General features: G+C 38.8%; 1 protein-coding gene across 5 annotated transcripts; it reads right to left on the bottom strand.

Moving 5' to 3' along the window:
- Positions 1-109,551: 109,551 nt before the first annotated feature.
- ARAP2 (ArfGAP with RhoGAP domain, ankyrin repeat and PH domain 2) lies at positions 109,552-271,747 on the bottom strand. 5 transcript variants are annotated; one of them, XM_053672327.1, is made up of 34 exons: positions 271,298-271,747; positions 270,718-270,812; positions 256,468-257,499; positions 251,393-251,451; positions 250,271-250,347; positions 249,490-249,581; positions 247,107-247,460; positions 235,268-235,337; positions 230,300-230,420; positions 221,174-221,349; positions 209,422-209,537; positions 206,618-206,817; positions 203,668-203,753; positions 202,776-202,958; positions 198,162-198,336; positions 197,644-197,778; positions 187,947-188,091; positions 185,779-185,881; positions 184,941-185,139; positions 184,687-184,750; positions 166,231-166,394; positions 160,727-160,939; positions 155,565-155,670; positions 152,088-152,235; positions 150,557-150,625; positions 147,939-148,013; positions 145,102-145,219; positions 134,846-134,974; positions 123,581-123,720; positions 121,710-121,792; positions 120,639-120,674; positions 119,279-119,342; positions 113,764-113,898; positions 109,552-110,897 (listed from the first exon to the last, which is right to left on the bottom strand). In XM_053672327.1, the coding sequence occupies exons 3-34, from the start codon at positions 257,373-257,375 to the stop codon at positions 110,514-110,516; spliced, it is 5,127 nt and encodes a 1,708-aa protein (XP_053528302.1). In that variant the 5' UTR covers positions 257,376-257,499; positions 270,718-270,812; positions 271,298-271,747; the 3' UTR covers positions 109,552-110,513. The 5 variants fall into 5 exon arrangements, with proteins under 5 accessions (XP_053528302.1, XP_053528301.1, XP_053528304.1 ...); XM_053672326.1 differs by lacking the exon at positions 270,718-270,812; XM_053672329.1 differs by lacking the exon at positions 270,718-270,812 and having other exon boundaries at positions 249,490-249,578.
- Between the last annotated feature and the right edge of the window lie 16,611 nt (positions 271,748-288,358).

The raw sequence follows: 288,358 nt of genomic DNA, 5'->3' as shown, positions 1-288,358 counted from the left end.
AAAATAAAGATGTGCATTATACAAGGATAGTACTTGGAATACCTTATAACTGTTCTTGTGTTTTGTAAGCATTTGTTACACACAATTTCTTTTACCATAATATGTTTAGAAATAAAAGCTAAAATTCCTTTATAATACAAAAACAAATATGTAAATATAAATAAATAATTGAATTTAAAAATCCAAATGGAAGATTTTTTCCCTGAAAGTTTAGGCCAAAAACATGGATGCACATTACACACAGCAAAATAGGGCAGGTTGTGGATTTCATCCCCAACGGAGCACTTAGGGGAGGTAACTCTTTGATGTTTCCCTCTCACATAGATTTCTCTCTCCCTCCCCTCCACATACTTTTCCTCCTCTAAAAATCAATAAATGTATCCTTGGGTGAGGGTTTTTAAAAAAAGAAGGAAAAATACAGGTTGATCTCTTGGAAATATGGAAGAAGAATCAGGAAAGGGAATCTAATATTAGTTGATTCTCTACAGGTTTCCAATATACTCTCTTATCTAATTAATTGCACACTACTGAGCTAGGTGATTTCTGAATGAGAAAGTTCACATGGTGGTTAACAGTGGTTGTGTTTATGCAGACAGACCTGAGTTACTGTTCAAGCCCAGCACTAACTGGTGTGTGAGCTTTCACAAGCCACCTAACACTTCTGAGCCTCAATGTCCTCATCTGTAAAAGCAGAAATAATAAGTGTTTCTCCCTCACAGGGTTGTTGTGAAGAATTATAAGATAATACATGTAAGCCCTTGACAAAATGCCTGGTACATAGAAAGAGTTCAATAAGTTGTGGCTCTTTTTATTTTTATAATACATATTGTGATGTTAGCCTAACAAACTATTAATGCAAATACATATATTGAGTAGACATATATCTGCTAAAATACTAAAAACTGAAAATTATGAGCCAGTTACTCTGAGATTTTCACTTTTCAGAAGCTGATTTTCTGAGTTACTTTATATCAGTTCTAAAATGTGATAAACAAATATGGGATGACCATCGTTATTAGGTTTCAGTACCTCCAGGGAAATTTCACTTAAATCTGTACAACCTCTTGACAGTTAACCTCTATTAAATTTAAGGAAAGGTTTTCATCAATTTTGTTTCTGAGGTTTACTAATAAATAAAAATAGAATGAAAATCCAAAAATATAACATTCTCAGAGGCAAGATTTCCAAACAATCATAATGTCAAGTTAATATGACTTTGTCCCATTTCCCATCAAGAATGAAATTTTGTTTTTACTTATTGTAAATTGTCAATTCATGGTATTAATATACTTGTGTAGTTGTAGGAGAGAAAAATTTATTCTACATTAGTTTAATAAGTAATTGGAAGTTGAATCTGATCGTGTTAAATTATAAAAGTAACAAAAAAGAGAAATTACAGCATGTAAAATTGAGTCTAAATCCACAATTAAAAGGGGGGGAAATTATTAACAAAAGTATCATAAGTAATATTTCTACAGCTTTTCATAAACTTTGGCTATGCAGAGAACAAGCATAGTAGAAACAGACCTCTTATCTTTAAAAAACACATTTTTTAGGCTTAGAAACAAGATATAAATTATGTATACCATTGTTGCAATGAAAAATAGAATTGTTGCTTGAAAAATTCATTAAAATGTAAATAAATTGTAGTTAACCCATGAGCTGATTATTTATCTCAGGAATTTGTTTTGAGGGGATTTGAATGCCTGTATGGTGAATAGAATTAAGGGAGGCAGAGTTTTGACACTTCATCCAATTTGAAGGTGGAAATCAGACTGAGAGACAGACAGACAGACAGACAGACAGACAAAGAGACAGGGTGGGAGAGAGCTGGAAACATGAGGAGGAGAGGGAATAGAGCTAGTTAAAAGCATTGCCCCAGTGCCAGGCCTACACTAAAAGATTCAAGTAGAAATTGGAGTATGATTTCTGCGCATTTTAATCTAATAAATCAAGCCAAATAATCTGATGTGAGGGCTTTAGAGAATAAACCTAAAAAGGCTGTCATTTGAAAATTGATTTTAAGAGACTTGAAATGGCTTCAAAAATGATAAGAAAATGTGGCGATTAGCTGAAATCTTAGGTGTTGATTCCAATTCATGACAAGCTTCTAGCTGTGTCAAATAATTGAAAGGAACTGTATGGTTTTTCTTCCTCCTTTTCCTCTTCGTCATGTAACAACCTGGCTTTCTGCTATGTTTTCAGTAACTAAAAACATTATGAGACACATTGTTTTCAATAACTAAAATCAGTATTCTACACTATGTGATCTTCTCTTGTTCTAACAAAATCACCTTATCACACGTCACTAACATCCTTCCACCTCGCAAATGGAAGGAGAGCCAATGGTTTGAAAGTGTCACTTCCTTTGAGATCAAGCACTATAAACTACATAGCTGTGTCAGTCAGTCTAGAAACAGGACAAATGCAAGTGGCTGACTTCTCCGTTAACAGTAAGAGAAGAGAATTCCCTCCCTTCCTGTTTCTTAGAGTTTACATGAAAAAAAAAAACTTGTATGCCCTTTCTCCTTTGAAATGTATATAAATATTCATGAAGGTTAGTTAGGCTTTTGTCAGCTTTCCAATCTAGGTCAATCTCAAGGACCTGAAAGCTCCCTCTTTGAATTGTAAAAGTTAAAAGCGATAGCACCCCCATATTCCAGGTTTTGTGGGAGGGTAGGAGCCTATTTAGGTAGGTGTCTTGCTCTAAGGTTGCACAACTACATTCTGCCATAAAGATACGTTTGTTTGCTTTTTTTCCTACATAAAGGCAATTAGCTAACATAGACAATCACCTGCTTACCAGAAAAAGTTAAGATTCAGTATGTGTAGCAAACGGTGCTGGAAAGTCCTTTCGCCTGAGGTCCAGTGACTGTTTATGTTAAAAACATGCGTGTGATGGATTGTGTTTGATTGACTTTACGAAAGGGTAAAATTGCTGTCTGTTTTTGCAATCTCTTGTTGGATTACCTGTGATGTGCATCGCATTCTGATTTAATGCTTATTCAGTAATAAAACTGCGCTTTTCTTCTCTACTAAATTTGTGGAGAGGTTGTCTGGGTTGGGTCAAGATTCTGATTTTAATTATGTCTCCACAACAAGATGTCATGAATTTAAGTAGGAGTTGGGGCAAGATATCTAACTGTCCTACATAAATATTTTTGAGAAACATAAAAAAATTTTTATTAATATACACTTATAGATTTAAAAAGCATTTTCATTCACATGAATACCTCCATAACCCAGGACATAGAATTCTTTTCTTCACCGACATGGAATATCTATCATTTCTTTTGATATTTCGCTGAAATATTTTCTTGGTAGTCTACTGCTTTAATTTAAAAAGATCTTTCTCATTTATTCTCAAGGGAAATTGACTTCCTGCTCTTTTTTATTTATTAATTTTTATTTATACCAAATATAAACATAGGTTGTTCTCACTTCATGATGAAATCCATAAATTGTAACAAATATGTCCATAACTATATAATTAACATCAATAATTTGTTGTTAAATTGGAGTCAGGATCTGCTCTCTGGGAAGGAGAATGGGCTAGAGCAAGGAAGCAAAGCTTCTAGAAGGGGTCAGAGACAAGCAACAAGAGAGAAAACTAGAAGCATGAATTGTCTTCCCTACAGTACCAAACTTTGAATCTTGGAAGATAATATTACTTCCTTATTAATTACTTATTGGCTGAAGTCTGAATTTGGGACCACTAATCAGGACTTGACTCTAGAGACCCATGACCCTCAGAGTAAAGAGACACCAGGAAAGACAAAAGAGATATTACATTAATGTTCCATTGACCATACTGTCTTTGGGATATTATTTCAATTGAGAAATATCCACTTAGTTTGATATATAAACTCATGTCGTTAAAAAGCTGACATTCAGATTTTCTTGACAGAGGTGCATTGTATTTCATTTTGACGGTCATAACATGGATTTTTCAGCAAATGTTTTTCAACTATTAATCGGGTTTTAGTAGAATTGAACTCTGCTTGCATATACACACACACACACATTTTATATACATTATACTTTCTATTTTGTATTTTTAGTTGTTTCTAGCAATTTGTTTTGAAAACTCTGAAGTTCCAACAGATTTTGTCCTTTTAAAGTCACCTACTCCTATTTTTAATTATTCTGAGGAAACCCATACTGTTTTCCACAGTGGCTGCACCAGTCTGCATTCCCACCAACAGTGCACTAGGGTCCCCTTTTCTCCACATCTCTGCCAGCACTTGTTGTTGGTTGGTTTATTAATTATAGCCACTTGAGCAGGTGTGAGATGTTATCTCATTGTGGTTTTAATTTGCATCTCTCTGATGGCCAGTGATGTAGAGCATTTTTTCATATCTCTATGGGCCACCTGTATGTCCTCCTCGGAGAAGTGGCTCTTCATGCCCTCTGCCCACTTTTTGATTGAATTGTTTGCCTTCCTGCTGTTGAGTCATATAAGTTTTATGTGTATTTTGGAGATTAAACCTTTTCCCGATATATTATTGGCAAATATGTTCTCACATAGTGGTTCCCTTTCCATCTTGATGATTTCTTTAGTTGTACAGAAGATTTTTAATTTGATATAGTCCCATTTGTTTATCTCTTCTTTGTTTCCCTTGTTCTAGGAGATATATTGGCAAAAATATTGCTGCCCCAGATATCTGAAATTTTACTACCTATGCTTTTCTCTAAAATTTTATGATATCACAACATATTTAAGTCTTATTCATTTTGAGTTTATTCTTATGTATGGTGTAAGATGGTGGCATAGTTTCACTTTTTGCATGTACCAGTCCAGTTTTCCCAATACCATTTGTTGAACAGCCAGTGATTCTACTGCTGGAAATATATCCTAAGAATCCTGAAACACCAATTCAAAAGAATATATGCACCCTTATGTTCATAGAAGTGCTATTCACAATAGCCAAGATTTGGAAACAGCTTAAGTGCCCATTAGTAGATGAGATTAAAAAAAAAAAACTGTGGTATCTCTACACAATATTATGTACCAGAAAACAATGAGGAATTCTTACCCTTTATGACAGCATGGATGGAACTGAAGACTATTATGCTCAGTGAAATAAGCCAGTTAGTAAAAGACAAATACCATATGATCTCACTCTTAAGTGAAATCTAATGAATAAAATAAACTAATAAGCAAAATAGAATCAGAGGTATAGAAACATGGAAAAGACTGGCAGCAATAAGAAGGGAGGGGGGAGGGGACTCTTTGAAAGAAGGGCAAAGGATTAGTCATAGAATATATATGAATGACCCATGGATTTGGACGAGAGTGGAGGAATTGACTGTGGGAGTGGGGAGCAGGCTCTGTGGAAGGGGGAAAGTGGGGAGGCAGTGGGGACGTGTCATAGTGTCAACAACGAAAAAGGAAAGTGGGAGGAAGGAGAAAGAAAAAAAAGAAAAGGAAATTATACTTCTAGCTGACTCTAGAAGGTCCATGGTCACGCTGTAGTATACCACCGGGGCTCCAGTACTGATAACCTAAGCGAACCAATCATTACTCTTCATTGTCCAGTCATGACATAACAGTGTTCCTTCTGGGAGTCTTTGTGGTCTATGGAAAAAGACTTTCAGTAATAGCAAATTCCTCCTTTTGCACTCATGGAGGACATCCATAATTGACCCTAGAATGCATTCCCTCTCTGCTCAGTGTCAGAATTCTTCAAAGCAAAGCACAGACACAGCCACTACCAATAGACAGAAATTTACACTCAACATAAAGACTATTTGCTGCAATTAAGCTAGGTCTTCATTGATTTCTATTCTACCAGTCATGGCACATGCATTTTAACAGTGGCCATTTGGAGGAACTGACTGTGTAGCAGATGTCACTTTCCTAATGAAAACTGGGGCTTGAACTGGTTAAATAGATTATTTATAGCTAATATGAAGAATAAGGAGCAAAGTAAGATAAGCAACAGTTAGCATCTGCTCATCGGAATGGTCTCTTCTTGTTCTGAACACCTGTACAGGGACCTTTTGGGAAAAGGTTGTCAGTGGAAGACAGCTACTGAGGTGAACGAAAATCAAAGGGGGTTACAGGCCCATTCTGATCCTGTCTTCTACTTGGAGAGCAGATGGCAGGACTGGGGAAGGATCACCTGCAACATATGCTGAAAAACGACAGGGGAATTTATTTCATGGAAGTGATACTTAAACTCTGAGTCAATGACTGAGTGAAAAAAAACAAAAGATTGTGGCATGAGAAATTCAGTAAGTCCTCACTTAACATCATCGCTAGGTTCTTATAAACTGAAACTTTAAATGAAACAACATTTAACGAAACTAATCACACCATAAGCTAATTGGTACGAGTAAGATAATGCTTTTCCAACCAGCTGATTCCAGGTCAGGGACTATGGCGGCCAGAACCTCTCTTGGCAGCTCAGGGCACAGGGTGGGGACCCACCCTAGATAGGAAGCCCCTCATTGCGGTGCCACTCACAGCCCACCACCCGCACTCACTCAGACTAGACCATGTAGACAGGCCCGTTCACCTCCTGTGCACAGCACTGGGGTGTGGGAGGAAACCCGGGAACCTGGAGAAAACCCAGGCAGGCACGGGGAGAATGTGTACAGACAGCGGACCCCGTAGAAATCAACTATTCTTTCTCACCAGTGCTGTTCATCTAAACAATCCTAAAATAATGCTGAACGAAACAAAGTTATTTGAGAACCTGCTGTACTTGAAAACAGATGTTCATCTCTTAGTAAATTTTTTCCTTTTTAGATTTCAGGAGCACCTTCTAGAGAAATGTCTGAGCAATTCAGGCAAGGGAAGGGCATGTCCCACTATCCAGTGCCGCATCACCACCCCCTCCAAAACATAGTGACTGAAATAAGAGCCATTTTATTACATCTCGTTGTTTTGTAAATCAGGAGTTGGGTGGGACTCCTCTGGGCGACTCTGCAGTTTCACTGGGCACCCACTAGGTCACTCGTGCCTGGGTGAATCTGGTAAGTCAGCACTGAGGAGGCGGCTGAAGGCTAGTTCCCTGGGTCCTCCCCTCTCTCTCTCCGCATTACCTCAGGGCTTCTGCACGTGACCTTTCCAGCAAGGTGGTTGGACAAAGTACATGGTGACTTCCGTTTCTCAAAGCCTGGGCCCCTCAAATGGCCCAACATTACTTCCTCCATATTCTAAGGGTCAGGAGCTCACAGAGCCCACTCAAATTCAAAAGGAGGAAAATGTCAGGGTCTGGCACCAGTAATGTCCCTAGTAAATGTGAATATTTATTACTTAATAGAGAAAAACAGGTGCGTATAAGATTACAAGTGTGTATATTTATTTATGACATTTTAGGTGAAATGTTCAAATTGCTGTCCATCTCGTGTGAGATGATCAAGTACCCTCCCACACTCCATGGCACTACTTCTGCTGGACCCTGCATAATATTTTATCCCTTTCAGGAGAAATCTCAAAGAGAAATGTGACCATTTTTAACTATCATATAGGGAGGATTCTTGGTAGTATCTCAGCTTATCATTGGAAAATCACTGGTCACAGAAAAAATAGTTTTGTTGTTGCTTTTGTTCTTTTTACGAAGTTAGAGGAACTGCTCATTTAGCTTTAAATGGGAGAAGTAAGTGATCCTTTTTCCTTTATTTCACATTATTATCCTATAACTTCCCAAATGAAAGCCATCTGCTTTAAAAGTACCAGTGACTCAGGCTGACATTTTAGCAAAGAAACGTTTTACATAGCAAATAATTTGCAAGAGTTTCTTTTACTAAAGGCAGTAAGATATGGTTTCTAATTTTAGCTCTATTATAAGTTAGAATCAATCTTTTAACCTCTGATTCTTGTTTGGATAATAAGCTCTCAGCTGTCTAAAACTGAGAATTGTGATTAATTAACAAGGTAATGTATATTAAAGTCTTTTGAATTTTATATATGAAGTAGTATGATGATAGAATTCATTAGAAGTCCAATTTCAAACATAGTAAATTAGCATATGCAACTTCAAAAGATATGTTACAGTGTCCAAGTGGAAAAATACATTAAAATGTTAATTATGATATATTCATGATGATTTTAATTGTTTCCAGTTCAGAAAAATTTGTTTTGATTCATAATGTTCTTTCAGTTTTCCAAGATCTCACCTTTCCCAAGATTATGCCAAGAGACTATTTCATTTTAGTTATTCTCTTTTACAAAAAGGTATTAGACATGGCAACCTCTTTTTTGTTTAATAATTAAATCTTAGTTGTTTTTTTTTTGCACTGCATATCACAATTAGTGATCTTTCATAGTTGTGTTTATGCACATGAAAGAATTTTACTTAATAAGGACATTTTCTTTAATTAAATGTGACTGAGAAGAAAATATCAAAAACTAATGGTCCAAGGTATGGTTTCACTTTTGATTTATTATAAATACATCCAGTAAAATTATTACTTGTAAAGTTTTTTAAAAGGTTTCTTAAATGTTAGAGAAGTACTTCTATATAACACAACTGGTTTCCTTCTTTAAGGCCTCTTTCTGTACTAAACAGAGAATAAATTGTACACAGCCAAAATGTCTCAACCTCTTACTTAGTATTCCCGATTAAAAGATTACAGATAGCACTAGTGTGACACCTCACTGATACCTACATCCAAATGTGGGGAAATGTTACCATTATTGCTTAACTGAACCTGTGGGTAAGCTATGAGACAATTGAATATGCCTAGAACACTCTTGTCCCCAAAACCAACATGGCTAGTATCTTCGCCCACTGAAGTTCGACTCAGTTGTCACTGACTTATCCTGATGATTCTTTCTTTCAAAAATCATAGTCATATGTATATACACATTCCTGATCTCACTTATTAGCCTTTAATTTTCCTCTCTGATTGGTACCTAGAAACATATACTTCACATATATTATTTATTAGAGTTTATTGTGTTTTGCCTGTTCCTTTTAGAATGAAGTGCTATGAATGTTAAAGTCTCATTTTGTTTACTAAGATACCTTCAGGCACCTAGAACCATGCCTGGCACAGAGTAGGTACTTAATGAATATTATTAAATAAATATTAACTATGCTTAATACTCATCAATCAATTTTGCTATATAAATATACAGCGTGAGGCAAAAGTAAGTTAATTGTTTCATGTCAGTGCATGAAACAATTTACTCTTGAGTTTTATTATTATATTGCTTCCCATACAACTATAAACCTACTTTTGCCTCATCCTGAATATATCGTCTAATAAGTATGAAACTTATACAAGGATCATTATGAATCTGTGAAATAAACATTTCTTAAGTGCAAAGAAGGTTTTGGGCAGTGAGCCAGTGTTCAGCAACAGACTGTGAGAGCAATTGAAATAGAGACACGTATTACTCCGTTTATTGCTGACTGCTCCTGAAGGCAGTACACAAGGGACAACAGGCAGGTGAAGGCAAAGTGCAGACAGAGTGAGAAAGGACCCTGGGCACGTGCCTTAATTAAGGTAGAATGCTTAGGGGTTACTGGGCGCATGCCTTTATTAAGGTGGAAGTTACTGGGATAAGGCCAGATTGGTCAATTTAAGCCAAAAGAACAGGATTTGTGTAAGCCCCACAGGGTTCTTATTCAAGGGGCAGTGTAAGGCACACCAACACTGGAGGGCAGGGGAGATTCTTGAGCACCGGGGCAACTAAAGAAGCATTTTCAGGAACTCACATGTGCTGTGACTCTGTGGGCAGCTCTCCGGGGCGCGCTCTCCCATGAGGGCACTTACATCAGTTTAAGTTCCCTGCAGGGTGCTTGGTCCCATGAATAATTGGAAGCTGAGACAAGTAGCTGAGTTGAACTCTTAACAAGAGTATTTTATTCTTTTTTGTTTTGTTTTAATAATTCGTTGCAGAGATCCTTGAAGAAATGATATATTCCAGATTTGGCAAAAACAATGTACAAGATGAGCCTGAGATGTCTTTTCTCGGAAAGCAAGAAATTAATAAAATACAAATTGGGTGATATCTAAATGATAAATGAGGTCCGTCCAGAAAAAGTCCAACCATTGATCATTAACAATGGTTTGTGTGACATCAGTGTAACCTGGCAACCAAGGAGAGTGGACTGGAATGCGTATGTGTGAACAAGGATGACTTCACTGTACTACTCAGTAGGGGCAGTCCACTGTTGAGTAAGTATGTATACTGTGTGGCCATCACTTTCAAAATGACTGCAATGAATTTGCATCCAATTTTGGGTTAAGCTTAAATATTCCTCTGTGGAAATTATTCAGACAATTCAGAAGCCTTTCAGGGGCTATGCAATGAGTGCAGGGCAAATGAAAGTGTGGCACAAAACCTTCCAAAATGGTTGAGAATCTGTTGAAAGTGACCCATATTCTGAAAGGCCTGCAATAAGCAGAGCATCTGAGAATGTTGAACTCCGCCACCCTACAGCCCAGATTTGGCACCATACAACCTCTGGCTTTTCTCAAAGCTAAAATCACCTTTGAAATGGAAGAGATTTCAGACCATCAATGAGATTCAGGAAAATAAAACATGGTGGCTGATGGCAATTCAAAGGACTTTGCAGAGTATTTTGAACAGTGGAAGAGACACTGGGAGACCTATGTGAGGTCCCAAGGTGCCTACTTTGAAGGGGACCAAGGCATCATTATCCTATGTACCATGTTTCTTGTATCTTATAACTTCTTCAATAAATGTCTCTATTTTTCATAGTGCATGGCTGGGTACTTTCTGGACGGACCTTGCATAATCCAATTTGCCGGGGGCTCCTATGATGTTAGCATAGAATAATTTGAGACTTCAGCAAGAATACTGAATCTCACTTCCAGTTTCAGCTCTGACAGAGGACTTGATTGTCATCACCCTCATTCTTATAAGAAAAGCTGTATAAACTGAAAAGCAATGATGCTTTAGTCCCATTTTTACTGAACAGACTGGGGCCAATCCACATGTCACCCTGGTGTGAGACCAAACAATTAATTCTGTTAGGAGCAGGTCTTTATCTACAATATTCCCACCTTGGGGTAGCTTAGGGCATTCATGCTCTGAGCCTAGCTTTCCCATGAGACCCAGCACTTCCCTTACTCCCTACTGGGCTATGAGCCAAAAACATCCCCAACAGTTTCCCATATTCTTATCTGGTCTTAATCCACCTGTGTAAACAGTTCCCCAGGCCCTCTGGGAGGTACCAAAGTCTCCATCCTCACGTAGTCACTATCTCCTTTAGGATCTGGGGTATGTGGTCATCAGCCTCCGTATAATAATCTAGAAAAGGCACAAGTCCTGAAAGTCCAGGTAAAATCCAGGTGTAACAAGACAGGATCTTGCAAGGAAGTCCTTTACTGCTCTGGAGTCAACTGGAACAGGTATGATCACAGCATCTCCAGCTGCACAGCCTCCGTCCTCACTATAAACTACACAGCTGCTTGCTTACCCCTCCTTCCAGGCCACATGGCAAAAATCCCTTACTACAGACAGCGTGTCTCCTCCCCCACTGCTACTCCCTGCACGGCAAAGAGTGCAAATGGCTGCCACACTTGAGTTTAAACCTCACCCTGCACCTCCTCCATGGCCCCATTTCTAACTCCTCCCAAAGTGAGTTACATCTGTCATTTCCCTGTATCATCTGGCTTTCTCTAGCTACCATTGCTAGTCCTGGAGGCCGTGGCCCAATGACACAGAGTGGCTGCCCCCTGCTTCCGGATCCGAAGCCAGAACCTGGGAACTGCTTCCTAGTTTAAGGCATGCACTGTAAGCTCCCAGGCTAAGTCACAAGCCAGGATACATTCAGGAAGCCATGCCTATATCCCTAGCAGCACAGCTTTTTAACACAGCTATGAAGCTAGCCAAGATGCCAAAGCTATGCCAAATCTCCCAATCGCTGTGTGCTCGGCTTTCCTATCCCCCCCCAGCCATGGCTAGAGGCTTTTTTCCTGAACCACTCCATAAGTGGTATCACTATCAGAGAACTGAGGTTTCAAAGCAAACTACCACCTATTCCTGTAGTGACAGAAGAATCTAGAGAGGCACTGCCTTTGCCTGTGGAAATGTCTTTGGGGCATTATGTGGTAGGAATATCTAATTTTGGTGATTTTTGACAAATTGCTGTAATCTGAGTGTGCGGACCTGTGAGAGAATGGAAAGCTGGTGGTCACAGTGTTAGGAAGGGCATTTTACGGACAGTACTTTCAGGCGCTCCACCAGCTGCTTCAGGTGAACACCTGAGAAAAGGCCCCTCCTGGTTCTGGAAGGTGAGGGTAGGGTAGTCCTTGTGAACTATGCCCAGAACTTTCTCCAAAACAAAGACATATCTTCTTCCTAAGAGAAAGTACACTACCAGAGCTTTATTTCGCTGGAGAAGGGCACTCCTCCCATCTCAGTGCTTTCTACTCTTCGTGTCTTGTATATACAGAAAAAAACATAATAAACAGGGTTGAGGCTTCAGTAAAATGAATTGGGAACTAGAGTTGAGACAAGGAAGAGAGCACAGAGCAGAAGTGAAAATGAGCTCCTGGAGAAACTCTCGTGAAGAGAACCTTAAAATAATGTCTACGAAAAGACTGAGATATAACCATAAGATTACAGTGTTCTCCACCTCCCCAACATCTAATCAACCCAGTATCAGGGCTCCAGCATAATAATAGTGGGTAATGGCTAGAAGAGCCACAAGACACAAACTGTCTCTCAGAAATGTGTGGGGAAGCCCAAAGGTAAGAGCAACAGCATGTTAGGACTCCAGAGCAGTTTGAAAACTTTGGCACCGATAGCTATATTAAACGTTGAATTACACATCATTTTAACACTTCTGGTGGGGAGGAGCACCTTATCTAGAGAAGACATTATACTGGGTAAGAACAATGTAGAGTGAAATAGTACTGAAGGAAAACACACACAAACACAACCCGACCTGAAATCCCATATCTAGCAAAATTATCTTCAAAATTAAAGGAGAAATAAATGCTTTCTTTTCAGCCAAAAAGTGAGGGAATTCATTACCAGCAGACATGCCCTATAAGAAATGTTAAAATAATACTCAATTCTAAAAAGAAACATATAAAATCCATACATTCAAAATGTTACTCTCTCCCAAATGCATACACCAACACACGGCTCTCCACTGAATATTGCCGGGGCATGAACTCATTACTTTGAAAACTCAAAAATAAAAGAAATCAGTCAATCATTTCTACTACCTTTCCTGAACAAATTATATTTCAAGATAAGAAATAGCTGATGTATAAAAATTCTCTAAAGAAACATTCCAGCTAGCAAATGCAAAACCCCTGACAGAATTATAAAATTATCATTTGTACCACATAAAATAATGAAATTTAACCCTGATGATCCACTAAAACCACTGAAGAAAATTTGACAAGAGATTTTATAAAAGAGGGGTCACATTAGCATTGTCTGTATCCACTAACCAACTGAAGCATCAAAAAAAGTGAGACACCATGTATCGTGAGATTTTTGATATGATGTTCTCTTAAATGCTATTGTCCTCCCCCCATAATGAATCTAAATCTAATTAAACTTCAAGTATGTTAAGATATATGGGTGATAAAGGTTAAGATAAATGTTATCACTGGAAGCAGCAAGTCAAATTTAAGACATGCTTCAATGAACAGACAACCTAATTTCTCTAAGAAATCAGTTACATGAACAAGCAATAATAGAACAAAGCAATGTATGGACCTTATTGGAACCTTGATTTTAACAAATGAACTCTAAAGAACATCCTTGAGACATCAGGTCCATGTAATTGTGGGTGATTTTTAGTGAAATTTTAAACATTACCTTTAACTTTGAATAATAATGTAATGCATTTTTGAAAAAGATTCTTATTAGCTACATGCACATGCTGAGGAAGTTAGGAGAGAAATGATATAATATGTGGGATTTTCTTTAAATGCTTTAGCTTAAGAAAAGAAAGTGAGGTGGTCAAGGAGACATTTACAAAATGTTGATCATTGTTGAAGCTGGATAACTAATATGCATGAAGATTTGCCCTTTATTTCATTTATAGGTATGTTGAAAAACATACAAAATAAATAAGGTTTTCAAAATTTTTTCAGTATAAGAAACAAGGGGTAAAAGCTTATTGGTCAATATTTAATGCACATATGTAGGCAAAGGCTGCCTTATAGCACTGAAAAGCCTTAAGGTGAAGTGAGCAATTCCACATATTTCTATAACGTAGTAAAAGTTAATCAAATTTACTTTTGATTGAATATAAACTTTATGAAACTTATATGTGAAACTCATCAAAAGAAAAATTTTTATTCTTTACTGTCCTTCTTGATGAAAAATTCTAGCTCAATGAGAGATCGTCAAGTGAAGGATGTCATACCTCTTCTGATTTTTATTCAAAGTGATAAGAACTACCTGGAATATAACTGAGGAGAAGTGTCTCAGGAGGAAGTTCCTTCTAACACCCACAGGAAGATAAGAGAAGCTACACAGACCTTGATTCAAAGAGGTGACGTTAATCATAAATTTTAAAGGAAGTTCCCTTTGGATTTAATTTTTTTAAATAACGTATCACTTTCTATAACATCATTAGTAGAAACACATTTTAGTGAATCAGATTAAAAAAGAAATCTAAAAGCAACTAGGAGCTCCTGTCCCCAGGAAATGAAGAAACCCAAGACACATCCAAGTGTGGGGATTCTGGGTCATTCCAGAGTACTCAGAGATTGTAGCTGGACATTCTCGTGATGGCAAAGTCATGAAGATGTGGCCCAGAGAAAAAAATAATTGAAGAATGTTATAAAGTATTCCTCCAATGAAACTCCCAGAATACCATATTGTGGAAGTCCAGAAGAAAAAATTTTAATTACCTTTTTATAAGTTTTCTAATTAATAGTAAGGAAGGCAGAAACTCTAATACAACTAGAATTTATGATTATTTTAAAAAAGCTAGATCCAGACCTATGTGTAGACATTAATACAGATATAATTAATTCTTTATGTAAATGAAAAAATGTGGCTTTCTAAAATAAGAGACATGATTACAGGGTAATTTAATATTTTAAATATTAAAGTTGGGGTTTTTTCCCCTATGGCATTAACTGTTAGATAAAACTGTGCCCAATACACATATTCCTCTTAGATTATTTTTAATTGTGAAAAGTCTCAACATGTTCACAGGTTTAAGAGTGGGCTGAATAATCAATCTACTTCTCAGTGCCTACAGTGTACCTAAATGCTCACTCAGCGAAAGAATAAAAAACCGTTTCAGTAAAATGTAAGGAACATTTTGATGGGGCCCATACAGGAGAGGCAAGTTGGAAAAGAACCATGAACGTGCTCCTGTGGCGTCTCTCACACGCTCACCCTGGTCCTCCCTCATGATGAGATCATCATAACATCTTCATCCTGATGAAATCTCATAGCGGTGGAATCACAAAAGAGAACATTTCATCTTAGAGATTAGAAGCAGAACAGAAAGATTTTTTTCATGCCCATATTTTTATTCCAGACTAAAACATTAGATGTTATTTATTTAACAAATCATGTCCTGCTTCATTCCACAAACTACTGAGGCAGTATATTAGCTATCCCGTCTTTGAAAAAATCCTCTAAAAAAAACTGCTCCATTTTTTAGAGCAAAGAGCACAACAACTAGAGGGAACTTTTACAAGGTCAAAAACAAAATCAGAAATGAGCCAAATAATATTCAGAGGTTTTCACTGTTATTCTTTTATTCTAATTCTAAATATTTTTATTGAAATGGCCCTAAGTAAATTCATTGCTTCTTTCTCCCTCTTTGAAAATATTTTGCAAGCTAGAATTTGAGCCCTAACATGTTTCTTATAAAAGTTGAGTGAGATTTTGAAGTGCCTAGAGTAATTAGATATATATTAATTGAATAAGATATAAATCATCCTCTTCAAATGTCATTTTTAGATTAAAAAACTGAATGACAGTTTGAGGGTCTTGTTTAAGATTCAATTGTTAAAAAAATGAATAATTAAAAGTATAAATAAGTTTATACTCAAAAACTACTTTAAATACAATATTTTTCTTATAGAGGGGTATGTACACAAATGTAGTTTCATTTATTCCTCCCTTTTTTTATCCTTTATTTTCTTTTCCCCTATCAGCCAATTACCATAGTCAGCACATTATTTTAAAAGTGTTGAACAGTATTGAACAGAAATTATCAATAATGGGGAAAAAAGAGCAGTATAGGTAAAGACACTGTCTGTTCCAAATTATCACCTACCTGAAGCCCCAATGGCTATGCTCGCCCAGCCATCTGCACCTAAGTCCCCTGTTGTTCGACCTGCTCAGACTCCCACGGGGAGGCCCAAACTCCAGTTCATGGCCTTGGGTTTTCCATTTTCCTCACTGTTGGCCGCTATAGATAGATATCTCTGGCTTTTCAGTAACTCAGCTCTGCATTTTGAACAATTTTGTTACATTTTAACCAACATTTTATGTTTGTTTTATGTTACGCAGCATGCCAATTAATTTTGTAATTGGAAGTATTTCTGGTTTCTCAGACAAGCACTGTTTTCATAACTCATTAAGGCCACTCTATAAAGAAAAGTTCAGACATAATTCTTCCCATATGAATGTCGTAACTACCCAATCAATCTATGAACTATAGATCTGTAGACTCTCTGTATTATAATCTATAAAAGTATGGATCTATAAAACTGAAGGTTGACCTGGGAAGTTCATCTCAAATACTCATCTGAACAACTTATTGTTCATTCCTATTGGAAAATTAAAAGAGAACAAGCTTTAGAAAATAGACCGGTTAGTCTTTCTTTTCTGTACTTTCAAACTGTAGCTGAAAGTGCTCCAGGCTAAAGAAAGCTGACAATGGCCAATGGCAGGAAAGTCAGGCAGGACCTGACTCTTTCTTGGGGATCCATCTGCACAAAGATGAAGCCAAAATGTTCGGGAGTCCAAACCTCTTCCTTATGAAGAGGTAAGGAAGGAATTTAATTGTTTAGTTTTCTAACTATGTCAGTATTTAATTTCTTTATATTATTATGTGATACTTCATTAAACTTGTTTGGCAGTGCCAGCCTCTCTTGGCTTTGCTGAAAGGCATGAAAAAAAGAAAAAAGAATCATGCTCCTTAAAGTGAAATAATTCTGGGAACCTCCCCGAAAAGGCTGACACCCCTGGTGGGCTGACCTGACCCATGGAGAGTCCTCTCAAGCTGTTGCCTGTAAGACTCTGCATTTAACATCAGTTAAAGGGCCTCCCCTGCATTTCCCCTGGCAGTTTTTCCCAAACCTTTCCCCTTTTCTCAGGGTTCCCCACCACCACCAAACCACCAACAACTTACTGAAAAGCTTTTGGGGATACTGTTTAAACATAATTGCATTCTTAACTACATAATTTTAAAATGTCTGTGTCCCCATCATTTCCATTTGTCCCAGATATCTAGAAAGAAGCTGCCACTCCCAGGGGTTCCAGTGTACTCTCTACCACAATGTTCTATTAACTATGTCATGTGGCTACCAAGGTCAAAATCAAGTTTATATCTTATTGTAATAGGAACTCTGTATGCATAGGTGTTGGGCAGTGTGAGAGGTTAAAAGGCAAGGCCTCATCCTCTGTAGTTCATGTACAATTATAAGGTTCCATGACTCATAGACCAGGTTTAGAAAAGCTCTATGTGACAGTTATATGAGGTTGAATAAGCACAAAAGGGGAGCTCATTAAGTGTCACTAGAACTTGGAAATACGCTAAACTTATTAAACTGGCCACAGTTAGAATATAATACCTGAGAACTACTGTCTGCAAACACCATCTCAAAAAACAAAAATTAAAGAATGTCCTGAAGAGCCAGTACAGTAAGGCAGGGTCTGGAAATCTAGTCAAGACCTCATAACATACAAAGTCAAACTCTAAAATACCCTGTGGTATCCAAGAAATAAAGTATGAATCTTAGAAGGATGGTCTGTTTGAAGTTCACAGCTCAGTCCCCCTGCCCTTCCTACTCCTTCATGCCTCCCCCAAACCATTAGTACACAGAAAATAAAAGGTCACAAGTACTCTTTCTCTTCCTTTTGATTAAGCCCTTTCAGTATTCCTAGCCTCCTCTGCCTCTCCTTTAATTATTTTCTCACCATCCCCCTCAGTCCCTGCACCCTGGCCCTTTCCTCCAGCTTGTATCTTCCAAGAACACCCAACTGCTACCAGAGCGACACACTCCTTAACTTTGTATTCCTGCCCACTCCCCATCCCTAACTCCCTGAGCTGATATAAAAGTACAATAAACTTATTCTTTAAAAGAAGACTATTTTAAAGAGTAGCTCCAGAAAGAAAAGTGTGGTTCCAAGTCTGCCCATATAGATTCTTGATCATGCTCATGTGTTCATAAGAACATCCAAGTGCAACTGGATGTGATGTCCACCTCAGACGTGCTCCTACAAGTCCAGAGTAGAATTAGATTTCTGGTATGGACTTTCCACTAGGTGGATTTGGATCCTACCCTGAAGAGGTGGTATAAGTATGAGGACTTTTTGTCAGTTCTCTATCACAAGAAGTGTGGTTTACACATCAGTCTTTCATGAGTTCTGTTTTAATTTGTCATCTTTAGTTTCTGACTCAGTCTGAGTGTGACTCTAGACCACCATGCCGAAAGTTGAGAGTTGGTAAATACCAAGCTATGGCTACATGAAAAGGTCCTCCCCAGGAACCTTATTAGGCTCCGTCTTTGACATTCACAGTCAATGTCACAGTCACACTGACATGCATGAATGTTCACATAGTAACTAATGTTCTTCATGGTGAAGTACAGAGAGTACAATAAATGACAAATTAGCATCTATTACGAAAAAGTCACAGTTGTAACATAATTTGAATATATAACAAAAATAGGAGGGAGAGAAGGAACTCTTCAATGGATTGATGTTTCTGAGAAAATAAGTGGAGATATAACCTGACCATTCATCAACAATTTCAGATATAAAATATATATAAGAAGTCAAAGGTATCAGTGCTACCTGATAATTCTATGCTGAAATAAAGTTTCCTGCTATATAGAAATATTACTATATGTATTATGCTCACTCCTTCATAGGGCTCCGATACTTGATTCAAGGGATAGGGAGTATTCATCAACAGTTTTGACAGTAGGAGTTAACAGATATTAAGTGAATATTTACCTGAAATGAAATATAAAAGTATGTCTAGACATTTTTTCAGAGTAGCTTCTAGTTTCATATGCAGTGAAGTTGCCCTTGGCAACTCAAGGCAAGTTTGCTTCTGTCCCTGGGTTTAGCATAAAGAATGTAGTCAAGTCTTCAGATGAAATGTGTATTGTCCTGCTAAAAGTGCAGATGTCCCTATCCTATTCTGATGCATCAGCTCCAGTTGCCAAAGCTAATACTTGGCTCACAATGGTGACAGAAAAAGTAGTGGAGTGTTCTTTTTCAGAGTTCTAAGTATTTTTAAATGTGAATTATTACATGAGACTAATTTCTTCTTTTGACATTAACTATTTTCCATTCCCATCAAAGTAGGTGTGACAACTGATGGCGACAATAGAACAGGGCGCCCCAGGAGTGGATCTGTGTTATAATCAGCAAAATGAATTTCGTTCACAGTAATTTCACTGTCACCATGATTTTCGTGGCCTGGAATGCTGAAGGCTTCTGACGCCAGTAGTCCCACTAAGCTGTCAAAAAACCACTGTGCTCATTGTTCTTCTGGGAGAAGAAAGTTTCTGTAAGACTCAGAAAACAAATGGAGAATTTCCAGAGAAAGGTAAATAGTAAGCTATCAAAACTCTAAAGAAAATATTTAACATTAATTAAAAATGACATCATTTAAAGTGGTATAGAAGAAATGAATTAGAGATTTTGTAAGCTCAACTGCAAAAGAGCCAGTACATGTAGGAAAGAATAATGGTTTGAGAGGGTGTGATTTATAATATTTGGTCCCTGTTATAATTTTCATCTATTGATATTTTGTTTCATTTAAGCCCATAATAGACAGAAGTTTCCCTTGAGATTTGAGGCTATAATCAGATAAATTTTGACTCCCAAACACACCTGCTTTAAAACCTTTGCATTCTCTTGAAAGTGCTGGGTTAATTTTAGCATCATTATTTGTAAATAAATGTATGCTATAAGAAGTTTATATGTTCCCATTTAATGCAAATGTTATGCAAGTGAGGTATCCCTGAGATCCAGTTCTATAAGTGAGGTAATAAACTTTTACTCAAACAATATTCCAAACTATGAATGTGCCTCAGAATCATCTAGGTAACCTTCGAAAAAGATAGCTTCTAGGGCCTCTTCCTAGTATAACTGAGTGACAATGACCTACAATGAGCAAACTGAAATTTGTATTTCTCAAATGTTCCCATGGTAAATCCAATATAGTTAGCCCTGGTCCAAACCTGTGTTTGAGACTTAGTGCCTAAGTGATAATTACAAAGAAAGAAGAAAAACTATTTTTTGCTAAGCATCTATACGAGGTACTAACTAGATGTTCTATATGTTATCATCCTGAATCGTCTTCACATGGATTAATGGGGTGGAATGGTGCCCCCTCAATATTTACCTTCACCCAGAACCTCACAATGTAATCATCTCTGGAAATAGAGTCTTTGCCATTGTAATTCAGTTCAGATAATGTCATACTGGATTTGAGTGGGTCCTGGAATTGCTGGGTTCATAGAAGAAGAGGAGCAGACACACGAAGGAACAAAGAGAAGAACACCCAGTGAGTATGGAGACAGAGACTGAAGTGATGCAGCTACAAGTCAGGGAAAGCCAAGGCTTGCCCAGTGCCACCAAGATCTAGAAGAGGCAAAGGATTTTTTTCAGAGAGCCTTCAGAGGGAGCATGGCCCTGCCAGCACTTTGATTTCAGACTTTTAGCTTCAAAAACTATGAGAGAATGTTTCAATTGTCTTAAGGCACCCAATTTGTAGTTCTAGAAAGCTAATACAGACATAGAGGTTCGGCTAGGTTCAGCAATCTGCCTGTGTCATTGGGGTCAAAAACGACCCAAAAGGGCTCCATTAATGCCACAGCTCATGAACTTCTGGGACAACACTGGCCAAGACTTCCATAGACCAAGCCTACAGCAACATTTGCTCAGAGTGGGGTACCAGAGGACCACACTAGAATCACCTGTGTGACTTAGAAATGCATTTCTTTAGCTCCATCTATAATTATTAACTTAAAACCTTCACAGGTTGGACTTAAGAACCTACTGTTAACAAAGATCTCAGAAAACTACCATTCATCTTAAAGTCTGATAACATTAATCTCGAAATTAGTGTCTCTAAAATGGCATCCATTTGCATTTTTATTAAACATTTTAAATGCATGAAACAAATAAAGTCACTGTGTTATCATTGTAGCAAATAACTTGATGAAGTCAACTTGTACTTTATTTAAAACCTTTTTTCACATAAATCTGGGATACTAAACATGATGCACATGATGAACATCCATTCTATTCTCCCATGAAAAAAGCACTTTCACATTCCCTGTATCAGTTAATTCTCACACAAACCCTGAGGAAGAATGAGAAAGCATGAACATTATTTCTATTTTATAGGAGAGGAGGCTCAAACTAGAGATTTAGAGAAATTCACAAATTACTCTCCTGTGGCTTACTGTTAAAGCATTATAATTTTTCTGTCCTGACATCGCCAAAAAATTAGTGGGGAATTATGATGAAAAGAACATGGGTGGGAGAAGCAGGATTTCACATTTTTACAGGAAATCAGAGAGAAATATGACAATAAAAAGATATACTATTTTTAAAAGCCATGGAAAGGGCAATAACAAACAACTTGGAGAGAAGCCAGAGAAAAGAACTCTACATGAAAGAGGACCTCGGAGAGCGTCAGAATTCAGACTCTCCAATACAGAAATTGTTCAGGAGAGCACATTCTAGGTAACCAATTAGTTTCTAAACTCTCACGTCATTTTTGGACCTTGTTATCTTGGAGACTCCAGATCTCTGTCGACAACATTAACAGTACTGAGAAGGGTAATTGAACTAAAGAACACACATTTCCTACCTAGATAATGGGGATGGGGGAAGGGAAGCCTTTTTTACTGAAGTACCTGCCTATACTCAAAACTTTTCTCTGACAGAAGTACTTCTTTTATTTACTAACCTTGAAGATACAGTTCAAAATATTTTCATTTTGATCATAATGGTTCTTAGTGGCAAGTGTGTGTGTATGTGTGTGTGGCTTTACCTTCTTCTTTAAGTATGCCTTAGCCGGTTTTAAGTTTTGTGTGTTTGTGTGGGCATGTGTTTGGTTTTCCAAGTGCTCTCAGAAAGTGGAGAGCAGAAGGAAACATTCAAAGAAACATTATGTTACCAGAAAACACCTTAACTCAAAGGAAAAATAGAGAAAGAGGGGGAGAAAGAAAAAAATCATAGATGATAAAATGTATCACAGCACAAATAGCTTGGCAAGAACCATTTTAATTTGAATTAAAAATATATTTGGATTCTTTGTTATTTATGATCCAATAACAACACATTTTTAATCAAAAGCAAATTAACAATGAGGAATAATACACATGCGATCATGTTCATAATAAAATGAAAATAACATAGCTTTATTGGAAAATTGAGTGATTCCTAAAGTAACTTAGGAATCAATATTGAAGGCAAGTTAAGATCCAAAAAAAATTACATAGCATAGAACTCAATATAATTGTTAGTATAGTTCACTCAAAATCAGGACTCTAGGCCATGAAGGTCTCCTGTTTTATCAGATTCTGGGGTTAATTCTTGTCCTCATTGTATATGACTCTGAGCAGCATTTAACTAGGTTGAGCTTTCACCGAGGCTTCTGTGATACCTGAGATACATCACCCAAACCAGCCACATCCTCCCTTATAAGCTCTAATTTTTGCTTTTTACTGGCCTTTTCCTCTTCAACAATTATAATACCAAGTATTCCAGAACTTAAAACTATGCTTTTTTTTTCTTCTCTATTTGTACACTCTCTCTGGTGAAGCTCATGTGATCATTATTCCCAATACCATCCATACCCTGATAACCCAGAACTGTATGTCTTTAGTCTGGATGTCCCCTCTGAGCTCTATGCTTGTATATCCATATGACATTTCCACTTGGCTATATCCAATAGACTGCATTTTCCCCTACAAATTCAGTCCTGGAAGATTCCGCCAACATCATCTGCCTCTGCTCTATTCTTGTTTATAATCACTCAGTTCATGTTTAAAATGTGTTTCCTTAAGCACTTTAAGCTTACTCCTATTTTCTAGTGTTTTCATTTTCTGTGCCTTTTTCTCAGGTCACTGCTTTCTCTGAACTCTATGATTCTCCCTTTATTATCATTCGCCTGCCTCAAATATAACTTCCTTAGAAAGATCTCTAGCCTCCCTAAGTAACGCCAGTCCCTTTTAATTACTCTCTTCTATATTAGATGATTTGATCTTTTACATGGTATTTACCAATATCTGATATTACTTAACTTATTGTTTACTTCTCAGCTTTGTTATCTTCTGCTAAAAATGAGTTCCTTGAGAACAAGGGTCCTGCCTTCTTCAGAGCTACTTCCCACTCCTCAGTGCTGCACATGGTACTTAGTAGGTTCTCAGTATCTGCTGAGTGACTCCAGAAAAAAACCACCATATTTAACAGTATGGGACCAACACATTTATACAAGCACAGATACTGTTTATATTTTTATTGGCATAGCAGCAAATGTATAAATTTCTCTGGGGGAAAAATGCCATTTCTGGTATTTACTTCTATTCTTCCAATCTAAGAATTTGAATTGTTTCCATATATATTCCAGTGTTCATTTCCATTAATTCTTATTGGGCTTCCATGTATGAAAATCTGGTACATTCTATGTTGTCTAGTGACCTCACTGTTACAAATGGAGACTGGTTTTTTAGTGTACTATTTATGTGGCTTATGTAATATTTACTGTAGTATGTATGTGGCTAGTAAAAAAATTATTGTTTCTCTAGCAATAACATTGAATTCTATTGTCTCTAATAAATAAGAAAAAGACCAGAGCTTACCTTATAGATAGTACTTTTGGTTCTTTTGTTTTCATTTGTTTTGAGAACAGAACAACAGGATATAGGTCAAGCTGTTTCATAAACTATTAAGTGTTATATGAATGATAGTTTTCTATCTGTAAGTGAGGATATTTTTATCTTTTCCATTTAAAATTGCCCCTTTTTGCATGTTATTTTGTCAGCACAGATTTTCTAGGTTATGCTAATTAATACTAATGGTAGAGGAAGACATTAGTTTCCCAGTTCTTGAGCTGTGCTCATTCGGATCTCTCAACCTGGAATTCCTTTTGCCTCCAATCAACCCTTCTCCAACAGCTGCCCTTTGGGGAAGCCATGCCCAGGTTGGCCTGTTTTTCTCCGGACATGTGCATGCTACGCTTCACTTTCTTCTACTCCACTTACGTGTATACAGCATATTGTTGGCTTCCATGGCAACTTTTAAAGCCAACACTTACATAAAGTACCTGCCTTATCTCATGCTCAGGTCTACACATTTCACACAATTAATATTAATTCATTTAATATTCAAAACACCCTCTAAGGTAGATGCTCTCTGTTTGCCATTTTACAAATGAGGAGAGACTGAAGAGTGAATGATAACTCTTCCGATGTCACACATCCAGTAAGTAGCAGAGGCAGAGAAGATTCATTTTCATACCTTCCCATCTCCTTGCTGTAACTCAACAGAGCAATGAAATTTCACAGAAGACAAATGTGAGGCCACATTATGAGAACCCTAAAGCACAGTATGGTGGTGATGATATTCCAATCTACACGGGTAATTTGTTCATTAATTCTTTCAACAAATGTTTGTGGAACCAGACCAAGCATTAGGCATTGTGCTTGGCACTGATTATTCAAAGAAGAGTTAAAATAAACAATTAACTTGGTTAACTGTTAGTTTGGTCAGAGGTAAAGAGGATAGGGAGAGATACTTAAGGGAAAAGGGGAATCGGATCATATTGAAAAATGTATATTTTTGCTATATTTAAGGTTTGTGTTTAAAAGGAAAATCAACATGTTTATACATATTCCTGGAGATCAACCATAATAAGAAGAGAATTTAAAACCAATACATTGCCCTGGCTGGTGTAGCTCGGTGGACTGAGCGCAGGCCTGCGAACCACACGATCGCGGTTTGATTCCCAGTCAGGGCACATGCCTGGGTTGCAGGCCAGTTCCCAGCAGGGGACACACAAGAGGCAACCACACATTGATATTTCTCTCCTTCTCTCCTTCCCTTCCTCTCTAAAGATAAATAAATAAAATATTTTTTAAAAAACCAATACATTTATGAGTAGCTTTTCAAGACAGAAATAGTTCCACTGAAAGACATAGGTTAAAAAAAGGTTAAAAGGAAGGCTCAGCACAAAGAGTAACTTTTTAATAGTGCCATTCCAAATGGCAGTAAGCTACTTCATACACAGTACATCCTTGTCACTGAAGGGTTAACCCTGAGAATGGGCAATTGATCACTCTGAGAAGTTGTAGAAAGTCTTCCTCTATTCGATTAAAAAGTTGAACTGCACTAAATAACACATTAGTCATCGGAATCATATTTGAATCTAAATCAAAGCACACGGTGCTGTATGGAGGATAGAAAACAACAGGATATGCTGTCAAAAACTATCAGCTCTGGAGTTCACTGACTCATGGATGCTGGCAGGAAAGAAAAAGAGAGAGAGAGACCTGGATTGGAAACACAAGACATTATTACTCATTGCAAAAGCAGTGGTCAGAGCTTCACATGTGTTTGTGTCAATTCCCCAGGTCCCCCAGGTCCCACCGGGGCAATGCCAAGGAGATGTGATGGATGTCTGCGTCACAGAGGAAGATCACTGAGCATGGGCAAATCGAACACTGTTGTGATAAAGGCAAGCCTACTCTTTTTCCAGAGGGAGACATTACCACATCCCTCAGGGTTGCTGTTCCCTGCGAACACAACGCTGAGCGACGGCCCAGGTTGTCTGTCATGCCTTACACGCTTGGAATACCCAGAAAGAATGCACAGGGACATCTATTCAGGCCCATGAGACTGCCTCTCTCAACATGCATGGGCTGTAAAGCCGTTGAAAATCTGAATTCCTTGGCCATGCCAGAGTTTCTGATCACTAAAGAAAGCAAATAACAAGGAGAAAGATATTTCAATAATATAAGTCCTATATAAAACAATCCCCGCATAGTGATAGATAAGATTAAAAACAGTTTGCTTCTAAACGTATTAAATCCAGATGGAAGTTACATATGTCATCAAACTTCTTGTTTATATGCCAAAAGAACTAACCTATTTTGTAGAGGCTTATTTATCAGGTTTCTAATGGCAAGGAGCACCCATTTTTCAAGTTTAGAATTGCCCAAATCAGCTCTTTCCTATGCAGAAACTTTCATTAGATTTAAAAAAAATAATAATAAAGCAAAAAACTCACAGACTCTTACTGTTTTCAGGAAGATAAAAATGTGTCTAAACCACACAGGTAGATAAATCAACAGTGCCACCTAGTGGAATCATTTATTTATCTAACATAAAATTATACTTGCTACAGCTCCATCCACTTCTTTTTTTGTGCTTTTGCCAGCAAATATGAGCTCTTTAAAGCCTAGATTCATCAATCTGTTTTAAAGAATTAAACTATCCTTTTTTCCTTCTTAAAAATTTACTTTTATGCATAAATTATGTATAATAGAGTCGTAAAATAGATCAATTTTAAGGTTTGCTGGCTGTAAGAATAAAATTAAGAAGCACACAGCTTTTGGAAAATTTTATGAGGAAAGCAAAAGTTAGTGGGAGTTGAATTTTAGAATCCAAATTATATGAGCACATTTAAAAAAGTCTAGATCACCTTGAAACTGACAAGTCACAGTGATTTAGTTAATTACTGTAATTATACATCAGAAAAAAATTTCAGTGTCTTTCTGACTAACTTATTCGAATTCAAGTTCTTAATAATAGAAGTTATGACTAAGGAAAAGCTTTGAAAAATAACATTTCACAACCTCTTATGAACAGAATTGTCCTAACTTTAACTTTTTTCCCATTAAAATATACAAAATATGTTACATTTAAGACAATAGGCATCTTGTGAAAAAGTACTTCAGAGATCACAGAAACAAACAGCACTTTAGAATCAGAATTTCCCAGCAGTTCCCTAAATCTTGGCATCTAGATCACATTCCTCCAGAGAAATGGGAAAAGGCGTGGAAGAGTCACACAAACTGAAATGAATTTGAGACTCTCTCTGGTGATTCTGAAACCTCATTGTAGTTTCCTCCAAATGAGGGCATGTAAGAGGGTAATTACCATCGTGAATTTCAGAGTCATATCTGTAAGGTGCAATCATATGAAATGAAGGGTGTTTATTTCCTCCATAAATTAAAGGAGTTAGTTAAATATTGATGGTTTCATATGGGCTCAAACTCATATATTCAAATCTTCACTCTGGCCATGGCCAATGTGGTTGGACTGTCATCCCATACACCAAAAGATCACAGGTTCAAATCCTAGTCAGGGCACATACCTACATTGCAGGTTTGATTTCCCATTGGGGTGATTATAATAGGCAACTGATTGAGGTTTTCTTTTTCTCTTTCTCTCCCCCCCAGCCCCCATATCTTTGGATTAGGATGAAAAAAACAACTTACATTTAAATTAAATTAATAAATAGCCCTGGTTGGTGTGGCTCAGTGGACTGAGTGCTGGCATGTGAAACAAAAGACCCCTGGTTGGATTCCTGGTCAGGGCTCGTGCCTGGGTTGCGGGCCAGGTCCCCATTTGAGGGTGTGTGAGAGGCAAACAATCAACATCTGTTGCACTGATGCTTCTCTCCCTTTCTCCTTCCCTTCCTCTGAAATAAATTTTTAAAAAAGGATTCTTTTCTTAAATATATATACACACACAAATAAATAAGTAAATAAAATCTTAACTTGGTGTGTCCTTCTATGACTTTCACTGGGCAAGTGACATTGCCTCAATAAGCCCAGATGTCCTCGCCTTCTCAATGGGGTAACAATACACATCACAATGGATGTTTACGAGAAATCCATGATGTTTCAGGCAGCACTTAGTGAACTACCCTAGCTATTGTCAGCATGCAAAGAATGAATACTGTAGTGAATAGCTACTTCACAAAATGTATTTTGGATACTATAAAAGGGAAACACTTACTGTCAACTATTAGAATACCTGAATCACAAAACAAACCCCACCCCCGCTCGCCTCATTGTCAGCTGCTTTCTGTTAAGAGTTTCTTCCTAGCATGTCTTCATACATTCATCTTCATCATTTAAATAACTGGCCCTTTTAAATTGATTTGTCCAGCAAATTAGATAAGACATGATTAAATTTTTTCATAAGCTACCCCAAAGGATGAGCTACTGTTTGGTGGGTAGTTTCTGTTACTTTAGTCTTCTTCAACTTAGCCCTGAACAAGATAATAGATTATGTTAAAACTCCCTCCTTCAACACTCCTACACTGTGATATGCTTTTCTCCAAATATCTTAGAATCTTCTCTGTATTTGTGATCCTCAGATAAAGTACAGGGAATATAACTGCCTTTGAGTCCTATTATGTTTATATATTTTCCTCCAATATTACTCAACATTTTCACAGGTTTGTACTGAGGTCAATGGTCCAGTTCTTTTTTAAAGTATATTTTACTGATCATGCTGTTACAGTTGCCCTAATTTTCCCCTTTGGCCCCCCCTCTGCCCAGTACCTGCCTTCCCTCCAGCAATCTCCTCACTTAGTTCATGTCCATGGGTCGTGTGTGTAGTAAGTTCTTTGGCTTCTACATTTCCTATACTATTCTTAACACCCTCCCATTTTGTTTCTACGAATCATGCTTAATCCCTGTATCCTTTCCCCTATTCACTCCTCCCCACCCCCCACCTGATAACCCTCCAAATGATCTACATTTCTGTGATTCTGTTCCTGATTGTTTAGTTTGTTTCTTTTTTTTTTAGATTTAGTTGTTGATAGTTTTGAATTTGTTGCCTTTTTAATGTCCATGGCTTTGATCATCTTCTTTTTCTTAGTTAAGTTCTTTTAACATTTCATGTAATAATGGTTTGGTGATGAACTCGTTTAGCTTTACCTTGTCTGGGAAGCACTTTATCTGCCCTTCCATTCTAAATGGGAGTTTCACTGGATAGATTAATCTAGGTTGTAGGTCCTTTTCATCACTTTGAATACTTCCTGCTAGTCCCTTCCTGCCTGCAAACTTTCTTTTAAGAAATCAGCTGATAGTCGTATGGGAACTCCTTAGGTATCTCTCTGCTTTTCTCTTGCTGCTTTTAAGATTCTCTATCTTTAAACTTTGGCATTTTAATTATGTATCTTGGTGTGACCCTCTTTGGATCCAACTTGTCTGGGACTCTGAGCTTCCTGGACTTACATGTCGATTTTCTTAGCCAAATTAGGGAACTTTTCTTTCATTATTTTTCAATTTCTTGTTTTCAGTTTCTTGATCTTCCTCTTCTCACTCTGGCACCCCTATGATTGAGATACTGGCACTTTTGGAGTTGCTCCAGAGGTTCCTAAGCCTCTCATTTTTTTTGAATTCTTGTTTCTTCTGTTCTAGTTGCATGTTTATTTCTTAAAGTTCCAAATCATTGACTTGAGCCCCAGTTTCCTTCCCTTCACTGTTGGTTCCCTGAGATTTTTCTTTAGTTTAATGTGAATTTTACTTCTTCCTTTGTTTTCACTATACTCAGTGAGTTCTCTGAGCACCCTGATCCCCAGTGTTTTGAACTCTGCATCTGATAGGTTGGCTATCCTGTTTTGGTTAGTTCTTTTTCAGTTTTTCTGTTTTCTTTTGGGACATATTTCTTGGTCTCCTCAATTTGGCAGCCTCCCTGTGTTTCTGTGGATCACATAGAACTGCTTTGACTCCCTTAGTGTACCTGTTAAGTTGAATGGGGCAGAACCTTAGGTATCCGCCAGGGGGCGAAGACCTGTTTCACTGCTCTGCAGTTCGGGGGGGGAGGTTTGGAGAGGGGCTAATGCTGCTGCCTGGTTTCTGGAGGTTTTCTCGGCACTAACCCTGTTTCCAGTCACTTCATCCACTTTCCATCTGTGACTGGTGCCCTTTCAGCTGCTACCCCCTATTGGTGAAACCCAAAGTGGGAGGATGTGTATATATTCTAGGCCCTTTAAGTGGCAAAAATCTGGCAGTTTCTTCCACCACCCCAGTCCCCCCTGTTTTTTACAGCCAGAGGTAATGGGGATTTATCTTCCAGGTGCTGGAACCGTGGGCTGTGCATCTTGCCTGGGGCTGGGATTGCTCTGCCAAGGTATCCCTCCTGATTTTTTCCCACCACAGATGAATGAGCCACCATCCATTCCACTGCTGGTGCGGCCTCTCCCTGCCACACTGTCTCTGGCCATCTTCACAACTACATACCTCCTGCCATCTGGATGAATGTGGTGTTGGAATTCCATGTAGCTTGATTTTCTCACAGTTCTGAAAGCTCTGTTATTGATTTTGAGATCTGGTTGTAATTCTTTCTACGGTTGTGCAAGAAGGCGAAGCATTTCTGCCTGTGCCTCTATCTCGGCTGGGGCCCCAGTGCTATCATTAATGAATTATCATTTATTATTATTGAAAAAGGGTTACTATTCAGCTGTTATGAAGGAAACAAGACTGTTCTGAGTTTCATGCATTGAGAAGTCCAGTGAGACAGCAATTCAAAGCATTATTTTATTCATTCTAAAAATAATGATGAAGCTCTTCTAAGCATCAGACTCTAGTAACATGAAAATGTAAAAGCTGACAGTTTCTTTTCCCATGGAATTCACTGTCTCTGACCCTTGCTTGTGTGCCCTGTGAATAAATGGGCTGCGGGGGCAACTTTTCCCACAGGTTCCCCCATCCACCACGAGTGAAAGTAAACAAGACATGATCTGCTTGGGGAGGAGATGTGGCCAGTTTTTCAGGGGAAAAAGGCCTCAAGCCCCCTCCTCTAGAGACTTTTATTGGGTTCTCATACACAGGAATACAGGGCAGCAAGGATCAAACAGTAGATAACATTACAAAGAGATCTGAGGGCTTAGTCTGAGTCAGAGTCTGTCAGGAACAGAGTTTTAGGGTTTCCTGCTGGAACCCTTACCGTATGAATGAAAGCGCTTTTAGCAGAGCAGATTTCACAGATTTTTTCAGGAATTCTTTGTGATTTTTCACAAGAACAATACTTGTGAAAAGTATTGTTCTTGTGATGCCAGATTATTTCCCCCAGGATCCACTCTGGTGAGGCAAGGAGCTGTACCTCTCCCCATCAGGTACTCAGGCTTAAGGGGATTAGAGCCAGGAAGTGCTTCTCCCAGAGAACATGGGGACTGGAGCTATGTCACATAGCCGGGGGTCAAGGGTCCATTGCTCGCTCTTTGTTGCAGCCCCCCGAGTCCTTCCATGATGGCCTCCCAAGTGATCATGTCTGGCTTAGGTTGCTCCCTGCTGTGAAGAGGCTTTCCCATCAACATAGACCATGCTTTGAGGGCAGGGAGAGGAAACTGATACAGCATTTGCTACCAGAGACAAGCTTTGTCTCTTGTGGCTCGCATTCCGGAGGTCACTTGCTCATTCTTAGCCACGGGAGATAGAGTTACATATAGTTCCTGAAACCAGGCAGAGCAGTCCACAGCAATGGACGCCAGGAAAGAGGAGGGCACCTGTGCAGGGATGTCCCGTGGATCTGGGGAGCATCCCTGCAGCGAGGCGAGGAGGTTCACAGAAGGCCTGCCTGGCTTGTCCAGCGCTCAGACAAGAAGCACTGTGCCGCCTTCACAGTCCCAGGAAGAGGGTTCGCTGTGTGCCGGACCGTTCATGCTCTTACTTCACAGTTAACTAGAGCCAATTAATTTTTTGTATGTTAACAAAATATGTAAATACATAGTCTATAATTTGCCTGAAGTGATATTAGATTATTTTAATAGAGCTATTAAACTGTTTTTCATATTGGAAAATTATAAAACTATTGAAAAAATGAGAGAAAATAAATGGGCCTTGACTTAGGAAATACGGATTCTTGACACGACCTTGTCATCCCTAAGAATATGACCTTGTATTAGTCATTTTACCTCTCGAGGGTCTGGGTTAGTACCATTTAATGAGGTGGGTTGACTGCATGATTTTTCATCTTTTACATTTCATGTTTTTGAATTTGGTGATGATCCTATGTGGCAGAAGAAAATGAGAAGTACAAATGACAGTTAGCAAGAGCCAGTTTTAGAATCGAGAACTCTGATTATCTAGTCAATTTTTAATTCCCACAAAATACATTATAGTATAATATGGATTATAAATTTGGGGGAAAGAACCAAAAGCATTTTGAGCAGTTCTGCTTTGATGAATGAGCAAGCAATTGTGAACGCCAGTTTTAATAAACTGGAAAACCAGGGAGAAGAAATTAATCTTGCTTGCTTCCTAGCTTTTGGTTCCATTAAACAGCTGAAGTGAATCATTTGTGTAATTATAAATGGTTACTATTTATAGAGCAATACACTAAAAGTATTGTTCTTTACTTGTTTTAATAGGTTTTTTTTCCAAATAGTGGGGCTACATATAAACTGTTTCAGACAATAAAGTGATTATAAATATACTCTTATCATTACAGTACCTAGGCAAGTATAGGTAATTAAACATGTTTGCTGAATTTAACTATCAGTTTGTACACATTGGGGCACTTCCTATACATTTTTTTCTGTTTTATCCTCAACCACATTATAATGGGACTGTGAGTCTTGTTGTAAAAATAAAAAGATTGAGGTTCATATCGAAAGAACTTTAAACTGTATCTTCTACAGAATTGAAAATATTATGCACTAAAACACATATAGCAATCATGAATAAATTTCAGACAAATTTAAGTATGACCTTCAAAATGAGAAATGGATTAGGGCTTAGGGTAACTCCTAAAATTACAGAGTTCAGTTTAGTACTTTTTAATTTTGTTTTACTGTTTTTTTTTAACATAGGTGTAAGGTAGTCTAAGTATTAAGGAGGAAAAAGTAAATTCATCTATCTTTTAACCAGAAAGAAGCCTCATTAAGTGGTTAGATATAAATGAAATACAAAGAATAATCACAAATTAGAGGAAGTTCCTGGGTTTTGCCTAAGAGCACAAAAAACAGCACTCACATGTTTAGTACATTCATTGGAATCCTTATCTTTTCCCAGTTTCTTAGATAAAGAAACTGCTGCAGAAATTTAAAAAGAGAAGGAACTAGCTGGTAGCAGTCTCATGAGCGCCCTGACAGACCAAGCGTGCACCCATACTGTGAGCTCAATGCTGAGGTGCTCATGGGCTCATTGGTTCTCTGCCCACAGAAGATAACTCAAAATCACCACGGACCGGCTGCAGGAGGTAAAGTCATTTGGAAGACACAGAACAGCCTCGTTTCATGCAAAAGTATCTTCAAGACTGCCTTGACCACTTGAAATTATATTACTAGAAAACATACTATGAATCACGATAGTGAGAACTTCTTTAAAAGGGTGAATTATCTTTATATTGCTTTGATTACCTCCATAAATAAAGAGTGAATTCAGTTCACTGTCATTGTCACCAGATTTACATTTAACCTTCCGATTTAGTATCTCTACAAACCTTTACATTATAAAATATCAATAGTATATTGATTTCAAATAGATGTAAAATACCCATCCTTACAACCAGATGAGGGACACAATTATTTCCATGCTGTTTCACATCAAATAAGTCTATAAAATTGCTCACTCTAAATATCAGTTTTTAAAAATATATTAAAAAGATATATTTATTTTAAAACTATACCAATTATGGGACTTTGTTGCAGCCATCCTAGGAAACTAATGCAACAATCATAACACAGGCTGTATTTTTAAGTATTAAATTTTTTGATAATTCTTTACACGAGGATGACTTGGTTAATTTCAAGGAATTCAAGTAGAGAAAGGTAGAGGAAGCATGGTAAGAATGGACAGCAATACTAAGAAATAGGAATAAAGAGTGAAGTTGTAATGTCAGTGATTCTGCTCATTTACTCATCATGTACCCTCTTTTCTCTTCTGCGTCCATCCTCTTTGCCCTTGCTAGCTGAGCCCCATTTCTCACCTCCAAAGCCCTTTAGGCTTCCATGACATGGTCAATCTGCAGGAAATAAAGCAAGTCCACACTGTGTATAACTATTTCTTCCTGACTGAAGAGTCCAGCATGAAAACTATGGCTTCCTAAGCAACTGAAATGAGCCTTTGATGCAGCATTTGAGATGTGCCCAAGTCTTGTCACTGTCACCACTGATTTGATGTGCATAATCACCTCCCCCAGATGGCTGGAAAGTACTCAGAGCTCACATAAGTATCACTTAATATTTTCAGGCAGCGAATCTTTTTAAACATATTAGCCCTGTAGAATATAATGGATGAATAAAAGAAAATTGCCTCAGAATTATAAAATTAAATAGAAAGTGTCTTTAGGCCCAATGGCTTCATTTTCAGTTTATAGGGTACTACAATGGCTTTTTTTTTGTAGTTCATGAGTATGGCAGCATTTCTGAGAAAAGGACTAAATTCAAGAAGTCAGGTGACTGAATTGATGATCCTTTAGTAGGAAAATGACTCCCCAAGGGTCAGTTTCTCAACAAGAGGGTTTAAGGAAGAGGGCATGTGCAACTGCTTCTGCAGAGAGCTTCCCGGAAACATATTCTCTCAGAGCTGGTGTTCCCGGTCCACCTTCCATATGTACAGATGAGGAACTTTAAGGATGGATTTTTCATGTCCTTAAATGCCTTCATCAAGACCATCCATATAGTAGCAACGAAGAAAGAACCAATTTTCTCATTTCAAGTCTAAGACCTAATGAGCAATGTACGATGCAAATAAGGAGTAAGGGGGGCGGGGGCCTGGTGGATGTGGGCAAAGTTGGGGGCGGGGTGGAACGGGACATCTGTAATTGTGTCAACAAGAAAAATAAAGTTGAAAAGTAAATAAAATTATAATCTAGGATGAAAGAGAGAGAAAGAAGAGAAAGAATTCAGTTCTAGCTGCCTCACCTCTGATGTTTATTTTCAAAACCCCACTGGGTTTCCAGAAGGGAAATGTATGTACCACAATAGAAAATAAAAATAAATTCAAATATTAGATAATGTTCAATCAGATTTGATATCTTGAGAATGACTCACCGTTCTTGTTGTTTTTTAGTCTGAAATACGTAACTTGAATCAAATCATGAGAAAATGTCAGACAAACCCAAACTGAGAAACATTCTATTAAAATAACTGGCCTGGATTCTTCAAACATGTGACCTAAAAGACAAAGACTAAGAAACGTCCCCTGATTGAAGGACACTAATGAGGCATGACAATGAAATGTAATGTGTGATCCTAAATACCATCCTCAAAGGAAAGAACAAGCACCATAAAGGACATTATGGGGACAACATTAGAATGGGATTCCTAGAATAAAATGTCCATATTAAATAAATTACTGCCCTGGATAACTGTGTACAGTGCCTGCATACAAGAATACCCTTGTTCCTAGGAGACAAAAATCTTGAGTGACACAGGGCCACAGAAAAGGAGATTCTCAATGGGTCCTCTTTAAAAGAGTTGCATTGTTTTCAAACTCTTGAATTCAGGATGATTTTTTAATTATGAGAATGCTCCTTTTTGGCATATATCTGAAATACATTGTTTTACTTTTAACTATTTATTTTAAAGACTTCAAACTTTCGGAAAAGTTATAAGAATAATACAGAGATCTGTATACCATTTGCACACATACATTAATTTGTAAAATTTTGCCATTTTTTTTGGCACACTGTCTCTCTGATTTACATTATATACACACATGTACACACAAACATACATATCTCCTGGGGACATCTCCTTTCTTTTGGATCTGTTGCAAACACTGAACAAAAACATATAGTAAATTGCATATGCTTACTTGCCCACTGAGAAAACACAACACATATGATCACAATAAAAGTGTTTTGCTATATATTCTGCATCAACATTAAAATTAGAATTGAAATTTGAGGGTACTGATGACTGCATTTGCCTGGATAAATATACCTGTTCCATGAAAGTGAGGAAATTTATTAAGGAAAATAAACTCAAAAACCAAAACCAGAGCTATAGTGACAAAGCTGTTCATACTCCTTCCCAGATGGGTGAAGTATTGACTGTTAGGTGTTTCATGTGCCCTTTCCGTGGGAAACAAAGAGCAACACTGATAAAAGAATTGTCTCTACTCAGCTGCCCAAATGTTCGTGATCATGTTGTTTCTAACTCAATCTTCATTTTTCCTTTTTTCAAAAATCCTGCTTTGAATCATTCCAGGGGGATCCAGCTGAGCTCAGTCAGGCTTGCTAGGTTGAATGTGCCTGCCAGACAAGCTTAAATATTTCTTATATGTCTTTGTGAAAACTGAAAAGGTTATTGGATTAAAATTGTAGATGTATATGAATTAAGACCATCCTTCTTCAGGTGTAAACCAGCATGTGGTATTTCTAAAACAGGGACACTCAGGCAATTATAATAAATACTGTAGCTGATGTTCATCTAGGTTAGCTGTCAAGTGCATTGCCAGAATGAATTACTTAATGAATTTTACTGATGAGTATCTTAAGTAGCAGTCAGCTTAAACAGTGATGTGTTTTCTAGTTAAGGAAAACATAAGACAAAAACAGACCCATGTTTTAATTACAAAATGCAAGATGTTACTTTTTACTAGTAATTAAATCATGCATCTCAACCAAAATAGAAGTTAAATCAAATCCGCCTTCTCTGACTACTTGTTAAAATCTAACTTTGCACCTTTCTTGTTCCTCTTCCTATAGATGCATGACTGCACTCATTGAATGGTGGCACCTGTATTCCCAAGAGTCACAACGGCGTGTATGGGGCAGTCACACATTTGGAGGAAACTGTCATTTATTTCACTTTGCAATGTAAAGAAATCCAAAACAATTTTTAAAAGATAAAAAAATCAATGAAGAATGAGATGTAAAATGCATATAAATTTTCACACACTTTTATACATGTTGTCTTCTACTATAGAGTTCACAGGTTCTAAACAAAACCTAATGCTAGCTAATGTCAGCGAAACAATGAACTTACAGAATAAGACATAGAAACTCAGAATTGAGGGAAGTGAGGAAATAAGGATGAGAGGAGACTGAGAAGGAGAAAATGTGAGAAATAGAATCCTCAATAGTAGAAACTGTTATTCTCTTTCGTATCCCTTTATCTGATTTCATTCAGGACAGAAAAGAAAAAAGTCATCTGAACAGAGTGGCTAGCCCCAATAAGAGACCTTAGTTCAATGAGGAATGAGGTTTATTCTGTTAAATTCAAAAGGAAGAACAGAACTTAGAAGTGAAGGCCCTGGCTGGTGTAGCTCTGTGATTTGAGTACAGACCTGCAACAAAATATTCCTGATTTGATTCCCGGGCAGGCCACATCCCCAGTAGCATGTGCACTAGGGCAACCACACATTGATGTTTCACTCCCCTTCTTTCTAACTCTCTAAAAATAAAATCTTTTAAAAAGGTGAAATTTTTATCTAATGAAATTGCTGAAAATTTCAGCTCTGAAACAATTAGAATCACTCTACCAGAGATCAAAACTTTCTTCATATATGTGTCCAAAGAGTAACCATGTGATCATGTATATAATAAAGGTCAAGAAGTTATCCAGATGACTTCCAAGATTCTTTCCAACTTAGATTCTCTCATTTCCTCTTGACGGTAATATAACCTTCTGTCTCTAAAATTATTTTCCTCAGGAAACCTGTCCAAAGCTCAAATGTAGCCTTTTCAGAAACTGTTGTGAGGTTTCTTTGTCTTATTTCAAAATATATTATTCTGTTAGTAATTACAAAATAGTCAGGGGATATAAAGTACAGCATAGGGAATACAGTCAATAATATTGTAATAACCATGCACAGTGCCAGACGGGTACTGGAAATATTGGGGGGAGTACTTCCTGAAGTATGTGATTGTTGAAGCACTGTGCTGTACACCTGAAACTAACACAAAACAATACCGAATGCAAACCGTAAGTGAAAAAAGATATTATTCTAGCATTCAAAAAATTACAATGAACTTCTAAAATACCAAAATTAATCTACAAATTATTCATTTAAAGCCCAAAGCAGTGCATATTTAATGAGCATGTTTTTTATCTGAGTCAACTGCTTGTTAGCATTAATCTCCAACTGCAAACATTCTGGGTACAGGGGCCAAAACTATGGAGTTTGGTTATATTATAATCATATTAATCATATGTCATCAAAATATGTCTGATAATATGGGTATTTTCCAATTAAATGATTTTTGCATATAATCTGTTAGATTCTCAGATGCAGTATTAATGTAGGCCTACCCTCTTTCTGAAAAAGAATGTATAATTCCACCCTTCAGAGAGTCTTCCTCAGTACAAATTATGCTAAAAATTGACCAGGAATATACATTGGATGTGCACTTCCAGTGAGAAAATATAAACCTACTGAAAAGCATTTGAACTTGTCTCTGGCAAAAATAAATAAGCATTTCTTAGCTGTAGTTCTCAAAGGCTTATATAATTTACCTAGAAAAAAATCTCAGGTGTTTGTGCCTTATACAAAATACATGTACACACACACACATATTTATTGATTAAACTTGAGGTTTTACTAAATAGCCACTAGAAATCAAGAATTAAGTCACAGTACATAGTTAATGAACATGGCCACCAAGAACTCAAAAGTTTTGAAAGAATGGATAAAAACAAAACCAGGTAATTGTGAAAATAAAAGGCAACATTGACCTTAATGTTCCTATTTTTTTTTAAATGTGGCCAGCCCTGCCCACTGTGGCTCAGTTAGTTGGAAATCATCCCACAAAGCCAAAGGTTGCTATTTCGATTCTCAGGCAGGGCACATGCCTGGGTCGTGGGTTCAGCCCTGGTCAGCACACACACAAGAGGCAACCGATTGATCTCACAACAGTGTTTGTCTCCCTCTTTCTCCCTTCCTTCCTCTCTCTCTAAAGATAAATAAATGAAAAATTTTTTTTTAGAAATGTGGCCAGATTGTTGAAATAATAAAAGGGGGAAAGGGTGTAAAATTAATTAGGCTTTTTTTTTAAGGAGGTGGCAAGATTTCTTTGAAAAACTAAACTTTTAACAGAGTTTGGAAGATTTCCTTTATTTTTAGTTCAAAATCTGTTATGAAGGAAGAGTTCCAGGGAAGAGAAATATAAATGGCAGCAGCAGACCCTCCGAAACACTGCAGACGCCTAACACCTCCAGGGACCACAGTTGTCTCTCCCACCTACAGACTTCAATCATCGCTGCAGCCCAGGCTTCAACCCTGTCAGGGCAACCCATCGATGCAACTGATAAGTAACTCAATTTGTGTATCGGAGGGAAAGTTAACAGCGAATGTATTCAAAATACCATTTATCGCAGAAGGCACACTGACATCCTGGAATTAAGAAATATGGTCCCTTCTCATATTACATCCATTGTGAATAATTGTTGATGACTTGAAGTTTAGCTTTTGATGAAATGTGAATGATGAATTAACAAAAACAATGGGAAGGCATCTAGAGATTTTATGGGTGAATGAAGCATGATAATGTGCTACTCAAATCAGCCCACTGTGTTAATCAGCAAACCCTTTTGTCCCTGTATGTTCTTTCTCAATAACTAATAGTATACAATGTTCATTACACTTTCTAACAATAAATTATATATAATGTTAATATGTATATTAAACTGAGTATTAGTATTATATAAATGCCTTATGTCAGTGTCATTGTTTCGTATCTGAGAAACTAAAAGTGAAATAGAGTGTAGAAAAGTATTTAGAAAAGGAAGTGAAACAGTCTTCTGTCATTCATTCTATCTTGAATCCACTGCTTTATTATAAAAAGCATTCATGGATTGAAGACAAACTATTATACACATTTTGTGAAGCTACTCATATAGATGTTCATAAAAGAATACAGTAAGCCTAGCATGGTGTGCCACGCAGAGAAGAAGTTAAGCCAAATTACTAAAGGGTTGAGTTGTTTATTTCTACATAGCTTCCAACAAGTTACTGAAGGTGTCCAATATGTACAAATGAGATGATGATAGTAGTGATATTGCTAGGACTCTTGCAAAAACAGAACATGTAAGTATTTGCAATGCACTGAAATCACACCAACCATGTCATAATGGTTTAAAAAATTTGCTTTTAAATTGTATATGTGCCCCCATACTCAGATACAAACTAGCACACACACATATAAGTACGAGTGCCATGGGAACTGTTTGGAAACAGACATTGGGAAGCAGGAGGCAGGGGTTCATGTCCCAGCATCAGCAGCCACCAGCCTCCACTTTATGGGGGGTTTTGATATACCCTCCCTTCCTCGTTAATCTGTCTACATTCCAGAGATAAAGTAGTACAAGCTTCATCGATGACAAATCTCTTTCATTTATTCTGGATCCTATGTTGTACTCTTAACCAGAACACTTTTAAAAAATGTGTCTTTGTCTATCTTAAATACTATAGTAGTAAGATAAAGCTTTAAGAAGTTATGTATTATTTAGCACAACTGCAGAAATAATGAGGGAAGAACATTGAAACTGAGGCATTTTGATCCATATATTGAACTGAATGGGAATTTGAATTCTAAGACTATATTACAAGTGCAGTTATTAGAAGTCTCTGTGTGCTGAAATATAAAAATAAAGAACATCTCCACTTTTAAAATTTAGGTTAAAGATGTTAATGTAATGGGGGAAAACACTCATGACTATTGTTAAATGTAAGTATTTCCCAATATTTTCCCCATTTTCATTACTTCAATGCCTGTATACATGCATTTTTCAATGTGTCCACGCACATGCACACGGGGCTACCAGTGTTGTGCATATTACATTGAGAAAACATCATATCTGTAGAATTTGAAGATACAGCCCAAGGCAAAGTCAGATTTCCTTCAGGAAGACACTTCTCTTTCTGGCTTTCATTTCCTTAAAGATATTTAATATTCTAAAAGAGATATTTAAACGTATAATACATTAAAGCCATAATGAAACATCCTAAGAGGAAAAAAGAGAAAGGAAAGGCGAGAGGAAAGGCCAGCTAGGAAAAGCAGCCTGAGTTCGATGCGCAGAGATGAGGAAGAGGCAGAGGTTTGTGTGCCTTGTGATCGCAGTTATCTGCAACCCACACCCCATTTCCCACCTGTGGCAACGCCAGGGAGGGGCAGCAATGCCTCTGAAACAAAAGGCTGGATGCTGAGGTACAGGGACTAGCAGCGCCCCTAAGGGTTCTGCCCCAAGTTGAACAGAAGCAGCAGAGTGGCAGTCTTCCGAATGAACTCCAGAACAGGAGAGTGGGCCCCTCAGAGGAAGCCCCGTGGGAACACCACTCACACGTGCGGGTGCTCCTCCATGATCCAGCTCTGTCTGAGCCATGGGCTAATTTATCTCACACTGAGGGGTATGCCTCACAATAAAATTCCCCCATGTCCATGGAGTGGAGATCACAGTCAGAGTGAATTTGAATAAAGAAAAATTTTAAAGTGTGTATGAAGATGTTCGATTTTACGGCCAATATAAACATAACAGTAATCATTACTTCCAATCATACAACAATAAAAGGCTGGATAAAGTCAAAGTTATCAACTTTACTTAAAGCCAACAGAGAACTACGAGCAAACACCACCCCAAAATTCTGGACAGATGGGTAAATCCAGAGTCACAGCAGATAGGTGGTCACCCACAAGAAAAGCCACCGGTGCCCTGAACTGGTGTCCAATTTGAATGGTAATTTTGACCACTTGCCAGAGGCTGAGGGTTCCAGCACGAGAATGAGAAGTTAAAATCATGGAATGAGTAGGCTCCCACACTTCTGTGGGGACCATATAGAAATATATGACATCCTGAAATATAGAAATATATATATTTGAAAGCTAGACATATTCATATGTATGTATGTATCAAAAAGGCAAGTTAAAACGCGTTATGAAGGAATTGAGAATGAATCAGAATCAGACTCAGGTATGACACATAGATGTTAGGATTATCAGACTGAGTCCCCCCACCCACACCTGGGTATAAGTTAACAATGGACACCTCTCTACATGCATACAGGAATTGCATAATTAAATAAGTGGATGTAGATGGTTGCATCTGACCACTTTTGTAGAAGTTTACAGATGAGTAAGGATGGGAGGCTAGAATGATCCACATGGATTATAATTAGAGACATGAGTATGAACTCGTTTAGTGTAATATAGATGGTTACACAGAGAAATACTTACAGACATGAGGATATACTGAAGCTAATATGCATTCACATGTTTTCTTTTTCTATCAGCTGTGAGGACCAGTAGCAACGAGCACACCTAGTGCCCAGATCTTGGTTTCTAATTTATCCAAATAACAGAAATCGGGGCTTTTTGGGAGAATAGCCAATTCTAGGTCTAGGGCAGAAAGTGCACAAGGCAAATCTGTAGCATCTGTAGTGCCAGAAAGAAAGAGGTCAAAAATGAAAACCACAATGCTGAGGGTATTTCTAGAGGACAGTGGAGACGACTGAAGGGGCTCCTAATGGCCAACACTCAAACAATTCGAACAACAAAATAAAAAAGGTAGTGCTGGATTGTGTAACCCGATCTTAAAAAGCAACCATCCAAATATTCATAAAGGTGAGAATAAATGTTTATGTAAATAAATGGGGGGCTTGAATTGACAAACATCACACACAGAAGTATTCTAAGTAACACAGATACTTCTCTCTCAAGGAGTGCAGCAGAACTCTGCCTTCTTAAGTGTGACCTATGCATAGTGACTTCCTTCTGAAGAGTAGAGTATGAAAGGGAGAGTGATGAAGGGTGAATCTGCAGTGGAGAAACCAGACAGACACTAAATCAAGTCAGGTGGTCCAAGTTCACATCAGCAGTGACCAGGTATATCGGCAGAAGGCACTCTTGGTATAAGACAATTTGATTGTCTTAAAAAAATACATTGCCTCTACTAATCATGAGAAAACAATAATAAATTCCAGTTGAGAGACATTTTACAAAATACTGCACTAGTACTTCTCAAAACTGTCAAAGTCATCAGAAAACAAGGCAAGTCTGAGAAACACTCACAGCCAAAGGGAGCTTAAGGAGACATGATGACTAAGTCTAGTTTTGGGATCCAGAACAGAAAAGGGCATTAGGCAAAAGTCCAGGATATCTTAATGAGTAAAGTATGGAATTTAGTTAATAATGATTTACCAACTTGGTCATTGATTGTACTAAATATACTACACTGATATAAGATGTTAGTAGAAAGGGGAATTCAATGTGGTATATAAGGGGACTCTGTATTCTCCACAAAAATTCTGTAAAAGTAAACCTGTTCTAAAATAAAAGGTTAATTTTTAAAATTACACACACACACACACACACACACACATTGTGTATATATAGGTCCTGAGTATGTTTCCAGCCTCATGTCTTGCCAATTTCTTTCTGCACAAAACATACTTCAAAAATACCAAACACATCCCTAACAATTTCCCTCATACCAAAATTTTTAATATGTTTCTGTATTGACTGCTAAACCTTTTCACCCACATTCTTTTCTTATTATCCTTGGAGATATTGCACATCTCTAAGAAACCTGCTCTAAATCTAAATTTAATTAGTTTTGTTTACCCAGAATACACAGGAGAGGCTCTTAATTTTTGCTAGAAACACATCACTTTCATCTCACCAACCACATCTCCTGACCACATCCCACTTCACCATTCAACTTTTATAATCAGAAAAAATAGAAAGTACACACACATATTGTACATACACACACCTCTCTGACATGGTAACTTGTTTGTATTCAACTCTCAGCCCAGGGGTCCATGGAGTTGAATTTATTGGAATTTTAAATGATTCCTTCTCATCCTATACCCTGGAACAAGAAACTATATGTTTGTTTATTTCTCCCACTGGTCTGAAAGTGCTATTCATTTTTGTATCCCTATAATCAAAACTGAGTTCTTACACATGGTAGACTGTCAGGAGATAATAAACTGACCTGAAGTGAACTGGCTAGTGATTTTTCTCTGAAAGAAGCATATTTAGATTGCAGGTGCTACTTTTCCCAAAAGAGAATAAATCCATCTGGAGACTGAAAGAGTCCAATTAATCCAAAGAAGTACAGCTAATGCCCCTGATAACCTTACTTTATTATTAAAAGGACTTACCATCTCCAACTAAATGTTCTTTATTGTATTTTAAAAGTCAAGTATTACTATTCTAAAACTAAGAATGAGAAAGAAAGAGTTGCAATGAGGAATAATTTTAAGGGGACTCTCAGAAACAATTCTGATATTTTCCTTCCTTTCAAAACCATTACATTTCTAAAACACAAATCATAATTATGTATGAAAATACAAGTGCCAATTCATAAGATATTCAGTCTATTTTGACTATGTAAATGTACAGATATTATATTTTAATTATTATTTTAAAATTGGTTCCAAATATTGCAATGTTCTAATCTATTTGTCTCATACTTTTTCACTGTTTCCAAAAAAGAAAGAAAAAGGTGCCCTGTTCCAAGATGCTAAATGAAAGTTTAAGACCCTACTAACTTCAGGCTTATGTAATGTTAATGCATTTCTATTTTATTTTCTAATATACTTTGGCTTGGATTAAATATTAATTTTGAGGAACAGGTACCAGTGTAACATAAAATATATTTTCAAGGCTTTGAAAAATAAAAACATCAACAAGCGAAATAAGACAAACTCATACACAGAGAGCAGGTTGATAGCTGTTGGGAGAGGGGGAATGAACAACAAAGAAGATGAAAAACTCATGAACTCGAACAAGTGTAGTTATTGCTGGGGGAAGGGGGGAGAGAGATGGAAGAGGGTATTGGAGGGATCAGTGGTGATGGACGGAGACTTGACCTGGGCTGATGAACACACAATATGGTGAGCGGATGATGTGTTGTGGAACTGTCTACCTGAAACCTGTAGAACTTTGTTAAGCAGTGTCACCCCAATAAATTCAATAAAAAGGAAAAAATACTAAAGGAGGCTGGATATTGTGCCAAAAGAGATTTTAATAATAGTGCCATGGTCACAGAAGTCTACTCTTTAAAAATTAATTTTACTTAGAAAACATTACTGGCAGCACCAAGAGTGCACAAAACATATTCTCTTATTACCAGAGCCTCTCCTTGAAGCTTAAATGCCAAGTGCTTCAAGGTAAGGACAAAGGATGCTTGGAACCTAGAAGAATTGGGACAAATAACTGGAAATATGCACAATTGTCTGCAAATAATGTTTTCTGAAGCAAAAATGTTCGAGAAAATAAAAAATGAACTGAACACTTATTTGTCCTAGAAATAAACACAATATATCATGAAGTCCTTTATTTAGTTGGTACATTTGAATAACTAAATTTTTCTAGGGCGGGAGAAAGAAATGATCCTTGTGAGTTAACCAAGTGACCTTAGAATAATTGTCTCTCAAACCATCTGTGACTTCACCTAACATTAACTAAGCACATAACAAGAACCAGGGATTAGTTTAGTTGACACATATAAAGTGCAGTCATTGGTCTCCAAGAACCCTTACTTTCCTGGGCTTTCACAAGCAGACCATCAGAACTCAGCTACAGCCACACACAGCAAGCCAAAGACCAGCTCAGAAGATCCTCTCCAGGGGGTATGTTGCCACAAAGCATGGAACAACAGTGTCACTGCAGGAGAGGAAGCCTTTAGCATTCCCATCAAATACGCGAAGTGTTGCTTAAAAGAATCTAAGATATACTTTCCTAAGAAAAACTGGTTCAAAGGTTTTGAAATTTAGTGCTTCTCCTGGTTAGCTCATTCATCAAAGATGAATGATGTCTGTCTCTGACTAGGCTATTTCACTGCTCTGCACAGATAGAAGTTAACATCATAAAGTGATACTACTGTAAACAATTCTTATCATGCATATTCAAATTATGTCTGTTGAAATGTAATTCATTATGGCCCTGTAGGTTTTGAAGAACTCTGCCAGTTTGCATCCATTTGTAACTTTACTTCACAATTCCTTATCTGGCTATAAATGTGGGGTTCTTTGCATTACCTTTTAAATCACTGGTTTTTGCATGAATTAATGAGCCAAATACATTATTTGATATGTGTTGGTTTCATATCTCTAAGAATGATGATAATATCTTTTTAAAAAATATTCTTCAATAAGTGAATAAAGAAACTTTAAGTCACTTACACAAGTAAAGTCTTTCTGCTGCTGTTACTTATCTTTCAAATCTCGTACAAGTTCATACACTGTAATAGATGGTGCTTTGCAGCACTTGTCCCTTCAGACACCAAGACTGATGACTTGAAGCCATGGATTCCAGGAGAAGGGTATTCCAGCAAGAAGAAAAATGTGCATAAACCATCACACAGTAAATATTTAGGGAGTCAGTTCATGATTAATACAACATTTATCCTGACCCAACTGGTCAAGAAGTATGAACACCCTGAAGGATGTGATATATCCTTTTATAACAACTTCACAATACTGTGCCATGTTTTCATAACTCATGGAGCCGTTTAAGGTATCTCCATTTATTTTCAGAGCAATAACATGTTCTCAAATAAATTAAAATCTGTCTGTTTAAATTATACCACCCTGTATTTTAAAAATACAAGCCACCCCAAAACGGAAAGAAGTACAGGCTTTGCATATTTCTGGAGTTAAATAAAATGTACTAGTTTACCATCTTGTTCTGCCATATGGTTTGAAATAGTTATAGACATGTGCAGCTATAGATACAGATACATGCAGCAGGAACTCAAAACGGAAGTTCCAGAATACACAACAACCAACCATTACCAAAGGGGTCTGGAGGTAACAAAGTCCATGCCCGAGAATAGATTAGATGACTTTTAAAACACATGCCCCATCAAGAATACATTGTGATAGGGTCAGAAGATCAGAGGACAAGAGAAAGCAATGCTGGGGAAGATTCTTTGGCAAGAACTGTACTGGGAGATGTATACCCCCAAGAAGGATGTATCACTTGTACTACCTCCTAATTTCCACTATTACCAACTATGTGTTACAGTACACAAACATTATTTTTAACAGAACAGACCATATCTACAGGTAAGTAGGGGCTGTGGGAGGAATCAGCCACCACTAGTAACCAAGAGTATGGGCCTTTTTTTTGATGTAAGTACAGAGGAGAAATGTTCAGCGATGGTGGTGGGGCTGGTGTTGGCCAAGGAAATCCAAAGAACCCACAGTAGCTCTCAAGAGACTGCAGTCATGACCCACTTAGGGACCAGGGTATGTTACGAGAAATGTGTTGTCAGACCCTCTCCTTGTACGAACATCATAGAGTGTGCTTACCATAGTCCTAGATGGTACAGCTCAGGACTGTAATTTATGTGCTATGCTTTTACATGACTGGCAGCACAGTGGGTTTGTTTACACCAGCATCACCACAGACATCTCAGTAACTGTAGCATAAGCCCTGACAGTTGTCTTTTGTTTTTGTAAGACAAGTGCCTGACTTGGGCCTTGATTGCCAAGGCATCCACTTCAAAGAAGCTGTCTCATTTCAAAGAGGCACTCATTTCAAAGAAGTTGTCCTGAAAAAACACATTGTCAGCCACATGACTAGACAAGGAGCCAGGTCCCATCAACTCACGGAGGCTCCTTTATTTTAGACCTTGATTGGTTTCTGTAACTGACCATTTGGGGTAATGATTTTTTCTCTTCCCATGCTTTACATTCCCACTCTTCCATTTTAAACTCACCAATAAAGAGAGAGCCTGTGAAGACCTAGGCCCACACCCTGGACCCAAATGAAATTGGAGCACCAGGCCCACATGCATGTCCTCCCCTGACTTGTGATGTCCTTGACATGTGCCCCCATCTTACTTTTTAAGTTCCAGGACTTATAAAAAAGTAAAGGCATTTTATCTTCAGAGTTTCTTAACTGTTATTCCTGAAGGTTGTCTTGCAATCATAATAAGAACCACAAAGGTTGGTCCGGTTGTAACACTGGTTTAGAAAAGGGAGATGCTACAAGTGTGTGGGTGAGTCCCCCTGAGCTCCTGTAATGTTTCCAGCAGATAGCATTGCAATCAATAGACCAAGGCCAGCACAGAACAGTAAAGCATGGCTCTATGACCATGTTCTTCTATCAGAAAGGCTCTTAAAATAACGTAACACTAAGCAATAAATAAATCAGTGCCAATTTCCTATTTGTGATGGTACCATCTCAGCAAAATGGAATGTGTTTGAATGAAATCTAACAAGAGGCAAGATTTTTTATTAGGGTGCCAGAATGTCTGTAATAATAACAAGTCCTCTTCACTGCACTTTTATTATTCTAACTATCTCTGTCTCAAATTCTCAGGAAGTCAGGGTCAAAAAGGGACTTAAAAGGGCACTTTATGTCATAAGTGAGGAAAGTCTAGTCCAGAGAAAATGCAGGGACTTGCCACCAGTCAACAGGAGCTGAGTAAAGACCAGGACTCCACTCTACTTACTCTGAATCATGCGAACCACTCAACACATCTTTTGCTTTTTTATTATTTCAATTCACATTCATTGAGTGTCTAAGATTTACAAGAAATGGTGCTGAAATACTTTGGAATATATAAGGACAATCATGTCTAGTAGAGAAAGCAATGTATCAGTTCACAAATGAATTTATTACCACGCAAAGCATGCTAAGTTATTCTGAGAAGGGGAGAAATGAGAGAATGACAAAGGCACAGATGAAGAATCTGTTGGAAACTGAGAAACTAGGCAAACTGAAAACACAGTAGAGTCCGTAAAGCCACCTCTGAATGGAAAAGAACCGACTGTATTTCCCCAGACACGCAGTAATGCAGTATGTTCCTTAATTGTGTGTGTCTAATATATATTGTAAATATATCATCCTTTTCTAAGCCAAACCTGGACTAGGAATCTAAGAGTCAATTTCCCAGTGAAGATTTCCAGAGCAGCAACCACACTTAATTATGTAGTGGGAGGTTATTTTCCATTTTTGTAATTAAAAAATATTGTTTTAAGCCAACCTACTCCATCCTCAAAGAAATTAAACCAAGACCAACTACAACACCACAAGGGTGAATCTGGATTCTCTAAGAACTCAAACATGTGACATATTAGTGCTACAAAAAACAATACAGAAATGTAGAAACTTTCTTCTAAAGTATTATACTATATAGCTGCAAATTAGTCTTGACTTTTTATAAACATTTAATTATGGAATTTTACTTTTTATAAGAATAAATTTCTTATACAATACTATTGCATGAAAACATTTTTCACTTTTATTAATAGAAGAATGGTATTAAATGGAGAACCAGTGAAGAAATACTGTGAACAATGCTTATATTCTTAGGGTAAATTCAATAATCCAGATTAAAACCAAGGTTTCTATGTTTCTAAAATTTTAAATGCATTATGTTTTAATTCTGAAGCAGACCTATTTTAAATCTAGGAACAAACTAATGTTTTAGTAGCCTCTGTTTAAAAAATATGTATATTTAAATAGCTACTACTTTAAGTAATAATTCTTATTTAATGGTGTACTTGTACTTATCCAAGTTCCAAACCATTTGATTTTAGGAGTAGTCACTGTTTTAAGAATGCTTTCTCCCCCTCTCATACTTCCAACTCTACATTTTTTACACTTGCTGGCTTCTACTCACATTTGACTTTCTAGCATTTACAAAAACATCTCTCCCACTGGCTCTGAAAATATAATACCTTCAATGTGCTGTGTTTGTCCAAAATTGGCCAGTTTATTATTTTGTGCTTATATGATTTTCTTATAATTATGCATTTTCTTTCCACTTACTTTGGTAAAATAAAAGAAAAACCAATTCATGTACATCATTCAATAAAATATAAAATGTTCAGAAGTCCTTTTTGTAATCTGAAACACTAATGATTAATTGCTATCTAATTCTTTTGTTGGTTTTATAGTTGTTAAATGTTACTCATCAAAATCTTAATGCACTGGGCCAGTTAGTTTACTTTTCCAAGTGTCACTTTTCCTTACCTGTAAAATGAGGACAGGTACACTTAATTTAGAGGGCGTCTGCACATGAAGTATGCTTTTACTGTGCTTGGTACTCTGCTAGTGTATACCTAGTATATGTCCTAGCAGGCTCAATTTTCAATCACCCGCACTCCATTTTCATGAAGCAGTAGGAGTTAGAAGGGTAGAGGGCTCACGGAGCCAGACACCTGATCCTACTAGAGTAGAAATTACTGATTGGAGAAACAGACCCACTGTTTGTCTCTTATTTTCTCCACTCTTGTTGTGGACTGCTTTGCATGGTTCTAGGAATTGTATCTTGACCCCTTGTGGCTAAGGGCGAGGGACTACCTTTGGAATGCAAGCAGCAGGAGACAAAGCTTGTCTCTGGTAGCAAATGCTGCCTCAGTTTCCTCTCCCTGCCCCCAAAGCTTGGTCAGAAGTCAATGATGGATAAGATCCCTCACAGTGGGGGTGGGGGGCTGCAACAAAGAGCAATGAACTCTCACCCCCCAGCTTTGACAAAGCCTGAGTCCCCATGACCTCTGGGAGAAGCACTCCCTGGCTCTAATCCCCTTAAGCATGAATACCTGATGGGAGGGGTGCAGCTTCTTGCCTTGCTAGAGCGTGTCCTGGGGAAAAATCTGGCATCACAAAGACTTCCTGATAAACCTGTGAAATCTGCTCTGCTAAGAGTGCTTTCATTCATATGGTGAGGGTTCGAGCAGGAAACCCTAAAACTCTGTTCCTGACAGACTCTGACTCAGACTATCTACTGTTTGATCCTTGTCACCCTATATTCCTGTGTATTACAACCCAATAAAAGCCCCTTGAGGAAGGGGCTCGAGGTCTTTTTCCCCTGAAAAACTGGCCACTGCTAAAGGCCTTTTTCCTCTGGGAAAATGGCCACCCCTCCTGCCCAAGCAGATCGCGTCATGTCTCAGTCGTGTTTACTCTCATCTGTGGCACATAGGGGGACTTGTGTGGAAAGTCACCCCCACACACTCTTACAGTTGTGCCACATATTTGTAGTGTTTCAGCTTCTTGAATACCCACTTACTTTATTTGTAAAACCGGGATAACAATACCCATTTAAACAACCACTGGGAAAAAGCATGAGACAAGCTTAAGACAGAGGTCAACGAGAACCATATGAAGAATACAGTCTACACGAATAGGAAGGGAAAACCAATATTACTAAATAATTCAAAGAAAAAGTGTGTTTTCTTTCGTTTTTTACATTTTTATTTTTGTTCAGTTACAGTTGTCCTCCCTTTTTCCCTATTGCTGTCCTCTGCCCCACCCCCTACTCTCACAGTCAACCCCCCACATTGTACCTGTTTTCTTACATTAGCTGACATGTCTTAGCATAGACAAATCTAAACAAAAGCAATGTAATTTTACTAATATCTTGTGAATGGCATTAGACCAAGGGTACGTGCTGAGCTAGATAAGTCACTAAATATATCAATAAGTTCATACCAGTTTAAAAAAGAAAACCTTCAGTATTATTTGCTCAGTTTCTCCAAAGCTCTCTAATCTTAGAATTGACCTTAGACTATAAAATGAATTCTGGAATAATCTGAGCGGAAGAAATTTTTCAGGGCTTAGTCAAGTGCCTCTGTTCCCTGGGGCCGTCACCTAATGCTAGCAGTAATTACGGCCCTTGTGTTCGAGGCTTAATGACAGTAAATATCATAAACACCACAGCATGGAACTCCCAGCTGCTGTCACTTGCCGTTTCATTCATATTATTTCATCAAGATTCAAATAGTTGCTCCAAAGGGAGGGATATTCAAGGAATCATATTTGGTTGGGCACATACAGAGTATGGTAAGCCTTTTTCTGCAGAGAAACTCAAGTGTCTGGCAATTAATTCTCAGAACTTTCAACCCAACATATATTACCAAATGAATTGTTACTGATAGTCACTCAGTGTCATTGGTTAGAGGTTAAACAAGGAGCTGATTGGATACAGATAAGTGATGATACCCGTTTACAGTCCCCCATGAGGCAGTGTCTTATAAAGACAAAAACTCTTTAGAGTAGAAAGTAGACACCCAGTAGAAACACTCTGGAGGGCTGGGTTCTAAACTTGCTCAGGTGCTATTAATGTGTCAATTTTTCACCTGTTAACTAGCAATAAAAATCCCTGCTTCGACTACCTCTCTGTGAAGTCAGCAGAACCCAAAACAAACAAACAAACACGCTCTGTGTTCCGAAGAGACCCCATCCGTTGTCCTGTATTCAGTGTTTGTTACACTTAGCACTTGGTCTGACAGAGTCAGCCCTTCATAAGTTTATGTTGACCATGTCCTCAACACTGCACTACAATATACAAAGAGGTGACTGAGTCTCCTATATTTTATCCTTCAATTGCTGTTGGGTCTTCTCTTTCTTTACCCTCCTCTACTATTGATTATCCTCTAAATTCCTCTCAATTACTATTTCCTGAAAATATCAGATTTCTTAAAAACTACCTGGGAACTGTTGAAAAACACCAGTCACAATAAAAGACCTACCTAAAGGGTGTAGGATTGAAGGTGGGGGTGGGTAGGGCAGAGGAGAGTAATGGAGGTGGGGAATGGGGACAACTGTAATTTGAACAATACAAAATATGTATTAAAAATTAAATCACAAAAAAGATATACCTATAGGGAAATGAATAACAAAATAAAACAATTCCATCTCCATGTACTAGACAGTGGAGAATGTGTTAGAATAGCTTAGCCTACAGTTTAACACAAAAAATAACTATTTTTTCTATGTATATGTATGTGTATATATTATACACTTATAGAGCCTCTCAGTGTCTCCTCCATTCTTCATCCCGTTAATAACACAACCCCAAGAGGGCACCTTTCCAGCCTTGCCACCCCATGACTAAGTTTGGGCTAAAAGGACTGAAGAAAAGTGATGTTTGAAACTTCCAGGTCATCTCTTTAAACGGAGGGCCATAACATTGGAACGTCCTTTTCCCTTTGCCAGTAGCTGAGAAGCCTGTGACGATGGGAACAGCCAGCAGCCACCTTACACCCAGAGGTAGAGGCAGTATCATGAGAACTGCAGAACCATCTGGGCAAACAGCATCTCAGAATGTCCTTCCTACACTGAGCCCCCTGCCTCCCCTAGAAATAAACATGGATCCTGTTTAAGCCACTGAATTTTTACGTTCCTATTAGAACCTGTTAGCCTATTGCCTAACAATACAATCTGCTATCTCTCATTTCTTATAAAAGATAAAATCATTATCTCAGCACTTGTAAACAATGCCCACTATTCAATAATAAAAACAGCAAGCAACATTTGATGCACTTAACCTATGCCTGGCCCCAAGCCAGATAGCAGAGCTGCTTTATTTATAAAAAGTCTGATTATAAGCCTGATTCCTGTGCTCATGGAGCTTCAACTCTGCACTAAAACAGACACTGTTTAGATGGCAATGATTAAATAAATAACCCTAAGCTCCACTGTTTAAAAGGAAAGCACAAAATATCATGGGAGTAAACAATCAGGGGATACGTCTGAATTCTCTCTCACTTTCTTCAAGTTCCTGCCAAATTTATCAGAAGTTTGTATTTACCGGTTCCCAGTTCCATTCCTTTTTGGGCTTCATTCTACTGCTAACTCATCACTTTTATAAAATACTCTTCTTTCCCTCCAACACAATTATCTGTTATATATACTCATGTGAGTATGTGAGTGAGTTTTTGTTTTGGGGACCAAATGTTCCCTAAGCAAATGAGGAAAATAAGCTTTGCAAATGCATTCAAATATTCTTATTTGATTCAAACAATAACCTTCATTTTTAGAGAGCATGTATTTCTTTATACAACATCTGACTTTATTTTTATTTTAAAATGAGATTCTGGAATGCCATTTCAAGCTTGAACAATTCCAAGGGAAAAAAAAAATCCAAACTAGCATTTCAGCACGTTTCTCCATAAAAATGCAACTGTTTAGCACATTGTAGTTTCTGAAGCTCTTTCATGTACTCTAGAGCAAAATGAAAAATTGCATCATACTGTAGAATATAAAACTACCTTTCCCAAGTATTTACCTTCAAGAGCATAAACACAGCCACAACTCGTACATCTTGCCATCCATTGCTCAGGTACTCACCTAGCCAGTCACAGAAGTCCAAAACATCCCGACTGCATTATAAAGCCTAAATTTCCAGGTTGTGCTCTGCAATCTTTGAGCCTCCCAGGGCCCCAAAACCCTGTGAATTCTGCTGCTCTGGCCAGGTACGTGGCCCACCTAGAGGGTAACGTCAGTTCCTTTATCAGTCGGACCAGCTGCACCTCACTTGGTCCTCAACTTAATAGGTTCCACATTCCTGCCAGCTGCAGAAATAATTCAAACAAGACAATTGCATCCTCCTGCAGGTAATGAAAGGCACCTCATTCTGTTGTTATTATAAAACCTGCCTCTCACAGCTGCTGCTTGTTCACTCAGGTCCTGAGAGCAATCCCGAAGTGGCTCTGCGTGGGGTGCAGTATCCACCCCTGCGCTGAGAGTATACGTGACTAATAAACTGCTAGGTATCCAGTCTGTCCAGTGTCAGGTGTTTTGCATTCAGCTGGCTTGTACTTTTAGGCTTTGGGATCCCTCCTTTACCAACAGGGTGAACAGGTGGTGATCACTACACCAGCTGAGGCCTGCCCTGTAAAAATAACCAGATGCCTCAGGAACTTAGTCCAAAAGTGGAACAGAAAAAGCACTCCAATCTGTTCAGTTCGCCACTGCCCTTGCTTCTTCCTACTGGTGAGGGACACATGGAGGACAAATGGTTGGTATCTTGAGTGATGCCCTCTTCCTCCATCTTTCTACTGATATTGCAGTGGCCCTCATATTGGGCAGAAAACATAGCTCTGTCTTCACTCCGTCACTTTCTCAGCCATTGTCTCCCAGGGTCCCCCAGAGTTGCCTGTATCTTAAAAGCATCTTTAGCTTCAAAAATAACCTGCGCCCAAACCAATCTTACAGAAGATCTTAGGTTTTAAAATGAGTCTAGTCTTCACAGCTTCTGAAGGTTGTTTAACTTCAGGATTATATTCCTTCCCTAATACAGACTCTAATGTTTGCCATTTTGTTTTAACCTAACTCACTCTCTAATTTAGACTCCAGTAGTATTAAAATTGGGATATTAGGCCCTTTTCTCCGAAAATGCCCTGAGTTTGTTATGCAAAATTATTAACTCTCCAAGTAGTGGCTAACTTTGTATCTCAATCAAGGGGCTTTGGCTGCAGTAATACATTTTTAAACAAGCTCTAGCTCAGAGAGAGCCCAGTTACCTTATATTTGCTAGCTAAAACTGGATGCCATCTTCCTTCTACCAGGAGTATCTGAAAGTTTGTTCACTGGACTAAAGCAACAGAAGCAGAGATCTATCCTGTTACACACCAATAAAAGGAGGGAAGGTGGCATGTTGATAAAGACATCAGTCTTTAGAGTGATGCTGTCCAAAGAAATAGAATGCAAGCCACAGATGTCATTTAAATTGTTAAATTAAAGTAGTGACATTTTCTAAAAAAAAAACAGATATAACTTATAAATACATATTTAACCTAATTTACACAAAATGTGACTTTTTACGTATAACCAACAATAGTTTAGCATTTTTAATAATAAGTCTTTAGAACTCAATGTTTATTTTACACTTAGATTTACAGCACTTTGTATTTTGGACTTGTCCCATTTTAAGTGCTCATTGGGCACACAAGACTAGCATCAGTCATATCGCACAGTGCACTTATTTCTAGAGAGGAGACGCCAGAACTCTCTTCTCAGCTCCAACATTTACTGGCAGTGTAAGCATGAGCAAGTTACCCCAACTCTCTGTGATTAGTTTCCTTGTGTGCAAAGTAGGATGATAATAATAGTTCCTACCTGATGTGGATCTTGGCTGGCAGGATCCACAAAAGTGTGTTGTGGAGGCTATGAACAAATACACACGGACTACAGAAGTCCTGTGGAGAAAAAGGGATGGCATGGACACTCTGAGTGAGAGAGAGGCCCCGGCCCCTGCCTGAGTGGGCTTTTGTTGCTTTTCTGGGCACATTACATTAGAGGATGGTCCTCATTTACTGGGCACAGGTTCACTGCAGGTGATTACCTTTTACAGATAACAAAGGAAAGAATGTTTCTAATTACTTCAAAAAGAAAGATGTTGCAGATCAAGGGGAAAGCGGTTGAACTGGTCACACTCCATACTTGGGAGGTTTAGCTCAGATTTTAGGAAGTTACAGTAAACACTTCCTGCTTCAATCCAGGGTGAGAGAGTTTTAGCAAAAGCAAGTCTCATAGCAGCCTAGGCACAATGCAGGCCTGATTCCCCATGGGAGAACCTATCATTGGCGTGGCTCCTGTGTGCTGGACTTCACTCCCCACTGGCCTTTCCGAGTGGGGGCTGGGCTACCTTCCCACACCACGTGAACGGTGATTCCCTACACCTACCTCAAATGGGTACCGGGATTAAATGAGTTAGTATTTCACAATACAGAACAGTGCCAGGCATATTCAAAGTTAATAAGAATTAGTGAATGCTATTAGTCAGAACCAAGGCCAAAACTTCAGTATCATTCTTTTTCTTTCTGATTCAGATTTTTTTTCCATTAGTGTGTGCATGTCAGCACTGCTTGATTTGCAGTTAGCATTGGAGAATTTGTAGACCACAGGGGCACTTGATGGATTTAACTTTCCCAACACATCGGGCTTTAACCTGATCAGGTCACTCTAACGTGTTTTCTTCTATTTCTACATCACCTCTTTGACTTTCTTGTGATGCTTCTTTATCAACCATCTATTCTTCCCCTCCTCACTTGTTTTCAACCAGTTAATTATATGGCCTTAGTCAGGTTACTCGATCTTTTTGGAACTCACTTTCCTCACCTGTAAAATGGAGATTAGGAAAACCAGCTCTTGGTGTTTCTGTGATACTCAGTGATACGTGTGACACAGTGAAGCACGTACCCGGTGCAGGCTCTCAGTGTAGGACATTTAAGGTAAATTTACATCTGTTTCCAGAAGAATGATCTTTTCTTTATCTTCAAGACCCTTATCATACTATTGTAATAAATGCTTAGGTAGAAACAAGGAGAACGAGAGCAATTTTATTGTGTCTGCTTACGCCTGTAAAAGTAACACTCACACAAAACACATTACTCACACCCAGAGATAGGCACAGCCATAGACACACCTGCATACTCACAACCGAGTAGTTTGTTGAGTAGTTCCCTTGTATTTGAGAAAAGAGACAATACAAGATTATCAAATCAAGAGTTCTCCCTTCTTTGGCAGATGAGGTTAAAAGATTTCTACAGAAATTGGTCCTTTTCAAAGTCATACTGTTATTACTAAAATGGTTATAAGCAAAAGAATGACCATTTGACAGTCAGTCCCTTTAATGTTCCCTTCACCACCTACTACATGGCCTCAGGCAAGAGTGCTGTAAAAATATCCCTCTTGATTTTGTACTAATTATTTGACATTAATTAAGGAATTATTTCCTAATAAACATTTACTTGGGGATTTTAAAAATTTCAGATAGTATGGTAGACTGAATAAAAAGGAAGTATGAAGGAACAAATATAAAAAGATTGTTTTCAGCTTCAAGAAAAAGGGTTTTTTGGTATATATTAAGACTTTGAATAAATACTTCATATTAAATAAGTACAGATGAAATACCTAGAGAAAGGAAGTAATACACTGGCATTAAATATTCCTATTTCTAAGACTTTGCATATCAAAAACAAAATCGAAAATTTGATTAAAACCTCACTTGCAGTAGTCACTGCGAACTTCTTCCCCAAACAGAGAAGCAAATCTCACAAATTCCAAAGTGTGAACTCTGACTTCAACTAACCATGTGCACTGGGCTTCCCAGTACGACACGTGACTGTGCCTCTCTGTAACTGTCATTCTAATAGAGTCATACTTCTGCCTTATCAAAGCAAATTCCACATTACTTCAAACTTTGCCTTTAGCAGTACTAAAAGATTACAAAGAATTGGATGATCCTTATCTCGTAAATGAGGAAACCAAGCTACATAAGTATAATCATACATCTAGCATCACAACACTGATTTCAGACCCAAAAATAAAAGCTAGGTTTTTTTTTTCTGTTGTTCAGTTGAACTTCATTTTTGTGTGGTTTTTGCTTTTCCTATCATTCCGACTCTATGTCCAGTGAACAATATTGCGTTATTATCTCCTGATAGAAAACTAGAATTTCCTATTTAACTAAACTCTAATAATATTTTATTCAACATTGTCCTATCACCTTGATTTTTAACTGTAGGAAATACGCACATTAGTTTGCATTTTAATTTACATCAATGATTTTTTTAAATTTTAGCTATTTTCACGTTCATTGTTATGAGGGTATACAGAAAGAAGTGTATAATGTTTATTGTACTTTAATTTTAAGAAAGAATGAGTGATATGATACAAACTGCCTTGTCACTGAAATCAGAAGACATGCATTTGATTTTCTTTGCTTGGGGTTTTATTTGTGAAGTGGGGATATTAACTAATGTGCGCAATGAAGATGCACAGACTTGCTTAGGCCAATAGCTGCCAGGTAGGAGAGACTCAAAACAGAGTATCCCGACCTGAAATATTTAGATCACACTAAATATACTCAGTTTTAATCGGGAAACAGCAAATTGTGATTCTATTCCACTACCACTTACAGTAGCCAAAGAATACTAGTCCAGCTATATACAAAGACTTGAATACATTTTTATAACCATAACTGAGAAATTTCAATACTTTTATCCATTAAATACATTTATTAAAAACAGACAGTGAGGTTCTAGCATGCAAACCCTGTGATTTCAGGACAGCTATCTCTCTGGTAACTTGGGGATTGTATGTATTCATTAAACAGATATTTAGTGAGCACAAGCAATATGCTGGGCAATGGATAATATAGATAAGGGCCCTGCTATTAGAAGCCGTGTTATAATAGATGAACAATACACATGTGCATTTTTGACATTGTTCATCAACAGAAATATGGTCTGAGAAATGCATCGTTAGGCAATCTCATCATTGTGGGAACATTGTGCCCCTACTCAAACCTAGATAGTACAGCCCCTGCACACCTAGTCCCTGCACAGGTTGTATGGAAGAGCCTATTGCTCCTCGGCTACAAACCTGTATGATACAGCATGGCACTATACTGAATACTGTGGGTGACTGTAGCACAATGGCGAGTATTTGTGTATCTAACACATCTAAACACAGCAAAATACACTAAAAATATACTAAAATAAGTATAAAAGATACACAACAGTACACCTGTGCAGGGCGCTTCCTATGAGTGGAAGCAGGACTGGAAGTTGCCATGGATGAGTCTGTGAGTGGGAGTGAATGTGAAAGCCTCAGAAAGTACTTCATACTTCTGTGGTCTTTTTAGACACTGCACATTTAGGGTGCATTAAATTTACTCTAAAAAAACTAGCACAATGTCGCTCCAGGACATTAGGATAACTATGAGGGTAGGACCCTACAGCATCAGGATGGCAGCAACCTTTCCCCGGCTGCAGTGCTCAGACTGACCATCATCCATGCGGTCCATTGGTGACACATTATGCAGCACAGGACGATATGCAGATATCAGAATGCTCATTGGAAGACAAAAACAGAGCCATGTGACAGAAAGGGACTGAAGCCCTATTTCAGACTTGATAATCAAGGAAGGATAGCTGATGAGGTAAAATTAAAACTGAGAACTCAATATCAAAAGAGCACCGGATCAAGAACTCAAGGCAAGGTTGTAGGTTCGATCTCTGGTCCGGGCACATATGAGAATCAATTAATGAATGCATGAATAAGTGTAACAACATATCGATGTTTTTACTCTCTCCCATCCTTTCTCTAAAATCGATACATTAAAAAGGACCCATGAACAAAGACAGTGGGGGAGGGAGGGTTGAATGTGGGGGGGGGAATGGTAGGTAGGTCAACAAAGAATAATGGGGGGAAATGGGGACAACTGTAATTGAACAACAATGCAAAAATAAAATAAAATAGTCTCAAGGCAGACATTTCAGGCAGGGAGAACAGCAAGAGTGAAGTCGAAAGGCAGGGATTTAGCGAATCTGAGGAACAGAGCAAGCCCAGTGTGGCTTGCACTGAGTATGAGGAGAAGGGCTTTACAATGAATGAATGAGAACCAAGCAGAAGCCTCAGGGAGGGTGGTAGCGTGGTGTAGCCTGTAAGGGAACAAGGGTACTATTTGAAGCCCAGTAGACGGCCATTCTGGGGTTTTAAGTAAGAAAAGACATGACCTAATTGTAATCAATTTGGTCTGTTTTGACTGTAAAAGGTGCTTGAATCATGCATGCAACTCCTCTTTTGTCCCCCTGAGGCGCCACCGATGGATCAGCTATTACAAGGATCCAAAAAGTCTTCCAAATTTTCTGTGTTATTTCAGGACTCGAAAGTACTGAATTAAATAGCTCTCAGAAGGGCTTAAAAAATATCCTCGCTGATTGAAATAGGCACTTTCTGTCTTATGCTTCTTCATTCTAGAATGCTTAAGTCTAGTCTACTTAAATGTTTTCCTGGAATGAGTTTTCACACTGAGTTAGTTTTTACTGCAAATGTTGTGCTTGGCGAAACACTAGTATAATCCCCATAGAGCATTAGAATTACACACAATTACAGTTTTGTAATTTTGTGCTATTATGTATACCAAGTTGAAGAAAAATAAATTAAGATTCTGGTTGACAGAGGAGCGTGTACTTAAAAGACTGTAAGCAAGCAAAATAACAAAGTACATATTCCTTGAATGTAGATTATCTTATGCTCACTGAGATATATTTTAATAAAAATAATGCAAAATGAATACATTCAGTAAATTGAACTTTAGTGCTATTAGAAAAGATTTCATAACTAATTTTAAATAGTGAAAACCTTCGAGAAAGAAGCTTAGTGGACGCGCAAGATCAGACGATATTTACTTCAGACTCATGGCTTAGTTGGTAAATAAATAAAGTGAAGGTACAGAATTCTTGTTAGATCGAGGTGGTGTGCAACCGCCTGGCTCTGGGAGAGGGAAAGAGTGATGCCATACATCTTGTATAATATTCCCTCCCTGGTAAGATGAGTTGATAACACAAGAGAATTTTCCTTGGCTTTACCTGACAGAAGCTTGATTCATCTTCCAGCAACAGCCATTTTTCTACCATATTCAGCTATAGTGGCTTCTGAAGGGCTTTCTTATCTCATTTCTTACTCATCAATCTCCAAAAGACGTGTAAGAACCAGCAAAATGTAAATCTCTTTATAACCAAATTAATCCAATTCTTTTCATTTGTCTTTTGTGAGAGGCAGCCTCATTGTTAGTTGAGCGGATGTAACGAATGCTTGTCACTTCTGAGCGCTCAAAGAGAAAGATCCAAAAGAGATCATTGCTTTTGACAAATGTATGTTAACATGAGAAACTAACTTTTTCTCTAATGATTTATTTGTCGTGTAGTTTTTAATTAAAATATGCCCATAGTTTATGGAGAAAGACTGTGATGGCTATTTTGTATAATTTTACTTCTGATGAGGCATATCTCCTTGAGTGTCTGAATTTAGCATTTTTGCAGACATGGATATGAAAAGACATAACACTAGACTCATATTTTTATAAAATATGTGTATTAACATAGAAATTTTAACCTTTGCCTGGTATAAACCTAAATTCTGCATTATAAAATTTAATTGAAGAGGTATACCTCATAGAACAAAAGTAATTCTCCCAATAGGTTGTCTTACCCTATGTATTATAACTATCTGTCATGTAGAGTTGTTTTTCCCATAAGTAAACTTCTATAGAAGAAAAATTTTAGGTGTATGGCAAACATGTATATGCTCTGATGAAATAAAACCTTATGAAAGATCCAAACATTAATATGTAGATTTTGTTCTTTTGTTTATTTCAAAGCAGTTTACAATGTTTTGTGTAAATAATTTTTAATATCTAATAGATGTTAAAACTAACAGCTGATAAATGTAGACTGGTGCCGCCACTGTGGAAAACGGCATGGAGTTTCCTCAAAAAATTTGAAACAGAACTGCCTTTCAACTCAGCAATCCTACTTCTGGGAATATACTTATAGCCTAAGAATCCCAAAACACCAATTCTAAGGAATATATATACCCCTATTTTCATATCAGCATTATTTACAATAGCCAAGATCTGGAAACAGACCAAGGTCCCATCCGTAGATGAGAGCATAAAATAGTTGTAGTAAACTTCCACAATGGAAGAATAGTACACAGCAGTAAAAACTAAGGAAACCTGACCCTTTGCAGCAGCATGGATGGACTTGGAGAGTATTATGCTAAGTGAAGCAAGCCAGTCTTCCATAATCTTTTGAAAAATAGGATACAGCAGGGAGTTTGATTCTGTGTTCACTTGCGAGTTCTTACAATACACCTCTTCTCTGTTAACAATGAAGTGCAAAACCATAACTCTGTAATGAGAATAAAGAATAGGTAGAGGACTGAGGAGCGTGGCCAGACTATATTCTGAATAGAAGACTATCCCAATTCCTCTGAGAGGGAAGTCAAGGGAATACCTCTGTAGGCCAGTTGTCCCTTCCAGAATAACTTTGAATTCACTCTTAATGGAAAATCAAACTATTACAAAGTAAGTTTATACTCTGTTGCTTTTAGGAAATGTTGTCTTTAGTAATAAGTATAGTATCTATAAAATAACGTAAAATATAATCCTTATATTTATCATGGGCATTTAGTAAGTACCTATTGAATATTAGCAGTGTTCTAAAACTTAAAAGGCTCTGAATCACAGATAGGCAGAAGTATTATGCAATATTACAGATAAGAAATGAAATTAAGAAATGAGCCTCGGGTCATGTGGTTAGTGGAACCAACAACTAAAGCCAATGTTTTTGAAGCCAGAATTTTCACTGCTACTGTTAATCACAGGGGGTAAAATGGAGTGTTCTTTGTAATCATTTTCCTTCACTTTAAAAGAAAATTTCAAAACTTGTTTCTCTTTGAAACAGAAAATAAAATAAGTGTGAAATTATTTTAATGTTTCTGAGCAAAGCTGCTCTACAGCACTGTAAACTACTTTTAAAAAAGGCATCAAGTATCATCAATAATCATGTTAAGCAAACAGAACTCATCTGCAACCTCAGAAGAAAGTAACTTTTCTATACATTTAGTAAATATATATGAAAATATTATGTATGTATGTATGTATGTATGTATGAGATCATCAGAATTCAAAGAAAAAATAGAAAACGATGTAAATTAAAATTGGCATTATACCCATACAGTTCTGAGTGGAACATCTAAATATACTAGAACAATATCAAGTACAGTGCATTTAAACTGGTACCTGTAACAGGTTGAATAGTGGCTGCCCAAAAGATACATTCATTTACTTGACACCTGAGAATGTGTCTGTATTGGGAAAACATCTTTGCAGATGCCATCAAGTTCTGTACCTCCACATGAGATCACACTGGATTACCCCAGGAGGACTTGAATCCAATGACAGGTGACCTTATAAAACAAGGAGACACGGACAGGAAGAACAGAAGCCCACATAAGGTAATGGCAGAGATTTGGGGTTGTGGAGCCACCAGAAACCAGCAGAGGCCAGGAAGAGTCATCTGCTAGATTCTCAGGGGGAATGAACACATGCTGAACCTTGACTTAGAATTCCGCCCTCTAAAATTGTGAGAGAACACATTTCTGCTGCTTTAAGCTTGTTTGTGGTAATTTGTTATAGAAGCCCTAAAAACTGAATCCATTAATCCTATGTTCCCCAAAGATTTCCTGGGTGGAGCTATTTGATGAGTTCTTCCAGGGGAATTAAGAGCAAATGTCTTGATCAGCAACATTCTAGAGAAGTTGGCTCAAAGGGAAGACAGCCCAGGCCAGAGCCCAGCAAACCTGTGATGAACGTCTAGTGTGAATGAGAAACAAATCTTTACTCTTTTACACCCCTGAGATTGTGAGTTTAGTTTCTACCTTGCTCATACACCTTACAGGTTCAGTTTCCATACCTTCAAGTTTTATAAGAAAATGGCTATATTTTTCTGATTTTCAGTTCATTATAAATCACACAGAAGTTTGATAAAATCCCTAGATTTGTATCTTGTAAAATAGGACCCATGGTAAGCTTACAGAATATAAAACTGCCTATAGATTTCCATGTTCGTCACCACAGCAGGGCTCTGTGAACTCCCACAGGAAACAAACTCTGCCTTAACACCAGGTTGACACGTTCGTTTCCCTGCCTTACTTTGCCACAGGGCCTTGTCACCACAGCCACTCAGAAACACCCAGAGAGCACACTGAGTGGCAGTGAATCCCTGCCTGTCATTATCAGTCACCTCTGGCAGGGAGATAAGGAACACAATTGGGGAGCACAGAGCATCTTGAAATGCACCAGGATTCTGGAATATTAGTCACACACAAAAAAGAAGAAATCTTAACCATTTGAGAGAACATAAAAGCACCTAAGGGTATGATGCTGAGCGAAATAAGTCAGACAGAGAAAGACAAATACCATATGATTTCACTTATATGTGGAATCCAAAAAATAATTAATTAACAAACAAACAACAAAACATAAATGACTCACAGATGCAGAGAACAAACAGGTTGCCAGATGGGAGGGGGCTGGGGAACTGGGTAAAAAAGGAAAAGGGTTAAAAAGTAAAAAGTTGGCAGTTACAAAATAGTCATGGGAATCTGAAGTACAGTACAGGTAATATCGTGAATAATACTGTCATAACCACGTGTGGTGTCAGGGGGTACTAGGCTTACTGGGGGGTCTATGTGTAATTATATAAATGTCCATCCAGTATGCTGTACATCTGAAACTAATACAATGTTGAATGTCAACTGTAATGAAAAATTTTATTTACATGCACCACCATTTCTTATTGTGGGAATTCTGCATACATGTTTTCCCATTATTATTATTTAAACCCACCTATAACCACCTACACACTTTTGAATGTGTGGCATGTTTTACAATTTTAAAGCTTTAAGTAAACACAGGGGTAGAATCAGCGAAATCTCAAACACAGAAAAGAGGATGGAGGGCGACATTTCTCCTTTCATAGGGAAGGACACAGGATGGCATGTTTAGACTCTTCCCTAAATAAACCGGTGTGAGTGGAAGTACTGTTAAACTTATGACTGATACTAATCACCGGCATTCTATCGTTTAAGTCAGTAATGTGTTAGATGTGTCAATAGTCTCAAAATATCTGAAGTATGGTGGAATGATTATAAATGAAGTGCCTCTCTGTGTAAATTTTTCAAGTTATTTATCATTTTATAATAATTTACAGAGGATGCTTAATCTGTGGCTTTAAAGTGTGTGAACTGATGTCTATATTCAGAAAATGTCCATCGTGATATACAGCCATTTTAGACAAGGCTGTGGTTTTCACTTGGAAGCTATGTCAGTTGATATAAAATTCTTCTGAGGCAAAAAGTAGTAATTCCATGACCTCAGGACATTTAATTTCTGTTAGGTATGACTTGGGCCTCAGGTCAGTAAAATATACTTCCTTTAATAGAAAACATGCCACCTCTCCATTGCTCAACTTACTATTTTAATTACTCCATCTAGCCGGCTATCATCGTGGATGTCTTTATAACGCTGACTTTTTCTTTTTACATATCTATTTCATTGTTTTATTTTTTATTGTTTGTTATTACAGTTGTCCCAAGTTTCCCCCTTTTTACCCCCCTCCCTGCAGCCCCCCTTCACTCAGCCAATCCCCACTTTTTCATCTTTATTTGGTTTTAAGTGTGTTCTAGCCTTTTCAATATGTGTATCAGTGGATCTGTTTATTTTAATATAAACACGGCAGGTAGTTTCTGACTTGTGCTGCATATCTTCATCCCGGACTGTACAACTGCATCAAATCTACAGCAGAAGCACATGTGATCCACTTAAAACTTCTTATCCAGCCATGGTTTCCAAAACACACAGCTCCTGAGAGCTGAGAAGAGCCACGTGAGAGGACTGTGTGGTCCCTAAGTGCACACACGCTCCTTCATGCTGTACATCCAGCTCCCCTCCGGGTCGACTCTACGGCCCTGAGACAGCCCGCGCACCAGGTAGCTCGTGTTGCTGATGGTCAGAACTCCCCTTGGGAGTGCGCTTTTCACTCAGAACTCCACCCTTTCCCGCGAAGGACACGGAGTATTTTGTCAAAGGCTGGCCACTCTATGGCTTCCTAAAGTCACTAAGAAACTTTGAATTGTCTTGCCTGCTTTAACACATTTTATGCAGGAAATACGCATTAAAGTAAATAAAATAAAATAGAATTACATCCCAAAGTTTGTGAATGCAATGAATAGGTTTCAAAGCAAGAAAATGTAGGTTTGTATTTGGAAAGATTTAGAAAGAGTTACTACACATATGGTATATTACATATTAATACATTTGTAGTGTTTAACAAAGCTTTATTTTCTACAAATGATATTTATGTTCAATTATCAGCATCAGGTTTTAAAGGACAAAAAAGCATTTTTTAGTGAAAGATACTCTCTGCGGTGTTCTCTCTTTCTTGGTGTGAAACTCTTTTGAACACTTTTCCAATATAAAATCTGCTCATGATATTATCACCATAAAAGAAAACGTGAAATACTGAAGAATGCAGTTCTCATTTACAGATCTTTAAGTGATTGCTCCAGCAAGTTTGCAGCACACTTTAGATTCCTTCCATTTAAAGGAGAACAGAAACAATGTAACTCTCAAACAAATATTCACACAAAATTACCTACTCAAAGTCAAACAGTGAGCACTTACTGGGTGCCAAGAATTCTAGTAACATAAAGATTAAGGCCCCCACACAATAACCAGAAGTAAGGCAAGCCTCCCCCCCTTTTCCATCCTTAGTTCACAATGGGCTAGAGATCTGAGTCCAATGGAATTAGACAAGAAAATCAAGGCTTAAGAATTGAAATAAAAAGTAAAATTATATCTATTAGCTAGGTGATTTGACATTAATTCTTATAACAGTTAATGATAAGTCAAAAATTAGCATTAGCAGAATATAAAATTAATGTTAAAAATAAAAAGCTTTTATTTTAGGTAAAAATTTAGAAGCTATAATGTAAGAGAAAAAGCTGTATACACTACCTTAGTAAAGCTGAAATATCTAGAAGTAAATGTAATAAATAAAAACTATTTAAAACGCATATGATGAAATTTTTGAAAACCCCAAAAGAACATTAAAGTAGACATAAGCAAGTAGAAAATGTCCTTGAATAGAATATCTTCATAGCCATGTTAAGTCTTCCAGCATGTTTATGTATGTGTGTATATGGAAAAAGGAAGGTTCAAATTTGATATGAACCCAAAACAAATACCAATGCCAACAAGTGTTTGTTGATATGTTTGAGTTAAAAAAATTGATAGTAAAGTTAATATAAAAATAAATATCCAAAAATATATATGAAATTACGGGAGTAAAATCAATGAGGAAGATTAATTTCACCAGATTTAAAACATGACCAGTGAAACACTGTAGAGACAAATACCGTATGATCTTACCTTTAACAGGAACCTGATCAACAAAACGAACAAGTAAGCAAAGTATAGACAAAGACATTGAAATTGAGAACAGGCTGACAGTGATCAGAGGGGAGAGGGTAGGGAAATGGGGCAAGAGGGTGAAGGGTTTACAGGAACAATTATAAAGGACACATGGACAATAATAAAGGGGGTGGCAACAGGGGAGGGAGCAGGGAGGGTTGGGGTGGTGGAGAGGGGTGGGGGGAAAAGGCAGAAAACTGTACTTGAACAACAATTTAAATAAATAAATAAATTAAAATGTCAGGAGGAAAAAGAAAGAAAGATCATTAAAATAGCCCCTCATCCCAGAGACTATGGGAAGTTAGAATTATATAAAGGTGGCTTCTGTATCCCTTGAGAAATGATCACCTTTAACTAAGTGGAGTGAAACCATTTCTAGAGTGAACTCAAGAAAGAAAAAAGGAGTAAGAAATTGTTACAGCCGTTTTAAAAAATCTCTCCCTGGGAATTTTTGATGAAAAGGGTGGTAGAGAGTAAGGAATTAGTTGAATGTTGATGTCATTTGGAAATACTTTAGTATAATTCAAGGCTGATTAAAATAATAGAGGGGAAGACACTTATGAACAAGGAAAAAGAATTGAGAATTACTGGAACATACTGGTAGGTAAGAAGCATACAAATCAAAAATCTGAAGCTTATACTATAGGAGGGTAGGTAGCATATACGCATTTAGATAAAGGTAGGTTAATGAATTTGAATGTGGGAGTTAGTGGAATTAAAAAGAAAACCTATTACTGATCCTACAGGAAATGATCCAACATGAGAAAGAGTTAACAGACCTTTTTTTTAAAAAAGGAGAATTAGCCTATCCCAAGATTTAATTAACATAATAGAATCATCTTAAAACAGTTACTGGTGAACAACAATTCTCATAACAAAAAGTATAAGAAAAATTTCTACACAAAAGAATCCACACCTATTAAAACAATAAATCTTCCCATTCTTAAAGACAGAGAGAAGAGAGAGCACAAATACGAAACAGCAGTTACATCAAAAACATTAAATAATACAGAGCAAATTTCTCATCAGAATGCTTGGAAAAATCAACCTGTGGAGTATAAGTATCGATTATTAACCACTGCCTCCTCTTCTTCAGCATTTTAATAGTGGTTCTAATTGGTGCAAAAAAACAAAAACAAAAACAAGGAAAATAAATGCGGGAAAATAAGAAGAACTGCAGTTGTTCTTTCTCACAATTTATATGATTACCTACACAAAAAAGCCACGAAATTTTACAGACTATTCAACCAAATAAACAAATTCAGCAACACTGTTATTATAATATCAAAATCAGAAAGTCAATAATATTTCTAAACACCAGCAAGAACCAATTAAGACATGTTATTTAAACCAAATATCCCATTTGCTGTCATAACACAATTTGTCTTCCCTTCCCTAGAAAAAAATGTCTAGATGAGCATGTGTGAGAACTGTAGGAACAAAATTATACAAATATTTCACAAAGTCTGGCCGACACTATTCCTTATTTAACTAAAAAATGATTCTACCCATATTCTCTAACTAAACAACATTTTTTTACAGATTTTCTTTAATCTGAAAGAACATGCACTAGTCCTTGGCCTTGAGTGAGTATTTTGGTCAAAATCCTCTGGGAGGTTCTGTTATAATTGGGAAGACCATGGTGGATAAGGAAAAACGCTCGGCCTTTTGATGCATGCAGATGTACAAGTGGACTTTTGACCTTGAGGTAAAAGAGAATCACAGAAAGGATAACCTAGAGACATAACACTAAATCACAGAACAGATGTCAGCTATGGCCCACCTCTAGACCTGTGTTAAGAAAAAGACTTCCTCTTGTTTAAGCCACTGTTCGTTGGATGGTCTACTGATTGATATCTCAAATCATTCTTCTGATATGAGGACTACTGAAGGATGCTTAGATGATGAATTCCATTGTCCTAAGTAGAAAGATCCAAATCACACTGTCAAGTTAAATATCTGATAACATCAAGGGTATTGAGTAACCTTTTGCTGCAGAATAAACCATCCCCAAACTTAGTAGCTTAACACAACCATTATTGGCCCAGGATCCTGAGGATGAAAATGTTGGGCTAGGTTCAGTTTTGGGTTGGTCTTGTTGAGGATCACTCATGCAGTTACAGTCATCTGTTGGCTTGAGTGGGCTGCATCGTCCAAGGCGGCCTCACTCATGTGTCTGGCCGTTGGCCATGGCATCTCTTGTCTTTTCCCATGTTCTATTTTTCTCTAGTAAGACAGACTGAGCTCCCTCACCCAGTCTCATACACACACAAACACACACATATATTCTAAAGCAGAGAAGGTAGAATCTTCAAGGTCTCTTGAGACCTAAGCTTTAAAACTCACATTATGTAATTTCTACTACAGTCTGTTGGTTAAAGCCCAAACTCAGTAGGTGGGATAACAGACTCTCCCTCTTAAAGGAAGTACCGCAGCTATAAAATGCTATGGCCATGTTTTCATCTCTAGCCAAGGCCCGGTAAGAATATGTGTAAGTACTCAAAGATTGCTACTGGTGGTATAAAAAGTTTGACAGATTTCAAAACGACTTTGACTATACCTATCAAAATTAAATATGCACAAACCTTTCAAACAGGTAATTCTACTTATATGGATGTTCTTGCAGATGTACACAAGAGAACAAGTATAAGGATGCAGATAACAGAACTGTTTATAAATAGTAAAGTTGGAAATCAATTTAATGTGCCTTAATTGGATACATAAATAATTAGGGTAGATTCATAAATGGGAAACTATCTGGTAGTTACTTAAAATGAATGAACGAGGGCTATATGCGTCAAATAAGTATTAATTTTAAAATTATATCAAATTAAAACACAAGTTACAAAAGGTAAAGTATGTTAGGACTTAAATAAATTAAGAAGTGATTCAAATCTGTATATTGTTATGGGTATATATGTAAGGATAAGTATTGAAAAAATTAGAAAAGGCACAGACCAGCTCTAAGACTGTGTTTGTCTCTGGGAATGAGTGAGTAAGAATGCAGTAGTGGTTTCAACTACACCCGTAACATTTTGCACACACATGTATATAAAAGAAGCAATTTGGACAAATACTAATTTTCATAAAATCTGTTTGCTGTGTACACTAATGCTGTTCTAATACCTTCTATAGTTGTTGCCTAAATCCTTCAGAGTTAAGAGAACTTTTAAATAAAATGTCATCCAAATTGTTTTTGTAGAGAATATGCTTAGAAATTTATGAAACTGATTAGCGCCAGTGGGTGTCCCTGAGGAGGGGAATCAGAGAAGAGATATGTCAGGTAAGGACCACCTGTTAGTTTGGTTCTTTGATACTCTGAGTTTTTATAACTTGATCATGTGTTACCTTTCAAAATATATTATTTCTCTAAAACAGTCATGCCCTGCTTGAAAATGTCAATAAATCTCACAACCTCTTGTCCATTCTGTAATTTGAATGACTTGGATGGACCTCATTATACATTCATTGAGAGACCTCTGTCTGTCACCCCTTGAAGAAAAACTTTCTGTTGATTTCCTTCTCCATGTATGGAGCTTTTTTATTGACCTTCTCTGAGGCCGCTGGAAATTTTCTATTTTTATGAGAGTCTGACAAGGCCACATTCATTCTGCTCTTTTGCTCTCATTGTCATTTAAAGGTCAAGCGGTGTCGACCCCCTGCTCATTTGTTTTACCATGTGCTATTTGAAATCATACAAGCCTGTAAAGTCTGAAGCCTGGGACATAAAGTGACAGTGGAAAACTTAAAGAGAAAAAAATCAGAGATAATTGTCATGAAACTCATTTGCAACTATATATTCAATTTAGGGTCAAGTCTTTTAACAGTTATCTGTTTCTTGTCAAATCATTCATGTCGGTGCATTGTAAGTGAGACAGGCGTTCCTTTATGCATTTAGCAAATGCAGTAGGAAGTGCCCTGCCTGCCCGGTGCTGCTCCTGATGCTAAGGATACAGCAGGAAACAAGAAACTAGGTCCTTCCCCTCGTGTGCCTTACATTATTGGAGAGAGACAGACAAGAGCCAAACCACAATGCATCTCATATAGTAATAGGCCATACAGAGTAAAGTAAACTAGGATGAGGAAGACAAGCAGAGCTGAAATATGGGCAGTGCTATTCTTTTACAGAGAAGGATCGTCGGAGAATGTCTGATTGATAGACTGGTATTTAAACCAAGATCTAAGAAAGGGATAAGAGTGTCCCGAGCAGAGGGAACAGCATGTGCAAAGGTCTTGAGGAGAAATGTTTCTTGGTGTGCCCAAGAAACAGCAAATTGCATGACTGCTATGTAGAAAGTAAAGGCAGAATGCAAAGAAAGGGCCAGAGAGCAGTGAGGGTCCACACTTGGACATTTTTTAAAAGTTACTGTAACTACTTTGGCTACTACACTGAGTGAGGATTTCTAAGCAGAAGAATAAAGTATAGAGAAGAAAAGGTGGAAGCAGGAAGACTAGAGAGGAGGCAAGAGATGAGAGTGACTTGGGGTAACAAGATACTGAAGAATGGAGGAAAAAAATAACAAAATTGATATATGGTTATGTGTATTTTTCTATATCTTTTTCTATATGTTTGTCTTAGACGAAGTATATTGTCATTATCCAATAATTAAGTTAAATCTACTTACTGAACACTTATAGCATTGAAATTTAAATAATTTCAAATTTACAATAAAATGAGTTAGTTTGTCAGTATGCAGTCTAACATACCAAGTTTAAACTGCTTTTAGTCTAAAATTATTATGGCCATAAATGGTAGCTTTGGGGACCTCTAATACTTATTTATCCCTACTTTAGGGCAGACTCAAAAGTTACTGAGGCTCTGCCTGAGGAGTTGGAATGTCCTCTGCTGACTCGGGTGCTTGTCAGGGTCCTCAATTTTCCCTCCAAGGTTGTCAATCCAACCCACCAGCTCTTGTACTACCTAAAGCATATAGCTCTGTGATCCATCAGCAGCAGCCTAGAATTGTTACAACTATGATACTTAGGAATAAGGAATAGAATTCTCTCAAAACCTCTCAAAAGCTTGACTGTTAAAACAAAATGTATATTTGTGAGAATCCCTGAAAAATTACGAACCTAATCCTAAGCCTGTCTTCTAAATGTGGGCACCACTGTGGGATGCCCCATTTGCAGAGCTCTCCCTGCCACTATGGATAAGAATAAGTCGTCTGGACACAACCTGTTGTTCTAGCAGGAAAGGGAGTGGCGATTCCATCTAGTGGAGAATGCCTCAAGGCCTTCTCTAAAATGGCTTTTATTCGGGTTTGTACGTGCAAGGATATACAACATACGGGCCTAGCTCATCAATCAATGTCCAAAGGCTATAGTTATAAAAAATTGATATTATCTATAGATGAAAATGGAAGAAACACAGAGATCTGCCTCAGGTCAAGGTCTGTTAGACATGCTGGTCCAGGAAGGTTGTTAAGGCATATTTCCTAAGTTAAGGAGTTCGAGCCTGATGCTTTGAACTTAAGCATCTGTTTTACACCAACAGGGCTACAGCAAAGCAAAGCAAGCTTCAAAGGATACAATGTGTACTTCAGGCCTGACTTCCCACAGGAGCCCTCGGTGTTAGCCTTGGGTTGTGCCTGCCGCCTGCATTCCAGGCATTCCAGTTGAGACAGGCAAGGCCGTGCGGGGCTACAGTCTCCAAAACCACACAAAGTGGTCCCCAACACACCGCAACAGAGATCTGTGTGATCTAAGGTACTTAGGAAATAAATTACAAACACATTATTTAAGCAAATGAGTAAGATTAATTTCTGCCAATATTTATTCTCCCCATCTCCCATTTAAATAGAATTTTGTTTGGGCATATGCATCACTCAATTAAAAAGGCATTTACTAGCTTGTCGGGCAGGCAGGTGTGGCTAACTTCTGGTCAATCAGATATGACCATAACTGACCTCAGCAACCTTATTAGTCAAGATTGTCCAGAGAGACAAAGACTATAGGATATGCACACATTGAGACAGAGTTGGAGCATGTCATTAGGAAGCCTTGCAAGTCCAAATCTGCACTGTAGGCTGGTGGGCTGGAAACCTAAGGAAGAGCCCAGGCTGCATGTCAAGTCCAAAGGCTATGTGATGGCAGAAACCCTTCTTGTTCGGAGGGAGGTCAGTCTTTGTTCTATCAGTGCTTTTCTACTGCTTAGATGAGGCCCACCCACATTATGAAGGGCAACCTGCTGTATTCACAGTTCACTGATGTAAATGGTCATCTCATCCAAAAAACAACCTCACATGTACATATCTAGAATACCTGGTTATTGTGGCCCAGCCTTTTCACACATAAAAAACCTTTAGAGCAACTTCCATCGCATGCTCTTCAAAAGAATAGTGTGTGTGCATGTATGTGTGGTTAGACCAAGGGGAAGGCAATCCATAGGAATAAAAAACTGAGTCAAGACAAGAATGATGTGTAGGTATTAGTCAGGTAAAGAGAAGATAATCAATGGTAAAACAAATGGCAAATACAACATATCTATATAATGATCTTTTGAAAAGGAAACTCAGACTGGTGATTGCAAGTAGACAGGGGAAATCAATAACTGATGGGTAACCATGCCTATGAGGTTTATGGGTCGATGTTAGAAATAGTTGAGAGGAAAAATGTGAAGGAGACAAAACTATTGTCTGAAACTGGACTTAAGATCCGAGCTAAGTTAATGTTTAAGGATTACAGCCATGCATGTAGGTGACTCTTGTAAAATAGGAGGTAAGACCATTTGATGTGAGGAGATTTAAGAATGAGAGACTAGGAGGTTGGGCAAATCTTATCTAGGAGGGTGGCAGAAATTGGAGGCAAATGAAGACTATATGCCAGATACTTTGCTTTCAATGGGCAAGGAGTGAGCAGTCAATCAATGGGATGTAGCTAGGGGAGGAGTTAAGGCTGATGCAAAAAGGCAAAGTACATGTACTTAGAAGTATTAATTTAGATGCACCGTGGAGAGTTACAAGATAACAACCACATCCCAAGGTGGTTTCCAGAATAGATTTTTCTCAAGAAAGTTGCGGGGAGCATTACCTTCAGAGGAGAGTCAAATTGTAGATGGAAAAGTAGAACTAGAGCTGAACGGTGGATGTTTATGAAAAAATATTTTTAGATATAAAAGGGGTTGGGAGGAAGAGCGAGTAACCCAGAAGATTCTGTGTTAATTGTTGAGCAAGGATAACAAGATGTGGCATGTTGTATTAAGTTGACTTTAAGGTTGTTAAGAAGCAAAAACTCTCAGAACTGGAGAGTTTCTTGTAGGGTTGGTGTCTAGGCAACACTGGAGTACTGAGAGAAAAGAAAAAAGAAATCATACAAGAATCTCTGTGGCAGGCTTCCTTTTTCTGTGACTTTCTTAGATTCATGTTTACCCTAAAACCCTGTGCAGATCACCACCAATCCAAGACCTCCACCTCCAGTCCATCCAGGACACATCTGCCAGGAGACCCTCCATTACTGCTTAAGTCTTATCCTTAACCAACTCAAAAACAGCCACTGAAACCCCATGAGCTGGAACAGTCAAACTTTAAATATTCTAGCAAGGCTGCAAGAGATTATGCCAAAGAGTTCTCCAGCTGTCATGAATCAGGGAAAACCAAGGGCAGGGAGAAGGAAAATGTCACTTGGGTGTCTTTGAGAGTGATGGCATGGGTGAGTATCATAGTTGTGTAGCAGTCGTAACCACAGATATTTGTAACAGTGTGTAACGATGAGGTTTTCCATTGTGTCACAACAGTTAGGTCTTGAAAACGGATAAAATTGTTTCACGATCATCCCCATCTTGCTGATGTGCATTGGGGGGGGCTAGTGTCCAGCTCCCCCCCTTCATAGGGGAGTGCATCTGTAGAAAAGTCAGCTGGCAGTATGGCAGACCACAGCAGAGCATGATCAAATGCTCAGCCCGGGTGAAATCAGACCCGTCAACCAAATGTTTGCTATTCATCTGTATTGCCTGATTTGCATCTTACTGTAACACATGCTGGTGTTTCTCCCAACTGGCACTGCCTGATCGTGATAATTTGATATTTACTGAACATCCGCAGTGAACTCGGCAACATGCAGAACATAATGATGGGAAAATTTCATGGGCAAAGACTTTAGATAGTGCTGGAAAGTAAGTGGAAAAGTAAGGACAAGTATTATTACAAAACACGTAACTGAAAATGATTCCTTTTATTATTCTGCAATTAATGTGAAGCCCTGATATTAAAACAAGAAAAGAAAGTGATTGAAAGAAGAACATAAAATTAACAACAGGAAACATGAGCTTCTCATTCCCTCAAGAGAGAAGGTGTGGTGTCCTAGAGCGACCAAAAGGATCGCTGTGCTGGCACAGCTACGGTTCTGTTCATCGAAACATGGATTCGGTTAAAGAATGACTCGGATGCCTTTATAACAATGTTTCCTCTTCGTGTGAATTAGCAACTTCTGGAGGACGCCAGGTAAATATATCAAAATTTCCATTCAAATCAGTCTCATTATCTCTAGCAACTGTGGGGTGAATGGCACATAAATCAAATGATCTTCATATTCCAAAAAGTAGCCAAGCCTCAAAAATGTGTTAATAAATGGTATGTTTATTCAAAATTAAGTTGGAGATAAATAAATCATCATTCCTGGATATCACAAGAGCATGAGGTGGGCCCCATAAATGAATCTTCCAGGTAAGTGAAACATTACATGCATATTGAAGTAACTGTGAGAAAGAATGAAAGAATGTATGGAGCACTACGGTACAGAAACAGCCATGCTAGCTACTTGGCGGAGTTCATTATAACCGAACAAGTTGGATATTGTTACTGTTACATCACAGAAGAAAAAAATAGAGCCAAAGGTTAGCTAAGGATCATTACATCAGTGAAAAGGAAAACTTTAATTTGAATCCAATTTTACTGGCACCAAAATGTATACACTGTTTTTTTAATTGGATTAATTGGGGTAACGTGGTTAATAACATTTCATAAACCTCAGGTGTACAAGATTGTAATTTAATCTTGTTTGTGTGTTTCACTAGTGTGCTCACCACCTGAGGTCTGTTTCCCTGTGTTTGACCCTGTTTATTCACCTCACTCTCCCCCTACCTGCTTCTCTTCTGGTAAACGCAATTCTGCCATCTGTATCTATGACCAAACTCACAGCCTTTCTACTTCAATTACAACCTCCAACTAAAAAGCATCAGAAGCAAAATGTTTTCAAAAGTACTTGGTCCAAGAGTCACGGTGTTGGCAATGAGGGAGGTAAGAGCATTCATTGTCCTGTGTGTTTAGTTAACTATAGAGTTTCGTGGTGCGTTCAGCATGTGTGCAGCCCGGTCTATCTCTAAATAATGTAGTTTCATGTTAAGTTTTTACAAAACTTTATCTCTAAAAACGGTAGAAATACCACTACAAAATCATGGCAAAGTTGGATTTCCCTACTCCAGGCAAGGATAACTTCCCACTAACCATTAAATGGAACCCGGGCGCAAAGGCGATCCCCCTGTCCTCTGCAACACACAGATGTTGTCACCAGAGCCACTGTATTTAGTACAAATCAAGTCAGGGAATTTACTAACCCCTTCGCAAATGAAGCTCGCTATTAAGAGTCACTTATAAATGGCATATTTGATTCACGGGGTAAGGAGTGTTGGAGATAATTCTATGGCCAAAAAGAATTATTAAATGGCAAGTGGCTGGTTTTTTTTTACTATTCTATTCTGGGAATCTTTAAGAATTTTACATTTACATGAGTTACATTTTGAAAAGTAAATGGTGTAGGAATATTTTAGAACTTATTAGTGATAAAGAAAGAAAACCGCTATTGACAAGTGAGGGCAAGCGTCCACCATATGCATTTGAACCTTTTAATTATTTTGTCCTTTTTCTTTTTAAAGCAACTCTTAGTGGTAATAATTTTTCAACTAATTAAAGACCAGCTGCTACTTAGCAAGCTAGACACTCAATTAGGAATCTGAAACCTGCTAAACAACCTTTACTGCCAGCCAGCTAGCTGAATCACCTCCTGTCACTGGCATGGAATTGATTATTTTTTTTGTTTTGTTAAATGCATGTTGTTGTCACACAAACTGAATCTCCAGAATGTTTTTATTTCAGAAGATCTGAACACTCTGACACCGTGTTCAATCTCATTTTTTGGAGGAGGTTGAAATCTGTAACAAGGTCCTTCATCTATCGTTGTAAAGATAATTATGGAATAGCTGTGGAGAATTATGTTTTGTAGAAAAGAGAAAATGTGAAGTGCAGAAGGTAGCCACACACAACAGCTCAATATTACTTAGTGACTGACATTGAGCTAATGGCATTTTGAAAAATGGTTTTCATGTTCTCAGAAAAAAATTACCACCCAAAAAATAATTATGTTTCTACGTATAACAAAGAAGCTTGGTTTTAAATGTTAATGACTTTATTTTTTTGGCCTAAGAATATTTTAAATAATGGGCTCGATGGTAACTGGATACATTTTAGAGAAATGAACTTTCAGAGTATAGCTTTATTGCATGCCCTGTGCTTTTTCCCCCGCGAGAGTTCAAAACGGTTTTATCTCACAAAAACAAATAAAATCTCCTAAAATGCTAGAGGAAATAACATATTTAGCATTGATGCTATTGAAAAATTTGAAATGAAATACAGTACTCAAAGAAATTGTTTCTCACCATTTGAAATCGTTGTTGCTGGTGAAAACTGAGTAAATAAATGAAGTTGAAATCCAGAGATAATTGATCATGCAGGACAAATGGACATTTTCTTTCACCCATGGAGAGAAGTCACAATATGTTCTCAGAATATTTTGTCCAAGGCCTGGCGAATCCTTGGCCGTCAGACACGGTAGAAATTGGCAGAGGGGCCACGTATGAGTCGCACTGTTAGTCAGGCTGGGCAATTCGTGATGGCGTGGAAAATCTGACTCTGTTGCAGGGTGTCAGACACAACACAAGAGCCGCCACCACCTCCCACTGCTTTCTTTGCTGCGGCAGTTTTCTGTCACCCTATTTCTGGGCTGTAGGCACAGTGGGTGTGCTATATACATTGTTTATGGGCTGCCATTACACCTGCTGTGAATGACTATGAGCACAGCCTAGGATTCTCTGGCAGCTCCAGCCCACGGTGGGGACATCTACTGGGTGTCACAGAACAGGAATGGTGGAAGGGGACCAGCTGTGACCCTATGAGCCTGGATTGGTTTGAAAAAGATAGCATGAGAGGTGGCAATGTAGAGCATGTCCTGACTCTCAGCTGGGGGTACAGGGTGTCAGCAGTGTTTAGGATGTGAATTATGGCTGATCTTCACCAGATGCCTCCTGGGGACAGACACTATGGCCGGGAGGCACTTCCTTAAACAGAACCGTATCTGCTCAATGCTCACTGTGATTTATGGAAGAAATTGAGATTGTCTTTGTCAGGTGTACCAGTTGGGAAAGTAATGGTAATGAGAAGTCAACTTTTATTCCACAATTCTTCATGTCTCTATAGTGCTGCCTTAGCAATTTCTAGAAGGCAAGTCAGATCCCATCACAATTATACTTAAACACTTGAGTGGCTTTTTGCTGCCTGCAAGATCACATTCAGGGTCTTTAGTGTGACAGACTAATCTAATCCTCTGTGAGTTGGCCCTTGACATCTCCTTTTAAAGTTCTTGTGTGACTCAGATTTCCTCAGATTATAATATATCACCTATTTAGCATTTACAGTTTGTTAGGTGCCTTTCTATATACCTTACATTTATAAACTCAGTTCTGGGCTCAGCCATCAAGACTCAGCTAAAGACATCTTTTTCCTTATAATCTCTGATACTTCCAACCCAGTTGCCTCTCTCTCTGTCTGTCTCTCTCATGCCAACACTAGACTTAATGAAAAACTAGTCACAGCAATGGCTACATGACAGTAATAATAATTACCATGTATATGTATCACTTCCTATGTGCTTGGCAATGTTGTGTATTGATACCAGCTTCTGTCTCTACCATAGCACTGCACAAGAGCATGCTACAGAGAGGTTCAGTGACTTCCCAAGGACATGTAGATAATGAGGGACAACCAGAATCCAAATCCAGATCTGCCTATGTCAAATTAGAGACTGTGTGTGAAAAAAATTAAGAATTTTAAACAACTACAACAGAGCATTAATCCAAGTGGGTGTGCTTTTAAGCATGAGCACCTGTGTGGCTGCACTGACTGCCTACCCATGAGGCTGCCCCTGGTGGTAAGCAGTGGAAATGCAACCAAATATTTACTCATCCAATTAACTGGGTATGTCACTGGCTTTAGAACTGAGATATAAAAATGGATAGTTATTACTGAATTATTCTTGCATCTCCAGAATAAAATTCATTGGTGTGTATTTTTAAAGTGGTACTAGATTTGACTTGATAATGTTTTATTTGTAATTTTACATCTACGTTTCTAAGTACTATTCTTATCAAAGTAGGGGTATGCCTGATTAAAAGCATTCAAAATTGTATGTAACATTATGATTATCTAGTTTTCTGCAATGTGATAAGACTTCCTTTATGAAAGTGTCTAGATATGGTGCTATTTTGAATAGCGTTTCTTCTAAAACATTATTTCTGTTGTAAAAATATATTTGTTTAACCATTCTATTTCTACTCGAGTAGAATTTGGTAATTTTTTTATTGTTTTTCTCTCATCTAGGCTTTAAAATACATTTGGATTTTATAGGATAACCTCATGATTTTTCTAAAGTTTTTTTGGTTTAATAGTTATTTCTCTTTATCACTTTTTAACTTATAAATTTGCACTTTCTGATTTTTTCGTTTGTATTGGGTTATATAGTGTATGTCTATTTTGTGTTTTTCCCCAGAGAATTAGTCTTTAATTTATTAATTCTAGTTTTTTCCTCTTTTCTCTCCCACTAATCCTGTACTTTTTCTAAAATCCTTATATCTATTTATTTTTCTATGAGACAGACTGCTGTTAGAGGAGAGAGGGGTCAGAGGGCTGGGTGAAAAGAGGTGAGGAGGTTAAGGGGAAAAAATCCTTCACGGACACAGACACCGCCATGGGGTTTTACCAGAGGAAAAGGTGGGTGGGGGGAAGTAGAAGACTGTAAAAGGGCAACAAATGGTGATGGAAGGAGACTTGACTTTGGGTGATGAACACACAATACACTATACAGATGATGTATTATAGAATTGTACACCTGAAACCTATGCAATTTTATTAACCAGTGTTGCTCCAACAAAGTCAGTAATTTTTTAAAATAAATAAAATAGTCAAACTCATTTAAAAAAATAATTTAAATCACCCCTGGCTTTTCAGTGGAAGATGCCTGGACTCAAAGAGAACACAGGATGAGTCCGAGATCACAGAGCAAACGGAGTGCCGAGACACAGTACTTACGCTGGGAACTAGGGCCTCCGCAGCTAGCCCACTGTGGGTGGCAGCCAGTCGCTGGGCACCGGGCCAGTGTCTGCCCATGGGGCCTCCAGGTCCTGTCTGCACCACAGTAATGACTGTCAATAAACCCTCTGTTCCCTACTCCTCTATCTTACCCTGCTCTCCTCATGTGTCTGTTTGGTGGCGTAAACTCTTTCCAACATGCCATCGTCTCTCTGCTCCATACCCATGTTTCATGGCACCTGGTATTCTCCCAGAAATAGTTACTTTGTTACTAAAGGACCTGAAATGACTCATTATCTACAAATACAACTCTTTTTAAAAAGATTTATTTATGTATCTTTAGAGGCAAGGGAAGGAGAGAGGGAGAGAAATATCAATGTGTGGTTGCCTCTTGTGCGTCCCCTGCTGGGAACTGGCCTGCAACCCAGGCATGTGCCCTGACTGGGAATCAAACTGCGATCCTTTGGTTCACAAGCCTGTGCTCAATACACTGAGCTGCAGCAGCAAGGGCCAAATACAACTCATATTTCCAGGGCACAGCAGAAAATTCCCTTGGATTTTTCTCTCACACCCACACTTTCTGTCTTCTCCTCCTCAAATGTCTTTCTGTTAACTGTTTCCAACCAAGAACACTGATATTCCTACCTACCCACTGGAACCTCAGTGACTTTTACCCACCTCCCTTCCTATTTCTCCTGGATTCCATTTAGTTCCAACATTTTGGCTGTGTGAATTTTCCTAAATTGCATTTCATGTTGGTGTTGGAAAATTTTTTTAAATCCATGATTTTTTTATCAGCTTACAAGTATCCTCTCAATATATATATTTGGCATCCTCTTCTATCCTTGAAAAGAACAGCTCTAAATCGTAATGAAATGTATTTCCCTCTATGAGATTCACATTGATCCTTAAGGAAGGAAGTCACGGGCCAGGGTGGGAAGCTTTGCTCCTTGTTTATGGAGAGACTACTTGACAGCTGATCTATGACTGTCATGTGCGCTCTCTCTCTCTCTCTCTCTCCCTCTCTGACTGTCTTCAGCCTGGGAAGGCTTGGGCTCTCTGCACACTGTGTGTGTGTGTGTGTGTGTGTCCATGTGTCCATGCCCATGTCTCCTCTGGTTGCCCTCCCATGACTTAAGCTTCTACCACGTAGATAGAAATTGCCGTAGATTCACGGCAACATTTATTTCTCCTTTGCCCAATCTTTTTTTTTCCATAAGGCAATTTCTCTTTAGTTTTTCTTTTGTCACTTAAACCTGAAAAGACCCTATTTTATCTTGGATGATGAAATCCTTCCCTGTCACTTTCTTGGCACATCAGAAACCACCATCGGCTCGTGCTGAAACACACACTTGTCACCCGGGAAGACCTTCCTTCCCACAGGAGCACTCACTATCGCCACACACTATCGACTTCAACTTCTTTTCCTGCTAATATTCTACCCTGTCGTCCTTCTTGCTTCAAAAATTCATTTAAAAAATCCTAAGTTAATATTTTACAATGAAATGTTGAAAGTTGCCTCTAAATCAGAAGAATTTTCCTAAGGCTTAAAACTTAATACACATAGTTTCTCCATCCTTAAAAATATAAGTTGTCCTAACATTATGTGAAATCTCTTTCTTTCAATCCACACACCCCTCTTGAATAAATTTCAAATCTTGGGGAGATTTTCCTAGGTCAGACCCTAGTCTTCTGCCTTAGGCCCCAGAGACTCTGGGAGAACGACCATCCTTTCGCAGGGCACAAAACAAAGGCCCTCTTGCCCATCACGCCCTTTTAAAGAGGAGCTTTCCCTTCCCTGCTCCCCCCTCCCCGCCTCAGGACAGTGTGTTGGAACCACCCAAGACCTTCCGAACTACTGGTGCTCAGACCCCAAAGTTATCACTAAGTGAGAATCCCTGAGGAAAGACCCTCATCAGGATAGTTAAACTCTCTCTAGGACAGGGCTGTCAAACTCACTTTCACGGGGGCCACATCAGCATCATGGTTGCCTTCAAAGGGCCAAATGTAATTTTAGGACTGTGTAAATGTACCTGCTCCTTAACAGTTAAGTGAGAGCTCAGTGCTGCGACCAGGTAGAAACAAGGTGCCAGGCCAGATAAAACAAGGCGGAGGGCTGGATTCAGCCCTGGGGCCTTGCGTTTGCCACCTGTGCTCTAGGACGTTCTAATCTGCAGCCTAGGGGTGGCCCCCAGTTACCAAAGTCCTCACCTCTCTGGAACACAATCATGTGGGAATGGACCGCGGAGGCCCCTGCACTCAGGCGCAGCTCATGGCCAAGGGCGCCGTGTTCCTCTAACGTGGCAGATCTCAATGCAGGGTACATGTCAGCATCATCAAGGGAGCTCTTCACAGACATAAATGCCTGGGACCCAGCCCCAGATAACCAACTCTGAATCACCTGGGCTGCTGTTGGGAACCACTCTGCCTGGTTTCAGGAGTTGTAACTGCCCCCTATGGCTAAGGCTGAGTGAGCAACCTTCCAGCTTTGAGCCACTAAGGAGACAAAGCTTGTCTCTGGCAGCAACGCTGCCTCTGCTTCATCCCCCTGCCCCCAACGCTTGGTTGGTTATTCAGAGATGGGTACAACGCCTCAGAGGAGGGGCAACCTAAGTAAGACACCATCACTTGGGAGGCCATCATGGACTGGGGGGACTGCAACAAAGGGGGAGCGATGCACCCTCGCCCCCAGCTATATCTGACCTAGCCCGAGTCCCCATTTCCATTGAGAGAAGCGCTTCCTGGATCTAATCCACTTAAGCCTGAAAACCTGTGATGGGGGAGGCGGTACAGCCCCTTGCCAGCTAGCATGGGATCCATGATGATCGGGCATAAGAAAGAGTTCCTAAAGTCCTGTGAAGCCTGCTTTGCTAAGAGTGCTTTCATTCATATGATAAGGGTCCTAGCAGGAAATGAGTATGTCTCCCAAAGTTTTTGCAACCCCCTTACCTGACAGACACTGACTCAGATTAAGCCCTCAGATTTCTTTGAAATATTATCTACTATTTGATCCTTGCCACCTGTATTCCTGTGTATTACAACCCAGTAAAAATTATTGAGGAAAGGGCTCCTGGTCTTTCTCCTCTGAGATATTGGCCACCTCTCCTCCCCAAGCAGATCAAGTCTTGGTAGTTTCACTCTCATCCGTGGTGGATGGGGGGATTTGCTGGCAAAGTTGTCCCCACAGGCTGGCCTTTGAAATGCCTTCCAACTTGTTCCATTGAAGAAGCAGGGTTGGGAAGCTATTTTACTCCTGAATTCACTTACAGACAGTATACGTGATTTTGCTGAGTTTATAGACTGGGAGCAGGGTGGGGGGGGGAGCTCCACTTTAACCTGGAAGTATGTCAAAGTATACGAGGTGTTTGTCAAGGTCAAAGGCAGAATAACAGGGAAATACCTCTGAGGGGTGCCGTGCCCTAGGAAGGACTCCACGCAGAGATTAACTACCTGAGAACTGTATGAGGATGACACGCCGGCTTGATGAACGGTATTAGTGGCACGTGTGGGAGGAGCAATGCCATCCTAGACCTCTCATAGGGGCTGGCCTCCCACGGGCTTCAGACTGCCAGAAGCAGAGAGGAGCGAACACATCTCTAACACCCCTCGACCTCCTGACACTCCTAAGCTCCAGCAGAGCAGAGAAAGGGCCAGCTCTCTGCAGGCCCTGGATTAGGCCCTATGGCTAAGAAAACTCAAGAACAAAAGTGGAGGTAAATTGGAAGGGAGCCTGCTTCCTGCATGTGTGTGGGAAGATATCTGGGTTATGTGTCTTTCACTTTAGTTTACAAAGATTTTTACAGCCGTTCAAATTTGTGTCCTGTAAACTTTTTTGTTCTTTATGAACTATTTTAATCTTCACAGCAATCCTCAGGGAAGAAGTTATTGTGGCACACATTTTACAGAGAAGGAAACTGAGGCACAGCAACAGTAACTACCTGGAACAGGGACCAGCAGTTGTCATTTGAGAGCCAGGAAAAAGAACCTGGCACTGTGATTTCTGAGTCCTTGACCTTAACTTAGTTGCTCTGTGCTACTGCTTAACTGTTTGGTGGTATGTCTCTTTACAAATTCCCAACTTTAATGGGATTGTGTGTCTGCTTTTATTCTAGTTATTGTAATTTTCATCTCTAGAAGTTCCATTTAGGTCATCTGTGAGTCTTCCTATTATCTCCTTATGCTCTGCTTCCTCCCCATGTCTGGCCACAGGCAGTCCATTTATCAGGGCTGTTTTAAAGTCCTTCTATACCAGTTCTGCTGCTGGTGGCATTTCCCAGCCTGCTGATTGATTTCTTTACTGGGGTGAATGTCATTTCTGTTTCACTGCACACCAGGTAATTCTAGGTAGGAGACCAGACTTTTACTGGATGCTGGCTATTTTGTGATCCTTTAAATAACGCTGGGTTTTGTTCTGTGATACCATTAGGTGACTTGGAATCATACTGATGCTTTAGAGGACTGTTTTGAGTCATTGATAGCTGGGGGCTGGGCTAGGATGCAGTCTGTGGGTTATCTGGCCTCACTGCTGGGGCCGTACCCTTCTGAACCCCTTAGCACTAGAGGTCTTTATACTCTGGTGGCTGGGACACAGATTTCTGGCCCTGAGTGACCCCAGGGAGCTAGTATTTGATTCTGAGTGTTTGACTATCAGAGTCATGATGTTTTCATTTACATGATGGTGATTTTGAAGTCAAATTTTACCTGAAATAATTATTCTCATTTTATAAATTCTTATGTTTCTCTAGTATGGGTATTGTCTGCCTTTTTTGTTTGTTTGTTTGAAAAAATCCAGGTTTTAAAAGACTCAGATGGCACTTTTTTTGTTTTAACTATATATGGGGTATAATAAAAAAGTAACACTATCTTACAGAGTAGAAATTACTTTTTTTATGTTTTTGACAAAGACTTTCACCTTGACCAAACTTTATTTTTTCCAGCTTTGTGGAGACATAATTGACGCATATACATTTAAGGTGTACACATGTTGATTTCATATCCTTATATATTGCAAAATTATTAAAATCATTGCCATCCTAGTGATAGCCAACATCTCCATCACATCAAATAATTACCATTTCTTTTGTGTATGTGTGTTCAGAACATTAAGATTCTCTTTTTTAGCACCTTTCAAATATCTGACAGAATGTTATTAACTATAATCATCACCATGTCATCCATTAAATGCCTAGAATTTATTTGTCTTATAACTAGAAGGTTATACCATATATTCATTTGACTACATACCCAGAAGTAAGTAGTATTGTTGGATCTTTGTAGTTTTTTTAATACTTTGTAAAGGAATTTCCACACCATTTTCCATAGTGGTTGTGCCAAGTCACATCCCCACTGAGGGCTCTACCTTTTCTTCACATCCGCACCGGGACTTGTTCTCTTTCGCCTTTTCAGTGACACAATTCTAACAGCTGTGAGATGACACCTCATGGTGGATGCAACTTACATTCCCCTGATGCTTACTGATGTTGTGTATTTTGGGTACCTGTTGGCCATTTGTATGTCTTCTTTGAAAAAAAAATGCCTGTTGAGTTACTCTGTCCATTGTTTAACTGGTTTATTATTTTTTTTTGCTATTGTTGTATTATAACTTTCCTATGTATTTTGATATTAACCCCTTATTGGATATATAATTTGTAAGCATTCTCTTCCATTCTGTACACTGTCTTCTCATTTTGTTGATAGTGTTCTTTGCTGTGTAAAAGTTTTTAGTTTAATGAAATCCCACACACTAATTTTTGATTTTGGTGTCATATCCAAAAAATCATTGCCAGGATCAATGTCAAAGAGCTTTTCCCCTGTGTCTTCTAAGAGTTTTATGATTTTAATTCTTATTTTTAGGTCCTTAATTCATTTTGAGTAAATCTTAAGGTCCATTTCATTCTTTTGTATATGATTATCATCTTACCAAGTCAATTATTTTCTAATAAATAATTTTTTTAGACTCATTAATATCTTCTCTCATCTTGCTCTGCTTGGGGCGCCAAACCATCCCTTCCAGATGACTTTGATTCTCTCTTAAAATTTAGTGTGGATTTTATCATTTAATTCTCAGAGAACAATCTTACTTCTTGGTTTTCCAAATTCTGAGAAACTATCACCCACATGACTCTATATGACCAAGTAAATAGTCTTATAAAAATCTGACTATGTGCTATACACATATGTAAGATCTTTTCTGCACCTTTTCTGTCTTCTCCTTTGGTGCCATTTAATGGGGGCTGCAGTGGATGCTAGAGAGTTTGACCATGAGAGTTAAGCGATTAACATCATCAACCCTTTGGATATCAGTCTTCCTAGCACATTTTAGAGGCCACGTCTGATTGGACCCTTTTTGCCTTTACAACTTGACAGTAAGGACAAGACATCTCATCTGTCCAACCCCCCATTCGTCTCCTATTTTACTAAGGCATAGCCAGTTATAGTTAAAAGTACCTGCCTCCTACAAAGACTATGAAGAATCAGGGAATAATGGAGTTCAAAAAAGTAGTTTAAAAGCCTGGCATTTCCATTAATATTCAGAAAGAAATTCTTTTGAACATTTTTCCTCTGTGTAAGATAACATCTATATTTCTGAAGATCTTTTGGAATCTCAGAAGACCCTGGCAATATGTCTAGACCTTATATACTGGGTAACATATGCCTTTATGGAGTCAGGCAACACTTATCTACATTTTAATATCTCTACAGAGTTTCTCAGCAGAGCTATATATGTAGATGCAGAAGGAATAATCTTTTTTATACAGCCACTCTGATGATATGAATACAAATTGGAGAGGAAGGTGAAGATGAGAAGCAATGCCATAAGGAAGACATGTATCTTTCTAAAAGCTAATTGCAATGATAATTACTTTCTGCTTTAGAAGCACATGGCTGATGTTGGTTCTTACAATGGAATTTGTTCAAAGAAATAAAATAGATTGGGCTATTCAACAGTGACTGAATTGTTCATTATGTGAAGAATGGAAAGCAATCTTGTAAAATGTCATCTTTTGCATTTATTTTAATTTTCTGAGAATGCTTATGCCAACTAGATGTAAAATTTCCCCACTATTACTCCTACCTCATTAAAGGGGAAAAATAATATGCCTTTGACAACTAGTGTCATATTATTTAAATAATTATCACCATCTTTTTCAGTAGAAATTCAAAGAAAAATCAGATGAAAGGGTAGAAGAGGAATTCAAGATACTTGTTAAGGATAGGAAGACAAGAAGGAAGAAATGGTTCAGTGAGAATTCACCCTTTGCTACAAACAGCAAGGCTCTGCCTAACTCTGGAAGCATAGTGAACCCTCCATTCCTTAGTCACCCACTGCCTCCAACCCACACTCAGAAAAGTGACTCGAACACTGGTAAAAGATAAACCACCTCCTGTTCTGGGGTCACCAGCCCAGCAGTGTATACATCTGTACATCTCTTCCAGATTTTGAGCAATTTCTAGTCACCTGGTTAAAAAGTCTGCTTCCTCTAGTTTCCTCAGACCCTAACTTGAATGCTGGGCTGGTATCCATGCAATTGCATTGTTTCAAGGCTGCCTTCCCAGCTTGGGCCTCTGTAGGTAACCTCTTGCATCTGTGCGATACTGGGCTGTGCAACCTTTATCCACCTCTGCTTATGCACCTTGATTGGCTCAAGCTTTTGGAAGTAATCTGTGGCCTGACTGCTGAGCCTGAAAATCCTATTCACATTTCCAGGTTGGCATCATATCCCTACTGTCTTTTCTCAAATTGAGGTATAGTTGGCATAACATTATATTAGTTTCAGATATACAGTGTAATGATTCAATAATTGTGTATTGCAAAATGATCACAAGTCCAGTTAAAATCATCACCATACACAGTTGTAGACCTCTTTTCTTCTTTTTTAATATATAATCTTCATTATATTTTTTCCATTACCATTTAGTCCTCTTAAACCCCCCTCACCCCCAGCAGCCACCACCCTGTTGTCCACATCCATGAGGTTTTTTTTTCCTTTTTGCTCAATTCCTATGCTCCCTAACCTCTCCCGCCCCCACTAGCTGTCATCTGTTCTCCACGTATGAGTCTGTCTCTGTTTTGCTTGTTAGTTCAGTTTGTTCGATAGATTCCACACATGAGTAAAATCATATGGTATTTGTCTTTCTCTGACTGGCTTATTTCACTTAGCATAACATTCTCTAGGTCCATCCAGACTGTTGCAAAGGGTGAATTTTTCTTCTTTTTTTTTACAGCCTAGTAGAATTCCATTGTGTAAATGTCTCATAGTTGTTTCATCCACTCATCTACTGATGGACACTTAAGACTACTTCCATATCTTGGCAATATATATATATATATAACATTGCAATGAACATAAGGGTGCTTATGTTCTTCTGAATTCGTGTTTTGGGTTCCTTTGGATATATTCCCAGACTGCTGGGTCAAAAGGCAGATCCATTTTTAATTTTCTGAGGTAGCTCCATACTGCTTTCCACCATGACTACACCAGTCTTCATTTCCACCAACAGTGTAAAAAAGTCCCCCTTTCTCCACATCTTACCAGAACATGTTGTTTTTTGATTTACTGATGATAGTTATTTTGACATGTGTGAGATGGTATCTCATTGTAGTTTTAATTTACATTTCTCTGATGATTAGTGGTTTTGAGCATCTTTTCATGTGTCTTTTGGCCCTCTGTATGTCCTCTTTGGAGAAGTGTCTACTCAGATCCTTTGCCTATTTTTAAATTGGGTTGTTTTCTTCATGTTCCGTTTTGTGAGTACTTTATAAATTTTGGATATTAACCCCTTATCAGATATATCAGTGAATATGTTTTCTCATTCTGTGGTTTGTCATTTTATTTTGTTGATGATTTCCTTTGCTGTATATAAACTTTTTAGTTTGATTAAGTCCCATTTGTTTATTTTTTCTTTTGTTTCCCTTACCTCGGGAGATATATCTGATAAAATTTCTACAAGCAATGTCCGAAATTTTGCTGCCTCTGTTAGGATTTTTATGGTTTCAGGTTAACATTTAAGTGTTTGATTCATTTTGAATTTATTTCTTTGTATGCTGTAAGGTGATCTAGTTTCATTTTTATGCATGTATCTGTACAACTTCCCAACACCATTTATTGAATTAACTGTCTTTAGCTCATTGTATGTGCTTGCTTCTTCTGTTGAATATTAATTGACTATACAGTTGTAGGTTTACTTCTGGGCTCTCTATTCTGTTCCATTGGTCTATGTGTCTGTTCTTATGTCAGCACAAGGCTGTTTTGATTACTATGACCTTATAGTATAGTTTAATATTAGGCAGCATAATTCCTCCAACTTTGTTCTTTTTCAGGATCATTGTTGCTATGTGGGGCCTTTTGTGGTTCCATAAAAATTTTTGAAATATTTATTCTAGTTCTGTGAATACATCATTGAAATATTGATAGGAATTGCATTGAATCTGTAGATTGCTTTGGGTAGTACTGACATTTTAATGATGTTAATTTGTTCTATGAACATGGTATCCATGAACATGGTATGTGCTTCTATTTATTTGTATCTTCTTCAATTTCTTTCTTTAATGTCATAATTTCCCAATTAAAGCTCTTTTACATCCTTGGTTAGGTTTATTCCTAGATATTTTATTCTTTTTGAAGCAATTGTGAATAAAATTTTTTAAAATTTCCCTTTCTGTTAGTTCATGATGGGCATATAAAATGCAACTGATTTCTGAGTATTAATTTTGTATCCTGCTACTTTGCTGAGTTCATTTATCAGTTCTACTAGTTTTTTGGTGGAATCTTTGGGGCTCTCTATGTGCAATATCATGTAATCTGCAAACAAAAATAGTTTTACACCTCCTTTCATTCTGCTTCACAGATATTGCATTTTTTACAAATTAAAGGCAAGATACACTCCTCCCCCCCAACACCACCAGCAAAAAACTTACAACTAGCTTTATTGAGACACTCATTTTACTACAGAGGTCTGGAACCAATCACCATGCTGCACATAATATCCTCATGACATATTAATTTTATAAGTGGAAATTTATACCTTTTGAGCTCCTTAACTGATAGTGTCCAAGCCCCATTCTCCTGCCTCCAACAACCACCAATAGTATCTATAAGTATACATCTATGAGCTTGGATATTATTTGCTGTTTTTTGTTTATTGTTTTATTGGTTTTCTTTTAGATTCCAAATGTTAGTGAGATCATGTAAAATTTATTTTTTTCTGTCTGACTTTTTTCAGTTAGCATCATGCCTTCAAGTTGAACCCAAATGACAAGATTTCAATTTTATGGCTGCCTAATATTCCAGTGTAGCTAGATACATAAATAGACCACACCTCCTTTATCCAGTCATCTATCAGTGCATATTTTGGTACTTTCATGTCTTTGGTATTGTAAATAATGCTTCAGTAAACACAGGGGTGCACATATCTTTTAGAATTAGTGTTTTGTTTTCTTCAGATACATACTCAGAAATGGAATTGCTGGGTTATATAGTAGTTTTACTTTTTTCTTTTTGAGTAATCTCAGTACTAGTTTTCATAGTGGCTGCATTAGTTTACATTCCCACCAACAGTGAACAAGCCTTCTCTTTATTTCTCATCCTCTTCAACAGTTATTTTTTCGATAATAGACATTCTGACAGGTGCAAGGTGATCTCCATGGTTTTGATTTGCATTTCTGTGGTGATTAGTGATGTTTAGCATCTTTTCATGTACTCTCGGCTATCTGTATATCTTCTTTGAAAAAAAGTCTATTCAGATGCTCCACCCATTTAAAAAATCAGATTGCTTGCTTTTTTTTTGCTATTGAGTTTTACAAGTGCTTTATGCATTGATATTAACCACTTATCAGATGCATGCTTTGCAAATGTTTTCTCTCATTCACTAGGATGCCCTTTGATTTTGTTGATGTTTTGTTTTGTTTTGTTTTGTTTTGCTGTAGAGAACCTTTAAAATTTGATGTAGTCCCACCAGTTTATTTTTACTTTTGCTGGTTTTGGTGTGAAGTCCAAAAAAATCATTGCCAAGACCTTTGTCAAGGAACTTACAACCTATATTTTCTTCTAGAAGTTTTATAGCTTAAGGTCTTACATTTAAGCCTTTAATGTATTTTGAGTTAATTTTTGTTCATGATGGAAGATAGTGGTCCAGTTTCATTGTTTCGCATTTGGCTGCCCAGTTTTCCCAGCACCATTTATTATAATCTGCCCTTGTTCCACTGTATATCCTTGGTTCATTTGTAATAATTGACAGTGTATGTGTGGGTTTGTTTCTGGGCTCTCTATTCTGTTCCATCACTCTATAGGTCTGTTTTTATGCTGACAGCATACTATTTTAGTTATAGCTTTGTAATATAATTTAAAATCTGAGCGTGTGATGCCTCCAGTCGTGTTCATCTTTACCAAGAGTGCTCTGGCCACTTGGGGTCTCTTGAGGGTCTATACAAATTTTAGGAATGTTTTTCTATTCAAGAAAAAAATGGCATTGAAATTTTGATATGGATTGCATTGAATTTGTAGATTGTTTTGGACATTTTAACAATTCTTTCCATCCAAGAGCATAGAATATCTTTCCATTTATTTGTGTTTTCTTCAACTTCTTTCAGCAATATTTTATAATTTTCTGTGTATAGATTTTTCACCTTGGTTAAGTTTATTTCTATTATTCTTGTTGGTGCTATTATAGATAAAATTGTTTTATTAATTTTTCTTTCTGATACTTTATTATAAATGTACAGATATGCAAAAGCCATTTGTACTTTGATTTTGGATCCTGTGCATTTACTGAGTTTGTTTATTATTTCTATAAGTTTGAGGTGGAGTCTTCATGATTTTCCACATAGTATGATCTATTTTCTGCAAATGGTGACATCTTAAAACAGAATCCCCTCCTCATACTCTTAAGCTTGCTTTATTTTCATGCCTTATGATAATCCTTTGCCCCCTTTCTTTTAAAACAAGTTCCTTGTACAACATGAGCCCTATACCTGAGGCTTTTGGAATGAAATCATTCTGTCTTCTAAAACACTCTGGATTCAGCAAGTCCCTGGGATACAGGTCATCATTGTGCCTTGAGAGAGGTGCCTTTAAGGAAGGCCTTGCAGGCCAAGTAGCAGATAATGATGGAACAGCTCTAAGGACAAACTTGATCTACAAAACATAATTCAAGAGAAGTTTATGTAGAGAACAAACTAGGCTAACTGGAGATGAACACCAATGTCCGGGGACAGTGAACCATAAAGAAGGTAGTAGACGTTCTCAGTTTAGGGAAAGTTGATTTAGAAGGCTGCTATTTTAGCAGAAGTTACAGACTCATAACTATATGGATTTGTTGTGGGAAAGTCAATGGGGCACAATGTACACCTTCATTGCTACTATTAGACCAAAAAAGTACGATTTTATTTAGTTAAAATTGGTGAGTAATTTGCAAGCTGACCTCATAACATAGGTTTTCATTCTGCCCATTTACTTTGTTATTCTTTCCAATAATGTCTAGGAGTCATTAATAGAGTCAGGGGTACATTATACACTGAACTGAGAAACAACAGCTGTGCAAATCTGTCAGTGTAGACACCAGGCACCTATGCTGCCTGTATCTATGGAAAAGCTCTGGCCAAGATCCTGGGAATTTCTGAAGCCTCCAGTACTAGACTGCTTGTGTTTTTCCAACATGTAGCATATGAAAATAAAACATTTACAAGGCTCTTTTGCATGCAGGTTAATTATGTAAAATTAGAGAACCTAAAGAGTGGGTCAGTAAGTGCTAATTAGACCATGATAAAGAACCAACTTTACTTCCAAAGGGAGATCATTAAAATTTTCATTTGTTTCTCAACAGTTCAATTATAACACATCGGATGTGCAGGGCATGAACCTTAAGGGATGTAAGATGATTACAGGACTGTTCCAATGTACTTTGTTCTCTTATATTTATTTTCTCAGAAGATTAGGCATTTGTAACTGTTTTATATCATTCTTGACTCTCAAGTACTTTATAATGTCTTTCTTCTTCCTATACTTGTTCTATCCCTTAGATGCTTGACTAGATTGCCTCAGGTAAAATGAGAACTGTTTATCTTGCTGAGGAAAACTACACTTTAAGAATGCCTTTTAAATATGGTTCTGCAGAGGTCTACTTAATGTCTCTTTTGTGGATCTCCTCCTAATGGCTCCTTGTGTCCAAGAGTCCAGTGGCCACTCACTTATTAAATCAATAAGCACATTGTCTTCAGTGCATCCGTCTTTCTAAAATGTTTTATGGGCCGCCATGTGCTGGACCTTCCCTTTCTGATTTTGCAGTGCAGTCATAGTCAGGATTACACAGCCCCATGACGGTGACAGAGGTCCCCTGATGCCCCTTCAAGGTTTGCTCTCTGTAGTCAGTGAAGTGACTAATTTATCAACTAATTCTTGATAATATGAAAACACTAAAGGAAACTTTAGAGAATTACATTTTCCCCGTATTTCACTTAGATGTTTTACCCAGAGTCTTTGTTGAACAGTGCCCTGCCTGTGTCTTGCTGTACAGGAACTGTGGTCCAGGTACAAGGGGCAACATTCCTTGCAAGTGTACTAGGCAACTGTATTTGGACTTCGCGTTCGCAGGTAGGAGAAACCATTTCAGAAAATTACACATACATCTTCCAAAACCTAAAGGTGTGCAATTCAAAGAGAAAGAATATTGTATGAGAATCAAATGTGGAGCGATAAAGGAATGCATGCTATTTAAGACTGTGATACTAGATGAAATGAGCACCAGTATAGCCAAGAGAGGTGAGAGGGGTGAGCACATCAGCACTTTGAGGTTTCTGTGTATGTTCATTTGGAACATGGTGTCCTGTTTACAAAAGAAGACAGGGAAAGGTAGTGAGCCACTGTGTCAAAGGTCACTGATTGAATGAGTTATCTGAAGAGTGTGAAACAAGCTTCGGGGCAAAGTGGAGGTCATTTATAATTTTGACTAGAAGTAGGTTTTGCGGGGGGAGGTGGTTCATAGGGAGGAAAGCCTCATTAGAGAAAGTTCAAGAGAGAATGGGAGTTGACATGTTAAGATGATTTGCAAGTGGGATATTGGGAGGTAGCTAGCAGAGCATATAGTATCAAAGAGAGCTTTTTCTATTTTTGCTATTTCTTTGAAAAAATTAATATGGAAGCTCTTACAGGACATGTATATATCAACGTCAGTAATAATGCAGAGACAGGAAATTTCTGGAGCAAGGAAGAGGGGGACAATTGTCACAGCCATTTACAGGTGAGGAAACAAACATGAAATGTTCAGAAGCATGCTCCAGGCTCCACTGCTGGTAAGCATGAGACCTGGAATAAAGTCTCTGGCTGTCTCACTCCCGAGACCCCCCCCTCTTCAGTTCTGCTCTGTGCTGTCTCTTCCAGATGAAGGGAGGTAATACTTAATCAGCTCATTGTAAGCTGAGCATATGCTTCCACTGATGTTCATTCTAGCCATTGAAAGGGAAGGGCATTCCTGCCACAGGTTCTTTTCCTAACCTTGCAGAGTAGAAGGTTAGAAATGGCAATAATGGGAAATTTTTCCCTAAATTATCATGATATTCGTTTATTTTACTCTTGTCCCGTCCAACTCATTCTCCACCTGGTAGCTTCAATATATCCTGAAATGGCTTGCTGTAAATCTTTCACTATTGCAAATGGGATGTTAGAAAACATTCTCATGGGGGCCACAGAAAGGATTTCTTTTGAACTTTTGTGCAAAAAGATAGTCCATCAACCCCAAGGTAACAGCAGCGGAGGAACTAACTGCAGGCCTAGCCCACAGGACAAAACACTCACTACCCATAATAACAGACCAAGAAAACCAAGAAGCTTAAGTTTATCGCTCCCTTCCTGTCCAGGCCAAGGCAGAACCAGTTCATCAAGTTCAGCAACATCCAAGACAGTGAACAGTGAGGCACTTTGAACCATCTCATTAGGTCAGGAAGGCGTTAGACAGGTATGTGTGAGCGACGTATGTCCTGGACCATGTTAACAAGGGAATAAAGCTATTCAATACTGAACTCTATTTAGTCTTCACTCGTTACTGAAGCATCAAGGGGCAGAGCACTCAGGAGCCCACCTCTCTGACTTGCCTTATGCTAGTCTTCATCTCCTCCAGACAGGGCTTCCTCCCACCAGGGCATCCGTCTACCACATCAGCAGGTGGACATTAGCCGGATCTTTAGCTCTTCCCCTGCAGGCTGTGGACAAGCGCCCCTCAGACAGGAACAGCTCCCCAGTTACTGAGCAACCAATGCAGGGTTTTACAAGTGTGCGAGATGTGGCCCATCCAAGAAAATCTAAGATTCCTGAGAAGGTACAGTCTCTTCTGCCATAGCTTATACTTGATAAACCGAAGCTCATTCTAGTGGCTAAATTAAAGCTAGTGAGTTTTTCAACCTTAAGGCTTTGGCCATAATCCAAATTATAGACCACACTGGCCATCTAGTCTCTTCAATACAGACTTCCTGTGGTGAACCAATTTTAGATGTGTACTTTCTCCTGCTCACTTCCGTACTGAACTTTCTACTGTGCTATGAGATACCTTAAGTCTATGATCAATTCCTTTACTTCTCAGTAATCATTGACTATTTTTCCCCACTGGCAAAACTGAAATCCACTTTATTCATGTGGATACACTTTTCCCTCTGTCTGCCTAAGATGAACACTGCTCATTCTCTCTTGAGCCATGTCTTACCTGTCTTAAGATTCAGATAATATTAATAATTAGCCCTGAGTGGTGGGGCTCAGTGGATTGAGTGCTGGACTGTACACCAAAGGGTAGCTGGTTTGATTCCCAGTCAGGGCACATGCCTGGGTTGCAGGCCAGGTCCCCAGTACGGGGTGCTCAAGAGGCAACCACACATTGATGTTTTTCTCCCTCTCTTTCCCTCACTTCCCCTCTCTCTAAAAATAAATAAAATCTTTAAAAATAAATGTCTATTAAGCACATAATGCAATGCCTTTTATGTATACTGTCTCAGGTGATCCTATTAATATTAGCATTTTTCAGATGAGTAAATGGAAGCACAGAGGTAAAATAAATTTGCAAAAGCCACACAATGGGTAAGCTACAGAACACAAAGGATCAAAAGCCCAAGTCTAATCCTGGTGTGCGATCAGAATCTTCTTCTTGCCTTCTGTTCTTCCCCTTTATGCAGACTGTGTCAGAATACACATACATTATGGTAGAGATGGCACTTGGAACTCTGAGTGCAAAAGTAATGAAACAGTGGATTCTTCGGGACAGTGCTGTGTCTCTCTCTCTTTCACATAACACGTGAAAGCCAACTTTAATCCGAGGTTACTAAGTGAATACACATAGGGGATAGTGATAGATAGATATAGATATAAATGTATAACATATATCTCAATCTATTATATCTGTATCTATATCTAGGAATAGGTATAGATATATCTAAATATGGATATAGCTGTATTTTAAGTATATTGTACCACAAAAGCATCCACTTCCCCAATGGGAGTTTGTTCTGGGGCCAGGGCTTGTCCCTCCCCTCTTCTCTGTCTCTGTTGCATCACAGTCTAATCCCCACTGTGACTCACATTCTTTGTTAGATAGATGGTTCACTTCTATTCACAATTAAGGCCACACCTACCTCTAAAATATATCTCCAATCACATTAAATTTTTCCACCTATCAGCCTAATCCAAGCCTGTGTCATTTTTTCCCTAAATTATCATAATATTCTTTTATTTTACTCTTGTCCCGTCCAATTCATTCTCTACCTGGTAGCTTCAATATATCCTGAAATGGCTTGCTGTAAATCTTTCATTATTGCCAAACTGAACCAGAGAAAAACTGGAGAGCTCTAATGGTGTACGTCAGGACCCTGCACGGTCCCGCTGCTGCCTGTTGGCCCCTCAGCTTTGTCCTCCTAGCACAGTCCACTCTCCGTCACCGATCATTTGGATTCTCTAATGCACCGGCTTTCCTTTCAACATGCATTGATCTTTGGGTTGTGCCAGGTAATGTACTGCTACGTGAAAAGAAGAACACTATAGCCCCAGAATCATATTTTATCTCATCCTTTATATGCCTATTTTTATTGAAACAAAATATGCTTTATAATGTGAATAATAAATGCAGATAATAAACTAGAGACAGAGAGACGAGTTACCCAGCTATCGGCACTACATGTTCACAAAGTTTTTACTGATGGAAGTACAAAATATTTTTTTAAAAAGAAACTGATGGGTACTACCTGAATGCTGAAACTATTTCTTACCTCCGAGATTTCAAGTGTTACTCTCTGCCTGGAACAATTCTTCGCCCAGATTTTTATCCAGTTGAGTAATTGCTCATGGTTCTTTCAGTGGTGTTTACAGAAAATGAAGATTGCCCCATAAAATTTGGTCCCTCTTGAAGCTTTCTACAATTTTCTTCAAAATATTTATCAGAGTATGTAAATTTTATATATTCATTGGGTAGTATGATATGCAACTCTTCTAAATTAAGCAGTAAGTTTCTTGAGAACTAAAACCATCTATTTTGAGTATCACTCAATCACACCACCTAAAGGAGGCCTTACTCAGTTAGTTCCTCACACCAGGTCCCGTGAATGATTCTTTGTCCCTGTAAGAGATTTGTCTTCATCTCTTCCCTGGTCCATTATGTTCTAATTTCATAATTCACTTCTCAGAGATTAGTTCTAGCTCAGATTTATTGGGGTTCCTGTGAGCCACCTTTTTGACTCCCCAAACCCTGAAAATCATGCAACATAAACATATCATGGGGACAAACTGCAACAGCACACTTGTTAGCAGCAGCTTAACTTTAGGATCTGAAATTAGAAGTTTATTTTACCCTGGTGAACATCTTTTATATTCAATACATCTGACCTGTGATGAGTTCTCTTATCGTCTCACTCTTTTTAAACAGAATGAACAGTACACCAGCTGTCCAACTTGCATTTTGCAAAAACAGTTACCTGGGCACATGGGCATGATAACCAGTGGGAACTATGCCTAAGAAATCACAATTATAAAACATGTTTTTTAAAAAATTGGATTGTTTGTACATTATATAGGTTTCATTATTTTTTTAAAGATTCTAATTATTTTTTCATTGTTGACACTATTACAGATGCCCCCCCATTCTGCCTTAACCCCCTTCCACACAGCCCCGCACTCCCCCGGACTCTGTTGTCTGTGTCCATGGGCCATACGTACATGCATACAGGTTCTTTGGCTAATCTCCTCCAGTCTCCCCACCCTCCTCCCCTCAGAGATCTTTCAGTCTGTTCCATGTACCCATGCTCCTAGTTTTATTTTGTTAATTTTGTTCATTAGATTCCACATATAACTGAGAATATATGATATTTGTCTTTCTCTGAATGGCTTATTTCACTTAGCATAATATTCTCCAGGTGCATCCATGCTATTGCAAAGGGTAAGAGTTCCTTCTCGTTTACAGCCTCACAGAAGTTCATTGTGTAAATGTACCATAGCTTTTTTATCCACTCATCTACTGATGGGCACTTGGGCTATTTTTGCAGGCTAGCCAAGGTTTCCACACCTTGGCTATTCTTTCTGATTAGGTGTTTTGGGATTCTTAAGATATATGAGTATTCCCAGAAGTGAGATCGCTAAGTCAAAAGGCAGTTCCATTTTTAGTTTTTGAGGAAATTCTATGCTGTTTTCACAGTGGCTGCATCAGTCTGTATCCCCACCAACAATGTACTAGGGGTTCCTTTTCTCCACATCTTGCCAGCACTTGTTGTTTGTTGATTTGCTGCAGATAGCTATTTGGACAGGTGCGAGATGACCCCTGGTGTGCAGGGGTCAGAGCAGATGACCCCTGCACACACCTTCAGAGATTTCTGTTCATTTTCATGTTCAGAAAGTGTTACTCTCATAAAGGCTCCATGGTGTCACTAGTTAATATCGCAGTATATGTAACTCCTTTAAGGCCGAGTTCATCACTGATGGTAGTGGGTATAATTTCAAACGGTCTTCTTAATAACTACAGTTTCACGTGACTTCTGGTCAGATCACTGTGGAGGGTTGTCTTTTCTGGAAAATGAGGCTGAAAAGTGCTCCAATCTGTGGTCAGGAAGAACAGCTGGTCTTGTCATTTCCTCTTATGTTCACATTATTCATAATTGCTTTCATTCATTCCACAGTTCATCTTTTCTTTTTTCCTTCTTCCTTGCCTACTCTTTTAGAAATCTGTTAAGCAGTGTCATTTTCTAAGAGGTTGTTTAGTTGAAATTAGTAAAATTAGTAAATATTTATAAATCTATTAATTGGTCAAGTGTGAAAACTACAATATAATACAAGGAGTTTCACTGCGAACTCTTCCACATTGTAAAACCCTCCTCTTTTCTTCAGTAAATTCTAGTACTGCAGGTGATATATGACAAATAAAAGACCAAATGAATATACCCCAGCCAATTTATATACTAGATATGAATAAAGTTTTTTTGAAGTCAGAATAAATTCAGATAGTTTTTACACAATCTTATGACACTTTCAATTAGTCCAAGCAATTTCTGGACCACTACCCTGGTGTTACTTAACAGAACAGCTGATACATGAAAAAATAAGGCATGTAAAATTTAAATTATGAATTTTTAAAAAAAAGTTGAATGTTGAACAGCCAAATAATCATTAAACACTTAAACAGAAATAAAAATAAAATCTAACATTAGCAAAAATATACATTTAAGTAATGCAATAATTTGAATGTGAATGTAAAAATAAAATTGCCAGGAAACATGAACATTACTAGCTTTTAATTAGAACATATTGGAAAGAAACTTGGAATGAAAGCAAGTTATCGAACTTGTTCATAATGAGCAAACACTCATTTATTCTAAGTTGTTGGTGTTAATATAGTCTGTAACAGTGGACAAATCAATGTTGATTGAGTTCTGAGGGGAACACTTGCAGGAAACCACATTCACCATTATGAATATTAGACACATATGAAAAGGGGGCAATGAAATTCAATACATTTTAATTCCATCCTCAATACTTTTATTAACACCAAAAGTGCTAGACAGACTGAATAAATTACATGCACCCCCTAATGCTATATTTTTTCTTTCCAATACTTTATTGAGCAAACATTTCATTTAAACATAATAAAAATTTGAGAAACTCTTTAGTGAACACCTCTAAATTTCCGATCTGATTTCTACCATTAACATTTTACTATACTTGCTCAATCATACTATCTATCCCTCTCTATATTCATCCATGAATTCATCTTATTTTTTACTTTTTTTTAAGCAAGTTTTTTTAAGATTTTATTTATTTATCTTTAGAGGGGAAGGGAAGGAGAGAGGGAGAGCAATATCAATGTATGGTTGCCTTTTGTGCATCCCCTTCTGGGAACTGGCCTGCAGGGAACCGGCCTGCAACCCCAGTATGTGCCCTGACTGGGAATCGAACCGCGAGCCCACGCTCAATCCACTGAGCTACACCAGCCAGGGCTTATTTTTTACTCTTTTAAAGTAAATGCAAATATCTCAAACTTCCTCACATACTTTAGCACGCAGTTCTTATGTAAAACTACATAAAATGAAAAGCACACACCTTCGGTGTACATCCCCTGAGTTTTGATAAACACATACAGCTCAATAGCCTAAACCTCTATCAAAATACGGAACATTACCAACCATTCACTCCAGAAAGTTACCCCATTATCATCCTACTCCATCTCTGTCCCCACCCAAGACAACTGCTGGCATGGATATAAAATTGGGTCCGTGTCCTTCTCCTTGGCACAAAGCTCCTAAAACCACCAGAATTTCCTGTGATGAGAACTGTAAAGTCATCTTTTGTTATATTGTTTTGTTATCCACGAGGGGACTTTTAGAAAACACCTAAGGATGGGCGCTGGTTGGCAGTGGAACCAACCATGGGGTTAGAGAGTTGGGTCTCTCCCACCCCAGGGAAGGGAGAGAAGCTGAAGACTGAGTTCAGTCCTGAACAGCCAGTGATTTAACCAATCGTGCCTAAGTAATGAAGCTTCCATGAAAACCCAAGGGGAGAGCTTCTGGGTAGGTTCACATGATTTGATGTGCAGACTTGGTGAGAATGGCCCACAGAGAGAGCACATGGGAGCTCCTGCCCTTTCCCCATTCCGTGCCCTATGCATCTCTTCCATCCTGCTGTTCCTCAGTTGTATCCTTCTATAATAAATGGGTAGTCTGGTAGATAATATGTTTCTCTGAGTTTATGAGCTGCTCTAGCAAATTAAACCCAAGGAAGGGGATTTGTGGAAGCGTCTCTTTATTGCTGGTCCATCAGAAAGAGAGGTGATCTGAACTGGGTGGTGGGGCAGCCTTGTGGGACTGATCCCCCCTCTGCCCACCTGGGGGACCCAAGGCTATCAGTTATCTATGGATAAACAATGTCAGGACTGAGCTGAATTGTAGGACACAACGCTGGGGTCCGAGAACTGCTTGAGGGTGTGGGAACCCCTACCTCCTAACACACGGATTGGAAATTGGTGCTCAGAACCCCTTCAACTACTCTGTGAATGGAACAGTAACATCAACTAGGTGTTTTATCACCAAAAAGGATTTATTCATGAAAGAGGGTTGTAACGCTGTGCATGCAGACGTGGCAAACTACATGCACACCCTGGCCTGTGTACGTAGAGATGGTGAGGTATTTATGGAAGAGAAAAGGAAGAAAAGGGAAGGGGAAGTACCACAGAGCTTTATTACAAACATCGAGTTCTTTCTGCATTGTTCCTGCATGTAGGGTTCTCACGATTACTTACAGTGCAAGGACTTCCATAAGCCCTCTTTCTCTCTATAGACCCTCCAGACTGATTGCTTGCTTAAAGTTCAGTTAGTCTTTACCAACCCTTGTGATGTTTTCCCACTATAATCCTGCACCTTTCTTAAAGTGACTAAGTAAAAAGGAATTACTATATATTCAACTACTGGGCTTCTACTTTCCAAAGACATTATTTTTTTAATTAATTTTATTTAGTTATTTTTCAAGTACAGTTTTTTGTCTATTTTTCCCATCCCAGCCTCCCCCGCCCCTTGCTCCCCACCTCCCTCCCATTTCCACCCCCCTTAGTTCTCATCCCTGTGTCCTTCCTATTTGTTCCTCCAAATCCCCCCCCCTTTCCCCCTTAACTTCCCTTCCCTCTCCCCTCTGGTCACTGTCCCCTTGTTCTCTATTTCAGTGTCTTTGTTTTGTTTTTTTTTTCTGCTTGCTTGTTTGTTTTGTTGTTTAACTTCCTGTTAACTGCTGGACTTCCCTGGTTAAAATCAACAAACAACATGTGCTGTCGAGGTTGTGAAGAAAAGGGAACTCTTTTGCACTGTTGGTGGGAGTGCAGACTGGTGTAGCCACTGTGGAAAATGGCATGGAGATAGCTCAGAAAATTAAAGATGAACCTGCCTTTTGACCCAGCAATCCCACTTCTGAAAATATATCCAAAAAACCCCAAAACACTAACTCAAAAGAACAGGGCACATGCCTGGGGTGTGCAAGAAGCAACCACACACTGATGTTTCTCTCCCTCCCTTTCTCCCTCCCCTCCCCTCTGTCTAAAAATAAATAAATAAAATCTCTAAAAAGAATTTTTTTAAAGACAAAATATATAATTTTTCTGCTTAAAAATTTCAAATTGTATGCTTATAAAATAATCAAGCATCTCTCAAATGATTGAGTAAAACCTGAAGTTTTTAAGTAAAAACTATTTATTTAAGGCAGGGGTGTCAAACTCATTTTCACCAGTGACCACATCAGCCTCGCGGTTGCCTTCCAAGGGCCGAATGTAATTTCAACTCCTTAACAGTTAAGGAGTAGTTACATTTATACAGCCCTAAAGTTATTTCAGCCCTTTGAAGGCAACCACGAGGCTGATGTGGCCCCTGGTGAAAATGAATTTGACACCCCCAATTTAAAGGGAGGCTGTGTTTACTTGGAGAATAAGTAGAACAACTTCCATCATACTTCAGAGAGCTGCAAGTTCATGCGGCAGCACCAGGGTCACACTGCTTGTTCTTCACTTAGTGAATTATTTGACACATTTAGATCCACCGATGAAACTGCTAACCAGTTTAATACCCGTTATATCACAGGTACATGATAAATATGTGTTAAATGGAAGAAGAGTGAACAAAAGAACAACCGAATTAATGAGAAGTGACTCATGTTTGCTAACTGTTCAGGAATGTGACTAGCAGAATGCTATGTTTTAAGTAAATCACCTCTCATTTTCTCCTTGAAACATTCCTTCAGTTACATATGCTTTGCTAGCACTGTATATTGTAAATGCTTAATGCATCACTTTAACCACTAAAACACATCACTATAACTATTGAAATGTGTAGGCTTTAACTTACTAAAGGGATTTAATTCTCAAGAACATCATGGCACTGACTTTTCTATATCTCCAAATTCTCTTTGTGCGAGAGAGGAGAAGCCCAGGAAATATCTTATGAGTATAAATCATTGACATTTGATAATAGTTACTGCTTTTATTCTAAAAACAGAAAACAGCAACAATATTTCAGCTCCAGAATATTTTTTATTACTGTAATTGGCTAAGTAGAAAAAACAACAGAAGTTTTGCTCCAAAGAATGCATATTTCTAGTGCTCTTTACTAAAGGCAATTAGGTAAATTCCAGTCTCATGATTTGGGAAGAACAGTGGGGACTTTATAAAGATATGCCTCTCACAAACCACAATCAAAGATGAATTTTAATAAGAATTGAGAGAGACCAGATCTGGACTTCCAGTATAAAATTATGCTTATATAGAAAAAATGAGAGTCTCTATTTTACATTTAAATACTGGTAGCAAAGAGAGAAAAAAGGCAAAAAATGGCAAAATAAATCAATAAATATGCAAAATAACACCAAACATAAACTATGATACAATTACCACAAACTATCAGATAAACATTTATCAAAATTTGGAAATACTTTTTACTAAGTGTAGGCTGCTGATTGCTCATATCCCTGCAGCCATCCAAGAAATATTTATTAAGCACTTCATTCAGAGGCATGAAAGGAAATTCTCTAAGGGCCTGGAGGCTACTTCAGGGCATTTAATGATGATTGTCGATTACAGATGAGGCCAGGGGTTTGTTTAGCAGTAGCAATTCAAAATGTGTATTGCCAGGAATGTATTATTCAAGTTCAATGACTTTTAACTCATTAGCAGATTATCTCTTAAAATATGCAAAACTTCTGGTGTTGTTATTTGAACACTCAACTGGGAGAAATAATTTAAGTATTTGAATTGTATTGGTTGTATAGAGCATATTTATTTTTAAAAAATGGCTGAATCCCTCTATAGATGTGCATACAATTCACCATTGATTCAGTTATTTCACTAAAATCCTCCAAAGAAGCTTCATTCTGGTAATTTTGTAACACGATTATAAAATTTTAGATAAGATCTGGTTTGCCTGGAAAGAGTGTGTAGCATTCTTTGCCTTCATGTACGTGCCATTCTGCATGAGAGAGCGAAACAGGTCATTCATTATGTTTCTTGAAATCATGCAGATAATAACCATCACATCTCTAGAAACTTGATCTAGCATGTTAAATGTGTAATTTCTAATTTAATTACATCTCTAGCTTCCTTATTCAACTGGGTAGCTCCATACAGTTGGAATACTACTGATGAAACTATTCTATTTCAGTTACTTGTGTAACTGTATAATTTTATTTCATGGAAAGACAAGAATTGGTGTATAATTAGAATAATACATAAATGAAAACACAAGCCAGATAAATTCCTTGGAAGCAATGATTAAGTTTGTCTGCCAAGGAAAAGATATACCAAAGGATTAATGATTTCTGTTATTATTAGGTAATTGAGCAGATGGGCAGAAAATGATGAAGAAATATTAGGACTAAAACAAATTGACTACAGCACATTGGTTACTTCAAACAGGTTCCAAACATTTTCAATGTAAAATATACGAATGTGTCCTTTCATGGGGTAACCCCTTGTAGAAAGTGTGGAGATACAGGGCCCACTTGCAGTTTGATCTGGGTTGTAGTCAGCACTTCCAAAAACAACAGCCATGGACACTCCCCTATAGGAGCTATGAGGAACCTGAAAATGTCTCCAACATTTAGAATGGGGTCCAGATGCATTGTGCAAGAAAGTGTTGCCTTATGTTGCTGAAATAAAAGGAATTCAACAGCAATGAGATGAGGGTTCCTGATTTTAGTGATGGCTGAGAGCTCTGAGTGTTGCAGCTGGTCCTTTCCATCTTTGCAATGGAATGTTTATCTTTGTGGACACTAGTGTTCAGGAAGAGAGCATCCACCACTAATGTGGCTGTTTATTTCAATGCACGAGGACCTCCGTAGTTGTAAAGAAGCAAAACTTTTCCTCAAAGGAGAGTGAACTAGCTTAATTATTCTGTCTTTGTATGGGTGGGGTCCCTATTTAGATCTGCACAACTGTTAGAAAGGGTGTTTAAGACACTTTCCATCAGTGGAGAAGTTGACAGTGCAATGACTCTTTATCATTGCAGTCATCTCTTCCCCTGGCTTATGACTTGGACTAAGCAGGTTCAAGTGAGAGCAAGCACCAAGTGCTACCTGTGAGAGCAAGCAACAAAAGGAAATGTTTTAACCAGCAGAACACTCCGAGACTTGCTGCAATGGCTTCAATCAGGTCACAGTTCCGTGCAGTAGGGTGCACTGGCCTCTCACCTGTTCAGATGGCATCTTCTTACAGGGTGAGTTGGATCCTGGTCTTTGAAGTTTGAATTACAATTGTATGAGAGACATAAGGATCTTTATTCATTAATATCTTCCTTTATAAGAAATGCCCCTCTCTGATGTGGAGGTTCCTGCCTTTAAGTCGTTTGCTTTATGTTCATATTGGGAAACCAGCTTTCTTTAGATGAGCTTCTCACTATATCATTCCTTCAACTTTTTGCTTTCAACATGTGTCTATATTTAATGAGACTTTAAAAGCAGCAAACATGCATGTTTTTGTTGCTGTTTGCTTCTAATCAAAACTTTTAAGTGTGTGCATTTGAGGTAAAAGTACTGCTATATTTGGCCTTATATCTACCACCTTCCCTTCTTCTTTTATGATGATAGGCCACTATCATTGCATTGCATTACTTTAAATTTAGTGTTTCCTTATTTTCTAATTAAAAGGTCCCTCTTGATTTTTTTCCATAATTTCCCCAATGTTACTATGTGTGGTTCTTTTTGTATTTACCTTGCTTAGAATTTGGAGAGCTTGTATCCTTTGGCTGACATCTCTTAGCAGTTTTGAGAAATCCATCATCCTCTCTATGGATGGTCTCCTCCCCTTCTGGATATCCAATCACAGGCATTTTAGATTTTTTCAGTGTGCCACATTCTCTTTCTGCTCTATCTTCAATTTACTTTTCTGTGTTTAGTTGGAGGTATATAATTTATTAACCTCTCTTCCAATTCATTAATCTACTTTGGAAAATGTCTATTATTTTATAAAACCCATTTATTTTTTAACATCACTTAATTTATTCTTCAATTGTAGAATTTCCATTTCATTTTTTAGATTCCAACACTTTGGCAGAACTATCCAACTTTTCCTGTATTTTCTTTTTTCCCTGTGTTTTTTTGATAACATTAATCACAGCCATCACTGGGTCCTTGTTTGGTAATTCTAATATTGTGTTCACTTATAGATCTCTTTCAGTTTATATTTTTCCTCTTGGTTTTGTTGTTCACAGGGTCCTACCTCTTTAAATGTTTTTTAAAAGTGCCAGACAGTGAAAAAAATTGTTGAAACGCCAGATAATATTGTCTTTCTCTGCAGAGGATACACTGTTTTTATCTTTCGTTAGAGGAGAGGCTGATCACATTGATTTGATCAAGGACTAGGTTGAGCTGAGGTTGTGGAGCAGATTATTTTTATCTTTTTATTTTTTTTCACTGAGATATGTGACATATTTTTATATTAGTTTTAGGTGTATAACAATGATTTTTGTATATATTGCAAAATTATTGTCATAATAAGTCTAGTTAACACCTGTCTCTATACAGTTATAAAAAAATCAGTTTTCTTGCAATGACTTTGAAGAATTACTCTTAGCAACTTTCAAATGTCCAATAGAGTATTAACTATAGTCACTATGTTGTACATTACATCCCATAATAAAAGAAACTATTTATTTATTTTATAACTGGAGTTTGTACCTTTTGATCCCCTTCACCCCATTCTCCTCACCCCCAAACCTTGCTTCTAGAGACCACTGATCTATTCTCTGAATCTATGAGCTTGGTTTGTTTACTTGTTTGTACATTCCTCATACAAGTGATCTCATGTGGTATTTGTCTTTCTCTGATTTTACTTAGGATAACATTCTTAAGGTTCATTCATGTTGTCACAAATGGCAAGATTTTATTCTGTTTTTTTGTATCTGAATAGCATTCCATTGTATGTATGTATATCATCCATCAATGGACACTTAGGTTGTTTCCATATCCTGCTATTGTAAATAACGTAGCAATTAGCACAGGGTCCATATGTCTTTTTACATTAGAGTATGGATAAATACCCAGAAGTGGAATTGCTGGAATATATGGCAATTCCATGTCTAGCAATTAACTTCAGGGCCATAGAAGTGAAGATTAAAATGCCATCCATTTATTTATGTCAGGTCTGCATACAGTCATCCTCTAAAAATAAAGCAGTATTTGTATTGATGTACTTGAGAAAATGACAGAATTAGTCTTAAGTATATATTAAATTCACTTATTTTTTAAAAAGGGGGAAAGGAAAGAAACTGTACAATTCCTAAGAACAACTTTCAACTCTGGAAATAACAGAGACAGTCACATTCAGGTGGACTAGTAAAACAATTTTAATTTGTACTCAAAATATATGAGATGTCTTCAGTAGCCCTTATCTTACATGTGGGAAATGGAACATTGTACAGGGAAGGAGAGAAACAGAAACTTCGATTTTAAGCCCAAGTTTCAAAAATATTCAGATAAGAAGGGCAGGCACTCCAGACAGTCTTCTCATGGTACACCATTGTCAAACATGCATTTTCATGTGCCTCCTTACTTTGTAACATAAATATTTCATTTATTAGGAATAGGAGTTTATTTCAGAGTTCTTCTAAATACCATGAAGGCTCTGTAGTAGTGCCACCCATTTTATAAACTGACCTGCAGCTTTTTATTCTTTAAAAAAAAGATCCCAACCTGTAAATACCATACAAGGCGAATGAAAATATGTGATCAGTATTTTATAATGAACCAATTGGACTGACCAAAGAATGGGTCTTTGCATACAAATTCTGACATGAAAGACACCTGTAAAATAGAAGAGACAAAAAGAGAAATTCTAGGAATAAAGCTTAGCTACATAAAGTAATTTTTAATTCAAATTCAGCAGATAGGATACGGTTCTAAAGAAATTGCTGGAAAGTGCCACCCCTAACATGAACTACAATTAGTATTGTCTGCCCTGGGAAAATTCACCAACTCGGTAGCTGATCGTAGGTGGAATAGAGAACTTGGTCATTATGCATTAGGCACAGAGAGGAGAGGACTGCAGCAGAGTTAAACAGTCCCCCACACCCCACTCAGAACCACCCCCTCCCCCCTCCCCACCCCCCACTCCCACCTCCCTACACACCCACTTAACTCTGACAGTGCAGACACACACTGCAGCCTCACTGAAAATAACAAGAAATAAGTAAACCAACACGAAGTAAACAATAACAAAGCAGAACAACAATAACAAAACCCTGTGATGAGGAACTCTGTCGTACCAAAACAAAAGGAAGGAACCCTTTACAGGATTTTCTCGCACACAGCCTCAGTGAGCAGAGCATCCCTGCCAGGCCCGGTGCACACGGGATCTCTGCCCAGCGGCCAGCTACAAGGACCTGGAGGGTAGTGAGTGTGCCCTGCGGCCGGTGCACTCACGTGAAATTCGAGCGGCCAGCGCCACAACACGCATGTGTTGGATGCATACTGTTCTTGAGAAATGACTGGTCACCGGGCATCTTATCAATATGCAGTTTCTCAACAGTGAACTAGGATAAATCCTAACTGACCTCCTTAGTTTTTAAGATGTTTGTTAATGTCTTCCTCTTTTGGGAACTCCAGTATTGTATGACGGGCAGTCATGGAAATAAATCCTCCCCCATTTTCAACTCACCCCTCTGTTTTCCCGAAGGTAGAACCCATGTAAACCTAAAAACTTAACTTAATGTACAAGGTTTTCAAAGTGCAAAATGTGTTACGCATATATTCATAGGCTTCATTTAAACAGCATTTTATACAATACAGTACAATTTGATACTTCTGCTCATAAATTATACCACTAACAGACAACTACTTTGAAAGGCTGGCCACTCACAGTAAGCCAATGCCTTTTTACATAAAGTTAATACACTTGAACCTGTACAAGCTTTCTGCAGACCAAAATAAAGTTAATCTTACACTTACCACGTATATACATATTTTAAGATGCTCTTTAAATGCTTACATTGAGCTAGACAAATCTCACAAACCACAAGTTATTGTATAGTTTGGTTTCCAATTTGTGCGCAAACATCATACACAATATTTAAAAAATTTACAATTCATTTTATGTCTTTCTGCAAGATCTGCTCGCCCTGTAATTCTTTTGGAAGGGTTCTTGACCGTTGCAGAACCACACTAAGTTCTTCAATGACCTTGGAGGGCAATTTTTTGTCTGGATCCAAAGGAGCTTTGCCATTTCTGTCCTCAGCCTTCCCCGACATCTTTAAGCCTCTAAGGCACTTTTGCTGTCCAAGAAAGACCTCGGACTCGGTATCCTCCAGACAGTTGAAGCTCCGATGTTTTCGGGTTCGACTTCGAAGTTTGTCGTCCCTGTGCTCCAGGCAGTGGGCCACCATGGAAGCTCTCTCCTTCAAGGTGCTGTCCCCAGACACCTGGTCGCCCTTCTCTCTGAGCCGCAGCTTTTCCAGTTCTGCTCTCGCGCTCTAAAATAAGATAAAATGTCGCACGGGAAAGCAAGGTTTGGCACGATTTACACTGAAAAGATAAACTCCGTTTAAAAGTTGATGCTTCTTATGTTAGAGCTTATTTCTATGACTTAGGTTCTAACCTTACTTTGACACAGGGGACTTGTCTGAATTTATATAGTGATCTGAGAGATAGGAAATCAACTAAAATGTAGACCATGGCAATTCGTTTTAACATACATTTAACACAGCATTTTGAAGATGTCTTTCAGGTTAGGTATGTGAACTGACTCTCATGTTGAACTTGCCTCTTCTAATTCACTTCTGCTGGGATGCATCACATGTTCAAGTCTCTGTGGTGGGTACAGTATTGTACTCACAGAACTAAAAGAAAGGAGGTCTCTGTGGCCTGTGAGTCAGGGAAATGCTCTGCCTGGACCACAGCCTCTCTCTGAGATCCACATGTTAGCACACTAAATTTAACATTAATAGTTAATATTATTAGCATATGGAGGATGCTCAGTTTTATGATAGAAATCTGTTCAACTTCGTGTTTTTCTCTCCTCCCAAAATATTTAGTGAAATCCTTCCTTCCACATATCTATGAGAATTGCACATTTTTAAAAATTCAATGTGTGTATACACACACACACACACACACTTTTGTATCAGTGGATTAGAGCACACATTCATTTAGTAAAGTATAAGGGCCTAGGGGCACTGGCAATTCACTTTTACAACACCTGCAATGGTCTGGAAGTACATTTTCATTAAAAAAAATTTTCCCTCCATGATAGTTTCAGGTGTACCTAGTGATGTGACACTGATATACCTTACAAAGTGATCACCCCGGTAAGTCTGGTACCCACCTGGCACCGTTCACACTTATTACAATGTTACTGACTATATGCCCTGTGCTGCACTTCAATCCCCATGACTGCTTTTATAACTGGTGATTTATATTTCTAATCCCTTCACTTTTTCAACCATCTTCCCAATCCTCTCCCACCTGGCAGTCACCAATTTGTTCTCTGTAGCTATGAGTTTGTTTCTGTTTAGCTCATTTTTTTAGATTCCACATGTAGGTGGAATCATATAGTATCTGTCTTTCTCTGACTTACTTTTCTTAGCATAATACCCTCTGAGTCTGCTCCATGTAGTACCAAATTGTGAGGTTTCACGTTTTATGGCTGAGGAGTATTCCATTACATATATGTACCCATCTTCTTTATCCTTTTATCTGTCAGTGGACCCATAGGTTACTTTGGTATTTTGATTATTGTAAATAACGCTGCAGTGAACATAGGGACATAAGTATCTTCTGAAGTAGTGTTTTAGATTTCTTCAGATAAATGCCAGATTTCTTCAGGTAAAAGGCAGATCTAGTTTCAATTTTTTCAAGACCCCCTCCAGACGGTTTTCCGCAGTGGCTGCACCAACAGTGTTCACTCCCACCAACAGTGCATGAGGGTTCCCTTTTCTCCACATCCTCACCAGCACTTGTTTGCGGATTTACTGATGATAGCCATTCTGACAGTAGTGAGATGATATCTCATAACTTTTATCTGCATTTCCCAGATGATTAATGATGTTTAGCATATTTTTATATGTCTGTTAGCCATCTGTATGCTTTCTTTGCAGAAGTGTCTATTCAAGTCCTCTGCCCAATTTTTAACTGAATCGGTTTTTTGTGTATGTTAAATTGTATGAGTTCCTTATATATTTTGGACAATAACCTCTTACTGAATGGGTCATTGGCAAATATTTTCTCCTATTCAACAGGTTGCTTTTAATTTTGTTGGTTTCCTTTGCTGTGCAAAAACTTTTTAGTTTGATGTAGTCCCATTTGTTTACTTCTCCTTTTTTCCCGTGCCCAAGGAGATATATCAAAAAAATATTACTAACAGCAACGTCAGAGTCTACTCTCCTAGGAGTTTTACTAGGAGTTCAACTTTCCCCCAAGCATTGGAATATTTTGAAACATTCTTTGTCTATAAGTTGAGTCACCACCTCACCACATTTAGATTAGCTAAGGAATCCACAGTTTTACAGGGTAGTTTATTACCAAGAAAACCTGTTAAGTGCAAAATAGGAGAAGGGACAATCTGGTGATTTCTTGGAGTCTTATTCTGACCAAGTGGGCCAGAAAATAAAAATGTTTTCAAAACTACTCTTTTAGAGAAGAGGAATATTATGATGAGATAAATGTTCAGGAAAAATAGGCGTGGGCAAATATTTTTAAAAATTTGAGCACTAAACTTTAGCCCTGACTGGTGGGGCTCCATGAGTTGCACATTTTCCCACACCCCGAATGGTTACTGGTTCAGTGCCTGGTCAGGGCATGAGCCTGCTTTGCCAGCCTGGTCTCCGGGCACGACAGGTATATGAGGAAGCCAATTATTTATCTCATACGCTGACGTTTCTTTCCCTCCCTTCCCTCTCTAAAGACAGATAAATAAAATCTTTACAAAAATAGCCAATGACATTATTAAAAGTAATCATTTAAAAGAAGTTAAACAAATATGAAAGTTCAAAAAAGTGCCAGTGCCATAGGGTTATTCATAATGTTTTCTTGATGGATGTGGTTCTTCTTATGGTTTTCTTTTTTCTTTTTTTTTTTACATTTTTTCCCTTCCCCCCCCCTTCCCCCCCCCTCTTCTCTTTCTTTCTCTTTTCCTCAAATCCCTCCCCCTTTTTCCCTTATTCCTTCCTCTCCCCTCGGTGTTTTTCAGCTCTTTTTTTCTTTTTTTTTTGCTTCTTATGGTTTTCAAAGTGATTATTTCTAATTTTTGAAGCTAATGAGTTCATTAATGCACTCAATCACAGTAAGACAGAAGACAGCAAATGCCATAATTAATCTAAAAGAAATAAAGTCATAACCCACCTCGATATTCCTCCGGGCGTCGGTTGCATTTCTCTCCTGCTGGATGGGAATTAGAGGCAAACCTCCAATTTTGGGGTTTTTGGTTATAGAGCGTTTTCGTTCCTTTCCAGCGGGTGGCCGCACATCGTTTTCATGCTGTGAAAACAAAACTTCTTGCCATTGGTGTGTGACTTTATAATGTGGTGTGAACCACGTTGCATAGTCACTTGGCTCCCTTTCCACACACACAAATCAAGTGACCTGCTCTCCATGAAAGCCATGTTCATTATGACGTCAGCTCTGGAGGCAGCATCGCTGCAGGAGCCAAAACTCTTACATGAACTGACTTTGAGGTCTCAGTTCAATTTCAAGTTCCAAATACATACCTTCTGTACTACTTATCAAACCAAAAGGGGGGAAATGTTTAAGAAATTTCTTTGTGGTAAAAAAACAATACACTCTTCTACATTTCTAGAGCCCGTGATCAAAGTAAATACATTCGCATTTGCTCTCTCCCCCAAAGATAATTTCGATGTAAATATCATAATTTGACCTTATATAGCCCAAGTCAATCTCAGGTCTGCTTATCAGAAAACTTAGTCTTACTTTATCACCTTTTTAAAAATGTTACTTTTTCATCTAATTGAATTCCAAAGAAATGTTACCTTGTACACAGACATTTATACTGAAAATCACTGTTTATCAGAGAGTGTGGCACATTTGTTCTCAGATTATTGACTACATACTCTGGCCACTAAGCAATTATAGATATGACTGAGAAAAAGTTAATTTTGCAATGGGGAGAAATATCCACAGGTAAAAATATAAACCGAGTGATAAATCCTTAAGATATGTATATAAAAGAAAAATCTTTAAAGATTTTTCTCCTCCTCAGGGTAGATTCACTTGTCAGAAGTTGGGAAAAGCAAATTGACTTTCAGACAACAATCTGTGAAGGAAATACAAAATACCAACTCTAAAATGAGCAGCTTACAGATGTTATGATGAAATGAAAAACATTCAGTAAGCTATATAGCTAAATGCCTGCTCTTATTTTCCTCTGCTCGTAAGATTCAACAGATTCTCGTTCTTATGCTGCACTTGGTATTTTAATGTAGCATTTTATAGCATGGAAGGCATTTCAACAAGTGTTGGCTGTGTGCACACTGTAACTAGCTGGGTTTCGTGGTTATCAATGACATATATTCTCTCCTTCAATCCTCACTAGCCCTCCGTGTAGGTCCTACTTATTACCAGACTTAGTATATGTGCATAAGGTTTGCTCTTGAATTTTAGGAAAACATTAACAAATCCACCATAGTGGATTATGTAACATTTCAAGCAGAGGGAAAGTGACAAATGTCACAGTATTTTTACATCATGGTCCTGAACTTGATAAAACAATTTGATATTACATAATTGTGGTATTCCCAACATGTAATGCTGGAAGAAAACTGACTTTGAGGGAAATTGGCATTCTATGGATTATATTTACACTTCTACTCACTGATATACGGTACGTATATTAAATGATATGTGGAGGAACCTGATTGTAAATGCAACTTTCAAACACTGTTTCTTTCCCTGACATAAAGAATGCTTTGAATAATGGCTAATGAGGTCTCACTGAGTTGATCCAAGAAATATTTTTTTCCTCAACAGCAGAAATCATTAGATCTCAGTAATATGTTCTAACACTTATGGTTATGTATAAGTGACTTCAAAATTCATACCGCATGGCATACTTTCATTATTATAACCAATGATCACACCCCCAAATTTTTATTTCTGTCTCCTACGTTCTATTTATTTTCTTTCCCTACAGCTTTACTGGGGTATAACAGAGAAATAATATTGTAAGATGCTTACATGTACAGTGTGATGATTTGATACATGCATGTGTCCTGAAAGGATTCTCTCCCATTGAGTTAATTAACACAGTCAACACTTAACATATTTACTTTTCTTTTGGTGAGAAAATTTAAGTTTTACTCTTAGCGAAGGTAAATTATACCATACAATGTTATCAAATATAGTCACTAATAACATGAGATCGTCAAACCTTACTTCCTAACTCAAAGTGTCCTATCCCTTTACCAACCTCCCTATTCTCCTGCCCTTCTGCAAACAAACATGTTTCACTCTGTTTCTACGAGTTCAACTTTTTTTTTAAGGTTCCACATATAAGTGAGATCACGCAGTACTTGTCTTTCTTAGTCTGGCTTATTTCACCTGGCATAATGGCCTTCAGGTTCATCCACGTTGTTGCATAAGACAGGATTTCCCTATTTTCAAAGGCTGAATAACATTCCATAGTGTGTGCACCACATTTTCTTGCTTTATTCATTCATCTGTCAACAGACACTTCAGATGTGTCCATACCTTGGCGAGGGTGAATAACGCTGCAGGGAACATGAGGTCTGCCTTACTTCCTGAGCTTGACCTCTGATCTTCCCAGACAACTTAATTTGGTCCCATTCACACTAAGTATGCTTAGGCTCCTTGAGATCTTCAATCCACTCTACTTCGCACGTTGCTTCCCATTCCTTTCATAGCCTGGCCTAGATTTCACGATCAGTCAGTATACTCACCTCCTCTTTAAGTGCTGTGCTCTTTCTCCCTCCATCATACTTGCCTGGCAAAGCCCTAAACCTAGTTAAACCTAATTCTACTTACCTTGTGGGTGAGTACCAACAGGAGGAGGAGGAAAATAAAACAGATCGCTAGGCTATGGCATGCCCGCACTACTCACTCCCTCATTTCAGACACATCTGTCGTTTGGTTACTCAGAAAGGCATTCTCTGAGAACCTTTTCTCAGTTAAAGACCTTCCTTACCTCAGTTGCACTGGCTTTACTTTCCCTCTTTTATTTTATACAAATACAGATCTAATAAGAGTCCTTCCCCAAAGAGGACACACAAAATGTCAATCGACATGTGGAAAGGTGCTCCGTGTTACTGTCACAGAAATGCAAACTAAAACCATAACGAAATTACACCTCAGGCCTATCAGAATGACTATTATCAGTAAATCAACAAACAGGATATGGAGAAAGGGAAACCCTTTGCACTGTTGGTGGGAATGTGGACTGGTGCAGCCACTGTGAAAAAGTACATGGAGGTTCCTCAAAAAATTAAAAATGGAACTGCCTTATGACCCAGAGATTCCACTTCTGGGAATATGTCCAAAGAAACCCAAAACACTATTTTGAAAGAACATGTACATTCCTATGTTCATTACAGCATTATTTACAACAAACAAGATACGGAAGCAACCCGGGTGTCCATCAATTGATGAGTGGATAATAAACATAGTGGTGCATGTATACAATGGAATATTAGTCACTAAAAAAAAAAAAGAAATCTTACCATTTATGACAGCATGGATAGACCTAGAGGATATTACGCTAAGTGAAATAAGTGAGAGAGAGAAAGATGAATATCACGTGACTTCATTGAAATGTGGAATCTAATGAATGAAACTAACAAACAAAATTGAAACACCCTGGTAGATACAGAGCGCAAACTAGTGACTGCCAAGGGGAAGGGGTCTGACGGACTGAGTGAAAAAGGTGAAGGGATTAAAAAAGTAAAAATTGATAGTTATAAAACAGTCATAGGGATATAAACTACAGCATAGGGAATATAGTCAGTAGTAGTGTAGTAACTATGTATGGTGCCAGGTGGGTACTAGAAATATTGGGGGGAACACCTGTGAAATATATGATTGTCTGAGCACTATGCTGTACACTTGAGACTAAAGCAAAATAATATTGAATGTCAACTGTAACTAAAAAATAAAAATGAAATGCAAAATAAAATTTAAAAAGTGACTGACAAAGAGTCCGTACTCTCATGGAATTTATGTTTTAATGGGAAAGACAGACACGACATATGCAAATACACACGTTTTTTACTTAGTGCCGCGGCACTGAAGTGCAGGGTGTTCAGTGTTCCCGCAGGAAGGTCTAATGGCAAAACGAGAGCGTTCTTCTGAGACTGTGACATGTGAGCTAAAACCTAGGAGACTTGTGAGGCAGGATGGGGGTGGGGACGGGTATTAGAAGTGTTCCAGCACCAGAAAGACTCATGGTAAGGACACCAATGTTGGCTCAAGTGTGTGTGTGTGTGTGTGTGTGTGTGTGTGTGTATTTAACATATATATTAACATTTGCCACTTTCCTGTCTGTGTCCCCGTGGAGGTGAACCTTTAAATCTAAAAGGACCTTTGTGTTTATATGAATCCTGAAATGTGGAGCAAGGAAGGGTGACCGGGCTGCGTCTCCAAGGACAAGATGGTAATGGGCAGGCGAGGTGGGGAGAAGTGACTTGGTCCCGAGAGCAACCTCTGCTTCCCCACTATTTATACTTTGATTTTAAACTACAGAGTTGACTGACTTCAATTATTTTTAAAAGAGGAATCAATTTATGGTAGTGGTGTCACAAAGAGACAGTGTAACAGTCTTTGACTCTGCAGTTCCAATTTTAGGAAATACTTCAAATCTACTTTCTTAAAGTGGAACTTAAATGTCTGAATTATTAAAATGTCACAAAAAATAGAAGACAGGTCTCTAAAGAGTTAGCAACCAGTCTTTTTCTGCAAATGTATTCCCAGGTGGTACCAGCAGCATCAGGGTGAGAAGAACGGTATTTATTAACCACTGGAGAGGATAATAAATTAAACGAACAGAGAAAATGATTTTCACAACAAATGACCAGATTGGGTGGTGAATTAACTCCTCTTGTAAGGGAAACAGGGAAGTACATCCTCAGTAATAGAGAGTGGCAACCAGATCACCACCAGTGAATTCCAAGACTCTCGTGGGAAGCACTGCAGGGAATTCAGCCAAACAACGTTGGGGAAAAAAATCAAATTTCCCTAATGGGACTAGTGAAACCTCCTAGCCATTAAAAATCAAAAAGTGAGTCCTCCTCCATGAAGCACACTAGCTGAGGAATTTAGGGCATGTGTTGGCCTCTGGCCCCTCTGGGTATAAACCGGTAACTAATGTGTGGCCCTGAGCAAATGATGTGGACTTTGTTCATCTTTATTCCCTCGTCTATGAGCAGTGTAATGCAGAGTTTGTTGCAAGTAATATGAGTTAACTCTTTTTGAAGTTTCTAGCAAAACAGTAAGTATTAAAGAAATGTAGGTTCTCGTCCTTGTCTGTGGACAGGCGGTGGGGGGGCGGTCACTGGGAAAACACAAAGGAAAATAACGCATTTTCCTCAAAGAAGATCTTCGGGGTCTGCGGCAGGACGGCGGCTCAGACAAGGCCACCTTTCCTATGCGGGCATCCGGATGCGTCCACCTCTCCCAGGCTAAGGGGCTGCTGGGTGGGAAACAAGCCTCCCCAAAGACAGTCAACTCTCTTTCTAGGAGTCATGGATTAGTCTGGATGCTTATCTATTTAAAAATATATAAGTGAGTAAATAGAAGTAGATGCATAAAACTCATTAAACGTTACTGGAAAGTCACCATCATTTCTTATCCACTGTTTAACACTGTACTGGATGACAGGAAACAGACCACTGACCTGGGCGATGAAGACACTGGCCATCCACTCCATCTGGTTCTGGGAACTGTCACAACACAGGTGCCTGCAAGGCAGCATTTACAGACATGTAAGTGGGAGCCTGTTCTTCAGAGTATTTGGTGACTAAGGGACCAGAAATCCCTTTGTGTTTCTCTGATTAATGACATAATGCAATCAAAATGGGAGTATTTTAGTGTGAATTGCTTCAGGTTTCTGTTAAGTACGCAATATCAAAATAGTGGTGTACACATTCTATTTTATACAAAACACAGCTGGGGTTTTGATAACTGCTGAACAGTGCTGGGCAATAGTTTTGGAAAGGCAGAAGGGTCAGTCTCATTTGCTTTTCGGGTGCTTGATTGTAAAAAAATGTCTTTTCCCTGGAACCTCCCAGCCTAAGAAGATAAATACGTGTATATTTTCTTAACAGCAGATTTTTTAAAAAAGGCTTAGATGGTCTTCATCATTATGATTATAAATGTTAATACCCATGAGATGCATGAAAAATAAATTAAATATAAATACTGCCTGTCCGATAACACTGATTCGGCAATTAGGATACATGGGAGTCAGTCATATTTTATTGGGGGGGGGCACGAAAGACTGGGCAGACGGAGGCATGGCCCTGGGCACGCGGGGTGTGGGTGCGCCAGGGAGACCCCATAGAGGCCCGTGGGGTGTGGTCTGTGACTTTAGACCGAGGTCAGTGAGAGAGAAGGATACAGCTCATGGGATCTCTCGGAGCAAGTCACCCTGCTCCATCGGTGGGGTAAAGTGCACAGGTTTGAGACCAAGATTCTTTTAACACAATTTCCACTGGTTCTTATCCTTTATTTAAAACTGCACTTTGGCCCTCGCTGGTATAGCTCAGTGGATTGAGTGCAGGCCTGTGAATCAAAAGATCATGGTTCAATTCCCAGTCAGGGTACATGCCTGGGTTGCAGGCCAATTCCCATCAGGGGACACATGAGAGGCAACCATACATTGATATTTCTCTCCTCTCCTTCCCTTCCCCTCTAAAGATAAATAAATAAAAATTTAAAAAAATAAAAAATAAAACTGCACTTTGCCTCCTGACCCTGTAAGAGCCAGGATTCCACACCCATAATAACTGGGAAGAAATCAGTTAGTTTCCCTTAAGAGATATGGGCAATTAGGATACATGGGAGTGAAATGGACTTAAACCCTGAAAGCAAATATATCTCCTTCTCCTAGATGCTTAGTATTTAGTAAAGACTTGAACTTCACTTAGATGAAACATTTCCTGTCTGTAGATCCATCTGCCAGATCACAGCATCACTCATTTACTAAAGTTACCATGAATGTTATCAGATCCTGAAATTGCCAGCTGTTAACTTACCAGTGATGTTTTTCGGAATATGCCGTCAACCCCCAACTGCAGCACCAGGGAAAAAACAAACACCAACGTGTTAAAAATGACACACTTCACACTAAGAAGGTGACATTTAATGGCAGAAATGCATAACAACTGACACCCACAAGTGATGATTCAATGGGTATGATTTATCGAGAGAGAAATGATAAATGTTGAGGAATTTGGCTACGAATTTACTTATGTTGCAGGGAGACAGAGGGAAGGAGCCTATGATGTTATGGGGCAGTGGGGGAATCTCCCAGAAGACAGTCTGGACTGAGCAAAACCGGATGTCCTGGAAAACGGCCAAAATACGATGCTATACATCTGACCTGCTCATAGTGTGAGGAATTAAAGAATGTGCCAATTCCAACACAGGCATCTATATGTGCTGGGCTTATAAATTAAGCATGGTGGTGAAAGTGAGAAAATTTTCAGAATCTCAAATCATATACAGTTCATTAAAATAATGTTTCATGAAATTAAGAGTATAAGCACAAACATTAATTAGCTAATCAAATTGATGGTAAGAAAGTACAGTGCAAAGCCAACACTGGGTTGAGTCAAGAGTTAAAGGGAACAGTGTTTAACTGGACTGCACTTCCTCTCTGCCATCTCTGTGCTGTGCATTTACTTCCAAATTTGGGAAAGCAAAGGGGGAAATTACAGAGCAGGAGGAACAAGACGTTCTAAAAGCGGAGCATGAGGAGGTGGAGGGCAGCCGTCCACCTTCCTGTGGGTAGACCTGCTTGGAACATTCCTTCTGCCCCCAGCCTGTGACTGTGCAAGGAACGGGCTGCGGGGCAATGCATGTGTTCCCCAGTGGACGGGGCCTTCTGGGGATTTCTGGATGCATGGAGATATTTAATCCCCCAGAGCTTGCCTTTAGTGGGAACATCATCCCCCCCTATCTGCATGTTCTCTTGATCTAGCTACTTAAAAAACTTATCTGAAGCTTAGTTTATAAAAAGTGAGGCTAACGCCACCGGTCCCTAATTCCTTGAATAGGCGTACTTTCCCATCACTTTTCAATCACCCTTTTCTTTCAAGCTTTACCTGGTTGGAGGTTTCATTTTCTTTTTCACTCCAAGATAAAACTTCATTGAACTGAGCGAAAACATTTTGTCGGGTTTGCTACTCTGTAAGGAAAACAAAATGGTATGTAATGAAACACTTCCTCTACTGGAAACACTGGAGGAGGACAGGAAACAGTAACTTGGTACCCACACGGACCCCCTGCTGGCTCCATCAGATGGACCGACACAGGGGGAGTCTAGCATCCCTCTGAATGGAGGGACGAGTGCTGCGGATTCAATGCTGTCCTGCCACCCTCCTGCCTGGACATTCCACTCTCCTTGAAGGAAGCGAATAGGGGACACAAAGGCAAAGGAGGAAAACTACCAAGATCTGTTCATGGCCATCCAGGGAGGCTTCACTGCTAGAGAAACATACAGGAAAGTGGTCAAAGAGTGTGGCGAGCTAAGCAGATGCTCCCCAGAAATGGGGCCACAGAGCTCTGGAAAGCTGCCTAACGACTCTCTCTTCATCACATATTAGCAGATGTTATAGCTGGTCTTTCTTCGTGTGTCGCCAAAACAGAGCATATGCTTAGCTCAAGTGAATTTTAAAATTCAACGCAAAAAAAGGTGTCTCTAGGTCCTGCTGTCACTCAGCATTTGAAATAACTGCATGGGTATTTCTAGAATCTTAAGAAAGTAGAGATGACACTGCAGGCACCCATGTGACCTCCACCCTTTTTTACTTCTATCATCCTAGGAAGTATCCTACTGACTCTTCACAATTCTACAGCAAACGTCCTCTATACTCCAGGCAGACGCCCATCACCACGAATGGTTTTGCCAAATCTTAGCTTTCTTACAACACACCCATAGGGCACTACGTTGTGTGGAGCTCCTTTTACTCAACAGGGATTTAAAGGGCGCTCCATGTGCTGCACACAGTAAGTATTCACACTTATTTTACTGCTGAGTAGCATTCCACTGTATGAATTTATCACTCTTACACTGACGATCACCTGGAATATTTCCAGGTTGCAGCTTTTATGAATAAAGCTACTTATGAACATTCTTGAACAAGTACTTTTGTGGCCATAGTACCTAGGAACAGAGTTGCTGGGTCATGGGGTGGATGTACAAATAAATGTATCTAAATTAGACTGCCAAACATTTCTACACGGTGATTGTGTGATTTTACCATTCCATCAACAATTTGGGCCTTTCAGTTAATCAACATCCTTGTCAACATTAGGTGTAGTTGTTCTTATGATTTTAGTTGATTCTAGTCAAATTAAAGATAAGATAGTACCTCAGGGTTTTAATTTGCATTTATTCATTTCCATGAGCTAAACTCAGGCCGCTTTTGCCTTAGGGCAGGGGTGTCAAACTCATTTTCACTGGGGGCCATATCGGCCTCCCAGTTGCGGGCAAAGGGCCACATGTAATTTTAGTAACGCAACTACTCCTCAACAGGTAAGTCAGAGCTTGGCACCGCCACCAGGTAGAAACAAGGTCCCAGGCCAGATAAAACGAGGTCGGGGGCCGGTTTCGGCCCTCGGGTCTTGTGTTTGCCACCTGTGTTTAGGGCGTGACGCGTAACTCTCAGTCAACTTGACTGAGATGCTGATTTATATGCTAGTTTATGTAACACATATTAGACTTCTCTTTAGGACCGAAGTCATTCTCTGCCCTAAAACATGTGAGGTGCTCAGAAAGGCCATATATGGAGTTCTCCACTGTGTTACTGAGTACATTAATGGCATATCTCAGGGGTTGAAAGAAATCATCAGCTTACTATGCATATTATTTATTTACTCTAGGTCTTGACTTCCAAGACAAAGGGCTGAGAGAGGTATAAAATTATAAATGTGAATACCCACACAAAAAATCAAATGCTACTTATACAAATACCTTCTGGTCCTTGTAAAGAAAGAGATATCCATCTCGTAAAACACTATACCGATCTTGAAATTTGTTTCCAGACAGTATTTTAGATGGCTCTTCTTTGATTTTCAGGGTTCCCTCTTTGATACTTCCCAGGGCCATTCTCTCTGTAAAGCATAGCACTTCTGTAAATTGGGTACATTTTCATTTATGTGAAATAGATATACTTCCAGCTTTGGTATTATGAAAGAATAACTTGCCTCCCACCATCAAGAAACCTATGGTTAATTTCTGGGAATACCATATGTCCCAGGTGTGTTGAACAAGTCACAGACCCACTGTCTAGATCTATTTATATCTATTTATAATCTAGAGGCCTGCCTACACTGTCCCATTAGCACTTAAAATATATATGGTGAGTCTCAAATGAGATGTGCTGTGAGTATAAAATACAGATCAGATTTTGAAGAAAGTATAAAAAAGTAAAAATTTCATAATTTTGCGATGTTGATTCCATGTTGAAATGATATATTTTGGAAAGGTAGGTTTAGATAAGATATATTAGTAAAATTAATTTGACCATATGTTAATAGTACCTATCTATTCACATATATAAACTCACCACACATGCACACACACACACAGTGTGGATCCTAGGCAACTTACAGTTACACAATCAGCTTGCATTATATAGATTTTAAACAGCACTTGTAAAAGCAATGCAAATACACACGTAAATAGAAGAACCTCTACTGGAATTCTGACACAGCAATCCAGGAATTTTTAAGGAATTAAAGAAATTCCCGCTGAAGTGAAACAGGAAAGGCTAAAAAAGACAAAATGGCTAAGGTGGAGCCCTTAACATCAATTACACCTCACGTGCAATACTGCCATTGCCCCACACAGACCAATCATTTCAACCCATTTGATGAAGAAAACACTTTTTGGTAAGAATGCCAAATTTGTACTTGTATAAATTCATCAATATACCCTGCAGTCTAAAACTTTCTCCGTGTAACTCAGACGGTGACCCGCGGCCCGCCTGAGACTGAAGGGCAGCGCACAGAGCGCTGAGGCCAAACAGCCCCGATGCGGCCATGGCCATCCTTCCGGGAAACGGCACTGACCCCCGTCCTGCAGGCTGCTGTGGCCCTCCTACTAGACGACAGCCCCAAATGACGCAGAGTGGGGCACTGCAGCACGACTGGGAGCTTTAGCCATCATTTGGTGTTAAGGTGATACAATTTAAAAATCTTTATGCATAGTTTCTGAAGTTCATAGAGTAATGAATGGTTTTAGAGAGAACTCTTAGTCTTCAACCCAATAATCCCTTGGTTTGGGGAAAACCTTACTTACACAGAGAATATTGAGCAGATGTTTACAATTAAAATTAGCATAAGAAACAATTTATTTTAAAAAGTAGAAATAGTTCCTCACAACACAAATGTAAGCATGGAATGACTGCCTGCAAGCAGAAGTTCCCGGGGTTAACCACATCAGGGATCCTGACCGCAAGCAAACCAAGGTGACTAACAAAGCCCAATAGTCCCCACAATACACAGCTCTGGCCACAGACAATATTCTTTCAATCACTCTGTCATACTAAAGTATGGTTATTTTTAGGTAGTTTGTGACTTTAAAATTATTTCTGAATAACATACTGCTAAAATTGCCCTCTGGCACAATTCATGAATATTCATTTCCACAGAAAATATTTTAAATGATATTTCGTACCTAAATGACTTCTCTTTAAATTCAAAATAACCTTTTCCCAACTGAAAGACTTGAAGACATTTTCTAATACAACTGGGAGATCAAGAAAAAAGTAAACATTATATAAAACTAGGGTTACATTTTAGATTTTTAAAAATGTCTATTTTATTTTTTTAATCGTTGTTCAAGTACAGTTGTTCACATATTTTTATCTCATGTGATTTGCAACTTTCTGAAGTAGGGAGTACAGATTATATCATCTCATTTAATAAGTGAGAAAACTGTGGCTCACAAGGGTTATGCTACAAGGTCAGGAAGCAACTACTTAGAATCACAGCTCAGGTCTCTTAGTAACTAACGTAGAACTGGGTCTTTTATATTGAGGCACTTCTAAATAATGGTTACAATTATCATGATCACCACCATTACCACAATACCAGTACATGCCCAGGTGCCTTTCCTGACCTCATTCACCAGTTTACAAGGTTAAGCACCATTTTTCCTAAAACGTATCCTTTGATGTTTTATTGCACCCTTTCTGATTGTTCCTTCACACACTAGTCATCTCAATACATCCATCCCTTAAGTGCAAATATTAATTCTATGCCCAGCTCTCTAATGTTATTTTCTTAAAAATAATTTTTATTTATTTATTTATTTTGAGGGGAAGGGAGGGAGAAAGACAGGGAGAGAAACATCGATGCAAGAGAGAAACGTTGATTGGAGGCCTCTCATATAGAGGGCCGAACCTGCGACCCAGGCGTGTGCCCTGACCGGGAATCAGACCGGACACCTTTTGCTCAGTGGGACTATGACATACCAACTGAGCCATACAGGTCAGGGCTAATGTTCTTAAGTTTAACAAGTCAGCTGCATGATCTCGTATGCCCTCAAGGCTAAAGCCATGTTCCATGCAATGCCCTCCGTAGCTTCCTCGGTTCCCTTCTAAACATCTGCCCTTGGACACAATTCACAGACAGCTAAAACCCAACACATTCAAACTGGAATTCAGAGTGACCCTACCCCTATGTCCCCCCAAACAGTAACTTCTATACTGTCTTCCTTAATGACTCAGGAAGCATCCAAAGGAAGAAACTGAGGACTCACAGCTGTCTCTGTAATAATACAACGCTAATTTCCTTTAGACGGCATTCCCTAATGACCCAGCAAAAGTGAGTCTGCAGTTTTATGAAATTTTATCAGTAATTTCCTCAATTACAAAGTGCTTTTCTATTTATATTTTTAAAGAGTTTAAGATAGAATCTTATAACAGAAGAACAAGACATATAAGAAAAACAAAACAGGAAATGCTATTTCCTTGAATGAAGGGCATTCAGTGTTAGAAAAGATGTCAACGACCACCTGGCTGAACCACTTTCTCTGTGCTTGAAAGGACAGGCACCCTGGTCTACAGCAGTCACTGATAACTTGTTATTAGTATTTATATGTATATTTAAATACTCTTCATAAATTTACATTTTCTTTCTGTGTGGGGGGTAAAGATTATGCTTTGAAGATATCTTTAAAGCTTAAAGACAATGCTTTCCACAGATTCCTGCACAAAAAGAGAGAGCTAACAGACACTTATCAACTGGTTTTCTCAGTACCAAAGTATAGTATTAGAAGTCAGGACATCCATCCTGTATAGTGAATATCAGAGACCATCATCAAGTCCCTCCAAAATACCTCCTCTTGAAGTGGAAAAGGTTTTACCATCAACTTTTAAGCATCTTTGGTCTTAAAAAGTTCTGATGGAAGTGGAATGTAAGTTATTTTAGCCAGATTATGATTTACAGACTCATACTATTTCTGCTGAAAGTTTCTCAAGTCAGTTGGTGGTGGATGGCTCAGCTTTCCAGGTCTCAACTTGCCAGAAGCAGCTGTATTTTGAACTATTTGATTCTAATGCAAATTGAATTCTAAAGCATCTGTCACATGCAGCAACCTAAATTTAGAAACCCACAGAGATCTGAATTTGAGTTACATGTATCTTAAAAGTATTTCTTCCCCATTGAGATCATTAAAATTTGATTTTCATATGTCGCATTCAATTACTGGGGTATTTTTTAAAAAGAACTTTAGCACTTAAGAATAAGACTTCAGCAATGTAAAATTATTTATTCTGGAACCTTATAGAAGCTATCAATTTATGCTTTGCTTGTGGTAGAGACATTGAAACAACTCAACATAAAAGATAATGATAAAATGTGGTCTAATAAGATTAGCTATGACAAGGTCTAAATAGAAATTTTAATGAAGTTGTATTCCCCTATCTCAATGCCTCAGTCATAACCCATGGAAGAGAAAAGACATTTGAGGACTGTTATCTTTCTTTTCAAGTTAGTTAACCCCTCATTACAATAATGACAATGGTACAGAATGTTTCTAAGAAATCAAATGCTGCTTTTGAAAAGCACAGAATTGATTTTTAAGTCGAGGCAACAGAAAATCCATTTGCTCTAGTGCACTCCTAACATGTGAAGTGTGTTACCTCATTACCTTAAATGAATGGACAGAAATCAAGTGCTAGCTGATTCTACATCCATTCCTACTGTGATGTCTCCATTTTAAACTGTTCAGATAAAGTGACAAAACTGAGAAAATTAAAACTCATAAACCTCCCAACTTATTTGATAAAAATTCTTCATTTAGCAAGAAGGTGGTAAAAACAATGTCAACCAAAGGTGTAGGCTTAGAATTCATTACATAAAGTTAAAAAAATATTATCACACAATTAATGAAATGCAACTTGTGTATATGTCTGTAAATATGGAGTTGGAATAAATATAAGTGGAGAGACAGTAAAAGTTGTGGCAACTAGGTGTCAAGTATGAGGGGACAGAGGGCAAAGGATGTGGTATTGCTACTGTGTTTTTTTCTTTTGTATTTTTATTGTTATTCTATTACAGTTGTCCCAATTTTTCCTCTTTGCCCTCCTCCACCCATCCACACCCCTCTACCACAGTCAATTCCCACACTGTTGTCCATGTCCCTGGGTCATTCATACCTGTTCTTTGTCTAGTCCCTTCCCTGTCTTTCCACCATTATCCCCCCTCTCCACACCCATCTGTTAGCTTTCAGTTTGTTCTATGTTTACATGTCTGTGGTTCTATTTGTCCTTTAGTGTATTTTGTTCATTATATTCCTTTTATAGGTGAGATTATACGATATTTGTCTTTCACCAAATGACTCATTTCACTCAGCATAATATTCTCTAGTTCCATCCATGCTGTCACAAAAGGTAGGAGTGCTTCCTTTCTGCTGCACAGAATTCCATTGTGTAAATGTACCATGGTTTTTGATCCACTCATTTACTGATGGGCACTTAGGCTGTTTCTAGCACTTGGCTATTGTAAATAGCATTGCTATGAACATGGGGTGCATAGGTTCTTTTGAATTGGTGATTTGGGATTTTTAGGGCATATTCCCAGCAGTGGAATTGCTTAGTCAAAAGGCAGGTCCATTTTTTAGTTTTTTGAGGAAATTCCATACTGTTTTCCACAGTGGCTATACCAGTCTGCATTCCCACCAACAGTGCACTAGAGTTCCCTTTCCTCCATATCTTTGCCATTACTTGTTGCTTGTTGACGTATAAATGGTAGCCATTCTGGCAGGTTTGAGGTGATATCTCATTGTGGTTTTAACTTGCATTTCCCTGATAGCTAGTGATATTGAGCATCTTTTTATATGTCTATGGGCTCATCTGTATGTCCTCCTTTGAGAAGTGTCCATTCAGGTCCTTTGCCCAATTTTTTTAAGTGGAGTGTTTGTTTTCCTTGTGCTGAGTCCTATGTGTTCTTTATATATTTTAGAGATTGGACAAGGGTCCCATGTATTATTGGCAAACGTGTTCTCCCATGCAGTCGGTTCCCTTTCCATTTTGATGATGGTTTCCTTAGCAATGTAGAAGCTTTTTAATTTGATGTATATTTTTCTTGTATATTTCTTGTACAAGTCCCACTTGTATATTTTTCTTTACTTCCCTTGCCCTAGGAGATATAGCAGCAAAAATATTGCTACATGGGATATCTGAAAATTCCTATTTTTTCCTCTAGAACTTTAATGGTGTCACAACTTGTATTTAACTCTTTTATCCATTTTGAGTTTAATCTAGTTTACAGTGTAAGTTGGTGGTCTAGTTTCATTTTTTTTTTTGCATGTACCCTTCCAGTTCTCCCAACACCATTTATTAACTAGGCTATTTTTATCCCATTTTATGCTTTTGCCCCATTTTTCAAATTATTAATTGACCATAGAAACTTGGGTTTATTTCTGGGTTCTCTATTTTGTTCCATTGATCTATGTGTCTGTTTTTATGTCAGAACCAGACTGTTTTGATTACAGTGGCCTTGTAGTATAGTTTTATATCAGGTATTGTGATCCTTCCTACTTAGTTCTTCTTTCTCAAGATTGCTGAGGCTATTTAGGATCTTTTTTGGTTTCATATAAATTTTTGAAATACCTGTTATAAATCTGTGAAACATGCCACTGGAATTCCTTTTAATAAGAATTGTGCTGAATTTATACATTGCTTTGGGTAGTATGAACATATTAACAATGTTAATTCTTCTAGTCCATGAAGATGGTATATTTATTTGTGTCTTCCTTAATTTCTTTCTCTAATGTTAACAGTTTTCCATGTACAGGTCTTTTACCTCCTTGGTTAAATTTATTCCTAAGTACTTCTTTTTCCTTGTTGTTATAGCAAATGGGTTTTTTTTTCCTAGTTTTTCTTTCTGATATTTCATCATTGGTGTACAAAAATGCTATCAATTTCTGAATATTGACTTCATATTCTGCTATATTGCCAAATTCACTTATTAGATTAAGTAGTTTTTCGGTAAAAACTCTAGGTTTTTCTATGTACATTATCATGTCATTTGTGATGATGATAGTTTTATTTCCTCCTTTCCAATTTGGATGTCTTTTCTTTCTTTTTTCTTGTCTGATCACTGTGGCTAGAACTTCCAATACTGTGTTGAATAAGAGTGATGAAAGCAGACATCCTTACTGTTCCTGATCTTAATGGGAAAGCTTTTAGGCTTCTGCCCATTGAGTGTAATTTTGGCTGTAGGTTTCTCATATATAGCTTTTATTACATTGAGGTATGCTAACTCTATTCCCCTTTTGCTGAATGTTTTTATCATAAATGGGTGCTGGATTTTATCAAATGCTTTTTCAGAATCTATTGATACAATTATGATTTCTGTCCTTCATTTTGCTTATATGGCATATTACATTTACTGATTTATGAATACTGTACCATCCTTGCATCCCTGGGATGAATCCCACTAGATTATGGTGTATGATCTTTCTAATGTATTGCTGAATTTGAATTGCCAATATTTTGTTGAGGATTTTAGCATCCATGTTCATCACAGGTATCGGTCTGTAGTTTTCTGTCTTTGTCATCTTTATCTGGTTTTGGAATTAGGATGGCACTAGCCTCATAAAAAAGTTTGGGAGTCTTTCTTCTTGAAGTTTTTTGGAATAGTCTGAAAGGATATGTGTTAGTTCTACCTTAAATGTTTGGTATAATGCCCCTATGAAACCTTCCAGTCCAGGGCTTTTGTGCTCTGGGAGTTTTCTATTTTATGTTTCATAAAATATTAACACATTCGATGTATGTTACTAAGAGAAATGCAGTTGCAACCAACCACCCTTGTTTCAAACTTGACTAATTTCCACTCGGCTCCAGGATACAAAAAGAAAATCCTAAATGAAAGAAATCTTTAACGTGGTTCCCCTTCTGCTGTGAAGAGCAATGCACATCTAAGATACTCCAATTTTTCTAACAAACTGACAGAAAAATCACGTTTGATTTACTTTCATTTTTAGATCCCAATTTTAAGGAGTGGTGGATGTGCTGAAAGAAGCAGTAATTCTGGAGCAGGTGGTCACTGTGATTGATTTAGGAGACATTTGCCAGGACAGAGACAGAGTGGACTGAATATCTACACAACCTAAAATCTAACACAAAGTATATCCACAAAAAGGACTGACAAGCATCATGTTGCTGTAAGACACAATAGCGGGAAAAATCATGATTTAAGAACGGCATTAAAAAAACAAACAGAAGGCCAAAGTTGGTTTAAAAGGATATTCCTAAATTCACACAGATGTAGAACAGACCAAAATCAAAGAGATCACTTTGATTTGACAGTCTAAATGTAAATCAAGCTCTAATTAAAAACATTTGTAAAAAATCTTACTGGAGCCCTGGCTGCTGTAGCTCAGTGGATTGAGCACGGGCCTGCGAATCAGACAATCGCGGTTCGATTCCCAGTCAGGGCACATGCCTGGGTTGCAGACCAGTTCCCTGCAGGCCAATTCTCAGCAGGGGACACATGAAAGACAACCATACATTGATGTTTCTCTCCCTCTCTCCTTCCCTTCCCCTCTAAAGATAAATAAATAAAATCTTAAAAAAAAAATCTTATTGGCTAGAAAACTAAAAAAAAAAAGTATTTTAAATATTTACTCCGTAGGTACTTCTATTTTTGACCCAAAATACATCACTACTAATATGAAATGGTCTAATTAATGTACTTGCTGACAGTGTTACTCTAAAGCCTGATTTTTTTTTCATGCAATGACACAATTTGCTGGTAGAAAGAAGTGTAGCCATTACAACCAGTTGTGCAAAGGTCTGGCCAACTGAGGTAGGAACAGTGCATGGACAGCTCCCACCTGTTAGAAAAATGAAGACGATATTAGAGTAACAAAAGTTAGTGACATTTTACTCCGGGGTTTTACCCAAATCCTGAAACTATCCTTCAGGCCTGCTTTCCACTGCTTGGGTTCTCTAGTTTTTATGCAGAACGCTTAATCTAGGCCTTGCGGAGGCTTGAGGCTTTCACGGCAGCACACACGCACAGCCCCGGAAAGAAGGCACAATGTGTGGGGCATCATCGTCACCGCAATCCCAGCCTTCCTACCAGTCTGTGGGCAGGGCCAACGCTCAGGGTGTCACTCTGCTGTTTCCTCCCGTCTTTAAACAGCATGGATATTTCACTCATATGTGATTGTTCTCCACCTGCTCAGTCTTTGCTTCCCCTGCCCCACTGCAAAGATCAGCAGCACTTAATGGTATCCTTGTTTGGATTACTCTTCACCCCAGCTGCACGAAGCCTTCCTTTATATCATAGCTTTTTAGGATCTTATTTTTGTCCTTTTTACTCACATAGCCAGCCCACTACTATTCCAATAAAAGCTGAAATATTATGGCTAGGTGGGGTTTCAGTATTTCACAACAGGAAGAAGTAGACATTTGGAGGAATACTGGAAGAAGAAAAAGGAAAATTCTCAACAGAAAAATAAACATATACTTGAAAAGTTGACTTATTTTGTAAAAGAAACCATGAGAGCCTATATTATATATGTTCCATAATGTTGACAGCACTTGGTTCATAAGCTCAACACTTTTCCCTTATCTCAATGTTGAAATGAAAGAATACAGAATTTAAGAACTAGAACAGATTTCATAGATTTTCTCAATCAGAAATTCTCAGCATGAGCACCACTGGCATTTTGGGCCCAACCCCTTTTTGTGAAGACCTGCAGGATGGTTAGTGGCCCCTCTGGCGTCTTCCTACCAAATACCAGAAGCACCCCCCCCCCACCAGCTGTGATGATCAGAAATGCCTCCGGACATTGCCAAATGGCCCCCAGGGGACAAAACAGCCCCACACCTGAGAATCACCGCTCTTTGACGTGGATGCATATTGAATTCACATGAACGTAGGTATTGAGGGCAGGTGGTCAAAATCATATGCAGAAGTATCAAAGAAAATAAGATAGAGGTCACTAAAAGGCTAAATCTCCACAACAAAAAGAACAGTATCTGCTCTGTTTGTTTAGGTACTTGTAAGACAAGAATGACAGAGGTTGTTACACTGCTCCCACGTTGTGAAAATATTTTCATGTGATGTATAAGATGTAATGAACAGTGTTAAGGACCGAATGCTTGTGTTCCCCAAGACCTCCCAATGGGAGGGCCAGAGGAGCGGGGAGCCCCCCGAGTGGGGGAGTGCTTCGCAGAGAGCTGGTCTGCCATCTCTCTATGTGACAACACAAACTGAGAATCTGAAACCTGGACGGGGCTCTTGCCAGAGCACAGCCCTGCTGGCACCCTGACCTCAGACTCCCAGCCTCCAGACTGTGAGAAACAAACTTCTGTGGTTTACTCGCCACCCGGTCTGCCATAGTTCCAGCGGCTAAGACAGCATCAGGAAGCCAGAAATTTATCAGATTGGCCATGGTACAATTTAGAACTTACTGACCTACGATGTTGGCTAGAGAGCCTGCAATCATACTAAGTACTAGGTTTACAGCTTTCATGAGCTGTATTAACATCCTCACCTTTTTTTCATAATTAGAAGACAAATATCTTCTCAAACCCCGTATTTATTAGCTATGCCCTGGGTGGGGCAAGTTACTTCATTTCTCTGAGCTTCTGCCAATTTGTAAAATTCAAATGACAATATAACTCACAAGGATATTTTTAAAAGTTTAAATGACATTTGGTGTGCACAGAGTTCAGTGAATGATTAATATGTTATCACAATGTTATATAACATATAATGATATACTAATAGAGCTCAGTTAATATATGATTAATAAGTAACAATGGCTATCATTATTATTAATTATTAAAGTTGCAGTAAAATCCATCTTATAAAACCTGAATCCTTTGCTTTTGAAGTTGTTTTATATCCAGAGCTGGCAGAAAGTCTTTTTCTAATCTGACAATGGCAGCACAACAGAAGAGTCAAAGTTTCCAAATAAAAGTTTTCTGATAACTCATACGAGTTCAGAGACTGTCTTGTATGGCCCCCTTCTGCTAGCTAATTTCTTATTTAAGCTGACATGGTATATATGTCTTCTCCCAGCTGGGTGGCAAATATCCTTACTGGAAATATTTTTATTTTATACTTGTTCTCCAATATCCACAAAAATGAGAATTGCCCTGGCTGATATGGCTCAGTGAACTGAGTGTCAGCCTGGAAACCAGGGGGTCACTGGTTCGCTTCCCAGTCAGGGAACACACCTGGGTTGCAGGCTGAGTCCCCAGTGGGGGTCGAGTGAGAGGCAACCACACACTGATGTTTTTCTCCCTCTCTTTCTCCCTCCCTTCCCCTCTGTCTAAAAATAAACAAATACAATACTTTTAAAAATGAGCATTATAACAAGCAATCAGTCTCAGAGCCTGTATTACTTACACTTCTTGAATACTCAGAGAACTTTGGTAATGTAGGAAGAAGGTTTACTAGCTATCTGAAAATTAGACAAACATGAAGGCATGGCAAAAAGCCCTTAAAAACGTAAACCATTCCTTCCAAAACTCTCCCTTGGGACCATCAGGTCAGCCAACTATTGCCACCGCGCTGGGCTCCAGGAAACCTGGCCTCGGTGCAGGGTCCCCTGTGTGTGTGCATGTTCTTCTTTCTGCTGGACGGTGCTAGTCAGCTATTCATCTCTACTCTTTAATGTTTGCAAGTAACACCTGTGCCACGATAATTATTCCCTGAACCACTTGAACTTCCCATCGCGGTTGCAGTGTGCATTGGCAGCACCTACCATTATAGTGTTTGACTGTGTCGAGGGTTAAGAATCGCTTCACCACGAGATAAGCGGAGCCAGGGTCAGCTAACGAACTCCAGCGAAGCACCTGCTCCAACACGTTTTCTGTGTAGTGAAGAGGGCGCTCTGCAAAAAGAACGAAACCAGATCAAATTATAGTAAGGTACCTGTTGATGTAATTATCGAATTTTTAAAATTCATTTAAAACGATCTGTATGCAACAGTAAGTGTAGCCATAGCATATGGTACATGGTAACAGCACTAAGATTTACATAAAAGAGACCCTGACACCTAGAACATCATTAAATATATAATACAATTTACTATATAAATTAATCTGTGCAGGAACATTTGGTTTCTCCTCAACTATTTTAAAAAATTCACAGATGGTATCCTTAGATAAAATTTCAGAAATAATGCTACCCTTCTACACAACAAATCAGTATCTTATACTATCTTCTTTTGAATTTAGCTAACATTCTGGTTTGCTTATGGAAATCTGCCTATTTCCATATGCAATTAAATAATTACAAAATGAGTAGCAAAATTACTTTTTTCTAGGAACAACTAATAACAAATTAACCCTAGAGATGACTGTATTATAATTTCTAATCAATAGTAGTAAACTTATAGCTGATATTCTCATAGTTGATACAAAACCATAAAATATAAATTTACAGAGAACATATGAAAATAATACACATAGATTAGCTAAACATACATTAACTATCAGTGAAAACATCAATTAGAAACATTATATAGCGATCTTATATATTTACTGTTAATATAATAGAAAAAAATAAGAAGTTAATGAAATCTTAAAGACTTTTCCTTGATAAATACGCTCTGTATACATTTTGTTTTAGGCAATCATATTTTTAAATTCATCAGAAGCTCTTAGCACAGCGTTAACTAAAACAAGATTTTACAATTACAATCAAAGCCCCATAGGAAAGATTTTTTGCTAATCAAAATATGCCAATCATTTAATAAAATGTTACAACAGAAGCATATGCTGGGAAAAACGAAATTGAACCCTTTCCACGGCACACTAAAGGCAGCGTAGCCAAACGGCAAGAACAGAGTCTGCCACAGGAAGATGGCGGCGCAGCCTTCCAGGGGCATCGCCAAATGGGCGTCCATCCACCTCTTCCAAACCCTTTGAAGCGCACAGCACATGAGCTCTTCATTTTTGGTTAGAGTAGGAATGCTCATGACAAACCATAGAATTATGGCTCAAGAAAGAATTATGTCGTAATATCACAATCACACACAAACCATATCTTACTTGGTAATAAAGTCACAAATAAAGACAACCAAATCTATCATATCCTTCTTAACACTAGTCTCCCCTGCTATGACCACAGTGTTCCAGAACATACCAACAATCCCAGTCCACCAAAGAAAACAAAAGTTCTGCTTCCAATGTAAATAACCAGCTTTTGCTTACTATTCAGTACGATGTAATGCAGTTCTGCATTTTATGTTTATCGGTGCAAATCAATGATGGTGGCAATTCTAAATAAATGAATAAATGAATGAACAAGAGCAGCTAGGGCACACATCTTAAAGATGTATCTCCCTTGTGTTTACACACATATCCCTGTGCACAGTAGAGTGTTGGGTACATATATAACGGATGTTCAATAAATACTCAAGTGATGAAGTACCTTATGAATTTCTATGGTGGTCTGTAATTCACAGAAAATACATGTAAGTGTATCAGCAAAAAATATATAACTTTTTATAAAACCAGAGAAAAATCTTTTGTCCTACATAAGTGTTGTTTTCTTCAAATAATTTTGTAAAGACTTTGGCAAAGTTCATTGCCCGTGATATCCCAAAGCTATAATTCATTTATTGATTAACCCATAAATGACTGTCTTCTATTAATGGAGGCTGTAATTCATGTTAACTGTTTTTAAAAATAAGACTAATTCTAATTTGAAGTTCTAGCCATGGTAATCAGATTTTAAAAAGACATCCAATTAGAAAGGAAGAAGTAAAACCATTTCCAGGTGACATACTTTATATGTAAAACCTTAAAGACTCCACTAAAAAAAATCTATTGGATTAAATGAGTTCAGCAAAGTTGCAGAATAGAACATTAATATACAGAAATTGGTGGTGTTTCTATACATAACTAATTATCAGAAAGAGAAATTTAAAAAAATGCCATTTGTAACTCCATCAAAAAGAAGAAAATATCAGGTAATAGATTTAACCAGTAAGACACTGAAGACAAAAACTAAAGAAGACCCAAATAAATGGAATGATATATAGTGTTCATGAACTGAAAGACTTAGTATCAAGAAAATGTCCATGCTACCCAAAGCAATCTACAGAGTCAGTGAAATTCTTATCAAAATACCAATGGTATGTTTCACCAAAAGTAGAACAATGGGCACAGACTCACTGATGGAGAGCACATGATAGCTAGTCAGGGAGGAAGCCGTTAGGGAGAAGAGGGATTGAGCAAAAAGGAAAAAAGAACTACGGACATGGACAACAGTGTGGTGATTGCTGTGGGGAGGGGAAGTAAGGGGACTAAATGAATGGGAAAAAATACAGTAACAATTAGATCTTTTTATAAAACAAAGAAAAATAATCCTCAAATATACACAAAAGTAAAAACGACCTCAAATAACCAAAGCAGCCTTGAGAAAGGAGAACAAAGTTGGAGGTCTCATGCTCCTGGGTTGCAATCTACATTTCAAAGCTGTAACAATTAAACAGCACGCACTAGAACACAAAGAGACACAAAGATCAATGGAGCAGAATAGGAAGCCCAGGAATTAACCCATGCTTATATGGTCAATTAACCTGAGACAATGCATGCAGGGACATGCAATGGGCAAAAGACAGTCACTTCAATAAACAGTGTTGGGAAAACAGGGCAGATAAATGCAAAAAAAAAAAAAAAAAAAAGAGCTAGACCACATTCTTACACCATATACAAAAAGAAACTAAAAATGGATTAAAGACTTACATGTAAGACCTGAAACCATAAAACTCCTAAAAGACAACATTGGCCATAAAGTCTTTGAGGTCAGTCTTAGAAATATTTTTTATATGTCTCCTAGGAAAAGGGCAATAATAGCAAAAATAAACAAATGGGACTATATCAAACTAAAACATTTTTTGCATAGCAAAGGAAACTATCCGCAAAATGGGAAGCAACTTGCTGAAAGGAAGAAAATATTTGCAAATCATATATCTAATGAAGGGTTGATAGCCAAAATATATAAAGTGCTCATACAACTCAACATCAAAAAACATTTCTGTAATGTGCAGAGTACCCGAACAGACATTTTTTTCCAAAAAAGACATATGGATGGCCAACAGATGCAGGAAAGGATGCCCGACATTACTAATCATCGGGGAAATGCAAATCAAAACCGCAATAACATATCACTCCACACCTGTCATAATGGCTATTATATAAAAAACAACACATAACAAGTATTAGTACAGATGTGAAGAAAAGGAACCCCTGTGCACTGCCGGTAGGTGTAGAAGTTGATGCAGCCACTATGGAAATCAGTACAGAAGTGCTGCGTGACCCAGCAGCCCCACTTCTGGGCATTCACCCAAAGAAAAGGAGAAGGCTAACTCTTGGAATAACACATGCAGCCCCGTGTTCACTGCAGCACTGCAGACAACAGCCAAGACACAGAATCAGCCTGGGTGTCCGTCAGTTCGTGAAAGGACAAAGATGATGAGGTATACACAATGGAATATTTCTCAGCCATAAAAAAGAATAAAATCTTGCCATTTATGGAAACATGGAAGAACCTAGAGGGCATTATGCAAGTGAAATAAGTCAGAAATAGTAAAACAATGCTGTATGACTTGAATTTATTTACGGAATCTAAAAAACAAAACAAAACGAACAAACAAAACAGAAACAGACTCACAGATAGAGAGAGAAAACTGACAGTTTCCGGGGGTTGGTGGAGGGAGTGGAAGTGTGGAGAAGGGCAAAAAAGGTAAAGGGGACTGAGAGGTACAAACTTTTAGTTATAAAGTAAGTCATGGGGATGTAATGTACAGCATAGAAAACACACTCAATAATATCATAAAGACACTAACTATAGAATCAGCACTATCTTTACATGTCATGTTACATAATTCTTTCTACTGCTTGCAAGCTCAGGGATACTACTGATCCTATTAACAGTTGCTGTTTCTGGAATAACCACCAGGTGTCAAACAGTCTGTATACTGGATACTTTACATCAGTTATCACTTTTGATTCTCACAACAGCCTTCATTAAATATTACTGTTATTCATACTTTACATGTCAGGGAACCCAGGGATCAGGGACACTTAGCCACCAGCCCAAAGCGCAACAGCTGGTTCAAGCAGAGATCTGAACCTCAGATCTATTCCACTGCACAGCTCCAATCTTTGTGACACTCTTTCATTTACGTGAGTATGTAGGCCCACACGTGACCATTCTCTCACGTGTAATTTTGGGGAAAAAAGTGTCCAGTCACACAGATTTTTTGTGAGGACTGAACAAGGTGACATAAGCCAAGTGAAGAACAACGTCAGTTCACATTTCCCCTACTCCCCTTTTCTCCTCCTTAGTGAGAAGGTGGTCAGAAATGATAGCAAGATGATTCCCACATCCTGCCCTTAAGGGAATTGATGTACTGCATTGGCTTGCAGGCAAGAATGCTATTCTTCACTGGCAAACAGCATCTGGATGGAAAAGGCTTACTTACCCTTCTTTATTACAAGATTAAACTGGTAATGAGAATTCCAAATATCCGACTGTTCATAGTAAAGGGGGGTACCTGTACAAGCAGGCACTATAGTGATCACTCTCGGTGTGCTTACTTACACTGAAATATGCCACAGCACATACAGAGGCAAATGCAGATGTGTAAAAAATGAGTCAAGTGTGTTTTTCACATCAGTCTCATAGTGCAAAATGCTCTAGGAGAACAAAAATCCTGAGGATTCATGTTCCTGCATAAAAAAAGACCTGAAAAGTGGGACGAAAAGATAAATGTTTATTATACTGTCAAATGCTATAATTATAAAAAAGGGCATTAACATCCACCAAAAAAAGAAATAACAGGCAGAAGAAAACTGAGTTTTCAAACACTGCCGGAATGTAAGTTCCTACAAATATGTTTCTTATTTATAGTTACATTTACAGCCACCTGTCATCGTAGATTACATGGTACATAAGCCATTTGGCATTAGGGCCTTATGAAAAATAAATCACTCGTTTGTATACTATCTATAGCACGAAAACAGCCCAACAACCAGCGTAGTTATTTGAGAAAAACAGGTTATGGAGGTGGTTGTTTAGCCAGGTAAATCACATTATTAATAGTTTAAAATAGTATGCACAGGAAAAACCCAGGCCTCCTGTGTTAAAAAGAGAACTATCCATTTTTCACTTGAAATTATAGGTATTGTCATTAAATTTCTGGCGGTAATAACACAGGATTTCCTGCAACAACTGTGACTTGCCCAATAATTAAATCCTTGGTGCCAAGCTTAGAGTTGGGCACGTCTTTCTCTGTCCTGTCCCTGTAATTAGAGGGTGACAGCATTTTCTGTGTCGATCAAGACAAGGGCTGGGACGAGTCCTAATGGAAAATGAACAGATCTTCTCTATCAGCGTAGCCATGAGGAAGAATCAAGAAAACATTACGATATGGCTGCATAGGAAGTGTTTCACAAACTTGAACTTCTCCAGGAAGAAGCTCACTTAAATGAGGCCCTTCTGGTAGTTACTACCTTTCAGCATATCAGGGACCTACAGGACATGGGGCTGTAGTGGCACAGGACAGGCTCAGCTTTAAGGTGAGGAATTAAAGTAACAGCTTACTTTAGATTAACTCTTGATAAAGGTAATCGCCTCACCTAGAGTAGGTTTCAGCTTGTCCTAACAATTGATAGCAGTGGGTTCAGGATGCCAGGCATCTTTCAAAGAATGAGGCAAAGAAAGACTTCTCTAGACAGTACAAATTTCAAATGTCCCACTAAACATTCATTTAGAGGGAAAATGTAGTTTAAAATTTACTGAGCCTAGAATCTAACTCAGCTTTGTACATATAAATTCTCAAAATATTTCATAAGGTTTTAATATGATGTATTTTTTCCATGAATCTGACAACTATAAAAGCCAAAGCAGATCATGCTTGGTCAGAACTTTCTAAGAATTGTTCACCATTTTCTAGGATGTGAATATTTGTACCCCACAAATTCCTAGGTTGAAACCTAGTCCCCAATATGATGACATGAGGGGGAAGCACCTCTGGAAAGCAGAGGTGAGAGCCCTTATGAAAGAGACTCATGAAGCTCCCTTCTCCCATGTGAGAGGAAGAATGAAAGAGAGCCCTCTGTCCACTGGCAAGCTGGCCCTCTCACCAGACACTGATTCTGCCAGCACCTTGATCTCGGACTTCTCAGCCTCCAGGACTGAGAGGGAAAAAAATCTGTTGTTTATAAGCCATCCAGTTTACAGAATTCTGTGACAGCAGCCCAAATGGACTAAGACACCATGTCACCAATAATGGCAATGCTTCCAGGGATGGAGGAGTCACAGACGGACATCTTCTATCTGCATTTGTAGCTGTCACATCCACGGTGATTCCACTCAGCTGCGAGAATCTAGTTTCATTATCTTTGGCCACAGAGGAGTGTGCCAGTATTATGTGTTATATTACGCATCTTCCTTTTACTCATTCTATGTTATAATTAAGGTATTATATTAATGTTTTAAAAATGAGTATAATAAATTATCTCAAGAGAGCAAAGAAAGGGGCCCTGACTGGTGTGACTCAGTGGACTGAGCACCAGCCTGTGAACCAAAGGGTCACTGGTTCAATTCCCAGTCAGGGCACATGCCAGGGTTGCGGGCCAGGTCCCTGGTAGAGGGCATGTGAAAGGCAACCACACATCAATGTTTCTCTCCCTCTCTTTCCCCTGCCCTTCCTCTCTCTCTAGAAATAAATAAATAAAATCTTTTTTTAAAGAAAGAAAAGAAATATTACAAATATTCATTATACAAAGAACGCAAAAGATGGGACAGAGTAGAAAACTATTGCTTTAAAACTTACAGACACCTAAAATAAAATCCAGCACTTCTGGTTCATTTACTTATCCATTTATTTATTTATTTTGGGTTACTTGCATACTTGGAGGATTTTCATTTACATCAGAAAAAGCACCAATTCCCTGCTGGCATTTTTCTATCAACTACAATCTTGTGACAACCAATGCCTTCACTTTCACTTTCTTTTTATATTTTACTTTATCTCCCCTGCACGCTTCTAGCAATAAAGCTTTTAACACTTCAGAAGGCCAGGTGGAGCCACAGTGAGCGACACATCACAGGCCCCTTTGCAGCCCTGCCTCGCTTTGTTCCCCTAACAGCCTCGAAAATCAGCTTTGTCTTCTCTCTGGCATTTCTCCTTGAACAGTTGACCAAACATTAAAATCACGACCAGTTTGAATTCTTAACTTTCTTGATGCACGTGAGGTGTCCCTTTGATTATATAGGAGGCATTCAGAAATCTAAACTACCTGAGGTCTCATAGTCTTTTCATCACTTCCACATGATAACTTTGTGTTAATCAGAACCAGAACCAAACCAAAACAACAAAAGACCCACCCCAATTCGACCTTCCCATCTGTGACGTGCCCAGTGTCACACGCAAGTTTATCATCAGTCATTTTCAGGGTCAGCATCCCTTCACTTTCTCAGACGAAACTTAAAAATGATGTTCCCAAGTATAGTATGATCTCTCTACTAAGGACACAGGATTTCATCCTGCCCTCATACATTCTGTTGGCCACTCTCAGTAAGGAGGACTGACACCCAAAGGCACAGAGCTCCAATGCTGGGACACAGGGACCTGCTTGCACTGAACCCTGTGAGAACAAGAGTGGAAGGGAGCGGATGTCTAGCCCCAAATCCATGATTCACTGTTCTGCCAGGGATAAAAAGGAAAAACAGAAGGGGGCAGGGGACAATGCACTTCCTCAGGCCTAACAGGGGCCCTGAGAGATCCCATCGCTTTTTATGTGTCTGCTCATTTCATCCATGTATCCAAGAAGCAATGATCCAGGTCAGTCAAGTTCAGAATGCATGGTATTCCGTTGGGGTTTGACAGAATTTTCTGTTCTACCTCAGTCATTAAGGTATTTGCAGGTGCGTTCCACATCAACACACTACGCTAGAGGCAGTGAGAGACAGAAAAGTCTGAAAGATATGTGCAAGTCCTAAAGAACGTGAGGTCCAAGGCAGAGCCAGATATATCCAAATTACTATTTAGTAAATTAGACAGCCCACAGTATCATAGGACTACAAACAAATGATAAGAAAAAGATCAGTGGGAACAGTATTTACCTAAGTACCATCATGGAGGAAGGGGCATTTGAGCTGGGTCTTGCAGGACAAATAGGCAATGAGTAAATAATAAAAGGGTTTTAAATAATGGAACAATACAATCCTATTTGTGATTTAGAAGGATAGTTCTGGCAGTAAGGTCAGTAGTCATCATTTACTCACAATATGATGAAGCTGATAACCTAGTTCCTTTCCTTAAAATTAAACAACAAAAATCAAAAGACTCCATCACCACTGAACCATACAGTGATGCAAAGTTGTGCTTCACTTGTGCAAGAGATTTTAATTACATGGCAACGATCTATTAGGAACTGTGCCAGATACCAGAGGCAGAAAAAGAGAGTCCCTCCTTCTTTCCATCAAGCTCCCATCGGAGGGATGAATATAAATTCATGTTATGGGCACCATAAAAACAAAAGATAAGACAAAGCACAGTGAAACCCTTAATCTGGATATCAAAGGAGGCAATAAACAAGGGGGCCAAATGGACGAAGAGGCATTTGGGGAACACCGGTGCACATGCATGAGTCAAGCACTAAGAATGCAAGAGTTTTATAAAGACCAGTCAAGTGAGACAAGATGGCAAAGGAGACTGGAGCAGCCGGAACCCACCACTTGGGGGACGACAGACAGAGGAAGAACAACTGACAAATGAAATAAAATAGTTAAGAGGGTCAGGGGGAGAATCTAGCCAGCACAAAACAGTGAAGACTTCTGAAGAAAAAGGGAACTGATTCACTAACAATAAATGCCATGGAAAGGACAAGTAAAGCAAAACCTGAAACAAAGCCATCAGACTTGGCACTGGGGAAGGAGGGGGCAGCGCAGGGGTCACCTGTCGGAACACCTTCTGTAACGAGAAAGGCTGAGCCTGACGGTGGAGGAGGTGTGGTGTGAAAGGACACGGAAGCACCAGAGTCCCTGAATCTGGACAGTGAATATTGAAAAATAGTGTTTTAATACAAGCAAGATTTTTAAAGAAGTGTGCATTACCAAAAAAAAAAAAAAAAACCAAAAAAATGAAGACACAAAAACATTAAGAATAGAGTGACGAAAAACAAGATCTTTGATAATCCGATTTCATTCTAACAACGATTACAACATTCCTAATGATACACAATGCACATATTTCAATGGTGAATTTTAATTTTTATCTTGAGCTTGCAGGTGGCAAGATTTTACTTTTGGCAGTTTGACAGCTATGCTTGAAAGGGTCCCAAGACCTTAGTAGGTATCAGCTAGACAGATGGCCAAAGCACAAAGCCATTCTGCATCTTAGGTTTTTTTCCCTAGAGGTCTTTAAAACCAAACGGTGTCATTAGGACCTCAGGCTTATTCAGCACTTTACGACTCATGTAGACAAGGTGTTTTAAAGCTCTCTTTATCCTTCCACACCTGAGATGAGAGATGACCAGATACCTGTCCACTCCACTAAGGACACACAGAAAGGGAAAAGACAAAATTGGCTTACAACAAAATTATTTTTAAATAATAATCTTTTAAGTCAACATTTTTTTGGTTAAATAGGTAATATACAGGAATATGTGGATGGTGGTGGTGACATTTCAAACATTGTCACAAATCAATTTGCTTGTCCTTGTAAAGAAAAGCCTTATTTCCTAAGGTGACAACATAGATGACTAATGTTTTTCACTATACTTTTATAGTCAATAAAATAATCTAATTATTTTGAGGAGTAAAATTATAAGCGAGCAACCTCCAGTGACAATAACATATATCAACCCATGCACCGAATAGAAAGGAATTCATAATGTTAATCTTCAGAATGACATAAAATGCAGTAATGACATCACACAAATACTAGTTCTTCATACTGTAAGGAATTTAAGAATCGCTGGCATGAAAATCACTTACCTAGCTCTTCGTTTTCAATGACTTCAAATGTGGCCCAGATTTCACCTTTTGCAGGGATAATATTTTTTATTGCTAATATATCATTAGTTAATTCTTCTGCCTCCATCACTGGAGATATCTGTAAACGAAGCAAGATTTCTTTAGCATCCATGTCAGACATAGACGTAGCCTTGTGCTAGGGTGAAAATATTTGCCATTTATCCTCTTATGATACCCAAAGTTTCTTCTTAGTATGTTTAACTAACTTCTCTAGGTACACAAAGAAAATAACCTATTCACAACTTCTCCATAAAATACATTTCAATGTGAGTGCAAAAAGTTATCACAACATAGACAAAATCAAGAAGAAAATTTTTCTCAGTGAACATTTAATTCACTCAGAGGAGAAGAATCCACTTATTCATACACACAAAGACCATCACATGATTGCAAATCCAATGGTCTTCCCAGGAGTCAAACCTTTCGCTCATCAGTTCTATAATCAAGAGTTCAAAGTGTCTTGGTTTATTCAGGCTGATGCCTAAATTATACACAGCTGACTGCTGTCTGCCATGCCAAAGAGCCTCAGGGTTTCAGTGATCTGTGGTGTGCCCTGTCATGCCAAGTGACAGATGGTGGGACACCAAAGTACACTGCAGCCAGGATTTCAGGGCACAGGGCAGCGTCTGCAGAGCCAGCCTGGGGCCAGCTCTATAGGAGTCCAAAAGCCTCGGGCCACTTCAGAAGCACACCACCTTCTCCGGGGACTTCTGGAATTTCTGGTTTGCTTCTTCTTGTTTTTGCTTTTGCCAGTTTGAAATGCATGCTAGCCAGAAGCAAGTTGGCTTTCTTCAGTTAGAACTTAGTTATAATATCAAACAAATAAAAGATCTTTTTAAACATTAGAATAGTCTAACTGTGCATTTTCGGTAAAAGTATGTACCTATTTTTGAGTTTCCTAGGGAAAAAATGTGCTCACTTCCATTCTTCTTGTCCATTATTAACTATATTGCACATATATAAATAATATCAATATATTTCAATCCTTATACTTATACATTCCATCTTTTGAACTGTGTAGAATCCACTACTTTCTTTGGAATACCTTAATGAGACATAAAAATCCACTGCTTACTCTTCAGAAAAGCCCAATAAAGTATAAGCTTGAAAGAAAAAAATTACAGTATTTGGGAAAAGTAGAGAACTTTAGGCAGTAGAATCAGATGTTTCATTTCAATGAGGCTGTTCATCTGAATGCCTTTAACATTTTTTAAGTATAGCCTTTTCTTAAAATAATAAGTCACTGAGAAACCAAATTTGTCCAACAGTCAGCAAAGAGTGAGCTCCAGAATGACGTAGGAAAGAGGCCCAGAACTCCACTCATCTGAGGAGGGGCCCACAGCCTCCCTCAGGACACCCTCAGGACAGGATGGAGAACACTCTGGAAATCATTATTCTAAAGAATACATCAATCAGCAGAATGAATATCAGGTCTGGAGTATGAGAACCCAGGTCTGCGTTCTGGCCTTAATGAGTTTCAATTCCTAGTTCCTGTTCTTACAAACTTGGGACCTGTTCTACCTGCCTCCTTGGATTTAGTTACAGCTGAGATAAATACAACTAAAGACTTTTGCACTGAGCAAATATTTACAATTATTTTTGTATAGTTTTTCAATGTTTTTAAAGAGAATTTTAAAGGTAAAACTAGACAGTCCTTTGTCTAAAAACTGTACTTAAAAATAAAAACTTCGCTCATGTATAATAATTTATGTTATGGCTTCATTAGTAAGATAAAATCAAGCTGAGCAACTAATGGTTTAGGTGTAGGCAAAGTTAAGTCATGTGCTGTGAATAAAGACCAACTCTGACATTAGAACTGTGCTGGTTCCTCCAGTCCCCTGTGATCACCATCACAGAACCAGCACAGTGTGGACAAGGGGTTGCCAGACCACAGCCTGCGATCGTAGCTCAGCCCTGAGTTCTAAGTAAGGTAATCAGTGCTACGTAGTCAGAATACGTAATTATTAAAAATACATAAATCGACAATTACAATACAGGTTTAGCGAAACTAAAATCCAGAAGTATATAATGTTAAGACTGTTTAATCTTGAACTTTAAAAATGGTAAGAAGCTAAAGGTGAATTTCTCCTGCAACAAGGCAGAATGCCTACTCCTCATACAGAGGCTACAGTCCTCCTCAGCAGGAATTTGAGATACCACGGTTACTCTCTCTGAGGCAGACTAAGTACCGAATATGGTAGCAAGGCAAGGATCGTTTCAATGCACGAAAATTATTAATAGTCTTAGGAAAGAAAAGTTATGGAATATTCAAGTAAATTGGTAGACTGGAAGCTCAAGTCTATGACACAAGGGTGGGAGATTAATGACAACCATAATATTAATAATAACAGTTATTAAACACCAATGTGCTAAGCAATTTGCTAAGTGTTTTACATGCATTATCTTACTGAGTGCTCATATCCATGCTATGATGTAAACACTATAATTTTTCCTCACTTTACAGGTGAGAAGATACAGGCTCAAAGAGAGTAAATAACTGGCCTAAAAATGAGAACCAAAGAATGGAATGACCACGAATTTAAGCTCAGGTCGTTTTCTAGAACCTATAGATAGAAAATTCTAACCTTAACCTAAAGCACATAAGATGTGCTCTTTCCAATGACTAAAAACATGGACTTCCCAGAGCATATTTGTTGGAAAAGTCACTCCTGTCTTCATGGTTTGAACTGGACATGTAAAATAAGCTATAAGACATGATGAAAAATTCAAAACATGTATATTAATGCTAACACTTGCAATTCCCAAGGGTACTCTTTACAGTCATCTTTAGGACTCACCCGAATTATATTACTGCAGTCTGGTTCCTTCCTTTCTACATACACCTCAATTAACAAATCTCCAGCCTGGGAAACCTAGAAGAGGGCAGATGTGAAGACAGCAAATATAAGTATGTTGCAAGAACACACATAAAACGCTTAAGACAGTGAGAAAGTCCTAGTCCTACTTCTAAATATTTTACAACAGTGAAATCAGTCAATCTCCCCATTACCAGAGTGATGGCACCCATTTACCAGACATGGGCGATTAAGGACATGGAATCTACACAAATGTTACCCATCAGTAATACCCATCACAGTGAGGCTTTTTAGTCTCTTACTAAAGAGTTTAGAGTCCTCAAATACCCTTATAGTCTTATAGAAATAATGAATCTGGCTAGATAAAAGTATGCATGCTATAGCAATAGATGTTCTTACACAAAATAAGGAATGAAAATGATTAATTCTTCATTATATGTAATATAGAGAAGAATTCCATATATAATTCTTCTCTAAGCTATAGTGTAGGCTTGATACCAATAATTTAAAAAGGGAATAGGTCCTGCCAAATCTTCAGAGAAAATGTGTCTAAAAATTGAATCTGAGGATAAATTAGGTCAGAGTTATACTACAGAGAAAGAATACTTAGCAAGAAAAAAATGAAGGTGAAGTGATAAAAATAAGGTAGATAATAAATAAAGGTAAGTTTTTTATTATCTTTAGCCAAGCATTAGTGCTACTTTAGGTCACCAGTATACCTGATAAGACATACTAAGTGAAGAAGACACAAGCCAGAAATAAAAAGCATAAGATAGTGTTATGTAGAGCTTTACAGTATAATGTGGAGAAGATTAACAAAGAACCAAATGAATCTACGAAAAATATTTTAAGTAGCTTTTTCTTGAAATTCCCTGAAGTTTCATAACCACTTAGAAATAGCATCCATCATCCAATTTTTAATAGGGAAAGAATCATTCTGAAGTCAAATTTGCCTCAGAGTAAAAGCTAATGAGTCAAATTGTGGTGAAAACATTAAAAATGTACTTTGAAGAAAAGTTCTTAATTATTCTGACACTGTCGGCTTGGAAAAGCATGTTTCCAATTTTCCTTTCTCACTTTCGATGCTATACAAAAATACAAGGCAAGAAGAAATACAGTTGACATTTTTACTTTTCAGTGTGTTTGCATAAACAATTCTCCAGGAAGGATACGTCTTTAAAAGTTAAAAAAGCAAACAGCACACACTTGCAGAGGGCAGCCAGAAACAAGCACAGCTGAGCTGTTCTGGAAGGGTAACAGAGACTGTCAGAGGACTCCACGGGAGAGCCGGAGGGACAAAGAAACACTCAAGCAAAAAGACAGATTTTTCTCAATGCATTCACTTTCCTTTCCAATTATTCTATTTTATGGATAATTCCTTCCTTATTTTTACTTATTCTTCATCAGAAAGTATTCAATGCTCATTTCTTTATTATAATATGAATATAAAAGATAATAATGTAGAAGGGTCCTCATGATTTATGTGAAACAGAATGGATGATGCTGTCAACGATTATCCCTTGGGCGCACACAATCTCTTATTTCATGAACGAAACTCTCCCTTCAAAAGCAAGAGTCTGAGGGAACTAAATGATAATGAGCCAGATTTTTTTCTAGTCTTACAGCTAACTCCCTTGGAGGCTGCATTAATTACTTTGGGTCAAAATGAAGGAAACGCTTCTTCAGGAAATTAGTTTCCCAGGACTGGTACTTTGGGATCAAGGATCTAGAATGAAAGCCTTTCCTCATCTCCTTCCTATAGAACAATAGCTCAATGGCTTCTCTAACTAGGAGTGAAATTTTCACTCCTAAGAATGAGCTGAGTTTAGGGTTTGACTAATAAGGAAGCATTTGCCTCATTCTGAGTGCATCTAATAAACAGAATATATTTGACCCACTTCTATTCTTTACACTGGAGCCCTGAACACAGTATAATTCCCAGTTACCAGAAGATTTAAGATCAATTTTAAGCAAGTCTAATGAATAGTCATCAAGCAAGGAGATGTATTCAGCTGTATAGTACAACCTGAATACACAAATCCAATACTACTGAAGAAGGCAAGAGAAGGTCTAGAAAGTCAACTTAAGACATAAATTAGCATATGTTACAAAGACCACATAGAAACATTATTACTAATGCAATCCTCCAAGATCAGGCAAAGCAAAAGCACGTAAGAAGTAATTTATATGCTCAAAATCATAATCGATAGCATCACTAGGGAGCCTGAATTTTCAATTTACTCCAGAATTTTTTACTTTAAACGCTTCCTGTGAAACCCACTGGCATTTTCAATAGTGCTTTTATAAATAAAAACTGATTTTATAAAGTATATTTTAATAAGATCAACACTGACTTTTCCTTCTATATTTTGAAAAATTTACATGAATGAACTTCAGCATTTTGCATATATGCATCACGCTGCAGAAGTATACAATAATTTTATGCTGGGTCCCTCTGCCTGTTAATTTTTCTATGCTTCAAACAGAGACTTGAGAATAAACACAACAAATGGCTTTACTTACGATGAAAGTTTTTTTGTGTTTTGTGGGTTTTTTTAAAAAAATTAAAATTCTTTGAAGATCTAACTATTACTACTCACTTGAGTGTCTTTCCACTTGGTAATAAAGCTATTTTCTATGTCCATTTGTTTGACTTGGTCTTCTTTAACCTGTTTAAAATATAATTTGGGACACTCTAATAAAAAACATGGAGTGATGGTACTCATCCTCACATAAGTTTCTTCAGGACTTTAAAGACCAACAAGTAACAACAAATGAGAATGGCCATCCGAGCCAGTGTCGTCCCACACAGCTGGGGCAGAGCTAAAGCCAACAAAACAGAGCTTCAGGAAGGTCAGAACACTTTGTGACAACAGCACTTCAGGCCACAGGTTCCATCAACAGACGTCCCTCTGCCAAGGCAGTTCAGTAATAAGCAAAGGGGAGGTGACTGGCTGGTAGAGTCTGATTAGGTTGAGAGACAAGACTCTTTTCTCAAACTAAAATATTTCTTAAGTGCTCATGAAATTTCCATTGAAAGTTGGAATTAATGAACCTATGAAGACACAGTTTTATTTTTTTATTAATGAAACAGTACAAATATAAAAAATAAAGAGAGCATGCAAAGCCACACATTATTTTTCACTACTTCTTTCATTTCTCAGCATTACAAGTATTGCATAGAAGTTGCTGTTGACCAAAAACAGTGAACACATATAGAAAGAGATAAAAAGGAGACCATAGAGCAAAGAGAACATGACAACTCTGGTGTCCATTCCTATATAAATTAAGATACAAGCCACGGTTATTTTATTTTACAAATACAGTTCCTTCCTTGCGCTAAGGAATCTTGTAATCAGTTATTATAAAAACGTAAGAACTTTACAAATAGTAACCTAGTAACATTAACTCATCTGATTTCATCTAATATGTCTATAGCACTGGAAAACAAGTCATCTGTTAAAACACCACTGAATGGAATGCTGAAAAATGTTAAATTACAAAACGGAAATGCCAGAAAGGATGGTGGTGCTGGACCGCTGACCTGCAGCCCCTGCCACTTCCTACATTTTCAAACCCTGGCCTTATGTTCTCTATTTTTCCTTCTTTGAACTAAGAAGCCACCGTTGTTCTAACAGTTTTTTGATGAAATATGAAAATATTAACTTCATAAAAATAGCAAATTGTAAAGTTAACTAATTAGAACACAGATGACTTAGTAAAAAACACAGAATCATAATTCAGAACTTGTACTTTTTCCCCATTCAGTATACAATGAAAACAGGAAAATGCTTTTGAATGCAGAATTTAACAGTCTGGCATTTACTACTGAATTTGTAAATTCATAATTTCACACCTCTAAGTACACATACTGAGGAGACAAATACATAAAAACACTATAAATAGAAATATTCTATCCAGCAGACACCAGATGGTAAAAAAGCTTTAAAGCCAGCCAGATTTACAAAGCTAGTTATATATAAAAAATCAAAGATAAAATATAACTATCCTTTATCTTCCTTATTTTAAAATATTCATAAAGATCTGAATAAAAACATCATAAAATATGTATTTTTGTTTGCAAATTAACAAGAATACTATTTCAACAAGAACAAGATATAAAATATTTACCTCAAATATCTCGACATAATTATTAATTAGGTCCTCGATTACATTCACTTCTTCACTAGTTTGTCCCTTAGTTTGAAACAGATAGGACGAAAAGACCAAGGCCAAATTATGGGCATTCATGTGATTGATTTCTGAGCATTTCTGAACCCTGTTAAGGAAGAGCATAGCTCATTACAACACACTTCTACTTGAAAATTTCATACGACTATAAGTCATAACATTCATTTATCATTTTTAACATATATTGAAGGTCTCAGATACAAAAGATACAGTGGTGATTTAAAGATAAATGCACAGTTCTTTCTTCCAAGTAACTAACAGTGTAGTTCAGCACATAAGAAAAGACTACTACTGTTAAAGATATTACTACAAGTTACAAAGCAGTCCTTGAATGCTGATTTACAGGAATGCACTGTATCCAAATACTTCTAGATAACGGGACAACCTCTGGCTAGGGCATAAAGGCATGCATGCTAGTAGAATACCTTTGGGATAAGCTGTGACCTGCACGACTGAAGCATAAGTGAAAGGGAGAAAGGGGGTGGTAGGTAAGAAAGAAGGCAAGAAAGGGGAACCAGAGGCATACAGTGGACAGCTCCAAATTCCAGGGCTGGGCTGAATGTTCCAGAAACTGCATTATCAAGTGAGAAAATACCTGGCGGCTATGTTGGTATGTTTATTTAAAATAGAACATTAGCTCTCAAAAAGCAAACACAATTTAAAAGTACAACTACACTTTTCTTGAATATAACTAAGAATTGCTTCCTATAATGAACAGAGATAAACAGACAAATCAATTCTCCCAATCAGGAGATTATTCTTGGGTCTTATAACGACCATTTAACATAGTCACAAATGTAAGTTCAAAAAGATTAAAATTTTTTAAAAAACTACAGCCAACACTGTAATGAAAGAAAATGTATGTTGATAAAAATGCATGATATGAGAACATTAATGATTTACATGGGAGTACCTACAAACGCTCTCTGTTTGACACTGGCTGTATACACAGCAGACCTTTAATTGCCTAATTACATTTGTCAATTTATAGGACACATACTAAACAAGGGAGACCAGCTCCATCAAGAGAATAAAGCAAGGTTATGGTAGGTACACTTTCTGCAAGAATAGAGACTCTGGTAGGTACAAGAAAAAGTGAGTAAACATGACAACAATAATATATAAGAAACAATAAAATGCCAAATTGCATAGCAGAGATGGAGGAAGTGCATTCATTCTATTGATTTACAAGATGCACGAGGAATTACAAGTTGATAGAGAAGAATGTAATAACTGTGGACGCCCCTCTCAAAACCACTTCTGTACCCTTATCACACTGTGCTGTGAACACCTGGAAAATTTATCTGCATGTCTGACTCTGTTCATTGGGGCATCTCACAGCTGGGGACTTGCTTTAATCACACTGTAGCTCATAATAAATATCTGGTGAATGGAATTAAGGGAATGTTAGTCCTGGAGGAAGTAATCTTTTTTTCTAGGGCAAGGATGGAATTAAATGCTAAATCAACTTGACCTTATCCAAACTGACCTCAAACTTCTGACGATACTATCAAACATTTTCGCCTTGCTCGAGACTTCCCTCTGTGAAAGCATTTTCCTTTGGTACTCTTTATTTCTCTTTACTCGCTGTAGCTGCCTTCATAAGGAACGTACCATAGAGTGTTTTCCTTTTCTCCCTTTATCACTCAGCCCCCACAGGTCAGCACTCCCCAGTGCTCCTGTTCAGTTGCTCAGTCTCTTCTCACTCAAGCCTTCATCAGAAGCCCAAGGAAATGGTTTCCTAATCAGTCTCTCCACCTCTGTTCCAACCTCTTCCTGACCCATCCCACTACAGGGGTTATTATCCTAAAACAGATTTCATCACATAAAGGAATAAAATCAAAATGTTTTTGCACGACTGACAGAGCCCTTCACAACTTCCTGCCAGACAACGGCAGACCAGCTCGTCTCCTGGCACACCCACTTCCCAGTAACTATCCTTTACTCGTGTTTTATACTTGTTTTTATTCTATGCTCTGAAATGCACACGTCTGTTTAAATCTGAAGCATCCCCTGGACCTCCACACACAATGAATGACTCAATCCCCCCTTGAAAACTTCATTTCTCGTGCTAAATGTCTATGTATTGCAAACCCATCCCAGTGATGCTGGGCATCCTTAAAAAACATAAAATGCCCCACAGCACCCTGAGTTTTCACTGTGCCACTCCAGGCTCCCTAGTGCTGAGTTTGGGACCTGCAGACTTAAGACTTTTTTGTAATCTATGAATGATTACCAAATATTTCTGTTCACACGGACTTGGAATAGGCATTGTCTTGTATACAACAGAAGCTAAAATATATACATTAGTTGAAAAAAAGGCAGGAGGTAAGAAGGATGGGAAGTAACTTGTTATCTCAAATTCATATCTGAACTAATAACTACGTGTAACTCAGTGTTAATTAATAATGTTCATAAATTATAGCAGCCAGGCCACTATTACAATTTTTGAAGGAAAAAAATCTGTCCCGATGTCTCATAGACCTTGAGATAGGACCATATAGACTGTACAGTGTATTTGAATGATATAATATGAAACCAAGTTTTATAGTAATGGAGTTTACAGGCATGGGAAGTGGTGGCTAGAAAACATGAGAAGAAAAGACAAACTGTGGAGGATTTCTGAATACAGACTCCAAACGAAGTACTCTGAGCAGAATTCAGCTTCTCTGAAATTTACTCAAGGGAGTTTTACACCCATACAGGAAGCGACAACAACCTATTTCTTCAGGGACATTTACACTTAATAAAGTCTCTGTAATAATTTTCACTGATAGCAAAACAAACCTTTAACTTTAATATAAAAGATTATTCTCAATCATCCTCACCCTTCAGGTATCATTTCTCAAGCTACCATTATATTCCTCTGACCCTCCCCAATGCAGGGGACCACATGCCCTGACGCAGAAAATGTTTTTGACTTAAAATTTCCTCACTTGATCAACGGCCTGACACCAGCTAATTAGAGTCAGGTTAGCTATAAATTGATAATGAAGAAATGGGAGTCTACAAAGAGCTCATCATGAGACAAGCCAGGCTCACCAACTGACTCCTGCTTAAAGAATTCTGGCCACTGCACTTTAATTCCCTTCTCCAACTTCCTTTTTACATGAGTTTTCAAATTCTTGCTTATGCACTTCAGGATGCTGTACAGGATTACTTTCAATTCATTTAAGAAACACTCTAGTTTTTATGCCCTGTGATTACAATGCTATTTATTTAAAATGCATTGTAATTACAGAAAGAGACACCAAAGTGATAGTTTCATGGGAATTTCATTTTGAAACCATTCTTAAGATATAGTAAAATATCTCTGGTCATGGGTAGAAGGTTAACCACAGTACTTTAAAGTCAGGGTATCATCACTTATCAAGTGTCATGTTTGAAATAAACTAGAAAATTCATGAATCCACCTACCTGTAAAGGTGTTCGATTATAGCTGCCAGTGTTGCTCGGTTGACCCCTGAGAGACTACGTATAAATGTTCCATATTTTTTAATTCTTTCCTTGTCATCCTGGGTATCTAGAGGTTAAAAAAAAAACTTAGTGTGAAAATAATCATCTGTATTATGAAGTTACCTTTTAATGCTATTAGAAAACAATATTCACAGTTGTATTTTACTCCATGATACAAGTTTCAAAAGAAACATATTAAAACTTCTCTAATTCTAGGAAAATATTTACATAAACATTCCATGGCTACATGCTATAGTTCTTATATTTCATAATTAAAAATAAGCACTTTCAACGCCCAGGGTTGTATCTTATCTTCTACTTCATGGACCATGGAACTTCACCTAATGGGAATATATTCAATTAATAACTCAAAGTGGAGTGAAAATTAAAGAGATAAGCCAAAAGTACTTTAATTCTAGCTATAGAAAGATTTTATTATTTGTATTTGAAAATGATATTTCTGTCCCTTTTTCCCTGGTAAAATCATAAAAACATCTTCCCCAAACTAAAGCTATGAACTGTGAGCTATGGACTATGCAATGGACTGTGCATTCATTACCCAGCACACATGCAGAGGGAACTGCACGAGTCCTGGCATCTTCAACTCTGGAATTGGAAAGGGGACAAGAGGAAAGGGGACAAGAGGAGAAGGGCCTGTGCAGGCCCTGATGACTATGAAACTGACTTAGAAGAAAACGAACCCTCTACCTTAGTCATGGGCAGAACTTGGTTAGTCACAGAGAAGAGGGCAAGAAAGAATTAACTTCTACTCTCCTAACCCCAGGAAGTCAAATACTCGGAGAAATGAGACACAGGAACCTCTCAAGTTCTAGTTCCCAGGAGAAGTGGAGTGGTGGTTTGGTCTAACCTACTAATTCACAGAGGAAATAAAAGACCTTTCTTCAAATAAACAACTTCTGCTGACTTTGTAACTCAAGGGGATTGCAGTTACACAGGGGTTGGCAAAAGCAGGTTTCTAGTTGTCCATCTGGGAAAAAAAACACATGCAGGTTATGATTATTACGACTGCTTTATTAACCTATAAGAATGTCACAATACAACTGTAAACCTACTTTTGCCCACCTCTGTACATTTTCTCTCAATCCCCAACTACTTTTGGAAACAAGACTTTTTCATTTTGGGTTTAGCCCCACCTATTCTATTCACAGAAAGCCAGCAGCACATTAATGATTCCTTAAAAGTAAAAGGTCGCATATAAAGGGCATGAGGATGCTTGGGGAAGTAAGAAACCCTGTGGCACATTTTTGAAATACACTTCTATTCAAAACTGCAACTGGTACCCCTTTTTTACCGATTTAGCCTGCACAGAGACCCATAAAAGTAAACAACGTCATATTGACATACCCACTCCGGTGAGTGAGTGGCTCTCTAAAGGCGAGAAGGGCAAACACCCGAATCACATTCAGAGATTATACTGGAAATAAACTAAGAATTAACTATTACCCTTTGCATAATCCAAACATTTACCCTCATGTCATGCAGTTTCTAACTGTAGAAGTGATTGTATCTATTCAATAAAAAGTAATTACTACCACTACACTTAAAACAAGTCATGTTTGTATAGCCTATTTTCACAAACATATAAAAACACAGTATGTGACATTTTCAAAATACTTAAGCAAATAAAAAGTAAAGTGTAAGATACACTTCAGGTCACGCGGAAAATATAATGAACTATTCAACTGGCCACAGCCGTAAGACAATTTAACGGTGTTCTCGGAAGAGAACATCTACCGTATAAACAGGTGCTACGTCACTGTGAGGCCCTCGTCCCTCACCTGCACAGGACCAGACAGAGCTCTCCTGTGAGGTCACCAGGAGAGTTCTGGCTTAGCCCTGTCAGACCTAACACAGGGTACTTCTGAAAGGTCAGGGTGAGAGCTATACTAGAATGGGTTTAAAAGCAAAGAGCTTTGAGGCTATTTGACTCCGTATTCAAAGCCTTCTTCAAGTCAATTCTCAAAGGATTCATGCCCAAGTGAGAGGTGAATACATTCCTCTTTAACACACACTACCGTTTCCCAACTGCCTCCTCCTGATAGAATGACGTTTGAGACATCTTTGTCACTGAGTTGGAAATTTTAGCAAAAGTGTATTTGTCATGGATTTTTGATGACTGATTTTAAAGCAAACTGTCTTTATGAAATAGATACTGTAACTTCATAAATTCCAATCAAATCTTTTTAAAACAAAAATGAGGGTGGCAAGAGATGTATCATCTAATTCCATATTTTACATCCCAGAAAATTATATGATCAACTCTTATTGTGATTTGTGGAAAATCGGGAAGGAAATAAAAGACTTCTGACTCAGGTAAATAGTGAAAAGCTTTTTGTTAATAACAATACTACTCTCTTCTGGCTGGCACTTCCTGATAAGCGGCATTCTTAGGATAACTGTTCAAAGTGTGGATGTTTTGTGACATCATTTTAAAATTAATCCCTTCGAATATCCTATTTGTTTTAGAATAAACAAGTTTTTCAAAGGAAAATACCATTTTCCAACAGAGGAATATTGTCAAATTTTAAGGTCGTTCCTTGCCCCCCAAAAAATCTTAAAATAGATTACATGTGCAAGAAAGAAATATATTAGTAAATTATAGCATAATTGCATAATAAAAAATAAAAACTGAAGAAGATGAAGGATGAAAAAACACTTTGAAAGCACTGAAAACATATAAAAAACATCTGTGATTTTTTTAAATATATTTTATTCATTATGCTATTACAGTTGTCCCATTTCCCCCCTTATTCCCTTCCACCTTATACTACCCTTCCCAACCACATCCAATTTTGTACCTACTATTTATTCTTCTTATTCCCTGTACCTTTTCCCCCATTGTCCACCCTCCCCAGCCTCTGATAACCCTGCATGTGATGTCCATTCCTGTGATTCTGTTCCTGTTCTAGTTGTTTGCTTAGTTTTTGCCTTCTTTTCAGGTTCGGTTGTTTATAGTTGTCAGTTTATTGTCATTTTATTGTTCATAGTTTTTGATCTTCTTCTTTTCCTTAGATAAATCCCTTTAACATTTCATATAATAAGGACTTGGTGATGATGAACTCCTTTATCTAGTCCTTATTTGGGAAGCACTTATCTGTCCTTCCAATCTAAATGATAGCTTTGTTGGATGGAGCAATCTTGGATGTAGGGGTCCTTGCCTTTCAGGACTTTGAATATTTCTTTCCAGCCCCTTCTTGCCTGCAACATTTCTTTTAAGAAATAATTGTATGGGAACTCCTTTGTAGGTAACTGTCTCCTTTTCTCTTGCTGCTTTTAAGATTCTCTCCTTCATTTTAATATTGTGTAATGCAATTATGATGTGCCTTGGTAGGTTGCTTCTTTGGGTCAACTTCTTTGAGACTCCCTGAGTTTCCTGGACTTCCTGGAAGTCTATTTCCTTTGGCAGATTAAGGAAATGCTCTTTCACTATTTTTTCAAATAAGTTTTCCATTTTTTGCTCTTCCTCTTCTTCTGGCACCCCCGTAATTCAGATATTAGAATGTTTAAAGTTGTCCTGGAGGTTCCTAAGCCTCTCCTCAATTTTTTGAATTATTTCTTCATTCTGTTCCAACTGAATGTTTATTTTTTCCCTCTGCTCCAAAGCATTGAGTCCTGATTTCCTTCCCTTTACTGTCAGTTACCTGTACATTTCTCTTCATTTCACTTTGCGTAGCCTTTGCTTTTTCCACCATTTTTCAACCATACACAGCCATTTTTGTGAGCATCCTGATTACCAGTGTTTTGAACTCTGCATCTGATAAGCTGGCTATCTCTTTGTCACTTAGTTCTATTTTTGGCACTTTGATCTGTTCTTTCATTAGGGATATATATATGTCTGTGTGTGTGTGTGTGTGTGTGTGTATGTATGTATGTATGTATTTTTTTGTCTCAGCACAGCTGTTACAATATAAGGGGCAGAGCCTTAGGTATTCACCAGGCAGGAGCAACCCCCATGGCTACACTGTGGTGCTGTATGTGGGGGAGGGGTCAGAGAGGGAACAATGCTGCTTGCTCAGCTCTCAGCCAGCTTTCAGTCACTGTCCCTGCTATGCATAAGCAAATCAGGCCCTTCTGGTGCTGATTCCTGGGTGGGTGGGCTTGTGTACATTCTAAGACTCTGTGGGTCTTTCCAAGGAACTCTCCTGTGAGCCTGGGAATTTCTTCTGCCACGGCAACCCCCATAGGTTTTTTTCAGCCATAGGTTTGAGCCTTTATTTCCCCACACTGGAACCTTGGGTTGCATGGTCTGTCTTGCTCCCCAGTTGTTCTTTCCAGTTTATCCACATGTAAATGTGGGACCACCAGTCCACCAGCTACCACCTCACCCACCACCTCACCATGAGTCCTCTCTGCCCCAGCTGCCCTTCTCTGCCCCTCCTTCCAGTCTGGATGAACATTTCTTCTTTAACTCCTTAGCTGTCGGACTTCCAAACAGTTCAATTTTTTGGCAACTCTGGCTGGTTTTTGTTCTTAAATTTGTTGATGTCCTTCTTTTGGTTGCAGGAGGAGGCACAATGTATCTACCTGTGCCTCCATCTTGGCCAGAAGTCAAAAGGAGAAAGGAGTTGTTTTAATTAATGGATATAAACACAGGTTTACTGAAGTCATTTTGGCCAAATTAGTCACTTAATAAACTACTTTTCTGGGGTCATTTCTTAAATATTCGTTAAACACAATCCGGGGGAAATAAAGAATAAAAACTTGTCATTATGCACTCCAAACAGGAAGAATAAATGATGGAGGGAGGCAAAAAGAGCCATGTAGGAAATGTCATAGGACTGACCTTGTAGTAAACCTTTTATTTTAATCTTAATGAGAAATTAATCGCATACGTGAACTTGACTATCACGCTTTCCAAGTTCAAACTGAGTAAGAACTAAGATAGCCACTGAAAAGCTAAGTATATATAACACTGCTTAGCAATTATTACTCTAAATTTCTTTTTAGATAAACAACAATTGATATTTACACAATTTCTCTTCTGAGCCATATGTATAGTTTCCCCTTCAATTACATTTTCAGATTATCGAAGAAGAGTTTTAAAAACCTAACTGTCCAATTTCAAGGCAAGCATTCGTGGCCGTTTACACTACGTGTATTACCTAAAGCAGAGACCCAGTACGGGTAGAGCTCCTTAGTCAGCAGTGCGTCGTCAATGTCAGCCAGAAACCTCTTCAACACGCCTGTCACGTCTTCCAGCTGGTGTTTTCCGGCCCTCAATTTGAAGCTTCTTGCGTCTTTTTTGAAGCTCTCCAGGAGTTCACTTATACGCAAAGAATCGCCATCCTTTTGATAGATATATTTGCACCCTAAACCTTTGTTAAAAAAAAAAAAAGGTTATATGAAAAAAAATCTAAAATCAAAATCTACTTCAGTATCTTAAAAATTGAACAAATGTTTGCACTGGGATGATGAGCAAAACAAAATTACTATCTAAGTGCTGATGTAATAAACATGTATGAGAGGGAAAGGCTTGCCCTTCTAATTTTAGTATTCACAGTGTAAACCTGATGAAATATTCCGTTCTCAGCTTTTAGCAAGACCCTGGTCAGCCCTTCCCCCCAGTCCTTCCCGTATCTTTTCCAATTGTCCTTTTACAGCAACTGCCCTGTCTTCACTGAGTGCCCTGGAATACAACCTTGCCTCCAGCTTCCCTGATAAAAGTGAGGCTCTCTCGTATACATTTCCTCAACCCCCTGCCCTCATATTTCCATATTAGTGTCTGTCCGTTCCCACCTTCACCTTCTAAATAGAGTTGCAACTCCTTTTTTTTTAAACAAAGTTATCAATTCATCAAGTGCCCATATAAAATGAGAGAAATAGCAGTGGTTAGGATAAGCAGGAGCGATGACGATGATGGCAACAAAATCGATGACACAAAAACAAACATCCTCCCTCGGTCCTCCCAGGTCTCTTCTCTTCCTTCCAAAACTGAGCCTAGTTTCCTGTATTTATTGTTTCTACCATCTCACATCCCTGTTAATTCTTTAACCACACATTCTGTGCCTAATTCCCACTCTATCAGGACAACCTTCATCAAGAATATCAATGATTACTATTTTCCAGATGCTACTCAGTTTTTATTTAATGAGAATCCTCTGCAGTGTTCGACACTCCACATGAGTCCCCATTAAAATGACTTTAGTCTCATGGTTTCCATGGCATCATGATGTCACACCATGCCTGCCTTCCTCAATGGCTCTTCTGCCAGTCTTCTATTTCTTTTGCTCATCTGGTCTACACTGGTGATTCCAAGCATCTAACCTCAATTCTCCTCACTCCCCACTCCCCCACAATGGTCTCTGGGTAAACCCACCCAACCTCAACAACTACTTACAAATATTGGGCTGGCCAAAAAGTCTGTTTAGTTTTTTTGTTTTTTTTCAATAAAGACACATTTTTCATTTTCACCAGAAACTTTACTGATCTGGATCTTTTGAGTGTGTTGGCTATCTCCCACTATTGGCTTCTAGTGTGTAGAGGCCAAGGATGTTACTGAACACCTTCCAATGCATAAGTTGGCCTCAAACCAAAGAATTACTTGGCCACAATGTCAATAGTACCAAGAAACTTCGAAAACCACTTTTGACACATTCGGTCAGTTGCAGCATCTTCTCCATACACTGTACACATCTTTGTGTGTGTGTGTGTGTGTGTGTGTGTGTGTGTGTGTGTGTGTGTGTTTCAGTTGTGGTTTTACCTTTCTTGCAATAAAAAAGCATAATATGCCAAAAATACTGTGTATCTTCTTCTACCTCCAGTATTAAAATGACTGCACAAAATTCACCAATTCTGATAGGTTTTTTAAATGCACACTGATATAACAGCTGTCACAATACAATCTAACAAAATTGTTTTAAATAAAGTTAAAGACAACTAAGCACTACTAGAGACATACTATGGGAAAAGCTAAATAAACATGACCTTTTTAGCCAACCCGTCACTTTTCCATCCAGGTTTTAAGATTTCGAGCACAGGTAAATACATTTTAATAGACATATACCATATACACATAAGAAATATCATATGCATACATGTAGACAAATCAAGATAACCTGAAAGAAATTAATTCCCCTACCCTGTTCACTACTTCACCTCCCAATCTCAACACGCTCTTTGCTTCCTTCCTGCATCTCAATACATGGCAGTGCCTTCCCCTCAGTCCTTTCCAAGTCAGCACTTTCCTTTTCACTTACTGCATAAAAAAAATACTATGTCACATAGATTTTTCCATCATCACTTCACTCTCACACTCCCCACTTTCCTGCATCCTACAGGCTGTTATTTTGTGCACTTGGTTCCTCCTCTGTTTTACAAGTCTCTGCCCCTATTGTGCACCATCCAGTCTGTCTCAACAGTGATGACAGTGTGATCCAAGACACAGGTCCACTGGTGTCATCGATATGCCTAAAAATCTGCATCCTACCCTCTCACTGCCAGCAAGACAAGTTTGAGGATTTAATTGCAATATGCAGACCCTACTTGAATTTTCCTTGTTCTCGTGGCTCTTTTGTCTATCCCTTCTCCCACACTAAGTTGTGGGCACATGTAACTACACAAAGTTCCCCGAACAGAGAATTTCCTGTTGTGGAGACAACGCCCCTTATGACTCTGCACATGGGCACACACAGCCTCCTCCTCTTCCTTCTAACTAGCTCCTCTTTTCTCTTAAGACTCGTGGTAGGCACTGCCACACCCATGAAGCCCTCCATGCCTGCTCTGGGTGAGAATTACCCTTACACACATGGAAGCCTGTACCAACCCCAGACCCTCTCTACCACAGAATTTTGTACACTTGGGATGTAACTATCCATCCACTTGTTTGTCTTTGACCCGCAAATCTGTGAAGTCCTATTGAAGGCAAGGGTATGCTTATGCACTGGAAACAGCAGTTACATAGTACCTAGAAGAACTCAGTACATATTCAGTAAATGATTACTTAATGAAAGAATAAGCAAATTCTAAAACAAATAATTGTGACTAAGTTTCTGAGGTCCTATGTTCCTAGTTGAATGAATTTCTAATAGCTGGCAATCAAGTAAGTTAAATTTTGTTTATAAAAATTAACTCCCCCCGTGAACTAACTACTGTAACTCATTTTAAAAACTAAAATTCTGCCCTGGCTGGTATGGCTCAGTGGACTGAGTGTCAGCCTGCAAACCAAAAGGTCACTGGTTCAACTCCCATTCAGGGCACATGCCTGGGTTGCAGGCCAGGTTCCCAGTAGAGGGTGTGCAAGGGACAACCACATATTGATTTTTCTCTCCCTTTCTCCTTCCCTTCTCCTCTATAAAAATAAACAAATAAAATATTTTAAATTATCTTGAAAATAATAAATTAAAATTAAAATTCTAAAAATTATACTGTGAACTTAGTCAAGTTCAACCACTGACATAATAAACACACAAAAAAACTGGCCATCAAATTTTAACCCAAAGGTCAGGAGGTTCAAAGTAAGCGTGACCTTAAAAGCTCTGAGATGACCGACTGCGTCCAATAATGACTGGACATTTTCTAGTAAGATTGGGGTTTTCCCCGTGTTCTGCTCATTAAAAAAAAATTAAAAAAAACTAAAGAGTCTTTCATTGGCTTTATTACTTTAATATGCAAGTTAATGTACCTTGTGTTAGATTACAAAATGGATATAATGTATGTAATTTAGTTCAAAACAATCTAATGCTTAATGATTTTAAATTCAAATAAACATCACAAAGTAAGTTCTGATTTCCCTGGAGAAAATTATTTGTATACACTAGAGCTACTCAAGTTATTTTAATCATTTTTTCAGCTTAAGAAAGACTCTCTGCCCTTATGAAACACATGAGGTGAAAACTTTCAATGAGGGTATGCTCTTTCTAAAACATGACGTGTGCGATTCATTCATACATGCGAAACACAAGTGCGCTAATACTGAGTAACTAATAAAATGAAGAGGATAACCTTCTTTCTCTCCCATTTTCAAATGAACAGATGAGTACCACTGCTAAGAGATACATCAACATACTAACATGGGAAGAAGCCTCATAGAGTGATATTCACATAATGGAATTAAATACATATTTACAGAAGATACATAACACAATAAATCTGAATATCAGTGATAACTATACTTGGGTATAGTTAGTCAAGTATACTTAAATAAGAAGTACTTAAAATAGCACTCTACTTGTAACCCAAGTAGAGTTACCCAAGTATACTTAAATAAGTACTTAAAATAGCACTCTTCTTAGAAGAAAATAAATTAATATACATGTATTATGAACTTCCAAAATTTTTCTTTGTAGCTTTTGCTATTTCTGATATTTTGTTACGTCGGTTTATTATCAGTTCTCATGCAGAAACATGTGACTCACGGACTCGTCTTTAACTCTGCTCCCCCTGCCTTATTTTCGGTACCGAGATCAGTGGCTGGCACACAACAGACACTCGATAAATATGTAATAAGCTAAGAGCACAATGTTTTACTGCCGTGAATCACAATGTTTCACCGATAATACTTTCTTTTTAAATGAAAATCACCCAAACACATTTCTAATTTAATTTTAGGAGAACAAAAACATTACTGCCCCTTCCAAAGTACCAATCTCTACATCTGTAATCTAACTCTGTGGCGTTTATCTACAGATTAAAAGGTAGATGCATTTTTATATTAAAAAATAGTTAAGAAATGTCTACCCTCCAAAGTATCAAAGAAATCTGTAACAGAAAGAAGAAATTAGAATTCATAGTAAGTTGAAAATAAACATGAAGAATAAAAGCATCTTTTTGTACTTTTCTGGCATATTTAAGACACTACCATTGAATATTAAAATGAGTCCTGGCTGCTGTAGCTCAGTGGATTGAGTGCTGGCCTGTGAACCAAAGGGTCACTGGTTTGATTCCCAGTCAGGGTACACACCTTGGTTGCAGGCCAGGTCCCTAGTAGGGAGCATGCGAGAGGCAACCACACACTGATGTTTCTCTCCCTCTTCCTCCTTCCCTTCCCCTCTGTCTAAAACTAAATGAATAAAATCTTTAAAAAAAAGAATACTAAAATGAGGCTGGACCATGGGTCTCAAGATTTTTTTTTATCTGCACACTATTCAAAAAAGGTACAAGTAAGTCAGAACTATATTACAATCAAAACCATGACTCTTAATATAAACATAAGACCAATAGCATGGTAAGTAAAATAAATACATACACACTTGTATACATGCTGAAAAAAGTAAATTCCTGTACACACTGCCCCACAGTGTAGCACTTCCGATACCACGTCCAGGCAGCACACTGTGTTCCCCTAACTTCACTGCAGGCTTGTGACATCTGCAAAACAGTCTTTAAACTATTTTTACATACATTTTACAATACGGATCCTTTCAGTGTGCTATGTAAATTTTTATGCATGTAAAGGAAGAAGAAAATGGTAAAACTTATATAATTTGAATGAGCTTTACTGGGAGATGGAATGGCATTTAGTGATTACATTTTTATTTTTGTTTTTTTATTTTTTGAAGTGACTACAAATATAAAAGCCTCTAATTCGGTCCGATGGAGGTACCACTTAAAAACAGTGAGAATGATACTGTGAGTTCCGGGGGTTGAATAAAACCTCTGTGATCCTTACCATACTGTGTAACGAATGCTATACAGCTGTTCACGATAATGGGCACGTCGTTTTTGCTGAGCTGCTGATCCTGTAAAGCGTCACCATCTGTACCTGCTGCTTTCTCGATTGCAGTATGCCAGACTGTGAAATCCAACTTGGTGTGCCCGTGGATGTATAATGTCCTGTAAAGTTTAAAAGCATTTCAAATTATAATTTTGCTTAAAATAAAAAAGAATTCTTACTTCTAGACAAATGATCCTTAAACCCATACACTTGTGATCTTGTCTTATCCATGCGAAGAAAAACCCTCCATCTGCCATCAGCCTCCACGCAAAGCGCTCTCTGCCCTGCGCAGGCAGTCAACATCTCTCCCTTGAGCAGAGGAAGCTCTCTAACTTTGGGGTCTCACCTCCTTTCACACCTCAGCCCATTGTTCTCTTTCTGAGTACATGAGCTGAAACTGTTCTGGTAAGAATCACCAAGGATTTCTACTGGGTTTATGTGCCTGTACTTTTCAAAATTTCAGAACTGCCGATGATTTCATTTCTTATAGAAAAGACGGAGAGAGAGAAATTTCACCCAATTTGGCTTTTTAGCACAATTCTTTCTGCCTTTCCTCCTACCTTTCTTTTCTAAGCTCGCTTACTTTTCCACAAATGGAGGTGGAACCTCAGTGAGCTCATGTGAACTCCAAGGCCTCTGCAGGGATGTGTCCTCCAGGACAGTGGGTTTGGCCCCCTGTCTATAAATCAGTCACTCCCAAATCCCAATCTCCCGGCTACGATTTTGTTTTACAAACCAGATTTCCACGTAATCAAAAAACAAAAGTATGACACGGCTAAGACAGCAGGCAATTTGATCACTTCCAGAACTCAAATTTCAGTTCTGCACTTATTTCCTCTGTGACCTGGGAGAGGTTTCCAAACCCCTTTGGGCCTCAGGTTCATCACCGGCAAAATGAGGCTAATAAAAACACCTATCTTGACACTGGATATATGTTAATATGAATAACTAAGTAATAAACCATAATATTAAGTTGCATTAATTTTTGGACACCTTCAACGCAATGTGCCACAAGCATCTGAAAGCTTTCTGCCTCCTCCTACCAAACTAGTTCTACAGTTTTCCACTTACCCCACCCAAAATTTAGGATTAATTATAAATTAGCTTCCCCTACCCCCACCTCATCACTGCCCCACGAATTCAGTCACAAACTGCGGTTGGTTCCAGGTCCCTGCCATATCCGCTTTGCCTCCTCTTTGTTCCAGCATCAGCTTATTTCAGGTCCTTATTGCTCCTCGAAGTCTTAAAACCCCTCCACACAGAACACCCTTCCTGATCCTCCACTCCTCTAATCCCTCCTCTGTGGGGATGCCGGAAGGATCTTTTCCAAATGCAAAACTAAAGACAACACTTCTTTTTTTTTAAATTATATTTTATTGATTGTGTTATTACAGTTGTCCTGACTTTTTTCCCCTTTGCCCCCCTCCACTCAGCAACCCCCACTCAGGTAATATTCTCACCATTTTTCGTGTCTGTGGGTCATGCATGTAAGTTCTTTGGCCACTCCCTTTCCTATACTACATCCCCATGGCTATTCTGTAATGACTAATTTGTACTTCTTAATCCTGCCACCACCTCTTCACCCTTTTTTTCTACACCCACCCTCCTATCTGTTTATCTTTAATCTTCTGCATTTTAATTATGATGTGTCCTGGAGTGGGCCTCTTTGCATCTATCTCGTTTGGAACTCTCTGTGCTTCCTGGACTTGGGTGTCTACTTTCTTCACTAATGTAGGGAAGTTTTCTTTCATTAGTTTTTTAAAAATTATTGTTCAAGTACAGTTTTCTGTCTTTTATTCCCATTCCAACCTACCCCCCCAGTGCTACCCACCTCCCTCCCACTTCCACCCCCCTTAGTTGGTGCCCATGTGTCCTTTACACTTGTTCCTGTAAATCCTTCCCCTCTTTCCCCTGAAATTCCCTCCCCTGTCCCCTCTGGTCACTGTCCCCTTGTTCTCTATTTCAGTGTGTTTGTTTTTATTTTGCTTGCTTGTTTGTTTCATTGTTTAGCTTCCTGTTAAAGGTGAGATCATATGGTATTTGTCTTTCAACACCTGGCTTATTTCACTCAGCATAATGCTTTCCAGTTCCATCCATGTTGTTGAAAGGGTGGTAGTTCCTTCTTTCTCTCTGCTGCATAGAATTCCATTGTGTATATGTACCATAATTTTTTGATCCATTCATTTCCTGACAGGCACCTAGGTTGCTTCCAACTCTTGGCTATTGTAAATTGTGCTGTTATGAATATTGGGGTGCATAGGTTGTTTTGGATTGGTGTTTTAGGGTTCTTAGGATATAATCCCAGCAGTGGAATTGCTGGGTCAAAAGGCAGGTCGATTTTTATTTTTTTGAGAAAATTCCATACTGTGTTCCACAGTGGTTGTACCAGTCCGCAATCCCACCAACAATGGATTAGAGCCAGCATCATCCCAATCCCCAAACCAGATAAAGATACAACAAAGAAAGAAAACTTCAGGCCAATATCACTGATGAACATAGACACTAAAATCCTCAACAAAATACTGGCAAACCGCATCCAACAGTACATTAAAAAGATCACCATGACCAAGTGGGATTCATCCCAAAGATGCAAGGATAGTTCAATATTCTCAAATCAGTAAATGTAATACATCATATAAACAAAAGCAAAGACAAAAATCACATAATCATATCAATAGATGTGGGAAAAGTTTTGATAAGGTACAACACCCATTTATGACAAGAACACTCAGCAAAGTGGGAATAGAGGAAACATTCCTCAATATAATAAAGGCCATATATGAGAGACCTACAGCCAATATCATACTCAATGGGAAAAAACTAAAATATTTTCCATTAAAATCAGGAATAAGACAAGGTTGTCCACTTTTACCACTTCTATTCAATATAGTATTGGAAGTTTTAGCCACAGCAATCAGACAAGAAAAAAAAAATAAAAGGCATCCAAATCGGAAAGGAGGAAACAAAAGTGTCACTGTTTGCAGATGACATGATAGTATACATGGAAAATCCTATAGACTCTATCCAAAAACTCCTCGACTTAATAAATGTATTTGGCAAAACAGTGGGACACAAAGTCACTATCCAGAAATCAAAGGTATTTTTGTATACCAACAATGAAAAAGCAGAAGCAGAAATCAAGGAAAAAATCCCATTCGATAAAGCAAAAACAAAAATAAAATATCTGGGAATAAACCTAACCAAGGAGGTAAAAGACCTGTATGCAGAAAACTACACAACACTGAAGAAAAAAATCAAGGAAGACACAAACAAATGGAAACATATACCGTATTCATGGATTGGAAGAATTAACATCATCAAAATGTCCATACTACCCAAAGCAATTTAGAGATACAATGCAATAACTATTAAAGTACCAATGACATACTTCACAGACATAGAACAAACACTTCGAAAATTTATATGGAATCATAAATGACCCCAAATAACAGCTGCAATTTTGAAAAAGAAGAACAAAGTAGGAGGGATCACAATACCTGAAACCAAACTGTATTACAAGGCCACTGTAATCAAAACACCCTGGTACTGGCATAAAAACAGGCACATAGACCAACGGAACCAAACAGTGAGCCCAGAAATAAACCCAAATCTCTATAGCCAATTAATATTTGACAAAGGGGGCAGCAACATAAAATGGACTAATAATAGCCTCTTCAACAAATGGTTTTGGGAGAACTGGACAGCTACATGCAAAAAAAATGAAACTTGAGCAATGACTTACACCATACACCAAAATAAATTCAAGGTGAGTAAAAGACTTAAATAAAAACCTTGAAACCATTAAAGCCCTAGAGGAGAACATTGGCAAGAAAATCTCAGATATTTCACACAGCAACTTTTTTACTGATATGTCCCCCAGAGCAAGGGACATAAAGGAAAGAATAAACAAATGGGATCTCATCAAAATTAAAAGCTTTTGCATGGCTAAAGAAAACAGTATTAAAATAAAAAGACAACCAACTATATGGGAAAAAAATAATTGCCAATGATACCTCAGACAAGGGTTTAATCTCCAGAATATACAAAGAACTTACATGACTTCACTCTAAGAAGACAACTAACCCAATTAAAAAGTGGGCAAAGGACTTGAACAGACACTTCTCCAAGGAGGACATACAGAAGATCCAGAGACACATGAAAAGATGCTCAATATCACTAGCTATCAGAGAGATGCAAATTAAAACCACAATGAGATACCACTTTACACAGTTCAGAATGGCCATCATAAACAAAGCAACAAACAACAAGTGTTGGAGAGCTTGTGGAGAAGAGAAGACAACACTTCTTGGTCACTGTTCTTTAGCTCTGGAGCTCTCAAGAAGAAAATGTCTTCATGACCTGGCCAGCCTTCCCATTCAACTTTGCCATTCCCTCTACTCATGTCACATTAAACAAATTACATCTCCTTATCTTTGTAACACAAACTTAATAAATATTTCCTGTTCTTTGGCTGGCAACTCCAAACCTTCCCCCAGGTGTACTCTAGGAGACCCTCCCTGACACTCTAAGCCTTTGTCCCTGCTGTGCTTAGTAACGGGTCCCTTCTAAATCCCCATGAATCCCTCTGCCCTCCATTATGCCATCTACGCTATGTCTGAGAATATTTTATTGATTGATTGGAGAAAGAGAAAAGGGGAGAGGAAGAGAGAAAGAGAAATATAAATTTGTTGTTCCACTTATGCATGCATGCATTCATTGATTCTTGTATGTGCCCTGACCTGGCATCAAATCTGCAACCCTGGTGTACTGGGACAAGGCCCTCCAGCCAGGGCCCAGACTATTTTAGCTGCTGGACTCCAAATATCATGCAGGTAAACAAGGGAGGCATTTCAGTCTCTTTAGTCATTAGTATGGTGCTTGACATTTAGTAGGTACATAATAATTGTGAAGTCTTATCACTAGATACAGTGAAGCTGGTTTCAAATCAATTTTTATTTATACTGAAGTAAATTTATAAACATACCGAAGTAAACTTATAAATGTATATTTATACCAAATCACAACTATTTAATCTCAGTTTCAAACTGTAATAGGGCTATTGTGGATTCACTGAAAGAGAAGAATGGGCTGTATAAATGCTGGGGGGCTGTGGTTTTTTTGTTGGTTTGGGGGAGGAGGGTACTCTTTTGAGGGTACTCCTGATAATTCTGATTCAATTTAAAGAGAAAATAAATGGCATTTTTCCCCTCTGGCTTCTTTTCTTGAAATGCTCCCCTAAGAAGGCAAAGTTACTGGCCCCTCCCCACACTTACATAGTCTTCTCAACTTGCTGCAACTACCAATACTTCATTAACGCCCGTAATCTTCATATCTTGCTTTCTGACGTCTTTATCTACTGTTTTTATTTTCCAACATCACTACAGCAGCCCTAACCTCCGGGTTTTGTCATTTTCTTTTTGAAGAATTCTGCTACTCTCATATTCCTGGCATGCTTTAGCCTTTTCATTTATCTGGCATCGTCTCTAGCTCAAAAGCACTCTGTTGCTGGGAACATTTGTCTAAATGAAACTGTGTAACTCAGGTAATTTCCTTGAGAAATATCAAGCCCTTACACTGCTAGACCTAACTAAAATTACCTCTTGCTAAATTCAGGAGTTTAGGTAGAGAGAGAATTTTAACTTTGAGTCTTAGTTGTTGTTTTTTTAACCTAATAAGTACCTCTAAATCTGATATAAAATATTTGAAACTGTTTCACCCTGGCTGGTGTGGTTCAGTGGATTGAGTGCCAGCCTGTGAACCAAAGAGTCATGGGTTCAATTCCCAGTCAGGGCACATGCCTGGGTTGTGGGCCAGGTCTTCAGTAGGGGCACGTGAGAGATAACCACACTCTCCCTCTCTTTCTCCCTCCTTTCCCCTCTCTAAAAATTAATAAATTTTAAAAAATATTTGAAACCATTTGCTTTTAGACAAAGTGTAGGAGTGGGCATTTCAGCAAACAGTGAAAGCAACCAAAAATGCAATGGCCCTCCCACGATACCAGTGTAATTCTGCCATTAACCACGAATGCTTCACACTTCCGTCAAACTTTCTTTGTCAGAAGAAATCCCACGATGACAAGCTTAGCTGTCTCCTTGTGCACTAGTGAGGGGTAGAATGCACAACAAGTTAACTCAGGAGTCAACCTGTCAAGGACTGAATCCTAAAATAAATCATCTAGTTCAGCAGATGTCCGATATTGAACGGCATCAGTTCAACAACTTTGCTCTCGGATGCTTACCTAAGCTCTGTGCACGTTGAATTTGACATTGAACGGCATCAGTTCAACAACTCTCCCCTCTAAACTCTGTGCACACTGAACAAAGCATCAAAAGATGCTTTCGACACTGATGCTGGTGAAGTGGGTGACTTCAGGTGTTACCAAACAACCACTTCACATTTCTGGATAAGAATTCCAAAGAAACATTCATTTATATCTTTGAAATCTGAGAAGTTATTTTGAAGAAGTCTACTTATAGAGAGAATTGTTCTTATCATCCATTTCTCAAGCATTTACATAAAGGGCACTTCAAGCCATATAGAGAAACATCACAGTACCCTACAATGAATCAAGGCAGTTCAGGAAGACCCAGAAACCAAGTCCCAGGACTAATAAAAATGATTTTCTCAAAATTGCAACACAGTTACTACAAAGTGTAGTCTGTCATGTTTAAGCCTAGTCTACTTGGCAAGAACCAGAAGCATCTTCACAAATAATAAAACCAATAAATTTGTATAAACATAAATTCACTTATATAACATTTTAAACACAACTAAAAAGCAAATAACAGATAACAGACTCCACAAATATCCTAAGCAGTTATACAAAAATAAAAACACCAAATCTTTTAGTATAAGTCAGCATTTACTTGGCCCAGAAATACTTCATTTTCCTTTCAGATCTGGGAGATATTTTTGTTGAATAGAGTATTTTAGGTTAACAGCCACTGGTCTGGTTACTTCGTTTGGAGGTATTCTTTTTTCCTTTCCTTTTTGATTTCTGCCAGCATTTAAAATCTTTCACTATACTATCTTCTGGTGTACATTGTTTCTAACAAGACATTCTCATCTTTGTCCTTTATATTTAATGTGTGTTTCCCTCTGGGACTTTTTTTTTTGTTTATCTTTATACTGGTTTTCTAGAATTTGATTGTGATGTGTCTTGATGTGGTTTGTCTTTATCATGCTTGAGATATGTTGATTTTAGTACATGTGGGTTTATAGTTTAAACAAATTCAAACATTGTTTTTAATCCATCTTTCTCTTCTCTCATTTTTGGACTCTAATTATACTGAAACTGCCTGATAATGTCCCACAGGTCACTGAAACTCTGGTGATTTTACTTTGCCTTTTCTATCTGTGCTTAAGTTTTTGTCTTTCATTTTGTCATGCCTTCAAAATCATTTTTTCTTATTTACAGTCTAATCTTACATTAAACCAATCCAGTAAAAATTTTTCGGATACTGTGATCTTTAGATTTATGAGTTCCAGTTGGTTCTTTTTTTAGGTATCCATTTTTTTCTTGCTATGTTTGTGCTTCCCTTTACATCTTTGAAAATATTTATAATATTTACAAGTCGCTGTATTTTTTTTTTGCTAATTCCACTCATTCCCGGTCACTGCCTGTCACTTGATTTGCAGCTTTTTCCCATCACTGGGCATCTTCTGCACATGCTAAGGCTTCGTGAGTGCCAAGCCGAGTGTCAGCCCTGTGCTGTGGTCCTTTAGAACGTGTTGGCATCATTTGCCTGTCTGACCCAGGACACTAATTTAACACTTGTGGAGCAGCTGATCCTTCAAGGTCTATTTTCTAAGCTTAGTCAGCTAAAAACAGAGCAGCCTTTACTCTTGGGTTGGCTTGGCCTTGATACCATGGAGTTACTTTGCCAGGATCTCTGCTAATGCCCTATGTGTTTAACGAGGTCTGTGTAACATGGGTGGACAAAAGATGAACATACCCCAACAGTGTCAAGCTCTGAGAACTGTTCAACTCCTAGCAGCACAACCACAAGAGCTATTTCCACCTGGCCTGCAGTTTCACCCTGCAAACAGGCAGAGGAGAACTGAGCCAGGATGGAAGTGAACTCCTGCAAAGATTTCTGAAACTCTTTCTCTAAATCCTACCCTCTGCTATGGAACTCCATTTTCCAAATTTTAGTGACTACAGATTCACCAACTCCTGTCTCTACCTATATGATGCAACAAAACCACTGGATTCTCCTTGAGCCTCCCCGTTCCCTGTGTCGTGGACTAAAACACACCTACAGACGGGAAGCAAAGGTGACCTTGCGTCTCACTTCATTTGTCCCCCTTCTCTCCATGATCCCTGGAATGCCTATTTTCCCAAAGCCTGAAGCTAGTTGGTTCATACATTCTGTGCAGTATTCTAGCTGTTCAAACTGAGAGAGTATGGATGAGGAAAGCTGTTTCTTCATGGCCAGAAATGGGAATCTGGAAAATTTTATTTAGTCATTGGATCTCTAAATTACCCTCATTTTAGTTTATAGAGATACAGTTTTTCCCCCCACCTTTAGTTAAGAAACTGCTGCATAGTGATAGTAGATTGGCTGGAACAGGCAAACAATTACTAAGGATATCTGCAGATACAGAGATGTGCCACAAGAATAAGGCAGCAGAAAATGTTATCCTAAGGAGCGTGTTCCTTCTGAAGCCCGCATAACAACACAAAGTGTCAAGGCACCTGCTTCCTCCCACAAGGCAAGGACTCCAGTTTTTCAATCTGTATACACTATTAGGCAATTACCTATACGAATGTGAGGAACAGCCCTGTTTTGAATCTGCTCAAAACCTTTAATGGTCTTCTTCCGTTGGCTGTTGAAGGAATCCAAATCTTCATTTAAAAGATAATTTTTTAAATAGTTTTAAAATGCTTTTTCTTTTTCTTTTGTCTTTTAAATTTCTTTTTACTGTTGGTCAAGCAGAGCTGTCTCCATTTTCCCACCACCACTTCCCCCTGCCCCATTCATCCCCCACCTCACACCCTCAATCCTAACCCCCCTTTGGCTTCGTCCATGGGTCCTTTACACGTTTCTTGACATGACCCTTCCTCTTCTTTCCCCTGCCACCCCCCTCCTGCTTCCCTTCTGGTTACTTTCAGTTTGTTCTTTATTTCAATGTCTCTGGTTATGTTTTGCTTGCTTATTTATTCTTTTGATTAGATTTCACTTATAGGTTAGATCATATGGTATTTGTCTTTCACCTCCTGGCTTATTTCACTCAGCATAATGCTTTTCCAGTTCCATCCATGCTGTCATGAAGGGTAGGAGCTCCTTCTTTCTTTTTGCTGTGTAGTACTGCATTGTGTACATATACCACAGTTCTTTGATCCACTCATTTACTGATGGGCACTTAGCTTATATCCAGCATGTGGCTATTGTAAATTGTGCTGCTATGAACATTGGGGGGCATAAGTTCTTTGGAATTGATGTTTCAGGATTTTTAGGGTACAATCTCAGCAGGGGAATCACTGGGTCAAAAGGCAGTTCCATTATTAGTTCCTGAGGAAATTCCATACTACTTCCCACAGTGGCTGCACCAGTCTGCATTCCCACCAATAGTGTATGAGGGTTCCCCTTTCTCCACAACCTCGCCAGTAACTGTTTGTTGCTTTGCTTATGGTGGACATTCTGACCTGTGCAAAGTGGTATGTTGGAAACTGCCCTGCCTGGTTTCAGGAGCTATAACCCCATCCCTGCATGGCTAAGGCTGAGGGAGTGACCTCTGGACCATAAGTCAGCCACTAAGGAGACAAAGCTTTTATTTCCCTGGCAATGGCACCACCTCTGCTCCTTTTACTTCACCCTGCCTGGCCCCCAATGCTTGATTGGTTAGCCAATGATGGGTAAGATTCCTCAAGGGAGGGATGACCTAAGACAGGCATGATCACGGGGGCCCTAGGGAAGGACTTGGGGGCTACAGAGAAGGGGGGGGTGATAGACCCTTACCCCTCGGCTTTGACATAGCCTGAGTCCTCGTTCTATCTTCAAGAAGTCTCCTAATCACTTGGCTGCCTTCCCTCCGCTGCCTGACTTAAGCCTGAAAAAATGCCTTAAGCCTGAAAAAATGCCTTAAGCCTGAAACAATGCTGGAGGTGGGTGCCACCCTGTGCTGAAAAGGGCGGGTTCCCTACGGGGATTGGGCCTAAGAAAGAATGCATAAAATCATATGAAACCTACTTTGCTAATACCCTCAATTTAAATGACAAGGGTCCAAGCAGGAAGTGAGCTTGTTCCCTAAAGTTTTATGGCCCTTTAACTACCTGACCCTGACTCAGAATAAGCCCTCAGAATTCTTTGAATGTTATTGGTTGTTTACTCATTTCTGCCTGATAATGACTGATGAGCTTTATGCATACACCCCATATTCCTATGCAAACTGAACCCCATAAAAACCTGTCAAGGCTCTCTCCCCTTGAGAGAGAAGCCTAGCTGTCCCTTTTCTTCCAGAGGAGTCAGTAGTCCACATGAATTTTTCTCCTATCTCATCTATAATACCGCAGGCACTGCAGGCTGGTGTCTGAATCAGTGGTATCTCACTGTGGTTTTAATTTGCACCTCTCTGATGGCTAGTGATGCTGAGCATCCTTTCATATGTCTCTGGGTCCTCTGCATGTCCTCTTTGGAGAAGTGTCTGTTCAAGTCCTTTGCCCATTTTTTTAATTGGATTTTTTGTCTTCCAAGTACGGAGTCCTGTGAATTCCTTATATATACTGGAGATCAAACCCTTGTCCAAAGTCTCATTGGCAAATATATTTTCCTATACATTTAGTTCCCTTTTCATTTTCTATAACTGATGTTTTCTAGAGCTGTGCAGAAGCTTTTTAATATGATGAAGTCCCATTTGTTCATTCTTTTCTTTACACCCCTTGCTGTAGGGGACATAGCAATGAAAATATTGCTGCGTGGAATATCTGAGATTTTCCTGCCTATGTTCTCATCTAGGACTTTTATGGTGTTGCAACCTATAGTTAAGTCTTTTATCCATCTTGAGTTTACTTTTGTGTATGGTGTAAGTTGGTGGTCAAGTTTCATTTTTTCGCATGTAGCTGTCCAGATCTCCCAATACCATTTGCAAGTTGAACAGACTATTTTTACTCCCTTTCATGTTCCTGCCCCCTTTGTCAAATATTAATTGACTGTAGAGATATGGGTTTATTTCTGGACTCTCTATTTTGTTCCATTGATCTATGTGTCTGTTCTTATGCAATACCAGACTGTTCTGATTATAGTTGCCTTGTAACATAATTTGATGTCAGGTAAGAGTCTCTGTACCCTTGTAAAGGGCCTGCATTTTTTCTAAAACAAGGCAAGTTACTAATTAAATTAATTGATAAAACTAATATGTTATCAATCTATCTTCTAGGCCCACTGGTTCATGCATCCTCCTCAAGGAATTAAGGTTACAGCGAACTTGAACAGAAGTTGTTCCCTAGCCCATCCTATTTCTCTGAACCTACTGTTGCCATCTCTTGAAATAGCTTAGTCTTTTGGTCACCTGATTTTCTTCCTACTGAAATTCTAGCCAAGAATCCCAGATCCAGTTAAAAATACTTCTCTTAAAAATGAAACAAATCATTATCCTGATCCTATTTTTCTATCTAGAAAGGATCTTCTCATTCTTTTGTATTCTTTCACATCATGTCTAATTTATTTGTTTGTAAGCTTATATTTTAGTATATAGACTGGGCTTTGAAGTGATTGAAGTAAATTGTCAAGCAAATAATATGTACTTTAAATCCACCTTTTGTAAAATAGTCATGTATCAGAATTTCCTTTAACAAAAAAATATCCCTTCCTAAGGTAAATGTGAACCGTCTCTTTCTTCTTCTAAAACCTGTGGGGGTGGTGAGAGAGGAGGATCTTCTGTTTACCTTGGCAACATTCAAATGAAGCCATCTCTTCAAATTAAATCATCAGAAAGTTACAAAGGCAGTCAAGCTGATATTGTGGGCAATCGGCTACTGTTTAATTTGCAATTACATGCACAATTTAGAACCCACTTCGAGATAATTCACCCTCCAGAGTATTGCTCACATGGCTGACAGAAAACACAATTCAAGGAGGGAAAGACATCACAGGTAGTAAGTTGATATAAAATAAGAATCTTAAACTTAAGGTGTTAATCTCCTAAATTAAGAAAAGTAGTCTGTTTCAAAATTGTGGAACATACTGATAAAATGTTTATTCCCCAATGTCAGCTGCTTTATGTCTGGAATTTGCAATTAAAACTGAATGCAATCAGGCTTCGGAACCATTAAGTGCATTATAATTTACTGTAGGTCAACCAAGGAATCTTGGGGGGGGGGGAAGCAAACAAAAAAATAATACACATCCCAGTCTTTTCTATCTCCGATAACACGGCTGAGTTTTTCATTCATGTTTACTCTATTCCTTACAACCAACAACCTTTTGGTGAAAGTTAACTATAGGTGTCTGACAGTTATGCCATTACTGTATGTAACGTGAAGATGGTGAACACTGCAGCTTGTCTATCAGAAAGATGCACAGGAAGTGTGGGCTGAGGTGCAGAAATGGTCCTCACAGGTTGAGAAAAGGATGGTGTAATCTATTACAAATTCCAGTGAAAGTGAGCCTGTAACCTACTGTCCAGGAAAAGGCCTCTGACCTTGTGACCCAAAACACTCGCTGACAAACAACAGATATTCAAAAACACGACTTTTCCTTTGTTGAAGACAGAAATTCTGATTAAGGCATAAAAGAAATGGACAGGATCCAGTCCCAGTCACAGCACCAAACAGCATGACAGAAACCCTTAAGTGTAATCAAGAAAGCTTTATTTTTCCAAAATAATAATTTTTAAAGTATACAAAGAATACACATTAAAGCGACACCATCTGGAACACCTTCTGTTTAGAGTTTTTTGTAGCAAAAATGCTCTGGGTGTGCAAAATATTACTGCAATATTTTTCTGTCTAAAGGCACTCATGCTATGCATATAGAGAAAATTACCGTGAAGATTACAATATATATCTAAATAGTGACTGTATTCAGTGGATGAGTATCAATTTATGAACTTTTCCAGTTCAGAGGGTTCTTCCTCCTTCTTGCCTTTAAGGAGCATTAATATATTTTAGCACCTTAATCAAAGGTAGATAAAAACAGGGAAAAATATAAAATTACTTCATTATACTTATTTATAATTCCCAATTCCGGTTCTAGCAGTTACTAGGGAAAAAAAGTTTAAAACTTACAGCTGGCTGGTTTCTCTCACTCTTTCAATTACTCACTATCTCTATATGCCATCAACATGAGTAATTGGAAGTTGTTTTATTTCCTAAAGCCACAATTTTATCTGTCATTGACAAGTCTGACACAATCTACTTTAGTGTATAGTCGTTATTCCCAAGGGGCTAATAGATCAAAAGAGCGATGAGAGAGAGGGCAGTGCAATGAAATTCTCTTTGGGCAACGTATTAAAATGGCTGTTAACAATCACATCTATAATTAATGGGCCTTGTCTGAGTACTGGAGGGAAGGATGTATTCCCTATCTTGGTAAATGATACAACCACTGGGGAAGTCACCCAGGTCAAAAGCTCAGGAGTCACCCGTACCTCCTGGTTTACAAAGAACTGAACACCATCAGACTGGTGTCTCTCTCAGCATCTTGCCGCCAAATCTAGAAAGCTACCAACTTCCAAAATCTCCCACCAATTCCTCTTTTCTTCCTGTTACAATTGTTCTCTTGTCCACTCTCTTACATGTTAAATCTCTCCTCTTCTGTGTCTCTTTCTCATCAAAATTTAAGGTTGCACAAGTTCAAGCTCTCTAAAAACAAACTGTATACACATTCCCTTTCTGGGTCAAATCCCTTCTCCCTCGATAATCATATTAACTCCAGACATCCTTGACAAACTACCCTCACCAACTGTTCCAGTTTGTTCAGTTCTGAGCCTTAATCTAACCCAGTTCCTGCTTTATCCCTCTTGCCCTCTGCAAAGTCACTAGATGGAGACCCAGACCGGTCCCTTGGTGATGGAGAATCTGTTCTCATTAGGCAGAGCACCTGACACTTTTGACTCTCCTTTCCTTCTTGAAACTCTCTAGGTTTCGTGACACGCTTTCTCTTGGTTTCTTGATTCACTCCCTGAGTAAATTCACCTAATATTCCAGGGTAGCTGCTCCTTCTGACAACCCCGCCCTGCCTCCAAAATAATGTGCATTCATGAAAGCTCCAGCATGTTACTCCTGCCCTTCTCCTCTAAGACTCTCAAGTGAGTTCACCTTTTCCTTCTATATATGGGTAATTCTGAAATCTACTGGGTTGGCCAAAAAGTCTGTGTGGTTTTTTTTCTGTAAAATAAGACAACTTTTAAAATTTTTCACCAATAACTTTATTGATTTGGATATTTTGAGTATGTCAGCTATCTCCCACATGGCAGCAGGTTGATTTCCTCAATTAATGTCTCCATTTGATCGTTATCAACCTCAAATGGTCCACCTGACTGTGAAGCATCATCCAGCAAGAAATCTCCAGCACAAAAGTTTGCAAACCACTGCTGACACATTCAATCAGTCACAGCACCTTTTCCACACACTGCACAAATCTTTTGCATTTCAGTTGCATTTTCACCTTTCTTGAAATGACAGAGCACAATATATGCAAAAAAATGCTTATTTTCTTGTTCCACTTTCGATATTAAAATGGCCACACAAAAATTTACCAATGTTGATGTATTTTTTAAAAAATACACACTGATATGACAGCTGTCATAATACAGTCTAACAAAATTGTTTCCAATAAACTTAAAGACAGCTAAGGGCTACTAGAGCCATCTGACAGAAAAAAAACAGACATTTTGGGCAACACAATACTATCTCCGCCCTGCTGACCTTTTCATGAATATCAGATCCATAAATACAAGGCTCTCCCAGCAATTTCTCCTTAGATGTTTACAAGCAACTGACATTCGACACGTCTAAAATCAAAGGCATTACCTTGCACGTTGCCTCCCACACCTGCTGTTTTTCCACTATTCCCTATTATGAGTCCATTCATTTACATAATATACATATGTGTATAAACACATGTGTGTGCACACACATGCATACGTGTGTATAAGTACATGGGTACATGTGAGGCGCTATTTTCACCACACAAGGTACCACATGCAGATGCGCCTGCACAGTCTGGTCTGTAAGGGTTCCTGGCCCAGCGCGCTCACGACCCCCTAGGCTGGTTTTTATTCTCTTCACACTCCGGACCTCTCTTCCTTCTGCTTCACCTTTCATTAGGTACCCATGGTATGATTATATCTTTTTCTAACAAAACAGCTTTTAAGTTGTGCATTTAAATTTTTATTTTCTAACAAAATGCTAACATTTTAAATTCCACTAACATATTGTTTATTCAGGCTCTGGTGCCTTGGATGATTTAAATCTTGAGAATGATCTGTATAAAAATACCAATAAATTAACACTTAGCACGTGTTTTAAAAAGAAAAAAATCTTTAGATGATGTTATCAATTGGCCTTGATCTTGATTTCAAAATGGATCCTTCTCTTCAATTTCATACGGGCACGGGAACGCTGTTTAAGTGCTTAAGATAGTATCTGGTACCTGGTAAATTCTATGCCTTCTCATCACTGTGTTATTGTTATCAGGATACTGATTTGCAGAAAACAGGAAAAACACATGAAATCAAAATTTCAAGGTGATAAATACAGTTGCTGTAAATGATGCATTTAGTATGGCAGCTATTCAAAGAAATTTAAGGAAAATAATGTGGTCCTGCATTTGTGACCTGTATTTCTGCTACCCCTACCTGGTACATTCCTATGCTTTTAGGATTAACTTGCTACTAACATATGTAGATTTTTTAAAAACTTTGAAATTACTATAAAAAACATGACTAAGTAGCAGTGACCATTATTTTGGAATTCCATCAGTTTTCACCTATTCCCTGAACTCAGATATAATCTGAATTCAGATACACTCCCGATTCCTACAGTCCAGGGGAGAAGTCACGATGTGACTAACAAACAGTTAGACTTCAGGCTCCCCAGTTTGCCTCCAAGGGTATACTGCATAAACCACAAACAGTAAGTGAAAATTCCTTGTACTGAGGAATTCTAATCCCTGTCTGCTACATTTTAATTAACATTGCTACACTTGACCTGCCTACCACTGGTCAATCCTTCACTGGTCAGATCCTTCGTAGACTGAAAATGGTAGAAAGGCACCTTGACTACAGTAACCTGAAGAAGTATATAAATGATAAATACATAAACTCAACTAGTAAGTTGTTGCTTATTTGTTTAAAACCCTAAGTTCCACGAGCTCAGACAGGGTACTTCTGACCACTGTTGCCTGCCATAGAGGTGGCAGGCAACACAGACATGCCACCGATATTCAGGAATAGCTGTAAACACTGCATTAGTGCTAGTGCTTTCATAGTGCAGTACTTTCTACACACAATACTACCCCATCGGTATTTGTGAACACAGAAGTAACAGCACTCTGACCGCAGAGTGAAACCACCGTCTGGTACCAAAAATCGGAATCTCAAGTATGAAATAATCCCAGAAATAAATAAGGGAAAATACAAAATCCTCATGATGCCTGGCAATTAAAAAATGAACACTAACACAGATACCTAATCAGCAACACTCCTGCTCTCTAACTGCGATGTCCTCCCCCGAAGCTGAAGCAAAGACGGGTTCAGATAACTGTTGGAAGTCACTACTCTTGTCGCATGGAAGGAAAACAACAAGAGCGAGGCTGATTCAGCTACATTAGTATACTGTCACATGTACATATTCTTCAAATTATCTTGTACACTCACAGAGAGAAACATTCAGAATCAGTGTTCTTAAAAGATTTTTAAAATGAATGACGAGAAATAAAGAAAAAATATCTTGTCCAAGAGACTATTTCCTTCGTAACTGCTGTGCTACGACCCCAGGGGCTCCCTCCCAGGCCTTTTTCTAGATCATCCTCTTCTCCTCCACTTCTAAATAGTGAAACCCTGGGGCTACATGCTTAAGCCTTTCCTAACTACCCTTTCTCTCAGTGAATCCAGCCATTCCTAGGCCAATAGGATCTGTATCTCCACCCACCTCTCCACTTAATTCCATACTTGTATGTCCAAATGGCCACTTACCAGCACCGCTTTGCTATCAGATAGCTATCCCAAAGTTATCACTTACAATACCAAATTCTCGATCTGCTACTACTATTGCAAACTTACTAGTGACCTCTAATCTCCTATATTGGTTACCTGAAAAACACAGTGCATCATTCATGGAACTGCTCAAGCCAAAATCTTTAGGGTCCTCTTTGACTCTTACATTCACCTAAGCCATCTACAGATCCCTCCATCCGTACCTTCATAATACGCCCCGCCCCTCCTTATAACCATGGTATTAGACCAATCGGCTCTTGTCTGGCCTCTGCAGCAGAATCCTAACTGGACACTCGCTTTTACTCTTCTCCCCAAAAGCCTGTTCATCTGGAGTCAGAGTAGTCCTTTAAAGACAACTCAGAGCATTCCACTTCCCAGCTCTCGAACTGAGCAGCTTGCTGACATTCTTAGACTCAAATTCAAATCTTTACATATCATGGCCTGTGAGGCCCTGCACCATCTGGCCCAGGGATATCTCTGAATCCTTTTTTTCCTTCTCCCACTCATTTAAATCTCCCCAGACACAGGAGCTTTTTTCAGACCTTGAACATGCCCAGTACATCATACTCTTAGGGTCTTCAAAAGACCCTTGACCTTGTACCTGGAACACTACGAAGGCTGCTGCATGGTTTGCTTCTTCACTTTACGCAGACCTCGGATCAAAGACACCTTCCCATCCCCTCTAAGAGAGAATACTGCTCCATCAGCCTTTCTGTCTTTATCTTATTTTTCTTTAAGCCAGTTCAAACTGATGGACACAACACTGTATAATTTTTTTCTGCTTCTATTCCATTTCCCCCATTAGCATACATGCTTCATGAGAGCAGGGACCATGTCTGTTTTCCATTCCATCATCACCCTGTCCTCAAGAGCTATAACAGTACTTAGCTATGCATGAATCACATGCAAAAATAATTCAGGGTATTATTTTTTTCCTCATATAACTACCTTGGAAATATATTTACAACTACCAAAGTGCTTCCAAATACTTAAATGAGAATGTCCCAAAGGCATCTAGGTCTACAGAAAAGAACAATAATTGGTCACACTGAGATTGTCATAACAAATATGAAAACCCGTGAGCTTCACCGGTGTGTTCTTTCTCCTGAAGAGTATATAAATACACACCCACAGACTTCAGAAAAGTTCTAGCAGGCTATAAAATAATGGGTTCTTTCCCACGGAGATGAACAAAATACCCTACTCCCTAGAATTATTCCAATAAAAGCCAAAGACAAAAAATGCACTTACCTCCCTTTTTCAACCAAGAGCAAGATATCCACTTTTTCCCCATTTTGAACCATTGTGCTGATTGCTAGAGGGAGAAAAGCACCACCATATTTATTAATAATATCTTACTAAATTCACATAAAGGCATGCTTATTGATATCCCTTAGTCACGTGTTTGAGGATGACCTTCCTAATTTTATATAAAAGTTACCATTACACATAGGCAATAAGAAATTGTGTCCAAAAATGTACGATGAGGGAGAAAAAAATCTTACTTAGCTCTTGCAGTCTTCTTAAGTTCATTCTATCTTCCTGGACTTCTTGCACCGGAAGGCAAAAATGCAAACTAGACTTGTCCATGGCAAACCAGCCTTTCCTCCACTGATCCAGGGCCTGGCAGTCTTTGTAGTGGAGTTGACCAATCAAATCATAGTCAGCTTTTGTTAAGTTTTCAGCAACAAGGGGAACAAAATGCTGTTACAACAAACACAGAAAAGAGATAAAGACGGTGAAAATAGGAAATCCCTTCCCTATCTACAAATGTGGGGCAAAGTGGAAAAATTACCTTTGTTTTTCTTTTAAGGATTTCAAAGTTACCCAAATTTTCAAAACAGTTTTTTTAAACTTGCTCTCAGTCTTAAACCTGAACAGCTGATAATGTATTTTTCAAATGGCAGCATCTTAAACCATTTTTCTTGATATATACATCCTATTTGTTGATGTGTGGTGCTTCCCAAATTGTCAACCCCCGAGGTTTGTATTCCTTTGCATCTTTTACTGAATCTGCCCATGTCCCTTTGTGCACTAATAAGGTGGCTGCCCATAAAAAGACATGCACAGAAATGACTTTACAATACTGAAAAAAATCTTCATCATCGAAGTATGACCTTTATTTGAAGAATGATTTCCCCAAGGTCCTACATTAATTTATTTTCTGCTTAAGGCTCTAGGAATGTAACTCATAACCTCTTCATCACCACCTTTGAAAACATAATGAGGTCTGAACATTCTCAGAATCTTGTATGAAAGTCTTGAGGACCCCTAGAGCTCAGCCACAGATCCCAAGTTGAAGAACTTCTCTGGGTTTAGGGTAATAACACGAGAGTTAGATACCTTAGCTATCGCCTCTGTCCATTTTCTTTGGCTTTCAGATGTTTCAGCTCCAAATAAAAACACGCGTTCGGAGGGCAGATAGATCTCAAAGGTAAAGATGGGCCTGCAGCAACAGTGAATAAAAAAGACACCACTGGTTACGTTCGGCTCTTACGAAAACAAATCACATGAAGGTGAGTTTTTAGATGAAATTCATTTTGAAAACTGGGTAATGCTGTGAAATCAATGTATCATGTTTTTCTTTTACTCCACCCTATTTTTCTGTTGGCAATCTGTCTTCATTCGAATGAGTTAAACGGCTCACCCTGGATCGTGTGGACGGAACAAACAGCCTTCCGACTGCTCACTCACTCCACTGCCCGACCTTGTCCTGCCCGGAGGCTCCCCACTGGCTTCGGTGGCACCGGCCTTTCGCCAGCTCATCTCCCTTCTCAGACCAGTCCTTTACTCCGACCAAACTGTTCAAAGCACACACTGTCCAAATGGTTCTCTAATTAGCCCTCTTCTTGTCTTATTTCACAAAGCTTCCTTCCAGCATCACACCTCATTCTGAAATTTCATCTCCTTACTGAGCATAAAATTGGAGTAACATCCATGTCCGGAATTCTTCCCTCAGTCCCTCATCCACAGCTTCAACTATTTCATGGAACATGCTACGTTTGTATGCTGCTATTCCCTAAAAAGGCTCTCAAAATACCCTGTGTTGTATAGTTATCCTCCTCCTTCGTCTTTTGTTTGCCCCAAACCCGTTGCATCTCTGTCATGTTCCTCACTGATAAGCACAAAACCAATATGTTTAATTTATTCTTCCCCTTAATGGCAACTTTTCATCTAGTTATTTAATCTTATCAGATCAATCATAATATTCTCTCAACCACTGTTTCATTTTTAATTATTCCTTCCTCCTATTAAACTCTCAGTAATTAGGCTTTCTCTTCCTCCAATCTCTTCCTTCCCATTATACTCAGCTTTCTTCCCCGAATCTGGGTAAGTCTTCAGTGCCTACATTACTGAGTTCGAACTCTGTAATATGCTGTATTTAAGGCAATCAGAATCTGCTGCAACAATTATTTTTAACCGCATCTCACTGCAGATGCTTTCTCCTGCACCTCTACTCATGAGTATCATTCTATCAAGAATGTTTTCTTTTTAAATGATTGTATGTTGACATTAACTAATATTAATTATTTAAATCCTATTTTATTCACTAATTAAGTAATGTAATATATTGAATGCACTTATTTTAACATACCACGGTAAGACATAGTAAATTGATAATTAATTAAGAACAAAAGCTTTGTTAAGATGGAAAGAAAACAAATCAACAATTAATCAATTTTGTTTGCATAAAAAGTCAAATCTGATTTACTAGAAAACAAGCATCATCTCAAGTAGAATGTACCAGTCATTAAGTAATAATGTTTCATGTAATTTTATATAATTAGAAAAGCTTTGTAAATCTCTCTCCCTTCTTATGTAAAAGTTTTTAAATACTATGCTCCTGTATAAACTGATTTGTGCAGATTTATTATTTATATTTTTTCATTAATTTCATCACAAATCAGGATAAGAAATTTCCATACGAAAGATCATCAATACTCTGTTTCTATAAGTCCTCACAAAAACTCTATTAAAACTATTCTGTGAGAAAACATATTAAGTAAATACTGCTTACTCTTTTAATTGCAACTTTTTGTAGATAATTAAAATGTCAAGGTAGATCTCAAGAAATTCAGCACTTCCACCTGTTACTAAATATGATTAGTATTTTGTTTATAGCAACGTGAGTAAATCATCAATGACTATTCTTTGTCATCTACTCAAACAATGGGATAGTACATGAATGCAAAATTTTACCCTTATTCCACTATTTTAAATAATATGTTATAAAAATTATAGCACTACAAGTTCAAGCATGAAATACTATACATTTACTTAAGATTAGATGCAAACATATTAGCCTTTCAGAAAAACTAAAATACTATTCTAATTTTCACACTTTAGTGAATTCCCTAAGGAACTTTCAGAAGCTACAGAAAGAGTAGGCATGCAGAAACCATTAAATCCTTCCACAATAAGCAATTAAAGGAGTCACTAACCAAACTCTTATTACCTGGTATGACAGCCATCAGAAAATCCATCCCCTGGCTGTTCAATGATAGACCTACCCGGTATTTAAATAGAAGTCCTCCTTGTGCACAGCCAGGCAGATAACTTCACTGATATTAATGGTGCCATTAGGTGTGGCAGACTTATCATTTTCATAGTAACTCAAGAAGCCTCCTTCCAGAACACACCACTTTTTATTTGTCTCTAAGAATTTAAAACAAAACAAATAATAAATTGAACTATATCCCAACGCTGATTTATAAAAATACATGGTTTAAATAATGCCTAGATTCAAATGCATTTATTACTTTTCTAGTTCATGTAAAGAGCATGCTATTGATTCATGAGATATAAAGTTGTCACACTCTGCTCTCAAAACAATTTATAATCTAGTAAGAAGGGACGTGCCAGACAAAAATAACTCTGACACTGATGACCAGTGAAGCAGGCAGATCCATGAAGGACAGTTGCAAAACAACTCTGAAACAGCAAAAACAGAGGCTTATACAGACTCAGGTAAGAAAAAGGATAGGGTAAAAAGTAAGACTAGGCTGACCTTAGGTGTGCAAAGGAAAAAGGGGTCATAACATGCGGTTCCCTCAATGCCTTGATTAGGAACTTAATATTCATCTCGGAAGTGGTCAGTGTCCTATGGCTGGGAGGCCAAAAGGCCACATCCGGACCACCACTTGTTTCTGTAAATAGAGTTGCACTGAAACACAGCCATTCATTTATGGATTGTCGGCGGGTGCTTTCCCCCTACGGGGCAGGTTTGAGTTGTGGCACAGGTTATCCGGCCCATGGAGCTTAAATCTTTACTACGTGGCTCTTTTCAGAAGTTTGTTGAGTTTTGACTTTATAGTTGATGGTGAGCAATGGCAATAGTTCCAGCAGAGGGTTATAACCAGATTTGAGTTTTACACACTCTGCTTACTGTGAACAGTGGATTCGAGAAGGTGAGGCCAAAGGCAGAAAACCAGTTAGCATACTGGTGACAGAAGTCTATCTGAGAGAAGATGACAGCCCAAAGCAGGATTATGAGAGTGCAGCAGCAACAAGAAGAAATGAAGGGGAGAAACCAGGAGGAGGGAGGGAGATAGGCATGCATTGTGTTCTAAGGAGGGGAACATATATTGATTGGGTGCACAGAGGAAGGGGGACTGATTAACAGTTACACAAGGGAGGCGGTGATACCCACTTGTATCTAAAACAAAGTAAAGCACAAACAGGTTTGGTGCATGTACTATGAGTTTCCTTTTAGAACACCAAATTCCCAATACCTTGGGAATCCAAGCGGAAATATATGGCAGGCAGATCGTCCTGTGGATCTACATCTTGGAGCAAGCAAAAGGTCTTCACAACTAGAAAGTCCTTAGAATACAGGTAGTATTTGAAAATATAAGTAACCAAGGATCTAAACTTAGGGAAATTAAAATCGTAAGGACCTGTCAACTATACATCAATAAAAAACATGCATATCTAAAAATAAAGTGTAACAAATGTCGAGGGTCCATGAAAGCACTGAAGCAAACGAGACAGTGTATAGAAAAGAAAAGGGGTAGAGGTTTTCAAAAAGGAATGATTGCCGCTATTAAATACAGCGAAGAGATCTAATAAATAAGGGCTGAAAAATGTCAGCCGATCTTCACGATGCGGAGGTAATGGCCCACTTCACTGAGAAACACCCAGACTGCTGCCCACCGAAGACTAAATGCGATGAGGTGGAAGCAGTCGGATCAATCAATAACCTATCATTGAGGAAAGAGTATGGTAAGAAAAGGGGCAACCAAAAACCACTTACAAAATGAACCAAGGATGGACGATTTCTCTCTCAGAAACAAAAGGGAATAAAAATGAGAATTGGAAAGGGACACTTCAACCTGAGGTAAGAAGATGGACCGTAATGTTATCCCGCCCAGTTCATTCAGGGTACTGAGCGACAGCCTCTCCTTGGCATCTCTGCACTCTCACCCCCTTGTGAAGCCTAAGAAGGTGGAACTGGGAGTCAAAGACTCTGGGTGCTAATGATGCCTCTATCACTAACTAGGGACTCGAAAGCGCTTAATCATGCTGTGCCTTAGGTTCTTCATCTGTTAAACAGGGTAAGAAAAATACCTAATGATCCCATTAAATAATGTCACCCCAAACATTTAAGAAAAATAAAGTGACATTTTAAATATTAAAGTTAAAAAAAGAAAAGAAAAATATCTGACTCATGGAATCACAGTGGTGATAAAAAATAATGCAATACATGTAAAACACAGAGAAAAGTGACTTTATATGGGTTCTTTTACATATAAACTACCATTTTATATGATCTAGCAATTTTTATTCAATATAACCATTTAAAATACTATTTTTCAATATAACCACAATATCTGAGCAATATTTGTATTTGCTCACTGACCCAGTAATGCTGTAAGCTACTTGAGAACAAGCACTATATTTTCTATTCTCAAGAATGACCACACTGCTCAGTCTAAGGGTTCCTGATCAGGGCACATGCCTGGGTTGTGGGCCAGGTCGCCAGTGGGGACCACATGAGAGCCAACCACACACTGATGTTTCTCTCCCCCTCTTTCTCCCTCCCTTCCTCTCTATCTAAAAATAAATAAAATTATTTTTTAAAAAGGTTGTTTAAAGGAAGACAGTGGGCCTGGGAAAAAGGTCATTTCAGGCATGAATCTTTCGGTTCAGGCTTGCTTCAGTCCCACTCGATTCTGAAAATTATGTGCAAATACAAACTATTACCACTGAAGTCTTCAAGTGGGTTATACGTTACTATAGATTCCAAAATCCTTGTGCTTAGCTTACTTCCTGACTACACCCTAGACACTGAAAACAGAAATGCAAGAGCCCAAACCAAAGGGATGAACAATGATTTTTATATAATCCACCTTTGTATTACCAAGTCTGCCTACTAATCTTCATCACTCCTTTTTAATTCCTACTTTAAAAACTAAGACAATGAGCCTTGCTAATTTAGCAACAAAAAATTCGCAATCCCATATATTTCCTAATGAAAGTAACATGTGAAAATTAAATTGTGAAAGATTTGTTCTTTTCTATAGATTTTAATGATGTAATTTAAAGTCCGGTTTGCCAAACAACTAACTCTCTGAATCAGTGAGGGAAAATATTAAAATCAAATGTTTCAAAAAGTAGGGCTAGGAAGGAAGAATTACTTGAAATTTCCAGTTTCCCTAGATAAAAGGAATGTATTTTTAAATGATCACCTCACCACCCTCTTTTGGACTCTAGAGACTGCACAAACTCTCAAGTTGTTACATTAAGCCAAGAATTAAATTACATAAACAGCCCTAAATGTTGCAGTTAAAATATACCTTAGATCTATAGACAGTATAAATAAAGTCTGTAAATCAGGTAATTCCCTATTTTTGATCACTATATTGTGGTATTTCAGAGGAATACTCTTATTTTTACAAAATACAGACTGAGATACTTAGGACTAAGTAGTGGCATCAAGCCTGCAACTTAAGGAATTCTGAAAATACGGATACACATGCCTAACGTAAAATGTTCCTGTTTGCGATGTCCGGTGAAAACCATGTGGGAGCTCTTCGTGCTATACCGGCAACTTTTCTTTAAGTCTGAAGTTATGTTAAAATAATTCAAAATTTAAAAATATTTACTAAGTCAACCTTTACCATTCCCATTATCCTAGGTGAGGTGATTGTGAGAAGCAGAACAAAGAAAACGGGGATGATGTGGTTTAGCGACGAGCACCAGAAACCCTCAAAAGGGAGACACCCCGGCAAGTGCGGGATCGCTGTACTCTGAGAAACTGGCTGCCAGGCAAGAAGCTGAATCCCACCTGGCAGAGGAAAACAGCACCAGGGATCGATGGGTAACTGGGAAAGAAAACTACGGGAGCCCCATCGAGTCCTGCTGGAAGGTGACGTGTATATTGTCCCCCCCCTCCCTCAGATTCAGAGCCACAGTGTATTCTCGGCACAGTTACGGGAAGGTCACAAAAGGCCATTATTTTTAAATGAATATTTATTGCAGATGTCTAAAATATTAAAAAGTCCAGTAGTAATTAATTAGAGTCATAAAATAATTTCAGAACAATGTACTCAGATGCCTAGAGTAACTTCATAAAGAACAAAGCAAAAAATGTGCACTGGTGGAGTGCACAGCCTGAGGGGCGGAGCAGACTGGAAGCTCCGCCCACCGTAATCCCACCCAAGGGGGGCTGAGTTCGGAATAACAACCATAACCACCATTAGGTGGTCCCTTTCAGGGTGAGAATCCACAGAGGGAAGCCATCCTTGGTCTAAGTTGAAAAGAAAAATTTCCCAGAAAAACACAGCTTCTGAAATAGTCATTTATAACTGAAAAGGCATGTTTCTGAAGTAGTGAAAAATTCATTCTGAACAGCAATCATTCCATAATTCTGGGGAGGCACGGCATGAGGAATGTCATGGAAAGGGGAAGCTGCTGAAAACCTATCTGGCCAGAGACTCAGATCACACGTCAAGCAGGCAAAAGGAAACAAGACTGCAGGCTCGCAGCAGAGGCCCTGCCCCAGGAGTGTCACAGGACAGGGGCTCAGGACTTTGTACCTTTCTCGGTAGACAGGTGGGAGCCCTTGGAAGGTCTTAAACAAAAAGTGCCAAACACATGATGCATAAAATAAATGTAAATGCAGAATCCAATTATGCAAATTCTAATGGGGAAAAAAATGACAGGTCTCTTTTAAAAGGTAAGTACAAACTCATTGAGTTGCAAATACAGACTAAAGAAGATTTAGTCCTATAGCATTATCATCACTATAACCCTTGATTAGCTTCATTTTTATAAGTGAAAATGGGCCAGAGGTCAGACAAGGGAGGCACAGATATTACCTGTGAGGATTTATAATAACAAAGCTGTGAAAGCAAATCATGACATTCCTATTCATCTGGGAAGCAATGAAAAGCTTCAATAAAACTGTGTTGTATTGCACTGGTCTGTGTAGACCAATTTAGGCATGCTCTGTAGTCTTTGACCTTGAGAAATGCCAACGCTATTCATGACACCTTGCTGGCTACAGAAGAAGTCTTACTATCATGAAGTCACCAGAAAATATCCAACAGAAACAAAATTGGTGTGACTCTCAATGGATAACCCTCTGAATGCAAGATGTTTCATAGGTAAGAGGTCTTCCACACAGTGACTGGACTGACAAGAGGGGCTGTTCGTTCCTTTTAGTCAATCTTAATGCATAGGTCAGGGAAGACCAGCATTACTAGAACTTACTCAAGCACAGGTAAAGGACTCCAGAGGTAACCTACAGAAATTCGACTATGAAGTGACATGGGTGTACTACATATAGTTGGGTACCTAGGTTGTCTTCTGCGGCCGGTATGTCCCTAAACTCAAGGGCTAACTGGAGCCCAGAGGCAGTCCCTCTGCTGCTGCTCCTTCTGCTCACCATCCCCTCAGCCTCGCATTGACATGCCGTGCATTCCTCCACCCACTCCATGCACATTAACTCCCTGAGTCCTCAGAAAAACCCCATTAGGTCAGTTCTGTCCGTACGTACCCCTTCCTTGTATGCTGTCAACAGGCACAGAACAGTGAATGGACTTCCCCAAGATCACACAAGTACTTAGTATCAAAGCTGGAGGCAGATCCCAAGCAGTTAGTTCACAAAGCCACAGTCCTAACTACTTCACATACTACCTCTCTCTCTGTGCCTGCTACACATCTGAATTATGGCCGATGATTTTTAAACTGTTAGGGTAGAGGTCACATCTTCTAATGCCTATGTGTATAACCAGTCTGAGGTAGTTAAGGTAAAACTTTTATTTTTAGAAAGCAAAAGCTGCTTCCTGATGAAGAATTTCCTAAACTGACAGTATTTAACATCCACTGACCATAACAATATGGTTTTAAATGAAAAAGGGTTTTCATTTTCATTTAAAACCAACGTGTTTCTGCCCTGAACGGTGTGACTCAGTTGGTTGGGCATCATCCTGCAAAGCGAAATGTTGCCAGTTCAATACCCGGTCAGGCTATATGCCGAGGCTGTGGGTTTGGTCCCCAGAGAGGGCACGAAAGAGGGAACCAAAACACTGATGTTTCTCTCTCTCTCTTTCTCCTTCCCTTCCCCACTCTCCAAAATGAAAAATAAATAATCCTAAAATAAAAATAATTTAAAATAAATGTGTTTTATCCTTGGAAAATCTTTTTTACAACTACACAAGCTAGGCATTTATAGAACAACAGATCTTCAAAATTCTTCAGTGCTAATCTATGAAGTTAAGTAGAAACATAATACAGAGTTTCCGGCAAGCCCTATCGATGACTTTCTTTTTAAAAATCAAACACTGCATCAACAAATCAAAGTAAGATGCTAAGGGGGAAAATACGGTTGAGGGGAGAAAACAGAAAACAAAGCCAGGATACTATTATTCAGCTCTATACTTAGGTTTAACACGGGCTATCAATCTTTCTTTTCGTGAACACTAAATCTAGAGGAAAAAGAAAAATACAGATCAGTCTTCATAACCAGAGGCTAGAAGAACTTCAAATCCTGAAAACCTGAACTGACAATTTGAAGCCTCTGTAACTCTCTGAAGGACTGCATGCACTTTATTCCCTGACTTTCTCTTGGTTTTTAATCATTTTGCTCTATGGCGTTTGGACAAGCGCTGATGGAGTGGTCCAGTCCAGGTGCTTGCCATTCAGAGGCAAAGGTGACAGCCGCACTTTAATCTCTAAATCTTTCCATATAATTTATCCTTCCCATAAAGCTGGTGCTCAACAGGAGTTAACACCAACACAGAATCTTGAGGGCACAGAGAAAAAGAAAAAACAAAAACACCAGAACTGTATGCTTTATGGTTCATGGTGGTTCGACTTTTTCTTCCCCATTCTTAAGCAGGCTCTTTCTGAACAAAATAGGTCTCTTGCCAGCAATTATACATTTGAATACACGGGTGAAAAACAAAGTATTAACAAGTCACTTGCACTTTTTACACTGCTGCAATGTGGTTTGAGAAATGGCCATTTCTTCAAAAAATAGTAATCATGTGCCTACTATGCGTTGACATGGTTTTAGACACCAAAGATTTGATAATCCTGAATAAGCCAGAAAATGCCGATGCTTCACTGTGCTTTCACTCCAGAGGGAAAGAGAAACAAATCAAGGACGGAGGGATGGCCTTCACGTGCAAAGTGCTACAATGGAAATAAGCAGCCAACTCTACAAGAGAAGAGCTGGCGGTGGGAACACACTGTGGCACAGTGCCAAAGCAGTCTCGCTGACTGGCCAGCACTGAACTGATCCCTGACAGCAAGCAAAGAGCCAGAATGGGGGAAAGGGGCTTCTTGCAGAGTGAACAGCAATTGCAAAGGTCCAGAAGAGCAGAAGAAAAATGGGGTATGCAGCAGAAACAGACAGGAAACCTGTGTGGCCAGGCATGATATAGCAAAGGAAGGGAGAATCTGAGACAAGGCGGGGTTGGCATGGGGAGGTTCTGTAGATCGTAATAAGGAATAGGGCTATATTCTGGAATGGGAAGCCGCTACGTGTACTTGAACAATGAAAGTACATGATGTGATTCACATTGTTAACGATCCCTGAGACTGATTTCTGGAAAATGGTTAGGAGGGGGCTAGGACAGACATTGGCACGTAAACAAGGAGGCTGGGGCAGCCGGGGCAGGACATGACAGTGGCTGAGGCTGGAACTGTATCAGTGGACATGGGGAGTAGCCAACTAATTGATAGCCCATTTTGATTTTGAAATTATAGACCCTGCCGATGAATTAGATGGAAGAAATGAAGACCATCAAAGAATTCTTTGCCAGGAGATTATTTCCAATGATACAATTCCTGTGTGCTCCATACACACACAAGATTGAAACGTTCGATTCTACATACTTAGAAGAGAATGTTCTAAAATGAGAAAACATCCCTGGTTAAACTGCACATACAGATAATGCACCAGTTTCCACTTCTTGAAATAAATTTTAACAAAAAAGATCTACAGTTAATTTATTAAAGATAAATGGAAGCAATGATTTAAATTACAAGTTTAACACATCAACTCAATTCTCACGTGATTTAGGAAAAAAATCTTTTCCAAGGAAATAGTAAAACTGGTAATTTCATAAATATTATAACACCAATTGTCAAAAATATATATCTTATTTTTAGCCTGCAGGGTGCTTATGATATACTGGAAAAACTTAGGAAGGAAGCCCTGTACTTCAAATTCCCTCTTCTATCATACAGTGGTTTTAAGGACGGGGCTAAAATCTGCTATTCAGAAAAGACACCTAGAAAACTTGTGATGCCTTTAATCATTGCTTTCGTCAATGCAAAGATCATTCAGGTGCCTCCTCCTTCCTGCTCATCAGTCAAGTTTGACTACTTAATGGTTAAACACAGATAAGGAGTAACAGAAGATGAGAAAAATCTTTGTAAAATTTGTCATTTATTATTAAAGGTTTAGGGAAGACCTTAAAAACCAACCGCTGAAAGAACCCAAAACCTCTAAATCTTCAGGATTAAAATGCTCTGCCAGCCCAGAGTCATGGGCAGCGCGCTGGCCAATGCCAGTGTCACCGTAACGACTAGAACACAGTTCAGATGTAAAACTCTGCCTCACACGGAACTCTGTTTCTCATGTGAAAATCAGCACAATAGCAACTATCTCACAGAATTTTTATGAGGATTACAATTAATGTATATGTAAAGTACCTAAAGCAATGCCTTACTATATAGTACATGCTCACTAAAGGGTTGCTACTGTTCTCAGAGAAATCTAATGAAGTATAGTTAATCCCAATGTAATTGTGCTTAGGGAAATACTATTTTTGCAAAACAAAGCATTTGTACTGAAATAATCACTTCAAAAGCATAAGGATCTGAAATAACTCTTTAAAGTGAGTTTTTCATCCTGTTGTTCCTTTGATGGAGTAATACTGCAGGATTATACCACCAAGGGAACTAAAACCGGCTCCTGAGCCTCTGAACGCCCACCATCAATTGGCTGGTACAGCTTAATCTCTCATAAATTCTCTTTGTTCCAGGAAGACGGATCTCGTATTTTCCTGCCTACATTTCTAAAATGAGTTCCCATATCTGCCACGTGAGCACGAGGCCTGTGTCTGGTTCATTTCTGTATTCCTAATGCCTACCTAGCACAAGCCTGACACAAGGAACTGGATGGATAAATGCCTAAGGGACTGCGCCGATAATTCTCCAAACCTAGAATAGGTCGTTAAATCAAATTATTTCCCATCGTTATTTGGAAACCATGCTTAAGCTCTGTTTTACTTACACACACACACTCTGACCATCAGAACAAAATGAACTACCCAACATCATGTAGTATATTCACAGAATACGCACTGAAAGCCAGTCAGTCCTCCCAGTTTGACCTTCACCTCTATTATCCCGCCAGTGAAGGTATCTGTCCCTAAGGAAAGGGACCAAGTCTCCCGTGTCTTTGAGTAACCCTTAAATCCTGAAACAGAATTGGCCGGCTCTACAGGAGACTTCGGTAAATTCCATTGAGCATTCACTCAGCATTCCAACCCAGGGGTAAATCCCTGTTGCAGTGCAGAAAATATTATCTGTGCCTGGAAGCATCTGTAAATTCTAAAATACATATTTCTCTACTACAAGATCAAATCTAACATCTTAAGGGAAAATAGTATCAAAATTTAAACCTAATTGTTTTGATAATGAAATGCAGTTTTATCAGATAACAGAATCTAAAAGAAGCAGAAAAAATACCTTCCAGCAGTTTTTTCTCCACAGAGAGTTTAGGCGCAGCAGAAGGAGCCTGGTACAAAAAGTCACAGAGGAACGCGCACTGGGAGGACTCTTGACTTAATCCACCTTCAAAATGAGTGTCATGTTGAGGAAAATCTAGAGAAATTACAGAAATAATGCATTTGAAATAAAAAATGTCAACAGTTTTCCCTTTGCTTATGAATACGTGAGTTTCAAGCTAGAGGAAAAACTACTTCAAATATACCACAGAATAAATATACACAGATATTTATTTTACTTTGCATAAAACCTGCAAAATAAGCATTTTAAGTGGTATTTATTATTCAGAGATGAAAACTGGATTTAATTTTGGTGAAAACGATCACATAGGATTAACTTTCGATTTACCATTTGTAAGATTAAAGAAACAGAAAAGATGTATTTCCTAACTTTTTCTTAAAATGAAATAACACTGCTTCATTCCAATTAGGGATAGACCCGAAGAAACCAGGCATTCAGAACGAAGGGAGAGGACTGACCTGAAAATTTGTTGTGGTGCAGAAATTCCATCTGCAGACTCTGCCCCGCCTTCTTGGCCAGCAGGTAGGGGGTGCTGTGCACGGGGTCCCCAGTTGCACACATGGCGTCTGCCCCGCTGAACAGCAGAGTCATTGTCTCCAGAACGTCCGATTTCACCACGGCAGCACACAGGGCCTGCTCATTAAAAGAAAACATCCCTGTTAAAGGAAGAAGATACAATTCTGGCTATTACCATTAGTGAGTCTACCAATCCATTCATGATAGGAAGTTTGTATCCATTTCTAACTAAGAAATGTAATTATAAGCATGCCTTGAATTAGGCAATAGGCACAAAAGGCCTGCTTTGTATGCATTTAAATTATAATCCCCTACCTCCAAGTCTCAATTCATTGTTTTGTTTTTGGATGTTCTAAACCTTCCAATCCAGTATATTTGCTTTGGAAGACATTTTTTATACTTACAAACTCTGGTAATGACTGATTCTCAGAAAATTCAAAACATTTCAAATATAATAATGAAGTATCCACTGAATGCTTTATCATACGAATGTTGTATGTACATATGCATGTATTTTCCAGCCTAATCAGGGTCTACAGACTCTTTTAATTATTGTTGTGCTTTGCTAACTTGAAAGAAGAGTCCAATTCAGAATCATTCCTTTTAGGGAACAGGTATGTGGGAATGAGGCCAGTAGCAGACACAGTAAAACATTAAAAAACAATAAAGCACTGAAACAAGAAAACATTACTGACTTATGTTACACGTCGTCACCGCACAGACCTGATGGAACCTGAGTTCTTTTTCTCCTTGAGGTAATAAGCTGCCTTTAGGTTGCTTCTCATCCTCTCTCCCTGCTTCCTCACTTTACTGGCTTCCCATTTGCTTCCGAACCCTCTGATTTTGGCACCCTGATTCCATCTGACTTTAGTCTCAGCTTCACCGTTTACCTCCTTCCTGATATGGTGCAGCTGGATGGATCACTAGTAAACTTGCCCTCTGCAATGCAACCATCACTCACTGACCATCTAAATGGGCAGCTCAGAGTGTGCAGCCCAAAGTCCCAGAATTTTAAATCTAGTATGTCTGCCCACCACACATAGGCCATTAACCGCTACATCAGACTGCCTCTACTCTTACAGCATTTTACTGTGTGTGGTGCAGGTTAAACTGAATTATAATTTTGCCTTCACACCTCTCTGTATTTTGCTGTCTCACCTGTTTCTGTCAGCATTATTCCATAAGCAAATAATTTCTATTAAAAAAAAATAAGAGTCCCAGAACGTCTTCCCAGTTCTAGCCAGGAAGGTCTGCTAGTTAAAAAGTACTTATCTTTTCTACCCCCAGAATTTCCTTCACTTTAGAATCCAGAAACCTGAATTCTTTTACCTAACTTTGCACTAATTATCTAGGTGACCATGTCCAATCCCTCCTCCTCTCTGGGTCTCAGTCTTTTTTCTCCCCTAAAAAAATGAAGGTATTGGAAAATATAAAAGCTAATGTCCCTCCCATTTTTGACTGTCTTCTCAATCTGATCATATGTATTTCTTCTTGCTGTCTCTCTCATCATCCTATTCTTATCGCTTACCTTTGTATTGGCTGTAGTATATTTATTGAAGTTCATCTCCTTATGGTCAATCTCCCTCACTGAGGATCACTCTCATCAATGAAATAAGCACATATTTTTACTGCAAATTGTATCCCCAGCACTAAAAGAATTCAGCAAGTTTTAAGTATGCCATAAAGAACACTCAATAGGGAAAGGGTATTTTCTTCAACAAATAAAATTAGGAAACAGGATAACCACATGCAGAAAAATGAAATCAGACCCCTATTTTATGACACTCAAAAAATGAACTAGAAATGTATTAAAGACTTTAAAGAAAAAACCTGACACTGCAAAACTTCTAGGAGAAAACAGGTAGTAATCTTCTTGACAGAGGTCTTGGCAATGATTTTTGTATATGACAACAAAAATACAAGCAACAAAAGCAAAAATCAGTAAGTGGGACAACATCCCACTTACTCAGTAAGTGGGACAAACTAAAAAGCTTCTGCACAGCAACACAATCAACAAAATGAAAAGATAACCCAATGAACAGAAGAAAGTAATTGCAAACCATATATTGGATAAGAGGTTAATATCCAAAATATATAAAGAACACATACAACTCAATTTAAAAAATCTGATGAAACAGGAGGAGAAAATAACTAGACATTTTCCCAAAGACATCCAAATGGCCAACAGGCCATGAAAAGATGCTCATCCCCAATCATCACAGCAATGCAAATGAAAACCACAAGGAGACACCACCTCACACTTGTCAGCATGGCTATAGTCAAGGAGACAAGAAACAGCAAGTGTTGGTGAGGATGTGAAGAAAGGGGCCCCTTTGTGCACGGCTGGTGAGAATACAGATTAATCAGCCGTGCTGGAAGACAGTACAGAGATTTCTCAAAAAAGTAAGAATGCAATGATCTCATCATATACAATCCCTCTTCTAAATATATATACAAAAGAAATGAAAACAGAATATTGAAAGACACCTGCATCCTCATGTGCATTGCAGCACTATTATTCACAAAACCCACTGTATGGAAACAAACTGTGTTCCTTATTAAATGAATGGATAAAGATGTGTTGTGTACACATAATGGGATATTATTCAGCCATGAGAAAGACGGAAATTCTACTATCAGTGATAACATGAACAAACCTTAAGGGCATGATGCTTAGTGAGTGAGATTAGCCAAAGACGAATACTGTATAATATCACTTACATGTGAAATCAAAAGAAACCAAACTCACAGAAACAGAAAGTGAATGGTGGTGTCAGGGGATGCGGGTGGGGCTGGGCTGGGGTGGGGTGAGAAGATGTCCTGTAAGGGTACAAACTTGCAACTGGTAGGTAAGTAAGTTATAGGGATCTAACGCACAGCACAGTGATTACAGTCAACAACACTGTATCACACACTTCAAAACTGCTGAACCACTAGATCTGAGATATTATCACCACTAAAAAGAAAAAATAGTTATATGATGCAGTAAAGATGTTAGCTAAAGCTATGATGGTAATCATATAGCAATATATGTGTGTCGAATCAACAAAAGAAACACCCGAAATGTGAACATTATATATACATTATATCTTGATTTCAAAAAATATTCAATAAAATATGTTTGGTAAAAATCATCCAGTGACATTACAAGTACCATTTTTAAGAAGCCCCAAGTGGAAGTAAATCCAGTAGGTAAAGTTCCCTGTAATGTTCTTAGGAACAATGTAACAGCTAGTAACTAACATAAAACCCACCTACTGTCTTAGCTCATGAGAAGTCTGTATGTGGCAGATACGACCTCATTCAGGGACATCAGAATTTACCACTGACAAGATTCCCATCACCGTCAAAAAGAGAGAAACCATTGGGAGAGACATGCCCTGGCTCTCCAACCTCATCAATTATGCCCCCAAATATAAACTTACTATTATATATTATTTATTATGAACCTCTAACACACAAAATTAGATTAATTATAACTCTTGGTTTATGATACCCTGTCATCATTATTCCAAACATGCCTGCTATAATTGGTCAGTTATTTTAATAATATAATTAGCACTCATTACCAATCACGATCCAAAACAAAATTAAATATCTTAATAATAACCTATGTAAGTATATGGTTCCCGATTCCCACCCCATCTCCCTGAGGTTTCCTCCCTTAGGTACCTGTTCTGAATCTTGAATCTATTGTGTGTCGCTGCTTTAAACCAATGGGGCAGCCTCACTTTACAAATACCAAAAATATACAAAGAAAAACTTAGTTAATGGGAAGTAAACCCATAGGAAAGAAAGGTAAATCGATTGTATAAATCTTATAATGTCTGCAAAGTATGGAAAAGGCCTTTATTATTTTCTCAGATGTTCGGCATAACACTCCTTACCTGGGGACCCTCATCAAATGAGGCCTGCCCTCAAAAACACACCAAAGAACTGAGAACCATGAAAGAAACCACCTCTAAGCATAAAAACTACAGCATATAAGAGCATATGCTTTAAAAATCCATACATAGGAGAGCCTCCTGACACACAAGAAATGCAAACAGCAATTTTAGAAAGAGAAGGGGACAGGATGCTTAACAAGTCCTCTGCTGAAAGGGTGAAGACTGAGGAAGCAGCCTGCCATGGTCACAAAAAGACCTGGAATGGCTCGGCCAAGGGCAAAGGACAGTTCAAATCAACGGCACTAGACAAACCATTGCCTGTAACAATAAACTGAGTAAATGAGGTTAACTCTGGTGAGAGCAAGTCAGCAACATAAGCGATTAAGTTGTATTTGGTATCAAGTCCCCAAAACAGGGAAAGTGGTCAACAGTTTAAGAATAATGGGACATGCCTAAGTTAGCTGGAATCTCGTGGACAAGAGTTTATCTGCTTTTATGACGACTCCTTATGTGAAACAATGGGAAACCACTGACACCATCTCACAAAAGGAAATAAAATTCAATAATTTTAGCGAACAGCAAAATATTTTTTACTTCTTTCCAAAATTCTTGGCATATATTTAAAAAGATACTACAAATCCATGTCTACTGTTACGTTTCATTGGATACCTTGTTTAATTCTTCCTTGGACAGAGATGCCAAGAGGGTTTTCCGGAATCTTCCTTCTTTGTACTTCTGAGTAATGAAAGTTTTTCTCTTTTCTACAGGGGAGTCCATGTGTAATTCTTCATCTTTTTGAAGATTACCAGCCCAAAAGTCATTTGCTCTTTTGTTTCCAATGACAATAAAAAGCTGAATTATCAAAAAATTATGAAATATATCAGTTCCTAAAATGTACTTACATCTGCAGAAAACTGACTCACATGATAAATTAAAGCATAACAGTATAAAATATGCAAAAATACAAGAAGAATCCAACTCTTTCAGGAAGACGGAGTGTGAAAGAAGATACTATTTATATTTTCAATACCGTCTAGCTGTTTTTAATAATGGTAAAAGATTAGCAAGGAAAGAAATTGCAAGCCACACGAATTGCAGCAGAAGCATTATTATTTCTTGAAGCTCGCATGGAGGCAGACTCATGTAAAAGGGCTGAGAAGGTGGGCTGAGAAGGTGGGCTGCCGTGGTTGAGTGGTGCTGAGACGGAGCGGAAAACGGAGTCGGGAGACAGTGAGTTAAAGAAGGGTGACGTTTGCCCAGTGTTTTCATCACTTTTCTAACATGTTATCCATGCTGAGTTAAAAATAAAGTAAATTCTGGCTTAACAGAAAAGCTGTCAAGATTTTAAAAGTAGTTATTACTATTAAAGCTTCTTGTGCTTTTTATTTTTAAAATAACCATCTCACTCAGGAAGCCTTCTGAAAGTTAAAGTAAAAAGTGGCTACAATGAAACAGGCTAAAGCCATTTTGATAATGTGGTGAGAACTTTCCCAAGGAACTCCTAAACCGCATCCCTCCTCCAGACCTCAGCTCTCCACCAGCACCGCTGCGAGGGACTCACCTCGATCAGTTCATTACTCCAGATGCTCGCATCCATTTTGAGACTTCTAACCTTGGAATCTTTTGGTCCTAAAGATCGATGTTGTCCTGAAATCAAAAGAGCAGTTGCATTTTTATATTAATTTGTATGTAAATGTGTTAAAAAAAAAAAAAAATATATATATATATATATATATATATATATATATATATTAAAAACTGCATATGGATGTGTGCACATATATATTTTTTGAACTTGAAATACACTAACATCTAATTTCCACTCTGGGGTACTAACAGTATTTATACAGAAGTCATAATGAACCACAAAGATGGTAACAACAATGACCTTCATCATCACCCTGCACTGGCCCAACACTATACTCTCACTAATGTGTGTGGCTGTGCATGGGCATGTGGGTATGTATGTGTGTATGTTTGTATGTATGTACATACATACATATCTAACTTTTGCATTATTTGGTAATTAACTGGAAACTGTAGGTCGCTGAAAATATTTTATAATAGGTCTGTGTAAATTACACGGTATGAAAACAGATACCCCTTTACTCTTAAAAATACTAGCTGCAACCCTAACAAATCTGTCCTTAAAGATCTTCAGTGGATTCTTTATTCTACTACTTTACACCTGGAGGAAAGGAACAGCCCAGCATTCTGCTGTTATCAGCTCAATTCTGCTGCGTAAATCAACACTCAGTCCTTCCTGGGCACCCTGGCACAGGTCAGATGTCTCATTTCTAAGCTGAGCAGGAAGAAAGTATACAAGGCGTCATCCTCGATCTTAAGGACCTTTTGTGTAAGAGCATAACGGCTCGTTCCTCTACCAGAAAAGGTCCCTTTCCTCTCCTCTTTGAGATGGAAACTACTCAGAAGACAAGCCTCAAAAATCTCAGGGCAGGAATTTGCACAGGTGTGCATTTATAAACCCTACCAAAAGGCAGTAGGGGTCAAACTGAGAACTGGGTCGGAAGAATCAGACAGTGTTCGAGTAGCCTGTACAAGAAATAACAGAATCCTAGCCGAAGCGTCAGAGAGAGGAACAACATGGAGGGCAGATTCAGAAACACTGCAAGGAGAAACCAACGGGACTTCGTGGACTTCAAGGAAAGAGGAAAGGGTCCAGAGGGTCTCTCAGGTTTTAAGACTCAGTGCAGGGTGGACACTATCGCTTCTGCCAAAGCTCCGGAACATAGGAGAACGTACGGTTTTATGTAATGAACTGCACACCAGCAAGAGCTCCATTTTTGACATGCTATTTTGGAGGTGTCTTGGGCAAATCCAAGCAGAGATTCTACTAGGTAGATATAAGAGCGTGGTTTCCGACAAAGTCATCTGCATAAAAATGAGTGTTGAATTCAAATGATAAATATCATCACTCAGGAACATCAGCGTGGAAGGGAACATACATGTTTCAGGAGCAGGCAGAGGAAAAGCAGCCTGAAAAAGGATGACCAGAGTAGGAAGAGCACACCAAGAGGAAATGGTCTCCTAGAAGTTGAGCGGGGCTGGGAAGTCCTAAAGCAACAGGCTGATCATGAGCGTTCAACATGGCAGAAGATGATAAAGACAGCAACTGACTGCACAGAAACTAAGAGGTAAAAATACAGTGGTAAACATGGTGAAAATATTTTTACTGGAAGAGAGAGAAAAACAAGCTGATAACAGATACTAAAAAACTTGGGAAGTTAAAGACATGAAGAAAACCTGTGCAGATCACTGCTCTTGGAAGTATTTGTCTATTAAAGAAAACAGGGACTAATCGATACACAGAAGGGAATGGTAAGTTTTCGGAAAGCTGGGGTTACCAGCACAGAGTAGGGCAAGTTTATCTACGGAAACAAAAGAAACCATAGTTGAATAGTTTACACAGACAGTTAGTGATGGAGCGAAGATCCCAAGAAGAAAGGAAAAAGGAAGTTTAACAGCTTTGGACAACACAAAGGCTATCTCTTCCTCAGACTGGAGAGGAGAAACTGATAGGGAAAAATGCAAAGTAGAGGGTGATTAATTGATGCTTTTTGTTGTTGCTACTGATATTGTTAACGAGGTCTTTGGGAAATCCACACTACTGTGAGGAGAAATGATGAGCACAGAGCCCTGGCATTAAGGGTTTGAAGGAACGCTTGTCTGGGCTCCAGCTGACCAGGGTGCTCCTCCTCCAAGTCTCTCAATGAAACCTGTTCTCCACCTACTCTGGTCCTTAGTATCCCCTGTGGTAATTACTATTTATATGTTACTGCGGAAATGCCATGTCTTATACATCTTTTTAATTCCTAGGAACAGCACAGTATCTGGGAGAGCAAAGACATGAAGTAAGGTTTGCGTCGTGGCTAACATTCCCCAAGGGCTCCATGGTTACATACCCAGTGGGGTCCGTGCCCTCCATTCACCTGCACAACTGTCTGAGCTCCAGATACAGTGAGCTGTCAAACTGTAAGGTGGAAGGTCACAATAGGAAAACCAGGCCCAGCACTGGTTTCTTTCATAAACTCCAATACACTTGGAAAACGCTTCTGTATAAAAATTCTCATTATAAGAGGTACCACATCTAGTGTGCCAAGCTTAGAGCTTAGAACAACAACCTTGAAGTGAAAAGCAGGACTTACAAAGCATAACAAAAAAAAGATGAATCATACAAAGAGCAAGAGTGTTCAGGGTGCATTCTGAAACACATCTACCTAAAACCGAAGAATGTCAACAGTGTCTTTTTAAAATCCATGCATGGGCCAGTAGGCACAAAAAATGATTATGGGCTTAAAAGTCAATTTTTATATCTAAGCCATGCATAAGAGAAGTTTAGAATTACATTTCTGAAATTGATTTAAATGTGATAAGCTTTCTGTGTTTTTATTTTCCACAACCATTAGCTGGGACGCGGTGTATGACAGCAGAGAGCTCTCGGTGCCGATCTGCTGCCCAACGGTGATGAGCACAGAGTGATTCCTAATTACCAGCACACTTCTTGCAGATGACGACACAGAGATTGATGGATGCCCAGTCTGGGTCAGGGGCTTTGCAATCGGCGCAGCTCCTGTTGGACTCGTTGAACCAAATCTTCTCAGCCACTTCGTAATCGGAGAGAGTTTCCGCAATCGACTGCTGCACAGCTTCGATCCACTCCTGTTTCTCCTTCACAGATTCGGCTATGAAGCTGCAACAATGAGCATGTCTGCATTACCAATTTCCCTTGCGAAGGCCAATGAAGCACAGGGTTCAGCCTGCATATTCATTTCAGTCACAAATTAAACAGCAGCTGAAAAACATACCTTCCAGGCAGTTGGACAGTCTTTTTCTGTTAAAAATCATCTAATTTAGAAATCTATGTTTTTCCTTTAGCTTTTCCCATGGCTTATGACTCTGTTTACATATGTGGAAACAAAATTAACATACATATTTTTCTGACCAGGATATACCAATTGTTTTGTTAGGTAAAAAGGTTAAATGAGAGCCCGTGTTTTCGAAGCAGTGGTTATATAACAATCAATGGGAGACTGGCAGAGTTTCAAAGCTATAGGATTATTTTGCCAAGAAAGAATGTCATGATGTCTGAAACTAAACAATCAAAAACATGTACCAGTATTAAAAATAGATTCTTTTTTTTAAATTAGAAGAATGTACAGATGGCTTTAAGAAACTGAGAAATCAAAAAGTTTAAGTGATTACCATTCTAACAGAATCCTAGGTCATTTTTAGCCATATTTTGATTTATTCTAATTCTTAGTGTCTACTGGGTGCCTGGGTGAAAGAACATAAAATTAAACACCAGTTTCTTAAGCTCCTTTAAGAAATTTTACTGGGCAGCTGCAACATGGTGGGGAAAGCACCACAGTGTTCCCTTCTCAGTCAATGACCCAAAGCAACTCTCTGCATCAAAATGTTCTGTTCTAAAGATGAAAATGCTTTGAAATATAATGGAAATAACAGATGACTAGCATATTCTAAATAACCTATAAGGAAAACAAGTGGCCTAAGTGGATTTTTGGTGAAGTTCTTTATGGTTGCAGCATCAAGATAATATTTAGAGGTTTCTTAGTGGTTTCTGCTTCTCCGTAGAAAGGAACAAGGGAAAACAGACGTCAGTCTTCACCCCTGGTTCCTGGTACAGAGCTCAGAAACCACAGAACTGATACAAAGTGTCTTTTGTACGCTGACAAGCTCCCCTGTGGCTGGGAGCCTAGAATGAAGCAGGACCCAGAAAGACCAAGATGTGGTTCCAGAGTTGGAACTTTGGGGAGCCAGCCCCATCCCTAATGTCCAGCAAGCAGGAGGGCTGGCAGTTGAGTTAATCACAAAGGGCCGAGGATTTCACCAATCACAACCTATGGAATGAAACCTCCGTAAAACCCCCTAAACAACTGGGTTCACAGAGCACCCGGGCTGGTGAACACACTGAGCTGCTGGCTGGCAGGGCCACACACCCAGAGGGAGCCCAGAAGCTCTCACCATTGGTCCCTTGTACCTTGTCCTATGCCAGCCTCCCATCTGGCCTTCCCTGAGTTGCATTCTCTACAACAAACTGGTAATAAGAAACTACTTCTCTGAGTTCTATGAACCAACCTGGGGGAAAAGTGGTCCCAGGAACCCCAATTTATAGCCAGTTTGTACCCAACACTTGCAACTGGTGTAGAGAGGACCACCTTGTGGGACTGAGCCCTTAAAGGCCTGGGGGTCTGGGGGCTGAGGCTCCCTCAGTCTGAGGCTCACTGGGGTACAGCAGAACCTAAGTGAACTGGGGGACACCCAGCTGGGGTCCAGGGAGTGGGAGAGTGGGCTGCTCTGAAGAAAACCCCAACCTATTTGGTGTCAGAAGTGTGGTGGATAAAAACAGGTGAGCCAGCATCTACATTTTCAGTTGAAGCATAAATCTGCATATGTGAAAATAAAGCTTAGTACTCTTCATTCATCTTTTGTTAACATTTGAGCCAGTAGACATATTTTGACAGATCGATTAAGTACCAGACTTGGTAGTGTTTTTGAAATCGCTAAGTAATTGTTAGTCCTTAAAGGCCTCCAACAATCGCATCTGACCTTTACACTGCCTGGTGGTCTGCTGACTATTTGTGACAAATGAATTCACATGTTTGAACTCATCAGATACTGATTTAGACCTCTCCTGTGTATTAACACTGTGGAGTCGTTCCAGATTACTTTAACACATACTAAGAGCATATATTAAGTTTTACATTTCACTATCATAATGAATGATTCCTAGAATACTGTAATACAGGATATACAACAAAGTGCTAAAATATCCGATCAGTAAGTGCTCAAAGGCCTGTTAAATTCAGAATCATTTTAAGCTAAAGTTCCCTTTAGGAAATCATTACAGAGCATTTATAACTAGGGATTGATCTTAAAGGAGGGAATGTATTCGATTAAGCTAAAAGAAAGTAGTTAACACAGCTTCAAGACAAGTTAATTTTCTTTTTTCTTTTATTCCTTCAAAATGTGATATACATTTTCATATTATGTTAATAACAAAAGAAGAACATGCTCACTAAGCTTACTAAGAAAAAGAGGTATAAAGAAAAGAAACCACTCAAATTTCATGAAATTAGTATCTCTGTAGATTCTGTGATTATTCAGGTCATTTTTACAAAGTGTTTACATATATTGGCCAAGAAATTAAACATCAAGGAAAAGTAAAATACTATTTTATTAAAAGACCTAAGGAATAAAATCACCACTAGGAATGGCTCTTCAAAGCTTTCCTACAGTTAAGTGTAGAGACAGAAAATGTTTAAATATAACTTACCTAAAACTTTTATAGGGAGTGATTATTTCAAAAGACTGTTTCACAGTTCGATCCACTTGCTTTACATTTGCTACATTCATAGGAATTGTGGTAATACCAAGTCCACTCTTAAAATCCTAAAGAAAAATATAAAAAATGACAAGCAAAAATATGAGTTTGAAAGTACAATTATATTCTCTAAAACCCAATAAATCCTACTAAATTTTACTATACACATCTATGGAATTAAACAAGTCTTTCAAAAATATGCATTGAGTACTTTTCTTATTTCAGGGGGTGACTTTCAATACGTGAGAACAAGGAGCCATCCTGAGAGTGGGCTGTCCCTAAAGTGTGGGTTTCTCCACCTGGAACGTAAGCTGAGGAGGACCTAGATCTCGAGCTACACATGCCTGGCTCTTTAAAAGCTGGCACTTTCTCACCTTTATTACCATATGCCCAGCAGTTTCTAGGTCTGCTAGCAAATCGCACTGTGTGGTCACTACCATTCCTATCTGTGGGAGGAGGAGGAGAGGTCAGGGCTCAGAACGACCGCGTCACGTGGACAGTGGAGGTGTGCGCGGTGGGGAGGGGCTGAAAGCCAGCCGTCGGCCTGCTCTTCTTTTGTTTTACTGTATGATGCCAGTTCTGCTGTCACATAATTTGTCTCGTTTACTCTCCAACACAGGCGCCTATTTTATAATTTTATCTCATGTCCAGGATTTTATTATATTCCTCTTTCTTCAGTTAGACTCTGAAACAGCTCCTCTGCTGCTATTTTGATATGAAAAGTGCTTTCTGTTCAGCACCTACAGCCACAGTGTCTGGTGTGCCCTCACCAAAATTAGAAATTTTTCCAAAAGCTACAGCCTGCATTTTAAAAGCACTGAAGGCTGCAATATGTTGTCTGGTCATAATGGCTTGAGAATTTATCAAATAAATAATGTCAACATGGTAAAAACACAGAATCTGTACCTCAAAAGATGAAATATCTACGGGGACAGATGTGGCATGAATGTGCTCTCAATCCCTAACTTAAATGATGCCTGGGAAAAGAAGCCACACAAAAGGCGGACGACAGAGAGCACTGGCCCGCTTGCACTGAGGACACTTCACGCAAAGACTGGGAAGGTGACAACTCCCAGGCTGCCTGCCTTCTCTCAGTCTCTCCTGCTGTGCAGATCAAAGGGAAAAGTACCATATTTCCCCCTTTTCCTCTACAGGTGGGAGGGAGGGGCCATATGTCACAGTTTTGGTCAACAAAATATAAATAATTCCTGGCCTGGGTGGAAGGGTAGAGAGAAAAGCTTTGGGAAAACAAAGACTTTCACCCCTTGCCTTCCCATCTTCTTGGGAAATAACATCGAGACGCAGAGAAGCCGTGACAGAATGTTAGGATCCTCCTGGCAAGAAGCCCAAGGACAAATTCTTGCACTTCCAGGAGGCCAGAGTGAGTGAGAAAACGGAGAGAGCCTTGTTCCCTGGGGGCATCATCGCTCTGCACTGCCTTCACCAGGGATTTGTCGAAGCAAGTGAATCCCCGCCCACTGAAGCTGCCCTTCACGTTTCTGACTCTGGTGCATTCCTGACATAACAGTAAGTGAAACAAAAGAGTATTACAGCAGATCCTCCCCCACTTGTAGAGGTATATAGAGTTTTCATTACAAATTGCACAACAGTCTCGTTTTTTTAAGTGTACAAGTTTTTGGTTAAAATAAGACAATGATTCATAAAATAAATCATCAATTAAACACTTCTTTTTCTGAAGAAAGAACAAATGGCTCATTTTGCTAGGGGAAACAGCCAGAAGTTGAGAGTCAGTCATATAAAAGATACAGAGACATGTGAAGTATCATAGAACAATTAAAATTGCATGGAGTACTTCCACTTTGTACAGTAAGCCCACTTAACAAAGATTAGCACTTCATAAGACCTATGTGGATAGAGAAGGCAATCGACGTTTTCCAACCTGGCCCATTTTAATATTTCAGCGTACTGGTACAGTGTTATGCTTACTGACTGAATTAAAAACAAATTCTCAATTATCCATACCAATGAACCAGCCGGATAAGGTGACTGGCAGAGAAACCCCCAGTACATGTGAGTGGAAACTCTGCCCCCTTTCACAAATGAGGAAGTAAAGAAGGGGTAGCAAGATAAGAAATTTTAAAACAGATTTCTAAGCCTAGAATAAAAGAGTTAACTGCATGTCCTGCCAGGAACTGGAGAGCAGGTCACACTGCGGGTTGTACTCTCTGATGGGGGTCTGGCCTGAAGGCGCCCTGTGCTTCTAAGGGCAGAGCTCACTCCGGCCAACGGACCAGTGAATGGTCAAACTGACAACCTTTATGGAAATGGATGGGCCACATCAAGCCTCCAGCCTGACTAGATGGCACCTCATTTCTACAAGCAAGTCATGAAAGGTCTACAAAACCAAAATTTCTGTTAAAAACAAAGTAAGTAAAGGTCAGTTCAAGGCCTCAGACTTATTCCGAGCAAGGCAAAGATGACTTTTTAGCCTGAAAAATAAATTGCAACCCATTATCAGCCGCCTGTGTTATGGCTGTATGGTTTCGAATGTCCACTGAGCTCACCAGCACAAATGGACTGTGAGATGCATCACAGAGGAACAAAACAAATGCCAACGCTCTCGAGGGCTGTTAAATAGGAAACAACTGTGGTCCTTATTGAAAATACTTGTGGTGACAATAAGCCATCTTTTCAGCCAGTATTTAGGACATATTTAGAATTTATCTCATTCCTTGATGCTCATTGAAGTTACCTGTGTTGTTCTAATCCAACCCCCAAGATTCTGGTTCCGAGAATGAAAAAGCAGGGCCTACAAATCTTCAGTTAAAAAACCAAGCAAAATACAGCCCTGCGAGCCTCACATGTAGCCCATATTGAGAAGCACTGAATTACAGAGCAGAACCAGTTGTGGAATCTCGACAGTATATGAATCTGCAGTGTTTAAGTACAGGATATAAGTACTTTTCTCTGCCTTCTGCACAGCAAAAAAAGCAAGCAGTCATATCAGGCAGAAATTATTTGAAATCAGTAAGACTGCTTAAACACAGACTGGCCAGAACTCAGTGATACACTGGGTTCCATCAAGATCCTGGGGGTCCTGGGCTCCCACCCCTGAGTTGATATCCAGAGGCCGTGAGAGCCTCAGTCTTCATCAAGCCTGTACAGAACACTCCCTAATCAAGTCGGCATCTATCTGTGCAGTGCCCTGAAGCTGACAAACAGCTGGGAACGCTCATTTGACTGAATAATTCTGGAAAGAAAGCAGAGCAGAGAGACCCTTTTTGAAATAGGGAAATGTGTCTTGGCAAAGGGTGTTTATTAAGTGCTTAGCAAGTACCAGCCATTGGGCCAAGTCCTGGGTCCATCCCAAAGCATAAGACAGAATATCAGCCTTGGAGAAGATTCAGCCAAAGGAAGGAATGAGAGAATTGTAACAAGTCTGTGAAAAAAAGAGTGCAGAGTGCATAGATGCCGGCAGGGCAGGCACCAAGTTCAGCCCAGAAACGAGAGCTATGTGCATAATAGGCTCTGACACTTGACTGGACAAATGACAGGACCCAGACCAGCTGGCTACAATGCACCTCTCTTGCTTCAGTTCACTCATTTGTGAAATGGAGATAACAGTAGTATCCATTGCATCACTCTGGGGAGCATTCAATCCATACATTAAAAATGCTTAGAAGAATACAGTAAGTGCTACACGGTCCCATTTAGCAATTACGATAATCCTTATTATTATTGTTATGTTCTACCTTTTTAAGTCTGAAGCGAACTGAACATGTTCCCTATTACAAAGTTAATTACAAGAATATATATATGTATCTAAATAATGAGAATGTGTACATTTTAAAAATGGGATGTACTATGAATTTACAAATTCTCACTTACAAATGCAGTATGATGTAATATGTAAACTTTCAAGAAAATTTAAAATAACAACCCACTACAGGTGATCGGACTGTGAGCACTATTCCCATTTTGAAAAACAGGCACAAGTCAGGAAGAAGCCAGACTTCCAACCTTTAAAAGGCTACAGACTGCACGGAAAACAACAATACCACAAAAACTAAATGGCTAGAATATTATTATAGAAAACAGAAAGCCAAAAACCAATTCAAGAGTAAACGATGTTTTGCACGAAGTTTGTGGTCAGACAATGCAGGATCTCAGAAAGTGTGAATCCCACCATGGGTACCGCTGTGACGACGGCCGTGGCTGCACATCGGCAAAGGGGCAACAGCCAAGAGACCCCAGGAGTCAGGCCTGGGGGGCAACCTTGGCTGAGCCGCTCACTAGCTGGATGACTACTGGCAAGTTAGTCAGTGTATCCAGGCCTCGATTTTCTCATTTCTGAAAAGACAGCATTATCTACGTTATATAGCAATGTTATAAAAATGGTGAATATAAAATCAAGGTTCTGATACATCCAGACAATCCTCTGAGTTGAGGGTTCTAAAGCCAGAATTGGTCTGCAGTAAAAAAACTTTCCACTTTATTTACAATGACTGAAAGTATTCACACCAATGATCCCATATTAAATATCCAGATTATAATTAATGGTAAGTATTCACCAAGATGCTGAAATGGATTATTTGTACAACTCTGAAGCAATAAAATCTACTTGAAACTACATTTTAAAACTATATAGTGAAAGCTGCAAAATAAAGATTGATTCCTAAACAGAACAAATAAAGGAGGGTTTATTAACCCCAAATTTGCTGAAATATCAAACCTATTTTGGGAAATACTGGATGCCAAGTTTCCATGCCAGGAATTTTAGAACTTGGTGCTTAAACATTTGTTGAAAACAGATGTGGCATTGTATGACATTGGCACCCGATTTCCTGGGGAATACCAGATGCAAAGTTTGGCCAGAGACAGAACCCAGAGAATCGAGGCCACCAACTCCATCCTGCTGCTTCTTTCTGCACCACACACCCCACAGCCCTATGAGGTCTATTTAAATTCTATCAGAGTTTCAGTCCCATGCCAGACAGACACCAGGGGACATAATGCGGGGAGAGTGAGGGGGAATGAGTCTCTTGTTATGTCCTGATTTGAGAGTGTTTAATCGGGTACATTTATGCCGTTAAAACCTCAATGCCACAATTATCATTAAATAGACAGATACACAAACCCACCAAGCAAGACATCTGGCTGCAATGAATCTGCTAATATTAACATGATGTTCAAAGGACTCATTAGAAAAAAGATGGCAGATTGGTTTTGGGGACAATATAACAAGTGGAAAGTGAAGCCCAGTATCTTAAAAACTGTCTTATATTCATTTGTGGAAATTCCATGCAACATCCACATTATTCCAAGGTTAATAAATTGTAAAGTAATTATTTTTCCAGGACACAGAAAATCTATAGGCTTTAAACTAATACAAAAATCTTAATTACATAAGCAAAATTTCTATGTAACAAAAATAAAGTGAAAAGTAAGCAATAGCTCAAACAGTCGCAGAAAATGGGACATGAAGACTAGTATCATTGTCATATAAACAGCTTTAAAAAAAGACAAAATCTCACTAAGAAAACACAAAGACAATTAGAAGAAAAGAAAATCATTTTAAAAGAAAAATTTTGAAAAGATAAAGTCTCTGTAAATGGCCATTAATTCAACAAGTTTTTTCTACTAAATGTTTACTGAGTGTCAGCTACTTGCCTGGGACTCTTGAGAACACATCGGTAAATAAAGTAAATATTTATACCATTCATTTGGGAATATTAAAATTATAACCCTTTTAAGGTTAAAATGAAACTGGGACCTATTCATACAGCCAACAACACTTTAAATGTAAATAATCCTTTAGAAAAAGGTCATAAATAGTCTTGCCAAAAAAGTAATCAAAAGGGAAAAGACAATATACACAAAAGGCTAGCAGAAATCTTATTTATTACTTATTTATGTCCTACCCCCATTGGCAAGTGAGATCCGAAAGAGGAGGGATATTTGGGGTTACCAATGTACCTCTAGTGCCTAGAGCAGTGCACAAAAATGAGAAGGTACCCAATAAAAAGGTCTTAAATAGATGAATAAAGGGTATAGCCTATGCAAACTCCATTACACAACTCATTTTATACAAACCTGAAGTAACAATGGAAAAAAACTATAATAATTACACTACACTGCAGGCATCTAAAACATACGCCAAGACAAGAAACAGAACAAAATCTGCAAAACCTGAACACTTTGCGGGGGGAGCGTTGTGAAATGGTGCTAAATATTTAAAGGGTTGCTACTTAATTTCTGTGATGATAGCACCACTGTGTTTTGCAGCTGAGTAAATAGGTAAATGACTTATACTATAGAAACGGTATGGAGAGTCTTCAAAAAATTAAACACAGAACTACTGTATGTAGAACTGCTAGATATTTATCCAAAGAAAGTGAAAACAGTAATTCGAAGATATGTGCATGCCTCCACTCACTATAGCATTGTTTACAGCAGTCAAGCTATGGAAGCAGTCTAGGTGTCTATGCACAGATGAATGAATAAAGAAGCGGTGCACATATACAATGGAACAATACTCTGCCATAAAAAGAATGAAATACTGCCATTTGGACAACATGACCCAGAAAGTATTAGGTGAAGTCAGTCAAACAGAGAATGACAAATATCGTATGATTTTGTTTGCGTGTGGGATCAAAATGACCCCACACAAAAAATCAAAATGACCACAACAGAGCAAAACAGAAACAAACTCACAGATACACAGAATAAACTGAAGGTTGCCAAAGGGGAGGAAATGAGGAAACAGGTGGGAAAGGGGAAGGGGATTAACAGGCACAAATCTTCCAGTTATAAAAAGATCATGAGGCTATAACATACAACAAAGAGAATACAGTCAATAATATTGTAGAAACTATAAGGTGACAGGTGGTAACTGGACTTCTTATAGTGATTACATAGTAAGGTATATAAATGTGGGATCACTGTGTTGTATACCTGGAATTAATAGAACATGTGACTATAATTTAAAATCAACTAAAATAAAGAATTTCAGTGTCATTTTATACTTTGCTACCTTTCTCTCTAACAAATGTTTTGATTTTCTTTTTTATGGTGCTTTTTCTACTTTTTACAGCCTATCTGGAAAAATAACAAAACCAACCAACCAACATTCCTTAGGGCATTTCTCTTACTCAGCCAAGAGCGACTTCATGTTTCAGTTCCTACAATCTGCTAATGTGTGCAAGGGAAAGAAAGAGACGAAAAAGGTAAATGTTACAACTGAGCAACTGAGAAAAGTCTGTCTTGACTGCACAGAGTCTGGACCTGCTAGTGAAATGCACAAGGGAGCGTGCAGACTGGCATCTCCCTTGCCATCATGATGCCACTTCTCTTAAAAGAGAAGAAATTTGTACCAGCCAGGTGGCTCACCAAAAGGTTGTGGGTCCAATCTCCAGTCAAGGCACACAGCAGGGTTGCAGGTTTTGACCCCAGGTCAGGTGCACATGAGAGGCAATCCGTCAATCAGTATTTCTCTCTCACATGGATGTTTCCCCCTCTCTCTCCCCTATCTCTCCCTTCCTCTCTCTCCAAAATCATTAAACATATCCTTGGCTGAGGATTTAAAAGAGAAAGAGAAGTTAAAAAATAAAGCAGTAATTATAAAAATGTCTGTTCTGATAGCTATTTTAACTTAGAAAATACACAGAAGTTCTTGATTCAGTAGAAAGAATAGATCCAGAGAAGTAAAAGAATTACCAAAAATAGATTTTTAGGGATGCCTGACATGGAACCTTAGGGACACCTATTGGAAGTAGGGAAAAGGCTTTAGAAAAGATTAGTAATAACCTACAACATTATAGTAAATTTCCAGACATACACAGAGTTAAAGGAACCTAAGGTATCTAACAGTTTCAAACACTTTCTTTTATGCTGGCTTTGCAAATGCAATTTTAATGCCTCCAACAGTGCATTCTCTGGTAATAAAAGTCTGTGTGAAGAAAAAAAACTGAAATAGAATTTGCATGCTGAAAAATGAATTCATATAAAAGTATTAAGATTCTAGCAAAAAAACATAAACCAGGTAGCTATAGTTTAGAACATATGTAATTTATTAGTAACAGTTCTTCAAATTTTTAAATTTATTACCACTAAGAATGATTTTTTTAACTTTCTATGTAAATGTTCATATTTCAAAATATTCAATCAAAAAACATGCTCACAAATGAAGCAATCACAAAAAGAGTTTGTAAAGCAACCCCAAGTTGATAGATGATGAGATAAAGAAGCACCCAAAGTTGTGGAAGGCTGTTTTTACATAGTTTCCAGCTCCAGAAATATCTTGTTCACTTTACCTGGATGCTTATAGTTCCTAAAGAAGAAAAACCTTAAAGCAGTGTTTTCCTGGGTGCAGTTTTGGGCTGTCCTGTCACTGAATCACGAAGATGCTTTCTACAAAGCAGGTTTCACTACACCACCTGCAGAAATTCTAAGTCAGTGGGTCTAATGCATCCAGATATCTGGAACGTTAATGTACAACTTTAAAAAAAAGACAGAAATCCATCTCTTTCTTCCCATGATGCCATTTAAACCTAAGGAGACTAATTTAATTATTTGAGCCGGTAAATAGCAGAGCAAGACTGAACACCCAGAACTGCTACCACCCAGTCCAATGTTCTTTGTTCTGAATGTGCTCTCAGGTTCCTTTTATCACCGCTCTTCCACGTAGGCTGCAGCGCCTGCCCTTCCACCGCTCTCCGTTTACTCCCTCTAGTCACCTCCAAAGTAAATTAGTAAAACTATGTACAAATAGAGGAAAGAAAATTATAAATTGTTCATATGTTAGGGTAGTGAAGGTCCCTTTTCTTTATTTTTTGTTCTAGTTGCACTGCAAATTATATGGACAACAGATTCACTGATTTAAAATTTTTTAATTAAAATAAGTTAGCTTTGATGCATAGAACTAAATTAGAGCCAATACATATTAAGATACAAAGGCTCAAATCTAACACCCTTTATGTTTATGATGAGATTTTTTTCCCATCATCCTTTATATAGTGTATAAAACTTAGAAGTTGCATCGGACTATTCTGTTATCTCTCAGTGCTTTTCCTAAACACTAGCTTAAAGCCCTCTGCATTCAAGAAAAAGATTTCTTATTTAGCATGTCACCCAAATTCTTCACACAATTTGCTAAACCATGTCAGCAAATCATTGGGCAAATTACCTCAAAGGAACAGCATGTAGTGGGATATAAAAATAAATTAAATCAGAATGGTACGTCAGGGCCTAAACATAGAGGGCCTTCCTCAATGTGCCCATCCTGTCTTCAGGGAACTAGTTCTTCAGACCAAGTCCCTTAAGACATGGCTTCATACAATATGATTAATATGATGCAATTTTTTAAAAGAACACACATACAAACAATAGTATGCACTTTTTAAGTGTGTGTGGGTTTATACATATAAAATGTATAGATGCACATTAATGCATTTAAAAGGACCTGAAATAGACATACATACAAAAAACGTTTACTCCTCCAAATATGAGGAGGGGCCAAGTATTAAGGCTTTAGTTTTAATGAGAGTATATTCATTTTGCGTGTACCTGGAAGTGTTCTAATTCTCAGGCTTCATCAGACGCCCGTGTTCCGCACTTCTCTGTGATGCTTACACAAGTCTAACAGCACTGAGCTCACCACTGACCAGAAACGCTGGTCTTCGACTTTGCCTCGGGACACCTTGGGCCGTCCAGTTAGCATGTCACTTTCCAAGGGCCTGACGGGGTACAATGTTTATTGGAAGAACACTGGGAACCTTCTAGGCAACTAAATTATTCAAGGAAAGGATCTGAGTCTATTTCTGAAAGGTCACAGGCCACATATTTTCTTTTCAATATACACTTTAAGAAGATAGTTTCATATAGCAGCTAAGAAGCTAGGCTGAGAGTTACCAAATTCTGGTTTTAAAGTAAACTCTAAATAATGAACTGTAATCCCTAAACGAGTTACTTAATCCTTGTTTTCCTCATCTATAAATCATGGATAAGAATATCTTCCCCTTCCATTTGTGGGAAAGATTAAAAAGAATGTCTGTAAATAATTAGCAAGTAGCTGGTACTCAACAAATGGCAGTCATGCCCAGCCAAGTAGCTCGGCTGCTGAGAGCACTATCCCGATATGCCAAGGTTGTAGGTGGAACAACAAAATTGATGTTTCTCTCACTCTCTCCCCCTCTTCTCTAAAATCAATAAATAAAATTTAAAAACAAAACCAAATGATGGTCATTATTATCCATTTTATGCTCAATTACTAATATTAAATAAAAATTCCCTAACCTCCAGCTATTCAGAAAATATTAATAAAACCTTAACACTCTACTTTTAGAGAATAACCAACTCAACCAATCTAACTAATGTAAGTAATTACACTGATAATTTGAGGCCCTTCAAGTCTGTGCAAGTAAAAGATGAACACCTCAATTAACTTGTGGTATTCATTTGGCAGAGTAACTTCCATACTGATACATGCACATGAGGCATTTTTAATCTCCATTCCAAGAAAAGGTTTAATCATCTTACTTTACAAACTGAATGTTCATACAGAATTCATACACATTATTAAGCTACACATCACTATTCTTGAGGAATATGCTACCTACTTCCGAGTTATTAAAATGCCAACAGGGCTCAACTAACACTGCCCACAGTTAACTGGCTAACAAATCTTACCCCCTGGAAAAAAATGTAATGAATAAGTTTATACTGAAGGTCAGAGGATGGCTTGTATAAAGATCTATAGTTAATTTTTTGAAACTACTGTTGTTTGTTTTGAGTTGGTATCTCTAGTTTTGTTTTCAAAACAGTCAGCATTCATATTTTACCATATCAAACCTCATCAAAATGAATCATAAAATGAGTTCATTTTTGATCAGCTATCCAAAGCACACCATTTGATTCCACAAATAATTACTAAGCACTGACTATATTCTAAGCTGAAAGATCAAGTAATTAATTCCCCAAAAGAGTTAAGAAAACAATTTTCTTATACATATTAAAATCAACATATGATAGGAAAGGAATGGCTACGGAATCACACGAAGTTAATGAAATTCATAGAACTTTAAAATCAGTCTCCTCAAAACATTTAAATTTTCTATCGAGTCCTTTGATATTAACCAAATTCAATAAGTCAACAAGCCTATTTTATTTATATTTGTGATGATGTGTGTATGTACATATGTGTGAATGTGTGTATAGCAGTCACTTACCTCTAATAAATTAGTCCCCTACTAGTAAATAACAAACATATCTGCTCAAAAAAAAAAAAAGCCAAGATGGTATAAACTAAAGAAAAATACATGCCTACTCTGTAGCTTTCTGTCACAAAATCGCGAAAACAGAAAAGAAAAAGAAAGAAATGAAACACAACAGATGCAGTACTGGGCCTGTTTCATCAACAGCTGTAATGTCGAATTTGTCCTTAATTATTCTCTCATGTTGTTTAATAATATCTCTTCATCTGAGGAATACTTTTCAAAAATTATTTTCAATGAGTCTATTTCCTCAGTCCCTTAAAAAGGTAATGTCTAGCCTGAAATCCAATGTAGACTACTTTCTTGCTACTGAATGACTGAGAAAAGTCAACAAAACAACTCTCTTTGTTATATTTTGTGGAGTACTCAAGGCAAAAGCAAGACTGTAAGCAAAAACACTGATTAGCCCAACAAGGCCCCGTTGCTAGTGTAACCAACGAACTGCAATTTGCAACTGCAGTAACACGGCTTACCTGTTCATTTTTGCAGAGCCACACACTGTTTCCACTTAACGCGGTAAAAATTTTGGCTTTATAACCTCTCAATTCAAGATATCCACATTTATCAGGTGCAGCAACTGTTTGAGACTGCGAGGGGGACTGCGATTTCAGTGCGTTTAGGAGTACGCTCATCCAGTCATTTCTCTCCTCTGAAAATAAAGATGGGAGAAAATACATATCCACACTTATATAAATGGCATGCACATAGCAACATTAGGCCTCTACTCTCTTTACAACAGGTAATTCGAAGACTCTTTCCCATGACCACACTCTAAATGCTACTGCAGGCAGGGCCAAGAGCCCTGTTCTGTAAGGAAGAGGAATCACACACACTGCTCTGTAGTCCTGTAACCAGTAACAATGGCCCTACCTGGAAGCTTGTTAGAAACGCAAAAATCTCAGACCCCGCTCCAAACATGATGAATCAGAATCATCCTGTTTTTAAAAAGATCCCCAGAGGACATGTTTCCATGTTCATGTTTAAGAAGTACTCTTCAGGATTACTCATGAGATTGGATTTTCTCTTTTAATAGAAGAAAGTAATAATGTGACCGAACAGTTAAAATATTGTACTTGGCAATTAAGTTACTCAACGCCCAGAAAATCTTCCTTCCTGTCACTTAGAACATACTCTGTTTAACAGTACATTGCCTTGATATTCATTTATTCATTCCATTCTCAACAGAGTCACTAACAATAGCAACTCATTCGGTAAATTAAAATGTGGGTCTGTCACTTCACCAAAGCTAGGTGGCCTTCATATACAAAACATGTTATGGGCACAGGAATTGGATCTCATTCCCAGAGAGCAATCAAAGCTATAAGTCAAGTTAGATATGAACACAAAATGGAACACGGAGTACAAAGAGTCGTACAAATGGTGTCAAATAATTAATCAATTCAATGATGGTAAGTGATTTGCCTAAGAGTATGAAGTACGTTAGTATTAAACTTAAGAGAATCCAGTGTTTTAGCTGTCAGACAACTGTTTCTGGGACTATGAAAAGAAGGGGTATTTGTGGTAGGACTTGAGAATGAAGAACAATTGAAAAGACAAAACTGAGGTTTGGAAAGCCCAGGAGACATAGCAGCTACCTAATATATAGAAACAAACACAGGAAGGCTGCCAAAATGAGGGGATAAAGAAATATGTCCCAAATGAAAGAACAGAACAAAACTCCAGAAAAAGAACAAAACAGAATGGTGACTAGCAATCTATTAGATGCAGAGTTCAAAATACTGGTTATAAAGATGCTCCACGAACTTAAGGAGAACTTCAACAGCATAAAAAAGGACACAGAAACCATAAAAAAAATCAAGTCAGAAATGAAGTATACATTAACTCAATTGAAAAATAATTCACAGGGAATCAATAGTAGAGTAGATGAAGCTGAGAATCAAATCAGCAATTTGGAATATAGAAATAAAAACACCAGATCAGAATAGCAGAAACAAACAAAAAAATCCCCCCCAAAAATGAGGTTAGTGTAAGGAGCCTCTGGAACAACTTCAACTGTACCAACATTCACATCATGGGGTTGCTGGAAGGAGAAGAGAAAGAGCAAGAACTTGAAAACCTATTTGAAAAAAATGATAGGAAACTTCCCTGACCTGGAGAAGAAAGTAGACATACAAGTCCAGGAAGCACAGAGAGTCCCAAGCAAGATGAACCCAAAGAGGCCCACACCAAGACACATCAAAATTAAAATGCAAAAGGTTAAAAAGGAAAGAAGAGAATCTTAACAGCAGCAAGAGAAAAGCAGTTACTTACCCACAAAGAAGCTTCCATAAGAATGTCAGCTGATTTCTCAACAGAAATTTTTCAGACCAGAAGGTATTAGCAAGAAATATTCAGAGTGATGCAAAAAAAAGGAACTACAATCAAGATTACTCTACCCAGGAAAGCTATCATTTAGAATTAAAGGATATATGAAGAAGTTCCTAGACAAGAAAAGGCTAAAAGAGTTCATCACTACCAAACCAATAGTACATGAAATGTTAAAGGGTCTTCTTTAAGAAGGGAAAAAAGATAAGAAACATGAAAAATAAAACAGCAATAAATACATATTTGTCAATAATAGAATCTACAAAACAAATAAGCAGAACAGAAACAGACTCAAATGCAGAGAACACTTTGATGGTGGCCAGATGGGACAGGGGTGAGGAGGATGGGTGAAAAAGGTGAAGGGATTAAGAAGCACAAATTGGTTGCTACAGAGTATTCATGGGGGTGTAAAATACAATATAAGAAATATAGTCAATAACATTTTAATAACGATGTATGATGTCAGGTGGGTACACAATTTATTGGGATAATCACTTAGTAAGTTGTATGATGTCTAATCACTGGGGTGTACACCAGAAATGATATAATAATGTATATCAACTGTAATTGAAAACTAAAAAATGGTTAAAAAGAACTGGTGTCTTGAAGAGGAGAGGAAAAAGTGGAACTTACAACTCAAAGTAAGCAGAGGAAAACACAAGAACAAAGACAGAACCAGCATCTGTTCAGGGACTAAATTATAAACAAACATATTTATAATTTTAAGCTCAAAAGGAAATAATTGAAAATAGGACTAGATATTCTCCAGTGCCTATGTAAGGAATTTTGTCTTTATTAAGATGCAAAGGTATTAGAGGATTCTTAGCAAGGAAGGGATGTAATTAGGATGACAATAGGTGGACAAAAAAAAAGGCTTGGACATTCAGGAATAAGGCTAGAGAGAGACTTAAAAGTGCAATGAAAAGGGAAATAAAGACACAAAAAGTCAAGACATTAAGAGGAGTAGAAAGTAGCTGAGGTTCTGAATATGTATGACAGGTATTCACAAAAAAAATAAATGACTCAGAACAGTTACCTTGGTGTTGTGTATTGATCGGACAAAGAAGGTAAAAAATTCCATTTTATTAACAGAACTACCCCAGGTTCTCAGTGCTCAGGCATGAGCATCGAGGGAGACCGACAGCAGCATGAAAACAAATATCACTTATACAAAGAAAGACACATGGATGTGGATAAATGTTTAATGTAAATGAAGAAGAAACAGATAAACCTTGAATGACAACTCTATCTATGAATCTGGAAAATGGGTTAGCAAAAAAAGAAAAAAATAAAGCAGTGGATATGAAGGCAAAAGGAAAAAACAGTGAATTCCAGGCAGGAAAAACATTGAAGAAGGCGAAAGATACTCCTTCCCAAAGCTTGGGAAATCGGACAGTAACTCAGATCCTTCTACAACAGGTCTGGCCAGAATAACTTCATTGTAAATTGAACTATGTTTCCATATTAGACTTGCTCACAGTAAAATAAGAATCCAAAGTTATTTCCTAATATGAGTCTTAATTTTCAACTATCTTCCTTCATATTTGCTCACCTTCAAAACTACTAAAATCAGTTTTTTCATAATATGTCTAAATTTTAAAATTATCTTCATTCTCATCACCTTCAAAACTACTAACAAGAGTCAATTGTATCTCTAATGACCAAAGTCAAAGTATTTACTAAAAAGTCACTCAACAAGGACTACTGTAGGTGTTACATAATCCCCAGGTAATGGTGCTTGTTCCTATATATCAGGACAAAATATTTACTGAACTACTCCAGCATCATTTCATAAACTACAAGATGTAAAGATATTCAAGTTGCTAAGTCAATGTCAACATGCAGCAGCTATTCTACATTTTACATCTACATAAACAGATCCAGACTGCATCATGATAATTTATTACATTTTCAGTAACAACAGCAGACTTTCCACTTAACTTGGTTATTACTTGTGATCATTAGTTTCACACATGATAGTCCTGCCAAGTATATATATATAATGTTTTCTGCTTGTTTGTGTCCGCGTAAGTCACTGAGTTTAAAATGTTGGCTATAATTATACATACTGGGCCAAAGTGTGTGTGCCTTCTTGATTACTGTGAGCAGAGATCTCAGTGTCTGGAAATAATTTGAAACAGGCAATCGCATCTGTTGGACTTCAGCACATTAAGGCTGCATCTCAGCAAATGGTCCGCTTACAGCCTAGAAGAATTATCAAGCTCCCAAAGGCCTCATCAACTAATAGGAAGCGAACAGTCGTAAAGACGATTAGGAATTAATAGTAACACTCAGCTTATTCTTAATAATTCATGCCAACAAAGATATAACAATGATACAGAAAATTCAAACAATAAAATAGATTACAAGTTTCATTCCTTATTCGGCCATACAACACGCATATCCTTAGACATGGGAGACACGCTTTGGCAAGTCACAGTATTCCAAAACAAATAATAATTTTTCCCTTGGGCAAAGTGTTGAGGGCAAAGCTAGATGCTATGTTAGCTTTGCTGGCTCTTCACACCAAGGTACTTTTATTCTTTCCAATAACAAATATTTACCAAGTGTCTATGCACCATCCCTTCTGAGAACATGCTCTGACCTGGATATGGCTTTGCTTAAAGTAGAACATTTCAAGTTTAGAAGGAAAAAAAAAGGGGGAGAAGTAGGAGAAACAACAGCAATTCCCTCAAACCTCAAATCAGTTCTCGAGGTGTTCAGGAATGTCAACTATGCTATAAGACTCAAAAAAGGAAATTTTTTAAAAAATCAACAGGACAGACTTAATATTCTCTGAACTATCGGATTTAGCAGTAGGCATAAATACTAGTAACAAAGGATTGATTACTCTAAGTATTATTACTAGACAAGGGCTGTGTGACAGATTAATAACATAATCTATCCACGTTTAGACGGACCCTTTTGATGTACTATAATCTGCTATGATAATACTGTATTCTTACACTGTATATCTTATATGATATACAATATAAAAAATCCCATCATGTAACTCATGATCGATTTTAGAGAAGGAAATATTGCATGCCAGGGTTGTTCTTGTAATCAATAATGATTCATTCATACAAATATTTACTGAATGCCTCCTATCTTCCAAGACCTACTCTAAATACCAGGACCGAAGAGGGAACAGGACAGATCTACCTTTCTCTCCTGGAGCTCACATTCCTGTGAAAAGAGGAAGGCAAGAACAGGTAGCACAGTGACAAGTCCAATAGGGTAAAATAAAGAATGAGATGAGGGACACGGTGAAAACCCTACGTTTTATGTAGGGTAATAGAAAAAGCCTAGGAAGGTGATGGTTGAGCAAAACTCTAAAGGAAGAAGCAGTAAGAGAGCAAGTCAAGAAGATGGCTGGAGGAAGAGCACTCCAGGATTAAAAAAAAATAGGCAGCAAGTGTTAAAACTCTAAAACAACAAACAGCAGGTTTGGTAGGTTCACAGAATGGGAGGCCCCTGCAGTGGAAATGTAGTGAGTGAGGGAGAGCACAGAGACGACATGGGCAGAGGAACCGGGGCCAGACTGCGCAGGGGGGCCTTTGGACATCAGGAGCACCTCACTCTCAGTGAAACGGAAAGACAACAAGGCATCTGAAGTGGCCTGCGATGACCTTTCTTGTTCAACGACCACTCTGATAGCTGTAGTGAAGATATGACTGTAGTCAATCAAGGGAGGCGATTACAACAATCCAGTCAGAAGTGGTGGCTTGTACCCGAGTGGTAACAGTGGAGGTAATGAGAACTGGTCTGAAGACAGACATACTTCCAAAGTCAAAGTGGTAAGATTCGACGATGGACTGGATGTGATGTATGCGAGAGAAACGACTCTGCAGTCTGTAGCCTACTGTATTATAAGAAGTCTATCAGAGGACACGGCTGAGAGCTTTCAATCCCCTGGCTCTCCATCCCGGTAGTAAATGCCCCATGCCTTGCTTCTAAAACACTGAGGATTTTAAGACAGGTAAGTCAGCTTGCCCAAAACATCTAAGGGGAATTTAAGTTTTTTTATCTCAAGTGTTCTTTATGAATGAATGAATGAATGAATGAATGAATGAATAAATAATCAGTAAAAGCTCTGCAGTATCACAGCTGCCACTGGAGGGTCGTATGTTGTTGTCCAGAAACATGGTGGAAAGGACACACCTGCCGGTCTCCCAGGAGTCTGGAATTGGCTAAAGTGGATAGGAACGTGAACCTGCAGCTGACAGCCAGTGCTGACAATGGCCTTGGAATGGGAATGACCAGGCAGAATTCTTAAGCCTTCTTTGAACTGGGAGCACCGCCCAAACATCGCCTGCTTTTTGAAGCAGCACATCTGCGTGTGTGACAGCAGGTGCCAAGGGAACAGGGACTAAATGAAGAGATCGTCAGCTGTTATGACCAGTCCCAGTGGTTCTGCTTGAGGACAAAAAGAATCACACTAAATTTTACATACGAGGAAGAGCGTTTCTAACATGTTATTACTTCGGTATACTTCACTTTCAACCAAGAGAACGACAATATGGCACTAGGAAACCTAGGGGAACTGAAGCCTTTGAAAATGTGTGGGGTGGAAATGCCCAAGTGTAACCCCGTCTTAACGGTGGGCTGTGCAGTGGTCTGGAAAGAGCAGCGCCGGCTTCAGGGGGGACGAGGGGAGCCGCTGTTGCAGGTCATTCAGAACCTTTCTGCCGAAAACAAAGAAGTCTCCTCTGCTAGGACATGAAAGCATTTCCCCTTTCTGTTCTACCTTTGGTCTTCTATGAGGAACAGATTGAAACCAAGTTCAATTTGGTTTCAAGTTCATTAAGTCAAATATGTCACATGACTGATTTCTGAGGTTCCCACAAAATAAAAAATAATCAGATAAATACTTGGAAGGAAAAAATACTCTTAATAAGCCCATTTAGCATCTGGCTGAAAGTTCCATACTAACCATATGGACACATATATACCATTTACATATATGTATATGCACACACACCTCTACATCCACATATCTTTAAAAATGTGAGTTGTTACTATGCAAAAATGTGAGTTGTTACTATGCAAAAATGACTTTCGATGAAAATAACTTATTCAGTAATCTATGTGAATAGTCTTTCTTTTCACTACAATAGTATTTTCATGCTTTCAAAAATTAAAGATCTAAGACTTAATAAATAATCTTCACCCAAGTTCATAAAATTCTTGTACTAAGTGGACATCTCAGAGATGAACTGTGCATCACAGAAGGATTTAAGGGTCCATTATAAACCTACAACTTGTCAACACATGTGGGGTGATCCATTCTACTTAAATAAAATGTGTGTCTAACTTTTAACCACAGCAAGCACATAGGGTTAAACAGATTTTCACACAATTTGGAAACTTTATTTAGTATGTCCATCTTAAAATGCAGGCCACGTGGCATATGTGAAGTTCACTGTGAGAGGCCAAGGGCAAGGTGAGAAGCACCTCAAAGAAGCAGGTGGCACCTCTGGGGCCACGGGAACCAGAGCAGAAGGGAAGATCACCAGGCCAGCCAGCCAAGAGCAGCAATGCCATGTGTTTTAAGAACTAGCCTAAGGGAAAACTGAGTTCAAACACCAGTTCTGTAGCGAATATCACAACTTTCTGAACTTTTCGAGAAAATGAGTCACGAAAAGCGGCTTCTCACATAGGCAGGTCTACAATTTCTGTAAAGGGCCAGACAGTTGGGGTTCCTAACCATGGAGTCTGTGCAGCAACAACTCAGTACTGTCATGGAGACAGAAAACAGCCAAAAATGCCATGTCAGCGAGAAAGAGCAGTTGTGATTTCACCAGGTTTCATTTACAAAAAGAAGTGGAGAGCCAGACTTCGGCTACAGGGTGTGGCGTGTCCACCCTGCTCTAGATGAACGCTCTCAGTGTCTCTTGATAGCAAGTAAGAAACTCTGTTTACATTCCAGATGTACAACAGGCGCATCGGTATGTCTCCCAATACAGTGCTTACTGGAAACGCTGTACTCTGGCATTTCTTATTCTTTTTTTGTAGTTGTTTTGTTTCATGGCGGGCAGGGAGGGGGGCGGGGGGGACGGTTCTTTTGATATCAGAAAGTACTAAGTTGATCTCACAAGTGGGTGGTAATTCCAGTTTGACAAAAGCTGCTCCAGTATCAACAGCAACTGGGACTTACTCATTATCCCAAGCAATACAGGGAGCTTTCTAGGAATATATGATAGTTAGGGAAAGATAGTTTGAATGCTTTCTACTGGCCATGTCCAAGTGTATGTTCTAGGAAGCTGACAGTATGAAAAAGATAAATACTGTCCCATAACACTTAATATCATTGTAGTTTATAAAAGGTAAATACTTATATGTGTAAAATAGAATAGTGATTGTCATACCTACATACCTTGTAAAACTATTGTGAAAATGAAGCATTTTGATTTTCTGGCTCACAGCTTATATTCAGTAAGTTTTCTCTATTACCATTATTCCAATAATTAAGTGCCAAGAAGTAAAAGAACTTTTAAAAATCAAGTTGTTATAATCTATACTAAAAGTGGGCTTCAAAATACATTAAAATCCTATTTAATTAATGAAGACAATCTTACCTATATTATTTAAAAACAGAAGTTTTATATGAATTACATTATTGGCAGTCCACCAAAATACACAATAGAAAACTTCTAACTGCCCTGGTCTCCCTCCCTTTTCCCACCCCAAAAAACAGAGAAGATTTAAAAGTGTCGACTGCATCCCCAAACTATCTTTAGATCAATTTCCACCCTCAGGTGACCTACAGCAGATGCTGCAGGAAAAATAATTCAAGGAAAATAAAAGATGCTCCAAAATCCATGTGAGAACGATTACTGTGCCTGTGTGTGTTCAGTTGAAACCTGCCCTGTGAAAACTTCCATAAAACCCAACCTTTCATAGCTGGAAAAATTGATTTGGCATACCAAGTCACTACTTTGCATCATCAAAACAACAGCTAACAGGAGAGCTCTGACAGAGCAGAGACATCTGTCCGCATTTTCCACGGCTATACACCCAGAGCTTAGAAGAGTCCTTGACACACAGGAGGTTCCCACTAAGTATTAGTTGCAAGTAAGAACAGTGAACAAATGACTTGTCAACTTGTTTATGGCACTCGAAACATTAATATTAAACGCACATTATTTTAAAAGTAACGAATTTAAAGATTTCTTGACATTTCTAGCGTAACTGGTTTATTAATCTTCTGAATGTTCAGAAATACATGACTGTCTGCAAGAGTTTTTATGGGAACAAAGAAATCATCTTACCTTCTTTTTCCACTCTAAAAACAAAAGTTCTTTGTGTTGTAACAACCTCAAATTTGTTGTCTCCTTGAACTCGTACTGTAGATATAGCAGAAAGGGGAATCATTCCTTTGGAATACTTCTCCTGGATTGGTTACAGAAAAAAGATACACAAAAGGAGACACATTAAAATGAAATTTTCTTGCTCTTATTGAAAAAAATGGTACAACATTTATAAGAGCTTCCCTTTCATGATTTCAATCTAATTTTTTAAATGACATACAAATAGTATAGGCATATAATCTCATATACACTTAATACCCTCAGGAAAAAAATATAAATGTTCCTTTCAAGTAAAACATCTTTCATATTCTCTTCATCAGGAATTAAAAGGCAAAAAATCAAATATAAACGATCCTACTAAACTGGCCAAAAACACCAGCAGCATGTTCTTTAATACGATCTGGTCAAAGTGATTTTATGGTGTTTGCAGGCATCTGCTGGCCATAGCAGGTACTGTAACTGAACCACTTCAAAGGACTGCTCTTACATATTATGAACAAGAATATATCGAAGAAACCAGACTGCTGAATTGTATCAATTTTCCATGTTACTGGATACCCTGATGATGACCTCAGTCTCACAACAGCATCTCTTTACTTTTTATTCCGCAATGAAAAAAGATGGACGTGGCTGTTTGCAAATGATATACGCAGATCATAATTTTGCTCAAGAAAGTCATTTTGCCTTCCTTTTCCTGGACCCTCCTAAACTATATGGCATAATGACCACCCCACAAACTCGAGTATTTACTAAGGGTACAATGTTTACCAGGCCCTGTGCTGGAGAGAAAATTCAAGAAGAAGAAAGTACTAAACCATTCCAGGCTAAGAACAAGTGCCAAGTTCATATTCTTCCCAGTGGTAAACCATCATGCATAGCAGACGTGTAAGAGACAGTCAGTAAGGGACAGTCACCATCAGCAGTGTGGCATTCCACCCGGAGGTTCATCCTCTGCTAGTGGATAAGACGGACTATACTACTGCGGAACTTCCTTAGTTCTTTGACAGTTTTTTCTCCACAACCTCTGCTCTGGTCTCTCATCCCTTTATGTACCCATCAAAATTCTACTCATTCTTTCAATGTCATCTGAAACAGCGATGCTATGAAGGCTTTCCTATGTTCTCGCAGACAGCCAACACTGAAATCAGAACTCTGACTTCAGGAGAAGAGTGGGCAACCCCATGGAAAAAGGAGAAGGATGTCAAGAAATGACTAATTACAAAGTAACTTATTCTCAGTATTTTCCATTGTTTTTATCTTCCCTCCCTAAGAAAGAAAAGTCCTTTCTTGCTATTTCCACAGCCTGCCCCTTTCTTCCTTATTCATTTCAGTCAACCCCTCTCAGACACTTGAAGTCATGAACAGTGCAGATAAGTGTCTCATCAGCAGCTCAACTTTATAAAACTCACTTATCTCCTGAAAACATTACCTTCCCTCTCTATCTGCCCATTAAAACTGCACTCTTCTAGTCAAGTAGGTCTGACGTACAACAGTCTTTGAGTCCCTCCGCACCCACATTACCTGGTGCTCTCCCCTCGGCCACCCTGTCAACCTGTTCCCTGCCCACCTCCGAGGTCGATCATCTTCTGTCACCACCCACCCCCTTTCTTCCTGTCATCACCATACTGCTGTCTATGAGTTTTTCTCTGTCTTGTTTGTTCATTCGTTACTTTCAGTTTTATATCCCACATAAGGGAAATCGTATGGTTCTTAACTTTTTTCTGTCTGATGTATTTTGCAAGGAAAGATGTCCCTACAACTTCCACCTTTCCGTATAAGACACACTCCTGAAGAGAGCCTTTCTGGCCAGCCTCCTCCCTCAGGCCCTCGTTCCCGCCCAGGCAGGTAACCCTAACTAAAGCTAAGAGCAACCTGAACTTCTCCTTTATGACACTCACTAAATATCATTTAAATGACGATTTTTATATTTACTGTGTGCTTTCGATCAATACCAACTGCCCACACAAGAATACGGGTTACATGTCTGTTTTCCTCACCCTCTTTCACATAATCAGTATCGTATAAATATTTTCTAAATACATGAATGCTATAGCCAATCAATCACTGTCATACCAAACTCTGACAGCTCATTTTTAATGCTTTTCCAAATTTCTCCTCGGAACACTTGCACTGGCCTGTGCGGCCGACACCTGGAAAGTGAGCGCCTGGCTTACCGCGCACACTCCCAATCAGCCTCCCCACTTTCAACTTATTTTCCTGGAACATCCCTCGCATCTTGTTGTTCATATGTCAAAGCTGGAGAAAATAAAAAAGATTCTCAAAGGAGAATGAAAAGATGGGAATTGAAATCTGTACAGGACTTTGATGGATGGCGATGGCTAGGAAAGCTAAGAGGAATAAGCAAAAACATGGAGATGAAAACGAGGGAAAAAAACACGCTTCAGTTTCCCAGTGTATCCAGACACAGTTGGAAAAGGCCATTGCAAAGAAATAAACTAAATGACTGGCTTGACAAAGGAAGCCGAATAAATGCGGGTGGATTACAGTGGCATGATGAGATCGCTAAGGGCTCCAGGAATGACAGGAGGGAGAGAACAGGTCCCCACCGTCAGGCAGCCCACGGCTTGGGGGAGGGTGCAGCATCCCGGGGGACAGGGGATGGGCCTCCCTGGCTGTAAGGGCTGAGGCTAAACTGTCACAAATCTAGGCTGTCCAAGAACAAGCAGAGTTTGTCCCTTAGGTAAGCCATTCTCAAATTTCAGTTTGCCTAAGAATTAGCAGAGCTTATAAAATTATATTTCTAGTGAGATAATTAGCTATTTGTGGAATAAAATGTTATCATTAACCATTTTTCAGTAGGAAAAAAATCAAGTAGCATTGTAGAAAAAGAAACAGAAATTTTAAAAGATTTTTCCTTCCCCTAGATCTCTTTAAAGAGATTAAAAGACAAGTCCTTGAAAAAATAACAACTCACCTCCAAACCTATAATGATAAAATTATATTTAACAAGGAAGTACTTAATAGAATAGTAATAGAAAAATAATTCTCCAGAAGTGATCAAAATGTACTTAAGAAGCTAAATATTGTGTTGCTTTAACCTCAGGAAGTTGCAGTTCCTCTAATGGATCATTTATAATTTATCACGAGATATTACAAGATGTATCTCATAATGTTTAACACCGTAAAGTTGATTTTTACATTTCTCTTCTAACAACACACACGATAAAGACAATATAGGGGAAAAAACTCAATGACGACAGGCTCAAATGACTATCTTTTTCAGACTAAAATTCTCCTTAAGGAAAGAAATTTTAAAGCCTCCCTTGAGCTTGTAACACACAGATATCTAGGTCAAGTTTGTCATTTATCTACCACTTTCAGACAATGAAACGACCACAGGGCAATTCTGCCCACAGCTGAGTAAAATGGGGGTGAGCTCGATTTCTTGGCAGGTGATACGATATCAAGGCTACTGGGATGTTGCCACTTTCAGTAATACAATGAAAAGTCCTTGCAGAGACATGACTGAGCAGCATTGGGCAAAGCGGAAGAAAACCGGGGAACAGGCGACTCTGCACACTGCCTCCTGAAAGCCCGACTGTGCGCCCTCCGAGTGCACATTTACACATAAAAGAACCCCGGCTCGGTGTCCATGAGCACTGAAACCGCACACCTCACCACAAAGTAGCTGTGACTGCTCCTACAGCCGAGGCTGCATCGTTTTTACTGCATCTACATTTAAAAATATGACAGGCACTCAGCCCCTCACTGCATGGGAGATGAGCTTTTAAAGGGCAGAGGGAGTCCAGATGGACATGGATATAGAAATTCTCTCCCCTGAGTAGTGATAGTGACCCCGCCACCAACACAGCGGGGCACGGAAGCCTATCTCATTCCTAAATAGTTTTCCTTCTCATTTCAGTCAAACTGGAGAAAGGCACTGGGGATGAAGAAAACTAGGGGTCAGATGTCAACAGACCGAGACCACCATGCACCCACCCTACACACAGAAGTTGTCTCAACAGAGCTACAGCAGAAAAATCAGCTATGAAAAAATACTCACCCCACTATCTTGCAAACTTCCAAGAGGTGTGTTTAAACCTACTTGACACTCTGGATCACTGCCAAGTAATGCCAAACAGTCAAAGTTTCTCTAAACTTTCCCTCCACTTGGATTTGACTATTGTTAATATCTTCAGTTTTTGTCTTATCTAACTATGTATTTGTGCAAATATATACTTAGTAAATACAAATATACATCAGACAGGTAACTTCTGAACAACATTTGTAGACATAATGACACTTCCCTCCTAAATATTTCTAAACTGATGAAAATAGTGTCCCATCATAGATATTCAATTGTCTAAAGACTGTGTTGTAACCACTCTCCCATAATCATCAGATTTTCAGTGAGTTCTAACTCCAAACACCCTTCCAGGTTCATCCCCCACGGATTTCCCATCTGTGCATCTCACTGTTCTCACTGCTCTCAAGTCCTATTCAATGTCTCTACGTATGAACATCGCTTTCTTCAAGACCCATGGCCCATGAAATCTCATGCAAGAAGCCTTCCTGGATTCTTCCACAGGCCCTTCCAGAACATAGAGTAACCCCTCCTGGCTTTGCCATTCCTTGCTATGGTGTCATTTTCAAACACTCCTTACTGCTCTCTAGGATAAAGAAGGCATTTTCTTGAATAAGAAATATTTGTATATCACTCAGAACAATTCTGGGAGGCTATAGAAAATCCTCCATAAGTAATTATCGGGTATCTAAGGTTTTTAAAAATTCCAATCTTAGGTGCCAATAAAATGTTTAACTACTGAAAAGAGTGTTTCACCCTATTATAATTCTTCTGATGTGATAATCAAACCATATTCTTAAAAAACATGTATCACCTGCTTAGTTTACTGAAGTACACTTAGTACGCATCAAGCAATCTCCAAAAACTGTAAAATGTAAACTTACCTTCTCATTATTGTAATAAGAAATGCTATGGCCATCAAACCTCACCCATCTCTTCTGAAACATACGCTTTCTGTAAAACACAGGAAGTTGTTATTTTACATTGAAGCACCGTTAACTTGAATTTTAAATACACTTGCAATGTGACGGCGTTGAGTACGTTCCCATCTGCTGTTAGGCAATGCAGAGAACAACAGCCTCCGCCACGCACAGTTCCGGTGACAGGACACAAAGGGAAAAAATGTGCATGATGACGCTTTGCAAGCAGCTGACACAGGCATCTAACATGATGACACTGTCAACACTGTTGTCACCACCTCTGTACGGCCAAGTGCAAAACAACGTGTTGTCACACGCCCTGTCATGGCACCCATTTCCCTTGAAGCAGATAACCCTTTCGTGAAGGTAGTATTAAGGTTATAGCATTTACTTGACCTTTATTTTTGCTAAAGTAACATTTTGTCAATTGGGTTATTTTGTCAATAATTTACACAGATAAATTAATTATGACCAAATAAGCTGAAAAGCACTGTCTAAACACAAAATCAGTTATAATCATCCCCAAATCATTGAGGCACTGACATTTTTTGAAAAAAAAAGTATGAAAGGCAAATGTCACTTAAGATAGTTACTAACATGAGAAACAAAGTAATATAATATAACCATATGTTTCGTATTTAGGCTTAACACAGAAAAAAAGTTCTGACTACCTAAGGAAGAAGTGAAGAAAACCATGTCTACTTGGGCTTTTTGTTCTGCTTTATTTTAGCTCTCTTTCCTAGAGACTGACAATCCTAAAGGTTTTGAATATCCTCCTCTCTACTTGTCTCTCAGTGCAGACTGATACAATCGAGATGCTTTTAGCCTTTAATAACTTTTTTTTTAAAGTCACTTCTAAACAAATAGATAAAGACAGCTATCTCGCTCTTTCTTCTGCAGTGTTCTGACATGTTGAAGGTAAGGAACTGGCAAAAGGTTCCACCGTGTTCAGAAGATTTGGAGATAGAGAAAAACTTCAGAATGTGCGGAGAATTTTTCTCCTGGGCTTTTCCTGAGTGTCATGGACTTCCCAGCAAGCCTCCCACACTGATCCTTGGCCAATTTATTCTGCTTAAGATAAAATTAGAGAAGATCAGATCGGAAGGAGGAAAGTTTCGAAGGTCCTCAGTGCAGACATTTTCACATATAAGCACTGCCTTATATGTGTTGTAATAAGTAATAAGAACGCACAAAGATCCGAAAATCATTTAACCACAGCTAACTACCCGGCCCTCTTCCCATCTCTTCTTTCTGCTTCTTTTTAACTCCTCTTGGTCTGCTATGGGTTTTCTCAACACTGCAACACACAAGTGTTACAGAGATCTGATTTTTACTTCTCCCACCAATCCAAGGTTCTTCAAATTTCCAGCATTAAAATTAAAAAGTAAAGAGTTAGCGAGCAAACACACAGTAATAAGACATTCAACCAAATCACCCTGCATTCATTTCAGTCCATCTCTGTGAAGTAAAGACAAGGAAACCCATCTCCACCCACAACTGCAGCCGTAATTCCGTAAACCAAGATTTGTTTTGAGCCCCACCTGCTTTACTTTGTAAGTTGTGGTGAAATTAAGCACAATAACTTAAAATCTCCCATTTTATTATTAAAAAAATCAACATCTATGGGAGATAAAGGCCCTTAGAACCCTCCATTATCCCTCTATTCCCTTTGCTAACCACTCCTTATCTTTCAGAGTTTTGCCTGTACCATCCACACCGACATTCCTCCCCTTGGAACTGATAAGCCAGTTCAAAGCAGATCACAAAACTGATCCTCCCTCAAAGCACCAACTCCTCTTGCTCACAGCTCTTAAATAGATTTGCCTACGTGCTCAATGTTTGTCTCCCACACCAGTCCTTGTGCTTTGCAAGGGCAAAGTTCAAGAATGTTTCATGCTCTACTGTATAATCAGCAACTAACACAGACACAAACAGGGTACTAAAAAAAAGGATTTGTTGAATGAATGAGTGATATGATTATGTGGCTGACTCCTTATGCTTGAGATCACAGCTCAGAATTCATTCCCTATAAGTAAATATCCTATTTCCCTAAAATATCCTATTCCCTAAAATCACACAGGTCCTCCAGGCCTCCAGGCCTGTGGGAATTCCCTCCAGGGAATTCCCTAAAATTCCCAGTTTTATGACACAGGTCCTCCAGTCCCTCTCTGCCCGCTGCTCCACTTTCCTTAATCAGACTTTACAGATTCTGTAATTCTATGCTTGTTTTTGCTTTATCCATCTCCTATGACAGATATTTAAATATTTGAATATACAAATAATTTTTGTTCTATCAATGTAAAACCAGTAATTGCCACAGTTTCTAGCATATAAAATGCGCTTAAGAAATATTTAATGAATATACTTTTCACTAAAAAATAATCCAACTTCCATTTTATATACAGAAAAAATAAACACTACCAAAACACTTGACCTTTAATTTCATTTTTTGCTTTTTTCAGATACTAAAGATCAGATTTTCATATGATCATATAAAAGATTTTTAAAATTAATTTATTATTAAAGAAAAATTAGTGCTGCACAAAATATTAAAAATGACCATTAATTTTCATGTCATTTAAAATATATTTTAAAGTTAAACATTTTTTAAATGCATTTATTTGGTACTTTCCTATTTAAAATTCAAGTTAGACAATTTAAGATGTTTCTAAAACCAAATTTATATAAGCAACCTATTTTTCTCATTGACAGTGCCAATATTCAATCACCATATTTTGCAATGTATAATTTGCACTTTCTGCCCAAATTTTTGAGGGAAAAATAAGGATGCACATTATACATGGGTAGTACTAATTCTGTATCTGTATACATTTTCAATTCTTGCACTTATGCTTATGCGTTAAAAGTGTAACCCTAAAAAGCAATGATGAAATCCATATGCAAAATAATGCCCCAGAATACAATAATCAGTTTTGTTTCTAAATATAAATAAATAAAAAGTTGAATTAAAAAAATTAAAAGATTTTTTTTCCCTGAAAGTCCGGACCACAAACGTGGGCACACACCATACCCCGGAGCACATTGTACATGGTCAAATGCAGTGGCCATGTTCTGCATGTGAACTTCAGTACCGAGTGTCTTAGTAACTGGTTACTTAAAGAACTGACACTTAGATCCTTTTCCAGATGATCCTCCTTTCTACCTGATAAAAACTTTGATTTAATATTGGTAAAACTTAAAAATTAATCAAAATTTCAACTAAATTTGAAAAGAGATAGCTTCACAATGATATATTTCTAAATGTCAATGTACAACTTTAAATCAATAAATATTGGTGAATATTAATTTTTTAAGAATTTTTTAGCAAAGGTTAAATATTCCTCTCATGTGTTTATAAAAGCCTATTAGATATTAAACAATGAATTCTACTGGAGTTGTGCAAAATTCATATACTACATATAATTATAGGTTGCTGAAGTACTTTAAACATTTCTCTCTAGTGTAAGATGCTTTTCCCTTAAATGCCTTTTAAAAGTTGCTTTTGTTTAATAAACATTAAATTAAAAAAGACCAGGTATGAAATGCAGTGTCGTCTATTATCACATGACACAAATGAGACCTGAAATAATTGTGAATTATTACAGAGAGATATTAAAGCCTTAGTCAATTGACAATTTAGCAGGCACAGTAATTTTGGTAATAAAAACAGAAAACACTTCTATAGTGCTTTGTTCTAGACACTGCTGCAAGCCATACACAAATATTCATTCACTGAATCCTCTAAACAACTGCATAAGCAATGCTATTATTCCCATCTTACAGATGAAGGCATAGAAGCACTGGCAGGTTTAATGAACTGCCCATGTCCTACACACAGCAGAGAGCCTTTCTGGGATTCGGACCCAGCCTGTCTGTGCTCATCGCCACTCCCCAGACTTGACCAGGACATTTCATTGCGAAGCGCCATGGTCCTCCCTTCAGGCAGCAGTAACACAGGACCTCTACCCATTTTATACAGGAGTTAGACTTTGCAAAGTCCTTCTGCATTCCTTCAGAAAAAAAGGTAAAGCAGACAAGAAACACATTAGCCTAGGTTTTCTCCTCTTCTACTTCTAGGGTTCTGAAGGGAAACATTTCTTTGAGAAGCTTTTTTAGAATAGTTTATAAGGCCTGTGCAGTGCTGAATGGGTTTCTCCAAACTCTCCCCTTGAGCCCTGGGAGGGCAGGTGGAGTGGAGTTCCAACCGCTTTCCTAAACACAGCCTCACCACCTGGGGTCAGCTCCTGTTGTCTGAAAACTGCGTGTCTTACAAATTCTCTTGTAACAACAGTGTACATACAAACAATTAAATCTCTGTTTATAAAGCGCTCACACAGGGGCACTTCTGTTTAATATCGTTCCTACCTGTCACCAGACATTTTCTTTAAGATTACATCTTACAGCTTTTAAAAAATCCCCAAATCAAACAAGCATGCTATTAATTTAAGGTAGCAGGTGCTACCAAACTGTCACCTCTAAATATCACCCAGACGGAGTGAACCTCAAAGGCACTAAGTCAAATGTATTGTTTTACTAATCATGGTACTTAGATCATCGCAAACATATTTTTCAGTCATTCTAAATAACATCTCAGGACAGAGCTATCGATACACTTTACCAGATGCACCTGCCTCGCTTGCATAATCCTGCGGCATTTCATGCACATTGTATCTCATCCTCTGCTCTCACCCTGACTACACACAGTATGTTTCAGAACTACTACAATTTCCAAAAGTATCTATTTTTATTTACCTAATTATTTTACCTACTCTTTCCATCTTAAGGCTTGTAAATGATGCAGTATTAGTTATGAAGTATTGCACGAATATGGACCCATGGAATTACTGTATTTCTATAAAGTGAATGCAACTTTTTTATTTTGAAATGCATTTCCTCACTTTTAAGCAAACCAAAATGAGTTTCTAAGATTATATACACTAAAATGAGTTGGGGCCATTAAAACAAAAATCAAAAAGTCTCTGAAATCCAGCTTCCTTTTCTGCTATATCTAACCTTTCAAATTTTTTTAAATGTTATTTAATGTAAAATTTCAGGTGCTAAAAGGACTTTGGAAAGTCAATAATAAAGAATGAATGTTTATGCGACTACCAATTTTACAATATTTACACAGACCTTAGTGTTTACACAATATCATATATGAAAAGCTATGTTAAAATTACTCACAACTCTTTATTTTATGGAATCATATTCTATTTTTTTAAAAAATCCAACATTAAACCAGCTGCTAGTAAAGATGATCAATTAAAAGTTTATGTTTACCTCTTCTCCCAAAATTTCAAAGGATTTTTTTAAAAAGTAAAAATAAACGCCTACAAAGCAACGCTGACTAGAGCTGATGATAGTAACAATATGTAGAAACTGGGAAAGTGGAAGGAAGGGTAGGAACAGCCTTAGAAAGCCGGCAATTTACCCACAAAATCTGAGAAGATCTCAGCAGCTGGAGGCACCAGCTAACTCTGGAAGCGACTCTGAAGGAGCGAGGGATGCTGAGGAGAGAAGACGAGGCGAAAGGCAGCTTGGCAGATAAACTTGTGCCCTTATGACCACGGGCCAGTGTCCCTCCCTCAGTCTGCACTGCAGAATGTTAGAGTTCGTTCACTGGGGTCTCTGCAGGGGGGCCTCAGGGCTGAAGGTAGGGATGGTGTTAAGAAGAGCCGAAGCACAGCATTGTTCGCAGTGGCCAGGACATGCAAACCACTGAAGTGCCCTCGGTAGATGATATGGTACATATATATATATTCTGATATATATATTAGACTACTACTCAGCCATAAGAAAAGATGAAACACTGCCACTGGCGACAACACAGATGGATCTTGAAAATATCACCCTAAGTAAAATAAGTCAGACAGAAAAAGTAAGAACCACAATGATCCCATAAGCAGGATACAGAACTGAAAGCACAAACAAGACAAAGGGACTCACAGACACAGGTAACAGGATGGCGGCCATCAGAGCGAAGGGCGTGAGGGGTAGTAAAGGGCAGAAGGGGTCAAATGCCTGTTGACAAAGGGAGGTTTGACTTTGGGTGGCGAACACACAGTGCAATTAATACACAGATGAGGTACCACATAAGCGTTCACCAGAAACCTATATAATTGCATTAATCAGTGTTACCCCAATAAATTTAATAAAAATAAAAAACAGTAAAAATAAATGAAAGTCTATGTTGTCAGTATTTACACTCAGAGCCCACTTTCCCTACTAAACTCCGAAAAAACTGTTTACTAGTCTTATCACCCTCAAGAAGGGAATTCATTTAAAAGATAACAGCATGAGGAGTCTCAAGGAAACATATTAGTGAGGATCCAGCAAGATCCTCTTATGAAAAGTAGGTATTGAGGCCCATCAGAGCCTGTTCCAATCAGCTTTGTAGTATCTCACGTTAAAAAACGAACAGCCCCAGATTAACAAAACATTTGAGGAAAACTCTTAAGGTAAAAGAGGAAAAGATGTCCCCCCTCCAAAAAATGGAAACACATTCCACACAAAAAGAAAGCTTCCAAAAACATATTAATATCCTCAGAGTATAATTAAGAGAATATACTGTATCCATGGGACCATAACAGTGTATCACAAAAAGAACAGTCAAAAGAGCTGCTTTCCATATTAAATATAGGATAACAAAATGCAAGGGTGGGTTCAAAAACGCAATTGAAGAATCTTCCCAGAAACGAAAAATGAGAAAGCTACATTTTATCAGCATTTCAATGCAGGGTGTCCAATACCAAAGTCCCAGGGATTCTAGAATCTCTATATTTAATATGGGCTTACTGGCGTCTGAGTGACCTCACTCCAACCCACTGTCTCGGCTTTGACCTTGTCTGGCTAGTTAAACTTTGGCTTTTTCCCTTTGCCCTAGTCCTCTCTTCAGCCTGAACATGCAGGTCACTGGCAATTTCTCCCTCCTCATCCCAGCACCCAGCCCGGCATCTTCCACAAAATAACCCCAGCTCAGCCCCTGCCATCAATCTCACAGACTTCAGTACCTGCAGATTTCATCTACATCAGTGCGCTTTCAATCCTTCTAGCCAGAAAAGTGTTTCACCTAAACAAGCCAGTTGCAAATGTACCCATTTCCCAAAGACCAACTAAACTGCTGCTTCTCACTACAAGGTCTTTGAAGCAATATTTTCTCAGCCCCTGTTACCTCCCGATTCTGTACGAAGGACCTGACCTGTCTGTACCAATTGCTACACTCCTTTAGTTTTGTTTTTAATTTCCTAGATGCAAGACAGGCAAAAGACAAGCAACAGATACACCTCACTTATCTTTGTATTCCTCCATAAATTCTTACACTAGGATACATTTGTATTATTTAATCAGGTTCGTGTGTTCAACTTCTGTTGTCCCAGGCTCACATATTACCCAATGCTTCTCCGTGATTAAAAAATTAATATTTTAAAAAGAAAATTTAGCTGAGTAAGAAATAAAGTCCTAAAACATCTTGTCAAGTAAAATATGAATTCCTCAAGATACATGGTCTATCCGGAAAAAAATCCAACCATTTTAATATAACAAGAATGGTTTGCAGAACATCAAGGAGAGTGAGCTCGAATCCACATGCATGAACAATGACGACTTCACTGTACTCGTCAGTGGGAGCAGCAGACACCACTGAGTGAGCCTATATACCGAGTGGCCATCACATTCAAAATGACTGACTGAGTAGAGCAATGAATCTGCAACAAATGTGTGTTAAGCTTGAACATTTCCCTGAGGAAACTATTTGGATGATTCAGAAGCCTGCAGCTGTGGGCAACTGGTGATTGGCAGCTTCATCACGACAATGTGCCTGCGGATACATCACGTCTGGTGCAGGGTTTTCTAGTAAAACATCAAATCACCCAGATGACTCAGTCCCCCTACAGCCCTGATTTGGTGCCCTGGGACTTCTGCCTTTCCTCAAAACGAAAATCACCTTTGAAAGGGAAGAGATTTCTGACTGTTGATGAGATTCAGGAAAATACCACGGGGCAGCTGATGGCGACTGGGAGAAAGAACTGTGTGAGGTCCCAAGGTGCCTGCTTTGAAAGGGACGGAAGCATTGCTGTCCAATATAAGAAACATTGTACGTGTCTCTTGTATCTTGTGTCTTCTTCAATAAATGTCTCTATCTTTCATATTACATGGCCACATACCTTCTGGGCAGACCTCGTATATTACAGTTTTAATAAATACGCTCAATGTGTTATGCTGAGCACATACATCTTTAGAAAATAGCAGGTTAAAGAGTTTCCTATAGCAAGTATTCTAGGATATTTCAGTATGTGCATGTCTCATAAAAGATACAGACGTCACACCATGTTTACAGCAACCCACAGGATTCTTCCTCTGAGTGACAAATTTGGAAGATGCTGGAATAATTATATTCTACCTTTCATATTTGCATCTATTCAGATTTGCTGAAGTGCTCGAGGTTATTCATTACAGCTAGAAAAGGGCACAGGAAAAGATTTGCTTTTTTATCCTCAAAATTCAGTGAGTATTTTAAAACAGGTACCATTTACTAAGTTTTTCATCTGCTTTCCCTATTTGAAACACTAATAAGAGACCCAAGTTCAACATCTTACCAAGAGTCTCCCACACAACTCGGTGAACCAATAGCATCAGGGCTACATCATAACTAGATCATTCGAATAGTTAAATAAACTTCATACTTTAAGCTCAACTGGAAAATGTTTCAGTATTTCTTTAGTTGCATAACAGTACATAATCCCATTCTTACCAAATATTGCGTGGTTTTCACATACTGTTCATTAATTCAGAACTGTCCCTTCCATTTCAAAAACAAATACAGACTCAATCAGGTGAAATAAACCCAGATTATAATTCGATTATGTTAACGTCACTCATGACTGAGGACGGTTTCAAACAATATTTGGAGAAGGACAACTGAGTGTGGCTATTTGTTTTGAAACTGTGTTTTGACAACACACACACACATCTCTAAGGAAGAAATAGAACAATGAAAGGAAGAACAGCCTGCTGCTCTGGTCACGCACACCAGTGTCATTCACAGCACCCGCAGATTTTCAACCAAATCATGTTCAGAGCTCAGTTTTACAAAATCTGTACAAATAAAACTAGCTGTTTCAGAAAATTTTGAAGGAAAAATCCATGTCTAATGCTAAGGTTTTTGACTGATTCATTCAACAACAAATATTAAGAGCGTCTACCATGTGCCAGGCAACAGTCTAGCCACTGAGGATACCGCAGTAAACAAAAGCCAATTAGATGCCGTCCCCATAGAGCATATATTACATAAATCACGTAGTACAGAGTCCCACGGAGAAAGCTGAACTGATGGAGTAATGAGGTGGTGAGGGAGGGGCAGTGATCGTTTTAAATCTGGCGAGCAGGGCCTCAATGAGAAGGAGCCATCGCAGCAAGAACAGGAGGGAGGTGGGCACAAGCCCTGTGGCTCTCCGGGAGAGCACTCCAGGCACAGAGAGCAAGCACAAAGGTCCACGGAGAGGGCTCCTGCTTTCCATGACTTCTGTATTTAATAGATGAATAGAAAGCAGTTTTCCTATTGTGTGATCTATCAGGTTGTAATTTTCTATTTGGGGCCCAGGGGAGATAGAAGCAGCTCACAGAAGATTTTAGCCATCCATCTAACCTGCTCTGCGCCTCCATGGCACCCAAGCACATCCAGCCCATTATCTGTGTCTATCAAGTTTTATTGAAACGGACTCATTCGTTGGCTTACACATTCTCCAGGCTGCTTTCACGCTACAACTGCTGAGTTGCTGATGTCTCATACAGATGATGTGGCTATAAAGATTAAAATATGTATTATCTGACCATGTACCGAAAAAAAAATTGCTGATACCTTCTCTCAGAATTCAGAAAGTTGTCTAAATCACTGCTACCTGCACCAAAAAGACATGTGATCACAAGTTAAACACAGCTGGGTAACCCCTGTGTAACGGAGGGGTAGGCACCACTTTGTCGAACTAATAAGCATCCTGAACACCTTCACAATTGGCCTATGGTGTCTAATTAGGAAGAGGAAAAATTCTGACTCTGCTTCTGAGCCAATAAATACACGCTTTTTGGACAGTTATACATATTTCTTTCCAGTCATAGCAATATAAACATGAAGAATTTTTTTTAATTTCTTAGTGGTAACAACAACCTCCTTGGTTTATTCTCTTATGTCCCTTCCTCCTGGTATGCAGGGGGAACAATTTTTTAAATCAGAAAACTGAATTATTTCCCCTAAAATGAAAAAATATATATCTAGAAAACTTGAGCACCTAACCCTGCGCAGGCTCGGAACAGAGAAGATGTGAAGTCGGAGTTCTGACAAAGAGAAGGGGAAACGTTCTAACTGTCCCGGAGGTGGCCAGTAACAGTGGAGCTTTCTCAGAGTGCCTGCGGCATAAACACGCCAACCCTGTAAAGAGCAAGGTTCCCCCCGAGGTTATGGAGGGAACCGCAGCTGCTGAGGGCTCTGTACCCAGAGTGTGCTAAATCTTCCAGTGATATTTTCAGAGAGCACTGATCTCCCAAAGCACTTAAATTTCACAGAAAATGAAAGATTTCAGACTATTCTGGCTCACTATCCATTCCACCGCTGTGTATACTTGAGTTCTGACTTATCATCCGTTTGCTCTTTCACTGTGCATTTACCAGTAATACTGGAGACTGATGAAAAGCAGACACAGCTGACTGACTGCTTGATCATCCTAATGTAACCAGAAAGGAGTGAAACAAAGTAGAGTAATTGATACTAAGAAGCACTGTGCACCTAATTTGCTAAAAGGATGCAATCGTATGAAATAGTAACCGTATAATTAAAAGCCATAAAAGTGGTGATGGGTTTTTGTCTTCTAAGAAATGTAATTCCTAAAAAAAATATATAAAATAAAATACAAAGAAATGTAATTCCTGTTCCCACTAGTCAACTGATACTTATGCTAATTTTTTGCTAATAAAGTTTATCTTTGGTCAAACCAAGGCTTTCTAGAAATGATGCACATTTGGGGGAAACAAGAGAAAACCAGCACATTGTAGAGATCCACCACATAAATTCTTCAACATGAAAGGTTTAACCCCAAAATAATTTACTAAATCACGAGGAACATTTCAAGTAAATATTTCAAAAAGACATCCAAAGAAAAAACAAGAAGCCAGGAAGCAATTCTAATTAAACATAATCCCTTCCCAAAGATTTCCAAGTACTATCAAATGCTTAAGGGACAGAAGTTTCTTTGTAAAGAGAAATGATAAGTCCATTTTGAAAGTATAATATTCAAGGGATTCTGACCTCCTGTGCAACATACAAAAATCAAAATAATATATCGTATCAGTGAAGCCTAAAATCTAACAACATACTTTCCCTTCACTACAATAAGCCTTGTATACCCAAACAGAGCACTGTTATGAGATGAGCGAAAGCCAAACAGTGTGGGCTGAGTAATACCAACTCAATCTGCGCTGTTTTGCTTTGCTACAAATTGGGACAGAAGACAGAACATTTTAGTGCAAAGTCAGAAAACTAACCTTAAGGTTCCAGAGGTGAAATCATAACTTCCAGTTTTAATGTGCTACTCAGAACCTCAGCCAAGCATTCCACCACCCACATGCCACGCGCTCCTCCTATGTCTCAACAGCAGCATTTGCAAAAGCATGTTGAGAGTCCTGAAAAACCTCCGTGTATCTGTGTGCAGGGAGGGGAGGGGAGGGGGTGGCAGCAACCTAACAGGTTTAAAAATGGATTAAGCCAGAATTTTGGAAAATGGGCTACCTCTTCAGATAATGAATAAATACATACCCCTGAGGACAGAGTTTGTCTAGCCATCCCGATTTGACCTTCCTCACAGACGACCCATAAAAACAGGCATAAGGAGATATTGCATTCGAGGAAATGACGGATGAATCAGCATTTCCACTTGTTGAGCTTAGTGGATAACTGTGCCTATTCACAGGGTCCAAATTCAATGCTTTTTGAGTCCTCGATTTAGATGCCTTTGAGTTTTTTCTTCTTAGACTCTGAAAGCATTCTTCCACTGTTGAATATTCTGAATCTGAAGCACAGTCTGCTGAGCCATTGTTCTTGTCCTTTCGAGGTATCCAAATATCTTCCACTTTGTCTTCACTTACGTTCCCCTTCCTGTTATCGTATATGCTGAGTGGAAAAGAATAGTGTAAACATTTCAAAGTGCTATTTGTCATCTAAGCTATTGGTTACTTTTTAAATTTCTAAACAACCCATTTCAGAAATTAAAGACCAGGAAAAGCTCAGAATTTAATTAATCCATCTGATAATTTTTTTAACTCTTCTAAATTAAAAACCAATATCTCATCATCCTAGGACATATCTGAACACTACTAGACATAGTTTATTTTTTCTTATGTCTCATTGAATCTCATCTGTTCACTTGGACAGTTAGGTGTAGGACATAAGGATGGAGACTGACTATATTCTTTGCATCACAACTTAAACACCTTCGCCAGCAATAACAAGTGGACCCTGGGCAACACTGTGAACGACTAACTTAGCTTGTTGAAGATCCTTCTTCTCAACTTGTTGCCTCTTCTTTGACTCTCTACTAATCAACTGCATGGACCCTCTGCTGTTCCATCACTACATAATGGAACAGGGAGTACGTCCAACTGCTGAGACCTTTTGTATTATTTTGTCACACTAATAAGCAAAAACCCTACCGCACTGCTAGCTAGAAAATGAGAAGGGGCCAGGCTCACACTAAGCAGGTCAAAGCTGGGTAGCATACAACATTTACTGGAACCCACTCATGATAGCTAAGCATAGAGCCGTGAATTTAAGGAATGACAAAAGCAGAGTCACTGAGTAGCTTATGTATAATAAAACTCACTACAAAGTAGTTTTTTTTCCTAATAAATAAAACATATGATTAGGGGTCAAATTACATCCTTCTGGATATTTCTAAAAAACGATTACTGTCTTAAAAAAGTAATTTAGCCTGGCCCCTTCCACATTTTGCACTACAATAGGTCTCTACCAAATGTCTGCTGAAGATGCGCAATTAGTGCTTTAGTATGTCCCTTAAGTTTTAGTATTCTCCTTAAGTTTAGTTTCAACATAAGGAAACCTATAACAGTGTTAGCCTTGGAAAATAAAAAATAAAATAGAAGACAAAAATGAATGTTAAGTAGTGAACCAGTATACCCAGTCCTAATAAAGCTGAGAGAGAAATAAAATTTCAGTTCGTGCCTTAGAAATTCTGTTTAATTTCATGTGTGATCCACATAAGTGGGTAACTGTCAAGCCACTTGTCAATGCTGAACTTCCACTAAAAAGGACACTAAGTGACACCTGTAGAAATTGTGCGCTTCAGGGAGTGACATTTTTTTTGCATGGCCCATTCTCCTTCAGAGCCACATAACTTCTAATCCTTAAACTGCAGTCACAGTTGCCCCATCTCTGCCACTTTGGGGAGCGAAGGGTGGTCCCAATTAGAGAAAAGCCAAAATAATCTGCTACAAAATACACTTGAATCACAGACTTGAAATTCAATTATTAAAATGAGCTCTGTTATCAATTTAAAAGTAAATATTTGAAAATAAAATCATTTAGGGGAAAAAGGGGGAGGGATTTTGAGGAACAAGTATGAAAGACACAGAGATGAGGACTGGGGGGGGAATGGGAGGGAGGGGGGAGACGGGGGGGTGGGGTGGGATGGGAGAAATAGATAAGAAAAAATGTACTTGAAAAGTAACTAAATAAAATTTAATATTAAAAAAAAGAAGTATAATTGGTAGGTATGAAATAGACAGGGGGGGACTTAAGAATAGTGTAGGAAATGCAGAAGCCAAAGAACTTAAAATAATGACCCACGGACTTGAAGTAAGGGAGGGGAGTGCTCATGGCGGGTGGTGCAGGGTGGGAGGGAGACAAAGGGGAAAACTGAGACAACTGTAGTAGCAAAATCAATAAAATATATATTTTAGAAAAAGAACATAATGGCTAACATTCATATAAAATGTACTGAATCTTAGCAGTATTGGAGAATAAAAATGAGATGACTCCCAGAAAAAAAAAAGAAAATCATTTAAAAATAAAAGATCTGAACTTACCAATGTAAACTATTTTCTTAGAAACATAATATGAGCAAGAAGACAACCCTGTATAACATTTTATTCAAAAGAACTAATCATCAGTCATGACTTTATACCTTGATTTAACAGCACAAGAATTTCTTTCAGTAGCTGTTTCTCCTTTGAGTGTTTCTTCATGGGTCCAAAATTCATTCTTTATAGACTTCTTCTATTAAGAAAATACATACGCTTTTTCAGGATTTTGATATTCTACAAAGATCTACAATATCGGGGTTTAGTTTTAGTCAATAAATGTCTGATGAGATCAATTTTCAGTAAAAACAATTTAATTAGGGAAACTATTAAACAGTAGCCTTTGGATGCCTTTTTAACTTAATAACTCCTCATTTAAACTAAGAAAAACAGAATATGCTACCCAAGAATAAAATTTATTGACTCTGACTTCCCCGATACTTTTTGTGTCCCAACTCCTCTTTTATGATGGTCGGAAAAAAAAATAGCAGAAGAGCACAAGTACTAAAGAGAAAAGAGTAAGTGATAAACAGTAATTAAGAGATACAAACTAGTTCAAAGTTTGTATTTGGGTATAACACAAAACAATACAGGGGGCTTGTTTTTGTTTTTTATGGTTTTTTTCCACTTTTTTAAAAAGTAACTTCTCTGGCAGAAAACTCTCTGAAAACCCACTGACCTGTACTTCTGAAATCAAACTAATAATGTTTTTGTGTATACATTTAAAGATACAAATTTACCAGAATTTTACTAAGCAGAATTTTACCGACTAAAAATGTCATTCTCCAGTATAACACATTCTTCAAACATCTTACAGGAAAATGAAGCACAAAATATAGTCAGAAAAGTAAATAATATGGAAAAAATAAGATGTATGAAACAAACCTTGGAAGTTTCTAGCCCCTGGAATAGAAAGGTCTCTCCATAAGGGAAGATGGAAGATGAATTCTCCTCATTTGAATCTTTTTGGGGGGAATTATAGGATGAAAATGGAAAGATGTGAATAATGTGAAATATTGTTTTAAAACAGGCATGTATATTTATTTTAAAGCAATATTGCAACTTATGCTTAATTCTCTGACAGTCCAAAATTATGCTTCTGATTCCTACCCCCAAATAAACTCACCCCCCAGTGTTCCTGATGGAGCACTCGCTGTGTACACCCCCCACTTCACAATATGACGTATTACTATTTCTTAAAGTGCGATGCATCACACACACACACACACACACACACACACAGAGGAAGCTGTCATGGACCCATTTTTAATGTTAATTCCTAAATAATGGTGTTAACAGAAGAAGATTAATGCTATTATAATTTCCAATGAATTATTAAAAATTCATTAACATGACAAATAGGTATTTTATCACTTAAAATACTAGAAGCCATTTAATATAATCCCTCTAATTCCATAGTTTCTAATACATCTAAAAATAAATTATTTCAATAGATTTCCTACCATCTTTGAATTATACCCATCTACAAGACTGACATCTCAACATCTGCATTTTATGACAGGGCAAAACAACTTTTAAAGGTTCAGTAGCCAAGTGTTCGCCATCTTATTGCTGAGAAGAATGTTCCTGAACAAGCCGAATCTTCAAAAAAAGAAAAGCCCCTGTCAATGATCAACTTCCCAGAGTGATGTCAGCCCTCTCCTGTTACCATGGCAAAATCGCTTTCCATAAATCTGTTCTGTTGCTCAGACCGTCAGAAACCACTTAACTCAGTTAAATGCCTTCAACTGTGGCTAATGATAAATGAAGCCTGTACCAAAAAAAAATCTTTTTATATCACCATGTACAAATTTCCTGGAGCCTGTGTGTATCGTACTGGCTTTCATTCACTCACCTTTAATACTGTCTGAGGCACTATGAACTCTAGCAGACAGTATTCCCATTATCCCTACCCCTGAGGGGGCTGCCTTCTCAATCCCTACACAAGCACCTGTAAGACTATCAGATGAGTGCTAATGTACAGAGACATGAAATGCTAAGACTCACTGTGCTGTGTCACAGATTTTCCAGTGGAGGTAGCAACATTTCTTCTCTCTCGGAAATAGCTTAAAAGCAAAGGGAAAAAAACAGGTTAAAACAGGTATGTAAAAATAGATAAGTTGCTATCTTAAGTATTAATTACAGAGACACACATTCTTTGGGGTAGAAAACCCATTATTGATAAATGAGCTCAATTTTAAATAAACAGAATGGCCAAATTCCACAAATGTATTTTTCTAAATAGCATAGAGGAAGACATTTCAAAGTATTTTACAAGTGTTTGCTTCTCATATTTATAATTCACAGAAGCAAACATTTTTCCAATGCCTTCATGAGCATAAAGCAACTTCAAAACCTCTACCCATACCCACCTGAGAAAAATTTCCTAACCAGCTTTCAGTACGCAGGTAGCATTTTTGTCATTAGCTCTATAATACTGAATAAAAAGCTTTTCCGGCTCTGTGAGCATAATATGGAAATACACAAATACACACGCCTTTTTCTTGAAGAGCTGATGGTCTTAGAAGAGAGACATCACAAGCAATCAATTAGAATACAACCCAACAACAACAGAGGAAACCACTGTGGAAGCAGAGGGTAGTGAGCACCTACTACGATACGAAAGAGCTCTATCTGGTCTATCGCCTGAATGGAAAGGTCTGGACTCTGTCTTAAATAAACATCTGTCCAAGTGACTACAAGCAAGCAAATAAAAAAAAGAACTGAAAGATGATTCTTTGGAAAGATCAATAAAAGTGTTAACTCTCAGGGAAGGAAAATGAAAGAGAGACAGAAAACAAATAAAATACCAACATCTGGAATGAAGGAAGGGATATCACTACAAATCCTACCAACAGGAAAGGGGTAGATACGGATTACTAAGAAAAACTTTATGGCAACAAATCAACTGAGATAAAATGGAAAAATTCTTTAAAAGATACAAATTACCAAATATGGCATAAGAATAAATAGAAAATCTTGATATTCCTATAGTCACTAGAAAAATTGATTTTAGTAATTAATGGCCTATCCACAAAAAATACATCTATATCCAGATATTTCACTAGTGAATTCCACCAAACATTTCAAGAACAATGACACCAATTCTACACAACTTATTTCAGAAAATGGGAGGAGGGGGCACTTCCCAGCTCACGCTTAAGCCCAGTATTACTGATAATAAAACCAGTCAAAAACGAAACTACAGATCAATGTTAGATAACATAAATAACCCTCAAGAACATGAATGCAAAAATCACTAACAAAATATTGGCAAATTAAATCCAACAATATATCATAAGGAAAATATACTATGACCAAGTGTGAGTTACCCCGGGAAAGCATGACAGGTGTGTAAAAATCACCCTGGCCAGCGTGGCTCAGCGGGTAGGGGCAAAGTGAAAGGCCGCCAGTTGGACTCCCAGGTCCGGGCACATGCCTGGGCTGCAGACTCAGTGCCTGGACAGGGCACATACAGAAGGCAGACGCACAGAGAGAGTGCGGAGGCAGCCGGTGGCACTCTCCCTCTCCTTTTCCCTCCCTCCCCCTCTCTCTAAAATAGGAAATAAAAATAAATGTTTTACATCTCCAAGCCCTTATTATATGAAATGTTAAAGGGACTTACCTAAGAAAAAGAAGATAAAAAAGATGAACAGTGAAAGGACAGCAAACTCACAGTTATTAACAACCACACCTAAAACAAAAGCAAACTAAGAGGACAGCTAGATCAGGAGTGAACCATAGAAATGAAGATCACATGGAGGGTTAGCAACAGGGGAGTGGGAGTAGGAGAAGGGGGGAGAAGGTACAGAAAATAAGTAGCTTAGATGGTAGGTAGAAAACAGACGGGGGTGAAGGCAAGAATAGTATGGGAAATGTAGAAGCTAAAAAACTTGTGACACGTGGACATGAACTAAAGGGGGGAATGGGGGAGGGGGTGTTCAGGGTGGAGGGGAATGAAGGGGGTGGAATGGGACAACTGTAATGACATAATCAATAAAATATATTTTTTTAAATTAATGTTTTTAAATGATGTATAAAAATCATTTAACTGGGGAGGATAAGAAAGATACCTGTTCCTCTCTGCCTCACACACTAAGGAGGATCTCCCTGGAAGGGTCACAGGTCACAACTACGACTCCCAAGGAAAGGACCGCTGGTTGGATTCGCTTTCTGCTTGAAGATCTCCCTGGGACTAGGGAGACCTCCAGATGAAAGGGGTAAGGGAGGAACTGGCTCTTGCAGCCTAGTTCTAATCTCCCAAGATCTGCTGTTTAGCACAGTCCCACCCAGCCCAGCTGTCCAGAGAAAAGGAACAGGAATTCATGGAAGAAGCCCGAGACAAGAGCAATTCAGTCAGACAGCCCACTGTGTCAGGCAAGGGTGTGGGAAACAGGGCTTCACCTCAACAGGGTGTGTCTAGCATCATATTCCTTTCACCAATGATATGAAATGGTTAATTAGTAAAGAAATTACGTTAAAAGCACTGGCCACAAAGAAATATTTTTTATTTGGCACACGCAGGAATAAACTAACCATCATTTCGATGTCATTTGATTAGAGAGAATCTCAGATGGCATAATCCATGCTCTTACTGTAAATGACACATTATAACACTTTTGAAACTTGCAATTGCTCTTTGCAGTTCTGGTGAGGACAAGTAAGTCTGGAAATAAATCGCTGCCTCATTTTATGACCTACGCCCCACGAATGCAGAGCGGCCGTTTCCTGCCATAACCAAAGAGAAATGTTACAATGGGCAATCTGGCTAGGACGCGGCTACTAAACTACTTCCTGCTAACTTAACATTACCTCAATTCTCATTTTCAAGGCCTCAGAGTCACAATGGAACATCCAGTCTTTCAGTTTATGAAAAAATAGTGCATCTTATTCAAAATGTAAGCTAACTGTTTACATTACCGGAAGTTACCCTGTGGCTCCCAGAAGGATTCCGTTCTGGCAAAGATACAACTTGAATGTGTGTGCTCATAACCAGACCACTCTCAGTTTACTTCTTTTCATTGTTTCAAATTAGCAAAAGAAATTTTAAAGCTCAAGAGTCATACAAAAGTTAGTGATCTTCTAACATTCCTGAGAAATACTCCAATTCTTATACGGGCATACCTCATTTTACTGTGTTTAGTTTTTTCTGTTTCACAGATGCTGTGTTATTTACAAATGGAAGGCAAGACCCTCCACCGGCAAAAAGGAATTTCGCTCACTTTTCGGTGGTGCTCTGGAACTGAACCTGCAATTTTTTCTGAGGTGGGCCTCTGTACACAATTAAAAATAAGAATATTTCTTAAATGAGTGGTTTAGAAAGCAAGGTTCTGGAGTCAGGTGCACTGGAATAAAACCCAGGTCTCTAGCCTCGGATCCTAGGAAAAGTAACCTAAGACTCAATTACCCTGTAAGAAACTGCAAGAGTATTACCTACTTCACAGGACCATTGTGAGGATTAGGTAACTCAAGAAAAGTTGTAAACCCAACCAGCAACCAGCACCGATGTATTTAATAAATGACACTAGTACTATTCATTTCCTGATAGAGACTAGGCTCCGCTGTGGGCGCTAGTGTTGCCAGGGTAGACAAAGAAATTCCAGCCGCTGCCCTCAAAGAGCTGCTCTAATGCCAGTTACTGCAATTAACACAGTCTTGTAAATTGTCATGTTTTCTCTTGCAAATATTAAATTTCCTGTTTTCTCTTAAAAATACAACCAGGATTTCACATTGTAATTACCAAAGTTGCCTAAGATCAAGAGCACAGAGCAGATGGGGGAGGGGAGGGGAGTGGGGACTGTGGGTGTCTTGCGGAAATGCCAGCCTCCAGCCAGTGCAAGAAATCTGTAACAGCTTTTAGCACCCAGCAGTAACAGCCAAACTCACAGCCTCATGCCTCTCAGCAGAGAGACAAGTGTTAGTTTTTAGTGAAAAAAAAATATGCCACATCAACCCTACAGAAAAATGACTATTTTAGGTGTAACTTTAAGAAACCGATAAAAGCTCTCTCTGTGGGAAGCGAGCTCCTTCCTCTCATGCGGCCGACCACGTGACATCCTTTAGGGCTCCACTTTGGAGTTCCCATGTCTAGTGGACCTGGCTCATACTGCACTGTTACCATCACTTTACTGGACTTCTGTCTCCTATGCCACATTTCAAGCCCCTCTATTCCTCTATGAAAAAAGAAACAACACACCCAAAATGGACCCACCCGGTGCTACGCCCCACAATACCTACCCCAACCGCAGTTGCGGCCTCTCCCTGGGATGTAACCTTTATCCAGTCAATGTAGAACTGTGCAGTCCACACTAGTTAGGGAATCGACAGGACAGCCCCCCAACTTCGTTCCCCAAGGAGAGTGACCTGACCTGAAATAACCCAGTCTCTGCTAGAATAAATTATTTGCCCTGCAGCCATCCACCTATAAAAGCCTTCCACTGTGTGCAACTTCCCAGAGTTCTTCCTATTTGCTAAACAGGATGCTGCCCGATTCATTAATCACCGAACAAAGCCAATTGAGATCTTCAAATTTACTTGGCTGAATTTTGTTTTTTAATACCGCCTCCTTCACACCTAGCACAGTTCCTAGCAGTACCAAATAGGTATTCACTAGATGTCTTGTTGAATCGTTAACTCATGCCATGTATTATGCCAAGCAGTAGAAATACAAATGTTAAAAACACGGCCCCTGCCAAAGAACAAATACTTTAGTGGGAAGACAGAGTCAGCAATTCAGATGTTAGAACAGCACTCATGGAAGAATGCAATGTCACGTACGCCAGGTATGGTGGGAAGGGGTGGAAAGAAACACCCAGATAAAATAAAGAGAAGGAATATCCCCCCCCAACTAAATGGGCAAAAGCTGAAGAGTTCCAGGCAGTTACAGGGTGGAAACAGCCTCCAGGAAATAGTGTTCAACAGAAATGGCATGACAAAAAAATTTTAAAAGAGAAGAAAATGTTCACTGAATAGGTAAATTAATAGAAGTTCAATTTAGGGAAAAAAACACGGAAAATAAAATTGTTTAAAACAACTACATCTCCCCAAATTGAACTCTTACAGGTTATCATAAAAGTTCTTACCTCCCCGAGAGTCCTTTTGTGGACCCTGGAATCTCCGGTACAGGCCGATGTCTCAGCAGAAAAGAGCGAGACGGCCTGGAAACCAACTTGCTGCGACTTCGCATAGGCGGCAGGAATGGTGATGACGGAACATACAAATCGTTTACAACCATCTCTCCTTGAAATTTAAAGAAAGGGGGTGGCGGTGATCTTTCTGATGAACCATTAGTTCCATTCCCAGAATTTGCTTCTGCTACTGGACCCTCGCGGGAAGAAAGGCATTCAGGGTCTCCATGAGGAAGCGTGCTCACATTTTCTGAGATCAAATCCACATTTCCTGCTTGTTCTTCTCCAACTGTATGATCCACAGCCTTCTTTGTAATCAAAGACTCAATTTTACTATTTTCACTACCAGGTAAAGAATCTTGAAAAGAATCTGACTTCAGGCACAGCTCTTTTCCTGGAAGGGGAAGGCTGTGTTCAGGGAGAGGCGGCTTGCCATCGGATTTACGGGACTGGCTGTTTTCTACACTAATGTCATGTTGATCTAGGTTTTTGGCTGCAGTTTCCAACTGCGCTGGTTTAGGTGTCTGAACCACACATGCATCTACAAGTTCTGTGCCAGTGACCCTCTGGGAAGATGGAGCATGGGGTTCCTTTGAGGTCTCACCATTCTTCTTTGTCTTATGAATATTTGCATATATTGGAATATCTTGCATTTTTGACAAGATTATCTGTAATTGTTTAATTATCCTCCTCCGGTGTCCTGTGGGCGATATTCCGATCTCGTGTAGCACGCTGTCATTTATTGCTGCACAGTCCTTCACGGTATTAAAACCAAACTCGTGGAAGCGGGAGAGATACTGCTCCAAATTAATGCTCATCAGGAAATCTTTGATATCAACATTTACTGCAGTGACTGAGGACATAATGGTGGCTTCATTACTGAGCTCATTTACAAAAAGCAGTACAAGCACATACGCACACAGGAGGCCGCACTTCCAAGTCTCAGAATGTTACTTTCTCCATAGTAAATGCGTTGCATGCTTCAGTCTAGGGGAAAAAATGAATTCATTAGGACATTGTAGTTATTAAAACCTCATTTTACATTATAAACTTGCTCTGAAGAAATACAAGCAACATGAGGATAATGACTGTCACCCACCAAACTCTTAAGTCTGGCATCTTTGTGCATTACTTTGACATCCTGAAAGTCAATTCCCAGGGAGACTGTGAAAGGCAGAAATGCTATGGTCACATCAGGGGAAAAAAATGGCTCCCACACGAATATAAAGTGGACATGTGTCAAAAATATTATCTCACTCAATGAAGGAACCAGAATGATGGTAAGGTTAGTGCCTAGAGCATTTGTAGAATGGGCTTATACAGTCCATCAGAAAAGGCTTTTTTTTTTAGTGTTAGAATAAGACTGAAAGGTTAGATTAAAAATAAACTGCTTAGTGCCCTAGGGCATAAAATTAAAGCCTTTAGAGTTGTCTTTCTACTGGAGAAAAATCTATAAGCAAATGGGTAACTTCCCAGGTCTGGGCTTTAACCGAGTAGTAAATAGAAAGTGGAGCACAAGAATTAGAACCAAAATCCCAAGGGCGGGCCCTGGCTGGCGTGACTCAGTGGAAGAACGCCAGCCTGCAGACTAAAGAGTCCCAGGTTCGATTCCCAGTCAGGGCAGCACATGCCTGGGTTGCGGGCCAGGTCTGTGGTGGAGGGCACTCAAGAGGCAATCATACATGATGTTTCTTTCCCTCTCTTTCTCCCTCCCTTCTCCTCTAAAAATAAATAAATAAAATCTCGAAAAAAAAAAATCCCAAGGGTGGGTCTATCAACAGTAACCACAACAAGGTATTAAAAGAATATGTTGTATGGTCTTTTGATTACCAAGTTTTAGATAATTTTCCTTAACAACAACTAGCTATGAACAACTTTCCCCTTAACTACACTTTCTTCAGAGACTCTCTTAAAAAAAGTACAGTTAGAACATATTTCTCAGGTCAGTAACTTTCATTTCAAGAAAGCATTGGCATTATATATACAATACTGACAGGCAAAATAAGACTAGTAGACTACTTAGTTAATCCTTAAATACATTACATAACAGGAGATTAGGTTATATGAAAGTAAAACAAAAAGGTTTAAAGGTCACATTTTCCTTACACACAGCAGATTCGCATAGGTCCATTTTTCTCCCAAAAAACATCAATAAATTTTTTAGAAGTTGACTTATTTGGGTTATGTTTCTGTAACTGTGTTTAGTTTGTGCAGATATGCAAATTTCTGAATATTATGCTTCAATAAAAAGAAAATGCGTTAACACTCATATGCTGAAGGAATAAAATGAGACACGCCCAAACACGGTAAATTCATCTGATCCAGTGTTGATGCAGTGTTTCTGGAAATCAACCTCAAACTCAGATGCTAAAACCCCAGAAATTATTAACTGTTTAAAATATCAGCAAATATTGACAAGCAGGTATAGGATAAGAGGGAAAGCACATATTATATTCAGGCAGCACTGGAGGAGCAAAGAAATAAAAATACGAACAAGAGGTGAAAAGCAGAAAATGCTTTTATCAACAAGGTATCCCTCACTCACACTCAAAGTGACAAAATATCAGGGGAAAAAAGGAGAAAGTTAAACCTCAACACCGCAAACAAACCTAGGCCTCAGATACACCACTTTGGTTATACACAACTATTCTGTAAATGAACACATTACCCAATTTTTTTGGCACGTCACAAAAAATGGGAATAATTATTTCCAAATGGGCTGGCTTTGCATCCTATGAGAAAATAAAAGTCTGTAGTGTTCTGTTGTAGCAGCCCACACTGACTAATACCCTCCTCCATCCTCACTGTCTTTGCCCCAGTTCAGACCTTCATTGTAACCTCTTGCCTGGCTTACCACTAACACTCTGAACAAATCCCTCGACCAGTCTCCCTCTATCAGTGAGTTACTGAAAATCCAAATTTGGCATATCACACCACATCCTCAAAAGGATCAAGTCTAAGCTTCTTACGGTTGTCTAACAATAACAACCGCTATGACTGATGTAAACAGCAATTATATGCCAGATACCATACCTCATACACATTTCCTGCAACGTAGGTGTCCCTACATACTAACTCCAGGTTCAAGTTCAACCTCTGTCATTCCACCCACGTCTTTCACTCACTTTAACTAATTGTTCATTATTGTTCCCAAGACAATCAATTGTTTAATAGTCCCATATCTTTTGTATATACTGTATCTGCTTGCAGATCTACGCATTTTACAAAATCTTATGCTCTAGTTAAAATTTTGAATAGGCAGTACTACCTCTTCTATGAAGGCTTCTATTGACCTTACACAGAATCATTCCCTTTTCAACATGTAACTAGGATCCCTGAAGCTTGACAAGTGCTGGTGACATGTTCAAGAGACAGGGGAGAGGTTGGTGGGGAGGATGGCAGAACTGGCTGGGAGGCCCATTTTCTTAGTTTTTTGGTGTGCAAGTGTGTTTTAATACCTTGAGCCCTTTCCTTCCCTTGCAGTATATACATGCACTTCTTGGGAGGCTGACTCTAGGATGGATACACCAAATGTTCTACCAAAAATCTCTCGCAACAATCAGTCAACATGCTGAATGTGGCTAGGGAACCTGATTCCTATTCTTGACTCACAGTCCTCTGTGTACTTTGTATCAGCTCCATCTTCCAATCACCTGACTTTTTAACTGTCTTACCACCAAAAGGTGTTCACAGATCCACTTCTTTCTTTAGAGGCTTCTAGCCTCTATGCACATCATCAGATGCAAAGACATGGACATGCCTAACTATAAAAGTCTCCTATATTCAAACTCCTTCATATGAAAGCAAAGCCCTCCATGTGCTCCAGGTCAGTGGCTCCCCAGGCACTGGTTCCTGGATCTGCTGTGCAGCAATAAGAGCTGGTAACAGGCCTAGGAACCTGTGTCTGTAACACGTACCAACAATGACTCGGATGCGCACCGAAGTTCAGTAATCACACTGTAAATTCCTCCCGCTCCCCAGGATGCTTTATACCATCTCACCTGAGCTGAAGCTCGTCACCTGCCTCCCCTAGGATGGAATGTCCCACCTACCACACTGCCCACAAGCCTGGAGTCAGACTCACAGCGTCCCTCCCCTGCTTGGGAGCAGTGTAAACACAGGCACATGTCTGGACGTCAGCTACCTTAACCACAAGATGGAAACACTCAAAGGTACCTCGGCACTGGTGAAGCTTAAATAGGATAATCCATCTGTAAGTGTTAAAATAGTGCTTAGTATATGGTAAGTGCTTAGCAAATATTCAGTTCCACCATTGTAATTTTTTCTTTTCAACAGTTCAGTCATTATCTTCCCACAGCTAAATCTTTCCCATTCTTTGAAGTCTAACTCAGATGCTATTTCCTTCACAAGGTTTCTATGGTACAAGTAATAAACGCCTTTATACATCCACGGCATCTACTTTTTAGAGCATTAAATTACATTTTATTCATTCAACAGCAACCTACAGAAATGGGATAATACTGTGCAAAAGCCAAGATTTTGGAGCTGAACAACCTGTATCCAATCCCAGTTTCTCAATTTATTCGTTTTATAAGCTTGGACAAGCGTTTATCCTTTCTGTGCTTGTTTCCTCATAGGAAAATAAGGGTATTAACAGTACCTACTGCATAGGGCTGCTGTAAAGAATTGAGAACACTAACCACACACAACAAATGCTAAATACTAACTGCCATTGCAATTATTTCTGTTATCCCATTATAAACTAATACAAGGTGATGATCAGCTGATATAAACTGGCCAATAAATTCCAGTCAAATTATTTGTTTATAAACTTAGCGCACGGCGTACATGTAGAACATGTGTAGAGAACGTATGAATAGCTGGCATGACAGGCGTGCTTGTGCACCTGCCCATCCAACCCTGACCCATTTCCAAGAGGAAGAAGTACTGAAAGGGAGGTAACATTTAAGAGCACCTGCTACATGCCTGGCTTGCAACATCATTTAATAAACCTGACCTTACGACCTTACTGATCTCTACCTTGGAACTACATCCCGAACCAACTACTTCCCAACACCTGCCCTGGTCACATCCTATTCCAAGCCATTATCTTATCTATTTTAGACCATTATAATAGTCTCCTAACTGATAGCCCAGATTCTGTCCTGGTCTCCTACCCACCCACCCCAACAGTATGGTCTCAGTATAGCTGCCAGATGACATACCACAGTCTGTCCAGAAAGTATCCAGCCATGTCCTATTTAAAATTAGAGACATTTACTGAAGAAGACACAAGAAACATTGTACAGAGAACAATGATGCCTTAGTCCCTTTCAAAGCAGGCACCTTGGGGCCTCACACAGTTCTCCCAATCGCCACCAGCTGCCCCATCATATTTTCCTGAATCTCATCAACAGTCTAAAATCTATGCCATTTCAATGGTGATTTTAGTTTTGGGAAAAGCCAGAAATCACAGGGCACCAAATCTGGTCTGTAGTGGGGCTGAGTCCCCTGGGCAATCTGATGTTTTGCCAAAAACTCTGCATGAGACATGATGCATGAGCCAGTGCATTGTCTTAACAAAGCTGCCAATCACGAGTTGCCCATAGTTGCGGCCTACTGAATCATCCGAACAGTTTCCATGGAGGAATGTTCGAGCTAAATGCAAAATGTGATACAGATTGTTCCCTCTACCTGCTCAGTCATTTTGAATGTCATGGCCACACAGTAAACATGCTCACTCAACAGTGACTAGTCAAGTCATCATTGTTCACACCTGTGCATTCCAGTCCACTCTCCTTGGCTGCCAGGTTACATCGATGTTGTGCAAACCATTCTCGTTATATTAACAATGGTTGGACTTTGGGGGTCCAGACAGATCTCCTATTTTATAACAAAAGTCATTCCAAAAAACTTCCCAACTTTCCCTGGCTTTCCTCCTCTATCGCTCAAGTGCCATCAAGTTGGTCTAAGTCTTCTTATTCCCACCTTATGACCTTATCTCTCATCCTTCCATCTCTTTCAAATCTGTTTCCCCAACGTACATCCACAACTCAGGGCTCACTCCATCATCTCAGTAGCACTCTGCTCACATGGGACCCTTTACAGAGGCCTTCCATACCCCGCCAGGCATATAAGCATGGCTGATGCCTCATTATTCTTACCCTTGCTTTATCTACATTCATGGCATTTGTTACCAACTGACATCTGTGGGCTGTCCCAAGATGGCAAGGATCTTCTCTGTTCAAGACTCCAGCCCTTAAGTCTGAACACTGGCAGGCATATAAGAGGTGCTCAGTAAATGTTTGCTGAAAGACTTCTTCCCAGCTTTGAGATTTAAGATGAAAACAGGAATGTATACATAGTTTTCAACTTCTGTCTATTTAGGTCACCAAACTTGTAGGGAGCAAAGAGAAGATTCTCCAATCCATCTAACCATGAAAACAAATCAAGTCAGGAGTTACAGGTTGTCATGGGGAGTAGCTGGGAACATACACACCACCTATGGGGTTTTTAAAAACCCATGGGTTGGGACAGCCTCCCCAGTCCCAATGCCTCACGTAAGAAAAACCACCACAGTGGCCACTCCCCACCCCCACTGCCCAGCTATTACCCGTGGAGTTTTATCATTTCCCCTAATTGAGCTAGGAAAAAAAAAACTGAAAACCATGGGTCAATTCATTAAATCAGAAGGTCATTAAGTATTCAGTGCTGATAACTTCTAGAGTTAACTGTGCCTGGCTCCAATCTCTTACAAAAAGGAAAAATTAACACAGAACAACTGAATTCAGTCACAAGTTTAATCCATTTTTTAAAAAGCACGCCATTTTAAAATCAGAACCATAACTTTAAGGTCTTTAGAAACTTCAAATGTGCCAAAGTACTAGGTTTAACAATCACAGAACCACTGAAAGGTATCTCAGAAAATACCAAATAAAAAGCAATTAAACTGCCACATGAATAGTGAGACTTTTTAAAGTTATCAGTACAAGTCTTGTAGACTGTAAGGGCAATGAAAGCTTACTGCATTCCAGAATACAGTTAAGAAGGTTCTAGAGTGGAGCCCACCCAGGGGGAACCCAGGAAATGTGTAAGAAACTGTCTTTGCTGGTCATAACTGAGTGGCAACAGGAGATAGATAAGCTGACTTATGGCATCCTGCAGGTACCATTTTACTCTTCCAATTCTCTGCGTCTAATCATCTAATCGCCCCCACAGGGTGCCTGGCACTTCAGGTAAGAGAACTGCCTCTGCCTTTAAATTGCTAATAAACTTATTGCGGAGAAACAGCTAAGCCTTAAAAAAAATCAGAGAGCTCCATATGGATAACTTACTGAAATAGCTAACTTGAGCTACAAATCTTAACAGAATTCAACCTTTGCTTCAGTACAGAATATAATCACAAGAAACAGGCATCATGATATTTGCATATCAAGCAAACTCCAGTGTTTTAATAACAAGATACTAACAGCAAGTACCATAAAATCAGCACAATCTACTTAGTTCCCCACACACATGCAGAAGAGGAAGTGGACTTGAGGAAATATGATTGTTGTCATATTTCCCACAGCACAGAACAGTAGAAGATTCCAGGCCAAGGATCCTAACTCACTGTTCTAGTCTAAGTGCTCAGCCCCCTGTTCAAGGCAAAACTGGTCACTCAGCTTCCCTCTCCTCGGCCACCCATTCACCTACATGAGCTTGTGGCAACACAACCCCCATTAAACCCATAACAGGAAGCCCAGTTTTCACAACCTCGTCATCACTTTCCACTGTGGTCACTGCCTCCATGGTCACTACCTTGACCACTACACCTTCCCAACCATCAAAACACATCCATCTTTTCTCGCTCTCCTTCAGACTTTTATTGCTAATAAGAACAGCCAATATCTGTGGCATGGTAACAAACCCTCCACGTAGGGTCTTCCGCAATCCTCATAGCTGCCGTAGGAGGAAGGTCTCATGTCCAAGGCCACCAGCACATGAAACAGAAAAACGGTAGAGCCAGAATTCTGAGAGTCAGACTCCACCCCCTGTGCTGCCGACCAGTTACGCAACTTATTTCACAGTAGAGAGGGTGGAGGACTTCATATTTTCTCTCCTCTGACCACCAAGGGCTCCAGTCACTAGAGAAATGCTATTTAAATATACTATGCTGTGCCAGCCCAAGCTTCGTACATCTTTTCAAATTGATTGTGGGTATATGTGGGTATATGTGTGGGTAAGTGGATAAATACGGAAGCCTACATTCATTTACATTTAATTACTTGAGATTTGAGAATCAATGGCAAGTTAAGGGATAACATCTTCGAAATTCCTGTGTGAAGAAATGTTCATCTAGAATTTAGTTTATTAAAATTATCAAATACCCTCAAAGAATTCACTGGCCACCTGAGCAGTCAATGATGATGGGATGAAAAGAAAGTCAAACAAGAAACTGCTTGACTAGAACAGACATTGTTGGGGCATTGTCTCAAAAGGTACTTAACCATGACTTTAAATGTGATGCAAAAGGACGCAGGGAGCGGAAGCAACCCAAGTGCGGACGGATGAATGGATAAACAAAATGTGCTCCACGCACGCTGGCTACCACGTGGCCTCAAACAGGAAGGAAATTCTGCAATGTGCTACCGACAGGGACGAACCTGCAGGACATTATGTTCAGTGAAATAGCCCATCTGAAAAAGACAAATGCTGTTTGACACTGATATGAGACGGATAGTTAAATTCAAAGAAGTACACAGTAGGATGGCGCTCACCAGGGTTGGGGGCAGAGGGCGTGTGTTTAATGGATATAGAGGTTCAGTTCTGGAAGGTAGGAAAAATTCTGGAGATCTGCTTCACAGCAATGTTAATACACTTAACGCCACTGAACTATACACTTAAAATAGTCCAGTACTCTGTGGGTTTGCATTGTTGTTGTTGAACATGGTAAGAAGGCAGGCAGACTGACTAGAGCCAGTATTTGAGCCAGCTTTTCAGCTTTTATTCACGTGGAACTCCCTCTACATACCTGGGCTTTTCCCCTCCTTCAGGGGCCAATTCCAGTCTCACAAGCATGTACTACCATGTCCATGCATCTTCCCTACCTACTCCATGCCCCTTCATTCCTTGTTCACTCACCCAGGCTGCAGCACAGGGAGCGCAGAGCTCCTGGGTCCGGCTACCTGGATTCCAAGCTGGCCTTCCCCACTGGTTAACCGTGCACTGCACCTTGGTCCTTCCCCACTGGTTAACCGTGCACTGCACCTTGGTCCTTCCCCACTGGTTAACCGTGCACTGCACCTTGGTCCTTCCCCACTGGTTAACCGTGCACTGCACCTTGGTCCTTCCCCACTGGTTAACCGTGCACTGCACCTTGGTCCTTCCCCACTGGTTAACCGTGCACTGCACCTTGGTCCTTCCCCACTGGTTAACCGTGCACCTTGGTCCTTCCCATTGGTTAACCGTGCACCTTGGTCCTTCCCCACTGGTTAACTGTGCACTGCACCTTGGTCCCATTACTTATCTTCCCTGGAGCTCAGTTTCCTCATCTATAAAATAAGGATAAAATACCTCATATCTGGTAGGATTTCTATCAGGATTAAATAAGTAAAATATGTCAGGTACATATAACAGTACCTGGCATGAATTATAAATGTTGGCTATCATCCTGGCCAGGTAGCTGAGTTCATAAGAGCATTGTTCCGATATGCCAAGATTGTGGGTTTGATGCCCACTCAGGGCACATACAAGACTCAACCAAAGAATGCATAAAGGGGTGGAAAAAAACAAATTGATGTCTCTCTCTGTGTGTCTGTCTCTCTCTCTCTACAATCAATAAGATAAAAAAATAATGAATGTTGACTATTATTATTACTTCATCTGCTGTATACAATATTCATTTGGTCATATTCGTAATAGATTATTGATCTTAGTTTCACTGGTATTCTTCTGCCCGCCTAGTAAAATTACATTCTTTTAAGTCAATACTGTAAATTACTCCTCTAATAAGCTTACAAAGTACCCACCATAGCAGTGAAGATAGTCGTATTAACTTAGCAAAATACAGATGTGGTTGGAGTAGTGAGAACGAGGATCTTACTGAAGACCTTAGACTTGGGACACAGGCCAAGTCTGTGATCATCAGTGACCTCAGCGCCACTGTGTGCCAGCTGCATGACCTTGGGAAAGTTCCTTCAATCATCTGAGCCTCACTGTTGTGATGTGTAAGCAGTGATAGCAATAATGCCTACAGCACAGCACTGTTTTGAGGCTGAAATGAGTAAATATACATGATCTTAAAACAGACCCGGGCAAGTAACAAGCATTGCTGAGCTCTGAAATAGCCAGACCCTGGGCAAAAGCATTCATGACTTGGGTCAAGGAAAAATTACTGTTCTGAGTTATATTTTGACTATTATACTGACTGGGCACTCTGAAAAATACAACTCTTTCAAACTCTAGAACTTAATAGTCACTTCCATATCCGGTGAAGGCCAGAAGTGATGATTCCTTTACTTGTTATGAGAAGTTATCTGTAGCATAAGTAGTACCTAGATTAGGCTTTTTAGATACCATCTCAATAGCTACGTGGTCAATAATCTCCCTCGTTCACTTAGTTTCAGTAAGTCTTTTCTTTTTCCAGCTGTCCACCTAGATTTTACCTTAACTGGCTAATGTCTGGGACTTGTTTTCTGTTAGAGGTTCTTAAAGAGCAGCCCTAAGTCTTGGGTAACCGGAGAAAGGTTTCATCTTCCCAAGCTCCTACAAGAGCATAAGTAGGATAATTCAAACTAGTAAGTGGAAGCCTGCATCACTGTGGAGAACCTCCAGCTGCGTGCCCTGACCACCTGGGCAGCTCCCTCTGCCCGGTGCCAGCCCTCTCCTGCCCTCTCTCCTGCCAGGCCACGCCCAGAAGAAGGAGAATCAGACACCTTGAAACCCTTGGTGGGAACACAGGCACAACTGCCCCTTCAGACTATGCCCCACTTCATGCTACACTGGACAGGGCTTTAACGTTTAATTTACTCAGGTCAAAACTGATATTATACGTCAATGAAAAGATTTTTAAAGGTACACTTATGTACTTATGTGCACTTTTCATATATACATTATATTTAAAATTTTAAAATTTTTAAATTTAATAGAAATATGGGCCCAACCATTTCTCTGAATTTGAGCTGCATTTTTAGACTAACAACCAGATGTTTCAAAATAGCCTACTGTGAACCATTTCCTCTCCTTGCATTTATAAATAGCGCCCTGACCTCTTTTCCAACTGAATCTGAGGGCTTGTTCCTAGTGGTTCTGCAACTGCCAAAGTCTCTCTTTCTTAAAAAAAAAAGGCTATCTCAGCAACTGTCTCCCAACTTATGGATTTGCTTACTTATAATTATTCATTCAATAAATATTTAAGGCACACAATTTACTCTCTCCAAGATAATAGTGGGAAATATTTGCAGTTCAAGATAACACCACCTATTATCTCATTTGAGAACTGTGCTAAGTGCTACAAGGGAAGTAAAGATGCAGTGTCTTCCCTCAAAGAGTTTAGAACCAAAGGGTAGATCAGACGGACTACAAGCCAAGGAAAGCAGTGTGTGTATGAACAGTCCCTTGTCTACCAGGACAGTACGTGCCAGTGAGAAAGGAATAGCAGAACTGGAAGACTCCGATGTACCCAAAACAACACTAAAAATAGTAATGATAACAAAAATCAAATGTTGTGACCTTGACTTTCACGCGATTCACATTTGAAGTATTGTTTTATTTTTAAGTACAGAGAGGGAGCACCATCATCTTTCATGCCTGCCAGGGAATTCTCAAAATCTCACATCAGCTTCATGGATACAGTGAAATAGGCAGTAAACTGAGCCTGGAGGATGGAGTGCTCAGAGAAGGAGTTACAGGTGGGAGCTTTAAGATGGACAGAAGAAATACAGCAAAAGGAGGTGGCAGCATCTGATTAGCAGGCATGCCACAAAGGGGACAGAGAGGGAAAAAATGTCTCCTAACAATAGCAAGGAGATGAGAGTAGCTGGGAGGGACCAAGAGTTCAAAGAAAGGTGACACCAGAAAAGGAAGCTGCAACCGGAGATGGAGGGCCTAGAAGAGCAGGCTGGAGACTCAACTTCACCAACAGACTGGGGAAGCACCCTGGCAACCGCTTTCCCCAACACGACCCACCAAGGCCAAGTCACCTGGCAGTCAGCACAGAGACCACACTTCCCTTCCACGCTTTCTTGATCATCTGTCCAACTCTGTGGGATTAAACCATTCTCTCCTCTTCCTAAAGCTAGGTAATGTAACAGTCCTTTTTGCATCCCATTTTGGGGAGAATCATAAAGGCAGATGCACTATTTCATCAGCTCGTCCCTAACAAGCCGTTACCTAGGCACACATCTCTGTACACAAATGGCAGAAGACAGAAACGTAATTCTCCCTATTTCTTCACTGGTAGTTTTATTCCTAAAACTGCTCAAAATGATTGCTTTCACCCACATCAGGACTCCTGTGTTTCCTCCATGGCATGGGCGAGGGCGCAAATTCGTGCTGAGTCAAAACTGTTACAAAATTTCACAGATCAAATTTCTAACTAGAAAAGATCATGTGAGAAGAATACCCTTGACTGTTCGGTTAAGAAAATAAGCGAGCAACGGGGTTTACCTACCATTAAATATTCAATCTGGCCAAAGCTTAAAAGAAACCTAAAATGATCAACTACATTGGTCTAAGACTTCATAAAAAAGATGAAGACATCTCACAGCCTCTTATCTCTCATTAATCATTTCTAGTCAAAGCTAAGAAATACTTTGAACAAATTAATGACAAGTTCTCTACCTAATTAATATTTTGCAGAGAATGTAAAAAAACCATCCACTTAGAGCAAGTGAAAAGCTTGAATCCACTGAGCCAATAAATAAATGGAGGGCGGGGAACACTTGTTAAAATAAAGCTATCACAGCAATGACCATCACTTAGCACTTTTACAGCACCTTTCACCAAATGGTCTCCAAGTTGCAGGGCGGCTGGGGTACAAAGTAACAAAAGAAAACCTTCCTAGATATCATGAGGTCTATAACCCAGCGCCTTAAGCAAGTTTTTAAAATGTCATAGTCACAGAGAGTTTATAAGAAAGTAGCAATTAGTTATAACATAAATTCTATACTTAACCATAGTCACTGTAGTTAAATTGAAAAGTATTCATTGAGTATCTATGGAGAAGGTTGTAGTGATAGGTGATTATGAATTTGTTTTCAAATGTACCATCAGCTTCTCCTTTCATGGACAACACAAAATTCGACAAGCTTACAGAAGGAAAAAACAAATGCATACACGCCCACATAGATAAGTCTTAACAAGTCATTTGATTTACCTTCCAGGTATTTTAATAAATCTCAGAGTACTGACAAATAAAGTCCTCATAAAATATTCCTGGTGTTAACACTCACCTGAAATGCATATGTTAAATATACAGGGTGGGGCAAAAGCAGGTGCACAGTTGTTCAAATGGAAAATAATACAATAAATAATACTACAAGAGTAAACTCTGCTTCCTGTACTCCCAACTGTACACCTACTTTTGCCCCACCCTGTACATTTAAAAAGGAACCAAGGAGATATTTCTACTTTAAACTTTAACCTACTTCCATGACCCATTTTACTTTTCCTTTCTTTTTACACACTGTTAATCAGAGAAATGTCATGAGGGTTTTCCTTCAATATTTCTATTGTAAGTGCATGAATTTTTAGAAGTATTTTTCTCTCCTTTTCCTTAAAAAAGCTAACTTCCGTTTTAAAACTGCCATAGCTTCATCTTCTAATTACAGTCCTTATGGGCAACATGCCACAAACTCGCTGGGTTGCAGAGTACTTAAGTAAGGGAAAATCAATACTGAGTTTGTAAGTACAATTCTGCAATTGGTAATCACAATGACATCCATTTAAAGGTAATTTTAAAAATAGTTTCTTTTTCAATATGCTTTCTTAAAACAAAAGGATACAGTCCACTGAGCAGCCTACTTCAAGGACACACTTGCAAAAAAAATGCTGCTATCACCATGCAAACTTGCAACAGCCTAAAATATTACTCCACACAAACCAGCTTCTATTTTCCTGTAATTATCAAAGGTTATAGTTCACGATATAATTTCACAAAGCCTCCCCCAACGGGGGAAAAAAAAACCAACAAAAAACAAAAACTCCAGATTGCCGCAAGGAGGCGGGGGAAGTGTTTAAGAAAACAAGCCAGGATGAACTTACTTTACTAAATGAGATGGGCACCCATTTCCTCGAGACCAGTCTCCAAAAGTCACAGAGAAAGATCAATCTGGTCAACTCACAGCCGACTGGTTGCCCTGCAGGGTGTTAGGTTGAGGCAGGTGGAAGTCAAATGACTGTAATTACAGTGAATGTACAGGCCTGTGGTCTCACGGCGTACAGCAAGCAGGATGCGGGGGGCTCGAAGATCAGAGCAAACTCGTTATCTCTAGAGAGTCAATAACTTGGTGCCTGAAACTCGCTGAAGGGCGGCTCCTTTTTGTTTATTTTTCTTTGGGGGAGGGGACGTGGAGGGTGATTCTAGCTGTCTATCCGGACTGTCACCCTCCAGGGCCAAGTCACATTAGTAAGTGGGTTTTTTGTATCCCTTACCCGCTTCTGGTTTCCTTTTAGACGCCCACACGCGGGAGCGAAATCCAAGGGGCTGAAACCAGAGCCCAGCACTTGGCGCTCTGGAAATTTACCCGCAAAAGTACCGCACAGTCCCAGCCCCACCTTAGACGGTCCTCGCACCCAGGCCAGGTCCCCGCCGCCCGGCGCACCCCGTGGCCCCGGCACTCACCTCGCACGAGGGCCGCCGGGCTCCGGAGGCGAGGCGGGAGGAGGGGGAGCCCGGGCGCCGACGTCTCTCCCCGCCCGGCTCCTCGCTCCTCACCCGTCGGTCCCAGGCACAGGGCCTCCTCCTTCTCGGTGCCGCCGGCTGCCCGGACAGCGGCCACGCGGGCGGCGCTGTCACCCGCCCGCGCGCCGCGGCCGCCGCACCTGGAGGCGGGAGCGCGGGGAGCGCGCAGCTCCGGAAGCGCCGGGCCCGCCGCCGGCGCCCAGCCCAGGTGCTCCCGCGCCGCGCCTCGGCCGCTTCCTCCGGTCCCGCGGGGGCGGGGAGCTGGCGCCCGGCGCGGGGGCAGCCCGGGCTCAGCGGCGGGGGCGGCGGAGCCGGCCGTCCCGGTTCCGCAGCATAGCTGGGCGGCTGACTCAGTCCGCCGCCGCTTGGCCGCGCCTGGCACCCGCGCCACCTGGCGCACCTCGGCTCGGAGGCTCCGGACCCGCGGGAGGCTGCGAGGGCGCGTCCAGAAGGGGAGATGGGGCGGGGGGGGGGGGGGGGGGCGCTGTGTCCTCCCGGGAGGGAGATGCCCGTGACCGCTCCCCGGCTCCTGCCGGCCAGTGGGTTTGCTGATGCGCTCGGGATGGGTTGGTTGCTTGTCAACAGGGCGGAACCTCGCCACCACTGATTATTAGTGTTGCTCTACTACTTTCCAAGTTGCCTGAGCATTTCCCAAACTTGATTCACCTGGGGCGCTCGTTTTCCCAGGCTGTTTCTCGGTAAAGTTGCAATGAGTGAGCACAGGAGTCTTTACTTACTGAGCCCAGTACTGATTATTTGGCTGAGTCCATTATATAGGATGCTACTTTAAGTCATTCCTGTGAGGAAGGGAAATATACCCATTTTCTAGTTAATGAGCTTGAGAGGCAGAGCAGTTTGCCCAAGCAGACATAGCTTTAAAAGCTGGAGGTGATTTTCAGTTTGGATCTAAACTCTTTCCCCTTAGGACTTCACATTGATATTTTAAATTTCTCTTCCTTGTCTTTTCTCCTGGAGGGGAGAGAGAACCACGCTCCAATCTCCCCCCTAAGGATTGAGCCAGGAAAGACATTCCCCCTTAGAGTTGACACGGGGCTCTTGACGCTCTACTCTTAGTGATACTAAGGAGACAGCAAAAGAAAATAAGGGAATAAGCACTGCCCCGTGTGGCTCAGTGAATTGAGAGCATTGGCCTGCAAACCATGAGGGCTGCCAGTTCAATTCCTAGTTAGGGCACAGGCCTGGGTTGTGGGCCAGGTCCCCAGTAGGGGTGCAGGAGAAGCAACCACGCATTGATGTTTCTCTCCCTCTTCCCTTCCCTCCTCTTACAAAAAATAAATAAATAAATAAAATCTTTCAAAAAAAAAAAAGAAAATAAAGGAATCAAAAACAAACAACAAAAAACCTGTGTGCTTCCAGTATGAGTTTCTAAAATCCACTTGTTTGCCATGACTTCAAGGCCTACTCCTTGGTTTTATTTTTAAAATCATGTCTTCACAGACTGAAATTCTCTCCCTTGACAGACATAATGTCCTTATCTTTCCCCTGTATCTGTTGATAGACGTGAAGCAATTAGGGAAAGTGGTGAACTTATTATAAAAATGAGATAATTGTTGAAGTACAGCGCGTGGGCAGCTTCCCAGGAGCCCAGGCCTTCAGAGGCACCATCTTCATCAACATAGCTGCACCCAGAAAACACACTCCTGCTCCCAGAGACTCGGACTCCGCCGTGGCAGCTGCAGAGACACCGGTCCCCAGTTTCTTTCCAACTTCAGTACTTCCGAGCATATCCTATTTCCACCAGGGAAGTTTTCTTGACATTTTCTAAACCTCAAGAATTGTTTTTTCTTTGGATTCCTGTAGGCTCTTTCCTGGCTTCATTTTAAGTCCGTACCCTTTTGTTTTTGTTTTGTTTTAAGTTGTTTGCTCTCCCTCTCAGAGTTCTCACATACTTTCAATTATTTTTATCTTTGTAAGCCACCTTAAATCCCTTTCTGAACAAGGTAGGTTATAACTAAACAAAAATTCTTGCATCGGTTATGGTATGTCTCGGAACACCAGGCTTTGTTCTGTCCTGAAGTTACCTCTCTTGGAAGATTTTATAAACTAATTGGGACTTTGTGCCTCTTTGCAACAGTGTGTCCTAGTTCCTTGATTATCATTCAGTCATTTATTGTTTAAAAACTTTATTGAACACTTACTTTTTGATAGTTTGAAAATACAGTAATACAGTAGTTAGCACCTACAATACAACCTCTGGATTTAAAGTCTTGTCTGAGGGGAAATAAAGTTAAGAATTGTGAGGCACAGCAATCATTTAATAATAACTCTCTGGGAAGTGAAGAAACAAAGTTCCCCCATTGAATGCACACATTGCTTATAAGATGTATGCTGGTTTTAAAAATCTTATTACATGGAGGATCATAAAAGATAAAGGAACTGTGGCAGAAACCACCTTTTATTACTCGGTCATTAATCATACCAGGTTCTAGCCAAACATTTAATATATATGTTGTATGTATACAACAACTCTATGAGTTGGAAATGTTTTCCCAATTTCATAAATATAGGCTTAATTGAGACTTAAAGGGGTTAAATAATAAATAGTATGTAAAGTGAACAAAACTAGGCTGTATTTGTAGACTCTAAATTATTTACATAGCAGCCTTCAGAGTGGGGCATTCAGAAATCAAAAAACAGGAAAATTAACTTTAGAAGAATTGAGGTGTGAAACTCTGTTTACTGCCAAGGATATTGTGTATATGTTCCCAGCAGTTTTCCTCTAGGCTGGATTTAGTCCGAATGACCCACTCCCAGTCCTGTTTCCTCCATGTTGAGTAAAGAGCAGGTACATGCCAGGTACAGGCTCTGTTCGTGGTCGACTTTGTCTTTGCTCCTCCCACCCCTCTTATCCAGAATGCACTCTGGTTCCAAAAGAGACAATTTCAGAGACTAGAAATCATCTTCTTCCTCCTCCTCTCCTCTCCCTCCTCTTCCTCCCTAACCTTTTCTTCACATCATGGAGACTAACACCCACAGTGCATTTATAGCCAGTTGCTATTCCCATCACTCTGTACAAGCTCATTTTAATTATCTCAACAGCTCCTTGAAGAGATGATGTTATCATACCCATGATAAGGAACTTTAGAAAGGGAGGTTGAGCAATTTACACCAATTAGGGTCGTCAGGGAGAGAGAATTTAAGCCCAGTCTTCCCCCGGATCCACCCTGTGCACTGGATCACCTCCGGGAAGAGCACAGAGCTGCACCAGGCAGGCCCGCACTCGGAATGAAACCTGATTTGTGTGGGCTGTGGCATTTTGAGCCAACTCATTGATTTCTCTGAGCCTCAACTTTCCCATCTGTAAACAGGGGATAATAAAACCTATGAGAATGTAGTATGATTACATAGCAAGGCACCAAGAGCAATAGAAATCCCTTAATATGTGTAGTTCTATTCTCCTTTCTCTAATTATCCTTCAACACAGGTTCAAGTCTGACCTCCCTCTCAGGCCTGTCTACATCACTGATACCAGAAGTGCTTACGCAACAGAATTTAAAGTAATCCCTCCAGTGTTCTCTGAAGAAACCCCAGTTACATTTTTGCCAAATACAACATTTTAGGGATATAGATAAAATAGGCATGTCTACTTATTTATTTAATACTTAATTCATTTTAGGTAAACAAATATAAAAGTAAAACTATACATTGATGCATAAATGTTGCCTTTTCCATTTCTATTTTTAATAATTTTATTCAAATTTTAACTTGTCATCATTGACTTTATCATGAAAAACACATTTCGAATCATCAGTGAGTTTTTTTTCAGAGCATACTTTTTTCACTTCTCTCATTACTTTTGACGTTCGTTCACTATCTGAATCCTTTTATGATTCTGTCACTGAGAATTTTATTACCAACCACATTTCCACTTGCTTTATATTAAGAAGTTGTTTCTTCTCATTCGTCCTAAACATGTACAATAGCCATCTCCACCAGCTTCTGGCTTTTTGAACGATTTTTAAAGGTAAGCTTGCACTACAACATAGGACACTCAAAATTGGGTGCCATACCCCGATAATGATTACTCAATCTGTTTTAACTATCTTTGCCTCCTTCCATTTTAAACCAATTTTGTCGGTGGCCTTTGTGTGGACCCCAATCCCACAGTAGGACTGATTGAGGATGTCTCATGCTGCGCCCCCCACCCCCGACTCCAGTCCTGTGGGAGTTTGCAGTTCAGACTAAGGCACTGTAATCGAAGACTTGTATGTAGAGTTCCCATGACAGAGATGCCGCATCCACGGCCTGGTTACACTGAACGAACTCTTAATCCTCTTGGCCAGGCTGGAAGGGAGGAGTGATCATTATCTCCTTTTGTAGCCAGTAAAGAACCCAAGGCTTAGAGAGGTGATCTTATCTAAGAACTGGGGAGCAATAAATACGGCAGAAAGGATTTGAACCCAGATAAGGTGGATTCAAAGTCTTTACCTTAAGCATTCTGCTGTGATGCCTCAGGGAAGACTTTTAAAGTTTTGACCATAATGTCCTCTTTTCTGACGCCTAGTTTTTGGGCAAAAAGGATGTGCCTTGTGTTCAGGCATATTCAGAAGCAACACCTGCTTGAGTGTGGTTGGTAGGGTAATAATATGGGTGTAATAATGTACAGTTCTAATTTGAACATTTCATCTAAAAGGTCAGGTGGTATGCCTGAGTGTGATATTGTTATGCTACAGAATCACACACTTACAATTTTGTAATAAAAAGGGGTGTTATTTGTGCCAGAACCCGTGCAATACCATCTTTTGGATTGTCCCACTACCCTTTCATTTTACTGTTACCGAGCTTGTCCGTGGGCTTTCCACTGTGTGTATTGAGGAGCTTTTTGTATTACCATTTGTATTCTAGAAGTACTGTTACCTCTCTTGGAGTACTCTTCTCAGTCGTCCTTGCAATGAGGACAATGATACGTCAGTCCCCTGCAAAGTAGGCACCTTGGGACCTCACAGAGTTCTCGTCTCCAAGTCACCATGGACTGCCCCATCATATTTTCCTGAATCTCATCAACAGTCTGAAATCTCTTCCCTTTCCAAGGTGATTTTAGTTTTGGGAAAAGGCAGACATTGTGGAGCCCCAAATCTGGGTTGTAGAGGGGCTGAGTCACCTGGGTGATTTGATATTTCACCAAAAACTGTGAACAAGATGTGATGCATGAATGGGTATGTTGTCATGATGAAGCTGCCAATCACTAGTTGCCCACAGCTGCGGCCTTCTGAATCATCTGAACAGTTTCTGCAGAGAAAAGTTCAAGCTTAACACAAAATTCTATGCAGATTCATCACTCAACACGCTCGGTCATTTTGAGTGTGATGGCCACACAGTGCATATGCTCACCTAACAGCATCTACCGCCCCCACTGACCAGTAAAATGGATTTCTCATTGTTCACACATGCACATTCCAGTCCACTCTTCTTGGCTGGCAGCTTACAGTGATGCCAGGCAAACCATTCTTGTTACATAACAATAGCTGGACCTTTTCCGGACAGATCTCATATACATCGATACAAACACTAAATATACTATATAGTATATCTATCTATGAGTGCATACATACCTATTTTATAGTTCATATATATAGAACATATAGATGCATGTTATGGTTAAACCATATGAATTTGCTGGTGTTTGTCTATATTTACCTCAAAAACGGTCATTGCATTTGGTTCAAATTAGTACAATTTAATTCAGAATGAAGGAAATATTTATTTTTCCCTATTCCCAATCTTTACTTCAGGTGCAAGGAGTTGCTAACCAGTCTCCCCTCTCTTTGCTCCCATCTCCACCCCCACAACCCATCACACACATGTGCATTCAATCTATATGACAGTGAAGTAACTTTTTTATTCAGTGTATTTGGAAAGAGAAACTGGACTCAGGAGCCCTGCTCTTTCCTCTCCTCATTCTCCTCATTCTGGCAGGGAGCCAGAGTTCTGTGGCGCTCCTCCAAACCGTACGCCCTATAAGAAGTCTGAGTGTGTCCATAGCTTCCAGAACCTGATACCTGTCTAGAGGCGATTACACTTATATTTGCTTCCTCATCTGCCTGCTCTATCTATCCATTCATCTCAAACAAGATTCTCCAACATTTGTGGTATGAGGAATGAACAAGATTTTATGAAAAAGAGAATAATAAAGGGATTGGTCTTTTTAATTGGTAAATCAAAGGATTCCCTTTAAATAAGTGACATTTAAACTGAGAAGATAAGGCTGGGTGAGAGTGAGCTGCGTGTGCTCTCCGTGTGTGTACAAAGATATGTTCCAGGCAAATAAGAGCATTTGTAAAAGGTGACCTCTGAGTGATTACAAAGGGGTTGAGGTAAATATAGACAAACATCAGCAAATTCATATGGTTTAAACATAACATGCATAACATGCATTCCTGTGCTCTCTACATCTAAGAGCGCAGGAAATGGACACCTGGCTTAAAAGTCCATTCGTCATTGACTTCAGGTAGTTTGTACATTGTACTAGTGACTTCTATGCCATCAATGGCCGCTCTTACTTTAGAAAACAAAGTTCCATATAACTTCTCTTTCTGTCTGAAAAGGTTGCGTTCTCCATATTTTAACATATTTTTAGAAAGGATATCTACTGCTGTTTGATCATGTTCTATGTGTGAAATAGGACACACCCTATCAGTGATGCTAAACAGCAGGTGTGCCGACCTTCAAAGACCCAGTTCTCATGTTCGCATTTCCTTCACTCCACGTGGCTTCTGTAGCATCCTGTGTACTGGTTTTATTTTTTTTTTTCCTGTGGAAACTCTCAGCCACAATGATTCAACTTCAATCTGGGTTAGCAATCAGGATTCACAGCTTCTGCTCGTACGTGTTGCGAGCATCTTACAGAGACTGCAGCAGTCATGCTCCATTGAGCTTCTCTTTCTTTCACTTGTAAAGGCACTGCTGCTCCCGCATTCCTGTGGCCATGAATGTTTGGCACTTTCATTGCAGTTACTAGGCACTAAAAGAGGGTTTTTTTTTAGTTTAGTTTTGTTTTGTTTTTCATTCATCTCCAAAAAAACCCCAAGAAAGTAAAACAGTACTGAAATCTGTCACTTGTTTTTATCCCCTGGGTGGGGGCAATTTTTACTAAAACAGTGATAATAAAATAAAGGCACCAATTTAACTCATTAGCTTATCTTCATAAAGTGCACAGTGCACTTTCAACTAAAGAGCAGCACATTTATACAATCATCAGATTGGTAAATGTTTCATTCAGCCAGCTGACTTCAACAGAGAAAAATTAAATATGAAGAACTTCAGTTTTTCTTCCATTGTCCCTTCTAAACTGTGCTTTTGAACTTACTCTTCTGCCCCTGAATGAACTAGCACGGGTCCTTGAGATTTTCTGATCTGTGTCAATGACAAGAACAATCAAAGTTGTATGACAAAACTGTCCAGTCTGATTTAGCAAAGCAGACTAACTCCAGTATATTTCACTCAATATAAATTGTGCTGTCCTCAGGCACCAACCCCTTTCCTGCCGACCTGCTTCCGGTCTAGAAGCCTTCCTTGGGGCTGTGAGCTGAACGTTCTTCTCCCACCTGCTCACCTCCTGACTCCATTCACTAGGTGCTGTATCAGGCCCCACCATGGGTCAGTTCAGTGGGAAGAGGAGATAGAGGAGAAGAGTCATCTCTTACACGGTACACGCAGCTGTCATTTCCTGGCTCTTTCTTAGTTCTTCCCAACCCTGTCCCCACCCTTCTCCTCCACCAAAAAAACAACAAAAAACCCACTGTTGGAGTCCACAGTCGACCTGTTGCTCCTGAGATGCTACAAATACTTCCCTTCAGCCACCAGCTTTTGACACCTTTGCTCTGCTCCCTTTGGGTATTTCAGTTGCTTTCTTTTAACAGAGTACCTACCTCCAACTTTTCTGATGCACTCCACAGCTTTCAGCAAGGCTGAGTCAAGATACACAGCCATTGTTATTTCAGATGTACCAAGTGCTGTCTACCTTCTTCAAAGCTAAACCTGCAACTGCTTTATGTACTACACCTAACATGACTAAGATTATTGGGTAAGAGCCTGTGGTTAAGTGTATCACTTGGTAGACAGAAATTATAAAGAGAATATGGCACTACATCAAAAACACGGGAGTCTTTCATTTTTGTGGGAATGCCTGCATGCATGCGTGTGTGGCTGGTCATATTTATTAAGTACTACCCACAGTTATTAATACACAAGCTCAGCACATAACCTCCCTCAATCCTCACAGCAACTTGTGAACTGAATTCTGTCATTAGCCTCATGTAATAGCTGAGCATACTTAGACGTTTAAGTAACTTTCCCAATGTCACACGCCTTGGAAATGGTGTACCTGGAATTCCAGCTTAGTACGGCTCTCAGAGGCATAGGCCTACTTCACTATAATTACGACATCAGGCAGTGCACCTCTCTTTGGAATTGAAGTGTTATTAGCATAAATAGTGCGGCTAGGCTATTTAAAGGGATTCTTGCATCCATAGCCAAAGGTTTGCCCAGATAACAAACTTTAACGGTAGCTTTCATCTTTGTGTTATTGATAGATATCTTTCACTGAGCAAGGCATGTCTCAGGTACAGGCCCGTACAAGACTGTAATCTTCCTATTAAACAATACGAAACAATAACAATACCCAAGTCTGCAAAGCTGTTCATCCACTCCCTCAACAGTGTTCTGATTCACCTGTCTTCTAACAGTTAGTGAAATTTATAGTTTCCCTGGGAGTTGAGCTATTTATTTTGAATTTAATTTGAAGCTCACAGGTTCCTTTTGGCATCTTTGACTATAGAAAATAATCTTATAACTCATACTAGTTTGTGAGAAAGAAAAATGGATTCAGCCAATAAGATTAACAGGTGGGTCATCCACAAGCCACGTTGGTATTATTGTGAATTCAGAGCAAATGAATTTGCTTTCTGGAAAAGAGAGCATTTCAAAGTCTTGAGAAAAACTTAAGGTTCTTTGTTCTTAGGCCTCCTAGAACCTCAGTGGCAAGGTTTAATGAAGAGGAAAAAGCCAGATTTAGGCCTGAGGATAGGCCCTGGGTGTGGTCATTATTTCAGGACACAGTGTTTAAAGGGGGTTTGGGAGCAAGGCATAGACCTGAGAAAGGATTTGAATGATGGTTTAGTCTGATGGGATGGCCCTGCCGACAGAGAACCCACGAAGCTCCCCAAAAACCATGCTTCAGCTGATCATAAAATTAACATTTCCAGACTAAGGTTTCATAGTAGGCCTATATAATGCCTATGAAAACAAAAACTACTTGATCAAGTGAGTTCTGAAACATGCTTCAATCAATACTCTCTCCTGGTGATTTGTGGCAATTTATCACATTCAAGTCTTCACGGGAGTCCTACAGAAAAGAATCCTGTTAAACTGTGTTAAGTTAGCATTCCCTAGATTCATTTAGAAAGAAACCCATCTTGCTATGCAACGTGCGATTTAGTTTACTGAATCACACTTTCAGAAAAGCTGATCCGGTGTAATCAGGGAACCTTGTGTCCTGCAGACAATGTTCAAAGAAGATTATTAACTATGACTTCTTATAGCAATGTATTGATCAGCATAGTTTAAAGAAAACAAACTTTCAAATGCTGCAAGCATGCAAATACACTGTTCGAGTTGCAGAGACATCAAGCTGGAGGAGGCCTAACAAACTCAATGAGAACTATGGAGCTTCCAGGGCCCAGGCTGGGGTAGGTCAGTTCATGGAATTGAAACAAGATGTCTCTGTGGATAAAGTTAAGGTTGTACCTAAATGTCAGTCCTCAATATAATCTAACCCATAGCCAAAAAGTAATAAATGCCATAAAGTTCCATACAATAGAAAAATTTAACCTATAAAATTGGTGAGTGTAGGCTAACAAATGGTGAGATAAGCCTGAAAAGATTTTGCTAACATGTCCTTACAATAAATAACTAGTTTAACCAGTAGTTACATAATTTCCAATGTAACTATTGAAATTGTTATTGGCCAAAAATACATCTATACAACTAAATGGGTTCGCATCCTGCTTTAATAATAATAGTACTTTCATGGCCTGTGTGTGTTACTCCTCATAGCAACATGCATTTTTTACAAGGAAAAGGAATTTGAGGATAAGAGACTGTAATTTGCTCAAATTCATAGTGTAATAAGTGGTTGAGCCAGAATTACTCACTCTATTCAAGACCCTATTATAGGATTTTTACGTATTCGAGTTTTTATGAGTTAGGATACTTGTTTGGATGTGGTAACAAAAGCCAAAATAAAAGTTGCCTAAATACGATAAAAGCTTATTCCTGTCTTAGCTCACATAAAAATTGAGAACTAGATTAAACTCTTTCCATCTTTATTAACATGTGATGCATGTCTCACCGACAAAGATGGCAAGTCTAGCTACATCCCAGCTAGTGCGAAAGGAAGGGAAAAGGGCCCTGTGTATTTGTTTATAGTCCATACCTAGAAGATGACATTAATTTTACCCGTATCTCATGGGCTGCCCCTAGGTTCAGGAGAGGCCGAGAAATGAAATCTTTATTCTGGGCGTCCGTGTGCTCAGTTAAAATTCCAGGGTTCTCTATTACTAAAAGAATGAGGGGAGAATGTCTGTTAGGGAAAGCTAGCTGTTGAGTCATTAGCTACAAGGTAGTTAGAGCTTCCCACTAAAAATAGTGTTTTAGCTTTAGCATGTTTGTAGTAGGCAATTTTCTTCTGCAAGTAATTGAACCACAAGGCCAGGTGGCTTAAATGGTGTGAAGTTTGAGTCAAAAAATTTCTTTCTTCATGAGGATGGGAAAGCGCTGCTCTTTGTAAAGGAAGGTACAGTTGACTTCTCCAACATTTTTGTAAGGTCATTGGAAATTACTGTCTAATTCTTCTAGAGATCAAAAATACTTGCTGTGTCTCTGTGATGCTATTAAAATGTAGATTGAGTTAAAGCATACAGGACCAACATTGAGATCATGCAGATGAGTCCATGAATGATGCTTGTTCACAAAGGTCAAGGATTAATCACTAAAGTTATTAACAGTCTCGTTAATTCCTACTGGATTAAATGGGTCATAAATAAAAAAAAACTAAACATGCATAGCTGTTATTCAGCAATTAACAGTCACAACATAGGCAGTAAAGAAAATGTATCCTAATTAAATACACTTGTGAAAACCATTGAACTATCTATGAGACTAACTTATAGAACACATGAAAGAAAAATCTGCAGTAGAGCATCCCTTCCAAAATCTATGAGGATAGAACATATCAAAATATTCTAAAGAAATACTTATTGGGAACTATCTTTTTTTGCAAAAAAACATGAAAAATCTATGGAATCACACAGAAATTATTGAAAATATCACAGTCAATGGCCCAGTGTTTGAGAACTACTTTTTCACATTTTGTTTATTTTAACTAACATAGTTAAAATTAGTTAACATAGCTAGATTTAGTGTTTGGTGTTAACACTAAACACTAAGGTATAGCATTTTTACACCGACAGAAATAGGTCTATTTTTTAAAATCTTGTTTTTCCATGGCTTCCACTACCTAGAGTTCTGATTTCTTTTAAATTTCCATATTTTCATTTCCCTTCTTCACCTTTTCAAATATTTGCCTCACTATTGATTTTTATGGAGAAGAGTACTGCAAACATTTACACCTCACCTTTGCTAGTACTTTATAGCTTTCGTATGCAAATTTCATTTACTCGTTGGGACTAATGCATATTAATGCCATGTACCACATGTTATTAGAGATCTCTAAAGCTCAATACAGTCCTTAACTTTCTCTTATTTAACCAGTGAAATCCATAGGTTCTGATTTATGATCTTTTTAACTGATGAGAGTTTTTCTTGTTCTCTGGAGCCTCTAAAGCACTAAGTGTAATAACCACACCTTTTTCTAATAAGTTCATTGGATCCACAAATACAGTTTCAAGGACTGTAAGCTTTGAGTTTCCTAGATTATGTACATGTAGCATTATTATTCAACAAATAAGTGAGAAGTTTATTTTGTATTCAGTGTTATATAACTGGGGAAAATTTTATATGTTGAATTCTAAAAATCCTGGGTCATGCAAATATTTTTTTTTACATTTATAGTAAGGATTTCAGCTCAAAACTTGGATATTTTTATCTTTGGATTTAGATCAGTCTGGGCACATCTGGAGACCCTGTGCTAACAGTTTCGAAAATATTTTTATAGCAGAAGACTCCTTTAGTCCAATGAAATCTTCAAAGGAAATGAGAAGAAAACAGATGAAATCAATGATAATCCGGGTGAACTAGGGCAGGCGTGGCGGCAGGACTCCTCCCCTCTGTGGGAGTGTGGGCGGGTCTAAGGCCTTCCCTCTGTCCCTGACGCAGATTGCCCTTCAGCTCAGCCCTGTGACTCAGACCTCTGCCGCGGAGTAGCACTTACAATAAAATAAAAGTGAAAGCTGTTGCATATGTGTCTAAAAGACACTGAAAACCCACCACAAAAGTCACATGGCAAACTATGTCAAGGGAAGCAACTCTGGAAAGTGGAGGTTACGTTACGATGGATTTTTTGGGAGCCAGAAGAGGGCACAGTAGGTTGAGCAGAAGGAATACCAGGCCTATATTTGGACCTTCGGGGGAAGATTTCACCTTTGATGCCTATTAGCAGAATCTAAGTTTTATAGCTTTCGAGACCTTGGCAACAGACATCACAAGGAACCAGGAAGAAGAAAAACTGCAGATGCCTCATGGTAGTTGACAGGATGTTTCTTGAGGCCATTTAAAGATACCTTACAAACACTCAGAAATAGTTGAGGGCAAGAAGGAGGTGAGGCCAGAGATGTCAAATTCTTTGTATTTGTTAGAAGCCATAGAGTATTGAGAATATCAAACTGGGTTAGTCAGGAAAACAGATTTCGCACTGAGTGTTTCGACAAAGAAGATTTAATATGCAACATGGTGACCCAGTTGTGGGAGGCCCTGGGAGAATAAAGGGAACACTGGGGTAGACCCAGAGCTAAGAACAAGCAAGAGAACTGTGCGAATGAAAGGGAAAACCAGAATGGACCAGAGCAGTGGCTCAGAGGAGGGGCCTAGAGAGCTGAGGCTCAGACCTTTGATCCCAGGTCCCACCTGGCTGGTGCTGACATCAAAGGCCTGTGATGAGACTTGTTCTGGGAGCGGGAACAGTCACTTTGGGGGGGTCGGTTGCCATTGCCAGGCAGTACCGAGAAAAAAAAACAAGGCAGAGGAGGAAAGTCCTTTCTGTTCTTCCTCCCCCTTACAGATTCCTCCAGTGACTCCTATTGGCAGAACCAGAGGTGAATGCACATTTATATCAGATACTCTGCACAGTGTATCATGCACACAGAAGACTGGGTTGAGGACTGAGACTCAGCAGACACAGAGAACAAATGCAGAAAAGACTTGTGTGGTGTGACTGCTATTCTGGCTTAATATTTTTCTCCCAGGTTACTGTCACAGCACCTTTGGTGAATTTTTTCTTATTTTGATTCTGTATTGTACAAAATTTAAAGTAGAAAAGCAGAAAAAAGAAATGTCTTGTAACATTACTCATAAAAAAGTTTGATATAAAGTATTAAGAAAGCCATTGTTTTTGAAAGATGGCTTTTAACACTTATTTTTATTTGACATAGTAACATTAAATAACCCCATTCAGCATCCTGACTAAATAACCCCATTGCACATCCTAAAGATAAATTCTGCAGGCAAGCTTAGACACAGAAGTTATTCAATACTAGAGGGTTGGTTGATTACCCCTGTCCTGAAGAGTTTCTTGATTAAAATGCTTTTCCCTGCTTTGCCCATAAAATTCTGGATCTCAACCAGGAACATTAGAATTTATTTAATTTTTATTTGATGAAATTTTGGACTTACACTTTACATACTGTGAAACAGTAAGATAAACTTTTGTATGAAAAAACTGTAAGTGAGGTACTTTAATTTTAATAACTTCGAGTTAGATTTTCTTCCTGCATATTTAGTATTTGAAACAAAGGGCTGTGCTCACTTTAATCCAAAGCCTAGGATATTGGACTCTAAAACCTGACTATACATATCTCAATCCCTAAGCGAGGTCTAAATTGCCCATTCATTCAATGGGTGTTTATTGCACTGTTACTCTATCAGTCAGGTCTGGCAGGTGAGGAGAGCCACCATCTGTTCTGGGAAAACAGATTTATTGTGAAATTGAAGTAGATTTTACCATAGCGGGAGGTGCCAGCACAGTGAAGGTCTAGAAGGAAGAGTTTCAGGGATCAGAAATGTTGGCGAGCAGCTAATCCGAGAAGTTAACTACATTCAGTTACTAAATTAGTATCACAAAAAGAGATCCCAGGTAGAGCTTTACAAAGAACTATCTTTCTGTGAAGACCCATTCAGCAGGTCTGTAGCCAAGCATCTGGGGGTGTTGTACATGAGGCCACTGCTGATCATCGGGGCCAGTAGGTTGTTGGAAGGCGACCTATGAGCAGAGCAGAGAACTAAGATATGCTGGAACCCAGATACACTGATATGCTGGAACCCAGATATGCTGGTCACTACTTCGTCTGTCCATCTCTTCTGCCTGCAAAACAACTTTCAGAGAGTAATGTCTGTTGCATTACTTCTGATTTTCAAACTTCTTGCAAGTTCTTTTGCCTAATTCAACAATAAGGGGACCATACAGGTGAGGGAAATCTGAAGAACATAATTCTCAGTTTAATCAAGATGATATAATAGCCCATCAGAGCCTGTATGTGCAAAAAACCTTATTAAATACTCTTCTGTAAAATCTGAAGATGAACTACATGATACATGTAAAGATTTTAAGTGTCTACAACATAGTAAACACTCAAAGGAGGTTTTTATTATTACATATCAAACAGATTAACAAAAATGAAAAGTACTATGGTCAACTCTACTCAAGGTAAATGAAGGCCATAGTATGTAGATTACAGTGGTGGTCCTAAGAATGTGTCTCAGGGATCTCTGACTGCTGACTAATGTCCCCGCCTACTAAGCTCCAGAACCCATCGCAGGCCACACCTTCCTGCTGGTTTCTAGCATGTGACTGGATACAGCATGGATACAGAGGCAGGTCTGACTCTGACCTGCATTCCTCTGGCAGCAGAGGCTCTGGGGTTAGGAACCCCCGGATGGCAATGCTGATTTCCTTGGAATGGCAAGATCCATCTAGGATCTCTCCTTTCCTTTTCCTTTTGTTTAAAATTAAATTTATTGGGGTGACATTGGTTAATAAAACTATATAGGTTTCACCCTTGCCCCCTTTCTTCCTTCTTTTCTTCCTTCCTTCCTCCCTCCCTCCCTCCCTCCCTTCCTTCCTTCGTCCCCAGTGTCAGGCACCGGAACTGGTCTATAGAACTAAACGGTAGCAAATGTAGCTCTGTGGGGATATTTCATCATTGCAGCTAGTTCATCTCTCACTATCCACAATCATAAAACTAGGAGGTGGGACTAGAGGGGCCTAAGGAATCATTTCCAGCTCTGGAATTGCATGATACCTTGTAAGTTTAAGCTTAATCAATTCCAACCTTTAAATATCTAATTATCATAAAAGAACATAAACAGGAATGACAAAAAGAGGTGGCACTGGCTGAAGGAAGTTTCCAAATTCACATCTGTTTACAAAGACACGGTCAGGAAATGGACTCTGGTGAAGCATTTCCTCTCAAATTAAATGTGAATGTTATCACATAATGAGCCTTTTGAAGTTGGAAGAACTCAAAATTCCATCCAGCAATCTGACCTCGTGAAAATGGATCACTAACCAGTCAAAAGAGTGAATTCATTACAGGGGGAAAAGGATACTAAAAATATCTGCAATTTCTTAGTTACTATAGTAGTTTTGTGAAACTATATAACCAATTTAAAAACACAGTTTTTTTTCTTTAGCCATGCAGAAGCTTTTTATTTTGATGAGATCCCATTTGTTTATTCTTTCCTTTACATTCCTTGCTCTAGGGGACATATCAGTAAAGAAGTTGCTGCGTGAAATATCTGAGATTTTCTTGCCAATGTTCTCCTCTAGGACTTTAATGGTGTCATGACTTACATTTAAGTCTTTTATCCACCTTGAATTTATTTTGGTGTATGGTGTAAGTCTGTGCTCAAGTTTCATTTTTTTTGCACGTAGCTGTCCAGTTCTCCCAACACCATTTGTTGAAGAGGCTATCTTTACTCCATTTTATGTTACTGCCCCCTTTGTCAAATATTAATTGACTGTAGAGAGTTGGGTTGATTTCTGGGCTCTCTGTTCTGTTCCATTGGTCTATGTGCCTGTTTTTATACCAGTACCAGGCTGTTTTGATTACAGTGGCCTTGTAATGCAGTTTGATATCAGGTATTGTGATCCCCCCTACTTTGTTCTTCTTTCTCAAAAGAGCAGCTGCTATTCGGGCTCGTTTATGGTTCCATATGCAACAACATGGATGGAACTGGAAAGCATTATGCTGAGTGAAATAGGCCAGGTGCTGAAAGACAAATACCATATGATCTCACCTTTAACAGGAAGCTAAACAACAAAACAAACAAGCAAGCAGAAAAAAAAACAAAGACACTGAAATAGAGAACAAGGGGATAGTGACCAGAGGGGAGAAGGAAGGGAAGTTAAGGGGAAAGAGGAAGAGGGATTTGGAGGAACAAATAGGAAGGACACAGGGATGAGAACTAAGGGGGGGTGGAAATGGGAGGGAGGTAGGGAGCAAGGGGTGGGGGAGGCTGGGATGGGAAAAATAAACAAAAAACTGTACTTAAAAAATAACTAAATAAAATTAATAATAAATAAATAAATAAATAAATAAATAAATAAATAAATAAATTTTTAAAAATGCAAAAAAACCCCACAGGTTTTAGTAAACATTGGATGAAGCAGATACTATAGTGGACAACAATGGGGAATAGTCTTGGTAACTATTTGAAACACAGAAATCTGTTTTGTTTCAGACATAACTGTTAGTCATTACTTTCTTCTAGCTGTCAGGATAAACAAAACAATCAGATCTGAAAGAATTT

This window comes from Artibeus jamaicensis, unplaced genomic scaffold (assembly GCF_021234435.1).
Source record: "Artibeus jamaicensis isolate MK-2021 breed Jamaican fruit bat unplaced genomic scaffold, CSHL_Jam_final contig_76, whole genome shotgun sequence".
In the NCBI taxonomy this organism is placed as follows: Eukaryota; Metazoa; Chordata; class Mammalia; order Chiroptera; family Phyllostomidae; genus Artibeus; species Artibeus jamaicensis.
Note: the sequence above shows the minus strand (reverse complement) of the source record. Positions and strands in the feature narration are given on the sequence as shown.

What these genes read in the sequence shown, in the direction of transcription:
- ARAP2 (XM_053672327.1), bottom strand. Translation starts at nt 257,375, where the DNA reads ATGTCCTCAGTCACTGCAGTAAATGTTGATATCAAAGATTTCCTGATG. An exon ending in CATCTGCAAGAAGTGTGCTG is followed by an intron (nt 203,754 to 206,617) that starts GTAATTAGGAAT and finishes TTTTGATTTCAG; the next exon opens with GACAACATCGATCTTTAGGA. An exon ending in AAAATGAAACCTCCAACCAG is followed by an intron (nt 120,675 to 121,709) that starts GTAAAGCTTGAA and finishes CTGGTGCTGCAG; the next exon opens with TTGGGGGTTGACGGCATATT.